Source organism: Rhinopithecus roxellana, chromosome 3, assembly GCF_007565055.1.
Source record: "Rhinopithecus roxellana isolate Shanxi Qingling chromosome 3, ASM756505v1, whole genome shotgun sequence".
Classification (NCBI taxonomy): Eukaryota; Metazoa; Chordata; class Mammalia; order Primates; family Cercopithecidae; genus Rhinopithecus; species Rhinopithecus roxellana.
Window position 1 is genome coordinate 138,518,199 of NC_044551.1, and position 288,358 is coordinate 138,806,556.

The 288,358-nt window shown below is 37.0% G+C and overlaps 2 protein-coding genes and 2 non-coding genes across 6 annotated transcripts; 3 read left to right on the plus strand and 1 right to left on the minus strand.

Annotated features, from left to right (window-relative positions):
- Positions 1-5,151: 5,151 nt before the first annotated feature.
- LOC115896610 lies at positions 5,152-5,258 on the plus strand. The gene has a single exon (XR_004056527.1). It is a non-coding gene; the product is annotated as a U6 spliceosomal RNA (small nuclear RNA).
- A 7,355-nt stretch (positions 5,259-12,613) lies between these two features.
- On the plus strand, positions 12,614-28,981 carry CCNH (cyclin H). 2 transcript variants are annotated; one of them, XM_030928003.1, is made up of 9 exons: positions 12,614-12,957; positions 14,257-14,379; positions 16,225-16,298; positions 17,372-17,582; positions 20,530-20,693; positions 23,761-23,831; positions 26,314-26,425; positions 28,147-28,207; positions 28,764-28,981. In XM_030928003.1, exons 1-9 carry the CDS (start codon positions 12,841-12,843, stop codon positions 28,800-28,802), a joined length of 972 nt encoding a protein of 323 aa, XP_030783863.1. In that variant the 5' UTR covers positions 12,614-12,840; the 3' UTR covers positions 28,803-28,981. The 2 variants fall into 2 exon arrangements, with proteins under 2 accessions (XP_030783863.1, XP_010352983.1); XM_010354681.2 differs by lacking the exon at positions 28,764-28,981 and having other exon boundaries at positions 28,147-28,729.
- RASA1 (RAS p21 protein activator 1) lies at positions 28,861-162,410 on the minus strand. Of its 2 annotated transcripts, XM_010354685.2 has the most exons (26): positions 161,307-161,845; positions 99,244-99,396; positions 98,099-98,234; positions 97,412-97,482; positions 92,588-92,705; positions 89,016-89,047; positions 77,378-77,430; positions 74,144-74,294; positions 70,302-70,380; positions 60,787-60,907; positions 59,971-60,127; positions 53,262-53,349; positions 50,970-51,047; positions 48,836-48,993; positions 48,259-48,335; positions 46,613-46,785; positions 46,136-46,295; positions 44,620-44,762; positions 43,336-43,451; positions 42,593-42,679; positions 39,382-39,449; positions 37,771-37,859; positions 36,271-36,348; positions 33,680-33,814; positions 32,320-32,449; positions 28,861-31,277 (listed from the first exon to the last, which is right to left on the minus strand). In XM_010354685.2, exons 1-25 carry the CDS (start codon positions 161,843-161,845, stop codon positions 32,366-32,368), a joined length of 3,144 nt encoding a protein of 1,047 aa, XP_010352987.1. In that variant the 3' UTR covers positions 28,861-31,277; positions 32,320-32,365. The 2 variants fall into 2 exon arrangements, with proteins under 2 accessions (XP_010352987.1, XP_010352986.1); XM_010354684.2 differs by lacking the exon at positions 28,861-31,277 and having other exon boundaries at positions 31,335-32,449; positions 161,307-162,410.
- LOC115896632 lies at positions 131,903-132,013 on the plus strand. The gene has a single exon (XR_004056546.1). It is a non-coding gene; the product is annotated as a U6 spliceosomal RNA (small nuclear RNA).
- Positions 162,411-288,358: the final 125,948 nt, after the last annotated feature.

Below are 288,358 nucleotides of genomic sequence, written 5' to 3' on the forward strand. Positions count from 1 at the left end.
GAAGCCATTTTACAGTATTCATCTAGTCATTCAATAAATATTAATTAGTGCCTAGTGTATTAGTTGTTAAAGTTATGAGGTAATTCTGGAATTGTGAAAATGCCTGGTAAGTTTAGAAGCCTGCAAGCAATTCTTTAGGCTGGAACTCTGCATGTGCTGTGGGGTGGAAGATGGCGGTGATGCTAGAAAAGCAAACGTCAGATGTTGAACAGAATTGTTTGCCTTGTTAATGAGGTTGATTTTATCCTAGAGTTGATGAGGAGCCAATGAACAATTTTAACTGGAAGAGTGGTGTGATTAGATCTATAATTGAAAAAGGTGTCTACAGTGGTAGTATGCACTGGTTTACAACCTTGCTTTCAGGACCGAATCACACAAGGAGACTTCAAACATGTGCCAATGTCCAGACTCCACTCTACAGATTGCTGGTCAATTAGCTTGAGGTAGGGCCCTTAGCACGAGGGTTTGTAAAAAATTGCCCAGAGTTACCAATGTGCAGCCAAGATTAGCAAATCACTGCTATAAAAGACAGACTGGAATAGATTAAGGCTGCACTCTGCTACAGTGCGAGATAATAAGGAACTAAACTAAGAGAACCAGAGAAAACTGCACACAGGAAAAAGAAATTTGGTTGGTTGGATTTATCATGAGTTATTACAAAACGATGAGGATAATAAAATTGGTGTCTCCAGGATCTAGCCACGTGGCTCCACCATGTGGATAAACTGTGATGTGCCAAGTTGGCTCATTGCTTCTTTTCCCTCTGATCCTGGTTGCTGTTAACATGACAATATTAGTTTAGAAATCAATCTTAAAAAACAAAAGTAATGTGCTGATTAGCAGAAAAATATGTATTCATACCTGAAAATATTTAGAATTCCAATACTTTATTCAAACCTGATATAGTACTTACATGTGAAATTCCTTTATAACGTTTTCTTGGGTACAACATTTATTTTTAGAAAGGTCCTTATTTGCATTTATTAAGTCCAAAATTTATTAAGTAGTGAAATCATTATATTTATTTTGAGGTAAAGTATATAAAGAATATTGCTTTAAGAACTCAAAAGTTGGCCAGGCGCGGTAGACGAAAATTAGCCAGGCTTGGTGGTGGGTGCCTGTAATCCCAGCTACTCAAGAGACTGCGGCAGGAGAACTGCTTGAACCTGGGAGGCAGAGGTTGCAGTGAGCCCAGATTGCGCCACTGCCCTCCAGCCTGGGCAACAGAGTGAGGCTCCATCTCAAAAAAAAAAAAAGGAACTCAAAAGTTCATAAAATGCCAAACATTTATAACTGCTTTTTATATCTATCTATAAGATTCCTTGAAAGCAGCTTCATATTCATACTACTTTTATTCTTGGAATATACTAAAATAGTTCAGGTAGAAATTTTAAATTGATTAGAAGAAGAGCAAAGTAAATTGGCTAATTTTTATGACAGCAGAAGTTTCTCATCTTATTTAATTACTCACATAATTCTCTTCAAAAGCTGGAATGTGTGATTCTTAATGGCAAAATAAAACATTTTCATAGTCTGTAAACTTTCATACATGATTGGCTATTGCAATTTATCAATACCTCTTCAAGCAAATTCTGAAAATGAAATTATTAAACTTGTGAAATTAACATTACATTTCTAATTCTCCAGCCTCCAGGCAATTTGCACAATAAGCAGATTTTCAGTTCGTAATTAAGGTGTACTTTTCATCTCAAGGCTTGAGACAAGTTTAAATTTCAATTCTGTAGCCTGATTTAATGTATTAATCCAAAGACTTGTATTTTACTTCAATACTGTCTTTTGTTCAGGAAGAAGAATAATTCTTATCACTGAAATTTATCAAAATTATTAAAGAGAAAAAATAAATTAATTATAAAACTGTATCAATGACTAAGAATATCACTTCACGTACTGCGATGATGTACTGTTGATTTAACTATATGCTCTCTAGGTGTGGAACAGTAATTAATTTAATAACTATCTTGAGAATACCTTCTACATGTTAGGTACTATGCAAGCATAACAGGTAATAGATGTCTCAAAACAGAATATCTAAACTTTAAATCTTTTGAAGGAGTTAAGATAGTCATACATTAAAAAGTCAGGCCTGGCGTGGTGGCTCGCGCCTGTAATCCCAGCACTGCGGGAGGCCGAGGCAGGTGGATCACCTGAGGTCAGGAGTTCAAGACCAGCCTGGCCAACATGGTGAAACCCTGTCTCTAATAAAAATACAAAAATCAGCCAGTTGTGATAGCAGGAGCCTGCAATCCTAGCTACTTGGGAGACTGAGGCAGGAGAATCGCTCAACCCCGGAGGCGTAGGTTGCAGTGAGCCAAGATTATGCCATCGCACTTCAGCCTGGGGAACAAGAGTAAGATTTGCTCTCAAAAAAAAAGTGCAACAGCTAGGGAACACAGAATACATTCAAAGCCTAAAAATTTCAAACAAAGTAAGTACGATGAGGAAGAAGAGTTCACAATAAGATGAAATAGTTTGGAGAATAAATAGAAGTAGCAGGATTTAAGTTTGATGAACCTAAAGAGAATCTGCATAGGCAGGAGTTTAAGGCATTATAGTTAGGGACTATGAAAAGAGCAAAAACTGAGAAATAGAATATACAGTTTTCAGTCTAGCAGCACTGGCCTCACCCAGAAGCATGATAGTAATGGAGAATTTTGGCTATGACCTACTGAATCTGAACCAAAAATTTAACAAGATCCCCAGTTGATTGCACATATATTAAAATGTTAAAAACACTCTCTTAGAACATTGGTGAGCAAAGTTTTCTACTGTAAAGGGTCAGATAGTAAATATTTTGGGTTTTGCAGGCCAAATGGTCTTTGTTTCAACTCCTCAGCTCTGCTGTTATAGCTTGAAAACAGCCAAAGATTACAATATGGAAATGAACAAGTGTGGCTTTGTTTCAATAAAACTCACTAAAGTGATGGTTAATTTTATATGTTCACTTGACTAGAACACATGGTGCAAGGTATTTGGTTGGAAGTTGTTCTGGGTGTGTCAGTAAGGACATTTATAGGTGAGATTAACATTTGAATCAGTAGACTAAGTGAAGCAGGTTGCCCTCCACAATATGAGTGGGCCTCCATCAATCCATTGGAGGCCTGAATACCACAAAAGGTGAAGTAAGGGAGAATTCACTGTCTGTCAGACTGTTTTCTTCTCCTGCATTTCAGCTGAAACCTCTACCATTGGTTCTCCTGGTCTTTAGCCTCACACTGGAACTATACCACTAACTCTCCTGGGTCTCCACCTTGTAGAATGCAGATCCAAATCATGAGACTTCTCAGCCTTCATAATTATGTGAGCCAATTCCTCATAATAAATATATACATAGGAGCACTGATAGTCCATGGCATGAACTGGTCAGCACAGATACACAAAATACCTGCACGGAACACTCCTAATCAACCACTTCCAAGAAGCAACAAGCTGAGTGGCTGTGTATACAGTACTTCCAAGCTTTTTTGGAAAACTAACCAATACAATAAGATTGACTGATTGTTCCACTGTTGCTGGACAAAGTGGTGAAGGGAAAGAATGAGCTCAGGGATTCAAATTCACAGCTCAAGCACCACATAAATGACCTGAGTTTCTATCTGTGTCCTAAAGGAGACCCTTATCTCCTACAGCCAAAGGGCTAGGTTGAAAATCGAATGCAGAATACCATCCCGAGACTAAATTACAATTTAATTGATTATAAATTCCCAGCCTTGTTGAATGTCTACTGTTAAAGTGTGGGCATTGATTGGGAAAGAATAAGATTTAGGATGAGGATGTGTGGGAAGACCTTGACAAAGCTGAGGATATTGTGTCCCTAAATTCTGATGTCTCTTTACCAGTGGAAGAGGCTTCTCCATCCCCGGAAGGTATGGCCTCCCCATCCCCAGTGGAAACAGCCTCCCCATTCCCCAGTGTCAGTGGCCTCCCTACTACCAGTGGCATCAGCCTTTTTAATCCAGTCTGAGATTAACCGTGCATTGCCTGAGGAAAGTTTAATGGCCTCTCACGAGACAGTTGCCATGCAAGACAATGCTGACTGTCCTAAGACCCACCTCTCTTTGTTTCTAGGCCTATAGATAGACTCAAGTCCCAGCAGGCCCCTAAAGGTGAGGTAAAAAGTGTGATTCATGAGAGGGCTCACTACACTTCAATGGAACCGCTTGAGTTTTCTAATTTGCACAGACAGAAGTCCAGGAAACATGTGTGGGAATGAACGCTAACAGTGTGAAATGAAGGAAGATAAAGTTAGATCAGGCTGAATTTATTGATATGGGCTCACTCAGCATAGCCTGCATTTCGTGTTACAGCTCAGAAATTTGGAAAGGGCACTATGAATTTGTTCAGTTGGTTGGCTGAAACATGTTCTAAAAGGTGGCTCACAGTAAGTGAACTGAAAATGTCAGACTTGCCTTGGTATAACGTAGAGGAAGAAATTTAAACGCTTAGGGAGATTGTCACATAAGACCTATCCACCTACACTGGAAGGATTCATAAAACAAACTTTTACCAGTACTGAGAGAAATAAATGTGTGAGGGAGGCCCTGGCATCCTTGAAGTGCTCTTTGATGCCTCTTCTCTGTAAGCAAGACTATCTTAAGTATGGATTTGCATGCAATGCTTCTGCCAAAACTGTGATCCTGGACTTACAGAATTCCTTTTCCACGGGCACAGGATTCCACAGATTCCACACAGCATTGCTTCTGATTAAGGAACTCACTTCACAGCAAAAGAAGTATGGTAATGGGTCCATGCTCATGGAATGTATAGGCCTTATCATGTTGCCCACCATCCTGAAGCAATTTGTTTGATAGAACAGTGGAATGGCCTTTGGAGAACTTAGTTACAGCACCAGCTAGGTGGTAATATTTTGCAGTGCTCAGGCAAGATTCTCCAGAAGGCTGCACATTCTCTGAATCAACATCTAATATATAGATAGAGCTATTTCTTCCATAGCAAGGACTCATGGGTCCAGGAATAAGGGGCAGAAGCGGGAATGAATTTATTCACTATTACTCCTCGTGACCCACTAATAAAATGTTTTGCTTCCTGTTCCCATGACCTTATGCTCTACTGGCCTAAAAGTCTTAGTTCCTGAGGGAGAAATGCTTCCAGTAGGAGATACAACAATGAACTGTGCTCACTTCAGCAGCACATATACTGAAATTGGGATGATACGGAGAAGATTAGCATGGCCCCTGTGCAAGGATGACATGCAGATTCATGAAGTGTTCCATTGAAAAATAAATTAATTAATAAAAACTGCTGCCCAGCCACTTTGAATTCCTCATGCCTCTGAATCAACAGGCAAAGAAGAGAGTTGCTGTACTGTCTGCGATGACTGATCAGAACTAGCAAGGAGAAATGGAACTGTTATTGCACAATGGAAGTAAGGTTGAGTATGTTTGAAATGCAGTAGAACCTGCAGGATGCCCCTCTGTACTACATGTCCAGTAATTAAAGTCAGTGTAAAATTACAACAACCCAATCCAGGCAAAACTCCTAATGCCCCAGATCCTTTAGGAATGAAAGCTTAGGTCACTTGACCAGGTAAAGAACCAGCTGAGGGGCTTGCTAAAGGCAAACAAACAAACAAAAAACAGGATAGTTAGTGAAAGAAGGTAGTTATAAATATCAACTACAACCATGTAACCAGTTACATAAATGAGGACTGTTAGGAGTATTCCCCCTTACTTTGTTATGAAATGTTCATGTGTGTATAGTAAACATCTTTTTCTCCCTCTCTTATTCCTTTATTATGTAACGTATAATGTATTGATTTATTACCATAACATTTAAGTATTGTTCAATTTACATCATAGTATTTTTTAAGTTACAGGATGTCAAGGAGAAGAGTAAACATCAAGAACTTTATTTCCTTTTCTGGGGAATGAGTAATGAATATTCAGTTGTCTGTGGGATAGTTGCTTTATGTAAGGTGGAGTTATGACCTTGCTATTGTGTTTATTTGGAAATTAAATATGATTTAAGGAGATGTATATGAATGCCAAGCTGAGAAGGGATAGATTTTGTTGACTAGGACAACGGGCTGCCCAGATATTTGGTTGAACATTATTCTGGGTGTGTCTGTGAAGGGTTTATAGATGAAATTAACATTTGAATCAGTAGGGCGAGTGAAGCAGTTTGATCTTCCAATGTTGGTGGGCCTTATCCAATGTATTGGAAGTCTAAATGAAGCAAAAGACAGTATAAGGAAGAATTTTCTCTTGGTACCTGACTTTTTTTGTGATGGTGCATTGATCTTCTCCTGTACTTGGACTGGAACTTACACAATCACCTCTCCTGGGTCTCCAGCTTGCAGTCAGCAGATCATGGAACTTCTCAGCATCCACAATTGTGTGAGCCAATTCCAATATCCAAAATATTATGTATTATATATACATGTGTATATGTACACACACACACACACATACCCCTCCTATTGGCCTATTGGTTCTGTTTCTCTGGATAACTTAATACATTTATAGACATCAAAATTTGAATTTCATACAATTTTCATGAGTCTTGAAATATTACTCTTCTTTTGCTTTTTTTCAACTGCTTAAAAATATAAAGGCCATTCTTGGCTTGTGGACCATACAAAAATAGACATTGATGGAATTTGGTCTGTGAGCCAAATTCACATTTTACTGACCCCTGTCAATAGAAAACCAAAAAAAAAAAAAAGTATCCTTTCAATTATCTTTATCATTTGAATTCTAGATTTTAAAACAACAGAATAATAACTAAAGAGGTTGATAATTTTTATTACTCTACAACAAAAGTATATTTCAATCCAACTGTGAGAGAATACATTTTTTCTTCACCTTTTATTTATCCAGTGAGAATGTTATTAGTCATTTTTTTTTTTCAAATGGATATTAAATTTCACCATGGTCATGTTGTCTGGGTAAGGCCAACAAATGACGAAGCATCTTCCATTTTTCTTCTCTTAGGTAACAAAGAATAAAAATATGGTTTTCTTCAACCTAATAGAAAAGGTGAAGATTCTTAACAATAAGGACACTATCATTCTCCCCATTACCGAGGCTATAAAAATCAACTGGAGCAGTGGTTCTCAAACTGTGGTGGTCCACGTTCCAAGTATTATGTGGAAATTAGTTAGAAATGCAAATGCTTGGGCCTGCCCAGGATTGGCTGAATGAGAAATTCAGCAATCTGTGTTTCAACAAGCTTTCCGTATGAGTACGACAAACACTAAAGCTTAAAAATCACCAAACTCAAGGTAACACTTAAGGATCCAGATTCTTGGGGCTTCATTCCAGACCTACTGAATTGTAGTCACTGGTTTGTGTTTTAACATGATCCAGATGATTGATATGTTGATTCACATTTGAAAGTCATTACTTTTTAGAGTTGCTGCTTCTCTTTCATCCCACCACCGTATCTGTCCTATTTGCCAAGTCCTGTAAATTTTACATTTGCAAAAACTTTCAAACAAGATTTTTATTAACCAAAATTCCTAGGCCCTGCTTCATAATTTCACACAAAAATATATTATATGGATTGGTTACATCTCATAGAGCATATGTTGTATGATATACAGGATATACTACCTATCTCTCTATCTGGAGACATAGTGAGGAATTCCCCTTTATAATTGAGAATCTCATGTAGCTAGTTCAAGAACACAGGCATTTGAGTATCACTTATAAACTTAATCCCCTGTTCTATTTCAAGTTATTTTAATGAGGGTTTATAAAGTCCTCACTATCAAAAGAGTCACAAATAAATTCCAGATTAAAGTAATGCAACTCTGATCTGATCATTTCATTCTCCCATTGAAAATGTTTGACATTCAAAGCCCTCTTATCAATCAATCAAGCTATTCTACTTCCTAGTCCTTAGAGACACCCTGTACTTTGTGGCCCTTTGCCTTTACTCAAGCAAATCCTATCCACCGACAGTGCCCTCTCCCTCAGTATCAATACAAATTCACAAAAATATTATATCTTCCAATTAGCCTATGCCATGTGTCAATGAAGTAATAACTAACAATTTAAAACATTTTATAGAAGCCAACCAGTCTGCTATATCTTCACATATATTAACTAATTTAATCCTCACAACCACCTTATGAGGTAGTTACAACTATTTTCTTCACTACGCAAGAGATGAAACTTAGGGTAAGGTAGGTTGAAGTGACTTTCTCAAGAATGCTTTATTAATGACACTTGTGAAGAATGGTGAGACAGACCTTTTCAAAGTCAGCTATGGAGATAGGTTTCAGGACCACTGCAGTAAGGTATTGTAGTGGGGGAGTGAGATTGGACTCAATTCTAACTCCAATAAGGACAAGTGGGAATTTATAACCAAGAAGCAGGGTGGGGAGCAATGGATGGAAAATTACTAAGAGTAAACACCAAGGATAAAGGATTTCTGGCTAAACTGACCTGATGGGATTATTGCTGAAGGCAGGCCAGGGTGATAAGACATTGAGGGTGGTCTGATACCAAGGGTAGGGAATATTCATTAAAGTGATGTGGCAGGATTCTTGCTCCAATTGGATTCTACAGATGGTCCCCAACTTACAATGATTTGATTTTATGATGGTGCAAAAGCCATACGTATTCAATGGAAACACTTCCAATTTTGAATTTTGATCTTCTCCTGGGCGAGTGATTCACAATACAATACCCGCTCCTGATGCTGGGCAGTGGCCATGAGCCGCAGCTGTCAGTCAACCATGCAATCACAAGGAGCATGTTTAAGGTAGGCTAGGCTTCAGCACGTCTAAGGTAGGCTAAGCCAAGCTATGATGTTCAATAGGTTAGGTATATTAAGTGCACTTTCCACGTGGAATATTTTCAACTTATGATGGGTTTTTTGCATCGTAACTTCATCCTAAGTCGAGGAGAATCTGTACTAGAACAGAAAGGAAAGCCCAAGATCAGGCTTAGTCAAGCAGAGGACTCAGAGAAAAGCCTGATTATAGTTTTGGTCAAAGGAGAGAGTGTGTGTCAGCCCTATCCAAGGTTACCATCATTGAGAGGGGATTGTATTCATACATGCCGTAATTCTACTAGAGTCCAAGAACCCTGGGACAAGAATTGTGAGAGAGTCATTCTTGTGACCCCATCACCATATCACTACCACTTAACAATTGATACTAGGCCTTGTGTATAGTGGTGATTTACTAAGTATTTGCTGAATTGAAGATGGCTTTATAGGATTTTCTCTTTAGTACGTTGTCATGTCTTCTTTATGCCTTAATTTGAAATAGTCTTAAAGCAAAAGAAAAAGCATTTCAATTTTGAGGGGGTCACATATAGATCAATGATATTTTCTAAATGCTATTTGTTCTTTTTATTTGTCTTCCTTTAGTAGTACTCTGTTTTCTAGAAACTAGGTACTTGCTTCAGGCTTCTCCTTTTCTCCTGTTAGTTGTAACTTGAGAACTGAGAATAAAACTAAGAAAGGATTTTGCAGCCAATGCTGCAAATACAAATTTGTTAATTGTATATTAACCAAATATGACTGCAAAGGGTTACTAAATACTCATTGTAAAGCTGTATTTTAAATGTCAGAAATCCATGTCAGTAGCTGAAGGCATACAGTTTTATGCTACATTTTAAAGTAAGAAAGATATCGTGTTTTTTTGTGAGCGTAGATGTGGTTTAGTCTCTTTTATCCCCCTTTTGTGTGTGTGTGTGTGTGTGTGTGTGTGTGTGTGTGTGTCCCTGAAATCAGAAATGGTGTGAACATGAGTATGCTGATGCATTTGGGAAATGAGGACTATAAATTAATCTGGCCACTTTATAAGATGTTTTATATTAGACTGCAAAATTATTTCAGTTGCAAACGTATTTACTGGTAACTCCCATATACTTTTAATTCTCCTTTTTCTTCCTTTTCTCCTAAGATCGGGCAATATGACCTTTTTACTTTTATTTTTCCCTAAACATTAAGATCACTAGGTAGAGCCTGAAGAAGGAAGACTGTCCTGAAGCAAGAGAAAGGAAAATCCTAATACTCTTATGGGAAATTTTGGAATAGCATGTGGATAAGTACAGGGCATTTCTGTGGTGGCCAAACAGATGACACCTGCTCAGCATCACCTAATCTCTGATTGGTAACCCTTAGTTTACAGGCAACGCCTGCAACTCAAAATATTTGGAATTTGTCTACAAGTACATACCATAGCACAATTTACCAACTGCAGCACAATAAAAGAGATTGTATTTACTTTGAAAAGTCATTGAAATATTTCTTAACATTTCACTTCTGAGTAGTGTCTAATGAAATAGTAATATCTTTGTCAACAAGCTGTGAATTTCCCTATCACTCTTCTAGGAAGAATATGTTCTGTCTGGTTAGCTGGTTTGTTCTTGTTTGAAATACCTTCATTTAGTAGCAGGGAAATTGTGATTTAAAACTAATGGAGTTGGGAGGCCCAGGCAGGTGGATCACTTAAGGCCAGGGGTTCTAGACCAGCCTGGCCAACATGGTGAAACCCCATCTCTAATAAAAATACAAAAATTAGCTGGGCATGGTGGCATGAGTCTGTAGTCCCAGCTACTCGGGAGACTGAGGCTGGAGAATGGCTTGAACCCAGGAGGCGGAGATTGCAGTAAGTAGAGATTGTGCCACTGCACTCCAGCCCGGGTGACAGAGCAAGACTTTGTCTCAAAAAAAAAAAAAGAAGAAGAAAAAAACCTAATGGAGGTGTGAGTGGGGGTAGAAGGGAATTGGCCATGTATTGATAATTTTTGAAATATGTTTCTCTGTATTCTTTATATTTGAAATTTTCCATAAATAAAGTAAGTAAAAATAATAGAAGTGAAGAGAAACACTTGCTGCTTTTTAGTTGAAACTAGAAATGGAAATAGATAAAGGCACAAGTTCTACATTCCAGTGTGCCTCCTGTGGTAGCAATAGCAAAGAAACACTGTCGTACATCAGGCTGAGTAGGAGACCGTCACAGCATCCAGTCTGCTTACTTTAATAAAAAAAAAATCATACATGAGCCTTAATGTTAGGGCATCAGCAACAATTGTATTCTGCAGACAGTTAATTTAGACACAGCCCAATTCCTACTACAACTGAAAAATAAGATCGATGTCAATTTTCATGAACTAAAATTTGTTCAAGGTTTAAAAAAAGTTACACCAGCAATGCCAGGTTTTTCACATATTTTTCCTAAGTGACATTCAGAAATTTTACTCATATCCCTGTAGAAATCATAGTCTGCCAACTCTTTTAAATACCTATTGTTATTTTCCTTTACATAAAACTAAGGAGTTGTCAAATATTTTTCAGAAAAACAAAATGAAAAGAATTTATATGATATATATAACTGTCATGAGTCTAATACTTTATATAGACATTTAATTATCTAGATCACTTATTTTCCTATCTTTTGTATCATTAATGTTTTTCTCCGTTAAATTATTCTTTCCCCCATATGCAACATGTTAGGTTGTTCACGATTCATTGTAATCAATTTGCCATGCCCTTCAATCTTCTCTTTCTCTTTTTCTCTCTTAGCCAATTTACGACACCAGATTAGCCACATATGTTGAGTGTGTGGGTCGCCAAAATTATAAACTTCAAATGGCGTAAGTTTGAGGAATTCAAATAACTGTGGCAAACTCTAACCTCAACTGCACCCAACAAAAATGAACAAGAAAAGACTTTCCCTATCTTAAGCCTCTAAAAACATTTTCATAGAAAGCAGAGTTAAAGTCATCCTGCCACTTCTTTTTAGGCTGTTCAAGACCTAAATTATCCAGGTCTCATCATCTTTCTCTTTCTTTTTATTTATTTATTTAATTTTTTAGAAAAGCTATTTGCCATAGGGAAATCCATTTTCCGGATTGGATATATAATAAATACATGAGTGAATAAGGTATGCCTAAATAGGACAAACCAGAATCAATGTAAATTTTGATTCTCACCTGCAATTTTGAAAGTCCTATTAATTTAAAAACTAGTAAATACCTTAGTATTCATGATAGCTTACTGTAAGATTCCCTAGAGGCAATGAAGATGGGAATCTCAAGAAAACTAAAACTACCATACATCCTGTCTTCAGAGGTGAAAACAGGGGGAGACGATTGGCTAGTTATCAACAGAAGGGAAAGGAAAAAAAGCACAGAGAAAGAATAGACAAGGCAACAAAAGTGGCAAACTGTAAGGGCCAATACACATCCACTGCTTCAAGTTTTTCAGTCATGTTCCATTCTCAGAGATTTCTGGTAGTGCTTCAGGAACACCGATCTCCAAACTCTTTCTGAAAAGGGCTAGGAATGCTGCTACCTGAAGATCTTATCTATTCTTTCTGGGCCCCATGATCTCCCTACATGATTGATCAACCTACTATTTCAACTCGAAAAAGCCTTTTCACAAATGTCAACTTCAGTAAGGCCTCCATTTAAAAATGAACACCCTACCAAGTCCTTTCCTAATTTCTGATTACACCCTGTGAATTTACATCAGCCTACCCCACACCCTCAGTTTATGCCTCTTTTGAATACTCCTGCCGGGCTTCTCCTTTAAATCTTGCCTGGAAGGGGCGGAGCTATGTCCCAGGCTCACCAGGAGGAGCGTTCCGTAGGCTCCGCCCATCCTAGTCTCAGAGGGCGCCCCAAGGAACCCAGGATACGGTCTCTTCCTAGTCCGCTCCGGAAATGCGACTGCGTACGCGCTGGACACATAATCGTGACGTCAGCGCGCCCGCGCCGGCTGGCCGGGCGCCCTAGCCTTCCGCGAGATCTTTGGTGGGGTTACGGCTGCTTTACGCCACGGCAGTGCTGCGTTTGGGTTGTCTCCTGCAGGCTGTTTGGACCTGCTCACGATTCCACAATGTACCACAACAGTAGCCAGAAGCGGCACTGGACTTTCTCCAGTGAGGAGCAGCTGGCAAGACTGCGGGCCGACGCCAACCGCAAATTCAGATGCAAAGCGGTGGCCAACGGGAAGGTGAGGTTTTCCCGACGGTTGCCCAGTTGCTTGGTCACTAAATTCTGAGCAGCTGCGGGAGCTCTTCTGGCTCCTAGGACAATCTCACTCCCTCATTTCTCTGCCTCTGCGGCGCGGAGTACGTTTATCTATTAAAATAAGCGAGCACCTTGCGAGGTTCCGTGGGTACAAAGACGAACAACGCCATCCCCGTAGTCGAATGGCAGGCAAGTAACCAGTCTTTGTAACGTGGTGAAGAAGAGAGTAGGTAGTGTGCTAAGGTAGTGCGTGGCAAGAGCCGTTCACTTGTCAAGCGGTAATGTTGGGGAAGGTTTTTCTCAGTAGCCGATGCGGAGAAAATGGGGAAAGGACGTTCCAGGCAGTCAGAACTACCGTGCGGAGGGGGAGGGAGGTCAGAATTTACAGGGCTGATGCGTGGACGTGTTTGTGGTTGTATGTGGCCAAATGTGAGTACCTGTGCAGGAATGGCTGGGGAGGGTAGGAAGGGAACTTGTTTGTAAGTGGAAGTGAGGCGTTTGAAATTTCCATTGAAAGGATGAGGAGCCTTTGAAATATTTAAAATGGGAAGCTAACCTTATCAGATTTCCGTGCTCTAGCAACCTCGTGGTGAAGGGGTTGGATGAGGGCGGGAGACCGGAGACGGAATACAAACCAAGTGATTGAGGATGGTTTGGACTATGGCCCGCTAGCCAAGTCCCTTCTGTTACAGCTCTAGGACTGGTTTAATCTTTCTTACAAGCTCCACTCCAGCAAGTGTTCAGTGCCTCCAAATTACTGATACTGAGTTACTTTACTTTCTACCTTTAATTAACATCACTGATTTTAGCACCTGAATTAGTTTCCTAAGGGCTGCCTTAAAAAAATCACCACAGACTGGGTAGCTTAAAATAACAGAAATTTATTGAAACATTTGCTGTTTTTTTACAACTTGTGTCGTAATGACTGACCGAGAAACGGATGTTGGAAGCTTTCCAATCATATTTGTAAAAAGTCCATCTACTTTTAAATTTGTAAATAATGATATCACAGCTGTGAGCGTATGCACACAGCCTATCGTGATTGTTTATATAATGAAGCAAAGGTCTAGCTGACATTCCGAAAAGTTGTGAAATGATGGTACAGTTTTAGTTTATTATTTTCCTACAGCTATTTTGTGTAATGAGTAGCGAATCTATAAAGAAAACGAGGCTTGATATATTCCCCTTCGTTGGAGATATAAACTAAATTTAATCTGGATAGAGAAGAATGTTTTACAATTGTTTAATTCATTGAACTTGTGTTGTAATTGTTGATCTAAAGGTTCTTCCGAATGATCCAGTCTTTCTTGAGCCTCATGAAGAAATGACACTCTGCAAATACTATGAGAAAAGGTTATTGGAATTCTGTTCGGTGTTTAAGCCAGCAATGCCAAGGTCTGTTGTGGTAAGTTACAGTAGTGATGAAATATAATGTCCTTTAGTTGACTTGTGAAATTTGACCTCTTCTAAATTCCCTGTCCACTCTAGTCTTAAAAATTCACATTAGTTACAATTAATTAGTTTTTGGCACATTATATCTTTTTCAATTCAGGCCTTAACTCATGAATTGCTGTATCATATCTTCAAAAGTATTTCAAGTCTCATTTTGTGGTCAGAAAAAAATTTGAGGTCAGGTAATATTATAAAGAAAGAAACAAAATAAATTACTTTCCTCTAAGTTCTCAACTAGTGAGCCATAGAACTGGGACTAGAACATAGACTACTTGCTTTTTCAACTCTGTGACACCCAATAAATGTTTGAAGTAATGCATTCTTTCATAATTGGTAATCATATGCCCCAGCTGAAACTGATACCATAAGATTTTTTTAAGCCTTGATTAGTAGAAGCTGGAGTTTTATCTTTGGTTAAAAAAGATTGTCTTATTGTTTCAGATGTATGGTTCTGAGGACCTGTTTGTTTTTTTGCTGGGGTGGGCAACTGTGAGGAGAAACAGGTAGCTGAGATTAAAAAGCAGAAAGATAAAAAAGCTAGAGTGGGAGGGTGTTTAAAATGACTTTACATTATTCTCTCACAGGTTTGTTGTAAAGAACAAATACAGAAGTGTATCTTATGTAAAAGTCTGTTAAATTTTAAAGTTATACAGTGTCACTAGCTTACGACCGAGTAGAGAATAGTCTTCTAGGAAATTATCTCCATTTTTATAGTTGAAAAAAATTTGAAGTATGTTGAAAATATTAAGTCCATAGAATTTATAATTTTTTTTTCATCTGAGATATCAAAGATTCAGAGAGAATTTTAGGTATACTTGATTAGTTTATGTCTTCAGATTTGGCTTATTCTTACAAAAGAACTAAAATGAGGCAGTAAATTTAAGTGATCTTATCAAATGAAGAAAAAAATCCTTTAATGAACTTCTTTTGGAATTTATTTTTAAATAACATGTTTATCATTGGTGAATAATTTTTTGTTTTACATAATGACAAAACTAAACTTTTAAAATACTTAAAAGGAAATATTCTTTTTTCTATCATAAAATAGATTAGTGGTTATTTCATTGGTTCCAGCCAAATGATATAATGGTTAAAAATACAGGCAGGTCTTACTTGAATTCATTCCTGTTCCTTATTGGCTGTGTGACCTAGATAAGTCAGTTAACCTCATTGATACTCAGTTTCCTTCTCTGCAGAGATAGTAATATTTCACCAAGCTGTTGTAAGGATTAAAACATGATGATAGTTTTGTGCTTATCACAGAGTCTGGCACTTGGTATGCATTCAGTAAGTGGTAGTGCTGCTTCTGCCATTCAGTTGGCAGCAGTGATCACAGATCATGGGAATGGATACATAGCAATATCACAAATATGTAGTGGCTTTAGAGAGAAGGCTTATTGCCTTGCTCATGTTTTTTTGTCATTATTTTTATAAGATTGGTTAATCTGTGAACATTTGTATTTTTCTTCCTGAATTTATCTAATTCAGGACATTTTTGATACTCTCACTTCTAAAACATACACACTCACGTATTTTTAAATCCAGTGACCACAGGAAGGATTAGCCAGGGTAGGCTGGGGATAGACAAGCAAAGGATGGGAAAGGATCTTTTTGGCTATGGCATTTCTGTAGTAATTCATCACAATTTATTTTGATTAAAGAAGAATTAATGAGTATTAGTATTTTTCTGGGTAATCTCTACAAAGAAACCTTTCCATAAATAAGTTCTGTTTCACACAATTTAACATTTAACATTTGTGAGTAGATCCTGATGATATATTTTTTTTTTAACTCTTAGGGTACAGCTTGTATGTATTTCAAACGTTTTTATCTTAATAACTCAGTAATGGAATATCACCCCAGGATAATAATGTGAGTATGTCTGTCTAATATATTGTTTTCATTTAAGAAGACCTTTATACTCTTTTTGAGTTTTTTTTTTTTGGGAGGAGAGAGTTGTGAGAGAGAGAGGGTAATTTAGACTTGAATTTTTTTTTTTTTTTTTTAATTCAGAACTTAAGATCTCTATTTACCTGTACTTCGGTAATTCTGATGGCATCTGAACTTCATCTTGTCCAGATTCAAATTTTGTTTTTCTCAGATTAGCTACTTCTCTAACATCTCTTTCTATTTGACACCTTTGTTCTTCCAGTTGTTCAGACTGAGAATCATTTGTAGTGGCCCCTCCCACATCCAGTCAGTGTACGGATCCTATAGCTTCATACTCATTTCAGTTGAACAAAGGTCTGTTGTTGCTGCTCTCTGCTGAGCACTGTGTCTATCATTAAAGATGAAATTAGTATGAGGCTCATCAAAGAGCTTGCTCTCAATGACATTGTACCTGTTTTCTCTTTTGATTCCCATTTCCACCAGTCAAGATTAGGCCCTTGATCTCACTGCCAACCTTGATTTTTGCAGTAGCTTTCTTACTGTTTTCTCATACTCATCAGCATGAATTGGCCAGGTAAATTTCACACATTTGTCCCTTAAATAATAGTCTCTTATTCAGATGCCCTTAGAGACTTCCACCGATGGCCTTCCACAATGTTCCTTTAACCTGCTTTTCTTCCCATACTTATATGGTACATATATGCTTTATTTTTAACTATTCCATCTACGTTATACAAAGTGCTCTTATTCCTCAGTTAATTTATTTTTCCAGATATTTAGGTTGTACTACATAACACTGTCATTGAGTCAGTGATGTTTGAATGCCATGGCAATATTGGTTTGACCTAATTTTATAGTTTGTCTTATGTCTCTTAATGAAGTGTGAACAGGAACTATCTTTCAAAAAAATTTTTGCAATGTCTAGCAGTCACTTTTGAATATTAGGCAATTATAGAATATACTTTTAGAAATAAAATATTTAGATACTTCTCAAAGTATATGCGTGTTCTTCTGCCCCACCCCAACCCCGCCCCCTGCCTCCTTTTTTCCTCTAGGCTCACTTGTGCATTTTTGGCCTGCAAAGTAGATGAATTCAATGTATCCAGTCCTCAGTTTGTTGGAAACCTTCGGGAGAGTCCTCTTGGACAGGAGAAGGCCCTTGAACAGATACTGGAATATGAACTACTTCTTATACAGCAACTTAATTTCCACCTTATTGTCCACAATCCTTACAGACCATTTGAGGGCTTCCTCATCGACTTAAAGGTAAACTTGATGTAAAATAAACTAATACTACATTCTCCTTTCCTATTCTTTAACAAAAAGGATCCAAAATTTTAAAACTCATAGTCATCCTCGTTGTTAGAGCATGGATACGACCTGTGGGTCTGGCCTGGTCATCTAGGGCAGTTGTGTTTAAACTTCAGTGGGCATCATCAGTCATCTGGAGAAATTGTTAACTCAGATGTTGGGTGGGACTTACGGAGTTTCTCATTTAAGTGATCTTCATTACGTCCAGGGATGTAATGAAGACCATTGAGAGTTTAGAACAGTGCTTATTATGGAGGCTTAAGATACCTCTTCTAACTTTGAATTATATTGTCATGGATCTGGGCCTGATTTAAACCATAAAAAATTCTTAAACTAGAAGATTGCTAAGTGACTTATATTTTTAGAGGTTTGTAAACTTGAGTCCCTATGTAGGCATCAATAATATAACTAAACAAACATTGACAGAAGCAACTTTTAAGTTGTTTTGTTTGGCTCTAAAAGAGAAGTTGGATAGTCAGAGTCGAATCAAACAGAAATCAGGAACTGGTTCATTCATATTAGATCGGTGGCTCAATTTGGGTATCTTCTGTGTGCCAAACTTTGTGCTTGAGGGTGTAACCAGAAACAGGACAGGAACAGTCTCAACTTTTGTGAACCTTGCAATCGAAAGGTTTTAGACAATCATATATCCATTGTGCTCAGTGATACAGAGGGGAAAATATATTTTAGAGGGAGATAACAGATTAAGAGGTAAGGAAAACATTCTGAGAACGTATCATTTAAAGTACAATTCAGAGTAGGAATAGGAGAGAGAAGAACATTCCAATCAGAGACTTCCCTGGTAAAAAGTTCAAATTCAAGAAACCATTCTGTGCTGAACAACCTGAACAGAGCATAGCAATGCAGGGGGAAGAGATCACAGACAGCTGCTGCCAGAGTGGAAGGCAGAGTCTAGACTGTGGAGACAATGTTACAGATTTTGAATAGAGCAAAGAGAAGCCAGTGAAAGGTTTAAATTTAGAGAGTGGCATGATTAGATTTGCAGTTTTAAAAGATCATGTTGGCAATCTTATGGATCAGGTATTTACTGTGCATCTGTGTATGTCAGGCATAACGTGGAGAATGGATTAGAATAGATTAAGTGAATAATGGGGTACTGTTAAAGGAGTCCAAGCTAAAGATGGTGGTGGTCTTCACTTGTATGAAGGTTGTGGATACAGAAAGAGCTTCCTGGGCTTCAAAGATACAGGATAAGTATCCCTTACCTAAAAAATTTCGAGCCAAAAGTATTTGGGATTTCACTTTTTTTTTTTTTTTTTTTCGATTTTGCAATATTTGCATTGTGCTTACTGGTTGAGCATCCCAAATCCAAAATCTGAAATGCTCCAGTGAGAATTTCCTGAGTGTCAGTCATGTCAGTGTTCAGAAAGTTTCAGATTTTGGAGTATTTCGGATTTTGAATTTTTTGGATTTATGCTCAGCCTGTAGTTAGGTAGAATCAATGGAACATGAGGAATGATTGTATATAGAAATGAGGACAGAGGAAGAACCCCCAAGTTTCTGACTGGGTGATACTTTTTTTTGTTGCTTTTTGTTTAATGGAAGAGACCGATGCACATTTAAATACTGATGTAAAGAGCTAGGAGTGAGAGAAAGATGAAATACAAAATAGTCTGTTTGGAGTAAGGTGGAAGGGGTTGGCATGGACTTTGGAAGCAAGGTAGAAGAACTGGCCTTAGAAGGAATAATAGCTCTTTCTCTTAACAGTGGAAAAGGGGAAATTATGGGCTTAGGATACTGTTATGCCTCAGGATTTGGTGTTGTCAGGAAATAGTGCCTTTCTTTGGTAAGAAATAGTTTTCTGAGAGTGATGGAGTTTCTGAGAATTATCAAAGACGTTAAGACAGATGGAAAATATTTATGCAGTCACTGAAAAATGGGAAAGTAAACTGTCTGGAAATACTGTGGTTGCTTGACAGTGTTTAAGAGCCTTGCTGAGGTCAATGAACATGAGTTTACAGTAACATTTCCAGACTTCTGCTCGTATTGTTTTCTCTGGCAGCACTCAGAAATCTTGGTATAGTTGCAAAGCGAAGTTTGTTGGATTCAACCACTGTTCAACTTCTGGTTTTGCCAGAAATTTGTTGGCAGCGTATCGGGGCAGGGAATTCAGGAGAGAAATGAGGACCAGAGGACACTGGTGAGTGGGAGCAAGTAGAGGGATAAGTGAGCAAAGGTTCAGAGGAGGAAGAACAGCTGTGAAGTAAATGAGTAAATATATTAGAAAGGGAGGCATTGTGGTCAGAGTAGTGGGTCTTAATTTCTCATATCACAGGTGAGACATTTTTGTACAATTGACTCTTAAATATTTCAGAGTGTAGAAAAGCTTTCCTACTGCTTTAGGTGTCGAACATGGATATCTGAGGACTTCAGATTTATGGTTTATTTTATAGGGTATGAAGAATTGTCAGGAAATAGGAGGTCTTCCACATCTCTTGGGCATATTCTAAAACTTTTTCTGTGGGAATTTGAAGTCTAGTGTGTTCTAACCAAATTGAGATTCACTTTTATTTACTTCTTCCTGAAAGTAAATTTTAAGTAGAAGGAATTTCATATAAAAATAAGGTGTATTCCTAAATGTGGCCTTACATTTGAATCACCTGGGTTGCCTGAGCGAAGCATTTACCTGGGAATATGTATTTCTTGGCCCTACTTTAGACTCAGTGGAATCTCTAAGAGCTTCCCTTCCTTCCCCTTCCTACTCAGGTGGAAAAGGACCGAGAAGGGATTAATGTAAATTGAGGACACTGTCAAGTACTGTGCTAGGAACTTTAGATATGTTATAGCACATATTTCTTAATATGAGTTGTGTAATTTTAAACTGTTGTTATACTCCATTTAAACCCTCAAAAATGGTAACATTTGCAAACTTTCTTTCTAGACCCGCTATCCCATATTGGAGAATCCAGAGATTTTGAGGAAAACAGCTGATGACTTTCTTAATAGAATTGCATTGACGGATGCCTACCTTTTATACACACCTTCCCAAATTGCCCTGACTGCCATTTTATCTAGTGCCTCCAGGGCTGGAATTACTATGGAAAGGTATTAATGTTTTAGGTCCAATTCAGTCACTGAGTTTATTTATTCATAGAATCATTTCTGACTATAATCTTTAATATTCCTTGTGGCTGGGATGGTTGGTGAAAAGAAGAAATGAAATTGCCTTTTAAGGAAATCTTTAAACATCATGAAAAATACTGTTGAACTAAGAGGAGGATACATTTAGGATTAAAGTAGGAGTAAACCAGGTGATCCTTGAAAGACTGATATAGCTATCAGTATATGACAAATTTAGAAGGTCCTGTGAACTGGTGAGCAACTTGAGTGCAGCAAATATGTCTGCCTTGTTTTATCTTTATTCCCCTTCTGTAGAGCATGTATGACACGTGGAAGTTAAATATTGTTAACTAACTGAAGCACAAGCTAGCAGCCAATTAGACATTTTTAGTTTCTGTATTAAGTTTCTCAATTTATGATCTTTGAGATTCTGCTTGATTTCATTCTTAGAAATAGCTGAGGAAGAAAGATGATAAAACTTCCTAAAGTTAATTAAAACTATTTTACATGATTATAATCCCTTATCCATAATTTCAGAATCCACTGATAAGGTGGCAGCAGATAGAGCAGATTGTATTTAGTTTTTATTTCACTTAATAGGAATATTTGTGTTCCCTTGCAGGAATCTTAATATTTGTGATTACAGACATCACTTAGGTATTTCACATTTCGTAATATATGCACCAGATAACTTTTCTAAGGCATGAATACTTAAGAATTTCACAACACATCTGCATCTAGGATAAGGGATTGTAGGTTTATATTTTATGATATGCCTTTTCTCTGCAAACACAGCTCACTAACTGTATATAAATGTATATATTTAATCCCAAAGTGATTTAAATCTCCACTTATTTACTAAGCAAACATCTATTAAATACCTTCTGTGTACTACTATGCACTGTACTACACTTTAGGAATATGAAAATGAATAAGATAAATCTCTGCATTAGGAAAAAGTCATGTAAATTATTGATGTACATGGAGTTAAGATGTGGACTTCCATTAATTTGGGGGGGGGGTTGTTTTTTTTTGGGGGGGGATAGCATCTCACTCTCACCCAGGCTGGAATGCAGTGGCACAGTCATAGCTCACTGCAGCCTCAACCTCCCAGCCTCAAGCGATCCTCCTACTTCAGCTCGTTGAGTAGCTGGGACCACAGGCACACACCACCACACCCTGGCTAATCATTTTGTTTTTTTGTAGAGTTGGGGTTTCCCCATATTGCCTAGGCTCATCTCAGTCACTCCTAGACTCAAGTAATCTCCTGCCTAGGCCTCCAAAAGTGCTGGGGTGACAGGTGCACACCACCATACCTGGCCTGCGGACTTCATTCTGTAAGGGAACAAAAGTCCTCTTTTCCACAGTTCAAATAACCAAAAGTCTGATTAATCTTGAAGCATTGTATATAGTGCATATATAAATTCTTCAGTGATGAGATTTTAGTTACATAGAGTGGGATGAAGCATCCTAAGGTCCAGATGAGTTTATTTCATCTTATAAGTTTAGTTCAGTAAAATTCTAGGCAGGCAAAATTGGAATTGTGATACCTTTGGCTCCGTGCAAATTTAATAGGCCTTTGTAACATTCCCAGAGACTAGACATTGGGCCTTCCCCGCCACACCCCCCTTAGGGAAATGCTTTCCAAACATTTTTAACTTACAGCTGATTTACAGGCAAATTTTTGAGATACGTGGAAATGGGGTTTACATTTATTGCTGATTTCAAAAGGGAAAGCCCCTGTGCTGTTGTCAGAGTCTGGATAATGCCTCAGATTATTAATCATAGGATTATTACCATTATTTCTGGGTTTTCTTCTCTTGTAGATTTAGAGATTTCTCATCTGCTACTTTAGGTATTCTTATTTGCCTGTGGATTTTATTAAAACGCCACAATATTAAAATTCAAATTCAAAATTGAGGTTAAGAGTTGCTAACTTCACAGAGCTAATGAGTAGTCAGCCAACTCTTAGCACCAAACCTATGATCCTTATGCTTAAGAAATCAAAAGGAAATGAAGAGTAAAAATAAAGGAAGATGACAAAAATGGGAGTAATTTTAGGTAGGAAAGGGAAAGGAAAAAACTAGTTATTTTGAATTACTAGTAAGTGGAAATGGATTAGTTGTCAGGAGATTTCTTGATTTTCAGATCCAAAATTTATTCCCACAATAGATGATGATGATGTAATGTCAAACAGTTATCAAAACTTTATAATAAAATTTAAATCTGGATAAAGACACAAGAGTTCTTAAAGCATTGCTTTCTATTTTTGTAACTGTTACACCCAAGAGAAAAATAATTTTTTTGCATTTGTGTTTGAAAAACTCTTTAATACTTTGAGAATCTGTTCATTTGAGCTTTTATCAATTATAGGTCAAGTTCAGGTATGTAAAACTTCAGAGTAACTAAAAATTTAAATATAGAAATTATATTTTCATATTGTCAGCTCTGAGAAAAACAGGTAATTTGGATTTTATATCACATTGATAAAGAAGTCTAACACCTTTGATTTGGACTTGATGCAAATAAGATGTAATAGATTTATAAAGCATTACGTGGTTGGTTTGAATGTCTTGTTACTTCCCAAAAGTGCAACTATAGGTAAAATGGCTTTCATATTAAGGGAACAGAGAATCCTTACTAGTGCCAGATTCCAGTTTTGCTGCTTCCTAGCTTTATTGCTTTGGGCAAGTTACAAGATCATGACTTACTCATCCCTGTAACTCAGATTCCTCATCTGTAAAGTAAGGTTAGACTCATTGGGCTTCTATATTAAAAGATATAAATGTTATAAGTACTGACTGTTACTGTTACTTTCATACTCTTTTGTCTCTGAAAGGTTGTACTTGAATGTCACTAAACTTAAACAGTAAACATCTTTTAATGTAAGTGCTAATCCTTAAAACATAAGAGTTATAGATTATACATTCATAAATTTAAAAAATTTTTAAGTGCCTTTGATGAGGATGGAAGAAAATAATTTATGATGTCATGTTTTCTCAATGTGCTGTATGTTTTCAATAGATTACATTTTTTTTCTTTTCTTTACCAGTTATTTATCAGAGAGTCTGATGCTGAGAGAGAACAGAACTTGCCTGTCACAGTTACTAGATATAATGAAAAGTAAGTAAATGAGAACACTACAAAATGTTCTTCCAATACAAAGCTCCTTTCTAAATAAATATCTTGGTGTTTAACTAGAAATATAACATAGATTTTTGTTTAGATTTCTTTTCACTGAATTACTGTATTATGGAAGCATGAAAGACACATTGGTCTAGAACAAATAGAAGGTACATAGAAGGAAGTAGTGTTCATATCTATAGAACTTACGCAAAGAGTGAAAATAGAGTCCGATTTAGAAAGGATTTAGAGATTGACAACAGGATCCTTTTAAAGAATAAAGAAACATACTAGGCACTGAAAAAGATGTAATGGGAAATAAGGATAATGTTTAAATTTGTAACTTCTATTTTGTAGATAAATTATTTTTTTAAGAGAAAGGTAGAAGGAGATTTGACACACTCAGAGAAGGCACGGTTAAGACAGCAGAGAAAGATTTAAATATGCTTGCCTTGAAAATTGGAGTGATGTGGTTGCAGGCCAAAGGAAGCTGGCAGCCACTGGAAGCTGGAACAGGCAAGGAATGGATTTATCCCTGGAGCCTCCAGAGAGAGTGTGGCCCTTCCAGCACCTTAATTTTGGCGCAGTGAAACAGATTTCAGACTTCTGGGCTCCAGAACTATGAGATAATAGATTTCTGTTGTTTTAAGCCATCACGTTTGTGATAATTTTGATAGCAAGGTTGGGAAAATAATACAGCCCTGAATAACCAAGACTTATCCAGCCCAAAACGTTATGAGTGCTGGTGTTGAGAAACGCTGTCCTAAGAGTTGAGTAGAGTCTCTACTTATTGGCTGAATTAACCAGCATTCTCCTTTCCTCATTCTTGCCCATGGCACGCTTGATCATGGCTGCTAAGCTACTCTTTGGGGTTAAAAGTCAATCGTGTCCGGGCGCGGTGGCTCACGCCTGTAATCCCAGCACTTTGGGAGGCCAAGGCGGGCAGATCACGAGGTCAGAAGATCGAGACCATCCTGGTGAACACTGTGAAACCCCATCTCTACTAAAAATACAAAAAAATTAGCCGGGCATGGTAGTGGGCACCTGTAGTCCCAGCTACTCGGGCGGCTGAGGCAGGAGAATGGCATGAACCCAGGGAGCAGAGCTTGCAGTGAGCGGAGATTGCGCCCCTGCACTCCAGCCTGGGTGACAGAGTCAGACTCCGTCTCAAAAAAAAAAAAGTCAATCATGTTTGTTTCCAAACCTTGTGTAAATTGTTCTTGTTAATTAAATTTGTAATGTAATTAAATGTTAAACCAGTAAAATACAAGATTGAAATCTTGATCTTCGATGACAATAAATGGGTATACATTTTACATATTTTGTGTTTGAAAATTTAAGATGCTTCAGGGCATCTCTGTATCATTTCTTGATTCTCTGCTCGAAGTGATCCTGAGGGCTTCCTTCTTGGAGAATGATGGCTGTGATTTATGAATTATAAACTGTAGGTCTTTAGTTATACCACTAGGGGGTTCACTTTAAAAGCTAATTGTGATTTGACTGTAGCTGTTAGGATCGTAGAACTTAGTAGGTAAAGGGGGTCTTATTCCAGTGTACTCATTTCATAGCTTAGTTTTATTACTGATTTCTTCTCAATACCTTTGTTTTGCTCCACTTATTTTAAAATGAAAAACAGCTCTTTATGAAACACTCAGAAGTTTAATGCTACTAAGATATTGGTAATTTTTGGAACACAGATACTGTCCTAAGGGTGTTGAGTTACAAGTATTAATTCAATTAAAAATACTGTTTTGTTTGCATTATGAAATAGGTCAGTAGTGCAGCCATTTGGATCACATGGCTGGCTAATAGTAATAATAAGCTCATTGGATCTCTCATTATTCCCCTAATGTTGAAATTTGTATTCTTTGGTTTATTATACTTGAATAACAAGATCAGCTAGAGGATGCTTTTGCAATTATAAAGTTACTGATATAGTAGTTTACTTTTAACCTTAAGTGGACATTTTTGTATAGGGTCTGCTTTTTGTTAAAGCAAAGGATTATTAAATTTTTACTAAGCATCCTCCCTTTATTGCATGTTGTGTAATAACAGTTTCCTTTGTAAACAGGAAGTATACTGTTGGCCCACTATCTATGGAATAGAATATTACAAAGATGGTTGGTGATAAAGAACAAAACATGTTCACTAAATCATTTAGGGATTTTTTTTTTTTAAGTCTTAAAACTGAACAGGAAGTGACCCCAGTAGGATTTGAAAAAAATACTAGATTTTACAGTGTGCTTTATGTTATATGATATGGGCTAAACAGCAGAGAGCCATAATTACTTCAACTAAACATACAGTGCTTATTGGATTTTAATGTAGAATGAAATGCAGAATGATGCAAATCCTGAGAATAATAACCATGTCATTTGCAGGGTGTTTTGTTGTTTCCTATAACAAAATGGAAAAGTAACCAGCTCCGCTACTATGAGAAGGTTTGCTTATTCAGTTTAAATTCTTTTTCATATCCACATAGGCATGAGAAACTTAGTAAAAAAGTATGAACCACCCAGATCTGAAGAAGTTGCTGTTCTGAAACAGAAGTTGGAGCGATGTCATTCTGCTGAGCTTGCACTTAATGTAATCACGTAAGTTGATGTGACAGTGTTTATCAATAGACGTAATTGTTACCCAGTCCAACTGGTTCGTAAATCATTTTATTGGTGTTTGCTCATTTGAGGAAAGCTGACTGATCCATTAAATCAGATTTTATTTATTGAATGGACATTGCTAATGAGATTAAGTTAACAGTCACTTATATTTCTACTGTGTTGCTTATTTATTCCCCTTGTCCAATTTTCTGGCTTTTTTTTTTTTTTTTTTTGAGATGGAGTCTTGCTGTGTCACCCAGGCCTGAGTGCAGTGGCGTGATCTCACTGCAACCTCTGCCTCCCGGGTTCAAGCAATTCTCCTGCCTCAGCCTTCCAAGTAGCTGGGATGACAGGTGCATGCCACCACGTCCGGCTAGTTTTATTTTTTGTATTAGTAGAGATGGGATTTCACCGTTAACACGGTGAGCCAAGGATGGTCTCAAGCTCCTGACCCCCGCCCACCTCAGCCTCCGGAAGTGCTGGAATTACAGGCGTGAGCCACCGTGCCTGGCCACATTTTTGTGGTTTGTAGTGCTTTATAGATTCTATATACAGTCATCCTTCAGTATCTATGGGGGATTGGTTTCAGGACTTTCTGCTGATAACCAAAATCTAGAGATGCCCTAATACAAAATGTTGTATTTGCATATAACCTGTATACATCCTCCCATATACTTTAAATCATCTCTAGATTACTTATAATACCTAAATACAACGTAAATGCTATGTAGTTATTATACTGTATTCTTGAGGGAATAATGACAAAGTCTGTACATGTTCAGTACAGATAGAATTTTTTTCCTTATTTTCAATCCACAATTGGTTGAGTCCACAGATGTGGAAACCACAGGATACAGAAGGCTGATTGTACTTAATTATATATGATATTATTCTATTGTTTTTCACAACTTTTTTCCAAATACTAATTTTTACCCTAGTTCCCATACCCCCACTTTTTTGAGAAAAAGTCTGTGTCATTCAGGTGGAGTGCAGTGGCTCGATCTTGGCTCACTGCACCCTCTGCTGTGTGGGCTCAAGTGATCTTCCCACCTCAGCCTCTTGAGCAGCTGGGACTACGGGTGCTCAACCACGTTGGTTAATTTTTTTATTTTTTTTTGTAGAGACAAGGTTTTGCCACGTTGCTCAGGCTGGTCTCAAATTCCTGGGCTCAGGCGATCTGCCGCCTCGGCCTCCTAAAGAGCTGGGATTACAATTTGTGAGCCCCTGTGCCTGGCAGGTCCCAGCTCATTTTTTATTTCATGTTTTTCCTAGTTACTTGAAACACTTTTTATCACACATTAAATCTGTACTTCTGCATAGTCATTACTTTGCTTAATCTAGTCTGATCATTGATTTAATATCTCACTTTTAATTACCATAGCTTTTGTAGTGTGCTTTGAAGATAACTGGGACAAGGTCTTCCAACATTGTTCTTTTTTATATTCTCTATTTTTTCACACTTCTTCCTAGGTCAGTGTTAGAGTTGACAAATTCCATGAAAAATTTTATTGGGGTTTTAATTAGAATTGCATTTAATTTAAAGATTGATTTTAAAAGTATCATTTTCCCTACCCATAACTCTTCATCTTTTTCCATTTATCCAGGCCTATGTTTTTCAGTAGATACATGATATTGCATATAGCCTTGCTAGTTTATTTTACATTTTATAGTTTCTGTGGCTGGTATTAGATTGCTTATTGATAGTTGCTTATTTATAGGAAGAAGAGGAAAGGCTATGAAGATGATGATTACGTCTCAAAGAAATCCAAACATGAGGAGGTATGTTTTACTCCAAAGATGAACTCTAAGTCATTTTTGTTACACATTCTGGTGTGATTATACTATTAAGATTTGTTCTCCAAGAGTACAAGCATTATAGAGCTGTGGGTTTTTTCATTTTTTGTATACTTCCTTATATACAGTACTGTTGTCCATTATTAAAGGGATTTTTCTCTCTTCTGTCTTTACTTGATGAAGAATCCTTCTTGTGTTCATAGAAAGCAGAAACAATATGCATACATACTATATTTTTGCTTTATTTGTTATTCTCCGAGGATTTTTCCCTTACCCCCTTTTAAAAACAAATTTTCTGTCAAGTCAGATAAGTGAATAATCAGAGGCAAAAGGTCACAGTTGTAACCTTTATTCCTCATTGGAGGAGTCTGGTGAGACCATGCCAACATTACTAACAGTGAACTATTACAAAATTTCCTGGTTTATCTTTTGTAATCCACATGGGTAAAAGGAGGAGAACATTTTCCTAAAGGGAGGTAAGAGATAAACAATACTGGTTATGCTTCAGTGTTATCCTTACCACACTTTTTTTCCTTCTTAGGAAGAATGGACTGACGACGACCTGGTAGAATCTCTCTAACCATTTGAAGTTGATTTCTCAATGCTAACTAATCAAGAGAAGTAGGAAGCATATCAAGCGTTTAACTTTATTTAAAAGGTGTAATGTGAAAACAAAATATATTAAAACTTTTCTATTACTTTCTTTCCCTTTCACAGTAACTTTATGTAAAATAAACCATCTTCAAAAGAGCTAGAATAGCACCTGTTTTGAATATTCTTATTCCATCATGACTAATATCAAATTAAAGTTGCAACTTACTTGCCTAATTTTTTAAGCAAAATATGATAGGCAAACCTATGCTTTTTTAAGAAAAAGGCACCACAAAAACCAAAACTTAGTAGCCAGCTTTAACGGAATGTGTTTTGCCCTCTAGAAACTTTTATAAATGGCTTTTTGAATGCCATCCTGATACATTTAGCTATTTGTCCATTACTATTAAACTGCAGAAGGTATTTCAACTATTACATGGTACTGAAAGCCAGTTGTCTGGGTAATGAATATTATTGGTTTTCTTTACTTACCCGAAAACATTTCCAAATGAGTTTAAAAAAAAAAAAAACAAATATATGATTTTGAATAGCTGTCTACATCAAACTCGTAGGCTAGTATAGATAAGTAGGCAGAAGCAATTTGTATATTCGGTTATGGTTTTTTAATTTTGTTTTGATGTAGGGTCTTGCTATGTTGCCCAGGCTGTCTCAAACTCCTACGCGCTAGTGTTTCCTGAGTAATTGGGACTGCAGGCACACGTCACCACAGCCTTTAATTAACCTATTAGATCACCTATAAGTGAATCCGTGTAAGTAGATTATAACAGTTACTAGGAATTGTGCAGACTAAATATGTTCGAGAAATGTAATTCAAATTGAAATGAGTCAATTTAAAAATATAAAAGCACAGACTATTACAACAAATTACTCAGATGTGAATCATGGCTGCCTCTATTTCACTATGTGACCTAAGTAAGTTATTAAATCTCTTAAGTGCCAGTTTTCCACACTGAAAATGGGGAAAATAATAATGCCCACTCTTTATAGGATTAATTAGAACAGTACCTGCATACACTAAGTATTCAGTAATTGTTAACTATTATAATTGGAACCGAACTGTGGATGTCTGTATATCAAGCCAGATTTTTTTTCAGGAAAACTGGCTTGAAGGAATTCCGAGTAATTCAAGTGTCCTAAATCTAATTAAATTGCACAGATACACACACCTCCTCAGTCTCAATACATCCCAGGCTGTACTTTCCAGAAAGGTAAGTACCATTATAATTACATCTACTTTAAGGCAATGCTTACTGTGTGCATATTCATCTCTCTAATAACAATTCTTTAAACTGTAGGCTTGAGTTTTGTGGGGTGTTTTTTTGTTTTGTTTTGTTTTTTTGTTTTTTTTTTCCCTCATTCTGGAGTGAAAGGAATAAAATTCATGACGTGCGATTTTACAAAAGCAGAGTGGAAGAAGCCAAAAGTTATAAATCCTCCATCGTGGTCCTAGTTAAGTACATTGCTGCTAGGCTTTAGACAGAATTACAAGATGTTCACAGTTTTTCTCATTTTCCCTTTCAGATCGCCAAACTTTGGCATCAGAGCAAGGTCCACACTTATCACTGAAAATTTTCCCACCCAGCCCCATTAAAAAAGTTAAAGTGTGAGAGGTTTTATTTCAACACTGACAAGCTAGTTACTACAGGGCCTACAAAGGTAAGTAACAAGTTTCCATTTCAACTTGAGAGACAAATGATGTTAAAATATAAGAAGCAGGATGAGTCAGGTTTGTGATTTTAAATAAAAGGGAGAAGGATTTCAGAATGAGGAATGACAGGTTAGTATGGCTAAAGATTGAAGCGTGATTAGTGGGAACCAAAGTGCATAGCAAAATATCTTGACTAGTCCGTATCCTCCCTGTCTTCTATCATGTAACTAAGGAAGGAGACCACCTGGGATACTATGTTGGTCCAAGTCCAGCTATAAAACAGAAGGGATGGAAAGGAGAGTAATTTGATAAAAGAGCCAGGAAAGGAGAGAATGGAATGAATTGAGTTGATTTCAAGGAAAAGGAGCACGGGACATGTTGAGATTTTTGGTATCAGTGTTAAACTGTGATTGAAGCCACAGAAGTTAGCAGCCCCCATAGAAACAATTGCCTTTTGTAGCTTGAAACTATTAAGCAGACATCTTTTAAACCTTTAGCATTTTATTTTTTCCTGTATTTTATACATTAGAGGAATAGCATAAAGTGTTGCTCTTGGAATCTAGGCCTTTCCTTAGTGTAAGAACACCTCCTTGGGTTCCTGTCTCACCCACTTTGATGACCAATGTCATTCTGCCACATATGTTCCATATGTCATACCTGCCCTGCACAATTATGAGACGGAAGGAATTGTTGCATATATAGAATCCTTTTCAAAAGAGGCCATTAGCAAAAATACTGATCTAAAGCTTCAGCTTCTCCCTGGGCCTTGCTCTGGTGCTAAGGTTTAAACTGCCCCTGAAGGAAGAAGAAAATAAACAAATTAAATGCTTAGCTCTATTTAGACAGAAGTAATCAATTATGCAAGATATCCCTTGGTTTTATTTTAACTTAACCTTTGTGAATACTTCACAAAAATACACATACAGAAGTAAATAAAACTATACAGTTGAACTAAATGTCCAGCAGATACAACAAGTAGTCAGAAGTTCAAAGATGGATAAGTTAGGCAGCTGATGAGGTTTGTCTGCATAATCAAAGGGGTAGGGTAGCACAAATAATGAACAAATAACTTTTAACAAAAACATTCTAGTTAAAAGAAACTGGTAGTCTATAAAATGAAGGGGTAACATGCATTGATCAATACAACAACCAATAATATTTACTGAATTCAAACTATTTACTGTTGTAAACATTTAACAAAGCATTATGAGATCTAAATACAGTCTTTGACAATTTCAACAAAATAAGTAGTATGTTTAAAAAATAAAGCTGATGAGCAATAGATCATTCTATATATTTTCTTTCAACAGTTCCAGCAAGAGAAATAGCACAGTATTTTTTAAAAGTATACAGCAAAGATTGTTCCTATTATAATGACAAACTCTGGAAACTGTAAATACAAATAATCATTGAACAGTCAAATGGTCATATTCCTAATCAGGAAGTAGTTACAGTAAGAACAGTCTGCAATCCAGTTATACACAATTGTCAATAAGAGAATGTGTTTGTCAGTTGATTTCATAGTTCTTTCTCTAAGAGACAGCAAGACTTTGGCAACTGGGTGTACTGAAAATATATTTTCAAAGTTCCAAGATACAGTCATAGCATTTTGTTTTGTGAAAGGTGATCTGTACACCAAGGCTCAGAGGTTGTTAAAGATTGATTCCATGTGGAAATAGTGCAAATATCCTGCACAGATAGCTTACAAGGTTGCTGGCATAGTTATGCACCAGCAGAATCTTGGATTTTGTTTGCATAGCTCACACATCATTGGAATGTGGAAAAGTGTGCTATTTTTTGGCAAGAGCAAAGGAGACATTATACTGAAGTGAATTACCACGTTGGGCATGATGAATCCATGCAGAACACTGGGGCGAAGGCTGCTACCTGACATCATTGGTTTTTGTATACTGGTTTTGTTTTTGTTGAAGCAGTTCTGTTATAGCCAGAAGCTTTTTCAATACGTGCTAGACAGAGGAAAAATGGTATGAAAATAAATGAAAGCTCAGTCAGCAATTTCAGGATGGGAACCTGGATTTGAAAAAAGCCGTATCAAAGCAAAGGGATGCATAAAATATTAGCACAGTTCCACTCAAAACATAAGTTTCTATTATTCAGTCATTGGCTGAGTATTTCTGGTCATAACTAAGAGAATTTTTATACCCTAAAGGGAACAGAAATTCGTTTGTGTTTGGCATGCTCCTATTTTTTAGGCCAGAACTATCACTATCACATTTGCCAGAAGAAGTTTACCCCTCTTTAAAGGTCTTTTATTTAATATCTAAGGCAAGTCGTATTATTAGTTTTGAAAGCTGAGGGGTGGGGGGCTGGGAGGAACAGGACTTGAGGATTCTAGAATCTCAGATTGTAGAGAACTCAGTCACCAAATTCAATGCTTTAATCCCTTCTACAAAATCCCTGCCAAATGGTTAGCCAGTGCGGTGACAGCATTCACTATCTCCTGAAACTACATTAGAAACTAGTCAAAACTGTCCCCGTGGTCACTTCTCAGTGGCCCTTATGTCAGCTGAGGACATTGAAAATGTAACTCATTTTGTTCTGTATCTCCAGTATCTTAATTGACCTAGTGTTAAGTCTCTTTGAATACATCCTAATCTGTATCTTTTTGGTGCAGATGGTAGATAGAAGTCTATCAATCAATGTAGTCTACTGTTTCTCAGAAGTGTAGGCCATGGTTCACTTGCATCAGAATCCCTATAAATTCCTGTAAGAGTTTGCTAGATGTGTAGCTTTCAAGGCCACACTTCAGAATCTCTGGATGTGAATTTGACCAACATCCCAAATAATAATCATTTGTTTCACAATTTGAGAATCACTTTGCCCATGCACTGTATCTGTATGTGACAGAAAAAAGACAGAAACTGAAAGAAAAAAAAAAATACTGACTTACTAGCCATTTTCACATATGTCGCCAAAGTATATTAACAGTTACACTGTTTTCCAGTAGAATTAACATGCAGACTCAAGAGCAAAACCTGATGTTTTTCAGTATTAAATGTACATCATTTTAGTCTGGGCCCGTTATTTCTGTCTGCTGAGATCTTTTGTTAATATGATGCAGAGTCTCAAAAATTTAATGTAACAAGAAAAAATGTTAACCAGAATTCAGCTATTTATTACCTCTCAAAGTGTTATCCTTGAAACATCATTGTTAATGAAGGCTGGCAAAAGCCTACCTGCTGTGCACCACGCTCATTACTGAGCGTTCGAAGTTCATCTGAATGAGCCACACAAATCTCATGCAATGCTGCTAAATCACGAGACAGGTCCGTTCTAGAATGCTCTGCAGTGTCCGGAAGTTCAGGTACATTCTTTAAGGGAATTGTAAAATTGCATTTAGAAATACAAATCTTTTTTCTTTTTTTAATTTTTTGAGACAGAGTTTCGCTCTTGTTGCCCAGGCTGGAGTGTGATGCCATGATCTCGGCTCACTGCAACCTCCGCCTCCCGGGTTCAAGTGATTCTCCTGCCTCAGCCTCCCAAGTAGCTAGGATTACAGGCGCCTGCCACCATGCCCGGCTAATTTTTTGTTAGAAATACAAATCTTTATAGTCTCGTGTGAAAATATTCTAATTGGGTATATTAGATAATTTTTTTTAATTCTCAAATTTCTTAATCAAATTTCTTAAAATTCTGAAGATTCTTACTGAAATATAAAATTCAGCATTAATGATGGTAAAATATAGACTCTGTAACCTTTGTATTTACATGAAAGCCAGATTCTCTTTTTTTCCATAGCATGACAGATGTGGTACAATATTATTGCTATTTTAAAAATAGGGTCGGGGGGTGTGGCTTCCTAACAATTAGCTTTATATCTGAAATATAGAACATATGCCAAATAGTGTAGGTTAACTGCTACTCTGGATTAAATGCAGCCTATACTTAAAATTCCTAGATGAAATTTCATTATTAAGCTCCTGTAGTTTGTCTAAGTTAATATGCATATAAGTAGGAACTGCACTATGAAAATGCAATGAGAACATGTCAAGTTAGACATTATCTGTGGACTGTGTTCAGAATACGTGCTAATATGTGGGAATAATCAGTGTTAATTATGGTACTTTCAGATAAGGTTCATAAAGTAACTTAGTCACTATAATTAAAGTTTATAGTATAGGTTGAATATCACCCAAAATGCTTGGGACTAGAAGTGTTTCGGATTTTGGAATATATGCAGTATACTTGCCCGTTGAGCATCCCAAATCCAAAAATCCAGAATTGGAAATTTTCCACATAGCATTTCCTGTTGGTGCCCAACAAGTTTTGGATTTCTTAGCATTTCAGATTTCAGATTAGGGATACTCAACCTGTACTTTATTATCAACACTAAATGGCAGTGTTATTTTAAGCCTTGGAATAACATTTAACAAAGGCTTGGATTACCAGTAAAATGGTGACAGTATTTGCTTTACACTGCTAAAAACTGCAAAACAATGTTTTCTTTGGGATAGAGAAACACAGTTATACAGGATATATTCATTCAGTGATTAAAGGATTATAGCGATGAAAGACACCATATTTGCCTTCAGAGAACTGACTCTAGTAGAAAGGACTTTAGAAAAAGTAATCATAGCAGCACAGAGTTTATATATCACAGATATGCAGGGATGCTTAGGAGGTAAAACAAAAGTTACTTTATTCACGTTTGGGGCTCAGCAAAAGCTTCCTGAAGGAGATAATAATTGAAGTGGGTCTTCAAAAATAAATTTGGCTTATACAGATGGTATACAGATGGTAAAGAAATATAATAGTATTATATTTGGATTCTAAGCAGTATGAAATCCTAGATTGTGTGGCATAATTTCTCACACAGTTCCTTAAACATTAACAGTTCCTTAAACATTATAGTAAAAATGTTTTCCAATGATCAACTGTATCCCAGTTCACATATAGAAGCATGATGGACTTTTAGCTTGTCAATTTCACTATACAGAGCTATGCCATAATTTTTCATACACTAACCTAGTGACTCACAGGCATTCCTGATTTGTTTGCCATAAATTGTGGTGTTCTTTTTAACTGAATCTGAATATATTGAGAACATGGACACCTCAATCTCCAATCCTAGCACTCTCTAATACCATGCCTTATACCTGGCTCTATTCACATATACATGTACCTTGCTGGTTTCCCTATATATGAACTGAATTATTAATAAGTTTAGTTTAAAACTGACTCAGTACCTGAAAAATCTGTACAATCATGAAAATTTAACTCTTAAAGGCAGGGTCCTAGAAATTATAAAATAACCTCATTCATAATTTTGTAATCACATTTTATTAACAAGGCCCAAATGAGGCATAGATATTCACACTGAATGAAGTGTAACACCAAATCCATGTCTTTTATTCCTAGAAAAGAAGACTTTTCAGTCTATTTACTTATTTAACCTGGTGAGAACTGTGTCATCGTCTTGCTTCAAGCCCCACATAGTAGCAGCAAAGTAAAAAAGCTAAGGAGGCAACAGAATGTCATGGCAGTCAGATGTGATAGCTTTAAAAGGATATGAAAAACAAGACGGACCCTAAAAAATGATGGAAGTAGTCTAAAAGCCACAATAATGTATGCTTTGGTTTAAGAATAAATGGTTTTAATTACAAACAAAAATGCCGTTTTTTGTTTAGGAAGGTAGCCAAAAATTTGCAGGCTTTTTCTCTTTTTAGTTTTGGATAGAAAATCTTTCTAAAGATGGCTGCTTAAATGGGTTAACTCAGCTATGCCAACTCTTAAGTCTTTAAAAAGTACCTAAAAACTATATACATACCCCAAGTTCATCTAAAAACATGATCATACGATGTTTGTTGCTTTTGATGAATGGATTGACACCTTCCATGTAGGGCTCCTGAAAAATAAAATGCTTCTATTATATGCACCGGAAACAAACCACTGTTTGACCTATTAGGTTGATGCAAAAGTAATTACAGTTAACAGCAAAAACCACAGTTACTTTCACACCAAATTAATATAGCAAAACCCATACATGTAGCAATAATTCTTATAAATTAGGTGTAGCAGCAGCAACACATTCACAAGAATTAATTAAATCATATAATGACAGTATTTTCCTTCTAGTATATAAGCAAATGTCTATACTGAGGAGTATGGGCATTTTTAATGAAAGAAAATTCTGAACCCAAGCACAAATCATAACACACAGACTGGCAGACACAAATTGCTTATATATAAAATCACTCAAACATGGTCCCAAATCATAGGTTCGAATCCAGCAGAGATTACAGGGAATTAAAATACAATATAATGAAGACTGCAATAGGAAAATATCTTATTTGTAACCTGCCTCAAGATTCAGATGAATTCAAAACCTAGGCCATACATGTTAACTGCTCATCATACTAAAATCCTGACTACTTACAACTATATTATAAATAGGGGAAAGGTTAAGATTAACACACTCTTAAAAATCAGTAAGAAACTCAATGAGACAAGGACCTCAATAGGCAATTCCAAAGATAGAGACAATGAAAGTTTCTCTAACAGTAATAAAACAATGAAATACAAAATATTCTGCCTATCAAATTGGCAGAAAAGAAAAAAGTATAGTACCCACTGAGTTTTGGCAAGGCTGTGAGGAGTGACAAAAGAATCTTAAGTTGCTGACAGGAAATCTTGTAATACATAGCAAAGCGTAAAACATGTATTAGTAATTTTACTCCTAAGTTCAGCTAATAATTGAACAAGTATGAAAGGAAATGTATGTAAGGATATATGTTACAACAATAACAGGGACAAATTGGAAGCCATCTAAATATCCATTATTAAGAATAATGAGTTATCTATTTCCACATATGGCAAGAAGTCTGTCACATATTAGGTGACAAAAGCAGGAGGCATGATATGATCCCAACTGAATATTAGTCATTATCCTTAGATAGTACAGTTACATGTAGGTGTCAAAAAAAAAAAAAAAATCTTGAGTTTTAATATTTACAGTGAAGGTTTACTGTGAAATAAAATTTTTAATGAATTTTTGTATTAAAATGTACTAATTTATTGTTTTTATGTTAAAAGTGGGAGAATTTGAGTACACTGGACCTTGAAAAATTTGTTTTCTATAATGGCTGAAGTGGTGTTTTTTAAAATTCCACTATTAAAATGTAAAATTTAAACAAGATGCTTTAAAAACAAACATAGCAGCAAAAATAATCTTTCATTGCTAAAAATTTCACTTAAGCCAAATTTTATCGTTTTATAATGTCAAACTTGCATTCATAAATTACATTTTAAAGTATCAAAATGTTTTTACCTTAGCTCCAAATTCCACAAGATTTGCTAAGTTCTGCACAGATTTAGCCACTAATATTAGTGTTCTTGCAGCAATAGGAGATGGGGAATCTGGAAGAGAATTGGGCACAGCTAATGACACCAACTCCAACAGCACTTTCAGCTAAACCATTATAAATTTAGCACTTTAACATTTCTTTACTGTTTACTACCCATTCCATTCACAACTCAGAATGTTTTTTGAAAAATGTTTTTTGAAAAATTTATGATCTGTATAATTCAAAAGAACTTGAGTTAAAAGAGGAAAACTGAATATGCTTATCAGTGCTTCTAGGCTTGTGAAAAGGGTACTACAATAACGCAGCAATTTCCAATGGTTGATACTATTTCAGAGGACCTGAAAGCTTTACCTTCATCACTAAAAAAGACTGTCACTCCTCACATGTTTTGTGACAGTTCACAAAGCTAGTTTTGGCCTACTCAGGTTAGCAATCTGAGCAATTCCCTGCTCCCAACATTATCTGCAATCCAAATAATTCACTTAAAGCACAAGAAGCAAGATAAAATCTAGGACCTCTGCTTTATTTTGAGGAGAAAAACATGAAATTTAATAAACTTTTAAAATATTTTAAAGGGAAATCAGGAGGCATTTCCCTGTAGAACACAGATAAGTAGGATGTAAATGACAAGTATTGGTGTCTATTAAATATAAGCTCTGGAACTTAATTATTTAACAGTAAAATCCCATAGATAATCTACCTGACTGCCTAGTTTTAGATAGTGTTGTCTGAGGCAAACATTCAGATAGATCTCTCCAAAAGAATTTCAAACCCTTAATCTTAATGGATTTGTAGATTTAACTACTTTAGTAGCAATAAAAGATAATTACAGAGACGTGATGGCTATATAAAAGTAAAAATTAAGACATTTCCAAAACATTTTTAATACAATTTTGAGCTTCAGATTATTAAGGTAAAAATTCTAGTTCCTACTGTTTATAATGGTTCATTATTACATTCAGAGTCACAAATTTCCCTGTTATCCTTTCTTTGAAAGAAGTGTGTAACACCTGAAAGTCATCTCAAAATGGGTATATGGGTAATAAAACTGGATCAGGTTTACTGAAGTTTAAAATGGCCAATTTACACTATATAACCGGTGACTTTAAAAATCTCGAGGAACCAGGACTGCTTTCTTCATACGTACTCACAGAATACTATTCCAACTGTAGATATCATTTAATTTATCTTGAAGATCCAGCTAGCAGCAGTCTAGCAATGGGCTAAGCAAATCTCTTCCCAACTTGAAAAAGCCAAGTTGCAGACTACAAGAAGTTATTTATTATAAAGGTTTGAGACACAATAGCGTCAGAAAAAAAGGTGGAATATGTGGAATCATGCCATCTCAGATTAGATATGAGATGGAAGAAAAGAAACAAACAAAAAAAAAGCCAAAGAAGCACAAGGAAGGAAGGGTGCTTTGGAGTACTTTATATATGCCAAGACTAGAATTGGATAATCAAAAAAAAAAAACAAAAAAAAAACTAGATTTAATTTAAGAGTATTCTTATCTAACAGTGTGAAACTGTTAATTGTAATTTTTTGAATTTTGAAATTTATCAAAAGCTGATTACCTGAGATGATATTGAACATCCGTGGATTCAGGATGGCAGGACAGATGAGTCGAAGAAAAACAAAACCACTGAATGGGAGGGAAATTTTTTTTTTTTTTTTTTTAGAAAACACATATATAATGTGTTACATTAAAACAATACATATAAAACAGAATTTTTAGTACTCATAGAACCATAAACTTCACTCTAAACCAATAAAAGAAAGCCCAGACACAGAAAGCTTTAAGAAAACAGTAAGCCAAAGCATCATATTTTAAGAATATATATATCTGCTTCCTGAATGTATTACTCACTTTTCCCAATTTAGAATTTGGATTAACTTTGGGAAAATGTTGTTCATCTGTAGTATTTACTGTCTTGCTTACTATTTATTATTCCAGGCCTAGTAGTCATGTGATACTTAAAGTAGTATCCTCGGGAACCCTAAGAATTTCTGAAATACCACAGGAGTATAAATAAACTTTTTATATTATATAAGCATAATTCTGTACAATTTCAGAATTTCACACATCCTCATTTCTTATTCTTAATTTATTTAAACAAAACAGCCTTAAGTTGGCTGCATTGATTTTGTTGATGATTCATATAAAAATAAGAATCCATTGCACTAGAGAAAAAGTGACTTATTGATAAATGAAAATATCTATAATGGAACACTGGAAAGGTTTTTTTTTCTTCTTCTTTCTTTTCTTTGAGATAGGATTTTGTTCTGTCACCGAGGCTTGAGTACAGTGGCCCGCAATCACAGCTCACTGCAACCTTGAACCCCTGGGATCAAACAATTCTCTTGCCTCAGGCTCAGAGTAGTTAAGACTACAGGTGCACATCACCATACCTGGCTAATTTTTTTTTTTTTTTTTTTAATTATTTTTGTAGAGAACAGAGTCTCAATACGGTGCCCAGGACAATTTCAAATTCCCGGCCTCAAGCAATCCTCCTGTCTTGGTCTAAACGTGTTGAGATTACAGGCTTGAGCCACCATGCCCAGCCTGGAAAACTTTTAAGGCAAGACATTAGGGATTCTAAAGTTTTAAAACGTAGTCAAATTACAAAACAATAGCAAAAGCAAAAATTATACTAACAGCTGTCATATATTATTTTATCTGCTAATTTTATTTTGGGACAACTTAAGTGTGAAAATGAAGCTTGCATAGATACTCCTATTCTGCCTCCTTTAGTCACTGGTAGGGAGGATATGTTGTCATGTAGATAATTTCTCTCTAATTTCCTTTTAAGAAGAATCCACACTAATAACCTCTTGTCCCATGTAAAGACAAGCATTATTTCTAAAATAATGAATTATGCAATTCCTTCTACAGATTGATAGACATAATCTATGTAAAGACAAGCATTATTCCCAAAATAATGAGTTACGCAATTCCTTCTAGACATTAATAGGCACAATCTCTGTTCTCTGTTAGAGTGGGTTACCCAATTTCTCAGCATTTACCTTTGAACATGTACCTGTTTGCTAATTTTTGGACTCTCAGAAAGTAGTTACTTCTCAAACAGCATTTATAGGAATTGTAATATATTGGCTGGGCATGGTGGCTCACGCCTGTAATCCAACACTTTGGGAGGCCAAGGTGGGTATATTACCTGAGGCCAGGAGTTCAAGACCAGCCTGGCCAACATGGTCTAACCCCAACTCTACTAAAAATACAAAAATAGCCAGGTGTGGTGCTGCATGCCTGTAATCCCAGCTACTTGGGTGGGTGAAGCACGAAAATCACTTGAACCTGGGAGGCGGGGGTCGCAGTGAGCTGAAATCACACCACTGCACTCCAGCCTGGGCAACAGAGCGATACTCTGTCTCAAAAAAATAACAATTAAGTCTTTAATTTTGGACTTCTCAAATTTAAAGAATCTTGTATAAACTTTACTTGAAAATATTGTCATAATTATACACAGTAGGTCTGTGAGCCTGAAACATAACCTTGGCAAAAATGCCCTAAAACACCCTCTTGCATCAGTTTAAAATTTCCTGCTGTGTTTGCTTAACAATTATACTTGTTTGAACTTACAAATTTATAGAACAGTTTTAATTTACATCTCACACATAACTGTGCTGGAATATAATTCTTTTCTATTCCTCCCAATCACCATTAATGCCAAGAAAAACAGAATCTGTAGTTCTTAAATATTATGTCATATCATAACCAAGAGAAATTTTATCTGCCCCCCAAAAAAAGAAATAGAAGACCCTTGTCAAAATTTAGGTTGGAGGCAGGATTAACACACATTTTCAAAACACTGTAATAATGGTGTTAATGGTTGTCTAATTATTTTCAATATAGCATGGCATGACAGTGTATATTCTAAATAACATATTATTAGAAAACTGCTGTATTCCATGATGCTTTTGCATTAAACTTCCATTTGCCTGGAATTAGTTGGGGTATTGGTTGGAGTATGCTTAACAAAAGCAAAAGCCTACAAGTAAGACTTAAGGATATCAGATTGGGTCTTAGAAAGTTACCTTTAGTTGTGCCTTAGCCACCAGCTTTCTATATAACCTTAGTTCAACAACTTAACCTCTCTAGACAGATCTGCTTCTTCTTTGGAAAGTAAGTTAGAATAATGGTAATTAAGTAACCTTATATAAGCTCCCAAATTCCATGATTTGCCAAAGCAGTTCTTCCTACAGAGTAATGATAATGAAGTCCCTTTATATAAGCTCCCAAATTCCATGGTTTGCCAAAACAGTTCTTCCTAATTATGGTACAATGAGCAGACTGAAACACAGCTTCAGCACTACATGTTCTGGTTACAGATTAGCTCAGAGTCACAGATTGTAATAAAGCAATTAATATCTAAATCAGTCAATTACTGCTCTTCTCTTTTAGTGCCAATCAATGTGTGTGTGTGTGTATGAAGAATATTATATGAAGTTAGCTACAGATTTTAGTTGTATAACTTTTAACCTCATCCTGTAAGGGTTTAAAAATCCCCAATACTTGACTATAAATGAATGTTCATGTTTTTAGAAAATGCAAACGGTAACTAAATCTCATAGTAACTTTAAGTTTAGGAGCCATTTGGACTTAGAAAATATGCAACAGGGCTTTGACATAAAAGCCAAAGAAAAAAAGCATTGAATTGTATATTGTTATTCTTCAGTTTTTCACAATTATCCATCTATCACTCTTCAGTTTTTCACAATTATCCATCTATCAGTTTGTGATTTAACAAATGAATTGATGAGCCTTACCTAACAACTCTTGTTCTCATTGTGGTATTTGTAGGCCACTTATGCTGAACAGATTTCTGTAAACACCCATAAATATATCTCAGTGTCCTGCCAAAATAACACAATCATCTCAACACAGAAAGCAAGTGAAACTACTGATCTCCTAGCAGCCGAAAGCTTAATTTACCCAAATATACCACAGTTTAATAAAACTGGCCTTTTCCCCCAAAAAAGTATTTTGCCACAGGTAATGAGACATTTAGAAGGGGTAAGGAAAACTTCATCGACTAAGTTTATCGTCATCAATTTATTCAGTCAACTTCCTGACATTTACTTTAAGATACAGAGAACTAACCAGCTGCAAACTCTGGGGAGAAAGATTTAGACTTAGGTTAACTTCTACCTGAACAAATGAGTTCACCAATACTGGAGGCCTAAAAGCATATTAACAGAGTGATTAATCTATCAAGTATAGACTAAATGGATAGACAAGATATCTTTTACAATCTCAAATCTGAAACTATAAACCTCTATTCACTCCCCAAGCTACTATACAAACCAGACATATTGGCTTGTACAAAAACAATGGGTGGTTTTATTAAGACAGTTATTTTATTTAAATATAATTCATCTTATAAACATTAACCATGACTTTTCCAGAGTATAGTAATATTAGGACAACAGAAAAGCTTTCACGTGTTTTAGAAATAGAAATTTCCCAAGACATACACAATTTCTTGTCAAATGAAAATTTCACCACTTACGGTGGAAGTATTTCTGAAGCCATGAATATTTTCTCCACAAGCTCTGAAAGTATGTTCAATAGGTGTGCTAAATTAGTGTTCACATCTTCATTTTTTTCTAACTTTGATGGACTTAACTGAAAGAAGGAATAAATCAATAGAAATGCATTGTTGGCAATGACAAATGCAAATGAATTGAGGAAAACAAGTAGTTGTAGTTTTCAAGGTTCTCTATTTTTCAGTATCTGTGTGTACTAATCTTTTTTCTTTGTATAAATGGGAGTTTTTAAGTAGTTTGCTCTATGGAACTCTTTCTGGTAGGTTTGTTACCATTTATTCCCAATTACCCAACTGAAAAGCAACCAGTGGTTAGTCAATTCTATTTATTTGAGGGTAAAAAAAGCTGATTAAAAGCCTTTTCTGAATGAGGCTTATTTAATGACTAATAAAAATATCAAATGTCTTAGGCAGAATCACAAACCTTTCTCAGAACTTTTCCTGTAACCCTTCTGATCTAGTGTCAGCAGAGTACATTTATCTATGGAAGTCCGAATTCCGCAGCCTATCTCTAAAGTCCAGAGACTCAGCCCTACCCACCTGCTGCACTTCTGTGTCATCCTTATGTTAGGCCAACTATGGCATTACTCCAGATTTCCAAAATTAAATCACTAATTTCTTCCCTTCAGGTTATTAGTACAAATTGACACCTTCGTGCAGGATTAACATTTGCTAGGTCCCAGTGTCCACTGTCAAAAACAATTCCTTAAACTGATTTTTGTATCAGATCTAAAATATATATTTCTTTGTAGCTGCTTTCCCATTAAAATGAGAGAATATATGTGTGAGATTCCCACTTACTGTCTTAATAGTTTATTATGAATTTATATTGAAGCTTTAATAATCCTAAAAAGATGTTTTTTGTTTTAGTCAAGGTTATCTCATAATTCTCTCGCAAAAAAACCTTCAAGGACAAAGCTAGATGTAATGAAGTGCTACATAGGTCATATGATAAGTCACTAATAAAACCTTCAATGTATGTTATGCACGCTTTCTGTAAGTAGTATATAGATTACTAGTGCAGTAGAGGAAATGACGAAAGTATTTTCATGAATTTCTGGTGCAACTTGATGGTTTTTAATCCCAAAATAAAGTACATCTTTTTTAAAAAGTCCATTTTGCAGAACATTTTTATAAATGTATTAGAGACAGGTATAACTGCTATGAGGAATAATTTTAGAAATTTAATATTTTCCTTAAAATGTAATTGGCTACAAATCATTACCTACTAAAACATTAAATTCTTACCTCACAAGATTGCTTGCTTTCCATTATCTTTAAAATAGAGTCTTTCAAAGCATGATGAACAAACTGTGTAGCAGTGGCTTTCATATACTGCTCCATCAAGGTGCTTGCAAGTGTTGTGGCTCGAAATAGGGTAGTGGCTTCATCTACACAAATATTTACATTAGATTATTTGTAAAGGACTGACCTAATGTGACCAAATTGGAAATTTAAGTGAATTCATTTTACCTCAAAAGGAATAACCACTTAAACGTACTTTTTGCATGCAGCATTGAAGCACTAATTACAATGACATCCTATATTTCTACAGACTTAACTCTGTAAGACTTTCATATGTATTACCTCATTAGATCATAAACAGAAGGGATTAACACTGCCATGTTCATATGGAAAAATGAAGTCTCAGAATTGTTATATGTCAGATCAGTTAGACAGCTAGTGACAAAATTAGTACCACAAATCAGCTTTCCTGCCCATTGACCCCATGCTTTGAAACTTTGGGGTTTATTTACAATTAAGGATATAACACAAAATCCCAGTTTAGATTAATTTATTAGCTTAAAACGTGTCTACTGAGTTTCAGTAAAATTTTAATGAAATACAAATGCTACAGAAAAGATAAACTCAGTGTAAAATAAGGACCACTATTTTATCTATTCCTTGACAAATCTATATTTTGTGATGACAAGGAAATAGTTCTAAACTTTACTATTTATTTGGGGAACCTAGAAGCAAGAACTATTACTGAATCAAAGTGCTGGGGGGGGGGCAGGGCGGTGGGGGGGCTGGTGGATTATTTTGTAAGCCATTAAAAGCACTGTGAGTCCAGCAGCTTGGGAACTCTACCTATCTATAAAAGTTAGAAATAAAATGCAACTGACACCCAGCTTCTGTGAAATGAATAAGTAAAATTAAACAAGACCTATAATCCCGGCACTTTGGGAGGCCGAGGCAGGCGGATCACCTGAAATCAGGAGTTCAAGACCAGCCTGGCCAACATGGTGAAACCCCGTCTCTACTAAAACATAAAATAAAAAATTAGCCGGGTGTGGTGGCATGTGCCCATAGTCCCAGCTACTCGGAGGCTGAGGCAGGAGAACCGCTTGAACCCGAGAGGTGGAGGTTGCAGTGAGCTGAGATTGCGCCACAGCACTACACCGTGGGCCGACTGAGACTCCATCTCAAAATAAATAAATAAATAAATAAATAAACAAGAGAATACAATTAAATATGCCAGATAATCAAGCACTATGAGCCATTGATGTAGACACAGATACCACTTTCTTATGGCTTCTAGTACTTATCTGCCAAACTCTGCATTAGAAATATCAGCTCCCCATAGTAACCAACATAATCAGAACTGATATCCAACTGCAGTTTTTAATGAGGGAAAACAGAATAACTTATTTTGCAACATAATTTAACAATTTAGTATATTCAGAGATAGAGTCCATATACCCTTGATATAAAATCTAAACCCAGTTTCTTAAAGTATCACACTAACATAGCCATACTATACCTTCCATGCTTATTTCTCTGTCATTTAGTGTGCATAACAACAACGATTCAAGCTTTTCGTGAAGAAAAATCCTCAATAGGATGCTGGCCAGTAGTGTTCGGTCTTGTCCACATACATGTGATAAAGCATAGACTACATGAAGTTCCTTTTGCAGTATAAGCTAAAATGACATTTTAAAAGACTGTTTAAAGTACACAGCATTAAGCATGCTCCATGAGACTAACAAGAAATATGTTCTTTCACAAGTTCTTATATTTAAAATGATGTCCCATTGAATAAATTTATTTAAAATAGAATGAATTCGTAATCTACCTATTTCTACCAAAATCACACTATAAAACAAGGTTTTAAAGCTTCTCTGGTGTCAATGTGCTACTAAGCTATGAATTACTATGTTTAGCTTAATGGATTTTTTTATTAAATGTTAAATGTTTCTGTTAATTCCAACAAAAACAGGACTGATAAATAACTTAATACCTCTTTAAATTCACTGTACTCTTCTTCTGGCATGATTTTTTCCATAGAGTATCGTGCTCGAACACGCAGGGACCCTGGTTCAATACCTTTTAATGGTATATGGGAGCTAAGCAGAAACCATTCATCTGTGGCATGCCCTTTCTGTAATCGGCTCAACTGGCAGCGCATAAATACTTGGGAAGAAAAACAAGCAATTATTGTCTAAAAAGATAACATGATAATTAGTCATGCAAGTAAATTTTTCTGGTGTTCAGTCTTCTCTATGGTGTTAAATGCTTTTCATTAAAGGAGTTTCCAATAACATCACAAATTCAATATTTAATTGCTTCATTCATTTACTGAATGTCTACTGTGCACTAAACTCTGATAGGCAGGGAGTATAGAGATGATTGAGATGTGGTTCTTTGAGTTGCATAGAGGTCAATTTAGTCAAGAAGACAAGAAATCAATTATGTTTCAGCATTAAGTGCTGTTAACAGTGGTGAATGCTATTCGAGTACACATAAATAATACCTAATTCAGCCCGTGGAGGTGAAAACTCCACTTTAAACAGGTAACCCTTGAGCTGACAAGATCTGGAGGTGTAGCTAAGAAGAAAAGTAGTGAAAAAAGAAAAGAGAGCACTTCAGATATAAGGTATGGCCTTCCTTCTGTGTCATTACTGTGGGGTTTGGATTTTATCGTAAAAGTAATGGAAAACTAAAATTACTACAAAAAATTACAGAATAAACATTTTATAGAGGAATATTCAGGCTCTGATCTGTCTGTTAATACATACCACTTCCTTCCCTAAGCCTGAGTATTAAGAAGGTATTAACCTAATTCACCCTGATGTGAATTGGTAAATCCCACTGTCAACTGCTTTAGCAGCAGGATGGAAGGAGTTGTGCTGCTGAGGACAGGAACTGGGAGCCTTTGACTACCAGAAGTGAATAAATGACATATACAAGTTTAAGGAAAATTTTTAAATAGAATACTTTTTTACTAATATGCTAGTGTAATCCCAGCACTTTGGGAGGCTGAGACAGGCAGATCACCTGAGGTCAGGAGTTCGAGACCAGCCTGGCCAACATAGTGAAACCCCGTCTCTACTAAAAAAAAAGTACAAAACTTAGCCATGCATGGTGGTGGGCGCCTGTAGTCCCAGATACTCAGGAGGCTGAGGGAGGAGAATCTCTTGAACCTGCGAGGTGGAAGTTGCAGTGAGCCAAGATCACACCACTGCACTCCAGCCTGAGCAACAAGAGCAAGACTCCATCTCAAAAGAAAAAAATGGAAAAACCTAAAAAGTAGAAAGAAGGGATGAGGGCAAGCCCTACAAAAAGACCACTGTAATCATTTTCTTATTCTTCCTATTCATTAGAGAAAGGAGGGTGGCTAGATACTTTAATCTTAATTGCTTAACAGTATGTACAGTTGAACCGTGTTGGTCTTTTTCATTCTTAGGTATACTCTTTCTTGATAATCAATACTTTAAGATAATCAATACAATAATCAATACAATAATACAGAAAGAAACTATCTCAAATTATACTACGTGCATTTCTGATTTTTTTTAATTTCTATTTTAAGACTATTTCATTGTGAATTTTAAAAGTATATAAAACATGCTTTCTCTATTTTAGAAAGTTTCTGTATCAACTTACAGATATCAGGATCTTTGCTTTTCTTTGTTTTATTACTAAGAGTTATTTCAAATCTATTGATGTCAGGAGGAAGATCACTAAAGGAGCAAGGAGAAAAAGAATTAACAAAATGATTTGGCATCAAACTACCTTATTTCTTTAGTTCTAGTATCAAATAAACCCCCATTTCTGAAAGAAAAAAAAAAAAGTGAGTGTGCTAGACCTAAAACCAGATTCACAACTATTTTATTATTTGGTATACAGAAGACATGCAAATTACACACTTTTCCTACCATCTTTAACTTCCTAAACTAATAATTCATTCAAATAAGTACTGGAAACCTTAGTAAACATTTTGTATGTGTGGGTTAGTAAAGTTTTTTGACTTGCTAATAATTCATGTTAATAACTAAGTGGAAAAACCAAGGGCATAGCACTTCACAAAAAAAGGTAAACAAATACAACAGAAAAAAAAATACATATATAGCTATTAGGACTCCTGGATATGGTACCTTGTTCTGATGGTTTAGAGACCAAAAAAATAGAAACGCAATCTGGTAAAAGAAAATGATTAATGTAATGATAAAATAAGACTTACTCAAAGACAAACTCTTCTGACCACACTGGGTTTTGCCCTTCCCTTGCATGAGTTTTTGCTACTTGGACACTATTCAGGTAGATGTTACAATATGGATTAGCAAAATGTTTTACTGGGAGTTTATGGGCTTCTTCAATATGTAAAACAAGGCTGCTGACCTAAAAAAAAAAAAAAAAAAATTATTACCCCAGGTTTCTAGAATTGCACATTTCAAAAGCAATTACTCTAAGATACAAAGCCAAAAATAATGACTTATTTTCCCCTTTTTTAAGAAAATATGAGCTTTGGTTATATTTTTCCTTTATATATGACATACTTAAAACATTCAAACATTTAAAATAATTCTTCCCACCTAAAAAGATAAAACAATGCAATTTTATTTTACAAGTTATTTCTCCCACTATATATATCTTGGAGAAATAATGAAATACATCTTTTCTACCATAAAACAATGATAAAGAGAAAATGAAGTTAAGAAGAAAATTCTTTACTAATGTAAGTAAACAACTGTCACTACTCAAATCAAAATCCCGTATGTTATATAATATTTATCTGGAAGATTCTATTTCTATAGAAGAGTTCCACAGCTAAACATTTTTAAAACACTGACCTTACCTTCTTATTTTACAGGAAAGGATACAAACCTAAAGAAACTAAGTTATTTGTCAGTTTGGATGCCAAAACTTAGATCATCTACCTTCTAGTATCAGGTCCTCTTTCTCTCTTGCCATATACTACTTGTGTGGCCTTGGACAAATCTGTCCCTCTAAGCCTCATCTTTCTAATATGTAAGTATAAAGTCTACACTACAGGTTGTAATAAGGATTACAAACTAGTTATCCCTCAGTATCTGTGGGGGACTGATTTCAAGACCCTCCACCTCTCTCTCCTGGCAGATAACAAAGCCCAAGATGCTCAAGTTCCATATAGAAAATGATGTAGTATCTGCATAAAATCTATGCATGCCCTCCTGTATGCTGTAAATCATCTCAGATTACTTGTAATACCTAATACAATGTGAATGCTATGTACATAGTTGTTACACTGTATCTTTTTATTGTATTTTTTTCTGAATATTTTTGACCCATGGTTGGTAGATTACAGTGATGCAGAACCCATGAATAGAACGGGCCAACTGTATATGTAAATCAAAATCTCACTGCCCACTGATACATAAAAAGTGTTTGAGATGTTAGCTATGATTATGTTAAACCTGCAAATGTCAGTTTAATGGCTCAGGTTTCATACAAAATACAACTTGCTCTTATTTGCAAAAATCCAATCTGATTTTTGATAGCTTACAAAATGTTACAATGTTATGAAGACATGGCGATTTTGTGTCTACTTAAATTTCCCTGGCGAAGAGCCAGACTTTGTGTTACAGGGACTATTTAGTCACCTAAATGTCAACCATTATCCACTCCCAGTAGAACAGTATGTTAATCACTCAGCTTATCAGATATTCACATGAAGAGAACAGGAGACACTTTGGTCAGTAAATATTGTACTCAACTTTCTTTAAAACCTTGAGAATGTCAAAATTTGCCTAACTTCTTCCAATTATATAGGGATTACTATAAAGAAAAAAGCCAAGAAATGGAGGTTATAAAGTTACCCTTGTAAAGGCAAAAAAGAGAAAGCCTAGCTTAACTCTCCACAAATCAAAGTATACGGCATGTTACAGTTTCAAATAAGATTAAATATTTCCTAAGAGTTAAGCAGTAGGTTTTAAAAGCTGTTCTTCAAAATGAAAATCCCAAAAAAGTTTATTGGGATTTGTGCTATAAATCTGATGATCTTTTCAATGTTCTACTTTTTTGAAAAAGGCCAAAATAATTTTTTAAAGGAAAATTAAGTGCCCAACAGAACAGTTTCTGCTGTGTTGGTTTAGTATTGTTATTTAAAGTGGAAGAATAATCCTTTCTTATGTTTTTAACAGTTGGCATTTTGGACTAAGAAAGAACATTCTCTTTCATAAAGAAGTAACGTTTTCCTGCTACTAAAGCAAGTGGCAGCATGGCTTAACCCCTCCTAAGATATGATGTCCAAAACAGTTCAGATAAAAATAAAATAAAAAGAGCGAAGCGTTAGAGCAAACTGTGACAATTAAAAATCAAAGAAAATTAAGCTTCACCTGACGAAGGCGTTTATTGGATGTGCCTGGACTACTTTTCCGTAAATTGCAAAATGCTTGCAGACCTTTCATCCAATCCTACAAAAAAAAAAAAAAAAGCATTTCAAAGAAATATACACTAGTTTATTTGGTTTCCAAATCATCAGTTAGGTTTTTTTTTTTTTTTTCAAATTCAACAATTCCTTCCTTCTCTAGACTGCCATTTTGATTCTCGGACTATATTGCACTTTGTAACAATAACCAATAATATCAATAAAACAACCAAAACAGTTGTAATTCTGTATAAATCTTTGTTTGAATTTATGTATTAAACACATCGAGTGGCCATTCATTAGCCAAAAAATCAAATTTACATGAAAGAAACTGTTTCTCCCAAACATACTACCTTGGGGAAGTTAACTGTCAAGTATAATTAAGCTGTTACACTTGAGGAAGGCTTAGGTGGAATTTAACTTGATACATTTTTTGAGAAGGGGAGAGGGCTGATTGTAAAACCAACTGATAACGTGATGACTGATCCCATGACAAGCATGCTAATCTATACTTTAGGCCATGATACAGGTAAAAATGTATAAGGGGATTTGAGTTATTTTTAAGCTTTTAAATATAACATTAGATTTTTAAAATCATTTTAGCCTAATATTCAAATCAAATTGCAGCCATATTTTTTAAATGTTTATCTAGTGCTTTGGGGGAAAGGAGAGAACTAAGGTTTATTAAAAATAAATCTAAATATTCACTTTGGTTTTTACATGTTTCTGGAAAGCTGTGTTCTATTGCTTTATTCAATTATGTCTTTAGTTTGTTGGCTATTTCAATGAAGCTGAACTTTATCAATATTTAGAGACAGTCTTTATATTACAGCAAATTAAAACCAAATCAGTTACCATAGCATTTTGAAATAGAAGAGAATAACCAGAGACCCCCACAGCCCAACAAATCGACAAAAACTGGAAATACCATTTATGGAAATATATAAATATTATGTATAAATACATTTAAAACATATTCTAAGTCAGGCTGCAAAACATGCTGAAATGTCACTATGGTATGTGACACATTTTTATTCAGAAAGACGGATGATGGTAAAATAATTAGAAAATAGGATACTGAAGTTTAAATTTCTAACTCAATTTCTAACATTTAAAAAAATCATGTAAGTTACCAAAATGTTTTGAGCCCTACCTTTCTCATCTAAAAATTAGGGATGCATAGCCATAAAATTTAATGTGCATTACATGTGAAATGAGCATTTAAATGAGATATTTTATAAAGATGTGAAATATGACATTCAGTTACGAGCTACAAAACACAGTGGCTCATTCAAGTTTATTCTGTGAGTCTCATGCTAGGACCCAGTTTTAAGGGCATCTTCCTCATATCTAGGGTTGGCAAATTATATTTCCAACAAAGCCACTTTCATTTCTTAACCACGTTTAAGTTCCTTCATTAGAGTATAAGCTGAAATTTAGCCATATTTGTGTAAAATACAACCATATACCCCAGAAGCATTAGGGTTCAAAGAAAGCAAAAAAAATTTTTAAGAGACAGTGTCTCAGTCTGTTGCCTAGGCTAGGGTACACTGTCTCAATCTTACTCACGGTAACTCAAACTCCTGTGCTAATGCAATCTTCCTGCCTCATTCTATCCAGTGGCTGGGCATAAGCCAGAACACCCAGCTAATTTTTTACTTTTGTTATAGAGGTGGTGTCTCCGTTTGCTGCAAAATATTTTTTAAAGAGTTTTTTCTTTACTATTATTTCTTCACAAAATTACTTAATAGAAGCTATAAGAAGCACACTGCACATGGATCAATAGCTAATCTAAAGTAGACATTATATCTAGACTTGGCTTGGAGAATAGATTCCTAAACTCCCTTTCCTCGTGTTGACTGACTTTTATTTTCAGACATGGAGTTCAACCAGTGAAGAAGAATAATTAATGCCTGTTAGCAAAACTAACTGGCTTACCTTTGGATTGTACTGAGATTATCTATAGCCTTTATGCAGAGAGGATTTTAAATGAGCATTCTCAGTTGGACTCAACATCACAGAGTATTTAAAGGTCAATTTAAAATGGAGTTTTCATTCCTAATAACCCTTCACTGTGTTTGTTTCTGCATTTCTTTCAGAAAACTTTTTACATATGAAATCTCTTTCCTTAAAATAAGAGATGATTAGATTTCAGGGCTTCTATCACTTTATCTTGAATGCAATCATTTTCTATTCCAGTTAATAAGAAAACACGGGCTAACATAAAAGTTTACAGTAGTTGAAGAAACAGTACTCTTACCTCTGCTTGTTCTGGAGTTTCTCCCGCAAAGTAAAAGATGTAATGTTCTTCGCTAAAGTGCTGAACTACTATCTGGAAACAGTTTGGCCTTTAAAATAAAAACAAAAATTATTAGGAAGCTTAACAAAAAGCAGCAAAATATTTATACCAGCTTCCAAAACACAATAACATAAAATTATAATTCTTAGAGAAATAATACTCCACTATACTAGATCATTACTAAAAACAAGTCAGCTGTATATATTTTAGAAAACTTTGTCAGCACTATTAAAATTTTATCCGTGTTTCAAAGTGTAAACTAAAGCAATTTCAATTAATTGTAAAAGACATTAGAAATAAAGTTACAAACAAATTGAAGCTGAATTGCTACAACTACACACAGCTAATCTGAAAAGCTTTATATGCACTGGAAAAAGACTAGAAATGTTCTTAGACCAAAAATGTTCTAAGTAATTATCTCTAAGGAGATTGTAGGTGATTCTATATTTTCAAATTTTTCTAAACTGATCATTTTTCTTCACCTGTTGAAACATCATCTCCTCATACATATGCTGTTCTAGAGTTTAAGTGAACAGCTGTGTACAACAATGTTCCTGTCTTCTTTTAGTATTATTACAAATCATTTGATATCACTTTTGAAAATATGCTATCTTTCCAACTAGACTTGAAAATATTGATAAAATTTTTACTAAGGGCCTGCATGTTTTTGGAACTCAATAAATGTTACTTCTATTTCCTGCTTTAAACAAAGATTTTATATCATGCTAATGTTAGGAAGCCATAGCAAAAATACACAGAGGACAGGCTTAACACTTATTAAAGATAAAGACTATCTTTTCATGCTTTGTGAATGTCCTAAAAATAATCATGGAAAATAGAAACTGGAAACTCCCAATTCTAAATATTGCCTGTATCAGACTAACCATCCTAGTTGGATAAAATTTAAAATATTAATACAAAACAAAAAAAACAACTGTTTGAAAGCACTGGAGAACGACCAAAGCAGCTAAGATTTGAGGAGCCAAGATCATACTATAATGAACCCGACATTCTCCACAGCTTTTCCATTCAAGGCAGTTGCCAATTCCTAAGCTGTGTAGCTGAGACGCTAAGCAGAAAATAGTAGCTAAAAGGCTAAAAAACTAACTACAAATCCAGTAGTTTGACAGTGCTGGGAGGGAAAAAAAAATGAATTTCAGGCTTTCCACTGAGACCCCTGAAGATATGCCTTCATGATAAGGGCAAACCAGAAATAGAACAGCCTTTACAAGATGTACTATCCCTACACCATCCGTAAGAACAATTCTTTCTGTACACAGTAACATTATTATCCATAGTTTCCATAGATTTTCATGTACAATGTTTACCATTCAATCAAAGTAAGTAGACACTACAGGCATCAGGATTAAATGGCTAAAAGTTAAGACAAAAAACCAGAAAGACATACATATAATCCAGATACTGAAGACAGACAAGACTTTCAAGTAATTATAATTAAAATGTTTAAGAAAATAGGTAACAAGAATTTTGCCAGAAACTAGATCTTTTAAAAAATGGAAATTCTAAATTGAAAAAAATGTAATAAAATGAAGTCCTGAAAAAGTGGATTTAACTGCAGAATGGAAGATTGAACTGAAAGACCAGAAGAAAACATATAGCTTGGTACAGAGGAAAAAAGGATGAAAAACCTAGAAAACAGCATGGGAAATAGTTCAACTTTTTTTAACAGGACTCCAAGAAGAAAAAAGAGTGTGGCAGAACAACTGTTTAAATTAGACACTAACCATTTAAATAGATACCAACCAAGAGTTTTCTAAAACTGACAAAGAACATCAGGTCTCAGGTTGAAGAAGCGCTACAAACCTGAGGATATTTTTTTTTTTTTTAATTTACAGTAGGTACATTTTGATTTTACTGCTAAAAATTTTTTAAGGAAATATCTCAAAGCATCCAGAGAAAGTTGTGTGAGATACATTACCTCTAAGAGAAAAGACAAAGATATATTACCTCTAAAACAGAAACAATTTGAATGACAACGAAAATGCTGGAAGGCAGAAAACCATCTTTAAAATGTCAAAATAACTGCCAATCTTAAATGTAATATCCAGCAAAACATTTTCATAAATAAATGTAAAGCAATAAATAATACCATAATGAGATCCAGCTATGAAAAGATGGTGTTAAAATTAATTACCACATGGATATTCACTAGAATAACTTTATATCACTAAGACATCTTTCTACTTGTGCTTCGGAAATGGTTAATATTTAAAGTAATGCAGTATTAAAAGTTAGAAGTTTAATACAAGGAAATAGAGTGCTTAGAGATCTCTTAATATTGAAAATAATCTGGAAAAATTGCACAGCTGCGCAACTAAAGCCATGCAAGAAAACAGCATTGCCATCCAACATTCGTTCAGCATCAGGCTGAGCATGCACACGAATCACCTACTGCGGAAGGCAGTAGGTTTTAATGTGAAAATGTTAACTTTCACATTAGTCTTCATCTAAATGCTAAAGGTCAGCGTATCAGGTTCTATGTGTACACAAAGCAGGAAATGTTCAATGTCTGGCATTAATTTGATAATAAAGAAAAAGATGTTAACATTCATCTATAATTTCCCCTTTTGTCCTCTGGTATTTGCATCCTATGGTCATACATAATTTATCAACCTATTTTTCTACTTGTCCTATTATATGGTACAGATGTCTTCTCATTTCCTTGAAATGTACTTTGTTAAAGCGATTTGCCTTGGCATTCAGTCTTTCTCACTAAGTGCTTCTCTATTTCACAGGAAGGCACACATTTAAAAAAAATAATTGATGGTAAACTAGCGTACTTTGAAAAAAAAAAATTTAATGTTTTTGGTTTAGTTTTGAGACAGGGTCTCACTCTGCCGTGGGTGTAGTGGTACAGTCAGCTCACTGCAACATCTACCTCCTGGGCTCAGACAATCCTCATACCTCACTCTCCTGAGTAGCTGGGACCACAGGTGCGCACCACCATACCTGGCTAATTTTTTAATTTTTTAAAGAAATGGGGTTTCGCCTTGTAGGCCCAGGCTGGTCTCCAACCCCTGGGCTCAAGTGATCAGCCCACCTTGGGCTCCCAAAGTGCTGGGATTACAGGCGTGAGCCACTGTGCCCAACCTTAAAAGAAAAATCTGTTTTCTAAATGAGAGACTTGAGTTTAGTTCTCATGAACATAACTTTTTCATACTAGGTTTCAGACTTGGTATCATTAAATATAATTCATGACAAAGACTTTTTTTAATGTCTTCCTATTCTTTTAAGTCATCTTCACCAAGAAACTGCACAAGAAACAAGTTACAACTTCATAGCAAGTGATAAAAGTATATTTATTGCTTTTCCCCATACCAGACAGAAACTCCTTTCTTGTTACTAACCAGAATAGGAATCATTCAGAACCTTCAACTTGTACTTAAAGGATCTGATCCTTCTTTTTACTCTAGCAGTTCTTTCTCTTTTACTGTCAAGTGTAATGTGGACCTTTCTTTTGACTGTGCCAACAGATTTCCAATCTAACTGCATCTGTTCATGTAAACTAATGCTAAAGCTTTTCTTCAGTCTTATAGATATTGCTATATTCCTCTTAATACTTCCTTAAGATTCATATAATTCCAGTTGTAAGTATCACTAGTGAATCATTTTTAACTTCATTTTTCCCAGGTTGAATTTCTGCCTTAAATCCATAAACTGTCAAAACACGTATCTTTTTGTATTGTACATATAATTTGATGAAGTTTACTCATTCTTCAGTAAACCTGCAAAATGAGAATCATTCCCCAAAAGTTTTTCTCCTGTAATCATAAACTTTTATCAAAACTTTTCTTTTGGACAGCTAACATACTTCAGCATCCAACAGTAGGTATTCTGATTCCACTTCTCACATAAAACTGAAAACACATACAACTAAAGCAGCTTAGATTTTATTACAGCCTCCATTTCATTCTATTATTTAATATGGAATTCAGGTCTACAGACAAACATATATAATCTTGACATAAAACCTTTAAATGTTACTATTATGAAGGCTCATCATCAGTCATTAACTAGCATTTCCGTAGGACCTTCGCTGTTTCAAAGTATTAAAGAAATACATTTAACAAATATATTTCTTTCGGGGCCTAGTAAGTGAGTTACATTTTTTTAAATTATTTTTCATCTTATGAGTCTAATGACTTGCCAATGTTAGTCACTAAATTGCCCTTATTGGAGGAAAATTAATATCGATACATTAAGGCTAATTATAAAGTAGTAAAAATGAAAAATATATCAAATTTATTATGTTCTTTTCAAGAACCTCCTTATATATTTTACAACGATAATTACAACAATTTTAACTTTCCTGTTAATTGAAAGAAATGTAAGGAACAAAATGAGACATTTCTGCTTGAACATAAAAAGTAGCTTCATGATGATTAACAAGCTGTGAATAAAGTAATATTCAGAGTACCTGGATGACTGAACAAGAAAGTAGGAAGTACTGAAGTATAGCCACTATAAAAAGTTCTCTGTCTCCAAGTGTTATGCACCAATTCTTTTGCCCCAATAAAATAATGAATTGGGGCCGGGCGCGGTGGCTCAAGCCTGTAATCCCAGCACTTTGGGAGGCCGAGACGGGCGGATCACGAGGTCAGGAGATCGAGACCATCCTGGCTAACACGGTGAAACCCCGTCTCTATTAAAAATACAAAAACTAGCCGGGCGAAGTGGCGGGCGCCTGTAGTCCCAGCTACTCGGGAGGCTGAGGCAGGAGAATGGCGTAAACCCGGGAGGCGGAGCTTGCAGTGAGCTGAGATCCGGCCACTGCACTCCAGCCCCGGCGACAGAGTGAGACTCTGCCTCAAAAAAAAAATAATAATAATAATAATAATGAATTGGAGCAGTTTATACAGGGATCATATGATTTCAAGTGTTATAATTTTTGAAATATAAAACATCTGTTAAATACTTGTACTACAACAGGATTTTACAACCACTAGTATCTCAAGGGACACCTACACTGATTAATGGAACACTGGTTAGGAAGCTGTGCTTAACTATCCAAATAAATTCATACCCATCCTCCAAGAGTCAAGAACCACCTATTTCATATTACTGATCTCAACGAAGTTGTTCCCAAAATATCATCCGACTTTTACTGTTTTAATTGTTTTCACGATAATAAACTACATTTAGTAGTGAATAGTGTCGTCTCTCCAACATCCATTTCACCCACACATATGGTAAGTAGAGCAGCCTCACTATTTGGATGAGATCACTTCTAGCAACAGATCTGGGCACAAAAGGGCCTCCTCATTTTATCAGGATAATCCCATTCCTTTTGCTACCTCAGGTAACCTAGAACTAAAAATTGGTTGAGAGGTGGCTCAACAGAATATTTTCAAGATTTTTAATAATTATGGGAGTGAATGCTTACAGCCCTTTCTCTGGTGCTGTTTGCCACCTTGCTACTATGTAGGGAATTGGTTTGAGGAAGGATTCAACAAACAAGAAGGGTGTAGAGTAGAACTAAAGAGAAAAGCCAGAGACCTGAATCAACCACATTTGAAGGCTAAGATTCTCAGGTTGTGAAAAAGGGGCACAAAAATCTCAAGAAATTCTCTCGCCCAATCTTTGTATTTTTTGGAACAACTCTTTATGAGGTATCAGAGTATTCAAGGAAAAAAAAAAGGGTATCTTTGTAAAATGAATTTATGAAGTAATTCATACTATTTTAGAGATTCACAATATAAACACTAGCTAAGAATACAAAAAGCCTTGCTATATATAAGTAAAACTATTTGTTCAATCAGCATTCCCCAAACCTATCTGATCATTTTAAAAAACTGTCAAAATCACAAATAACACTAATGTGATCTCCTAAACACACTCTGAAAAAAGAAATGACAAGGCTATATATTTTACAGGTATTTCTCTTAAGAGAAACATTTCAACAGGATAAAACGTGGATTTGCCTCACAGAAATGCCATCCTGCAGCAGAAAAACAAGCTGTTGAAACACTTAACTGCCTTTTCTCTAATTGTAACAATAGGTAATAAAAGTGATAAGTACATCTAAAAAGACTGGGATGGATTACTGATAATACTAATGGTGAAAGGTAAAAGGCCATTGTTCTTGAGCAAAACTCCAGATGTAATCAAGAGCTGGATTTGTCCTCTGATGTTTAGGATTCAGCTTATGCATTTATATTCATTTTTTTAAAACCAAGAAATCAATGTAAGAAGAATTTTTTTTTTAATTTCAAATATATTTTTCCTATCAAGACAATTTTAAGATTATTTTTTAACGTTAACTTTTCTCAAGAACTTGCTTACAGAGTTAATAGCAGAATTGAGTGCACCTAGTACTCTTGGGTACACTGAGTTAAAGCATGTGAAAAAAACAGGAAAGATGACAAAGACTCAAAATCAGTCACTCAAAAGATTGCTGGTGGGAGCAGGGAGAAAACATGCCTTATACTACAGGAAATGTCATGCCAAAGATTTCTATGCAATACGATGGAGTAGACTTTATGCATATGTTAGTCTAAAATTAAGCAAGGAAGGCAAAAATTACCTAGAAAGTACATCTACTACTGTTAGAAGATGATTTTAGGGCTCTCAAAATTGGTTTGCTTTGTTTATACCCACTATTTTATTACTAAGACAATCCCGAAAGAAAAATAGGTAACCATTCTCTTACCTGCCGAAGAGACTATCGTGAACGACATAGACAGAACATACACTGAGATCTATTAATCCTTTTGGTTTGGTAGCTCGTTTTTCGCTTTCAAAATAAATAAGCTGGGCATCACTACCCTCTAAGATAAAATATAAATTTTTCCAACGTTTTCCTTTGCCTGTTTAAAAAAAAAAAATTGTTTTCTCTTAGCCAAATAATTGTGAAATCCTACATATTAAAATTAGTGTTTCTAAAAATATGAATCAATTTTTATTCCAAAGCTTATAATATGCCAATTCTTACATAATGAGAAAATGCCTATAACAAATCTATACAAAAATGCCTTTTGTTACATTACTTGTTTTAATCACAGAGTAAATGCTGAGAATACTTTCTATCTTCAGAGATTTCATCATGATGAAATCGTCAAAATTCTTGTTTTGGAGTAATTCTTTAACAATCTTCAGGAAAAAATTCTTCCACTAAAGCACACCCCCCACCCACAATTCCCCAACATGTCTTTATGTCAAATTGAGGTAAATCTGTAAAATATCAATACTATGAATGTGCCATGTGCCATAAGGAGTTCCTCAAAAAAAAAAGAGAGAAAGAAAAAGAAAAAGAAACCATGGGCTGAAGAAACATTCTGGTTGAAAATATAGACTTTTAATATACCTACACTCTAAATTTTGAAGAATGCTTATATATGGGCTCTAAACAAGTGTCAGTTACTAATAACTCATGTCAAAACTTATTAAATATATATCACAATAAGTTCGGAGCTCCATATTTACAACATCTCTATCAAATGGGTTAATGATGAAAGTCTGAACTTACCCTTTTTCAGAAGATAACCTTTCTTAACAATATTTTTATAGAAGGCATCCTTTGTTTTACGACGGATGGTATTATAAATTTCCTTGCCATCCACTGCATCATTGAGTACTTGTTCTTGATCCTGAATTTTAAAAAACATTAAAATTATTTCATACATTCTTGATGGAAATGAAGTAAAAATCTATAAAATTACCAATTAAAAGCCAAAGTGCTTAAAATACCAAAATCTAGATATACATAACACATAAATGATTTTTTGCTTTCCAAAGAAATTCTCAGAAATGTTTCCTTGTAATTTCGAAGAACACAGACAAAGTTCACAGAAAGATTTCCTTGCCAATCCCAACTAATAAGCTGTTTCCATAGATACCTAATAAACTATTTTCAAATATAGTCAGTTATATTTTACAGCAAATAATGTTTTAAAAACATAAACTTGTCACAGCATAACTGGTAAATCAGGCCCCAATATAAGCATAAAGCAAATTCATGTTTGCTTATGCACAGTTGTGTCTGTGAGAAATGCTAGGTGAATACAGACAACAGTACCCAGGTGAACTAAGACATGAGAATGAACAAAACATACACACTTCAAATACCTAACAGTTCCCTCAATCCACTAAGTGTGTCACACGCCACACCCATGCATCTGCAGCTGGTGTTATAACCCTGATTTCAGATAATCCTCCTCTGCCAATCTGCAACATTCCCACACTTCAACCCTACCAATGGCCATTTCCACATGTAAACTTAAGGTCTTTCTTCAAGGTAAAGTGCCATATTTATTGTAGTATGTACATATTTATTAAAAAGAAAACATATAAAATTAAGCAACATATTAGGTTCTTTCTTAATGTATCACTGATGAAATTTCTAAGTGTGACACCTTTAACCTCTCTTTTCCCAAAAGCCCTGTGGTTTTGATTGCCTGATTTTGCATAATGCTATGATTTTTAGGAATGCATATGTTACATTATAGCAGAACTTACATTAATTGCTAAATCTCCTGAGAAAAAGAATTACATCAGGATGCCTTTATCATGATATTTCCAGAATGAATAAATCTTCAATTTCACTATTAAGGTCAGTTGGACTGTTTTAGTTTTTTGGTTTCCTTTTTGAGTAGCTCTTAACTATTTTGCAAGGATTAATATTTTATGACTTTTAGTCCATCTTACAAACTTCATGGGTCCATTCAATCCTCTTATAAATCTAAGTTATGCTGTGGGTTTTTCACAATCCTCTCTCTCTTGTATCTTGAAATATTATGCTGTTTCATCATCCTAGGAACTATTTCATCATTACTCAGAATTATTCCCGTTTATGCTAAAAAATTACTAAAATAATAAGAAAATAGAAGAATGAATTGCCTACAGCAGGGTTGACAAACTATGGCATGCATGCTAAAACCAGTCCACCACCTGTTTTTTATACATAAAGTTTTATTGGAACACAGCCATGCTCATTCCCTAACATGCTGTCTGTGGTTGCTTCCAGATAAAAAGACAGACTTTAGTGGACACACTAAATGAACTGCAAAACCCTTTACAGAAAATTTTTGCCAACCCCTGGCCTAGATAATATAACTGAAATAAATAATCTGTATTGCATCACTCTGGGTGTTTTTGTGTCTCTGTGTGTGTGTGTGTGTGTGTGTGTGTGTGTGTTAACTGTGTTGCAAAGTATTGCAGCATCTTTTGTAAAAATATAAAAGGCCATCTTTGCTGTATTTTTAGCTTTGATTGATCGTACTTAAAATATTCAGAACTCTTTATTTGCTGCTCATAAATGATAAAGAGAAAAAAACTGATCCAGGAAGATGTCTGGCAATTAGAAAAATCAGAAAATGAATGCAAAGAAATAGCACTCTAGACTCTATCATGATGGCAGAATTGATTTTGATAAACAAATCTCAGACTATTTTTCAGATGATGATATATTTGAATTTTCTCAAACTCAAGAATCACTGAGTGAACCATATTACTTCTAAGGGGAAAAAAAGGAAGTATGATGTTCTTATCTCGTTAGTTATTAAATAGGAAGAATGTCATCATGCAATATTTTGTGATAAGAACCTGGATTATCCTGTTTGGCTAAAAAGAAATGAGACTATTTAAATTTTTGTATGCACATCAAAATTTACTTACTATGACTTGTGAATGGGCAAATATTAAATAGGCCCTTTGTATAAAAAATTACTGAAAGTAAACATAGAAATTTTAAAATTCACTGGATTGATCACTCTTATAAACAATGTTAATTGCTGTTTTAAAATCTAAACAAAAATATTTTACAATTATGGAGCAAAGGACACTGTACTCTCCAACAAAATTATGAGCCATCAAAGTTTTCAAAAGTACTGCATTTTGCTTGCGCCTTTAATCCCAGGACTTTGGGAGGCCGAGGCGGGATCATCTGAGGTCAGGAGTTCAGGACCAGCCTGGCCCACATGGTGAAACTCCGTCTCTACTAAAAATACAAAATTAGCTGGGCTTGGTGGCGCGTGCCTATAATTTCAGCTACATGGGAGGCTGAGGCAGGAGAATCGCTTGAACCCAGGAGGCGGAGGTTGCAGTGAGCTGAGATCGCGCCATTGCACTCTAAGCCTGAACAAAAAAGAGCGAAATTACGTCAAAAAAAAAAAAAAAAAAAAAACTACTGCATTTTGATAATAACAAAAACAAGAATCATAAGCTAGACTGCAATAGTGATGTACTTAAAATCTAGAATTGATATGATAGATATAATGCAAGAAGAACCAAAGTAATTACAAGTAGAACTTATTAGACATGTATCTGATTTCAAATCTGGAATCAGAATTTACAAGATGGCTGTGTTCCAGGTCTGTGCACGAAGGGTGAAGAACTGTTAGTTGCATTGAAAAGACTATCCATTTCAGGTACGTAAGCCTTCCTAGACATGAAAACATGGAACAAAAATTTGGGTACGCTACATTTAAATTCTTATTACATTTTCCAATGCAGTTGTTTTTGGATCATACCCTGATTCTTGGTGATGCAAATTATTTGTAAAATGACTTAGGAATATAAAAAAATTAAAAGGGTACACTGGACCATGATGTTACAAATAGTGATGACTTTTTTTTTACTTTCCTGGTAATACCGATTTGTATTTACCAAATCTTTAGTTCAATGGTGATGGCACTTAGTATTAGCTGCAGAATGGAACATTCTTGGAGTCTGTCATTTAAGACATGTAACCACACTAATATTTGGATTTAAATACTTGATTCCAAGATGCTCTATATAGGTCTTTTAAAAATCATATTAAAGTGGGGACTAGTCCACAAATCCTAAAGGATTCCAATGCACTAGAGGATGCTATGGGCAAGAACACAACTTCACTTTTCAAGTCCTAGTAATGACGGGAGAAAGCCTTCTCTGTGTGTTCCTTTTCTCAGCCCGAGAGAAAGTTCTTAGATGTTTTACATTTCTCTCAAGGGAAGTTCAATAATCGGATTGGTGACAGTCTAACAGCCACTGAAGCAAGCATTTCCCTAGAAGTTACATATGTAAGCTCCTGAAGGCAGACTTAACTTGCAGATCCTAGCTTTGTTACTTAATGTAGGAAAACACCATTTAATATATTAATTTAGTAACTGTTTGTTGAGTCCCAGGCATTGTTGTAGTTCTTGAAATACATCAGTGAACAAATCAAAGACCCCTATCCTCATGGAACTTATATTCTAACCAGGGAAAGATTAAAAATAAACATAAATAAATTGTACTGTATGTTAGAAGATAAGCGCTCTGCAGGGTTGAGCAAGTTATAGTGTTAATTAAGGTGTAGGTAAGTGTCATTTTCTAATTTGCTAAGTTTTGAGCAAAAACTTGAAAGATTTAAGAGTTAGGCTAGTGGATATCCAAGGGAAAATAATTTTGGACACAGTGAACAGCTACAGCAAAGATCCTAAGGAAGAAAAGAGTCTGGCTTATTTATGAGTAATAGTACAGAAGCAAGTATGAGTGAAAAAGAGTGGCAGGAGGATAGTAGAAAGAGACGAGTTCAGAAAATTAATGGACTGCCACTGTTGGGTCTTGTATGCTATTCTAAGGACTTTGGCTTTTATTCTGAAAGAAACAGAGAACATTTTCAAGTATTAAAACAGAGGAGTAACATGATCTGATATTTTAAATGGATCCCAGTGATAGCTGCGCAGCATGCAGCATAAGGGGGACAAAACTAGAAGCTAGCAGATTGAGGCAGATTCTGGTGGTGGTCATATTCTAGACATATTTTGAAGGCAGAGTTAGTATGATCTTCCTGACAGGTTAGATATAGAGTACAGGAAGAAAAAAACAGAAGAACTGAGGATGATTTAAGTTACTTACTTAACCTCTCAGCTCTCAGTTGCCTTATCTTTGAAATAGGTGTCGTCATTATAGTGTCACCTTGGTAAAGTTGTTGAGAAAATTAAATGAATGAATATGTATAAAAAACAGTGCTTAAAATATAGTGCTCAAAAATGTAAGGCATTTTTATTATGGGGTGTATTGTCTCAAAAGTCCCCTTTTCTTCTAATGCTTGCCTCAACAAGTGTTAACAGTTCCAGGAAGTAAGCAAACCTAGCTAGGACTCTGCTCTTTCTTAGCCTTTGCCAGCATCTTAGCCTGAGTCTGGGTATACAGGGTCACCTCATTGGAAGATGAGGTGATTTGCTAGCTAATCAATTTGGCAATTAGTAAAAAGACTGTACTTGCCTTTGTACTAATAGTTAAAATCCTGCTTGAAGAATGAGTTTTATTATTCCCCAAACTTCTACTAAAACCTACTTTTCACTCCATGCTCCAAAATAATAGACCACAAATAGCACTTAATAGTTTCTGTGTAGCAATCAAATTGCTTTATAATCAATATTAATTATTTCTGAAGTATTCAAAGCATTATAGGCACTTTTGCAAAACCAACTGGAGGTTTGTTCAGTTATAAAACAGTAACACAAGAGTGAGGCACATTATGTATCTGAAGTAATTCTTAAAGCAGTCTTATAACATACTGCAAGTTTACTAGATGCCACATACTATTTTTTTTTTTTTTTTTGAGACGGAGTCTCGTTCTGTCGCCCGGGCTGGAGTGCAGTGGCCAGATCTCAGCTCACTACAACCTCCACCTCCTGGGTTCAAGCGATTCTCCTGCGTCAGCCTCCAGAGTAGCTGGGACTACAGATGCATGCCACCATACCCGGCTAATTTTTTGTATTTTTAGTAGAGACGGGTTTTTCACCGTGTTAGCGAGGGTGGTCTTGATCAAAACTTAAATTAGAAAATTCTAAGTACAAATTCAGTATGGGGAAATGTATGATTTAATTTGGGGTCAAATAAAATCACTAATTCAAAGAGCCAAGGGGAATTAGAATTGAGGATACAGCAATGGAACTAACTATATGGCAGGATCTGTCATCTGGAGACAAAAACACCTCTGATCCTGAAAAAAGACCCTAGCTGTGGTCTAAAAAGCACTCACCACATGTTATTTAAAAAATAGACATATATAAAACATATATATATTTGTGTGTGTGTGTGTGTCTGTGTGTGTCTGTGTGTAATATGTTCTGGCTACCTTCTCTTCCAATTACTCTGCAGTAATCAAAAAAAATTACTCAGAAAGTGAAACAAGATGGATGTTAAAATAGCAGTATTTAGACAGGCAGAGAGGAAGACTGACATGGTGATAGGAAGGAGCACATTAAGGTGTAAGACATATTAGTAACAATACAAGCAAGAGTAAAGTAGGTACTTCTTGCTGGAAAGCAGAGAATCATTCATTCGATCAATATTTATTAAATATCTAATGTCAGGTACTGTTCTAAGCACTGGGAAAAAACAATGCAAACAAAATCTCTGTTCTCATAGACCTTAAATTCTACTAGGAAAGCATGCGGGAACAAAGGAAAATATAGGCATACCTTGGAGGTATTTCAGATTTAGCTCCAGACCACGACAATAAAGCCAGCCATATGAATTTTTTGCTTTCGCAGTGCATGTAGAAGTTATGTTTACAACTATACTGTAGTCTGTTAACTGTGCAACATGTCTAACAATGTACACGTGTTAAAAATATTTTATTGCTAAAAACTGTTGCAGCAGCCAAGGTGGCTCAAAACTGTAATCCCAGCATTTCCTTGAGGCCAGGAATTCAAGACTAGCCTGGGCAACATAGCAAGACTCTATCTCTACAAAAAATATTAGCTAGGCACGGTGGTGTACACCTATAGTCCTAGCTACTGGGGAGCCTGAGGCAGGAGGATTGCTTGAGCCCAGGAGTTCAAGGTTGCAGTGAGCTACAGTTGAACCACTGTATTCCAGCCTCAGCCACAGGGCAAGACCCTGACTCCGGAAGGGGGAAAAAAAAAAACTAACAATCATCTAGGACTTCAGTGAGTCATAATCTTTATGCTGGTGAAGGGTCTTGCCTTGATACTGATGTCTGCTGAGTGATTAGGGCAGTGGTTGCCAAAGGTTGGGGTGGTTGTGGCAATTTCTTAAAAATGAAGTCTGCTGCATCAATTGATTCTTCTTTCACAAAAGAAATTCCCTAAAATGCTCTTTGATACCATTTTACCCACAGTTGAACTTCTTTCAAAACTGGAGGCATTCTTCTCAAACCCTCTTGCTGCTTTATCAAGTTTATAGAATATTCTAAATCCTTTGTTTTCATTTCAATAGTGATCACAGGATCTTCACAGGAGTAGATTCTATCTCAAGAGACCACTTTCTTTTCTCATTCATAACAAGCAACTCCTCTTTCCCTCCAGTTTCATCACAAAAGTGGAGTAATTCAGTCACATCTTCAAGCTCCACTTCCAAATCTAGTTATCTTGCTATTTCTACCACATCTGCAGCTACCTCCTCCTCAAAGTCATCTTGTAGTCTTGAGCCTCTCAAAGTTATCCATAGGAGTTGGAATCAGCTTCTTCCAAACTTCTGTTAATGTTATTATTTTGGCCTCTGCCCATGAATCACAAATGTTCTTAATGGCATCTAGAATGATGAATCCTTTCCAAAAGGTTTTCAATGTACCTTGCCCAGATCCATAAGAAGAGTCACTATTTTTGGCAACTATAACATTATGAAATTATTTCTTAACTAAGGATTTGAAAGTCAAAATTACTCCTTGATCCATGGGCTGCAAATACAAACTGTGTTAGCTGGCATGAAAACAACAATCTCCTTGTACATCTGTATCTGAGCTCTTGATTGTAGAGTTGCATTGTCAGTGATCAGTACTATTCTGAAAAGAATCGTTTGTTCTGAGCAGTAGGTTTCAAAAATGGCCTTAAAATGTTCAGTAAACCATGCTGTAAACAGATGGGCTATCATGCAGACTTTGTAGTTCCACTGACAGAGCACAGACACAGTAGATTTGGCATAATTCTGATGCTCCTAGGATTTTCTGAATTGTCAATGGTAACTGGTTTCAACCTAAAGTCACCAGCTGCATTAGCTCCTGAAAAGAGTCAGCCTGACCTTTGAAGATTTGAAGCCAAACATTAACTCTTGCCATGAAAGTCCTAGCTAACATTTTCAGATAGAAGGATGTTTTCTTTACACTGGAAATCTGTTGTTTAGCCACCTTCAACAGTTATCTTCTGGATAACTTGCTAGTTATCTTCTGGAAAACTAGCTAGATGTTCTGGGTAACTTGCTACAGTTTCTTTGCTTCACCTTACACTTTTATGTTATGGAGATAGCATCTTTCCTTAAATCGTATAAATCAACCTCTGCTAGCTTTCAACTCTTGTGCAGCTTCCTCACCTCTGTCAGCTTTCACAGAACAGAAAAGAATTAGGACTTTGCTTTGGATAGGGTTTGGCTTAAGGGAATGTTATCCCTGGTTTAATCTTCAATCCGGACCACTCATATTTTCTCTGTATCAGCAATAAGTGTGTTTCATTTTATTATCATTCATGTGTTCAGTGCAGTAGCACTTTTAATTTCCTTCAACAACTCTTCCTTTGCATTCACAACTTGGCTGTTTGGTGCAAGAGACCTAGCTTTCAGCCTATTCTGGCTTTCACCATCCCTCCCTAAGCTTAATCATTTCTAGCTTTTGACTTAATGTGAGAGACATGTGACTTTTCCTTTCACTTGACCATTTAGAGGCCACTGTAGGGTTATTAATTGGTCCAATTTCAATAGTGTTGTTTCCGGAGAAATAGGAAGGCCCAAGGAGAGGAAGAGAAACAGAACCAGCCAGTCAATGAAGCAATCAGAACATACACTACATTTATCGATTAAGCTTGCAGTCTTCTTCAGATGCAGTTCATGGCACCCCAAAACAATTGCAATAGTAACATTAAAGATCACTGATCACAGATCAACCTAACATATAATAGTGGAAAAGTTTGAAACATTATAAGAATTACCAAAATGTGACACTAATACACAAATGAGCACATGCTTTGGAAAAACAGTAGCAACAGACATCCTCGTTGCCACAGACCTTCAATTTGTAGAAAAAAAAAACTATCTTTGAAGCATAATAAGGCAATGCACAATAAAATGAGGTGTGCCTGTATGTTAAAATGTGGCAAGATTATGATTCTTGAATTTATATTTAGCTTCAGATTAATGATTCCTCACCCCCCCCGCCCCCACCCCACAATTAACTGCAATAAGTAGTAGGTATAACCACGTGAAATGAACTTGTTAGGAGGAAACATCAAGAAACTAGGCACACTACAAATCACTGTACAACTGCAGCTGGGTACCCAAAACCCTTAATAATCCTTTATGTCCCTAGAATAACAGTACCTCCATTTTCCACTTAGGAAAATTATTAATCCATCTTTTGAAGCACCTTTTTCTAACTCCTGTTATACCATTTCCCTGTCATACATTTCAGAAAGTGCAATGAGGAAGAAGCAGAAGCTAATCACCCTAAGCATTAAGCAACTAATATTTAACAGGCTCTCTTGCTCAAGGCCATTATTTCCTTTTATGTTCTAGATTCTATTCATTTTTGTCTTCTCTAGGACCTTGTCCGTAAGACACTGCCACCACCCATCTCCCCATACGACATCACTCTCTTTACTACTATATAGTTTTTACTCAGAGTATACAGACATTCTCAAATTCTCACCATAAAACTACAGGCAAATAAAGAAAGTGTAAACCATTTTCTGCCCTAATCCTCTTCTGTCAGTATTTTTTATTTCCTTTTATTATTCCCCAGGCTTTAATAAGCCTGGCTGTGGTTTATCACTGCTGTCTCTACTTTTGCCTCCAAAAAACTCACTCCTGGACCTATTGCAACTTACCTTCCTCCATAACTGCTTCTAATCTCAAAAACCTACTAGGTTGCTGCTGATTACCTAAAATCAACATAGATAAAAACTAAAAGATTCTCTTACAGTTTACTTTCTAAAAAATCTAAATAATCTGTAGTTTTAAGTTGTATCCAATTTTAATTGTACAAATGTGTGCAAAAACATACCACCAAAATGCATTTTAAAATAAAATGCTAATTATTGCAATAAGAAACGCAACACTGACCTGCATTGGTACAGGTTCCTTAAGATAATATCCTTCAACAATCTGTTCTTTTCGATAGTGATCTATGATGTCCCCAATGCTGTTAAAATAAAAATTTCTAATATTAATCCATCTGATAAAAATGCAAAATCTTTAAAAATATGTGTAAACTTTCTTACCAAGGATTATCTTAATTAGCAATTTTTTTTCAAAGCACACAACACAAACACATTAATAGAATAAATGATCATAACATTCATATTGTTTTAGAAAAAACAGAATGTTCTCAATATAGATTTACAGGCCAGAATACATGGCGCAGGTTCTGATTTTCCATACCCATCAAGTGGGCAGCCAGGTCAACAATACCATATTCAAAGTCACCATAAATGAGGAAATGATTAAAAGTCTACCTTTTTTTTCACCCCCAAGAGTACTTCTGAGATACTAAGAATGAAAAATTCACAGAAACATGGCATTTATTTAGGAAGCAGAATTCAGGTAAATTAAGAATTTTTATTATCATATTTACACATTCTGATTTTATATTAGAAACAGGTCATAAAACACATGAAAAGCAGGCAAAAAGAAGAAAAAAACCCAGCTAATCTTACATGTAGGATTATCACTGTACAGGGAGAAAAGCTTATTATTTTAATTAAAGGTGCTACAAACTGGGAAATATTGGGAAAATATTACAAAAAAATAAAATGACGTACTGTGTTTTAATATAAATTTTAGTGAACCACATTTTTTTAAAATATAAAGTTGTTTCTCTATAATCAGTCAGATCATTTTATTGTCCTAAATATATAAATCTTGGAATTTTAAACCTTCCTTTAATATAGTGGACAAATGGGAACTTTTGAGCCACTTAGGAAACACTTCTCCAGACAGATTTTGTTTAACCTACTATATATATATAATTAGAATCTATGTGTGTGTATGTATCTTCAAGTATGTTATCTTCCCTATACTACAAAGTTAATTTAAACCAAATATAAGTAATGTTAAAAAACAAAACAAAAAGACCTGACAAGTTAACTAGTAGTATGAATGAACTTTACAGAAGCAGCATTTAACACAAGCCACAGAAGAGTGTGGTGAAAATGAGATAAATAAAAGCATTATTAAAAGAACAAGCAAAGTTTTATGTTTTTAAGAAAAAATCTAATACCATATAAATCCAAAATTATTAAAAGAAAAATGAAAATCAGGAAATATATTTGAAGATAGCTAGATTCCACTAAGGAGATGACTATGTGTTTTAAAGCAATAAGCATCAAATCTATGAAAATCAGTAAACATCAAAGGTTTTTGGGCTCAGTAACTGTAAAATACAATCAATCCACTGTAGCACCTCAATGTTACAATGTAATTGTTTTCCATAAACTGAGAGAAGAGGAAACCATTGGGAAGTACAGTTTAGATTGTCCACGAGCAAATTTAAAAGTGTGTGGCAACCAATCAGATAGGTTTTTACCAATGAGCTAGACTTAGAGTTTTTTTAAAAATTACTCTTCCATTCATATTCTACCCAGAAACACCAAAATAAACCGTCAGGGGAGATACAACAAACCAGAATATTCTAGACATTCATATAAGTTCCAGCCATGAAATAAGACAGATTTACATCTCAGAAAACTAAAACATATTCAATGTAAACTTACTTTTGAAATAAATGTGAGCTTCTAGAGACACTATGTTCTGTACTTTAATTTTTGTAATGCACTTAGCACATAAAACCATGTGCACTCTTCTTGAAGTCTAGATAGATGTTAATATTGTCTCATCAAGGTCTAGCCAAAATCTATTGTCTTCCTTCTCACCCCCCACTGAACTCTCATCTACTGATGAGAGTTTATATATCCCCTGAATTTATCACAGTCTGCATACCACACTGTCTTTTCTAATAAACCTGAGCACTAATAATGAAGAAACTGTATCTTTTTTTTTAATGTGTTTACACAGGATTTGTACAGTATATTTCACGAAGTAGTTAAGTCAATAAATGGCTGCTGAATTAAATTTGCTATTAAATGCCTCTTCTGCTTTTTTTTTAAAAAACTCTGAATATAGGAACATTAAAGTTATGTCTTAGTTTCTAAATGAAAGACATAACTACTATCCCTCTTTATCAAGGTCTCGTGTATAGTTAACGGGGAGATGGGACAGCAGAGTATGGTTGTGTTAGATTTATTGAAAAATCTTACTTTATATGTTTATATCTAACAATAAACAATAAGCACAAAGATTTATCTTCCTAGGAATTATTTCTGACATTACTAACATTAATGCTGAAATGAAGTATATATTTCCAAAACAATTACAAAATCCTTCATTTTCACACACCTGATTCACATAATTTGGGGCTTTTTAAAAAAGTTTAATATTAAATATAGAAACAATAAGATGAATGTATAAACAAATTCACAGGGAAGTATAAAAAAGTTCTGGGGGAATGGTCAAGGCCACTAAATTAACATACATTTAACTTTTTAAAAAAATCCTTATTTTGAAAACATAATATTGTAATAATTTGGACAGAAATCTACTTAAAATACTTCTTTCTTCATGTTCCATCATGGTTTTTAGCAACAAAAAGCGACCACCTTTACATGTTTTACTGACTGCCTCCAGTATGTACGAAGAATTTCCAGTTTTGTACGATGTATCATAAGGAAGTTTGAGTTAGTAACAAGACGAACTTCAAAAAAAAAATTCATGTAAATTATTTTATCTTTAAAAAGGATCTCAATATGGACATTTATTTAAGAAGACGATATGTTTTCAATGAATTATTTTGTATGTTCTAAATCTCTAGAAAACTGGAATGGGGAAAAATTACATTCTTAAAGAGCTCAAATTGCAGCTAGCTGTATTTTCAGTGAAGACATCTAGAACTCAGATTGTTATGCAGAAAGTACTCAAGCAACCTGTATATGAGGTAGGCAAAGGGGTACAGCTGCCTAGACTCACTCACATCTTACATCTGATGTCTTTTAACAGTCAACTGAGCTTCTAGCAAGCAAGTAGAAGAACTTGTTTTTGTTTTTTTCAGATAAACAAGTTACAGAATCTCTATTCACTCAAGTGTCTAGTTTGATAAATTATAATTTGGATAGAGAACGCTGCTGTGGCAGAGGGGTTAAACCAGGCAAATATAAGCGTTTTAGAACAAGATTATGCTAGCCCCTGAAATAGGAAAACAATGCTACTCTAGAGTTACTAGGTATAGGAAAACCTTTACAATCACAAATTATTATTTTCTATTTGACAGAAAAATTGCTGACATTCTGTCATATGGTTTCTTCTATTAACTTATTTTCCTAATCAAGTAACTATAATTCATTCTGAGTTTTGGGACAAACAATGAGTTTACTTTGAAAGTGAGAAGTAAAAACCAACAATCACAGATAAGAAATGTCAACTTGAGAACAACTCAATTACATAACATCTGTATAATAAGTCTCAGGTACCTTTAGAAACTTTTTTTTTTCCTACTAAAGTATCTCACTGATAAAATAATGTTGATATATTTTATTGTCCTTAGATATTTTGCTCCTCCTACAGATAATACATGGATTTAGTAAATCTGCTGCAAATAGCTTACGTCTAATTTTTAAAATCACAAAAATTATTTTGGAAGGAAAGTATAAGTTACTAATTTGTATTCATATTTGACACTGTCTAAAGAATTCTTCAGCATAACCACTGTGAAATTATATTGAAGGTCTTATAATTTTTAGAAGTTAGAAACTTTTATATAATTTTATATAATTTATATAATACTGAATACTGTATTATCGGGGTTTCAACTATTTTTGCCAAAAGCAAAAGATAACTAAAAAATTATGATTTACCTGTTATAATACCGGCCTCCCATCATAAACTGATTGTTTGGCGTTGGACATATTTTAAATCGCTGAATATTTTCATTGGTCCGGAAATAAAGTGAATAATCACCAGGAGTATTATCTGAGGGTCTCACAAGAAAACTGCAGACTTGACCAACTGTAAAAATTAAGCTGTTAGTTTTTCCCTAATTATCAAATAAAAAAGAAAAGATGTTAAGTAGTATTCTTACAAGTGCATTCAAAGTCATAAACATATGTAAATTTTCACCAGGAACTTGTTTTATTTAAGGACAATTTCTTTCAAATTTTCTGGTTTATGATTCACAACCATCCATGTTGCTTGTCTGCTAGCTCTCTGTTGTATCTTACCAGCTTTATTTCTATTTTATTTTATTTTATTTTGAGACGGAGTCTCGCTCTGTCACCCAGGCTGGAGTGCAGTGGCGCGATCTCGGCTCACTGCAAGCTCCGCCTCCCGGGTTTATGCCATTCTCCTGCCTCAGCCTCCCGAGTAGCTGGGACTACAGGCGCCCGCCATCTCGCCCGGCTAATTTTTTGTATTTTTTAGTAGAGACGGGGTTTCACCGTGTTAGCCAGGATGGTCTCGATCTCCTGACCTCGTGATCCACCCGTCTCGGCCTCCCAAAGTGCTGGGATTACAGGCTTGAGCCACCACGCCCGGCCTTCTTACCAGCTTTAATACATAAAAATAGAAAGCAGAAATTTTGCAGCAGTAACTTCTGATCAGTAATATCTACAACTGTCATAATTTGGAAGGAACCTAAGCACAGTTAGGGAATACTGGCTAAAAATGCTAAATTCTGTTTGTAAATCCTTGTAATAAGAAGATTCTAAAAAGTGAAGACCAGTTTTGCTTAAGAATACTCTGTGCTTTATCAGTGTTTTCAATTAATCATTAAACAGTAATGACTGTGCCAGGCACAGTGATATATGCATATAATCCTAGCTATTCAGGAGGATCACTTGAGCCCAGGAGTTTAATACCAGCCTGGACAACACAGCAAGATCCTGCCTCTTAAAAAAAAATTAAAAAGTAATGACTGTAATAAAATAGAACCAAAAGCTTTTCACAAAGGTAGATTCAAAACAACTGAAACATGTATATACGTTATCAAATTCAATACACATACACTATATTTTATTCAATAGATATGCTCCTGAAAGGAATTATAGAAGCAAATTATCATATGTTAAATATATCATATTAATTTTAGAGAAGTATTTCTGATATCTTTGATTGGCAGTGACTCATACTACTAAGATGCTCTGCCTTTTCTCCATTTAAGTCCAAATGATCCAGTAAAGATCAGGACTTGATTGTGTTTAGGAAAACACAATGAATGCTTAGATTATAAGATATAAAGTTTGGGGGCAAATTACAATAGTTCCAATCATCCAGTCAAGGCACATATTATCAAGTAACTTCGTGTTCAGTAAAAAGAAAAAAATAAATCTCCTTAAAAAACTGAATCTTCAAGGCTTAATATATAAGTAAACATAAAAATTACAGAAATTGTATAACGTGGGCTAAAATGAAAGTGTTTCTAAGTTGATACAACAAATTTTAGTGACAAGAATCCAAGACACTCTCTAAATTTCTTCTAGAATATGATAGGAATTTCATGCAAAATTATGCATGCAAGTCCTTATTTGTACTTCTTAGGAGAGAAAATCCCACCAGATCCTCAAAAGAGGACATGACACAAAGAAAATGCAAACTAATGTAAGGAAATTAAGTTTAGCTCCTTTTCAACCTTGCATGCCTTAAAACAAAAGTACCTCAAGTACTTGATGGTGCAAGTTCCAAAAAAGAAACATATCCAAAATTCAATAAATTCACTAAACTACATATTTTTGGTTCCATACTGAAATAGCTGATAGAATGTCATTTTGGTTTAAAATTTCTTCTCTATTACTATCATATAGCATTATCATGATCTTTTTCATTTTTTGAACCTACTTAACGTACATCTTCACAATAAAATTGAGTACTTCAAAAACTATCTCAAATCTTTCAAAAGAATAAATTATTACTTTAAAATGCAATGCTTTATGGATTAAAACAATTCAGATTACCTCTTTAATAACTAGTGTTATCACAAGAATCTATTTCATTCAATATTTCACAGAAACTATTGAACAGTCAACATTTTTGAAGAACTAAAACTTTTAAATTACATACTAAAGCTCAAACTTGTCTGAAATCTTTATAAGATGTGGTTTGCTGAAGAAATGCTTGGTATTTAAATTAATTCAGCTTTAGATATTTAGTAGGAATAAACAATGACAGGATGGTTAAAACCACATTACAAGTCAATTTTTACTTTGTATTTATAAGCACAAGAGTTTTGGGAAATGTTAAAATGAATACATATTAAATAAAGCTCAATCATATAATTCCACCAAGTATACAAAGATAAATACAAGAATGTCTTTTATAGCTGAACAGCAAAATAATAAAAACAATATAATATCCTTCTTCTGAAGACCAGTTAATTAGCCTGTAATCCCAGCACTTTGGGAGGCCGAGACGGGCGGATCACGAGGTCAGGAGATCGAGACCATCCTGGCTAACACGGTGAAACCCCGTCTCTACTAAAGAAATACAAAAACTTAGCCGGGCGATGTGGCGGGCGCCTGTAGTCCCAGCTACTTGGGAGGCTGAGGCGAGAGAATGGCGTAAACCCGGGAGGAGGAGCTTGCAGTGAGCTGAGATCCGGCCACTGCACTCCAGCCTGGGAGACAGAGCAAGACTCCGTCTCAAAAAAAAAAAAAAAAAAAAAAAAAAATGAAAAGTTTAAATCCATAAAAAGAGTAATGAAAATTTTTATCTGCAGATACAAAATCATCTCCCAATATGTATCTAACATGAAAAAAGTGTGTTGAATGTTCCTGTCTGTGTAGGTGCAGGGGTGAGAAAGAGAGATTCACAGAGACACAGAAAACTTCTAGAAACATATGGAAAAAAAAAACTATCACCTAGTGTTACTTCTGAGGAAGTGGACAGGGGCCTGGGGTAAAAGAAAAACACACTTTACTAAATTTTATAATACATGTATGTTTAAAATAGAAATAAAAACACCAGGTTCTTAGCACTGGACACGAAATTGTAACATGCATAAACACTAACTGAATGCTAAAGGCAAAACACATGATAAATGGTTTGTTCACTTTTTTATTATCTTTAAACAGACATTAGAAAAGCAAGTGAATAAGTACCTGTCATTAGTAAATTATAAGCTTCCTGTTTGGAAATCTTCCCATGGAACCATCTTAAAAAGAGAATAAATTAGATATATAAAGTCCTTTTTGTTATCATCATATGATCAAAATTAAACAACCAATATAGTAAGTTTAATTCAGTGATATAATAAAATAAATGCAATTAATCAGATCATCTCATTATTACATTTTAATACATTTTATATACATAATTATATTTAATTTCAACAAAATGTAGTAAAACTAGGAACTATCAAATATAAACTACAATTTTCATTACCAATACAAAAATGGCAATAATTTTTAATCCTGATAATAACAAACTGTTGTAGGTCTTTTTTTTTTCTTTTTGTGGGGTAAGGGGGAGGAGTAGTTCAGATACAACCTATTCCAGAATTTCCCTGAAAAAATTAATGAATTCATTTCTGAATTTTCCTGTAACATCTGATAAATTCTCTCTTCAAATAAAATCAAGATGTTGACTCTTACGTTGCTGAAAGTCGGAATATAAGATTAGGTGATAAGAATGAGTGGATACTACCATCAAGAACTGAAAGAAGTACTTAGTGTTCCCAACTCTATTTGAGCTAAAAACCTATCAAACTAGGTTGCTATGTATTTTATATTCTGTATTCTTAAATTAAGCCTTTAGAAATTATTATAAATGACATCACAGTCAAGATATAGAGCATATAATAACCTAAGTATTTAAAGGTTACCTACAAATAAAATTATATATCTAATTTAAAAAGTTAATTACTAGTCATCAAAGTACATAAAATCACCTCTTATTTAATTAAAGGCTTATTATCTATCTTGCTGATTAACACATCTTAATGCCAGGCTGACAATTCCCAATCAACTATTTACTACTTTGTTGGATCTTCTTAGGGTCCACAAGTATTTTTAATAATAAAGAGCAAGCTGGAAAGTAAACATAAGACTAAAATATGTAAATGCTCAAAAGTCCAGTGTGACAGGTTTAGAGGTCGTTCACATTGTTTTAAATGATCCATACAATTATTACTGGTGAAGTATGAAAATATAACTGAATTTTTACATTTTCACATGAATGAAAAGGTAAACTTTTCTTTAACACCATTCCAAGCATTAACTCACTAGTTCAGATCTCCTGGTGCTCCCTGTGTAAATTTTGAATAATATAAAGCAAGAATACAACAACTAAAACAGTTCAGACTACAAATAGTGAGGTTCTATATTGCATTCAAGTATAGGCTAAATGACCACTTACTACAATGCTAGAGCAAGATTTTTATATTCTGGAGGAGAGTCAACTAGATGACCTGACCTCCAAGACTAATCCTCTACTTCTACAGTTTGAAAAAAAATTCAAAAAGAAAAGGGTAAAAAAATGACAGGGTTTACAGATGAACAAGATTATTTAGCATAAGCATACAGTCTGAAGCCAAAGTGGCAATATCACTTTCTAGAGAATTTTAGTTTCATTCTTCAGACGTTTATTCCCATATAAAATTTATATATTTCAACCACATGTTTTCCAACAGTGATAAAAAGATGAGTCCCTGCTCTTATGAAGTTCCCACTCTTAGGCCAGGTATGGTGGCTCATAATCCTGTAATCCCAGTACTTTTGGAGGCCAAGGCAGGAGGATCTCTTGATCCCAAGAGTCCAACACCAGCCTGGGCAACATAGACCCTATCTAACTACAGAAACTATAAACTATGTAGAAAATATAATAAGCACAGTGACAGGCACTGCCAAAGGCATTCTGGGAATAACAGAGAAGGGTACCAATTCTGTTGAGTGTGTAGAGAAGAAAATAAAGGAAGATTTTCTAGAGGGAAGTGATAAATGAGCTAAGTATGAATGAAAGAATTCTGGCCTAGGAAGCAGCTTGAGCAAAGGTATAAAGAAAAATACCTAGGAGCAATGGCTCACACCTGTAATCCCAACACTTTGGAAGGCCAAGGTGGGAGGATCACTTGAGGTCAGGAGTTTGAGACCAGTCTGGGCAGCATAGTAAGACCTGATCTCTACAAAAAAAACAAAAAAATTACAACATTTGCCAGGTGTGGTGGTACACACCTGTAGTTTCAGCTAACCAGGAGGCTCAGGCAGGAGGAGCACTTGAGCCCAGGAGTTTGAGGTGAACTATGATAGCACTACTACACTCTGGCTTGGGCAATGGCAAGAACCTATCTCTAAAACAATAAAGAAAAAAGTATTATGCATTTGAAGACCTACATGCTGGAGACTAGGAAACTAGAGATGATAAGTGCTAGGAGTAGTAAAGGACAAAATAACCAGATAACAGATCATTTTTTAGGCTCTGCTAAGGTAAAAAGATGGAGAATCAGTGTAAGATTCAATTTTTTAATTTGTATTTTTTCTGTTTTTATGGGTAATGTATACAACTATTTTGTATATTTTTATGGGGTACCAGTGATGTTTTGATACAAGCATATAATGTTTAATGATCAAGTCAGGATAACTGGGGTATCCATCACCTCAAGTACATATAATCATTTCTTTGTATTAGGCATATTCAAATTCCACTCTTTTAGCTATTTTAAAATATTCAGTAAATTATTTGGTAGCACCCTGTAGTGCTACCAAATACTAGATTTTATTCATTCTATCTAGGTGTATTTTTGTACTCATTAGTCAGCCATATTGTATGCCCCTTCCCTGCTACCCTTCCCACCCTATGGTAACCATCATTCTACTATCTATCTCCCTGAGTTCAATTTTCTAATATTTTGCTCCCACATGAGTAAGAACACATGGTATTTGTCTTTCTGTGCCTGGTTTATTTCCCTTAACATGGTATTTTCCAGTTCCATTCATATTGTGAATGACAGGATTTCATTCTTGTTTATGACTGAATAGTATTCCATTGTATGCATGTACTGTATTTTCTTTATCCATTCATCCACCGTTGAACACTTAGGTTGATTAAACATCTCGGCTATTGTGAATGGTGCTGAAACACAGGAGTGCAGCTGTCTCTTTGATATACTGATTTCCTTTCTTTTGGATATATACCCAGCAGTGGGACTGCTGGATCACATGGTAACTTTATTTTTAATTTTTTGAAGAACTTCTATGCTGTGCTCTATAGTAACTGCACTCATTTACATTCCCACCAACAGGGTACAAGGGTTCCCTTTTGTCCACATCCTCACCAGCATTTATTACAGCCTATCTCTTAGATAAAAGTCATTATAACCGGGGTGAAATGAAATCTCATTGTAGTTTTGATTTGCATTTATCTGATGATTAGTAAAGAATGGTGAGCATTTTTTTCACATACCTGCTGGCAATTAAGGATTTTAAGTGAAAATGTGATACAATCTAGGTAGAGTATTCCAGCTACTGGATAAAAGGATTTGATGAGGCTAAAGAGTCAAGGGAGATCAACTTGGAGGTTACTGCTATATCAAATCCTGGCAGGAGATTTAAAAAGGCCTGAGCTAGAATGTAGTTTTAAGATTTGAGAAGGTGGTAAACATTTAAGAAATACTTTAGGAGATAAAAATCATCAGGACTTGGTGTCTGTATCATGTGAATAGGGAGCTGGAAAGAAACTCAACCAAAGTTATACCATCTATTTAATCTCAAAGGTTACTTGTGGATGTTACTGAGGACACTTTAAAGAATTCGAAGTACTGCCTCACAGCCACAGTCCCTATGTTAGGAAATTAAAGGAAACGAACATACACATAAAATAAACCAACAATGCAAATTTACGTTATGCTAAATACCAAATAAGAAATTACGTAAGTTAAGAAAAATAGAAGAATGACAATGTTATCAGATAAAAAAAGACTTCCAAGTGAAAGTGGGATTTATATTTTATACTATGAGAAAACTGATGTAGCTTTACGTGTTTATTGGCATTTAACCTACATTTTTAAATTTAAAATTCCATTGCTACTATCAAAAAAAAAACCACCTAGATTTATGGTCTTTTTTGAAAATCAGAAGGATTTAACAACCCTAGGCTCACATTCCTACACGTATCAACTAGACAACTAAACAGTGATTACCTTACAATAGGCAAACACTTTCTCGTTTTCTACTTCCCACAGTTTTCCCTAAGAATATCAGTTGCCATTTACTACCAAGCTTACAGTGGGTTTTTTTTGATAGTACGGACATAGTTCCATGTACCTTGATCTCTAGCAAAGAGGGAAAATAAGAAAAGATTATTGTGTCTAAAGAAAACTGGGAATATATATACTTGACCCGCTTCACTTGCTTACACTGTCTGTCTGATTCTTCCAAGCATTAATTAGAATTTGCAACTCCTAGCTGGACATAGTGGCTCATGCCTGTAATTCCAGCACTTTGGGAGGCTGAGGCTGGTAGATTACTTGAGGTCAGGAGTTCAAGACAAGCCTGGCCAACATGGCAAAACCCCATCTCTACTAAAGGTACAATAATCAGCCTACAGTGGTGGTGTGCACCTGTGGTCCTAGCTAACTCATGAGGCTGAGGCAGAGAATCGTTTGAATCCAGGAGGTAGGAGTTGCAGTGAGCAGAGATCATGCCATTGCACTCCAGCCTGGGCGACAGAGCAAGACTCTGTCTCCAAAAAAAAAAGAAAGAAAGAAAAAGTAACAAAAAATAATTTGAAACTCCTGATATAGGTAGAGGAGACTTCAAACTAATACAAACAGCAGGGTATAGTCTCACTAATGGAGTCTATTTTGTAGCTACAAGAAACAATAAAAATGAACTCAGAATATATCTTACATATGCCACTTACAGAAGGGTCAAGCACTAAATAAGGTGACTTCAAATGGAGTAGTCAGTTGAATGTTTTCATATTCTAATGGTTAGAAAACAGAAAAAAAGCAAACACTTGAGGCAAGCCTCAAGTTCCATCCATAAATGCTGAAAGACAAGAAAAAAATGTACTGAAAAGATATTAGAAGATGAATAGTCTATTAAAATGTGAGTAAGAGAGAACTGGGATTAATGGTTCAGATCTTTAAAAGAAAACTTACATATACATAAAATCAGTTTGAAGATTATGAAAAAAAAAGACCTTGCAGAATCTTATTAAAATTGTGAAGAACCATTATTTTGGGGGGATAAAGATGTGGCTATAAAACAAGAAGGACTATGAATAACCAAGAAATACTATGAATAATTTTAAAATGTGCCGAATTGTGACATTCATAATGTTATAAATGTAATGTTTATTGAAAGTCTTTAGTGTGGTGATAAAAAGAGTTGTATTTAGTTATCAGCTACCTTTTATTTTAAAAATAATACTTTATCACTAGATCCTTAAGAAAATATTTAGAAATCAGTTCCCTGAGCCAAATTAAAAAGTTAAGTCAGTCCAAAAACTTTTTTTTTTTTTTTTTTTTTTTTTTTTTTTTTTTTATTATACTTTAAGTTCTAGGGTACATGTGCATAACGTGCAGGTTTGTTACATATGTATACTTATGCCATGTTGGTGTGCTGCACCCATCAACTCGTCAGCACCCATCAATTCATCATTTATATCATGTATAACTCCCCAATGCAATCCCTCCCTCCTCCCCCCTCCCCCCTCCCCATGATAGACCCCAGTGTGTGATGTTCCCCTTCCCGAGTCCAAGTGATCTCATTGTTCAGTTCCCACCTATGAGTGAGAACATGCGGTGTTTGGTTTTCTCTTCTTGTGATAGTTTGCTAAGAATGATGGTTTCCAGCTGCATCCATGTCCCTACAAAGGACGCAAACTCATCCTTTTTTATGGCTGCATAGTATTCCATGGTGTATATGTGCCACATTTTCTTAATCCAGTCTGTCACAGATGGACATTTGGGTTGATTCCAAGTCTTTGCTATTGTGAATAGTGCCGCAATAAACATACGTGTGCATGTGTCTTTGTAGTAGACTAATTTATAATCCTTTGGGTATATACCCAGTAGTGGGATGGCTGGGTCATATGGTACATCTAGTTCTAGATCCTTGAGGAATTGCCATACTGTTTTCCATAATGGTTGAACTAGTTTACAATCCCACCAACAGTGTAAAAGTGTTCCTATTTCTCCACATCCTCTCCAACACCTGTTGTTTCCTGACTTCTTAATGATTGCCATTCTAACTGGTGTGAGATGGTATCTCATTGTGGTTTTGATTTGCATTTCTCTGATGGCCAGTGATGATGAGCATTTTTTCATGTGTCTGTTGGCTGTATGAATATCTTCTTTTGAGAAATGTCTGTTCATCTCCTTTCCCCACTTTTTGATGGGGTTGTTTATTTTTTTCTCGTATATTTGTTTGAGTTCTTTGTAGATTCTGGATATTAGCCCTTTGTCAGATGAGTAGGTTGCAAAAATTTTCTCCCATTCTGTAGGTTGCCTGTTCACTCTGATGGTAGTTTCTTTTGCTGTGCAAAAGCTCTTTAGTTTAATTAGATCCCATTTGTCAATTTTGGCTTTTGCTGCCGTTGCTTTTGGTGTTTTAGACATGAAGTCCTTGCCCATGCCTATGTCCTGAATGGTACTACCTAGATTTTCTTCTAGGGTTTTTATGGTATTAGGTCTAACATTTAAGTCTCTAATCCATCTTGAATTAATCTTCGTATAAGGGGTAAGGAAAGGATCCAGTTTCAGCTTTCTACTTATGGCTAGCCAATTTTCCCAGCACCATTTATTAAATAGGGAATCCTTTCCCCATTTCTTGTTTCTCTCAGGTTTGTCAAAGATCAGATGGCTGTAGATGTGCGGTATTATTTCTGAGGACTCTGTTCTGTTCCATTGGTCTATATCTCTGTTTTGGTACCAGTACCATGCTGTTTTGGTTACTGTAGCCTTGTAGAATAGTTTGAAGTCAGGTAGCGTGACGCCTCCAGCTTTGTCCTTTTGACTTAGGATTGTCTTGGCAATGCGGGCTCTTTTTTGGTTCCATATGAACTTTAAAGCAGTTTTTTCCAATTCTGTGAAGAAACTCATTGGTAGCTTGATGGGGATGGCATTGAATCTATAAATAACCTTGGGGAGTATGGCCATTTTCACGATATTGATTCTTCCTATCCATGAGCATGGTATGTTCTTCCATTTGTTTGTGTCCTCTTTGATTTCACTGAGCAGTGGTTTGTAGTTCTCCTTGAAGAGGTCCTTTACATCCCTTGTAAGCTGGATTCCTAGGTATTTTATTCTCTTTGAAGCAATTGTGAATGGAAGTTCATTCCTGATTTGGCTCTCTGCTTGTCTGTTGCTGGTGTATAAGAATGCTTGTGATTTTTGCACATTAATTTTGTATCCTGAGACTTTGCTGAAGTTGCTTATCAGCTTAAGGTGATTTTGGGCTGAGACGATGGGGTTTTCTAAATATACAATCATGTCATCTGCAAACAGGGACAATTTGACTTCTTCTTTTCCAAACTGGATACCCTTGATTTCTTTCTCTTGCCTGATTGCCCTAGCCAGAACTTCCAACACTATGTTGAATAGGAGTGGTGAGAGAGGGCATCCCTGTCTTGTGCCAGTTTTCAAAGGGAATTTTTCCAGTTTTTGCCCATTCAGTATGATATTAGCTGTGGGTTTGTCATAAATAGCTCTTATTATTTTGAGGTACGTTCCATCAATACCGAATTTATTGAGCGTTTTTAGCATGAAGGGCTGTTGAATTTTGTCAAAAGCCTTTTCTGCATCTATTGAGATGATCATGTGGTTCTTGTCTTTGGTTCTGTTTATATGCTGGATTACGTTTATTGATTTGCGAATGTTGAACCAGCCTTGCATCCCAGGGATGAAGCCCACTTGATCATGGTGGATAAGCTTTTTGATGTGCTGCTGAATCCGGTTTGCCAGTATTTTATTGAGGATTTTTGCATCAATGTTCATCAGGGATATTGGTCTAAAATTCTCTTTTTTTGTTGTGTCTCTGCCAGGCTTTGGTATCAGGATGATGTTGGCCTCATAAAATGAGTTAGGGAGGATTCCCTCTTTTTCTATTGATTGGAATAGTTTCAGAAGGAATGGTACCAGCTCCTCCTTGTACCTCTGGTAGAATTCAGCTGTGAATCCATCTGGTCCTGGACTTTTTTTGGTGGGTAGGCTATTAATTGTTGCCTCAATTTCAGAGCCTGCTATTGGTCTATTCAGGGATTCAACTTCTTCCTGGTTTAGCCTTGGGAGAGTGTAAGTGTCCAGGAAATTATCCATTTCTTCTAGATTTTCTAGTTGATTTGCGTAGAGGCGTTTATAGTATTCTCTGATGGTAGTTTGTATTTCTGTGGGGTCAGTGGTGATATCCCCTTTATCATTTTTTATTGCATCGATTTGATTCCTCTCTCTTTTTTTCTTTATTAGCCTTGCTAGCGGTCTGTCAATTTTGTTGATCTTTTCAAAAAACCAACTCCTGGATTCACTGATTTTTTGGAGGGTTTTTTGTGTCTCTATCTCCTTCAGTTCTGCTCTGATCTTAGTTATTTCTTGCCTTCTGCTAGCTTTTGAATGTGATTGCTCTTGCCTCTCTAGTTCTTTTAATTGTGATGTTAGAGTGTCAATTTTAGATCTTTCCTGTTTTCTCTTGTGGGCATTTAGTGCTATAAATTTCCCTCTACACACTGCTTTAAATGTGTCCCAGAGATTCTGGTATGTTGTATCTTTGTTCTCATTGGTTTCAAAGAACATCTTTATTTCCGCTTTCATTTCGTTATGTACCCAGTAGTCATTCAGGAGCAGGTTGTTCAGTTTCCATGTAGTTGAGCGGTTTTGATTGAGTTTCTTAGTCCTGAGTTCTAGTTTGATTGCACTGTGGTCTGAGAGACAGTTTGTTATAATTTCTGTTCTTTTACATTTGCTGAGGAGTACTTTACTTCCAATTATGTGGTCAATTTTGGAATAAGTGCGATGTGGTGCTGAGAAGAATGTATATTCTGTTGATTTGGGGTGGAGAGTTCTATAGATGTCTATTAGGTCCGCTTGGTGCAGAGATGAGTTCAATTCCTGGATATCCTTGTTAACTTTCTGTCTCGTTGATCTGTCTAATGTTGACAGCGGAGTGTTGAAGTCTCCCATTATTATTGTATGGGAGTCTAAGTCTCTTTGTAAGTCTCTAAGGACTTGCTTTATGAATCTGGGTGCTCCTTTATTGGGTGCATATATATTTAGGAGAGTTAGCTCTTCCTGTTGAATTGATCCCTTTACCATTATGTAATGGCCTTCTTTGTCTCTTTTGATCTTTGATGGTTTAAAGTCTGTTTTATCAGAGACTAGGATTGCAACCCCTGCTTTTTTTTGTTCTCCATTTGCTTGGTAGATCTTCCTCCATCCCTTTATTTTGAGCCTATGTATGTCTCTGCATGTGAGATGGGTCTCCTGAATACAGCAGACTGATGGGTCTTGACTCTTTATCCAGTTTGCCAGTCTGTGTCTTTTAATTGGAGCATTTAGTCCATTAACATTTAAGGTTAATATTGTTATGTGTGAACTTGATCCTGCCATTATGATATTAACTGGTTATTTTGCTCGTTAGTTGATGCAGTTTCTTCCTAGCCTCGATGGTCTTTACATTTTGCCATGTTTTTGCGATGGCTGGTACCGGTTGTTCCTTTCCATGTTTAGGGCTTCCTTCAGGGTCTCTTGTAAGGCAGGCCTGGTGGTGACAAAATCTCTAAGCATTTGCTTATCTGTAAAGGATTTTATTTCTCCTTCACTTATGAAACTTAGTTTGGCTGGATATGAAATTCTGGGTTGAAAATTCTTTTCTTTAAGAACGTTGAATATTGGCCCCCACTCTCTTCTGGCTTGTAGAGTTTCTGCCGAGAGATCTGCTGTTAGTCTGATGGGCTTCCCTTTGTGGGTGACCCGACCTTTCTCTCTGGCTGCCCTTAAGATTTTTTCCTTCATTTCAACTTTGGTGAATCTGGCAATTATGTGTCTTGGAGTTGCTCTTCTGGAGGAGTATCTTTGTGGCGTTCTCTGTATTTCCTGAATTTGAATGTTGGCCTGCCCTACTAGGTTGGGGAAGTTCTCCTGGATGATATCCTGAAGAGTGTTTTCCAACTTGGTTCCATTTTCCCCCTCACTTTCAGGCACCCCAATCAGACGTAGATTTGGTCTTTTTACGTAATCCCATACTTCTTGCAGGCTTTGCTCATTTCTTTTTCTTCTTTTTTCTTTTGGTTTCTCTTCTCGCTTCATTTCATTCATTTGATCTTCAATCGCTGATACTCTTTCTTCCAGTTGATCGAGTCGGTTACTGAAGCTTGTGCATTTGTCACGTATTTCTCGTGTCATGGTTTTCATCTCTGTCATTTCGTTTATGATCTTCTCTGCATTAATGAGTCTAGCTGTCAATTCTTCCACTCTTTTTTCAAGATTTTTAGTTTCTTTGCGCTGGGTACGTAATTCCTCCTTTAGCTCTGATAACTTTGATGGACTGTAGCTTTCTTCTCTCCTCTCGTCCAAGTCATTCTCTGACCAGCTTTGATCCGTTGCTGGTGATGGGCTGCGCTCCTTTGCAGGGGGAGATGCGCTCTTATTTTTTGAATTTCCAGCTTTTCTGCCCTGCTTCTTCCCCATCTTTGTGGTTTTATCTGTCTCTGGTCTTTGATGGTGGTGACGTACTGATGGGGTTTTGGTATAGGTGTCCTTCCTGTTTGATAGTTTTCCTTCTGACAGTCAGAAGGACTGTCTGTTGGTCTGTTGGAGATTGCTTGAGGTCCACTCCAGACCCTGTTTGCCTGGGTATCAGCAGCAGAGGTTGCCGAAGATAGAATATTGCTGAACAGCGAGTGTACCTGTCTGATTCTTCCTTTGGAAGTGTCCACTCAGGGGTGTACTCCACCCTGTGAGGTGTGGGGTGTCAGACTGCCCCTAGTGGGGGATTTCTCCCAGCTAGGCTACTCAGGGGTCAGGGACACACCTGAGCAGGCAGTCTGTCCGTTCTCAGATCTCAACCTCCGCGTTGGGAGATCCGCGGCTCTCCCCAAAGCTGTCAGACAGAGTCGTTCGTGTCTGCACGGGCTCCCGCTACTTCCCCTGTTGGTCTTCAGCTGTGCGCTGTCCCCAGAGGTGGAGACTACAGAGACAGGCAGGCTTCCTTGAGCTGCTGTGAGCTCCACCCAGTTCAAGCTTTCCAGCGGCTTTGTTTACCTACTTAAGCCTCAGCAATGGCGGGCGCCCCTCCCCCAGCCTCGCTGCTGCCTTGCCGATAGATCGCGGCAGACTGCTGTGTTAGCAGTGAGGGAGGCTTCGTGGGCGTGGGACCCTCCCGGCCAGGTGTGGGATATATTCTCCTGGAATGCCTGTATGCTTACAGCGCAGTATTGGGGTGGGAGTTACCCGATTTTCCAGGTGTTGTGTGTCTCAGTTCCCCTGGCTAGGAAAACGGATCCCCTTCCCCCTTGCGCTTCCAGGTGAGGCGATGCCTCGCCCTGCTTCAGCTCTCGCTGGTCAGGCTGCAGCAGCTGACCAGCACCGATTGTCCGGCACTCCCTAGTGAGATGACCCCAGTACCTCAGTTGAAAATGCAGAAATCACCAGTCTTCTGTGTCGCTCGCGCTGGGAGTTGGAGACTGGAGCTGTTCCTATTCAGTCCAAAAACTTTTAAAAGATTTTTTTGGCCAAAGTTTTCCAATTAGTAAATTTAAAATATAGATATATATTTTTTTCATTTTTAATAATTAACACCAACTCACATTTTTCCTTCATGTGGATCTTCTTCCCGGCCCTAAAGGGAAGACATTAAGACAGTATTTTATGTAATTAACTGTTAATCTACTTTTATTAAAATTCACAGAAATCATATCTTCAAACATATCCCCACACTATCCTTATGTGTATACAAAAAAAGATGTTTCTGTTCAATAACTATCTTTCCACACCTCTCTTAATCTTTTCTTGTTGCCACTACCCTAACTCAGGCCCTCTTACCCACTTTTCTTAAACTAAACTAGTACAACAGCCCAACTAATATAATTATGTCCTACTACAACACTCTAATCTGGATACATCAGTTTCAACAGCAGCTTTGCCCTACACTAAGAAAAACCAAACAAAAAACAAACACCTCTCTACTGTCTACAAATTTCTCATTCTGCAACTGAAGTCCTTTACCATAGGACTCAAGTCCACATTTCCTGTCTCATACTACCAATTGATTTCTGGTTCCTATACCATGGTCACACATAATTTCCTATTTGCCAATCTCCCACCACTGTAGCTTGTTCTTTTTGTTCTTAGAATGTACTTTCCACTTTTTGCTTTCTACCTGTTAGATAAATACCTAACCAATCTATGAAGGAACTATCTCAAATGCTACCTCTTCAGTAAAACATTCTGAGCCCATAAAAAGCAACATCAACTTTTACTTTGAATATAAAAGACATCCCCCTTTTATCATGTTTTGAACTTTATTTTATTCTATATTCCTCTGATTTAAGATACAATAGTGTTACTCATTCCACTATTATGGAGAAAAATGGTCTAACTACATGTGGATTTACTTCTCACAATTTGGTCCTCACTCATTAAATACCTAATCAAACTAAAATCAAACACTCACTGAATGCTACTATATCCAAGAGGTAGGCTAAAAAAACAAACAAACAAACAAACAAAAAACTGTAAAAATGAATAGCATTATGTGTGTATCACTGCGCAAAAGGAGTTAATCTCTTGTAGAAGAGGTTTACACTAAATTAATTTTAGACAGTGGAATAGAATGCAAAATTAACAAGGTGCTATGGAAATACAGAAGGAAACAATTTTGCCTAAGAGACTCCAGAAAGGCATAAATCCTCTGTGAAACAACGGGTGACATACAAACTGAGCTGATAAAGATGAATCAAATTTTACAAGGCAATCTATCAGGGCAGGAATGTCAAGGAAGAGGGGAAACTATAAGCACAGAAACATTCATTTACTCAACAAACATTTACCAAATGCCTACTGATGCCAGACACTATTCTAGGCAATGGTAATACATCAGTGAATCAGAGATAAAAAATCCCTCCCCTCAGAGAGCATACATTCTAGAGTTAATACATAAAAGTATAAATGTGTTTGGGGAACAGTAATTAGAATTTTAGAAGGAGAAATTCCTTAAATGTAACCACTAACTGAATGCCTGAAACATCTTCACAAACTAGACAATGTCCAAATGGTTTTTCAATCTACAGGGAATTCACTGCACTCTAATAAAGCCCATCATGAAAGTCATTCTACATATTGGAGTGAAAAGTGTTTATAACTGATGTGGAATTATTCCACTATTAATTTATAATGTTACTTACTATATTCATTTTTAGCAACCACATCACATTATTCACTCATACTGAGTTGCTAACTTTTTCCTTGATCCCTTGTATTGATGTGAGGTCATGTCTCCTTATTCTGGTTTGGGTTGTTATTATTATTTTTCTGTATACATTGAGTAATTTTCACTTTTCTTTAATATTAAAGTTTATCTTGTTAAATTTGATCCAGAATTCCAAGAGCTCAAGAAAAGTTCAACTATAGTGCAATTCCTTTAAGTAATCAGAATTGGGAAGATGGTGGTACAGCAGGGAGAGGGAAACCCAAACTAAGAGTTGTAACAAACACATTTTATAGGAAAACTATCACAGATAGTAAGATGCTTCAGTATGAATACCGTTTGCCTATATGGAATAAATATCTCTTTTACTGTAGAATACAGAATACTAATCTAGGAATTAGGAGTCCTAATCCTAGCTCTTTCACTAAATAACTATATGACTATGAGTATGGAATGTATCACACCATTTCCTCAACTTTTTCCACCTCTACTCAGTATGTTTTACTTCTATGGATCAAGATTCGGTTGCCAGAATAGGCACGTAAGAGAATTAATAGGAAAAAAAAAAATATTCTCCACTGCAGTCTTCCAGGAGCAATAATCTTCAGCATATTATCAGGTCTGTGGTGTAATTTAAAAACAGTAGCTTTGAGGGCTGTAAAAGACAACAGAAAGCCACTCCATCTCACTAGAAAAATCCAAAAGGAAAAGGAGAATTCCAAAGTTATAATGTATATTTGATACTGAGTATTATCTCTGAAATATAAAAGCTGTTCGAATGCTGACCTGTTATTAAAAATGCACCTGGTAATTGATACCATATGATAACGTATTATATGATGGAAACAAAAACAAGGATGAGATTCAAAATGTAGAACCATGTGATAATATATGTATAATATAAATGAAATCTTCCAAGTTTACTGGAAAATTATACATATATTTGAAAGATAAAGAATCTAAAACCAAACATGTGTAACCAGTTGAGATTCCATGATCAGCCTGATATAACTTCACTTATGAGGAAGAAAAAGGGGGCAAAATAAAAAAAGAATAAAAATAAGCACAAATAGGCCGGGCACGGTGGCTCATGCCTGTTATCCCAGCACTTTGAGAGGCTAAGGCGGGTGGAACACTTGAGGTCAGGCATTTGAGATCAGCCTGGCCAACATGGTAAAACCCCGTCTCTATTTAAAAAAAAAAAAAAAAAAAAAAAAAGGCCGGGCGCAGTGGCTCAAGCCTGTAATCCCAGCACTTTGGGAGGCCGAGACGGGCGGATCACGAGGTCAGGAGATCGAGACCATCCTGGCTAACACGGTGAAACCCCGTCTCTACTAAAAATACAAAAAACTAGCCGGGTGAGGTGGCGGGCGCCTGTAGTCCCAGCTAGTCGGGAGGCTGAGGCAGGAGAATGGCGTAAACCCGGGAGGCGGAGCTTGCAGTGAGCTGAGATCTGGCCACTGCACTCCAGCCTGGGCGACAGAGCGAGACTCCGTCTCAACAAAAAAAAAAAAAAAAAAAAAATACAAAAATTAGCTGGGCATGGTGGCACATGTCTGTAATCCCAGCTAGCTGGGTCGCTGAGGCACGAGAAATGCTTGAACCTGGGAGGTGGAGGTTGCAGTGACCCAAGATTGCGCCACTGCACTCTAGCCTGGGCAACAGACCAAGACTCTGTCTCAAAAGAAGGCACAAATGTTAATATATTTTTAAGTCACAGAAACTCATACAAGCTTTCTGAATATTGGCAGTTATGTCTTGTAATATGCTAGCTTGATTATGTTCCATACTAACTGTACTTATAATAGATTTTAATGAAAAATTCCTTGTACTTATCAATTCAGTTATTTTATAAAAGAAATGTATTCATAGCTACTTTCTCTGATTATAGACAAGATCCAAATTTATAAAATATTTAGAATCTAGAATTGAGAAGAAAACAACAAAACTTACCACCTCTTCTACTAGGTCTTCAACAATAAGGCCTTGTTCATCTGTTCTTAAATTTGTAACCCACATCCATCCATCTTCTAATTCATTATGAACAATGAACATATCTCCTTTTAAGAAACTGAAAACAGCAATTTTAAAGTTATTAAAATTAAAAATTTTAAATACAGAAATTAGAATAGTCATACACCACAAAATAGGATAAAGATAGCATTATATTGAAAAATGCAAGGAATTAAGAGTCAAACACTCTAAATTTGTATCCTATTTCTGGCATTATCTACATGTCAATTCCTGAAGATAATAAATAATCTGAATCTTAATTTCCTCATGAGTATAATATGTCTGATAATAGTATCTGCACTATCTGTATCACTGAATTATTGTTAGATTCAAATTACAACTTGTTAACAGAAACTGATTATACATATATTGAAGGTTTTGGGGTGTAACTACAAGAAACTGAATTGAAAAACTTATGTTTCAATGTTATTACTCTTTCAGATGTAGGTTAGATATAAAATCAAAACACAAAACAAATATAATTAACACATTATACATACATAAGATATAGAGTTACTTAGAAAATGTTTATTTTAGATAAGCATGATGTAGATGCTTATGTCAGTTAACATTTTTCTTATTAAAAAACTAGGGCTTATTTAATTCACCCAGATACCCATCATCCAATGGGTACAGCATTCTTTCTCTGAAAGTGGTACCAAGGGATATATTATGAGAAAGGCATGTATGTTTTTTTCTGTTACCAATTTAATAGTACAGAGATACATATACAACTTAGTTTCCTTTTACTGAAACCTACATGTTTTCAACCTCCACACAATTACAGAAACAACAAGTTGCTGATGTATTTCATCAATATAAAACCATCAGTAATCCTTGAATTTGTCCTTTCAGGCTTAAAAGAATGCGTGTGAACACAAAGTTTCCAGATTTGTTGATGGTACCATTAACCCTATATCTATAACTGTATTTGTCTTTTTTTTCAGCAATTTTCCTTTCGATCTTAATATTCACAAACCAAAATCTATTAAGTAAATTTAAGTAAATCTCTTCTCCTATCCTTGAAAGCTTTAACTGCTTTCTCTGTGCTATCTCCAGCTTCATTGTCTCTTGGATAATGTTTCGGACAACAGAACTGATACATAACATTTAACTAAATATTTGAATAATCATAGAATATTGTGTTCTATCTTGATTCTACAATCCTTCTTAATCATGGCCAATATTTCACTAGCTGAATGGCAGCAGACATTACCACTTAACCAATTAAATCATTCCTTTCTAGAACCACCTAAATAAGCACATTGAAGAAAATCATTATGAGTAAAAATAGGGTGCACGTGAAATGGTAAATTTCATTTCTTAGTTAAAAGTAGTCATAAGAGATATTTCTAATTTCAAGTTTACTTGTTGCTGCCATAACAACTTTTCATGGTGCAAAAACCAAAAAAATGTTTTAAATAAGCTTGCTAGTAATAACAAAACCTAATCATAACTCATTCTGTATTATTTTGTATTATTCCCCCCTAAAACAGGCTACAGTGCTTTATTAAATCATTAATTTTTAAGGTATTTTTATTTTAAAACTCACAGGTATGCATAAATTTTTTAAAATACTCATAATTCCAAATTTATATCATCAAAGTATTGTTTAAATTCTCATCTTCCTAGAACAGCTATTTTTTTTTCTTTTTTGGTCTCCCAGGACCTCTTTACACTCTTAAAAACTGACATCCTAAATGGCTTTTATTTATACGGATATCTACTGATATTTACCATACTCAAATTTAAAACAAATGTTTTAAAATATTCACTAATTCCTTTAAAAATAGCTCATTAAAAATATGAGAAATATAACTTTTACAAAGTTAGTGAGAATATCACTGTTTTATAATTTTGCAAATCTCTTAATGCCTGGCCTAACTGAAAACTGCTGGAGTCCCATATCTGTTTCTTTATTAAATTTGCTGCTATATGATTTTTTTGCTTAAAGCATATGAAGAAAATCTGGCTTCACCTAAGAATGTAGTTGTGAAAGGGATAAGTATTTTAATAGCCCTTTCAGATAATTATAGATATTCTATGAAATCACACCAAAAATTCAATGAGCGGTACTTTCTTGAAGGTTAATTGTAATACGGAATCCAAAACTATTTATCAGTGAACTTTCTATATGCATTCCAGTAACATCTATTGGTCTATCTTGCATTTCAAATGAATCTTTTACTCATGCATAATTTTGTAACAACACGCATCGACCTTTTAGAAAATATTAGTTCACCAAGCTATCTATATCTTCTAGTTGTTAACACATTATACACTATCAAAACCTCTCATTCTTGGCCAGCCACGATGGCTCACGCCTGCAATCCCAGCACTTTGGGAGGCCAAGGCAGGCAGATCACCCGAGGTTAGGAATTCAAGACCACCCTGGCCAACATGGTGAAACTCCATCTCTACTAAAAATATCAAAATTAGCCAAGTGTGGTGGCAGGCGCCCATAGGTACTCAGGTACTCAGGTACTCAGAGGCTGAGGCAGCAGAATCGCTTGAACCCAGGTGGCAGAGGTTGCCGTGAGCCAAGATGGCACCACTGCACTCCAGCTGCGTGACAAGAGCGAAACTGTCACAAAAACAAAAAACAAAAAAAAAAAACAACAAAACAAAACAAAAAAAACCTCATTCTTTATTATCAGTGCCTGTCTCATCAGAGAAGTCATTATTTCAGAAGCTGTCAAACTTTTTTTTTTTTTTTTTTTGAGACGGAGTCTCGCTCTGTCGCCCAGGCTAGAAGCTGTCAAACTTTTGATGGCCAACACAGAATGTCTAAAATTCAAATTTTTACTCAAAACTCAAATTTTGTCATTGGCAACAAACACTAACAGTTTTTTTCCTTGAAATAATAGTCTTACTTTGTTCTTCTTCAAAAAATGTCAAACACTCTCTCAAGTGAAAATGGTGAGCACAAAAGTAACAGCTAAGCCATGTACAGTGGCTCACGCCTATAATCCCAGCACTTTGGGAGGCCGAGGCAGGCAGATCACTTGAGGTCAGGAGTTCGAGACTGGCCTAGTCAACATGGCAAAACCCCATCTCTACTAAATAACAAAAATTAGCTGGACTTGGTGACACACGCCTGTAATTCCAGCCGCTCGGAAGACTGAGGCATAGAATCCCTTGAACCCAGGAGTTGGAGACTGCAGTGAGGCCAGATGGTGTCACTGCATTCCAGCCTGGGTAACAGAACAAGACTCTGTCTCTAAAAGAAAAAAAAAAGGAACAAACTAGTTCAGCTCTCAACTCACTGCTTTTCCTCATGACACTGAGACAGAGCAGAAGTGTTTTATACATACTTCCCATTTCATCATACGGATTAAAGTGTGTGGTCACAGGTCGAAATTTAATAAATATTTTTTAGTCCCTCATCAGTAACACTCTTAAATGAAACTGTCTTTGATTAACTCCAAGTAAAATACTGTACACACTTTTGTGCCACAACCTTGATTTCTACTAAGACACCAGCAGTTTTACCATAGATTGCTTTTGTACCATCATTGTAAAACTTACAGTGAAAAAGGCAAATTATGTCTTAGTATGGTTATGAAAATAATCTGATCTCATGGATTGTGATGGCTAATTTTATGTGTCAACTTGGCTAGACCGTAGGGTTCCCAGATTAAACATTATATTTCTGGGTTTCTCTGTGAGGGTGTTTCTGGATGAGATTAGCATTTGAATCAGAGGACAGTATCCTGCCATTCCCAATGTGAGCGGGCATCATCCAATTCACTGAGGGTCTGAACAGAACAAAAACTGGAGGAGGAAGAAATTCATCCCTTTTTTCTGCCTCACTGGTTGAGCTGGGACATCTCATCTTATCTTTTCCTGCCCTCAGACTAGGATTTACACCATAGGTTCCCCTGGTTCTCAGGTCTTCAGATGTAGATTGAATTACACCACTGGCTCTCTTGGGTTTTCAGATTGCAGACAGCCAACTGAGGGTCTTTACTGTCTCCATCTACCATTGTGCAAACCAATTCTCCATAAAAAATCTGGTCTAGAGAACACTGACCAGTGTCATTCTAAATGAGTCTCAAAGATCCCCATAGTTACATGAAACACACTTTGAGAATTGCTGTCCTAAATAATCCCACAAAAAATTTAAAAATTACCTAAATTCATAAATTTGTAATTCATCACTGTTCTTCTTTAATATATGCATTTTCTCCTTTGTCGTTTATAGGCCTTTCCAGTTTAGATTACAAATAAAAATGTGTCAGTAAGAATTAAATGAGAATTAATGGTAAGAAACAAAGTTTCCACCAGAAATTTAAATACCTTATAGAAAGACATAATTTGATTATCAAATTATATAATTATAGAGAAATAAAACTACAAACTAACATGTTGCATAGTTCTATAACATTACTAAGGTTTCAAATTATTCACCCCGTACATAAAGTAGAAGCTTATCCTTTATAGCTGTGGCATAAATGTCACATGGTAACAAAAATTTAAATAGGATATAGATTGAAACAGAACTCTCCTTACTTTGTGAGAGACAATGTAATAAAACCTAATTATTTCTCCTGTCATATTCACTGAGGCCACCCTGATTCAAAACCACAGTCTGAAAAATAAGTCAACCCAGAGGTACAGGACCAACAGACCCAATATCAAAAGCTCTTTCACCTTGCTGTATGCCATTTCTTCAAATTTCAAAAGCTTCCTAGTCCAAGAGTAATAAATCTTCAAAGTCTAGCTCTTTCAAATGCCTATACATGAGAATAGATTATAAAATACCTTATTTCATCAGTGTCTGGTACTTTAGTGTAAGGTAGAATAGCTCGTACACGCCTTCTATCTTCTACTGGCTAGAAACCATAAAAAAAAAGGATTTAAAAAGATAGTCTTTTTATCTTAAAGTCAAAAGAGGTATATCCACATAAAGCCAATAAAAATTCACATTAGAAATTCCATGGAATCATTCAAATAAATTTTTACTTGGACTATAAATACGCAGTGCCTAGAAAGGCTTTTTTTGTTGTTCTTGTTTTTATGAAAATTATATTTTAAATATAAGCAATATGCTTTTATAAGGTAATATGATTTCATTTTAAATATACTACATGAAACATGTAAGTTAACCTTTCATTGATGATACACAAGGCATTTCAGAATCTTGCAGCAAAGTCAGGGTTAGTACTATGAAATCAGTAATTTGTTCTCATACATTCAGAAATATTTGTTAGGCTATCACCAAACAGTACTTTTTTTAAATCTGGTTACTTAAACACAAAATTACTGAAAAATATTTTCTTTTTTTTTCAAAGAAGTTGTCCATTTTGTTCTAACATTATAACCCAAATTAAAATGTAATACAACAAACACTTCTTGAATTATAATAAACATAAGAAATTGAGCAATAGCTAAACCTACTATTGTACTGAAAAATAAAGTTTTGAAAAATATTTTATTCATTCTACTTGCCTCTGGTGGTGCAACTGGGTAAAGTAATTTTTCTCCTTTAAGTAAACAAGAAACATGACTGTAATAACCTATTAGGTCTGACAGTGAAGAAAAACGTCTTCCACCAATGTAGTAATCTCCACACATAGCAATAATCCTATTTGAACAGGAAAAAATACAGTATAAAAAAAATCTTTACAGCCAATTTTAAAGACCAAGTTTCATAAAGAAATTATAAATCAATAATTTCCATACTCTTTTCCTTGTAACTATATCCTTATACTAAAATACTACTTATTAATATCTTCATCACAGCAAATTACTTGGGGCTATTTCTCTTACATATATACATGCATTTGATGTGAAATACGTATCAGGCTTATAAACCTCAATTACAGAATTCCATCAAATATTTGAAAATTCACCCTCAGATACCTCTTCTCACTTTCCATATTTAAGGCTGAATTAACAATGTTAGTAAGTTTTCTCTGGCTTAAAGGACCTCACAGATCTCTTGAAATATTTACACAAAGTACAGGAATAATTTCACATACTACATGTGGTATCATGGTACTACTGAACCTTATTTTAAAATCTAAAAACCAAGGGTACAAAAACATGTTATCATTTAACACTATATGCATTAGATGATTTTTTTCAATTTCTTCCATAAAAATGAAATAGAATACAATATGGGTAAATATGTTTATATATACAGAATATTTGTACTTGAAAATTTATATGCCTGTTTCACTGAAGTGCATGTCTGCAAAGAGTTTTAGAACAGTGAAGCTAAAATAGAGGACACGAAATTTGAGTTTTAAACAGGGTTTCCTATACTTTTTGTTATTCTACAGTCTAAAAGTATACAATTCCTTTATTTTAGACCTGCCGCTCAAAGTTTATTTGTAATTCTTTATACTTTAAAAGCTATAAATATATTTGAGGATCAGCACAGTAATGCCCAAATACACTGTTTTTAAACAAAAAAATGTAAACATTCAAAAGAATCTCTCTAAATCACTGATTAAATCATTTGACTGAAAATAAGCTTCCTTCTCTATTATTTGTTACTGAGTCATTCACCTTTATTATACAGGTATATTTTTGAATATTATATCAAAATAGCTACACCATTTGGCTTCACAATAGGAATAAAGACTTACCTAAAATGGTTGACAACATTCATCTGGCTAAGAAATGAAAGTACAAAGGACCCTGGCCTGCGATCACTCTCTCTTATAAGGTAACTGCCAGATTTCCCTGCCTGCCTGAGGCGTTCTTCTGCTATCGTTCTGTCAAGTTTTCCGTGATACCACCTAGGGGAAAAACAGAGAAGATATTACAATATAATTGGAAGTGTAAAATTTCTAGTGATACTTGAAAAACTTACTACTAGAGGTTTTAAATGCCTACATGTAACTTAAACATTTACATTTTACTCTGAACCAGTTATTCCAATTTTAACTCAATTCAACCTCAGTTTCTCAAAAAATACTCATTTACTTGGTCTTTAATTTGTTCTAAAAGCTCAGTCCTAGTCATCTCATATATAAATCTCTTCCATTTCTACCCATCTCCCTACTTCCAGGATTGCCTGCTATTCAAAATATAAATACTACTGCAACCAAATCCTTACTTAGAAAAATAAGATAAACAAATGGAAATGATTAATTTACTACCTCGATCTTATACTGAGGAACCATGACTTCACAAGGCACATGGAACCTATGAGAATATAAAATGTTTTATTCCATTTTAGTGTTTGTGCCCTGAGACAGGAAAACAGAATTACACTGTCTAAAGGATGCTATTTTAATTTCCTCTTTGAACATGAAGCTGATTAATCCCTTTGGCTCTAAGATAATCTACTCCATGACTATAAATTTTACATTTGCACTCAACTTTCCAAATTTATTTAACAAACATTTGGGGGAATAAATAGTACCTTTGTCCCTTCACCCTTCTTGCTCTCAGTTTAACTGTATTCTACCTACATATTATCAAATGATCTACTTGAGAAACTGGCTATAACTCTAGCATCATCCATGATACCAACCATGCCTATAAAAGCCTCATGGACTGATATAAACAGAAACATGCTTAGAAATATACCAGAAGTATCATACAGGCATGGTAACAAATCTCCAAAGTAACTATTATAAAATATTTTTACATTTTTCATAGTTTAGTCAAACTCATCCTTAGATACTTACAGCCTAATTTGAAACATTCAGAGAAAAACAACAAACATTCATATTACATTGATATATTCAATTATGTAACATATTATAGTACTTCAGCTTTACCACTCAAAGTTTATTTGTAATCTTACATTTGTAATAATGTAGTATGTATTTTATATAATATATAATAAGCCAATGATAAAAACATTATGCTACTATGACTATTTTTGTAAGCTTGTTGTAATAAAAGCTCATTATTTTTGACACCTTAATTTTTAAAAATAAAACAAAAACACAGAAACTTAAAACTTATGAAAAGAATCACTTTTAGTTTTCTTCTAAAATCAACCTATTTTAAATAGAGCCCTATGCATAAGGCTGAAAATAATGAACTTATTTAGAGTTCCATTACAACTTAACAAACAAAATATAATTGTAAACTGTTAGTATTAGAGGAAGAAGGGAAAGAACAATCAATATTGCATTCCTCTAAAATCCTAATCTTAGTTCAGCCATCATCTTTGAGACAAATGACAAGTAATTTTAACTTTCAAGAGCTCAGGGATTTTTTTATTCTAAAATGGAAAGTTTACACCAGAGATCATAAAGGTCCCCTGAGGAACTATAATTTAACAACAGAAAGAGAATAAAATTTTGAAATTTCAGGCTGTAAGTTTAGCTGTGAAAATATAATGGATATCCTTAGGTTATCCTTAGAATATGAAACTAGTGCTTTCCTCATTACTTAAAGCAGTAGAACTATCCCAGAGAGCAGATTTATATACCCAACAAAGATAAAATTAAGGACAATTTTAAGCAAATCTCTATTTTTGTGTACTTGTTATTTGTTAAATTTCTGTTATATCTTAGGCAGTGTCAAGATGAAAAAGGTTTTATTTAATCTCCTTAATCTTTTGAACTTACCATGAAATGATACACAGAGATACAGGAGGCATTACACAATTACTACTTTACAATAAATATCTGACTTGCAATTTTAAGTGATATATACGTTTATTTGTGGTTTTTAGTTGTTTTTGTTTTGTTTTAAGATGGGGGTCTCACTTTGTCACCCAGGCTGGAATGCACTGGTACAATCTCAGCTGACTGCAACCCCCACCTCCCGGGCTCAACCCATCTTCTCACCACAGCCTCCCAAGTAGCTGAGACTGCAGACACATGTTACCGTGCCCAGCATTTTTTTTTTTTTTTTTTTTTTTTTTTTTTTTGGAGAGACAGTGTTTTGCCTGTCACCCAGGTTGGTCTCAAATTCCTGGACTCAAGCAATCTGCTCACCTCAGCCTTCCAAAGTGCTGGGATTACAGGTGTGAGCCACCACACCGAGCTGATTTTTTACATCTATGTACTTTCAGTAAGATCTGAGCATTAAAGTGGATAAGTCAGCTCAGGAGAAAGACATTAATCTAAATAAGTAACTATTTCCTACATGTTAGCAATTTCCTTTCATGTCAAAAGGTCATAAGCTTCCAACACGTAAAGCAAAACATGTCAATTCTTGATTATGACTATAAACTGCAATTAAATTATCCAGCCATCAGCTTGTAAACATTTATGTAGTTGATTTGATACTTAAATGTTTTATAAATAAATCACAATAAATCCAAAGTTATAAGATTTGACTCAGACACCTTACAGATTTATAGAACCTAAGTAAAATACTATATAACCTTTAAACACCAGTCCTTGGGTTTACTCAAAAACAGTATTTCTCAACCTTTTTTTAACCCACAATCTTTTTCATAAATATAAAAATTTTACCCTACTGAGAGATTCAGAGTACCTAAAGTGGCTGCCCTGCACAGAGATTCATATATTCTAATTACCCCCAGTAGCCAAGAAAATGCTATCTACCTTAACTTTCTGAAGTCTGTAATTCTTTTTATTCTAGGTATAAAATATATGGGATATGCCTTTACAAAATATACTCTCAATAACAAAGATATAACTTTTCCCAAGAGTGAACACTTGGGGAGTGGTTGTCTAAAATACTCAATTTTTTAAAATGCTACACTTTCTGCCTCTACAAATAGTCACAGCATAGAATTACAAAGAAATAAAAGAAAACATTTAATCAACCCCACTATTACTCTTAAGTCTTCACAGTCAAAGCCTTATTATATCTCTTTAAGAGCAGATTTGCTGGTGACTGTTTTCAAGTAAATTTAAAAAATAATTCAATTGGAATCTAGAATACCTCAAAGAAACATAAGTATAAAAGTCATACTGGTGGTATGAGAATACTCTAACATGAGATTACCAAATAATAGCTCATCACCTAAGTTAAAATTTACAAATTTGCTCACATTTGTGGCAATTATAGCACAGAGTATACCTGGCACATAGCAATAATAAGTTTTAAAAGTATTTGTCCAAAGAAGGAAGAAGTATTGACTCATAAAACAACGTTGAAAAATACTTTATAAGTCATCTAGTTGAACCACCTTGCCAATGTAAAAAACAAAACAAAACAAAAACCTCTTTTTTAACATCAACATAGGAAGTTCTCCTTTTTTCGTTTTGGAAACAGTGTCTCGCTCTGTTACCCAGGTTGGGGTGCAGTGCCATGCTCTCATGGCTCACTGCAACCTCTGCCTCCTGGGTTCAAGTGATTCTCCTGTCTCTGCCTCCCAAGTAGCTGGGATTACAGATGCGTGCCACCACATCTGGCTAATTTTTGTATTTTTAGTAGAGACTTGTAAATTAGGGAAATTAATTTCTATCTCAACCTCAGAATAAAATTAATGACTTGTCCTAAATTGCTTTAAAGAAAAATACAAAAATGAAAACTACTACGTAGGCTTTATAGTAGAACGGTTAAGACTCTAGAGTCACTGTCTTTGAATCCCAGCTCTGCCACTGAGCTGCACAAATGTAGGCAGATTACTTTATCTCTGAGCCTCCGTTTCCTCATCTATAAAAGGAATAGTGTCTACCTCACAGAACATTAGCTTTTTATTATTAAATGAGCTAACACATATAAAGTTGCTTAGAAGAATACCTAATGGATACCAAGAACCCAGTAAATATTAGCTTAATTATTATCAAACCAATATCACAGGGGAATAGAGGATACTCAAAGGCTATGGGACTGATGAATAAACTTCTTCAAAAAAACTAACACATTTTATGACTGTTGCATAACAGGTGATCAATCTGTGAATCACCTTAGTCTCAATTACCTATTTTCCAGTCTTGTTTACTTTCCATGTAATTTGGGGAAGAGAACAGAAGAAATCAATCTTTTTTTCTACTAAGGCATTAATTTTAGGAGGAAATTTTCTCAAAATTCTTTTTGAACATTATAAAGCATTCAAACTAATTGGGGCTGCAGGTGCCATACTATTAATAAACAAGAAATTCTATTTCACCTGGCAACTCTAGAAGGAAACCCTCAAAGAGCCCCCATTCTTTTCCCAATGTGTGTATATTTTGGGTGTTGGGGGGCAGTATAAAGGATAGTATGTACTTGGGATACTATGACTTAAAACTGCTTAATGCAACACGTTAATAACAACGCATTTATGTCCTCCTATTTTAAAAGTAAATTTCCCTCTCTCATCTTCTTTGCCTAAGGAAGCTGGGGAAAAGGAACAGGAGGAAATTCAAGAAGTACATACATGTCTTCCCAGCTAGCTTTGTAAATTTTTGTTGAGAAATCTTACAGGTAGATATGGAGTTTCTTAAGTTCATTTTTTTAGAAATACAAATCAATTTATATACAATATCATACAGCTAAGATAAAACTGCATGTGAAATAAGTGAACAATTTTAAAAAACGCACAGAAATCACTCTATTTTAAATTTGGAATCACATGAACATTTTTTATAAATGTGTGCTGTGGCCAGGCACAGCGGCTCACGCCTTTATAGACCAGCACTTTGGGAGGCTGAGGAGAGGACTGCTTGAACCCAGGAGTTCATGACCAACCTGGGGAATATGGCAAAACCCCACCTCTACAAAAAATACAAAAATTAGCCAAGCATGGTGGCACATGCCTATGATCCCAGCTACTAGAGAGCCTGAGATGGGAGGACAGCTTAAGCCTGAGAAGTCAAGGCTGCAGTGAGACGAGATCATGCCACTGCACTCCAGACTGGGCGACAGAGAGAGACCCTGACTCGGGGGAAATAAAAATGGGGGTGGGGGCTGCTGCATATTGCTGGAACACATTTGAGGGGCCCTATGGGGCCTTTGTGTTTTATAATCTGTCTCACTTGATCAGAGAAAAATATGTAAATTTGTGCAATGAGAAAATATCCTAGTGTGAATGCAGACAGGCATTTCACTGAAACTATACAATATTTACAACTCACTTGACAATCCCAAATGAAAACTATCTACTACACAACAGAAAACCATTAAACCAGTGCTAACATCAGTAGACTTCCTTTTATAAAAAGAAAACTAAATTGAAGTTACCAGCAGATCGCTTTTACTGTCCACTTGTTTTTCCTTTTGGTTATATTATCTAGAGGCACCAAAGTAGTTACAGAGAAACATACATGCAGAAATCCAATTGCCAAGAAATCTTTTGCATCTGAATCACTTGGGACTCTGTGTGCCTGATCATACTACAAACTTCTGGAGTTATTCTACAAGTCTCAAAATGCTAATCAGACTTTCTTACACATGCTTGTGTCTTCTAAAACTAAATTGGTGATTTCAAGTTGGTATGCATTTGCTAAAACACAAAAATCTTCTAAAGCTCCCATATTTATTTGTAACTAATACATTCTTACAGTCTGTGATATGGTTTGGCTGTGTCTCCACCCAAATCTCATCTCACATGTTGTGGGTGGGACCTGGTGGGAAGTAACTGAATTATGGGGGCAGTTACCCCCATGCTGCTGTTATTGTGATAGTGAGTGAGTCCTCATGAGATCTAATGGTTTTATAAGGGGCTTTTCCCCCTTTTGCTCAGTACTTCTCCTTGATGACACTATGTGAAGAAGGACATGTTTGCTTCCCCTTCCACCGTAATTGTAAGTTTCCTGAGGCCTCCCCAGCCCTGCGGAACTATGAGTCAATTAAGTCTCTTTCCTTTATAAATGACCCCAACTCGGGTTTGTGTTTGTTAGCATCATGAGAATGGACTAATACAGTCCCTGCTAAAGGTTTTTTTTAAAAAAAAAAAAGGCAACTGATTTCTTAAAGTGAAAAGGAAAGTAAAGAAAATTTATCTCATACTAAGTGACTTTACATGGCATTTTTTCAAATCACTATGATAGAGACTAAAATTGGGTCACTGGTAAATTCACTTGAACAACCACTAGGCTAAGCAAAACAGGTGTAGTACCCCTTAGACCAACTATGCATCACTTAAACTTGGGGAAGGGGAGAAGAGAGCATGTTTATCTTAGCTATTCTTGGGTATATTTGTATATATCCAGATAGCTAGAGTGTGATGTATGTGTGTGTGTGTGCACATGCGTGCATGTGTGTATGTATTTATCTCAGATCAAGTTAGTTCAAAGTAAGGGCAGAAATGCTGTTTCCTTTTTCAATAGGTAATGTATTTAGAGAATCCAAGAGATTTTAGTTTTGAGAGAGCATTTCTAAAGAAACAGCACTATCATATACATTGTGTCCACCCAAATTAACTAAAGACTAACATACAAAAGGTGAGAATACAAAAGTTTACACTGAAATGCACTCAACCATGATTGTGAAGTTTTTACTACCTTTAACTCCCATCACCCTAGTAAACAGATAATGAAGAGAAGAAAAAACCACACCTCTCCAAGAAATGTTATGCACTAATCAAATGTTGCGAGGGAGGACGAAAAGGGAGGGAAGGCTAGCACAATACCTACTAGCAGGAGGCTAGTATCAGTTAATACAGCACATTTTCAATCTCTTTTATCTGCGTACTTTAAATTCTCAAAATGGTATCAATTCTTATAGTTGGGATTTTCTTAGAATTTCAATAATTACAATATCATACCATTCAGCACATGAAGACAAGAAATCACTACATCTGGAGGTTAAAAGTAAACTTTAGTCTAACATTGTCTCTTATTTAGTTCATCTCCAACAAACTATCTACCAAGCAGTGTGCTACATGGTAGACGATAACAGTAAATACCACAGAACACCATGACATGAAAGTTTAGGATCCAGTGGAGAAGACATTCAAATTAAGCAACTGTAATCTGGTAAAGTAAGTAAGAGGATACACAGGGATACAAAAAAATACCTGTCTCAGTCTTAGAATTTTAGCATACATTTCCTGAAAGAACTGATGGCTAAATTGAAACCTAAAAGATGAATGGCAACTGATTCGGAAAAAGGGAGGGACTGAGAAGGAAAGTGAGAAAAACGTAACAGGCAATGGGAGAAAGCACAGGCAAAGAAAAAAAAAAATGACTTATCAAAAGATATATAGCCATAACAATATCCTAAACATTCTTCGTAATATACTTTACAAATCTAATTCCCACCAAGTAAAATGGAAATAATATAAGCTTATAAGTAGACATGTTACTTTACTTGCTGAATACAGACATATTACCTTACTTATGGAATTTCTTCCAGTTCCTCAAACTGAAATATGCCTCAAAGAACATTTTAAAAGTTCAAAATATTCTCAGACCTGTCCTTTCATCTGGTATCAGCAATAACCCTATGAGGACAAGGCAGGGGAATGGGTATTATCCACTCTATCCCTCAAAAGTTCTCCACAATATGCCCATTTTTCTCCTCTACATACGCTTATATCCCCAAAATTATTCATTCAACAAAGATTTTTTTAAGCTCCTATTATGTGTTAGGCAATGTTTTAAGGCATTAGTTTTCTTCCTTTGTGCTTTCTCAAGGTGTTTCTCCTATGTAACTTTTTTTAAGAAATAAGAGTGAAATATTACACAATTTACTCAAAGGTCATCCTAAAACTAAGGCATTTTCTACATGCCTTTTCCTCAGAATTTTCCATTTCTGTATTTATTCACAGTCATGGAAATATCAGTTATCAATCAGCTCAAATTATAACCTCTATGAGAGTGATCCCCAAATTTCCCTCTCTAAATCTAACTTCCTTCTTAAACGCCAGGCTTAAATTAACAAAGCCCTCCCAAGAATCTTCACCTTAAGGTGAATATATCAAAATCTTAAAAAATTAGCAAATATCTCTACAAACACACAGAAACACACACACACCCCCCCACTCACACTTCTCTTCCTCCTTATTGTTAATGACACCAGCATCCTTCCTAGTGTCCAGACCTGAAATTTCAAAAGCAACTTTGATTCCTTCTTGTGGTGTTATTTTATTTATGTATGTGGTTGTGTTTATATATCTATATTTTAAAAAATGGATTTTCATCCACAGTTCCTGGTTTATAACTCCCATAGCCCTTTGTGTTAGTCTGTCTTTGCATTGCTATAATCGAATACATGAGACTGGGTAATTTATAAAGAAAAGTGGTTTATTTTGGCTCATGGTTCTGCAGGACTATAGAGGAAGCATAGTGCTGGAATCTGCTTTCAGTGAGGCCTCAGGTAGCTTTTACTCATGGCAGAAGGCAAAGGGAGAGCTAGCACATCACATGACCAGAGAGAGCAAAAGAAGGGGGGAGGAGCCAGGCTCCTTTAAACCAGTAGTCCCCAACCTCTGGCACCAAGCACTGACTGATTTAGTGGAAGACAATTTTTCCACAGACAGGAGCTCAGGGGAGATGATTTCAGGATGAAACTGTTTCAGCTCAGATCATCAACCATCAGATTCTCATAAGGAACGCACAACCTATATCCCTCACATGAGGAATTCACAATAGGGTTTGCACTCCTGTGAAAATCTAATGCTGCTGCTGATCTAACTTCCGCTGGTTAGAAGGTGGAGCTCAGGCAGTAATGCTCGCTTGCCTGTGGTTCACACCTTCTGCTATGTGGCCCAGCTCCTAACAGGTCATAGACAGGTACCAGTCCATGGAGTAGGAGTTGAGGACCCCTGCTTTAAACAACCAGCTCTTGCCTGAACTCATTACCACAGGGGAGGGCAGCAAACTATTCATGGGGATCCACGTCTATGATCCAAACACCCACCAGACCCCACTTCCAACAATGGAGGTCTCATTAAACATGAGATTTGGAGGGGACACACATTCAAACTGTGTCACCCTCCTTATAGTCTTTTATTACAATGTTTGGTGTGTTAGTCCTCAGGAAACAATATCTTTGACCTTCTCCTGCCCACCTTTCACCTGCACCAAGGCAGGACTCTAATTTTCCTCCACTTTTCTGACTGTGGGTCATAATGCCCTCATTTCAGAGAGGGTCTTGTGGGGGGCCTTCCTATTGGGGAAAGTGCTGATGTCATGAAAATTCCATAAAAAAACAAAAGGACTGGCTTCACAGCTGAACATGTGAAGATGGGCAAGAAGGTGAACAAGAACTCATCCATTTGCTGGGAGAGTGGCATACCCTAACTCCATGGAAACAGAGGCTCCTACATTTGGGACCCTTCCAGACCTTGCCCTATGGCATCCAGACCTTGCCATATGGCTGTTTACTTGTATCCTTTAACATACCCTTCATAATAAACCAGTAAATGTGTTTCCCTGAGTTCTGTGAGTAGCTCTAGCAAATTAATCAAACCCAAAGAGAGGGTTGTGGAAACCCCAACTCGAAGCCATCTGGTAGAAGTTCTAGATAATCCAGACTACAACCAGTAGGAAGGAGGGCCCAGTCCCCAAGACTGAGCCCTCAGCCATTGGGATCTGACACTATCTCTGGGTAGTACCAGAAACAAATTGGAGGCCAATCAGCTGGTCTTCACTGAAGAACTGATTGCTTATTTGGCAGGGAGAAATACCGTGCATTTGGACACAGAAGTCTTCTGTGTTGATTGTTGTGGTGTAAGGGCAGAGGAAAAACAATTTGAGAGTTTTTCCTAAACACTTATCATCCTAGTCATAAAACTACTGTCAACTTGTATACTGCACCTCCACTATCACTGAAATTATTCTCCAGTTTTCCATTCCTTCATTCATTACCACCCTCTCCATCTCATACTGCTCCAACCCTTCCTACAAGTAGGGAAAGATTAATCTCCCTAATAGGCTTTTTCTTCCTAAACCACAGGCTTAATCATTTCACTCTAATAGCTCCAAAGTGTACAAATGGCTATTCAATAACAAGTAAAGTACAAACTGTTCACCATAACATTCAAAAGCCACCATGAAAGGCTCCAGCCTCCCTTTTAGCCAAATCAGACTATGTGTAACTCTACAAATACTACCTTGTTTCACCATGTCTTTTCACAATATAGTCATCATTTGATTTTTGCTTGTCAAACCACTATTCTATGTTGAGTTCCAGGGAAAAGTATACTTGCATAAAGCCATTTTTAATCCCCTTTAACTGAATACATTACCTCCCCCTGATATGGTTGCCCTGTATCCCCACAAAAATCTCATGTTGAACTGTTACTCCCAGTGTTGGGGGAGGGACCTGGTGGTAGGTGATTGAATTATGAAGGCAAATTTCCCCTTGCTGTTCTCGTGATAGTAAATTCCCACAAGATCTGATGTTTTAAAAGTGTGTGGCACTTCCCCCCTTCGCTCGCTCTCTCTCCTGTCACCATGTGAAGATGTTGCTTCCCCTTTGCCTTCTGCCATGATTGTAAGTTTTCTGAGGCCTCTCCAGTCATGACTCCTGTACAGCCTACAGAACTGTGAGTCACTTAAACCTTTTCTTCACAAATTACCCAGACTCAGGTAGTTCTTCGTAGCAGTATGAGAAAAGGATTATACAGAAAACTGGTACCAGAAAAGTGTGGCACTGCTATAAAGATACCTCAAAATGTGGAAGCAACTTTGGAACTGGGTAATAGGCATAGGATGGAACAATTTGGAGGGATCAGAAGAAGACAGGAAGATGTGGGAAAGTTTTGAACTTCCTAGAGACTTGCTCAATTGTAACCAAAATGCTGATAGTGATATGGACAGTGAAATCCAGGTTGATGAGGTCTCAGATGGAGACAAGGAACTTACTAAGAACCAGAGTAACGGTCACTCTTGCTATGATTTAGCAGAGACTGGCAGCACTGTGCCCCTGCCCTAAAGATGTGTTGAACTTTGAACTTGACAGAGATGATTTAGGGTATCTGGCAGAAGAAATTTCTAAGCAGCAAAGCATTCAAGATGTGATTTGTTTTTTTTCTAAAAGTATATGCTCATATGTATGAAGAAAGAGATGGTATGAAACTGGAACTTATGTTTAAAAGGGAAGTAGAACATAAAAGTTTGGAAATTTTACAGCCTCACCATGCTACAGAAAAGACAAACCCATTTTCTGGGGAGATATTCAAGCCAGTGGCAGAAATTTACATAAACAACAAGAAGCCAAATGCTAATAGCCAAGATAATGGGGAAAATGTCTCCCAGGGCATGTCAGAGATCTTCATGGCTGCCCCTCCAGTACAGGCCTGGAGTTCTAAGAGGGAAAAATGATTTCATGGGCCAGTCCCAGAGCCCCACTGCTAAGTGCATCCTTGGGACTTGGTGCCCTGCATCCCAGCCACTCCAGCTCCAGCTGTGGCTGTGGCTAAAAGGGGCCAACGTACAACTTGAGGCATGGCTTCAGAGGGTGTAAGCCACAAGCCTTGGTGGATTCCACATGGTGTTGGGTCTGTGGGTGCACAGAAGGCAAGAGCAGAGCCTCCACCTTGATTTTAGAAGATGGATGGAAATGCCTGGATGTCCAGGCAGGACTCCACTGCAGGGGCAGAGCCCTCATGGAGAACCTCCACTAGGGCAGTGCAGAGGGGAAATGTGGGATTGGAACCCTCACAGAGAGTCCTCACTAGAGCACTGCCTAATGGAGCTGTGGGAAAAGGGCCATCATCCTCCAGACCCCACAAGGGTAGATCCACTGACAGCTTGCACTGTGTGTCTGCAAAAGTCGCAGGCACTCAGTGCCAGCCCATAAAAGCAGCTGTAGGGGTTGTATCCTGCAGAGCCATGGGGCAGAGCTGCCAAAGGCCTTAGGAGGCCACCCCTTGCATCAGCGTGCCCTGGATATGAGACGTGGAATCAAGGATTTGGGAGCTTTAAGGTTTCATGACTTCCCTGCTGGGTTTCAGACTTGCATGGGGCCTGTAGCCCACTTGTTTTGGCCATTTCTCCTATTTGCAACAAGAGCATTTACCCAATGCCTGTACTCTCATTGTACCTTGGAAGAAACTAACTTGTTTTTTATTTTACAGGCTCATAGGTGGAAGGGACTTGCCTTGTCTCAGATGAGACTTTGGACTTTTGAGTTAATGCTGGAATAAGTTAAGAGTTTGGGGGACTGTTGGGAAGGCATGATTGTGTCTTGACATATGAGAATAATGAGATTTGGGAGAGGCGGGGGAGAATGATATGGTTTGGCTCTGTGTCCCCCACCTAAATCTCATGTTGAATTGTAATTCCTAATGTTGGGGAGGGGACCTGGTGGTAGGTGATTGGATCATGGGAACAAATTTCCACTAGCTGCTCTCGTGATAGTGAGTTCTCACAAGATCTGATGGTTCAAAAGTGCGTGGCACATTCCCCTTCACATGCTGTCTGTCCTGTCACCATGTGAAGATGTGCTTGCTTCCCCTCTGCCTTCTACCATGACTGTAAGATTCCTGAGGCCTCCCCAGCCATGTGTGAGTCAATTAAACATTGCTTCTTTATAAACTACCCAGTCTCAGGTAGTTATTTATAGCAGTGTGAAGACAAACTAATACACATTCCTTTAAAATCCTCTGCATTTAGACATAATCTTCCTCTATCTCATTGTACTTTTTTACATGTTCCCCTATACTGGCCATAAACTCCTCCTCTAACAGGCCAAATTTTGCTGATTTTTATATCCCCTATAGCATTCTTAGTATAGTGCTTTGCATACAGTAGGGAATCCACAAATGTTTGTGGGGGTTATAATAAAAGCTCAGGTAGAACTGTTCTCTGGATTTCAATATGATACACGAAAGCACCTTTCAAAATGCCAAGAACATACCAGCCCAGCAATGAATCTCAACCTAATGGTAGTACTATTACTCTAAATATCTTCTAGAAAACTGTTTCATTACAACTATCTATTATAAAGGGGGGATATTGTACAAAGCAAACCTCTAAAAGAGATGGGAAAAAATGAGCTTAAGATTATGAGAAAAACGGCCGGGCACGGTGGCTCAAGTCTATAATTATAGAACTTTGGAAGACTAAGGTGGGCGGACTGCTTGAGCTCAGGAGTTCAAGACCAGGCTGGGCAACATGGCAAAACCGTGTCTCTATAAAATGTACAAAAATTAGCTGAGTGTGGTGGTACACGCCTGTAATCACAGCTACTCAGGAGGCTGAGGCATGAGAATTACTTGAACCCAGGTGGCAGAGGTTGCAGTGAGATGAGATCGTGCCACTGCACTCCAGCCTAGGCAACAGAGCAAGATACTGTCTCAAAACAAAAAACACACACACACACACACACACACACACACACACACACACACACACACAAAAAGAGCATGAGAAAAACAGTCTTATTAGGGAAGAAGGTCATCTTTTCCTTAAAAACAGAAGAGACAAAAGATAGGTGGAAACACAGTGTCTACAATCATGGAATGGCAAAAGAACAAATACACAGTTGCCTCACAGTAAAAAGTAGGGAAAATTATTTTAAGATGAAATATCTGGGATGGAAAAAGCTTTCAGATATCTAGTCTAATTCCTTAAGATCACAAATAAGCAAAGTGATAAGTGAACTTGAAAATATGTAATTCTGATTCTCTCAAGTAGTAATCAAGGCCATCTAATGAGGAAGAAGATAAGCCTTAAGCAGTGTGGTAAAATGCCAAAGCAGAAAAGCTAGGGGGAAATATATTAAAAGTCTGGAAGGCATAAACAAAAGGAGTGCAATAAGAGCACCATGTAATAAAAGCACAGGTGAAGTTGGCACAAATTCATGGTATCTGCTAGGCACAGTGGCTCACAACTGTAATCCCAGCACTTTGGGAGGTTAAGGCGAGCAGATCACAAGAGGCCAGGAGTTCAAGAACAGCCTGGCCAACAAGGTGAAACCCCGACTCTACTAAAAATACAAAAATTAGCCAGGTGTAGTGGCACATGCCTGTAATCCCAGCTACTCGGGAGTCTGAGGCATGAGAACTGCTTAAATCCAGGAGATGGAGGTTGCAGTAAGCCGAGATTGTGCCACTGCACTCTGGCCTGGGCCACACAGCGAGACTCTGTCTCAAAAAAAAAAAAAAAAAAAAAAAAAAAAAGTGGTATCCAAGTAGCAATCAGGTGACTTTTCCCATAAACTCAGATTCTTGGCACTTTAGAGCAGTTTTAATTTCCGAAACTCTGTTTCTCACATGGAAGAAGAAATCAGTGAGTCCACAAGTTACCAGAAAACAGCTTTGTATCTATAATTATGAGAGGCTTTGACAGTTTATGTGCAGGAAGTTCTCCAAAACAGGAATGCTGAGGCACAGGGTACTAATAACAGATACAGGAAGGACCATGCAACTTCCTTACTCCCACTCTCCATGTTCTCAATTCTCAAGTCTCTGTGGGACAGGTCTAGAAATTTCAGAGAAGAAAGACAGATAGTGGCAATCCTGACACATGAAATAAAATGCCATGAAATTTGAGGGAAAGAGGTAGAAAATTTAAGGATGAGAAAAATGAAGAAGAACCTTTGGTTTTGAAGTATTTTTGTGATTGCCCATTTAACTGTTTATCCACTGATAACCTGGGAATCTGAATAGGCTATCCATTACTGTCTTTTGAAAGGCTAATTATTTTTTCCACAGCTATTTTTCCCATTTCTTAAAATGCATTCTGAAACCAACTGGCCCTCAATATGATAACTATAGTAACCAGGCAAAGAAGGAATTATCTTCCAGGTACCATAGTCAGAACATCTTAGAGGGCACATCTATTACAGGCAACAAAAGCCAAGGCACAAGCTAATCATTCGTCATGCTTTAAATTTATACTCGTAATTTGTCTTTTCAAATAAACAGATCTGGTCTCAAGAGCATTCTAGCACAAAAAAAGTTAAACATTAATAGTTCTGAAAATTATCCCAATATGTCAGTTTAAAATGTATTACTTGGTGTACAGATTTTAACTTAGTGTCCATAATTTTTTAAATTTTAATGAAATTACTGAAGAAACCACAGAAAAATTTTTATTGCAATTCCAAACGACTTTCAACAATTTTAAAAAATCAGCCTTTAATTTCAATTCTTTGAAATTAAACTTTTAACCTGCACTGTACTTTAAATCAATATTTTTTTGAAGTAAAATAAACATAATTGTTAGGAAGTATTTAATCTGCTTGATTACTAATATAAAAAATAATGGAAGCAGACTATTATTCGCAAGGTGCTACTCGTTTAACAGCACATAAAATAATCTTGACAGCAGCTGTTCAACCCTCTCCCACATTAAACATTCTAATATGAGATTATTAAATAGTATTCTGTATTTACTCTAGGTTGAGAGGTTCTCTGAAAAACTCAAACGATAGCACACTTTTTTTAAAAACACAAGATTTTTTAAAAGGAAGCTGCTATGATTTGAATGTGCCCCCAAATTTCCTGTGTTAGAAACTTAATCCCCAAATTCATACATTGATGGTATTTGGTGGTAGGGCCTTTGTGAAGTAATTAGGATTAGATAAGGTCATCAGGGTGGGGCAGGCTCCCATGATGGGATTGGTGATTTTTATAAGACAAGGAGAAACCTAAGCTGGCATCCTCCCGCCCTCTCACCATATGACTCCCTGAACTATGTTATTATGTAGCTAGAAGGCCCTGGCTGGATGCCAACCCCCCTCCCCAGTCTTGGACTCCCCAGCATCCAAAATTGTAACAAATAGCTTTTTTAAAATAAATTACCAGTTCCAGGTATTCTGCTGCAGTAATAGAAAATGGACTAAGACTGAAGTTTTTGCCTGTTAGCCATTAATAGAAGCTGTGATGTAATTCTGTACTTCTTTATGAACACAGTGAATATGACAATCAGAATAATCTATTTTAATATAAAACTCTTTATACTTTACATAATTTGGAAACCACCTTGTGCCTAGCTCCCAAATATAATGCCCTCAAAAGGTGTAATATTCAAAAATTTTTTATTTAGGATCTCTGAAACAAACTTAAAGATGAGGATGTCACTTGTATAATAATCTAGGTCACATATCTGTCATACTCATCCAGTATCACAATAAAGAGCATTTAACAATGTAAATAATTCCTAACTCTCCCATTAATCTTAAAGACAGAACTGCATTTCCACCAGCGACTGGATCTTTCAATCTAGATATCTCAACAACTAAACCTCAACACTTTTTTTTTTAATGACCATCATCATTCTTCCCACAGCCCTTCTCTTTACCTCTCCTCTCTCTCGTTTCTCATCTTTACCTGCCATTAACATCAATTCAGATACCCAAGCTATGAGCTGAACCATCTATTGTTGGTTTAAGACCAAAAAATTAAATACAATTCAACCTAATGGAAACTTCTCATCAGTATCTCTGACCTATCTCTCTACCCTGTTTCCCTCATATCCAATCAGTCAAAAAGCCTTAACAATTCCACCTTCCTATACTCTCTTATTCCATCCTGTCATTTCCTTTCCAACCCATTATGTTCTCTATTCCTACAACAGATTTTTCAGTTTTACTGGTCTCCCATCTCCTTATACATCTATAATATTATCGCCAGAAACAACTATGCCCAAAACACAAATCAAAACTGAAAAAGTCCCATTGCTTACAGAATTAAATCTAAACAACTGGTACAACATTCAGTAATCTTTATGACTTGGCCAGTCTCCACTGGACTACCTGTCATTTCTTAAACAAACCAAACATGCACTTTATTTCTTGTTTTTGTTTTTTGTTGTTTGTTTTTCGAGACAGAGTTTCACTCTTGTTGGCCAGGCTGGAGTGCAACGGCATGATCTCGACTCACTGTAACTTTCACCTCCCGGGTTCAAGCGATTCTCCTGCCTGCCTCAGCCTCCCGAATAGCTGGGATTACAGGCATGTGCCATCATGCCTCGCTAATTGTTTGTATTTTTAGTAGAGACAGGGTTTCTCCATGTTGGTCAGGGTAGTCTCAGACTCCTGACCTCAGGTGATCCACCCACCTCAGCCTCCCAAAGTGCTGGGATTGCACGCATGAGCCACCACGCCTGGCCCAAACATGCATTTTCAGACCTCTACCCCTTTGATCATACTAATCCTTTCATTTGCAATGTCCTTATTGCCATCCCCTTGTCTATAGAAATCTGTCTCATTCTTCAGTGTCTAGCTTAAGTGTCATCTCCTTGATCCCTTGGTCATAATTAATCTACCATGATGTCAGCTGATTTCTCACTTTTTTTGGCATTTTATCTTGTCTGTAATATAATCAATCATTTTCATATTTGCTTTCTCCATTACAGTAAAAAGTACTTGTGGATACTGGGGACATCTAAGTCATCTTCACAATTCTCTAGTCTAGCACATGGCACAGTGTCTTGAACCCAGTAGGCTCTGGCAGATGGCAGATGAGGAAAACAAATCTGTCAAAAAGTTCCGCCTACGCGGAAATTCAAAAGTCATAATCCCTTACTGAAATCCACATATCTAGCCAAACTGGAGAATGACTTTCACTCTCCCATTCAAGCTATTTCTCACCTCTCCTTCCTCTTTTTCCTGGTAAAGCCCTGACTCCAAACTATTTGCCTTGTCCTCCCACCCTGTGGTAGTTATCTATCACTCTTCCCTTCAAGGAATACCTGAATCTCCAGGGATAATCAAAATTCAACCATCTCAAAGATATCAGCTAAAGACCACCTGTGCCCAAAGTGATATTTTAAACCTAAAATCACCTAGTATAAAATGCCATTTGATCACATCAAAAACTGAGATAGAAATGTGAGTTCCCTCAAACACCCTAACCTCCCCTTGCACTGAACTCCCATAATATCTGCAGTCTATACAACTTGTTGACACTCAAAGATGATTTGTAAGATGCCTGTTCAGCACCCATCCCATTCAGGGAAAACACTCAGTCTCTCTGTGGGAACTCTTTCTCCCTCAATTCCAACAGGGAAAGTATAATTTTCCTTCAATAATCTGGCCTACTCATAGTTGATCATTCCATGATAAGCATCTGAACCAAGTAGTCAAGTATTTTTTCCACACTCATACTGGCAAATCTATTTTTTTCTCTGAAAGCAAAAGATTTAGGATGCAAGATCAAAGAAAGAGTTCTTGCTTATTTGTTTGCTACATTTTCTAATATTCTGAAGAGTCTGTGTATAATAAGAAAGAATGAAGCTGAGGGCCAAAGAGATGAAGAGATGGAAATGAAGATTAATGGTAGCATTCACATCCCTGGTTCCAGATATCCCTGAGATTCCAGTTGCAAACTGTCTTTCCCTTAGTTTAGTTGTTCATCTCATCCTTTGATAACCTCTAGCCCAGAAAGAGAAGACCCAGCAAAAAGGTCTCTAGCTCCCTTCACATGTTTAAAACATTGCTGGCCCCTAAAGAACTTCCGTTTTTGTAGGTTATAACTGTCAATATTTACTATATTAGAAATTAGAACTGAAAAAATTTTTAAAGTTTAAAAATTAATTTACAAATAACACATAATGGAGTAAATGTTAATACAGATAACATATTCTTCACGTAAAATATATTCTCCAAAAAAATTTTATGAGAAGAGCAGCACCAATTTACATTTTTGTACAAATGTTTAGTATTTAACTCAAGAGAAAACAGATTTTCTTATCTGTTTCTGCATTCAATATGTTGCTCTATATTGCTTTGGTTCATAGCATATGAGGACTATTACTTAATAAAGTTACATATAAGTTAGATGAAATGTAGAATCTGACCACATCTAAAACATCTGTATTCTATTTCATTAAAATCCACTGGCCTATCATTTACTGATACATATCATGAGTTGCATCATGCATCTGAAAAATATTGCTTCACTGTGCTATGCAGATCTTCCAGATATTAACACATTTCATTTACATTATCAAAACATTACATTCCTTATATATCACCAGTATGCCAGTATGCAGTAAAGGATTAATAACTCAGTAGGGCTAGGTTGTCCACACCTTGGATATTCCAAAGAAAGGTTTGGTCCTTGCCCACCTAAGGCCCTTGAAATATGCTGCTTAATAAAAGGGCCTTTGTTCACTGAATCCTTGAGCCACACCAACAGATTATGCTAACAATGTAATTTATGGCAGGGCCCTTGGTCCATGCAGTATCAGTCTGACCTCTGGAGTCAAAGAGATGGAGTTACTAAAGTCAGCAACGTGGGCACTTTATGCCTTCACGAAAGATACCCAAAAAATCCCTGGACACCAAGACTCAGGTGAGTTCTCCTGGTCGGCAATACTTGACATGTGTTGTCACATACTGCTGCTGTGAGCAGCAGTTAAGCACTGTCCCTATGACTCCCGTGGGAGAGGGCAACTGGAAGCTTGCATCTAATCTCTGCTGGACTCTGCCCTATGCACCTCTTTCAATAGCTGATTTTAAACTGTAACCTTTTGCTATAATAAACTGTTATTACTGTGAGTATAACAGTTTTGCCGTGTTCTGTTAGTCCTTCTAGCAAATCACTGAACCTGAGGGTGGTCTCAGAGACTTCTGACAACCATCAATCTCATCAGAAAAGTCATTAAGTATTTGAGAAACCTTCAAAGTCACAGTTGTAGATACAAGGCCTCCAAAATTCTAATGTTTGCTTGAAAATTTAAATATCGTCTTAAAGCACCAAATATTGCCAGTTTTTTTCCTCAAAGTGACAGGCTCACTTAGTTCTTTTTCAAGAAAATATCTGCCATGTACTGAAATCTAAATAACCATAGTTTGTCAGTTATTTTTCAAAGTAAAACTAATGTGTCATAAAAGAAGTGGCTTGTTCAGGTACTGACTCAATAATCGCATAACTATTTTTTCTCAAGACATTGCACGTCAGGATATAGTACTATGTGTTCTTTCCATTCCAACCCACAAAATACTAAAAAGACATATACTCAAGGACTGCAATTTAATAAAATTAATAATTTTTACTGTTCTATCAAAGACATTCTTAACTGGAATTGGCTTTATTTTTTTCTGCAGGTATGTGGCAGCAAAGAATACAATAATTACTATTATAGTTTGATGCATAAATTACTTGATAATGAATTATTTGGTACATTAAGGCAATTACTACATGAATTTATACTAAGGCATTAGAAGTTTTCATTTTGTACCAGAGTGCAAACATCAAGAAACTGAAAATGGCAAATAATGCATTAGTATTATGAAAATTATTTGACTTTACAGACTTCCTGAAAGGGCCTCAGGGAATCCCATGGTTTGGAACTCTAGGGAAAGCAGACAGACTATCAATATCAGGAAAGCCATTCCAACCACTTTATACAACAATCTTAACTAAGTCAGTCAGCACTTACATGAAAAACAAGACTATCACCAATATTGTAACCAAAATTTTAATTCCTTCCTACTTCTTTATGCAAAGCCTACTCAGACTCCATTAGCTGTAAATTTTTGGTGGCCATTGTTTTTAAATAAGATCAACTCTATCATAAAAAATAACTCTGGAAATAAGTTATTTCTAAATAATTTATTCAACTCTCATATTCTATTGATGTATTTCAGATTTCACTTAATAGCTTTGCATCTTTCCTTTGATTACAAATATTCGGATGATACATTCCAGTCTCTTTTGATTAATTTTTCTTTAGATGAATCACCCATTTGTGGAATTTTTTAAACTCCTTATTTTCTTCTTGATAGTTTGCTATGATCCTCATCTTCAACACAATTTCAAAAATTATTTAGGAATGTCTTACATATAACTTACAGTTATTTACAAAGAAATCAACTTCAAAGCAGTCAATTGATCTTCAAAAGCAACAAGCTGCTTGACATTACTTGCCCCAACCAACAACAGAAGTCTTTCCTGTAGCCAAACATTACATTACCTCTCTTTCTTCTTTTTCCTGGTAAAGCCCTGCCTCCAAGTCACCCAACAAGCAGAAGAGCTTTCAACTAGCACATACACATAAATCCTAGAAAAAGATCTTATCACATATAAAAATTTAATGTGTAATAGAAGGCATATCACAAAAAATATTGATACAACAGTCAGTTAGATGCTTGGAAAGTTATCAACTGAGAATCCCAAACCATGCCAAATTAAATGTTAAACAAGTTAAAGTATTTTTTTAAATACTATAAAAACTATAGGTTTATATATAAAATACTGATATACGATAATCTTTGCTTAAAAGCCAAAACAAAAACCAAAAATCAAAGAAATATACAAAGACTGAGATTTGACAGTACAAAACATGTGAAAGCAGGTAAAATACAAGATGTGCACGTGCTCACATAACACAAGAAAGGATCATCACTGTGGCTGTTTACAGTGTCATAAAACTAGATAAAACTTAATCACTAGAGATAAAGAGTAAATAAATTATGTACATCCAATAGAAAACTATGTGGTTACTTAAAAGAGTAAGGCAGTTTAAACATTCAGAAGTATACAAACACACTGTATGTATTACCATATACTTATCTTCAAGTCTTTGCACAAAAATGTCACTTAATGAGTCCTATCTTGACTACCTAATTTAAAATGGCAACTTCTCCTCTGGCACTGCCAGTACCCTATTATCCAGTCTGACTGCTTTTTCCTTTTTGCCACAGCACTTACTACCTTCTAGAATTCTATACTATTTAGGTACGTATCATATTTATTGCATGTCTCCTCTCTGCAAAATATAACCTACAGAGCAACGGTTATCTTCATCTGTTTATTCATTTATCCCAACCACCTAAAATAGTGCCTGAATAGGTTCTGAAATTTTCATCCCTTAAATAAATCAATATACACAGAATTGGTATTGACCCTAGAAAGTCTAACTGGGAAACTGAGAGTCAGTGGCAGAAAGGGATCTTTTTAATTAAAGAGTACCTTTTTTTATATGTTGTATTTTCTCCCTCCATGAAAAAATATATTGCCTATTAGAAAACAATCTTATGCATTGTGTAATGACAGGGATACATTCTAAGAAATTTATCTTTAGGCAATTTCGTCATTGTGCAGACATCATAAAGTATACATACACAAATCTGACTGCCATGGCCTACTACACATGGCATAGCATATTGTTTCTAGGCTACCAACCTGCACAGCATATTGCTATACTGAATACTACAGGCAATTGTAACACAGTGGTATTTGTGTATCTAAACATATCTAAATCTAGAAAAGGTACAATAAAAACATGGCATTATAATCCTATAGGACTGACCAAAATGTCATTATACTAACATAACTGTATGTTAAACATAGGTAAGTGTATACTTATGTGTTATACATATGCATGTACATTATACATATACATACACAACAGCAATGGTTACTACCAAGAACGGTGAGATTAGGAAGATATGAGGGAGTAAAGACTTTTTCCTATATTGTTCATTATTTTGTTTTTTAATGCTAGTTATAATACTTGTCACATTACTTGCAGCAGAATAATCTCCAATCAAGAACTGCTAGAAACGACAAATAAAATACCAAAAAATAAAAAATAAAAATAAAAAGAAGGCCGGGCGCGGTGGCTCAAGCCTGTAATCCCAGCACTTTGGGAGGCCGAGACGGGTGGATCACGAGGTCAGGAGATCGAGACCATCCTGGCTAACATGGTGAAACCCCGTCTCTACTAAAAATACAAAAAACTAGCCGGGCGACCTGGCGGGCGCCTGTAGTCCCAGCTACTCGGGAGGCTGAGGCAGGAGAATGGCGTGAACCCGGGAGGCGGAGCTTGCAGTGAGCTGAGATCCGGCCACTGCACTCCAGCCCGGGCGACAGAGCAAGACTCCGTCTCAAAAAAAAAAAAAAAAAAAAAAAAAAAAAAAAAAAAAAACAGTCTGTTTAAATCATCCAAGAGCTAAATATGGAGGCAATCAGAACATAAGGAACCAAAATTTCAAAAAAAGTAGAATCCTAAATAAGGTGCCATTCAGCAACCACTCTGCCACTTTTCCCCTCAAACTATTTATCTGCATATTGTGGTCACAAAGCAAGAGGCTGAGAATTCATGCAAAAGACCTAGGTCTTCGGTCTGGGTCCTAATAGGAGGAAAACAATCCAGCAGAACTTTCAACAGTCTCACAAAGCTGGTGAGACAAATACTAAAAGACTTGAAGGGCGAGGATTCTGGCCATAAAAAAGAAACAGAGAACTGAACCACAGGCTTAACTATTTCCCTCCAGAGACATCTACTGAACTGTGAAGCTACAGAGACAAGAAGTTAAGTAAAGACTGCGTAGCAAGCTGTAGTATTCAAAAGTTTTGTGATTAAAGTGATCTAACTGCATTCTATCTGCCTAACAGAGGAGAGGCTAAGCCATCCATCCTCTATAGCAAATGATCATTCAGATAACCTATAAAATTGTCAAACACAACGTCTGGCATTCAATTAAAATGTAACACATGCCAAGAGAGTATACAAGAAGACAAACAAGTAAATAAATGAAACAAAGATACAATATAAAACTTCCGGAAAAAAACAAAAGTTGGTTCTTGGAGAGTCTATTAAAGTCAACATTTTGTTAAGACTGATCAAAGAAGAAAAAGTCACAAATTATCAATTTCTGACTCAAAGAGGAATAAATTTTAAAATTACAGACAGAAAGCTGTAATAGTTATTCAAGAAAATATAGGAAAAGACAAAATAAAGATGGAATTTAAGGATAAAATTTGAATATTTAAAAAGTAATCAAAGTTGTAAAATTAAGAGCTAAACATAATTGTTAACAGATTAGGCAGTTTTGTTTTGTTTTTTGTTTTGAGATGGAGTCTTGCTCTGTCACCCAGGCTGGAGTGCAGTGGCACGATCTCAGGTCACTGTCAGGTCCGCCTCCCGGGTTCACGCCATTCTCCTGCCTCAGCCTCCCAAGTAGGTGGGACTACAGCCGCCCGCCAACACGCCCGGCTAATTTTTCGTATTTTTAGTAGAGGGGGTTTTCACCGTGTTAGCCAGGATGGTCTCGATCTCCTGACCTTGTGATTCACCCGCCTCAGTGTCCCAAAGTGCTGGGATTACAGACGTGAGCCACTGCGCCCGGCCAAGAAGCTAATAATTTGAAAAGTTCCATAGAAAATACACTTACTAGAGCATAAAAAGAAAACGACGACAGAAAATACAGAAAAGTTACACCTGTCAAACGGTAATGCAGATAAAAAAGAAAATACAGAAAAGAATACAAAAGATGAATGGGACATCGTTTTTTAAAAAGTTGCTAACAGGCTGGGCAAAGTGGCTCACACCTGTTACCCAACACTTCAGGCGGCGGACGAGGGAGGATCTTTGAAGCCAGGAGTTCAAGACCAGCTTGGGCAACAAAGAAAGACCCCCTCCCCCAACTCTACAAAAAAGGTTTTCTAAAACAAATAAGCTGTGCACAGTGGCACACAGTTATAGTCCTCAGCTACTCAGGACGCTGAGGCAAGAGCGCTGCTTGAACCCAGGAGTTCAAGGATGCAGTAAGCTATGATCATACCATTGCACTCCAGCCTGGGTGACAGAGAGACACCGTCTCAAAAAAAAGGGGAGGTGGTGGGGGCGTAGACATACATGTACAGTACCAGAAAGGAGGCAATAGAGAATAGAACAGAAGCAAAATATGAAGAAAAATTAGTCAAGAATTTACCAAACTCAATCAAAAATGTTAAGGCAAAGATTCAAGCATTCTATATACCCCAGCAAGTTTTTTTTTTTTTCCTTAAAAAAAAAAAAGGCCACATCTAGGCAAATCACAGTAAAAATGCTAAAAACCAAAGGCAAGACTAAATATTTTTTTTCAACTTTTATTTTAAGTTCAGGGGTACATGTGCAGAATTGTTACACAGGTAAATGTGTGTCATGGGAGTTTGTTGTACAGATCATTTCATCACCCAGGTTATAAAGCCTAGTACCTATTGGTTATTTTTCCTGAGCCTCTCCCTCCTCCCACCCTCCACTCTCAATGAGGCCCCAGTGTGTGTTACTCCCTTCTACGTATCCATGTGTTCTCATCATTCAGTTCCCATTTATAAGTGAGAGCATGCAGTATTTGATTTTTCTGTTCTTGCATTAGTTTGCTGAGGATAATGGCTTCCAGCTTCATGCATGTCCCTGTAAAGGACATAATCTTGTTTTTTTTTAATGGCTGCATAGTATTCCATGGTATATATGTACCACATTTTCTTGATCCAGTCTATTAATGATGAGCATTGAGGCTGATTCCATGTCTTTGCTACCATGAACAGTGCTGCAATGAACATACATGTGCAAGTGTCTTTATAACAGAGTGATTTATATTCCTTTGGTTATATACCCAGTAATGAGATTCATGGGTTGAATGGTATGTCTATCCTTAGGTCTTTGAGGAATTGCCACACAGTCTTCCACAACAGTTGAACTAATTTACACCCCCACCAACCGTGTATAAGCATTCCTTTTTCTCCAAAACCTCGCTAGCACGTGTGATTTTCTGACTTCTTAATAACACCCATGCTGACTGGTGTCATGGTGGCTTGGATTTATATTTCTCTAATGATCAGTGATGTTGAGCTTTATTTCATCTGATTCTTGCCCGCATGTATGTCTTCTTTTGAAACATGTCTCTTCATGTCTTTTGCCCACATTTTAATGGATTATTTTCCTCGTAAATTTAAGTTCTAGATGCTGAATATTAGACCTCTGTCAGACACATAGTTTGCAAAATTTTTCTCCCATTCTGTGGGTTGTCTGTTTACTCTGTTGATAGTTACTTTTGCTGTGCAGAAGCTCTTTCAGTTAATTGGATCCCATTTGCCAATTTTTGCTTTTGTTGCAATTGCTTTTGGCATCTTCCTCATGAAACTTTGCCCAGGCCTATGTCCTGAATGGTACTGCCTACGTTGTCTTCCAGGGTTTTCATAGTATGGGGTATTACATTTTAGTTTTATTTCATCTTAATTTTTGCATATGGTGTAAGGAAAGGGTCTAGTTTCAATCTTCTGCATATGGCTAGTCAGTTATCCCAGCACCATTTATTGAATGGTCCTTTTCCCATTGCTTGTTTTTGTCAAGTTTGTCAAAAATCAGATAGCTGTGTGAGGTCTTATTTCTAGGATCTCTATTCTGTTCCATTGGTGTTATGTCTCTGTTCTAGTACCAGTACCATGTTATTTTGGTTACAGGAGTTCTGTGGTATAGCTTGAAGTTGGGTAGCATGATGCCTCCAGTTTCGTTCTTTGGCAAGACTAAATCTTCAAAGTAGTCAAAACAGAAAGACATTATATTCAAAGAAACAGATAAAAAAATTTTGCTAACTTTGCAACAAAAATACTGGAAAGCAGAGAGAATGGAGTATCTTCAAATTTCTGAAAGAAAGCAACTGTGAATCTAGAATCTAATGCACAGAGATAATATCCTTCAGAAACAGAAACAAGTACATTTTCAGATAAATAGAAAGCATATTTGACAACTGACGTTTACCAAAAAAAAAAAAAAAAGTATTAAAAGAAGTTCCATAGGCCAAAAGAAAAGTTAAAAAGTTCCTACCCTACAGGAAACAATGGAAATGCAGCATAAAGTGAAGAGCATCATAACAGTAAATATATGTGTAAACAAACACTGTACAAAGCAATAATATCTAATGAATATTAAAACGTGTATAATAGGCCGGCACGATGGTTCATGCCTGTAATCTCAGCACTTTGGGAGGCAGATGCAGGTGGATCACTTGAGGTCAGGAGTTCAAGACCAACCTCCCCAACATGGCGAAACCCCAACTCTCCTAAAAACACAAAAATTACCTGGGTGTGGGGGCACACACCTGTAATCTCAGTCACTTGGGAGGGTAAGGCAGGAGAATTGTATGAACCTAGGAGTCGGAGGTTGCAGTGAGCCAAGATTGTGGCACTGTACTCCAGCCTGGGCAACAGAGTGAGACTCCACGTCAAAAAAAAAAGAAAAAAAAAAGGCATAATAAACATGCAGAGCAATAATGTAAAAAGCAGAAGGAGGCCAGACGCATTAGCTCACGCCTGTAATCCCAGCACTCTGGGAGGCCCAAAGCAGGCGGATCACGAGGTCAGGAGATCGAGACCATCCTGGCTAACACGGTGAAACCCCAACTCTACTAAAAATACAAAAGATTAACCGGGCGTGGTGACGGGCGCCTGTAATCCCAGCTACACGGTGAAACCCCAACTCTACTAAAAATACAAAAGATTAACCGGGCGTGGTGACGGGCGCCTGTAATCCCAGCTACTAGGGAGGCTGAGGGAGGAGAATGGCGTGAACCCGGGAGGCAGCACTTGCAGTGAGCTGAGATCACGCCACTGCACTCCAGCCTGAGTGACAGAGCGAGACAGAGCGAGACTCTGCCTCAAAAAAAAAAAGGCAGGATAGCATTGTTAGGGAAGTGGTAAAAGTAAATATTTTCAGTAGACTGTAATAAGTCAATGATACATGTTGTAATCTTTTTTTTTTTTTTTTTTTTTTTTTTTTTTGAGATGGAGTCTCGCTCTGCCGCCCAGGCTGGAGTGCAGTGGCCGGATCTCAGCTCACTGCAAGCTCCGCCTCCCGGGTTCCCGCCATTCTCCTGCCTCAGCCTCCCGAGTAGCTGGGACTACAGGCGCCCGCCAGGTCGCCCGGCTAGTTTTTTGTATTTTTAGTAGAGACGGGGTTTCACCATGTTAGCCAGGATGGTCTCGATCTCCTGACCTCGTGATCCGCCCGTCTCGGCCTCCCAAAGTGCTGGGATTACAGGCTTGAGCCACCGCGCCCGGCCTATGTTGTAATCTTTAGGACAATCACTGAAAGACTAAAATGTCAGGCTATATAAAACAATAAAACCCACTTTATAAGAGATGTATCTTAAATATAAGAATACAGACATGTTGAAAGTAAAAGAACACAAAAAGCTTTACCATACTAGCACTAATCAAAAGAAAACTGATGTCAGACAAACTAGATTTTAAGACAAGTAGTATCAGCTGGGCATCGTGGCTCACGCCTGTAATTCCAACACTTTGAGAGGCTGAGGCAAGAGGATCACCTGTGGTCAGGAGTTCAACACCAGCTATGGTCAACACGGTGAAACTCTGTCTCTACTAAAAATACCAAAATTAGCCAGGTGTGGTGGTGGGCACCTGTCATCCCAGCTACTCGGGAGGCTGAGGCAGGAGAATCGCTTGAACCCAGAAGGTGGGGTTTGCAGTGAGCCGAGATCACACCTCCAGCTTGGGCAATAAAAGCAAAACTCTGTCTCAAAATAAATAAATAAATAAATAAATAATTTTTTTAAAAAAAAGACAAGAAGTATCAGAAGAAGTATCAAAGATAAGACATTTCATAATACAGTAATGAATTCATTAGGAACTGGTGTATGCATATTTAGAATTCATTATTCTAAATATGCATACACCAAAATATAAAGCTAAAATAAAACTATATGTAGTTCTATATAGATAAAACCCCTAAAATAGATAAATCTACAATAGTAGGATGGGAAACTACACATTTCTCTCAAGAGTTTATTTAAAAAGCACACGAAAGAAAAAAATCAGTGAACATATAAAAAACCAAGATTCATAAATATAATTGACTCATGAAGAAAGCTGCATCCAATAAAAGTTTGTGTGTATATATTTGTGTGTGTGTGTGTGTGTATATATATATATAGACACACCTTTCAAGTGAACATAGAACCTTCATCCAAAACCATATGCTGAATCAAAATGCAAGCCTCATTTCAAAGGACTAAATTCATTCAGAGTATGTTCTCTCAAGGGAACTAATCGAAAAATTACTAACCCCTAAAAAAACTATAAAAGTTGCCATCTATTTGGAAATATGTCTTCACAATACGCTAGTGAAGAAACCAAATGCAGATAGGTCAGATAACAATTTGTGACATGTAGCTGAAGTTATGCTTGGAGGGAAATCTGTAACCTTAAATGATTATATTAAAAAGGAAGACAGAGAGGAATTATTTAAATATCTACCTCAAGAAATTAGAAAAGACAAAAAGTTAAACCTGAAAAGACAGAAAATAAATAGGACACAATTAACGAAATCAAAAGCAAAGGTACAACACAAGACTTCAGGGGAAAAAAAATGAAAAATTGGTTCTTGGAAAGATTAACAAAATTGGTAGACTGGAGAAGACTGAACAAATGAAAAAGGTCACAAAGTATCAATTTCACTAGTGAAAAAGAGACAGGTCCTACTGAAGAACAATTAGTCATGCTATTATACATTAAGAATTAATGCAAAGATAGACAAGTAGACTAATGGGACAGAAGTGAGATATAACAAACTCACACATCTATTGCCATTGATTCATGACAATGATGAGTCTGAAAAATATGAGCTTTTTACTTGATGGAAATGGGTCAACTAGATATCCACATTGTTTTTAAATGAATCTTGACCTCTTCCTTGCTCCATTCACAAAAATCAATTCCATATGTACATTATATCTAAAAGAAAAAGATAATAAAGTGTCTAGGAAAAAACACAGGCAAATATGTTCGTCTCCTTAGAGCACGCAAAGATTTCTTAAACATGACTCAAAAAACCTCAACCTGTTTATGATTCAATTTTATTATATAAAGCTGAAAAAGTCAGAAATAATCTGGGATGTAAGAAGTTAGAATTCTGTTTATTTGGGAAGAGGTAGCGTGCGTATTAGGCAGAAAGCAGCCCCAAAACGATATCTAGGATGCTGACAATATTCTGAGGTTCTTTAAGTATGGATTACATAGGCACATCCACTTTTTAAAATTCATTGTGTATAGTGTAGAATACTATGCTTTATGTGTGCTACACTTCAACCACAAAGAGAAAAAGAAAACTGATAAAATTAACTTCTGTTAAAAAAAAAACAACAGTTCAAAAGCACATATACTCATCAAAAGACTCATAGCCAAGACAGAGAATAACCAGAAATAAATACAAAAAAAGACAAACCAATAGAAAACTGGAAATCAAAAGACTTCTTCATGGAAGAGTTACAGAAATGACCAATAAACATATGAAAAGATACACACTTCCATTAATCATCACATCAAGAAAATAAAAATTTAAAACCACAAGAGCTATTACACCACTAACCCAACTAAATCACTACAATGATTTTATTTTGATACTAAATGTTCACAAGAATGTAGAGCAACGAAAATTCTCACACGTTGCTACTCAGAATTTAAATGGGTACAAACAGCTTGCAAAACTAGTCAGCAATTCCTACCAAGCTTATTATATGAACATCCTATGATCCAGCAATTCTAATCCTAGGTGTATAACATAAATGTCTATACACGTTCATCAAAAGTCATTATCAGAAAATTCATAGTAATGCTATCTGTAATAGTCAAACTACACACACCCTAAAGGTCATGTCCATCACTAGTAGAAAAAGATAATATACTATTGGTATAGTCACAATGTAACACAAGCAATGGAGATAAGGGAAATAGTGCTACATGCAACAACATGAATAAATCTTATCAACATAACAAAGTAACACACAAAAGAATGGATATTAAAGGTTAAGTATCCCTAATCTGAAAACTGAAATCCAAAATGCTCCAAAATCTGAAACTTTGAGGACCACCATGACACAAAAACAAAATGCTCATTGGAGCATTTGGATTTCAGATTAGAGATGCTCAACTGGTATAATGCAAATAAAGCCCCCCAAAAATACGAAATCTGAAACACTTCTGGTCCTAAGCATTAAGGGAAACTCAACCTGTATATGATTCAATTTTATAATATAAAACTCAAAAAGTCAGAAATAATCTAGGATACAAGAAGTTAGAATTTTGTTTTTCAGGAGGAGGTGGTGTGCATATTAGGCAGAAAGCAGGCACAAAAAGACATCTAAGATGTTGATAATATTCTGGGGTTCTTTAAGTATGGATTATACAGGTACATCCACTTGTTAAAATTCCTTGTGCTGAACACTTAAGATACTATGCTTTGTGTTATACTTCAAGAAAAAGTATAACCAAGGAAAAAAAATTAATTCCAAACACAGAAAAACTCTATACTAAAACTTTCATTTCAACACTAAAGGGAGCATGCTTTAAAATTAGTATGTGCATATATATTATATGTAATTGTGCATATACATAAAACATTAGACAGTCAAAATTATATCTACACTAAACACCTCATAACAATGTGTTGTCCAGCTGTTACCCTCTCCCTCATCTGTTTTATTATTTTGGACTTAATCTCCCTTAACCCCCAATACTGCCAAATGTTTGCAGAGGCCACAACAGTGGTAACTTGAAAATTCACATATGTACTATTCAGCGGCCTAAGACTAAGTGGTTGGTACTAACAGCTGAGTCAATGGGTGACTCAGAGCCAGGACCTAGCCCTGCCTCATCTTTTCTGCCTTTCCGTGACTAACGTCTCATGCCCACGAAGGTCAGAGACAGGAGAGAAATTCATGCATCTGCCTCTTTGGCATATATAATTTTATACCTCTCAGGATTGTGTCACCATTTTTCATTTTCTCTGTTCATTAACTATGTAAGTTTTAATCATATAATCATCTTTTAAACTTTTTCAACACACAAAAAAATCTGAATATTTTATTTCCATATAAAAAGCTCTTCTATCCCCAACTATTATATGCATTATTCTAAAACTCATTTTAACATCCTTACAACAAAATAATTAGAACTGTAGACACTACCTTATAAATAATTGCATAAGATTTCATCCAAAACCTTATTCTATCATGTTTCAACTATATTTCTGTCATTAGTAAGTAGGATACACTTACCAGCTAAGGAAGTTTTCTTGTAATCCATCTAACTCTTTTTATTTTAATATTTTTTTGAGACAGGGTCTTGCTAGGTTGTTAAGGGTGGTCTCAAACTCCTGGCCTCAAGAGTCCTCCCACCTCAGCCTCCCAAGTAGGTGGGATTACAGGCAGAGGCCACCCTGCCCAGTTTATGAGACCGATCTTGCTTTGTCACCCAGGTAAGAATGCAGTGGCAAGATCAGAACTCACTGCAACCTCAACCGTTTGGGTTCAAGTGAGCCTCCTACCCCAGCCTCCCGAGTAGCTGGGACCACAGGTGTGCCACCACCATGCCCTGCCAAACTTTTTATTTTTATTTTTTGTAGAGCCAGGGTCTCCCTATGTTGCTTGGTCTGGTCTCTAACTCCTGGGCTCATGCAATCCTCTCTCCTTTGGCCCCTCAAAGTGCTGGGATTACAGGCATGAGCCAACTGCACCCATCCCCCAGCTTAACTCTTAATAAGCAACACTAAATATCTATTATTCTTGTTTTATTGGTCATCTCTTCACAACATATTAAAGTGTCCAAAAGAAAAAAAATTACAAGAAAACAGTATAACTCCTTAGCACTGTTGCCTGTATAAAATGTTAACACACCATTCCCTTGCATAGTGATTTATTCTTTCAACATCGATATAGGTTTCTGACTCCTGGAACAATTCACATCAATATCACACCTACCACCAGAAAGCAGGTGTCAAATGTTCCCCTTCTTTGTAAGAACCATATACAGTACTTACTTCTGCAGCACATATACTAAAAATTGGAATGATGACAGAGAAAAGATCAACATGACCCCTGCTTAAGGATGACATGCAAATTTGTGAAGCATTCCATGTATTTTTTGGCACTCTTACCACATACACACACACACACACACACAGAAACGGTTAACTGTGGGAGATGAGGGATATATTAACTTACTTGACTGTAGTAATTACTTCACTAAATATATGCATATCAAAACATTATGTTGTGTACCTTACATATAGACAATAAAAAAGAAAAAAGAACCATATACAAACCTTATATGTAAGTACTTTATTATAGCCTTTTTGGTAACTATAAAACATCAGCATCACTGTGAATTAGAAATGGAGAAATGTTACTATATTTTACAAAAGGAAACACTCATGAGGAGCTTAAATTAACTTTTCCAATATAGTGATTCACTAAAAGCATTAAAAACCACAAACTCAGGTTTTTCCAAAGGCTAAACTTGGGTTCTTCCTCTATACTACTCCCATTGTAAGCACCAGGTAGGGAGAAACCTAACGACTTGCTATTACTATGTTTCTCAAAATATGCCCTGCGGAAAATAATCACTAAGCACGTAAGTTTAGAAAAAGCAGAATTAAACAAGAAAGTTTGTTTAGTATATTAATGACTCATAGGGCTCCTGTATTTATGTCTAAGGTTGCAACTTTTTGAGTGTGAAAAATTGGACCTTGGCGATGGCCTTGAGCAGTAGGATATAAAGAACTCCCAGATGCTTAGCGCTCCATTAATGGAACACTAGGCATAAACAGGCTAATGTACATTCCGGATTTCCAAGAGCAAAGACCCAAAATGCAGAAGTTCTCAAATTACTTAACTGTCAAAAAGTCACAGAACACCAATTTCTTTAACTGAACAATGCAGTGCACAATTTAGGAAATGTTATGTGATGCTTATGAAACAGTTGATTACTTGTTAACTGACTAGTAATACGCTGTCTTTGTTCAAAACTGCTTTCTTCTGATACAATGTCTACCTTAATTCTCTAGGTTTTGATTAAATACATCAGCAAATATTAAAATAAAGCATCATTTACTTTCAAATACACTAGGGTAAAAACAAAAAATCCAACCTCAATGATTGATTTATAAAATAACTAAATATTTACTATTAAGAATAAAAAAAATTATCAAGTATTATCTTTTGCTATTCTGAAAAATCTACTCCCCTTAATTTGCTATCCCCTCTAACTACTTATTCTCTGAAAGGATGTAGCCTCCAAATTCCCACAAACCAATCTCTTTCTAACACCTTTAAAACTTGTAACCTTTAAGCGGCCTTTAAGCCTCTGTCAGTTTCCTGTTCCTTCTTCTTTTTTTCTGAGACAGAGTCTTGCTCTGTCGCCCAGGCTGGAGTGCAGTGGCACAATCTCCGCTCACTGCAAGCTCCGCCTCCCAGGCTCACACCATTCTCCTGCCTCAGACTCCCAAGTAGCTGGGACTACAGGCGCCTGCCACCACACCCGGCTAATTTTTTGTATTTTTAGTAGTGACGGGGTTTCACTGTGTTAGCCAGAATGGTCTCGATCTCCTGACCTCGTGATCCGCCCACCTCAGTCTCCCAAAGTTCTGGGATTACAGGCGTGAGTCACTGTGCCTGGCATCCTGTTCCTTCTTTACATATAAGAAGATTAAAAGTCACTACTCCATCCTAACAAGTAAAAAGCTGAACAAACTGAAAAATTAATAGCTCTAGTGAGATCCTTCAGAGAAGTGAGGTCACAGGGCAAACCACTGTCCCCCAAAATTCAGAGACAGGCAGGCAGATAGAGAAAAATCCCAAGTCATCAGAACAGAAACCCCCAAGCAGAAACTTCCTTGGGAACCAGCGCCAGGGTAAGAAAGTTTCAACTATAACGACAAATTGTTGGAGACTAGGTGCAAACAAATGACAATTTAAAACTCCAGGAGGACCCAGTCATGTAAGGCCGTGACACTCTTGTGAATTTTACCTCCAGGAGCTCTGCTAGGCCCTTACAGTAAATATCAGAGAAAAATCTCTTTGTGCTTCTGGTAGGGGAAAGGAAAAAGGAACAATTTTGAAATAACAAGGCCTGCCTTGAACAGAAACTAATTTACCAGAGCCTAACCTACCTGTGGATAAAGAAGTATGGTGAACAACTCCAGTTCACTTTAGCCTTTCACAAGAGGAAAGGGAAATACCAAATTCCAGTCCCTTCTAGCCATTCTATCCCACCTAAAAGTGACAGGGATAAGGCTGGGGGACTGAGAAACAATGGTTACGTACACAGTCCAGGAGCACAGTTTCACCAAAAAACTGGGACCTAATACTAGGACTACACAATGCCTCCCTTGTACTACATCACTAAAGGCCTATTTGCAGCAGTTCCTTTTACCTACTACATCATGTATACCTTTCAATAAAAAATTACAAGACATAATAAAAGGCAAAAAACAGTTTGAAGAGACAGAGCAAGCATCAAAAACAGACATGACAGGAATTCTGGAGTTACCAGACTGGGAATTTTTTTAAACTATGATTAATATGCTAGGTGCTTTATGAAAAGGGTAGACAATATGCAAATACATAGACAACGTAAGCAGAGAAATGGAAATTCTAAGAAAGGATAAAGAGAAATGTTAGAAATCAAAAGCAATGTAATAGAAACGAAGAATGCCTTTAATGGCTTCATTAAGAGACTGAACGTAGCTAAGGAAAGCATCCCTGAGCTTAAGGGTCTAACAACAGAAACTACTTCCAAAATTGAAAAGCAAAGAAAAAACAGAGAGGAAAAAGAAAGAGTGGAACATTCAACAACTGTAGGACAACTAAAAAAGGTGTAACTTACATACACTGATAACACAAGGAAACAAAAATGACTAAATTTCCAAGTTCATATCAGACACCAAACCACAGATCCATAAAACTCGGATAATATTAAGACTGAGGCTCCTAAAAACCTAAAAATAATTTGTAAAAATCTAAGCATATCATATTCAAGCTTCAGAAAATCAAAAACAAAGAAAAAAATCTTGAAAGAAACCAGAGGCAAAAAACACCTTGCCTACGGAAGACCAGCTTCCCCTCAGAAACAATGAGAACAGGAGAGTAGAATGAAACACTAAAGTGTTGAGAGAAAAAAAAACATGAATCTAAAAATTTATACCATGTGACACTATCCTTCTAGAGTGAAAGAAACATAAAGACATTCTCAAACAAAAATCGAAGAGATGTGTTGCCAGTAGACCTGCCTTGCAAGACATATTAAAATAATTTCATGAAAGAGAAGGATAAAGATATAGGTCAGAAACTCAGGAAGAATATGAGAGAACAAGTGAAGGTAAAATAAAAACTTTTATTTTTCTTATTTTTAATTCAGCTAAAAGGTAACAGTTCAAAATAATAGCAATGATGTATTTGCTTGCGTATGCCTATGTATAAGTGAAATGAATGACAAGATAGAAAAGGACAGAAGCAAGGAAACAGGAATATTTTGTTATTATAAAGTACTACACAACCCATGAAGCAACATGGTATTATTTGACAATGCATTTGGAAAAACTATAAATATATATTGCAAGCTCCAGGGCAAACACTTAAGTTAGAAAAAAAATAATAATAATAAAAGGCCAGGCGCAGCGGCTCACACCTGTAATCCCAACACTTTCGGAGGCCAAGGCAGGCAGATCACTTGAAGTCAGGAGTTCAAGACCAGCCTGGTCAACATGGCAAAATCCCATCTCTACTAAAAACACAAAAATTAGCCAGGCGTGGTGGCGCACGCCTGTAATCCCAGCTACCCAGGAGGCTGAGGCAGGAGAATTGCTTGAATATGGAAGGCGGAGGTTGCTGTGAGCCGAGATGGTAACACTGCATTCCAGCCTCGATGACAGAGCAAGACTCCATCTCAAAAAAAAAAAGAAGAAAAAAAAAAGTGGAGGACAGGCGTGGTGGCTCATCCCCATAATCCCAGCACTTTGGGAGGCCAAGGTGAGAGGATTGCTTTAGCCCAGGAGTCTGAGACCAGCCTGGGCAACATGGCAAAACCTTATCTCTATAAAAAAAACACAAACAGTAACTAGCCAGGCATGGTGGTATGCATCTGTGGTCCCAGCTACTCAAGAGGCTGAGGTGGGAGGATCACTTGAGCCTGGGAGGTGGAGCAGTGAGACAACATTACGCCACTGTACTCCAGTCTGGGTGATACAGTGTCTCAAAAATAAATAAATAAATAAAATATATATAACTGATGTGCTCAAAAATGAGAGAAAAATGAAATCATATAAAATACTCAAATCACAAACGGCAGAAAAAGTGCATAACAAAAAGTTACAAAGAAACAGGGCAACAAATAGAAAATCGTTAAGAAATATGGTGAATATTAATTTAACTATATCAATAACCACTTTAAACATCAAGTCTAATATACCAATTAAAAGACATTGTCAGAGCAGACCAAAAAACAAGATCCTACTATATGAACAAGAAACCCATTTGAAATATAAAAACACATATAGATTAAAAGCAAAGGGATGGAGAAAGATACACCACGCTAACACTAATCAAAAGAAAGTGGGAGCAGCTATATTAATTTCAGACAGAGCCAACGTCAGAGCACAGAAAGTTACCAGGGACAAAGAGAGGCATTAAGTAATGATAAACGGATCAGTATCTCAAGAAGACTCAATGATCTTTAATATATATGTGCCTAACAATGGAAAGTAAAAATAAATGGAAAAAAAAAAAAAAAACCTGAACTTCAAGAGAAAATACATAAATGCACTATTAGAGTTGAGATTTCAACATGCCTCTATCAGGAATGGGCAGATCCAGCCAGCAACAAATCAGTAAAGATACAGTTTAACTCAGCAGCACTTTCAATCAACTGGATATAACTGACATCTATAGACCACTTCATCCAACAATAGCAGACTGAACATTCTTTCCAGGCTTGAATGAAATATTTACCAACATAGACCACATTCCGAGTAATAACACGCCTTAACAAATTTATAAGTATAGAAATCATATAATGTCTATTCTCAGACCACAGAATTAAACTAGAAATAAATAACAAAAAAATGGCAGGAAAATTCCAAAGTACTTCTAAATAAACATATTAATCAAAGAAGAAATGTGAAGAGCAATTTTAAAATACTTTAAATTAAAATGAAAATACAATTTAACACTTGTGGGATGCAACAGAAGCAGTGCTTGGAGGAAAACTTATAGTTTGAATGCACATGTAAGATAAAAAATCAGTAATCAGAGCTTCAGCTGGGAGCACTGGCACACACTTGTAGTCCCAGTTACCTGGGTGGTGAAGACAGAAAAATGGACAGAATTCAGAAGTTCTGGACTGTAGTACACTACGCCCAATGAACCTCCATTATTATCTTGGCATCAACACCCCTGGGAGCAGGATACCACCAGGTCGCCTAAGGAGGGGTGAACCAGCCCAGGTTAAAAACAGAGCAGGTCAAAACACAGATCAGTAGTAGGGGTGCACCTGGAAACAGTCACTGCACTCCAGCTTGAGCCATGTAGCGAGACCCTGTCTCTTAAATAAAATTTGTAAATAATAATAATACTCTAAACTTCATCATAGAAAGCAAGAAAGAAAAGCAAATTAACTCCAAAGTAAGCAGATAAAGAGAAATATAAATATTACAGCAAAAATCAATGAAATTGAAAACAGGAAATCAATAGAGTAAATTAACAAACCCAAAAGTGTCTTTTCTGAAAAGATCAATAAAACTGATAAGCCTCTAGCCAGACTCAGAAAAAAAGAAGACAAATTAGTAATATCATAAATGAAAGAAAAGATCTTTACTAATTGCTACTACCCCAAAGCCATTAAAAAGATAATAAACTAATATCGTAAATAAATCTATGTCCACAAATTTGCAAAGCTAAATGAAATGGAGCAAGTCCTTAAAAAACATAATCTGCCAAAATTCACACAAGAAGAAAAAAAAATCTTGCATAGACCTATATCTACCAAAGAAATTGAATCAATAACTAACTTTCAAAAATAGAGGGAACCAAATCCAGATGGGTTCACTGGTGAATTCTAATCAACATATAAAGAAGAAATAATACCAATTCTCTACAATGTCTTTCAGAGATACAGCAGTTACTTCCTAAGTCATTCTGTGAGGACAATACTAACCTAATATCAAAACCAGACAAAGACATTACAAGAAAAGAAAACTACAGACCAATCTCTTATGAACAGAGATGCAAACATCCTCAACAAAATATTAGCAAATTAAATCCAACAATGTACAAAAAGAATTACATACCATGATCAAGAAGTATTTATCAAGACTGGTTCAACATTTTAAAAAATCAATGTAATTAATCACATCAGGCTGAAGAAGAAAAATCACACGATCATATTAATAGATGCAAAAAATCCATTTGACGGTATCCAATACCCAATCATGATTAAAATGCTGAGCAAATGAGGAATAGAAGGGAACTTCCTCAACTTGATGAAAAAACAAAAATCTACCAAGTAAATCAACAGTTAACACCATACTTAATGGTGAGAATGTCAAAGCTTTCTCACCAAGATGGGGAAAAATTCAAGGATGCCTCCTCTTACCACTGCTTTTTGAAATCATACTCAAAGTCCTAGCTAATGCAGTAAAACAGGAAAGGGAAAAAGGTATACTGATTGGAAAAGAAGAAATAATACTGTCTTTGTTCTCAGACGACAGGATTGTCTAGGTAGAAAATTCAAAAGAACTGACGAAAAAAAACCTCATGGAACTAACAAGCAAGGTTGCAAAATACAAGGAAAGCCAGTGGCTTTCCTGTATGTACAAAAGAAATTTAAAACACATTACCATTTACATTAGCAACCAAAACATGAAATACTTAGGTATAATTCTAACAAAATATGTACAGGATCTATATGAGAAAAACTACAAAACTATGATAGAACATAACAAAGAACTAAATAAATGGAGAGATACTCCAAGTTCATGAATAAGACTCAATATCACGTGTCTGTTCTTCCCAACTTGATGTACAGATTTGGCACAATTCCAATCAAAATCCCAGCAATTATTTTGTGGATATCAACAAATTGATTCTAAAGTTTTTATGGAGAGGTAAAAGACCTAGAATAGCCAACATAACATTGAAAGAAAAACAAAGTCGCAGGGATTGACACTACTAGACTTATTATAATGCTTCAGTAACCAAGATAGTGTGGTATTTTGGAAAAGGACAAATAAATCAATGGAACAGAACAGGAAACCCAGAAACAGACCCAAATAAATACAACAAATCATCTTTGAAAAAAAGAGCAAAGGTAAGATAATGGAGCAAAGACAGACTTTTTAACAAACAGTGCTGGCACAACTGGACATCCACATGTCAAAAAAAAAAAGAAAAAAAAAAGAATGTAAACACTCACCTTACACTCTTCACAAAATTTAACTCAAAATGGATCACAGACCTAAATTAAAATGCAAAAGTGTAAAACTCCTAGACAGTAACAATAAAGAAAATCTAGTGACCTTGGCTATGGCGATGACTTCTCAGACACAAAAGTCACAATCCATGAAAGAAAAAACGAATAAGCTGGATTTCATTAAATTAAAAACTTCTGCTCTGCAAAAAGCAACTGTCAAGAAAATGAAAAGACAAACCACAGACTGGGAGAAAAATATTTTCAAAAGACACATCTGGTAAAGGACTGTTATCCAAAAATACACAAAGAACTCTTCACAACAATAAGAAAACAAACCTGGCTTTAAAATGGGCAAAAGACCTGAACAGACACCTCACCAAAGAAGATATAAAGATGGCAAATAAACACATGAAAAGATGTTCAGTATCACATATATTAGACCATTCTTGCATGGCTATAAAGAAATACCTAAGCCTGGGTAATTTATAAGTGGTTTAACTAGCTCATAGTTCTGAAGGCTGTATAGGAAGCATCGTGTCAGCATCTGCTCAGCTTCTGGGTAGGCTCAGGAAGCTTTTACTCATGGTGAAAGGCAAAGCGGGAGCAAACATATTACATGATGTTTCATGAAAGTAGGAGCAAGAGAGAGTAGCAGGCAAGGTGCCACAATTTACAACAACCAGACCTCGTGAAAACAAACTCACTATCAGGAGAATGGCAGCAAGTCATGAGGGATCCTCCCCCACAACCCAAATCTTGGAGACAGGGTCTCACCCTGTTGCCCAGGTTGCAGTGCCATGGCACAATCATAGCTCACTGCAGCCTTGACCTCTCAGGCTTAAGTGATCCGCCCCACTCAGCCTCCTAAGTAGCTGGGACCACAAGTGTGCTGACCACCACCTGGCTAATTTTTTTCTTTTTCGTAGAGACAGAGTCTCAGTCTCATTATGTTGGCCAAGCTGGTCTCAAACTCCTGGCCTCAAGCAATCCTCCCAACTCAGCCTCCCAAAGTGCTGGGATTATAGGTATAAGTCACCACCCTGGCCATAACAAGAGATCTAGAGGAGTCACATATCCAAACCATTATATATCATACGTGATTAGAAAATGGCATATTCAAACATGATATCACTATACACCTTTTACAATGACCAAAATCCAAAAATCTGGCAATATCGACTGCTGACTAGAATGTAGAGCAACAAGAACTGTTATTCACTACAGGTGGGAATGCAAAATGGTGCAGCCACTATGGAAGACAGTTTGGCAGTTTCTTCCAAAACATACTTTTACTCTGCTATCCAGTAAGCAGGCTTCTTGTTATTTATCCCAATAAACTGAAAACTTATGGCCACAGAAAAACCTGCAAGCAAATGTTTATAAGCACCTTTATTCATAATTGCCAAAATTCATAAACAACCACTAGCTGACTGGATAAATTATGGTACATTCAGACAAAAAAAGAAATTATTTATTGAACCATGGAAAGAAAGAAAGAATCCTAAATGCATGTTATTAAGTGAAAGAAGTCAATCTGAAAAGGCTACATACTGTACAATTCCATCTATACAACATCCTGGAAAAAGTAAAACTATGGAGACAATAAAAAGATTAGTGACTGACAGGGGCTAAGGGGGAAGGAAGAATGAACAGACAAAATATACAGAATTTTCAGGCAATGAAACTATTTTGTATGACACTACAATGTGGCATACATGTCATTAAACATTTGTCAAAACCCACAGAATGTACAACGTCAAGAATAAACCCTAACATAAACTATGAACACTGGGTGACAATAATATGCTAATGTAAGTTCATCACTGGAAACAAATGTGCCAGTGTGCTGGATGTCAATAGTGGGAAAAAGAGGGGGTGGAATATGGGAACTCTACTTTCCCCTCAATTTTGCTATTAAGCTAAAACTGTTCTAAAAAATAGTTTATTAATTTTTAAAAAGTGAGCTAGGGGAAACAAAATTTTTGTGCCTATCTAGAAGTATTCACCATTTTATTCAAATTGCATTCCTGTCCCTTATACTGAGTAACTTTATATTTTGTCACATTTAGTTTGTCTCCTTCTCTTTATACACACATGTATATATTATTTTCGCTGAACTGTTTAAAAGTTAGTTGCAGAGATCCTTTAACCATTAAATCCAATGCCTTTTTTGATTTTGTATCCTCCTTGTCCTCACTGCCTTGAAATAAGTCACTGTAAAAATGCAATACAAACGGGTAAGATGCAAGGCAGAGGGTTTCCCCCAGAACAAGCCATATAACTTGCTAACTGTCAAGAAACATTATTAAATACCAAAAGTCAAGATGACTTCTCCAGGATATACAACTTAAACTCAAGTGAGTCAAGTATTAAGAGTTGATGGGATATAAGGTTGTTGATCCATTCTAATAAAGCTCCAAAGTGACTAATACAGAAACCACAAGGACAATTTATCTATTAACAACAACAACAAAATTAAGCCAAGCACAGTGGCTCATGCCTTTGGGAGGCCAAGGAGGAAGGATCACTCAAGTCCAAGAGTTCAAGATGAGCCTGGGAAACAGGTGAGACCCTGTCTATACAAAAAATAAGGCATTAGCTGGGCATGGTGGCATGCACCTATAGCCCTAGTAACTTTAACAGGAAGGCTGAGGTGGGAAGACCGCTTGAACCTGAGAGGTTGAGGCTGCAGTGAACAGTTACACCACTGCACTCCAACCCGAGCAACAAAGCAAGACCTTGTTTCAAAAAATAGTAATAATAAAATAAAATACATGCATGCCTGCATGTATCTCTGCCCAGCCTAATCTCCCCTACAAGCCTACTAAGCGGGAAGCCAATCTGTAATCCTAAGACTCTCTAATGAAGGTTGCCAACTAATAAATTTCAAAGAAATTACAAATGGGGAGAAAAAAATCACCATTTTTACAATATCATTACAAGAAAATAAATGATTCAGGTAAAAATAATCAATGGATACTAAAACTAATGGGTACTTATTATTTATTAATTATAAAGGGAAAGGTATCTTTTATAATAGCAAAATCTGGTGGAACCCATCTTAACCAAGTTCAAACTTAGGTACATCATCAACAGGATAATTGACATCATGTGCCCCTAGGTACTGAGGACTCATGACCTATGGCATATCTCTGCCAGTAACGGTTAATCTAAATCTAATTATGAGAAAACAATCAAATACAAATTGACACACATTCTGCAGAACTATCCTAAACTCTTCAAAAATGTTAATGTTACAAAAGAAATGAAAAGCAAAAAGGACTGTTCTAGATTAAAGGAAACAAAAAAGACATAACAATTAAATGCAATTCATTAAAACAGACAGATATAAACGACACTATAGGAACAACTGATAATATATTATATGAATAATATATTAATGTTAAATTTATTGTATTTGCCTTTGTGGGCTATTGTCCTTATTCTTGGGAAATACATGATAAAGTATTTCAGAGGAAAAGAACAAGATCTCTGCAACTAACTTTTAAACAGTTCAGCGAAAATAATATATACATGTGTATAAAGAGAAAGAGACAAACTAAATGTGACAAAATATAAAGTTACTCAGTATTCTTCCAACTTTTCTGCAAATTTAAAATTTTCCAACATAAATACTTGGGGTAAAGTTTGCTTACTGAGCATGCAATCTGGACAAAAAAAAATGATATATCTAATAAAAACATTTACATATTACCAAGAATAACTCCACCAGAAACAGGTTCCATCCTTGGGCTAAATAAAAGCCCACCCACTTGAACTTAGATGATACCTGACAAGCTAACCCTTAATAAGGCTCCATTTTACATGAGTCCATTATGACCACATCGTTTGCTACAATCCCAATTATTTAAATAAGTCAGTATCACCAAGTAGGTTACTGTCAGGTCTTCCTAACCAAAAAACTTGTGTAATTCATGCATGTTGATTTAATTGAGATCATGTGGTTTAATTCTCTGAGAAAACAATTCTTTCCAAGTTGGTTTGATGACATCGTTGTTGTCACTGAGAAGAAATCTTTATTTTTTGTCATATTACGTCAACTTCAAGAATGTCCTAACTGTATTCAGAAGAACACATGAAAATTTGTCATGTAATCAAGGTAGGGAGAAAGGTGTCCCAACAGAAGAAATAGAAAATGGAGAGACATAAAATTGCTTCTGGAGTGTGGGTGGGTCGGTGGGTGGGTGTGTGTGTGTGTATACGTTTCTGCATAAGTGTATGCTGGGTCACAGGTGTAAAATCTATTTCTTTTAGTGAGTCATGGTCAAAACTATATCTGAAGGCCACTACTCTGTAAACAATAGACTCACAACAAGATTTTAAGAAAGTATAAAATGTGTCTTGGCCGGGCGTGGTGGATCAAGCCTGTAATCCCAGCACTTTGGGAGGCCGAGACGGGCGGATCACGAGGTCAGGAGATCGAGACCATCCTGGCTAACCCAGTGAAACCCCGTCTGTACTAAAAAAAAAATGCAAAAAACTAGCCGGGCGAGGTGGCAGGCGCCTGTAGTCCCAGCTAGTCGGGAGGCTGAGGCAGGAGAATGGCGTAAACCCGGGAGGCGGAGCTTGCAGTGAACTGAGATCCCGCCACTGCACTCCAGCCTGGGCGACAGAGCGAGACTCCGTCTCAAAAAAAAAAAAAAAAAAAAATGTGTCTTTACAAGATTACACTGAAAGTAAAGCAATTTTTCAAACTGCTGGGAGTTTCAAATTCAATTTAGTTGCTTTCTACCAGTAATTTCTAAGTAGAGTATAACAGAATTAAAATGAAAACAGAATTGTATCAAGTAGTAATTTAAAACAGTATTTTTCATTAAACCTTTGAGGTTTTTTTTTTAATTTAAATATACACATAAACTCTGCATCATAATGTACCAGGAATTTCTTAATTTTTACTTGCGTTGAAGTTAAACATTTTGAAAGCCAATAATAAAGAGTTATTAATTGGCTGAGGAAGAGGTCAGTAAAAGGGAAAAAAGTAACAGACCACTCTAATAGGAGAAGAAAAGAAAATGAGGGTGTGAATCAAATAAAGGAGATAAAAAAGAAAAGTTAGATCCTTTTGGGAGGCCAAATGCGAGTGGATCACTTGACATCAGGCATTCGAGACCAGCCTTGCCAACATGGTAAAACCCTGACTCTACTAAAAAAAGTACAAAAATTAGCCAGGGGTGGTGGCACGTGCCTATAATCCCAGCTACTCGGGAGGCTGAGGCATGAGAATTGCTTGAACCAGGAGGCGGAGGTTTCAGTGAGTCAATATCGTGCCACTGTATTCCAGCCTTGGCTACAGAGTGAAACTCCATTGTAAAAATAATAATAATAACATAATAAGAAGAAGAATAAAAGAAAGAAATGTTAGATCTATTTCGGAGGTAGAATAGAACAATCTAGATAACTGGTTAGAGTGGAAAAGGAGAAAAAGAGACCGACTGGCCGGGCATGGTGGCTCAGACCCGTAATCCCAGCACTCTGGAAGGCTGAGGCAGGTGGATTACCTAGGGTCAGGAGTTCGAGACCAGCTTGGTCAACCTCGTGAAATCCCATCTCTACTAAAAATACAAAAATTAGCTGGGCGTGGTGGTGTGCGCCTGTGATCCCAGCTACTCAGGAGGCTAAGACAGAAGAATTGCTTGAACCTGGGAGGTGGAGGTTGCAGTGAGCTGAGATCGCACCACTGCACGCCAGCCTAGGCAACAGAGTGAGACTTTATCTCAAAAAAAAAAAAGAGACTGACTGAAATCTTAAAAAAATTGTTTTTAAAAGTTGAGAAGAGAATTGCATTACAATTCCACATATCTACACTACAATGCTATGCACAAGTCACTACACCATAGCATTCAAAGCATAACAAAATTTGTCTCCTATTATATTTAAACTTTTATTCCACTGTACTCTCTCAAGGGCCCTGTGCACTAAGAAGATAATACCATTTCCACAAAAATTAAAACTAATTTATTAAAAGGTACCATTGCCAGGAGCGGAGGCTCACGCCTATAATCTCAGCACTTTGGGAGGCCAAGGCGGGTGGACCACGAGGTCAAGAAATCAAGACCATCCTGGCCAACATGGTGAAACCCCGTCTCTCCTAAAAAATACAAAAATTAGCTGGGCGTGGTGGCACCTGTCTGTAGTCCCAGCTACTCGCGAAGCTGAGGCAGAAGAATCGCTTGAACCCAGGAAGCAGACGTTGCAGTGAGCCGAGATCACACCACTGCACTCCAGCCTGGCGACAGAACGAGGCTCCATCTCAAAATAAATGAATGAATGAATGAATGAATGAATGAATGGTACCATTATTTCCACAGACCTTTAAAACATTATATGATTTCTGACACTAACTTTAATGCTAAACGTTATTTTATCACATAGATAAGGTTCTTAAAAAACAATGTCAAAACAAAAATATTAGGTTATTTCCTATTCACTTGCTATAATTTCAGAAACAGCTTCATGATAAAAAGATTTTGATCCCAATGTTCAGGCAAAAGGAAGTTATTCAGGAATCCTAATATTAACTAGAGGATATGATCTCCTGTTAGTCTGAGGTTTGTGTTCTTTTTTTCCAAATTCCATGAGAAATTAATCAGATTTATGTGCTAACAAAACACAAACAATAGTTACATTCTTTTTAATTACCAACAATGAGAAATGTGGAGAATTACTACATGATTCCAAAGAACTACTAAAATCTAACTGAAATTTTATTTCTTCTACCACCAGCAATAAAGCATTGCAGTGTCCCCTAAGTACTAAGTAGAGAACAACTCCACTCCAGATACCTGGATTAGCTTTCTTCATCAAGGAGGAACTAAAAGACAGTAAAATATTCCTAAGCTGTCATATGGTCACTACTGAATGCAGTGATTGATAATTTCCTCTAAATTCATGCTTTGGCAGCCACCCTAAAACCCAACTGATGTGAGTGAACAACTAAGCTTACCATCTACCTACCTACCTGTCTGTCTATATATGGAGAGAAAGCAACCTACAGTCACTTAAGTGGCATAATGTATGAAAGAATTCCTATACGGTGGCTGTTCAAAAAATAAGAAAGCTAACAATGGTTTAATTAAAATACTACAGTTACATCCTCACTTCATCACTGATAGGTTCTTAGAAACTGCAACCTTAAGAAAACAACATGCAGTAGGTCCTCAAATAACATCATTTCATTGTAACACTGATAAGAAAAAAATTGGGTTTCATTGTATGTTGTTTCATATTTCTGCATTTGTCTTGAAAGGAGATTTAAAAATCTGTCAAAAAAAAAAAAGGCCTTCAACCTTAAGGAGGTATTTGTTGATACAAGTATCCCTAAATAAATGCATATACAGAAGTATCAAAGCTCATTTCTCTGTTGCCTGAGATAACCTCTAGAATGCATGCAAGTACATGAATATCCATAAATACTGAACTACCCAAAATAAACACTGTATTAAGTCCGTTAAGATGGCTATAACACCCTAATTTCTCCTCAAAGAACTTCATTCTTCTACTGAAACCATTTTTTTGAAGCATTAAGGAAGAAAAACAGAAGTGGGAATGTGGCATACAGGCTAAATAGATTTAGGGGTCAAAAGCTTGGGTTTGTATCACTTGGCAGCTCTGTGAATTGGGAAAGTTACCTAAAACCCTCCACATCTCAATGTCCTCATATGTGAAAATGTTAGCTATATTTAGGGGGATAGGGATATATACAGATGTATTTTAGATATATATAATATACAAAAACTTAACAGTGGTTATGACCTTTGGTAGTAAAAGTAAGGATGATTGGTTTTTCTTCGTATTTTCTAATAGTCTCCAAATTTTCTATAGTAAACATGTATTAATCATATTTAGGGGAAAAGTGATTATTTAAAAATTATCTAGAAGCCAAAATGTCCAACATACAATCAAAACTCACCCATCATACCAAGAACCAAGAAAATCACAACTTGGATGAGAAAAAGAAAATAAACATGTTAATGTTCACGTGGATTAGATGTTGGAAAGGTTTTTTTTTTTTTTTTTTTTTTTTTAATTTTCAATCAGCTATCATTAAAAACACTTCAACGATCAATTACAAATTTTAAAACAGATTTTAAAAATAGAATATTTCAGCAAAGAAAAAAGTTGTAAAACCAACCAAATGATGATAAAACAAGCTACAACACCAACCAAAAAAAAAAAATCACAAAAAACAGAACTTCTTGGATAGGTGAGGAAATGTTGATCAAAGGAGATAAATTTCAGTTAAGAGGAACAAGTTCAAGAGATGTATGGCACAAACATGGTGTCCATAGTTTATAATAATAGTTTACTGCATATTTTAAATTGCTACAATTGTGTTTTCAGCACAAAAAAAATGCTCAGTACGTGATGTAACGCAGGTTAATTAGCTCAGTTTAGCCATTCCACAACGTATACATCTATCAAAATATCTGTTGTACACAATACATATACACAATTTTTGTCAAAAAAATTATTTTTTTCAACCTAATGGGCTCAATAGCAGATGACAGAAGACAGAATTTGTGAACTTGAGAACCAACAGATCAATAGAATTTACCCAATCTGGACAACAGGAAGAAAAATGACTAAAAAGAAGTTAAAAGTCTTGAGGACCTGTAAGACAGTAACGTTAAGATCTAACTCTGTATCACTGGAGTCCCATAAAGAAAAGAGGATGGAATTAAAAGGGTATTCAAAAATAATGGCTGAAAAATCCATATTTGGAGAAAAACATAAACCTACAGATGCAGGAAGTAATCAAATCTCAAATAGGTAAACCCACAGAAACCCTGACATATCACTAGACTTCTGAAAACAAAGATAAAGATTTTGAAAGCAATCACAGAGAAAAGACACATTACCTTATAGGGCAACACCAATTCAAGTGGCAAGAGATTTATCATCTGAAACTATAAAGGATAGAAGAAAAGTGGCACAAAATTTTTCAACTTCTGAAAGAAAAGAATTGTCAACCATAAATTTTATTCGTGGTGAAATTATCTTTCAGGAATAATGATGAAATCATGACATTCACAGGCAAAAGGAAAATGAATAAACTGTTACCAGCAGACACACCTTTAAAGAATAAGGAAATTCTTCAAGTAATAAAAGAAGGAATCTTGAAACACCAAGAAAGAAGAAAAAACAATGAGAAAAGCAGAAATGTAGATAAAAACAACAGACTATCCTACTGCAGACGTTTTCAAATCGTAATTGATGACTGAAACGAAAATTATATAGGCAACAAAAGAAAAAAACACGTAAGCTGGAATTCATCAAAATTAAATGCATGAAAGGACACTATCAACAAAAGTAAAAAGTAGCCTGTGGAACGGGCGAAAATATTTGCTAATTACATATCTGATAGGGGATCAATATCAAGAACATATAAAGAACTATGAAAATAAAAAAATCAAACTCAACTCAAAAATAGGAAATAGGTTGGGGCGGTGGCTTACGCCTGTAATCCCAGCACTTTGGGAGGCTGAAACTGGTGGATCACTTGAGGTCAGGAGTTCGAGACCATCCTGACCAACAATGGTGAAACCCCATCTCTACCAAAAACACAAAAATTAGCCGGGTGGGGTGGCATGCGTCCATAATCCCAGCTAGTTGGGAGGCTGAAACAGGAGAATCGCTTAAACCAAGGAGGAGGAGGTTGCAGTGAGCTGGAACTGCACTCCAGCCTGGGCAACAGAGCTAGACTCCGTCTCAAAAAAACAAAAACAAAAATGGGCAATAGACATTTCTCCAAAAAAAAATGTATATACAAATGGCCAATAAGCACATGAAAAGATGCTCAACAGCACTAATCTTAGGAAAATGCAAATCAAAACCAGTTACTACTTCACACCCACTAGGATAGCTATTATTAAGAAAACAGAAAATAAAAAGTGTTGGCACTCGGTAGGCTGAGGCAGGAGAATCGCTTGAACTCAGGAGGCGGAGGCTGCCAGCCTGGGCAACAAGAGTGAAACTCCATCTCAAAAACAAACAAACAAAAAAAAACGTGTTGGCAAGGATGCAGAGAAATTCTAACCCTTGCGCATTGCTTCTGGGACTATAAAATGGTGTGGTCACTGTGGAAAACAGTATGATGAATCCTTAAAAAATTAAAAACAGAATTACCATATGATTCAGCAATTCCAAGTCTGGGTATATCCCAAAATGAAAGCAGGTACTGGAACACATGTTTATATACCATGTGCACACTGGGAACCATAGCCAAAAGGTGCAAGCAACCCAAATGTTCAATGGATAACTGGGTAAACAAAAGGTGATATATACATGAAATGGAATATTATTTAGCCTTAAAGAAAAAAAAAAGAAATTAGCCGGGCGTGGTGGCGGTGCCTGTAGTACCAGCTATTGGGGAGGCTGAGGCAGGAGAATGGCGTGAACCCGGGAGGCGGAGCTTGCAGTGAGCCGAGATCACACCACTGTACTCCAGCCTGGGCGACAGAGCAAGACTCCATCTCACAAAAGAAAAAAAAAAAAAAAAGAAAATTTTGACATGTTACAATATGGTTCGTTGAACCTCTTGAAACTCAACAATTTTTAAAAATCCAATTTGAAAATGGGGCAAAGACACAGACATTTCACCAAAGAAGGTATACAGATGAAAAAAGCACATGAAAAGATTTTTCAAGCTGGGTGAGGTGGCTCACGCTTGTAATCCCAGCATTTTGGGAGGCTGAGGCAGGTGGAGCACTTGAGGTCAGGAGTTCAGGACCAGCCCAGCCAATATGGTGAAACCCTATCTCTACTAAAAACCCAAGAATTAGCCAGACGTGGTGACAGGTGCCTGTAATTCTAGCTACTCGGGAGGCTAAGGCAGGAAAATCGCTTGAACCTGGAAGGTGGAAGTTGTAATGAGCCAATATCATGTCACTGCATTCCAGCCTGGGAAACAGAGCAAGACAGGGGAGGGGAGGGGAGGGGAGAGGAGAGGAGAAGAGAAGAGAGAAGAGAGAAGAGAGAAGAGAGAAGAGAAGGGAAGAGAAGAGAATTTTCCAACATCATTAGTGTGATGGTTAATAATAGGTGTCAACTTGACTGGACTGAGGGATGCCTTGATGGCTGGTGAAGCATTGTTCCTGCATGTGTCTGTGAGGGTGTTTACAGAAGAGACTGGCATGTGAGTCAGTGAATGAGGAGAGTAAGACCCACTCTGGGTGGGCACCATCTAATCCAATCGGCTGCCAGAACCAAGTAGGCAGAAAGAGAAACAGAGCCAGTTTGCTGAGTTCCCCACCCCCTTCTAGTGAAGGATAGTTTGCTTTTGCCCTTAGGCATCAAACTCCAGGTTCTTTGGTCTCTGGACTCCAGGACTCATGCTGGCAGCCTCCCTGGGGTCTCAGGCCTTTGGCCTCAGACTGTCAGCTTTCCTGGTTTTGAGGTTTTCCAACTGGGACGTGGTACCAGCTTTTCTCATTCGCTAGCTTGCAGGTGGCGAATTGCGGGATTTTGACTTTGTAATGGCATGAGCCAATTCTCTCTAATAAACTCCCTTTTATATATGCATATATCTTGATTCTCTCTGGAGAACCTTGACTAATATAATTAGACATTAGAAAAATGTAAATCAAAACCACAATGAGATATCAGTAAAAACAGAAAGGCTAAAATAAAAAATGGTGGTACCATCAAATGCTGGTTAAGACACAGAGAAACTGGATCTCTCATACATTGCTGGTGAGAATATAAAAAGGTATAGCCATTACAGAAAATACTGGCAATTGCTTATAAAAGTGAACATGCAACTATCATACAATCCAGTAACTATACTCTCGGGAACTTCCCTGACAGAAATGAAAACTTACGTTCACACAAAAACATATATACAAATGTTTATAGCAGTTTTTTTTTATAATACTCAAAACTGGAAATGACCCAAATGTTTCCAAATGGCTGAATGGTTAAACAAACTGTAGCACATCTATACCATGGACTACTACTCAGCAATGAAAAAAAAGCAAAATATTGATACTTCAACTTACATGAACTTGACAAATTATGCTGAGTGACAAATGCCAATCCCAAAAGGTTAAATACTATTTGATTCCATTTTGAGGCAGGGTCTCATTCTGTCACTCAGGCTGGAGTGCAGTGGCACAATCATAATTCACTGTAGCCTCAATCTCATAGGCTCAGGTGATCCTCCCACCTCAGCCTCCTGAGAAGCTGGGACTACAGGTGTGGAATACCACGAACAGCTAATTTTTGTTTTCCTGTAGAGACAAGGTTTCGCCATGTTGCCCAGGCTGGTCTTGAACACCTGGGTTCAAAGCGATCCAACCACCTCAGCCTCACAAAGTGTTGAGATTACAGGAGTGAGCCATTGCACCCAGCCTGCATAATCTTCTTTAAATGACGGAAAAAAAAAAAAAAAAAAGAAAAAAAGAAAAAATTAGCAGTTACCAGGGGATAAGGAAAGAGGAAGGAGACTCTGGTTATAAAAACACAGCACAAGAGATCCCAGTGGTGAAGAAACTGTTCTGTATCTCTAGTATGGTAATTATTATACAAATTTACATGTTATAATACTGCATAGAACTAAATACTAAATATATCACACACCCATGCATGCACACACACAAATGAGTGTATGTAAAACTGCCAAAATGTGGATAAAATAGTTGGATTACAGCAATGTCGATTTCCTGGTTGTGATACTGCACTATAGTTATGCAAGATGTTACCACTGAGGTAAAATGGATGAAGGGGTACATCTCTGTCTTATTTCTTTTTTTTTTTTTTTTTTGTTGAGACGGAGTCTGCTCTGTCGCCCAGGCTGGAATGCAGTGGCACGATCTGGGCTCACTGCAAGCTCCGCCTCCCAGGTTCACATCATTCTCCCACCTCAGCCTCCTCAGTTTCAGGGTAGCTGGGACTACAGGGGCCCACCACCACGCCTGGCTAATTTTTTTTTTTTCTTTTGCATTTTTAGTAGAGACGGGGTTTCACCGTGTTAGCCAGGATGGTCTCCATCTCCTGACTTTGTGATCCACCTGCCTCGGCCTCCCAAAGTGCTGGGATTACAGGCATGAACCACGGCAGCCGGCCCATCTGTCTTATTTCTTAAAACTGCATATGAATCTACAATTATCTCAAAAAGATTTAAAAATTAGAGAAATGAATCAATATTTAGATAGAAAAGAATATAGGTGAGATATGGTTCTATCATTACACAAGTGTCTAATATGAACCCAGTTTAGTGAGTTATCCCTACAAAAAACACTTAAAAGAGGTGAGTGAGATCTCTAAGTCTTTCCCTCAGCTTGAGACAGATATATGAGAGAAAGGAAATTTTTAAAGTAAAATGCTACAACAATGAACACACAATGAATATAGAAAATTTGCTGGAGTAACAGCTTATCCATAGGATATTCCATGGCTACCATGGTCATGTGTAGGATCTTTCCACACTATAATAATCAGACGTGCATTTAAATATGCTTTCCGTCTTTCAACAGAGGTACAGCCAAAAAAGATAAAGGTCACTGACTAACAAAGAGGTAAAGTAAGGCAAGATTTTCTCTCCCACAGTGGAAGAAATTAAAAGAATGAGGACCTTATTTCTCAAGTAGCAGATATGCATTTAATCTGCTCCAAAATAATCCAAATCCATTTTTAAAGATGTAGAGTTACCCATGCATTAGTCAGTTTGGGCTGCCATAATGAAATACCACAGTCTGCGTGGCTTAAACAACAGAAATTATTTTTTCACAGTTCTGCATGCTGGAAATTGAACTATCAAAGTGCTGGCAAGCTTGGTTTCTGGTCAGGCCTCTCTCCTTAGCTGACAAATGAAAGCCTCCTCACCATGTCTTCATATGACCTTTTCTCTATGCACTCATACTCCTGGTACCTCTTCTTATAAAGGTACCCGTCCTATAGGATTCACCAGCCACCCTTATGACCTCATTTAACCTTAATTACCTCTTTTAAAGGCTGTATCTCCAAATACAGTTACATTAGTGGTTAAGGCTTCAACCTATGACTCTGGGGGACAAGGGGGAACTATTAAGTCCAAAACGTCAGTTACTGCCAGCCCTGAAGTACGTTGTTTTATGTGGGTGCATATATGTGTGTACATTCTATGTAATGGAAGGGGGCAAAAGAAAAAGCATAGTATTTACATTAAAATTCCAGCTCTATCACTCAGTTTTCTCAACAATGAGGATGATGCCCATTCTCACTATATCATTGTAAGAATTAAATAAGATAATCTATGTAAAGTACCTGACATATAGCAAATGATTAGTAAACACTGAGCCTTTGCTTCTAGTCCCCCCTAAAATTAAAAACAAAATGAATTATAAATATTATCCTTATCTAAATATATGTGAAAAATTAGGAGAATTGGATTCTGTCCCAGTTCTACCACTACCTAGTTATATGAACTTAGCTAGGGTGTAGGGTAGAGTGAGGCAAGTCACTCTACCTAAGGCTACTTCTGTATCTAAGCAGAGAAGCTTCCCTCTATAACTAAAACTCTGTGTTACACATAACAATTTGACTATAATTTGAAACACAAATACTACAAAAGTTAATCACACTTTCTCTCTGTAATAATCCTAAAAGAAAGAATGATACTGAAATTGCCTCCAAGAGAATTATGGTATGAAATTTCAGTATCAATCTTTCATTTACTTTGATTCTTTCACTCTCTGGTAACTATCCTCTGAATTTGAAAAATTTACCTGTACAACATATCTGTAGACTACTTATTTCCCTATCAGTAATGCCTCATCTTCCAACTAGACTGTAGAACTATATATTTTTTGTCCCCCATACTGTTCATTATTTTACTTACTAAATCAAATAACCACTAAAACACCTAAAATCATCATACCCTAAATCCTGTAGAGATGTAACAAGACATATATAGTTATCAATAAGTTGTATCTAATAACAATTTTTAACATAGCACAAAACCGAAATTTACTGCCAGTGATTTCAAGGTAACACAGTTATCAAATACCTGCATATTCAAACAATAACATCTATATTCAGTATTTTTGGTTTAAAATTAAGATAATGGTAGCCAAAAAGCAACATCTATTGTGGAGAAATCTGACTCAATTAATGAAAGACAACTTAGCTTGCCGGGCCTGAAGGAAGAACTCGTAAGTATTTACCCTATCTCCCACCCTGTCCCTCACCAGTAGTATTCTATTATCTGGTATTACATGTAAATAAGTAATACACATGATATACCATTATTTTAGTGCCCTAAGGAAAGCTCAGCTTGCTGTATCCATGCCCTTTTATAGTCCCCCTCCCATACTTAATGCACACTGGGTTATGTGACCAGCACTCGCCATTGGAATATCAGCAAGCATGAGGAGCACAGAGGCTTGATAAATACCGGCACACTAGGGCTTGGAAAGGTCTTTCATGGAACTGCCATAGCTGCCATGTTATGAAGAAGGCCAAGCTGGCCGGGCGCAGTGGTTCATGCCTGTAATCGCAGCACTTTGGGAGGCTGAGGTGGCGAATCACGAGGTCAGGAGTTCGAGACCAGTCTGGCCAACATGGTGAAACCCCATCTCTATGAAAACTACAAAAACTAGCTGGGCGTGGTGACACACACCTGTAATGCCAGCTACTCGGGAGGCTGACACAGGAGAAACGCTTGAACCCGGAAGGCAGAGGTTGCAGTGAGCTGAGATCGTACCACTGCACTCCAGCCTGAGTGACAGGGCAAGACTCCATCTCGGGGAAAAAAAAAAAAAAAAAGAAGAAGAAGGCCAATCGTCTTCAAGTGCAGAGGCAACACGGGGAGGAAGCGAGAGGGAAATGCCCAGCTATCTACCAGCTGCTCCAGCCATCCCAGCTAAGGCATTAGATTTATGAGTTAAGAAGCCACCGTGGACGTTATAGCCAACAGATCACATGTGGAGAAGTCTCCACAAAGCCACACACAAATTTTAGAATCAAGAGCAGATACACAATTGTTTTAGCCACTATGTTTTGGAGCGCTTTATTATGCAGCAACAGATAACCAAAACGATACAAATAAACCAATTAGAACTGTTCCTGTTTGGTAGTAAGCAACAACAAAAACAAAAAATGCCAGTGGTAACCATTGTCACAGTTAATAATCACTATAAAAAACTCTTCCCCAAAAAGGTACTTTTTTGGATACTTAAGTGTTCTTAAAGGGACTCTGTTCATTTCACCAATGGCCAGTAAAGAGAGAGAAGTAAAGCAACCAGAAAGTCTACTCTTCATTTTTCCTTTTCCCTTCCTAATTTATGGTTGTCCTTTTCAGCTTTGCCAATAATGTTTGCCTGTTTTCCCCAGAGTGGCTAATCAATGATCCATACCGATTCTAGCATTCAACTGTGCTCTGTATTTCAGTAACTAGAGACATCACTGTCAAGTTCCGTCCAGACCACAGGTAACTAAGAATTCTGTTAACCAGATTCTTCACTAATTTAGGGGTGAAAAGTTTAAACTCATCCAATTCATAATTGTGTCTTTTGATAGAATCATTAAGCAAAGAGCTTCAGAACCAATAACCTCTTGCTCAGAAAATAAATTAAGTAGCAGGAAAAACATACCTGCTATTTTTCCTCAAAGAATTTACTGATCTTAGTAACATAAATTTCTTTTTCTTTTAACCCTCATGATCTTTGCCCATACTTCACTCATGATATTTATCTTAACCTAGCCTGAATCACAGTAATTGGTTTACTTAATTTCCTACCAGATCTAATACTCCCTTTTCTCCCATTGAGAAAAGGGGCATTTTACTCTTGTAACACTTGAAGCACCTACTATATTTCTCTACTACTTATACAAATACAGTAAAAAATGAGTTCTAGTCATCAATCACTGTCCATAACTAATCTTAGCAAGTCTCACCCCCATTTTTATTAAGAAACAATGGCTCATCCATATGTATAATGCAATCAGTGACAAAGTTAATGAATGCTACATGTTCTAACATTAACCTTCACCAATTATTTGACTTAATAAAAATGATTTTATTTTTGTAGAGACAGTAAAATGATTTTCTAAAAAAAGAAAGGTACTATTTACATTCTTTATTTTCTTTTCCTTGAAGTTTCAGGCTTGAGAAGTTTGAATATTAGGTTCAGGGTAAGATCCAGGCCAGATGCCAGGCAAATACTGCAATAGCAAAGGCAAAGCAGACCTGGTGGAAACTGCAAATGGAGACCTCAGTACCCACCTAAAAGGGTCAACTGTTACTCAGCTCTGGCAATCTAGTCTCAAGCAGGGATGGCCACCAGGTACAGCCAAGTCCTGTGGGTTTTCTAGAGATCCTAGAAGTTGAGACTTCTTAAATATGAAATCTTCCTATTGGCCACGAGGTGACTCATGCCTGTAATTCCAGCACTTTGGGAGGCCACATGCAGGCGGATCACCTGAGGTTAGGAGTTCGAGACCAGCCTGGCCAAAAGAGTGAAACCCCGTCTCTACTAAAAATACAAAAATTAGCTGGGCATGGTGGTGTGTACCTGTAACCCCAGCTACTTGGGAGGCTGAGGCAGGAGAATCCCCTGAATCCGGGAGGCGGAGGTTGCAGTGAGCCAAGATCATGCCACCGCACACCAGCCTGGGCAACAGAGCAAGACCCCATCTCAAAAACAAAACAAAACAAAAAAACTCTATCCTTAAATGGTGACAATTATCAAATATTCCAAATACCCTAAGAGCAAGCAGTATACATCTGTGGGTTGGATTCTCACCAATGGCCACTTGCTACCGCAGACTCACAGTTAAAAATCTCTACATATAATTGATGGTGCAGTACACAATCTTCCTTTACCGCCACCGCCCTTCACCCCACAGAAGCAAAAAATGAGAACCATGAAAAGAAACTCCAAAAAATTATGAAGTACTAGTGAAAAACTGCTTTAATTTAACCTTTTCTCTCTCTTGAAAAAGAAATTTATTAACAGTTTTAGATATAGAAACTTCTATAGTAGAAAAATAGTAAGAATTTTTTTAAAATTTCTCAAAACTTTCAAAAGAGAAAATATTCAAATAATACAAATTACATAAACATTTCCAGCCTCAACCAAACTAATGAAAATGCTCAGTAATAAAAATGAGACTAATAATTCGCCATGTACACAGACAAACAAGGTACAAAATACTAATTAATAGTGTTAAGTTATTTGCACTGTTCTATCTACACATTGTCATTTGACTCTTTTGTGATCAACAGCACAAAACTAACTGGGAACAAAGTTGAACTAACACCCTGACCATGGAACACTCGAGTAACAAACCACTCGTGGACTCAATCCTGTGACCTAAACCTCCTTAATATAATGCTATCCATAACTAAGGTGACCAGTTACTCACAGTCAGTATTTGGTCCAACATTTCTTCAATACTTTTACAAAAAATAAATATTACTTCAAAATGTCTTTAAGGCTTTTCCTTCCACTTAAAAATATGAATGTCTACATTCAGGAATAGGAATTTATAGAGAACACTTGAATTTCACCTCTAAAATTGCTTAACCTACTGCTAGAAGCCCTTATAAAGTTAAAATAAAATTCTTAACATAATTAATCATGGTAGGCTTGATTTGGAGTTCACAACATTCTCTAAAATAATCATGTAATAAGGGAGACCCTCTAATCAAAAGAATCCGTAGACAATTTAGTGACAGTAAAATATTATGGTTATGGGCACAAAGGACTATGTATTCACCTTAGTTACCTATGTCCAAGTACTGTGCTGAATACATCAAGGTATTCATTAAATCTTAAAAAAAAAAAAAAATCCTATGAGGAAGGTACCATTCCTATCTCCATTTTACGGATGGGGAAACTGACCTTTCCAAGAATACCCAGCTAGTAAGTGGCAGAGTCAGGATTCCAACCCAAATCTTGTCTAACTTCAGAATCTGCACGCTTAACCACTACACTGTATTGCCTCCAGTGACTCTGGGTTGATATCTAAGATGAAATAAGAAGGAAATTTGTACTTCTCAGTGGCAAATTTTAAAAACATACTAGAAATGAATGGTATTTTTTAGAACATGAACAAGTTTCACATACACGGTCATACAATTTTTATTTCCAAATACATGTAATAATGATGAAAATCTCACACAATGAATTTCTCACAATTTTTCATAACTACTCAATCATCGTGTTTTTTTTTTTTTTTTTTTAGACAGAGTTTCACTCTTGTTGCCCAGGCTAGAATGCAATGGTGGATCCCGGCTCACTGCAACCGCCACCTCCCTGGTTCAAGCAATTCTGCCTCAGCCTCCCGAGTAGCTGGGATTACAGGCGCCCACCACCATGCCCAGCTAATTTTTGTATTTTTAGCAGAGATGGGGTTTCACCATGTTGGCCAGGCTGGTCTTGAACTCTGACCTCAGGTGATCCACTCGCCTTGGCCTCCCAAATTGCTGGGATTACAGGCGTGAGTCACCACCCCCAGCCCAATCGTGTTTATTATTAAAAATTTAATGGGAATACCCTGTATTTTCCCCTCAATTTTGCTGTGAACCTAAAACTACTCTAAAAAACAGTCTATTGGGCCAGGCACGGTGGCTCACACCTGTAATCCCAGCACTTTGGAAGGCAGGTGGATCACCTGAGGTCAGAGTTCGACACCAGCATGGCCAACATGGCAAAACCCCATCTCCACCAAAAATATAAAACTCAGCCAGGTCTGGTGGCGGGCACCTGTAATCCTAGGTACTCAGGAGGCAGAGGCTGGAGAATCGCCTGAACCTGAAGGCGGGGAGGGGTGGGGCGGAGGCTGCAGTGAGCCGAGATCAGGCCACTTCACTCCAGCCTGGGCGAAAGAGCGAAACTCCATCTCAAAAAAAAAAAAAGAAGTCTATTAAAAAAAGTTTTCAACTACAATATCCTAAATATACCTAATTTAGTTATAAACTTGCATAAGACTAGATTCTTTCAGTATGAAAAGTTGCATTCTGTTTTTCATAACCACTGTACCAAGCATGCTGTTAGCATTTAATAAAAATTGAACTTTTTCTTTCAAAAGCAGTGGTGTAATACTGTGTGTGGGTGTTTTGTTTGTTTGAGATGGAGTTACGCTCTTATTGCCCAGGCTGGAGTGCAATGGCATGGTCTCGGCTCACTGCAACCTCCGCCTCCCGGGTTCAAGCAATTCTCCTGTCTCAGTCTCCTGAGAAGCTGGGATTACAGGCGCCTGCCATCACGCCAGACTAATTTTGTATTTTTAGTAGAGAGGAGGTTTCTCCATCTTGGTCAGGCTGGTCTCAAACTCCCAACTTCGGGTGATCCACCCGCCTAGGCCTCCCGAAGTGCTGGGATTACAGGCGTGAGCCACCGCGCCTGGCAAAATTGAAATTTTTAACACTCCCTGAACACTCCCAGGGAGTCTGCATTACAATGACATGAAATAAGTTGGCATATAAAATTTGAACAAAACTCTGACGCAAGACTTGAACCCTTTATTGAGGAATATAAAAGGTGGAATACTATATCCCTATAACACGGCTGGCATAAATATGACTAACTTTACTTTTCCACTTTAAGTATCAAAAGATATAGCCTTAAGTCAAAAATGGATTAGGGTAACAGAATCTTTTCCTAGTTTCAGTCCTTTCTAAATGCTCCAAAGAAGCTTATCCAAAAAAAAAAAAGGCCGGGCACGGTGGCTCACACCTGTAATCCCAGCACTTCAGGAGGCTGAGGACGGCTGACCACCTGAGGTGAGGAGTTAGACACCAGTTTGGCCATATGGCAAAACTTCGTCTCTATTAAAAATACAAAAATTAGCCAGGCATGGTGGCATGCACCTGTAATCCCAGCTACTAGGGAGGCTGAGGCAGCAGAATCTCTTGAACCCGGGAGGCAGAAGTTGCAGTGAGCCGAGACCATGCCACTACACTCCAGCCTGGGCAACAGAGCAAGACTCCATCTCTTGGGGGCAATGGGGAGAGAAAAAAAAACCTCTGACTTGTCCAGAATGACTGTCAACATATGAACCAAATCTTTCTTTCCTGATACTCACCAAGGATGTTAAAATTCTAAGGGTCAATTAAGAGTTATATGAGAAATCTATAACAAGTTTTGCCTAATACCACTTCCCATCGCAACATTTTCATCAAGGTCCACCTTTATTATAAACACCTAAGTTCAATTAAGACAAGTGAGAAGGTATTAACTTACATTAAAAAAAAAAGTCATTGTCCTGTATATTCTACTTAATTTTCAAATAGAATACTATACTGGCCACCAACAAAAAATGTTTAAGGGAAGCTCTGTTAATTTTGTTTTGCCTCACTGTTGTACTTCCAATGTCTCGACCATAAAAGCTAAGTGGGAAGCCTAAGGAAGAAGATATATTGTTGGAATACAGGCTCTTAATCACATCTATAATTCACAGTATTCCTTTCCTTTCTCTCTGACCCAAGTTCTTATTAAGTGACCCACAGACTCTTCTAAACATCACTATGCTTTCTCTAAACAGAAGCTGGGATGTGCACTGAAATAAAAACATTCTAACCAATATATTTTTCAAATCATTAATACAATACTCGTTTAAATACTTGTATTCAAAGTTTCTCACTCATCACCTAGCTTTATCAAGTAACACACACAGGTTAATATACACTATGACTGCCTTGGTAGCCGCAGTTTGACTAAATCCTGGGACACCACCTCAACTTGGAAGGGACAGAACCATATCCGGTTCTCATTAGATACACATTTTCTCATGCTTTCCATCTTAAAGACTTTACACCTTCCCAGAAGAGCAATAAATGTAGGAAGACGCCAGGTAGTATGTCTGTAAGGAAGATAAGTGATCAAATTAAATTCCTACGCAAGAAACCTGAAACTTCAAAAACTTTTCCTAAACAAATCACAGATGAAAAAGACAAAGTATGGTTTACCCCATTTCCACTTCTTTTCTGGAGCCAGCTGCCCAAATTCCTGAACAGCAGTCTTAACTTACTGGTTAGTTGGAGGAGCGGTCAATGGTATGGCCACCTCTTCCTCCTCGTATTCTGGTCCATCCAGAGAGTCACCTTCGTCCACTGTCCCCAGGCCCGCCCCCAAAGGGGGCAGGTAAGGGGGAGGGGGCAGAGGGGGAAAACCGCCGCCTGGCCCGAGAGTCTCAGCAGGCAACGAAGTGGGCAGCTTGGTGAGAGCCATGTCTCCACTAGGTCCAGCGACAGCAGCACCGGCCACGCCAGCAGCAGCACCAGCCACGCCAGCAGCAGTACCTCCCCCTGTCAGTCCGGCTCCCCCCAATTCCCCTGTCACAGACCCGGCTCCTAGGAACCCTGACCCCAAAGTGGCTCCGCCACCCAGAGTTCCAGCCACTCCGGTCTCCACCAGCCCAGGATAGGGGGCAGCTGCCACAGGCAGGCCCGCGGGTATCTTCACCCGACACACTGCGGGATAGGCACTGGAGCCCGCTGCCGCGCCGCCTCCTCCAGCTCCGGCTGTTACCGGGCCGCCCTCCTCACTGCCGGCCTCGGCCGCCATCATGTTGAAGCCCGCTCTACTCTGCCCTACCCTGCCCGCCCGGGAGCCCCGGGGGCCACCAGGCCCGGGCTCCGAGCCGCCCCACCCAGACGCGTCTCCCCTTCAGCTCCCCAGGCGGAGGAAACAACAACAAAAGGAGAGAGCCCGCCGCCGCGCCCCCTCCTAGGGCCACAGCCCAGGCTCAGGAGCTGCCTGGGTTACGGGAAGCGAAGTGGGCAAAAAACCCAAGGCCTGCACAAACGCCACCCAAACCTCACGGCACACACCCACACTCACGCACACAAACACATGTACAGAAGCGAAAACTTCCTGGCTGCACTAAAGAGGAAAGGAAGCACAGGGAAAGAGGCTGAGGTGGCTATCGCTCCTTCAGCAGCCACCACCGCTTCTTCACCACCCCAGTTCCGGCCACCCACACCGCAGCCACCGCCGGTGCCGCTGCTGAGGCTGGGGGCACTGCAGCCGCTTCATCCTCCAACAGGCAGATGAGAGGGGTGGGGACAAGAGAAAGGGGGGCGGGGTAACAAGGAAATCGACTGAACTGCTCACTACCTGGAGCTCTCAGTGACTGAAACCGTAGAGAGAGAAAGGAAGGCGGGGCAGGGGAGGAGGGACGGAGGGAAGGAAGGGCGGAGGAGAGAGAGGGCAGCTTGTGCGCAGGCGCGTTCCCGGAGCGGGGGGCGGGGGGCCGAGCCTGGAGGAAAAGGAAGAGTCCAGAGGGAAGGAAGCGGCGGGGACGCGCGGTGCGTGGTCGCGCTTGCTGTCCTCCTCTGGTTCCCAGCGTGCGGCGGCGCGGCCGCATCGCCTGTTCGCTTGGCCGGCGGCGCGCGCCTGTCTCCCGGGGCTTTGTTTGATGGGCGGAAGAAGAGGGAAGGGTACCTGAGCACGCGGGTGCTCGGCGCTGTGAAAGCCGGAGAGACGAGAGGGGGACCGGGAGGCGGTGGAGAGGAAGAAGGGGGAAAGGGAAAGGAAAATGCCTAGAAACTAGTTCCGTACTTCCTGACCGGTGGAAGAAACAGCCTTAGCCAGCAGCGCAGAAACCAGGCAGGAGTCAGGTAGCTTTGAAGATCGGGGCAGTACTGAATGTTTTCTTTTTCGTTGCATGCTGTAAATCACCATGACTATCTCACACACACACAGATAAAATAGATTCTGAAACTCCAAAACGAAATAAAGGGCACCATATGAGAAGGGTGGGGAATTTTGGTAGAAATAGTGGTTATGAAGTAAGATTTCTACCAGTATTTGCATACGTTTTTCTTTATCAACTGTCTCATAAACTTACCTATGCTATTGGATACTGTTGGATGCTGATGAAGAGGAGGGGGTGCCACAGAAAACACTAATCAATGCACTTTTGTCCTCGTTTGTGTGCAAAAGACTGCAGGGTGTGATCCACAATGCAAGCACCTTCAACAAGTCAAATGTCAAGAATGTCCCAGAATGCCAGTTACAATTTTATATCGTTTCTAGAGTAGCAATAAACTGAAAACTCATACAATTAAGGAGAAGGGTGTTATTTTGTCTTCTACACTAAAATGTATACAAACTATTACATGCATTCATATAGAGGGAGCTTCCCATGGTTTGAAATTAACGGTATTGTTATTTTAAGTTCTCCCAGTAGTAATCCCACGTTGAATACCATTGGATATTGATCTTTGAGATCAATATTTTCTCTGCTAAGGATGATCAAGCCAACACTCCGGATGGCAAGTGGTTGTGATAGAAACCCAGGAACAAGAGAAAAGACCATTAAAAGAGGTGGCAAGATACAGGCAATGCATTTTCTTTGTAAGTTTGCATAGGCCTATTTACCTAGTCGATGACAACGATCCAACTTGATTAGGAGTAGTCCTGGGGCCTCCATTATGCTTATGTCTTAGGCAGTGTGCTACTTGGGAGAAGGAAGATGAACCAGTCACAGGAGCTAGAGTTCTCGAGTGAATTAAGGCCAGCAACATCCTAGGAATTCAGAAATGCCACCTCAGACCTTCTGAATCAGAAACTGTGCAGCAATCCATTTTAACAAGCCATCCAAGTGATTGTTTGCCCACTTAAGTTTGAGAACCACTATATTAATGTATAGTATACTAATCAAGAAGGAAGTATGCAATACCTAAAAAAGGTTCTGAAAGAAATAATAGATGTCATTCATTAGGTGGGTAGGTAAAATAGGTGAGTTTTGAGTTGCTAAGCTCTGTGCTGTTCTAGAAATGAGAATGAAGTAGATCCGTAATACTTAATAATGAAGTACTACTAATAGTGGCCTCCCTGAGAAGTTTTCTTTTAAACTTAGACCCTCAGTTAGACAAGACTTTCAAAATACCTACTCTACCTACTGTCTGGTGTATGAACACCAAGTGCAACGTTCCCAACAAATCTTAATACAGCTGGTGCTTGAAAACCTCCAGTGTGTTAGCATCCCAATCCTCCATCCCAATACCTGTCCCAGTCACCACTGTCAGCCCTTGAATGCAGGACATTGGATGGGCAGGTTATCACTAGCCCTTGGTTTTCACTGATCTCTAAATGTTCACATACCCTCTGTATGTTGCCTGGGAGTCCAGATGAGGCTCACTACTCTTACTGCAGAATTACCTCCTCCTTTTTTGACAATTCTTTAGCACTTTTAAAGGTCAAAATTTAATGCAGTGTAACACCTATCAAATGCTCAATTAAATGTTTTCTAGACTTTTAGATGTATGTACCTACAAAACTGGACTGCAAATACAACCTGTGGTCTATTCTACTGCCTAGCCCAGTCCTAGGCAACCTCAGTATGCTACTTTGAACAGATCTTCATCCTTTTAACAAACACCAAATTTGATCAGCTCCCATCTTTGGAAATCAATTTCTTAACCAGTAGGAAATAAGTACTATGTCTATTTGTAAATCAGCCTTATATCCACATCTTAACCTAGTTTATGTTTAGCCTTAGAGCTAGCCCTGTTCTTTCCATCCAAAGAAATTGCCACATATTTTATGAGGTATTTTCAAATATTTAATATATTCCTACTATTGACTAGATATAGGCTGTAATCTTTACTATCGCTTGTGTACTTTCTGAATCTCAAATAAGTTGCCTATCTTTAATTTCTTTTCATTTTTTCCAAAAGGATTTGATGTTTCTACTTCCTTTATTTTTGTCTGTTGCCTTTCTTTTCCACCCACCTTAACTTTCTGCCCAGTTAACAAAGGGAAGTAAACAATCTTAATTAAATTCACAGATAATATTAAACAGGCAGGAGATATTGAAAAACAGAATAGTACACAAAAGAAAGAAAATTCAAAATACATTTTACCTTTAGTAAAATAAGCTATTATATCTGTGATTTTAGAAAAGTTACTCTAGATTTTGAAACATAGTATTTAATGAAGACTAAATAAAAAGTGCTGGACAAAAACTTGTGTATGAAAAAAACTGAAAATTTAAGAAATGAAGTTGGCTCATTCTGGTTTCATTGGCAACTGAAATATGAATGTACTACATTCCAAAATATTTTATAGTTTTGATATCTTGAGTACATGGAAAGGTAATTCTAACTCAGTAACATAACTGTAATTTTAGAGGACCTTAGAGCCTCTATATGAAAGTTTCTGATGAGAGGACTAACCAAAAGTAACAAAGAGCTTACTGCTGTGTTTGAAGAATGCCAAACTGTGTTCCATGCCCTAGTACATATTCAACTACACGAATAGCCTTCCAAATTTACCTAAATAGTATCAAAAGATTTCATTGACCCAACAATTTTGAAAGAAAGCCTTTACTTCTAACCCTAATGTCCCCACTGCATTTATTGACTTTATCTTAAAATCCTCCATAGCATAAATTTTTTTATTAGAAAGATCTTTTGAGAAAATAACATTGAGAAGATACAGGTTAAAGGAAATATTTTGATGAAAAGGTAAATAACTCTACAAATACTACAGTATGTGGTATAATAACTAAATAAGATTTATGAAAATTATAAATACCATAGAGAAATTGAATAACTCTGTGATGATCTCTGAGGCTGTAAAATAAATTCCAAGGTAAATTATCCACAGCTCTCTCAAAACATTCAAACCAATATATGGATAAAGAAGATTAGAACAGTTAGATCTAAATCTCTCTTCTCTTGAAATATAAAATAATAGAAAAATATATTTATTTTTTGTTATTTAATTTATTCCTATTTTGTCTTTATATTGCAGATCCTTCATTATTTTTTGCCAGAATCTTTCCTCCTTCATGATTTCTAGTCTCTTTTTCTTTACCTATTATTTTACTCTGACTAGGTACATTTATGTATTTTCCTTTCTTTGCCTGACTCCTATACATGATAGTATCCCATGGTAGAAGTAAAGGAGAAAAGCAAATGGAAAGGTTTCAAGGCAAAGAATGTGGGAGAGTCAGGTGGGTAGGACTCTGCCATATTTCCTTCATTATTACACTCCCATTTTTCACAGATAATATTTTTTGAATATGCCAGCAACAATTTAAATAGCACCTGAAGCACAGTCATGAAATCCAACTAAGCTTTACTCTTTTCACCTCAAGAATCCTGCAAAGTCTCTAATTCAAGTTACATTCTTTGGTCTACCTGAGAGTCTTCAGGAACCCTTTCACTTCCAAATTCAGTTAGTATGACAATACACACTGCTCTTTAAAGTAACTATACAATGAAAGGGCTAAGTGGAGCCTTAAGTCAGATAATTATCATAAATAAGGTGAGAGCTTTAACTACTGCAAATGCATTGTAAGTAGTATAACTTTACTCAACTAAAAACAGCTTTCTATTTCTAACTATAATTATTTCTGAATCCACGTGCTCTTTTGAAGACTTTTCAACTTCACTTGTTATCTTAATAGAACTCTTATTTTTCAACTTCCTATTCATTGTTTATCTAATTGTTTTTAAAAAGCAATGAAATATGACATATAAATACAATGGTATGTATCAGTGATTTTCAGACATCTGAGTTTTGTGGACTACTAAAAGTTCCACAAAAATTGAGAGACTACCAAATTGCCAATTATGAGTTTACCAATTTTGTGAAGAGAGAAGTATTTTGTTGTTACAACAAAACTGCCATTTCCTGCTGCTTTATTTCATAAAAGGAAAGGACATTTCAAGGTAGGGAGAAAGAGGGAAAGAGAAAAGAGAAAGGATGGAAATAATTTTAGAAAAAAAAGGAAAAGTCCTTAGAATTACATAAATTTAGCTTCATGAAATATTCATCATATATCATGTTCTCATTTTATCTTTTTCCATGGACGCATTAAAAATTGGCATTGAAGGCCAGGCATGGTGGCTCAAGACTATAATCCCAGTACTTTGGGAGGCCAAGGCAGGAGGATCACTTGAGCCCAAGAGTTCCAGACCAGCCTGGGCAACATAGTGAGATCCTGTCTCTATGAGAAATAGAAAAAAATTAGCCAGGTGTGGTGGTACATGCCTGTAGTCCCAGCTAATTGGGAGGCTTAGGTGGGCAGATAGCTTGAGTTCCAGAGGTTGAGGCTGCAGCGAGCTGTGATTGTGCCACTGCACACCAGCCTGGGTGACAGCAAGACCCTGTCTCAAAAAAAAAAAAAAAAAAAGAAAAGAAAAAAAAGAAAATAACTTTAGTTTGACAAAGTATGTTAGTTTGTATTTCCCCAGAAGCAGACTTTGAGACTAGTACTTGAGTGTTAAATTTTTTATTTAGGAATTGATTCCAGAATACTTCAGTTCAAGAGCAAGAAAGGGGAGGGGACAATATAGGGAATGCTGAAATGAACAGGTTGCTGCCATGGATAAGTAGGGCACTCCATTGATGTGAAACTCTGGGACACAGCACAGAATCCACCTGAGAGCTGTTACACCTAAGGGACAAAGAAACTGTGTTTTATCCATCGGTTCTCATTTGGCATTGGTTGAGGGCTGCTCCTGGAAAAATCTCCTCTGCAATGCCTCCAGACTGCCTTGTGTGCAATTGGAACATCTTCATGACTAGAGAAAGCCCTCAGGTAGAGAGCCACTAGTGCATGCAGTAAGAGACCATTGGCATGCATAGAACAGGTGACTCCAAGGGGATGTGGACTTGACACTGACATTAGCTACTGTACCAGGATTTCAGAACCCCTGGATTGAATAACTTATTTCTGTTAAGTACAGATGCTCCTTGACTTAGATGGAGTTACATCCTGACAAAACCCCATTGTAAATCAAGGAGCGTACTGAATGCCCATCACTTTCATACCATCATAGTGTACAAAAATCATTAAGTGGAACCATTGTAAGTTGGAAACCATTTTATATTTATCTTACTCTATAAAGCCTTAGTGTGCTAAGGCTATTTAGCACACATGGTTAAGAAGCTTATTCAGCTTGGGTGTGGTGGCTCATGCCTATAATCTCAGCACTTTGGGAGACTGAGGCAGGAGAATCCCTTGAGCCCAGGAGTTTGAGACAAACCTAGGCAACATAGGGAGACCCCCGTCTCTACAAATATTGTTTTTTTTGTTTTTGAGACAGAGTCGTGCTCTGTTGCCCAGGCTGGAGTGTAGTGGCATAATCACGGCTGACTGCAGCCTTTGCCTCCTGGGTTCAAGCAATTCTCCTACCTCAGCCTCCCAAGTAGCTGGGATTACAGGCACCCTCCATTATGCCCGGCTAATTTTTGTATTTTTTTTAGAGATGGGTTTTCACCATGTTGGCCAGGCTGGTCTTGAACTCCTCACCTCAGGTGATCCGCCTGCCTCAGCCTCCCAAAGTGCTGGGATTACAGGTGTGAGCCACCACACCCAACTTACAAATATACTTTTAAATTAGCCAGGTTACAGTGACTTCTGCCTGTAGTCCCAGCTACTCAGGAGACTGAGGTGAGAGAATAGCTTGAGGCCAGGAAGGTCAAGGTTGCAGTGAGCCATGAAACTCTAGCCTAGGTGACAGAGCAAGACCATATCTTTAAGGAAAAAAAAAAAATCAGTGTTAATGATGTGACTGAGGCAGGAGCTCCTAATTTCTCAGTGATGCATTTTGTCTCTAGATCAGGGCCTGCCAGAAGTGGTTTTCTAAGACTATCTAATTATTGCTTGCTCCCAAACATAATCCATGTCTCTTCTTTTTATCTGACACTTTTTGTTTTTTGAGCTAGAAAATAGAAGCATAGTCCAAAGATCATGACTTAGTAGAAAATTTTAAAGTTTTTAAAGTGCTTCTTTGTACATTGTCTCTCTCACAACTCCAGAAAGTGTGACAGTATTATTATCTTCAACTGACAGATCTGAAAGGCTTTTAAGTTCCAAAGGTGTGGTCAGTTCACCTTAAGTGACAAAGGTTTATTATAAGGATTCCCGGGGGAGTAAGGCAGGACAAGAAAACTGTTCCACAACAAAATGTCTAGTGTCATGGGGAACAATAATAGTATTTATTGTTCAGGATTCAGAAGCTGCTGCAGAGAATGAACAGGCAGACCTGTGTCATGTCTGAAAAATAAGGACCATGCTATTATCTCCTTTGGGTGCTGCACCATTCCCATGACTCAGGTGCTCTGACACTGCCTCACTCACTGCTCCCCCAACACATTCACTGCTTCTACTGATTCTGAGTCTGTCCCCAATACCAGCCATCCCTCTCTCCACTCCTCTCTAGCTCATGATTTTTGCTCACTCGTGGCTCCCACTACTTCTTTGCTTCCACTTACAAATATTTTTGAAGTGCCAGGGAAACAATGGTATGCCAAAATAGGTACGGTCTTTGCTCTCATGGTGCATACAGTTTAGAGAGAAGAGAGGCAGACATTTAATCAAGTAACCACATAAATAAATGCAGCATTTAACACTAAGATAGATTATGTTAGGGAAAGAAAAACTAAACTAACTTGAAATCTTTATGGATTTTGTAGTCACTTGACAGTCTTTGTTGGGTGTTCACAGAGTGTTACAATGTAATAATATAGACACAGTAAGTTAGCCCCAACCCTAGAATCCTGCCACACATAGACTATGTTTGATTCGCACCTCTGCCACTACTAGCTCCATAACTTAGCCAAGTTAATTAACCTCTCTGAGTCTCAGTTTTCACATTTGTTATATGCATGGAAAGCAACACCTATTGGCTTCGGTTGGGTTCCCCCAGAAGGAACTTGAGACTAGAATTGGGCTGTAAATTATTTATTTGAGAGGTGATTCTAAGAACTCCATTGCAGAGAAGGAAAGTGAGATAGGAAAGTGAAGGAAGCCAATAAAGGGTGTGTCATCAAACAACCACTTGGGGCAATAAGTTAGGGGAACAGGGGGTCAGTTCCATGGGGGAATTATGGCAGACCATGAAAACATGTCTCAGAGTGAGGAGTGAGGTAGCTGGAGGTATTTAACCTCCAACACCCTTCCATCTTTGGTGAAGGCTGCTTTGTGATTCATTAACTCCCTGTACTCCCAAGATGTCTCATGCTCACAGTGGAGAGAAAGATGGATAGTCACTAGATAGACAGATTCCATAGCCATGCACTAGAATAGTGAGTGACAAGGGAATATGAGTGGGGCACTGACAGTTGCTACAACTACTGTATTATGGTTCTCTTAGAGGGACAGAACATATATATATACACATACACACACACACGTATACATGAAGGGCAGTTTATTAAGTATTAACTTACATGATCACAAGGTCCCACAATAGGTTGGTTGTCTGCAAGTTGAGGAGCAAGGAGAGTCAGTCTGAGTCCCAAAACTGAAGAACCTGGAGTCTGATGTTTGAGGGCAGGAAGCATCCAGCACAAAACAAAGATGTAGTCTGGGAGGCTAGACCTGTCTTGCCTTTTCACGTTTTTCTGCCTGCTTTATATTTGCTGGCAGCTGATTAGATTGTGGCCACCAGATTAAGGGTGGGCCTGCTTTCCCCGGCCCAGTGATTCAAATGTTAATCCCTTTTGGCAACACCTTCACATACATACGCAGGATCAATACTTTGAATCCTTCAATCCAATGAAGTTGACACTTAGTATTAACTATCATACCTACCTTTAGGAGATTTTTATGAGAATTTGAAATTAGGAAATAGTGGAACAAAGTAAGAGCTAAATGAATTGTATCTATTATTATATCTATCTATATAATCAATATTACCATTGATAAGTCTTATTGAAATGAACTATGCACTCATGAAATAGTAACATCATATACTATAATGTAAACTTCAATATATAATTGTTAACATGAGCAGTATAGATTACTGCAAGTGGCAGTTTAGAAAGTCAGATAATTTGTGTCCTGGAGTAAAAGGGCAAACATTTTCCTCTGGCTTCTATTAACTTTCACTATTAACTCCTTCAGTAGTGAAAGAAGGACTGATCTCCCAGGCAAAGATGTAAAGAAAGGTGAGGAGACAAGACGAACATTCTTTTTGTGTTAGAGAGTGAAGAAGGCAGCCTTACTAGAACAGAGAACTTTAATCAGAAAAAAAATACAGAAGTGTAAGTTAGGACAAGGTTATGGAAGTTTATTAAAGCTAGTCAGAGGCATTAGGATTTTATCTTGAGGCAAATATGCAGCAGCTGAAGATTGTTGAATAAGGAAGACTGTCATGAAAATGAAAATCTAAAGATCAACATCAAGTCTTAGATCTTGAAAAGGACACCTAGCATAAGTCCTACCCATACAAAATAGTCTTTTAGAAAGTCTGTAACTTGGTGACAATTTGAACATTTTCAGTGATTCAGTGTTCATAAGAAATGTCAGAATGTTAGAAAGTGGTTTCCTTTATTGATTAGAAGTGTGGTTTTGGTGACTTCCTCACATTGGTCCCAGTGCATATTTCTAAATCTATAGTAAATATAGAGTCCCTAAAATACTCGAAGCTAACTAGTAAGTCCTCCAAAAAATTCCTCACCTGAAAAATTCTGGTTCCTTTTCTCATATTTCAAGTGACCAGCTATAGACCCCTCACCATCTTGCTCCTGATTCTCTTGACATGCTCCTATTGCCACTGTCATTTGGTCATGATACCCTACACAACAGTAAAGATACATTTTGACCATCCTAGTATGGAATATAAATTATGTCCCTCATCATAAACTTTCACTAATAAAGCCTAAGATTGCATATATCCTCATCATACCCTATGGCAGCATCTAAAATTTGGTCCCTTCTCCCTTCTAAATAGAAACTTTTTTAACTTGGCTTCCAAAAATATCACATTCTCTTAAGTGTTTGGCCTCAGATTCCTGTGCCAGATGCTTTCCTTCTTCTAAATGTTGAAAATTCTAATGTTGAGAGTATCCTGGACTTTCTTTGCTATTAACTGTTCTTCCTAAATGATTTAACTTAGGTCCATGAATTTAAGTATCATATATATGCAGATGACTCACAAACTAATATCTCCAACCCCAGTCATTTCTCTTAGCTCAAACTGTTCCTTGTAATCTCCACTCGAATATTTCCACCTAAGCCTTTTAAGTCTTCACATTGTGTAAGGGATGAGCTCTCTCTCTGGGCCCTCTTTTTTAAGGACTCTAATCCCATTAGGTCTTCACTCTCATGATCTAATCAACTGTCATTGGCCGTACCTCCTAATACCATCACTTTGGGGGTTAGAATTTCAACATATGAATCTGGGAATTTGAGGACAAACATTCAAACCATAGCACTGTATTTGATCACATTTCAATCTTGATTGCTACGACTTCCGTCTAAGCCACCATCCTCTCTTACCTGAACTTCTACAATAAAATCTTCTAACAGTCTTCCTGCTCCCACTTTTACTCCCACTGTCTATTCCACACACATTAGCCAGAGTGATCTTTTAAAAATGTAAATCAAATCACCTCCCATCCCTTTTAAGAATTCTCCCATGACACATAATAAAATGCAAATTTCTTCCTATGGTCTAGAAGGCCCTCCATGACATGGCTACTGTCTTTCTCTTAAACCTCAGCTTCTACCTCGCATCTCCACTTTTCAGTTGCCTTTGATACCTTCTGAGTGTGACACCTCCTGTCACACTGAATATCTACTTATTGAATATTCCAAGAATCCTACTAACTCATAGCCTTTAGACTTGCTATACCCTCTAAGCAACATAATCTTCAACAGAGCTTTGCCTGGCTAACTTCTTCTCAAATGTTATATTCAATATTATATTCTCATTAAGTTCTTCACTGACCACTCAAACGATGAAAAGACCTCCATCTACAGTGTTTGGTTTTTCTTCTTAGTGCTTTTCAGTGCCTGAAGTTATGCCATGTATTTGTTTACATATTTATTTCTGTCTTAATTTGGTTAGAGTGCTGTAACAAAAATACAATAGACAGGGTGGCTTTTAACAACAAACACTTATTTCTCACAGTTAGGGAGGCTGCAAAGAATAAGATCAAGACACTGGCAGATTTGGTGTCTAGTGAAACTCGATTCTGGTTTATAGATGATTGTCTTCTGTATCCTCACATGGTGGAAGGGGTGAAGGCACTAATCCCATTCATGAGAGCTCCATCCTTATAACCTAATCACCTCCCAAAGGCCTTACTTCCAAATATCATCACATTGGGGATTAGGTTTCAATATATAAATTTGGGGGGAACATACACTTTCAGCCTACAGCAGTCATCTACCTCGACAAATAGTGTGAAAGATTCATGAGTGCAGGGATTTATACCTTTGTTATTAACTACTATATTCCTCTTGCCTAGGGCAATGCCCACCACAGAGTAAGTGCCCTATAAATCTCTATGGAAGGAAGGAAGATGGAAGAGGAAATGAGGAAAAGAAGGAAGAAAGGAAGGAATTGGAATTCTTGGCAATTCATATCCCACTGTTGAAAAACATTGAGTTTACAGCAATTACTATTGAAACATTTTTCCTGTGAATGTGCATCAAGTCACATTTTTCCGGTGTTGTATTTGTGTAATGTGTAATATTTAATTTGGTGCTTTCTTTTGGTTTGTATTTAACATTTCAAGCTTCTAAGATTTAAATACTGTCTAGGTGTTTCTGTGAAAATATTTTGACGATACAGTTAATATCTATAATCAATCAACTTTAAGTAAAGATTACCCTTGATAAAGTGGGTGGGCCTCATCCAATAGGTTTGCCTTAAGAACAAAAACTGAGGATCCCTGGAGAAAGAAATTGTGCCTCATGACAGCAGTGTCAACTCCTGCCTGTTTAAGCCTGCCATTCTGCCTTGCATATTTTGAATTTGCCAGCCACGCAAATGTGTAAGTGAATTCCTAAAAATAAAAAACTCTTATAATATATATATCCAAATATATTTACTTAAATATATTTATATATACTTATTTATAATATAAATATATAAGTATATATTTATATACTATTTATATATAATTATTTATATTTACTTATATATCCAAATAAGCATATATTTGGATATATACTTATATATGGATTTATGATATATATTATATATGGATATATTATATATTTATGTATATATATTTACTTATACATTATATATCTAAATATATATCTTATATATATCCAAATATATTGTTTTGGTGCATTCTTTTGGTTTGTATTTAACATTTCAAGTTTGTAAAATTTAAATACTATATGTGATATATAGTATATATATAATCATAAAGTGATCATCACATCTGTAAGTTCAGTAGCCTAAGGTGTCATTTTTATGAATCAGATTATTGGAGCTTATACTACACATCTTGCTTGAGATGCATATATATGTGTGTGTGTGTGTGTGTGTGTATGTGTGTGTAATCTCCTGTTGGTTCTGTTTCCTCTGGAGATTTCTGACTGATACGGTGTTCAATTATGTGAAAAGCAAATCATCAATATTATCACTTAAATCCAAGACTTCAGGCTGAGCACAGTGACTCACTCCTATAATTCAAGCACTTTGTGAGGCAAGGCAGGAGGATTGCTTGAGCCCAAGAGTTGGAGACCAACCTGGGTAACATAAAGAGACCCCGTCTCTACAAAAAAATTAAAAAGTTAGGTAGGAGTGGTGGCACATGACTGTAATCCCAGCTACTCAGGAGGTTGAGGTGGGAGGCTCACTTGAGCTCAAGAGGTCAAGCCTGCAGGGATCCATGATTGTGTAGCCATGATTGTGAAGTACAGGAGCCGCTGTACTTCAGTCTGGGCGACAGAGTGAAACTCTGTCTTAAAAAAAAAAATCCAAGTCTTTAGGAGTAAACAGAATAAATACAAAGTTAGCAACCTATCCATGTGGATGTATATCTATTATCCATTATCCAATATTACTTAGGTATATTTGATCAATAAGCAATAATTCTCTTAACCTACCTTTATTTTATTCCCATGTATAAGAGATTTTGAAAAGCACCTTGCTAATTCCAAAAATAATGTTTACAGCATTTTTATCAATTTATTATCCTTGTCAAAAAAAAAAACAAAAAACAAAATTAAGCAGTGCTTGGTATGTCTTGTATCAATTTCTAACTAATCATTTTTTTCTATTCTATCCTCAAAATAAATTGGCTAATAATCTTTTCTAAAGTTTTGTTAGACATTGGCATATGTTATGCATTTTGGGAAATATTTTTGACAGAGGAAAGAAATAATATTTTAAAATTCTACTCTTGTTATATGTCATCTCATCTCATTTAATCCCATCAATGACCTTAAGGAATAGATAATGATGTTCTCATTCACTAAATGGGAAAACATGCTCCCAGTTTAAACTACCTATTTGTCGAAGTCATATTATACCACAGTATTCTTCTAGTCAGAACATGTGTCCAATATCTGTCTTTTGATTTCTCATGTGATCATTACCACTCATAAAATTTACCAGCAAATCCATTGTCACATCTGTAAATCTTTCAGTTTCAATTAAACCTAAGATATAATTTTTATGAATCTAGTTTTTGTAGCCCACTCAACACAGCCATCTTCTGTCTTAGGATTCTCTTGCCTACTTTGGGTCACAGATCTTTTTTAGGTTGATCTCCAAACAAGCAATACTCAGAGTAGATTAGAAGAAAAAATGAAGGAAATTGTGACTGACTAGATGTAAGAAGCAAAGAAAGTTGTTTTTTGTTTGTTTGTTTTGAGATGGAGTCTTGCTCTGTCACCCAGGCTGGAATGCAATGGTGCGATCTCAGCTCACCGCAACCTCTGCCTCCCCGGTTTCAATGATTCTCCTGCCTCAGCCTCCTGAGTAGCTGGGATTACAGGCACCCGCCACCATGCCTGGCTAATTTTTGTATTTCTTTTTTAGTAGAGACAGGGTTTCACCATGTTGGTCAGGTTGGTCTCGAACTCCTGACCTTGTGATCCGCCCACCTTTTTTCTTTTTTTAAACGACTCCAATATACTAAGCCTATGAGGATACAACCAACAGGTCCTGTATTCACAATCAGCTTGTTCCATGTTGATTTGTAACAGTATTATATATCCCCACCCACTGCCATGTAACTTGCAGTACCACCCCATCAGTGGAATATGCTTTTCTACCACATTGTTGAATGATATGTATACAGAAAGTAACATGTCATCACATCTTTCTTTTTTTAAGGGGGGGTGAATTATTATTATTTTAAAATTTGATTACAATGAATTTTGTTGGCATTAAAATTAGAGGCATTAAGCTAGAATGTATATATATCAAAAACTAGAAATTGAGTTTGGCAAAAATGGGAATAGGAGTTTTCCAGTAATTTCAGATTAGAAATCAACTTAGAGAAACAAACCACATGTTTCTTTCTTTCTGTCTTTCCTTCTTTTTCCTTCTTTTCTTCTCTACTCTGCCCGTCTGTCTCTCTCTCTCTCCCTCCTCTCCCTCTCTCCTCTCTCTTCTCTCTCTCTTTCTCCTTCTCTGTTTGCCCACGCTGGAGTACCGTGGCAGGATCATAGTTCACTGCAACCTCAAACTTCTGGGCTCAAACAGTCCTCCCATCTCAACCTCCTGAGTAGCTGAGATTACAGGCACATGCCACCACACCTGGCTCCTGTGGATATTTCTGCCAACAATCTTGCTCTTATCCATTGCCATAAGAGCATGTTCCAAACAAAGACTATTCCTTTAGTTAGGGTCCCATAATTAGAAGATACATGGAGCAAGCTACAGGCAAATTTGGCAGCCAACATGTAACATGAGAAAGGAATAAGCTGTTGCTATTTTAGGTACCAGAATTCCAGGATCATTTGTTACTGAAGCAGAGTTGACTAATAAAGGCAATGGATCTATAACAAATAGAAACAAATATACTGAAAAATAATGGTAATTTAGGATTATGCTAATGGATTGGATAATATAGACTAAAATCTGAATTATCAAAAAGCTTTTGCTAGCATTTGGAAAGAAACAAAATGTCTTCCATAAGATATGAAGAATTATTGAAGAAAGAAAAGGCTTTTGTTATGGTCATGTGTCCCTCCAAAATTCCTATGTTGAAACATTACCCCACAATGTGATGGTACCAGGAGGTAGCATCTTTGGGAGGTAATTGGGATTAGATGAGCTCAGGAGATGGATGCCTCATGGATGTGCTTAGTAGCCTTATAAGAGCTTACTTCCCTTCTTTGCTGTCCACTATGTGAGGATATGATAAGAAGTAGGTAGCCTGCTACCTGGAAAAAGGCCCTCACCAGAACTTAGCCATGCTGGCACCTTGATGGATATCCAACCGCCAGAAAAGTGAGAAATACATTTTTGTTGCTTGTAAGCCACCCAATCTGTTGTAATTTGTTACAGCAGCCTGAACTAAGACAGTTTCAGAATCTGCATTATTTAAATAACTGTTTACATAGCCACAGTTAAGTAAAAAAATCTTTGATTTATCTACAGATTTTGAGCTATAGTGATAGCATAGATAATGAGGTTTTTGTTTGAGGGTGAGGATTCTTTATTCTTTTGGACCGAGATATTAGAATTGATTTTATATTTTCATTTTTGCCATTTCTCCATTTGCTTTGTTTATTGATAAACCCTAACGATGATGAGAGTTTCTGAATTTGTACTTTATTTGGTATAAATATTTTTATATCTTAGTTAATAAAAAGGATATCCATTAAGTTTCTATGCTTTTTTGAGATGCTTGAATCAACTAGAAAAGCATGTTAAGAATTTTTGGTTTGAAAATAAAAACAAATAGGTTAAAAAAATGCAGTGACATATTATTTTTCTAGTCACCTAAAAATGTATGACTTATGCACATAGCCTAACTGGTTTAAAATTGTACTTTCCTCAAGTAAAATAATCAGTCTTTTAAGACTTGGCATTAATCAAAGCATGAGATGATTTTCGCCTGAAGTTTCTTAAATGAATTATGTATTGATGCTCTTATTTCCTGAGCCTTCCAAGGGAGGTCATGTATGATATGCTGCTTATATAATCTCGATTCTTAGACAATGTAAGCCTGTTTAGCTCTTTTGTTCCACAAAACCAATCACCATAGCATCACAGGAATAAATTCATCTAATTAAATAATTATTGAAAGATTAAGTGGTTATACTTATTTTTTTTTTCTTTTGAGACAGAGTTTCACTCCCATTTCCCAGACTGGAGTGCAATGGCACAATCTCGGCTTACCGCAACGTCTGCCTCCTGGGTTCAAATGATTCTCCTGACTCAGCCTCCTGAGTAGCTGGGATTGATTACAGGCATGCACCACCACGACCGGCTAATTTTGTATTTTTAGTAGAGACGGGGTTTCTCCATGTTGGTCAGGCTGGTCTTGAACTGACCTCAGGTGATCCGCCCGCCTCGCCCTCCCAAAGTGCTGGGATTACAGGCGTGAGCCACCACGCCCAACCTGTACTTACTATTTCTTTATATTTTGCAGCTATAAAGTCTTTATATTATATCATTGATTCACTTGATATAAATAAAGATATAAGTAAAAGTTTTATTAAAGGAATAAAACTCTGTGATTCATTTTCATCTGAAACAATTTTCTATCCCTTATGGCAAATATTTTTATTTTTAAATTGACTTTTTCTTCTTTAATAAGTTAATAAACATTTTCTTTCATTTTATGTAGACTACACAAACATGTTTTCTATAACTGTTTAATATGAATTCATTGTTCCATAACAACAGTACATATAATTTTTATATGTCATATTCTATAGTAGCAAATATTTTGTATCTTATATTTTCTGATTGTTTTGATATGTTAGCATTCATTTTTACTGAAGTAATTAAAACATTGAAAGATAAAATCAGGCAAGGCTCATATAAGAGTAGTCCCAGCTACTCAGGAGGTTGAGGCAGGAGAATGACTTGAACCCAGGATGCAGAGGTTGCAGTGAGCCAAAATCTTGCCACTGCACTCCAGTCTGGCAACAGAGTGAGACTTTGCCTCAAAAAAAAAAAAAAAAAAAAAAAAAAAAAAGAATTCTGCAGGGAAAGAACACAGTTATTATAGAAGATTCTGTTAGTTGCTTATCCAGAATCTTCTTCCTATCTCCTTTCTTGCTAACTGAACTTTTCCCAGCTACCCTTGCAACTAAACATGGCCATGTGATCCGGTTGGGTTCCTTCATGGCTTCTAGACTTGTGTCATAGTTAAAAACACCTCCATTAGAAACTCTCTCAAGTTATTTTCTGGTGCTTTTTTAGTTTCAATTTTTATGTTGCTTAAATATTTGATTCACTTGGAATTTATTTTGGTGTATAGCTTTCTATCTTTTTCCCCCTTTATATAACTTTCTCCTTTCATGCACTTATTGTCTTTGCTTTTTCTCCCATTACCCAGTTATTCAACTTTAAATAATTTTTTTCACTCTCAGCAGTGAGATATTATTAAAGGGAGGAAATAACATTAGGACTTTTATATTTTAATTATCTCTAGCATTCAGGAAAAGCTTTTGTTATCTTTAAAAGTTTGGGGAATGAGAGATCAAGAACAACCTGCTTAAAATTACTCTCTCTTTCTCCACGCCATACAGACATCCACTTTGGAGTGAAAATACCAAGGTGGAAAAGAGAAAACTCCACAAATATATGAGAAATATAATTATCTATCCAAAAGTTGTTTAAAATCTTTTTTCTCATCAAACAAATTTCTAGCTCCACAACTTTGAAAAGTTAAACGTAGGCCTTCTGTAGTTAAACTTTATATAATATATATATATAAATATATAAGTATATATTCATATATAAACTTTATATATTCATATATAAACTTTATATATTATATATGTGTGTATATATATGTATTTTTCTTTTTGAGACAGAGTCTTGCTTTGTTGCCTAGACTGGAGTGCAGTGGTGCAATCTCAGCTCACTGCAACCTCCACCTCCAGGGTTCAAGCGATCCTCCTGCCTTAGCCTCCCAAGTAGCTGGTATTATGGGTGCTCACCACCATGCCTGGCTAATTTTTGTATTTTTAGTAGAGACGAGTTTCGTCACATTGGCCAGGCTGGTCTCAAACTCCTGACCTCAGGTACCACCTGCCTCGGCCCCCCAAGGTGCTGGGATTACAGGCGTGAGCCACCATGTCCAGCCTAAACATTATATTTTTTAAAGAAGGAAGGAATCACTTCTCTGGATGAGATATACTTCATGTATCTCCTTTTCCTTTGAATAGATGACGATTCTCTTTATCCGCAGACATAGAACACAACTACTTAAAGGTATGATCCAACTTAGGAACATGGGGTTACAGGAAGATCTGCCTAAAATAATATGTATCCTTATCAAATACATTTGAGAAGAGATAATTTATTATAAAACTGACAAAATATTGATGCTTGTTAAAGGTGGGTGATGGTATACAAGGTATTCATTCTACCTTTTTTGTATGTTTGAAAAACTTCCATAATAAAAAGAGAAAAGCTTTAAAATTTTCTTGGTCATTTATACCTGACTTTGTGTAAAGATCCTTAGACAAATTGAAGAAAAGTTTCCAGCAGGAGGTGAGGAGGGCTCACTTCAGAGAGATTTATTCAAATCAACCAACAACCGGTAATAAAAAGTTACCAATTCTCAAGTATTTGCAAATAACTCATGTCCAGCCGAAAAGAAGGAAAAGCATGGATGATAGTACAAAATGGATCTGAAGACATTTACAAAATATTCCAGAAAACACAATGCCTTTCCGTTAGAAGTCAAATCACAACACTCTATTAGTGTGGATGACTAGTTGTTGAGTCAATATTACCACCCAAATTTTGGGACACTACGTCATAGTTTGATAGCTATTTATTATTTCTTTTATTAACAAAGAGTCTTTCTCTGCACTATACTTTTGAGCTGTTAAAGCAAATTTAGATTTTAAAAACAGTATGGCATTTAGATTAGTAGGGACCAAAATAAATAAACAAACCTGACTTCCATTTCAATTCTAAGATTCAAATATTCTTTATTGAAGTGAGCTAAGACTGAAAAAGCCTGATGTTCATTAAAGTCGCATTTGTATTCAATTCTCAAATTTTTCCAATCATATAGCTTTATTTTCATCAGGATTCACTTCAACAAAAATATAATTAAATGAACAAGAGGAAAGGTTTCAGAGAATGTGATGTGCTTTGTTCCCAACCAGATCCTTCTTGTTGGTAATTCAAGCCAAAGTTAAATTACGTTTATTCTTATCCCATTCTTCTACAAAAAAAAAAAAAAAAAAAAAAAAAAAAATCAAAAATTGTTTTCAAGCACTTTGCAAAGATGTAAATGAAAGAAACTGAATAAGACTGACTGGCTTTATATGATAAAGAGAGGGCAATGAAGGAAGAAATAGAAGAAAAAACAGACTGAAGGTGGAGAGCCAGGTTGTGTCTTTTTATTGTTGTTTTATTTTGGTAGGCAGAGAGAGAAAAGAAACTCTGGTAAAAAGAAGATTATAAAGATGATTTTTACAAAGTTCTGAAGGGTAATTAGAATATATATGATTAGGTTTTACAGTCATATTTGTATTTATTTGGGATGTGTTTCTAAATTGACAGTGATCTGAGGTTGAAATAAACTAAGCCCGATTTTATTCAAGTTTTAGTTCTATAAAATAAGCTTTACCTAAAGTATGTGTATTAATGCTGTTCCTTAAGGTCACCATTATAAAGATGTTATTTTATTAATGACTCAAATATTAAGGTTGAATTGAATGATTGGCAGGAGACATATATTAAATTCCCTCATTGCTCATTATTTTTTTCACTAAATTCAAGACAAAGTATAATAAAAAGATCATAGGTATTGTTTTTACCTAGAACAGCTTGTGTTTCAGATCTAGCATGCACAGTGGGGTGATTTTAGGCAAATAAAACTTAATGAATTTTTATTTCTACCTATGTAATTTTAATGACTTTTTTTTTTAGTTCTAGAAATTCTATTTGGTATTTTTTCAATATTCCCTGGTATCATTTGAAAATATAATGCTCTTTTTTCCGTTTTTTATTTCATATCTTGAATCATTTGAAACATACTCACTTTGTAGTTAATATTTAATAATTCTATTTTCTAAAGCTTTTTGGGGGGGGTCTAAAGAAGTTGTTTGTTGTATTTATTGACTTTACCTCACAACGAACTATTTCACATGTTTTGTAATTTTAGATTGTGAATACATTTTAACCACAGTGTTATCTGTTTGAATCTTGCATGCTGTGTCCTTCTAGAACAGTTTATACTTCCACATCTAAGCAAGATGAAATAAGACAGATTGGATTTACCCTTCTGCCTGAAACAACAAAAAGTCTGGACAGAATATATGAAACAACTGTTTTTAAAGACAGCCAACATTGAGCAAAAAAGACAATGATTCCTGAGAGACAGGAATGAAGAGAGCTCCAAGGAGAGATAGGAAACAAATGAGAATTTCCAAGAAAAGTGTGCACAGAAAGAGACTGCCAGGTTTTCTGAGGTGAGGTGATGGAACTGGAAATACAGAAAGGCCAAAGAGACCAGAGTTTATAGATCAGAGTATTAAGAAGAAGAAAGCTATGTAAAAAGAGAATTCAAGAGATCTGTAGAAGGTGCCCCGAAGTCAACACCCTAATGACAAGGCACACATGAACAGATTGGACAAAAAAGCAAAATGCAACTATATTCCATCTACAAAAAAACCTACTTTAAATAAGGCATAGTTAAAAAAGAAAAGGATAGGAAAAGATATACCCTGCCAATACTAATCAAAATAAAGATGAAAAATGAATTTCAAAGCAAAAATATGACTAGGGCAAAAGAGGGTCACTTCTTAGAATGATTTGGTATTTGCTTCTACAAGGCTGCCTGTGAGTATTATTAGCTTTCATATTCATGAACACAAAGAGAGGAGACTAAGCCTAAGAATAAGAGGTAGAGACTTAGCACTGAGACTGGAATTTCTTGGCTTAAAGGTCTTCGGGCCCTATAGAGAGTAAATTCTAATCTCAAATGTGAATGCTGCTCTGAGGTAAACTCTAAGAGGAGACTGTTTTTGGACCCAGAATGTAGTAAGATGACAAACTTTCCTGTCCCCTGGTGTCATTTTTTTTTCTTACTTCACACTTTCACTGGATTCCAGTAAGTCCATCTTTTTGTAGAGGGCCTCAGTTCTAAGGCTCTACCTTGCCTCATCCGAGCCTCACCTGTATATCTATGCCTACAGTGAATGAAAACACCTCCTTTGCCCTACCCTAAGACAAGTCCAGCACCAATTCACATTTTGAGATCTAGTTTTTAGTTTTGTCTTCATGTTTGACTTCCGGGGATTTCCTTACTCTCTTGCAAGCTCAGTTATGCATTTAAAAGTGGGTTTGTTATATTTTATCCAGCAATTTTTTGTTGTTTCATTGGAAGTTTTTCAGATATAGATTACACTTTGCTGATAATGGAAGTCTGTGTTTCTCTAAGTGAAGTAGTAGTTAAAGTGGCTACAGTAACATGAGGGTAAAGTTTGGAGATAATATTCACAAAATACTGAGCACACTGCCTGGGCCAAAGTTAGTGCTCAGTACTGATAGTTACCATGGGGTGACTACAGTGTCTAAGGCATAGTGCTTTGGAGGTACAAAACAAGAGAGAATGCACTTTGGAGAAAACAAAAATACACCGGATGGAGGTCTTGTTATTTTTGTAGACTTTCTGTAGAACTTTCATCAAGACATTTTTTTTTTTTTTTAAGAACTTGCTATTTTGGGTTTTAAGTAATAGCAAATGTAAATTTTTTTACGAGTTACTTTTCACTTTTCAAAATAAAATTTGTATAGAAAATGGTTTAACTATATAATAATGACTTGTCTACAGGGATTAGTTATTAGATAGGAAATTGATTGTGAAAGAAGGAAAAATCATTCATGTATGTTAAAGTCAGGGTTGTGGACACTGAGACACAAAAGAAACAGTTTTTCCTCCTAAAAGAGCTGGGGATCTGGTCAAGATATTATTTGACACATACGTACTTACAAAAATCAGCTTCCTATACTATCAGAAAATATGTGCTTAAAAAAAAAAAAGGTTACAAATAACAAGTACTGTGAAAGGTCAGAAGTGGGAAAGCATCTTGGGTTGAAATAGGAAAGACTTCATAACCGATGTGAGATGATACTGATCCTCCATAGCTGAGCAGTAATTAGGTAGTGGGGGAGAAAGGTAGCCAGAAGAAGAGACGTAAAAAAGATAGGCACGGGGCGGGGCACGGTAGCTCACGGCTGTAATCCTAGCACTTTGGGAGGCCGAGGTGGGCAGATCATGAGGTCAGGAGTTCCAGATCAGCGCGGCCAACATGGTGAAACCCCGTCTCTACTAAAAATACGAAAAAATTATCCGGGCGTGGTGGTGCGTGCCTGTGATCCCAGCTACTGAAGAGGCTGAGGCAGGAGAATTGCTTGAACCCTTGAGGCGGAGGTTGCAGTGAACCAAGATCGCTCCACTGCACTCCAGCCTGGGCGGAAGACTCCATCTAAAAAAAAAAAAAAAAGAGGCCGGGTGGGTGGCTCACACCCGTAATCCCAGCACTTTGGAAGGCTGAGGCAGGTGGATCACAAGGTCAGGAAATCGAGACCATCCTGGCTAACACGGTGAAACCCCGTCTCTACTAAAAATAGAAAAAATTAGCTAGCTGAGGTGGCACGCGCCTGTAGTCCCAGCTACTCGGGAAGCTGAGACAGGAGAATCGCTTGAACCTGGGAGGCGGAGGATGCAGTGAGCCAAGGTTGCGCCACTTCACTACAGCATGAACAACAGAGCGAGACTCCGTCTTAAAAAACAAAAACAAAACAAACAAAAGGCACCGGCATGGAAGTGATGGCAGCCGCTGGCCGTCTGATGTGGCTGCTGCCATCACGCCGGGCACGGCAAGGGGAGGAGGTGGACAGCCCACCTTCCACCCTCCCTACTCCCTGCAGCCCGCCACCTTGGGAGCAGCCGTGATTAAGGCCAGGCCTGGTTGCGCTGAGCTGAGCCTCAGCTCTCACGGGCGGCGCTCCAGCCGGTCCCTGAGCGCTGGAACACAGTGGGGGCTTACAGCAACCTCGCTCCTATACCACATGCGGGCGCAGGTCAAGGAATGACCTGGAGCCCCCGCCCTTGGCTGTCAGGAGGTGCGGCTGGGTGCCCACTGCGCCAGTGGGAGCTGGGAACAACGGGGAGCCCTGCTCTTTCCAAGTTGGTCGGGCGGGAGCTCCCCAGGTACAACTGCAGCCACCCAAGCAAGCCGCATCCTGGCCCGGGTGCTCTTGGGAGCCAAGAGTGGGCGGGAGCCCCGCCCTCTTAGGCGGGGTTGCAGATCAAGGCATCCCTGAATTCTTAGACGGTCTGGGAAGGCCCCCCTTGCCCTTCCAGGTTCAGAGGCAGACCTCTCCCCACTCCCAGCGCAGATCAGATCTCTGACCGGGGTTGGGGCTGAGCTAGGGTGCTGTCACAGCCCCTCCTGGTGTGTGCACAGGTCAGCGGTGACACATCAGCTCCCTGTTGCCTCAGCCTGCTCCAGACTTTGGGTGTGGAGAAGCAGGAGGGGAAAGCTGAGGGGGAGCTGAGGGTACCTAGGCACTGCAGGTGCCATGGATGCCAGGGAAGCAGACATGCACCTGGGCGGAAGTGGGTGGGTGACCCGTGAAGCCCCACCTTCAGGCCGGTCAGGCCTCAAGCCTGGGGGCGGGTCGGCCAGTCCTGCTGATGGGAGGGGAATTCATGGTGCTTTTCCCGGTGCCCGCCCATGGCTGCCCATGGACCAATCAGCATGCACTTCCCCCCTCTGAGGCCTATAAAAGCCCTGGGCTCAGTCAGGGCAGGGCAGAGGATCGGATGACTAGCGGCGGAGAGTGGCTGCCATTGTTGGGAGTTCGAGACCAGCCTGGCCAATATGGTGAAACCCTGCCTCTACTGAAAATACAAAAATTAGCTGGGCGTGATGGCAGGGGCCTGTAATCCCAGCTACTTGGGAGGCTGAGGCGTGAGAATTGAGAATAGCTTGAACCTGGGAGGTGGAGGTTGCAGGGAGCCGAGATTGGGCCACTGCACTCCAGCCTGAGTGATAGAACGAGACTCAGTCTCCGGGAAAAAAAAAAAAAAAAAAAAAGAGAGAGAGGACTTACCCTCTCTGCTGTTAGAGAGGACAAGACAACCAGCTGCAGGGGAACTACCTTCTCCAGGGCCTCCTCTGAGCTGTTTTAACATTCAGTAAAGCTCCTCTTGGTCTTGTTCACCCCACACTGTCGGCAAACCTCATTCTTCCTGGATGCAGGAAAAGAACTCAGGTAAAGGTGCCACCAACCACAGAGGTCTCTGGCAAGAAAAGTGACACTGCAAAGCTCCTGTAACAGAAGTAGTAAAAGTAAGTATTGAAAAGGGGAAGAACACACACTGGGGCCTGCGTGGGGGGACGGCGGGTGGCGTAGGGGGGCAGGAGACCATTAGGATAAATAACTAATGCATATGGGGCTTAGTACCTAAGTGATGGGTTGATAGGTGCAGGCAACCGCCATGGCACACATTTACCTATGTAACAAACCTGCATGTCCTGCACATATATCCCGGAAGCTAAAATTAAATTAAATTAAAAAATATATAATCTAACGATAATAATAAAAGAAAGGCTGAACTAAAGGGGATAATTTGTAAAAAGAAGTAATGGATAGGAGGGAAAAGCAAACTGAGGAAGGCCCCCAGTTTGTTAAATTTGGGACAATTTGTTATGCAGCAAAAGAAAATTAGCACAGCACCTACAACTTTATTATAATCTGCAATCTTTATCTTATATATTAAATGTTTGTATCATATCCTACTTTTGAATTTTTAGACACTGATATCCTCAATTGGTATATTTTTTGGCCTTAATTATCTAAGTCTTAGGTTTAATGGCCTCTGGTATGGATTCGTTGATAAGTTGCATTTGGGTTATCGTTTTAATTTTTTAGAAGACCTTATTAGAAGATTAATTATCACTGACAGACCATAACCTTTTCCTCAATCTTTGTTAATCATACAATTTAGTTGAGAATGCTTTTGGTTACATGTTGAAAATGCAAATTGATGTTCAGATATTAATTATGAATAATCATCTTTGGTACTACACATAAAGGTATGAAACCATGGGTGTGTGTGGGCATGTGTGTGTGTATGTGTGAGAGAGATCTATAGGTTATAATTTGCATTCTTTTTAATTTCAAATGGGTATTTAATACTCTTATTTTTTTCCTGAAGTTTTAGCAATAGGTTTAGCAACCTTTTAAACGTTAATTTTTAGTTAATCAACATTTTAGGTAATGACAAATTAGTTAAGTGGTTTTTTTTTGGTGGTGGGATGGATGGTGCTTTAGTTCTACTTTTGAATACAATTTTGTTGATATATGCACAGAAGTATACAAATCATAATGTACTGCTCAATTGATTTTCATAAAAGAAGTGCTCCTAAGAAACCAGTACCAGGTCAATAAATAAAACACCAACAGAATTTCAGAAACTTCTTTCCAGTTCCTACTTTGCTTACCCTGATGGTAATCGCTAACCTGACTTCCAACACCAGAGATTAGCTTTGCTTATTTCTGAACTTCATATAAATGGACTCATACTAAATATTCTCTTTTGTGTCTGTATTCTTTATCTCAGTATTATGTTTGTGAAATTGATTTCTGTTGTAGCTCATTCATTTTATTGCTATATTGTAGTTTATTGTGTAAATAAACAATAGTCTCTTCTGCTGTAGATAGATGTTTGGCTTGTTTCCAGTTTCTGGCTATTACAAATACTGCTGCTATAAACATTCTTACCCATGTCCTTTATGGAACATATACATATACATTTTTGTTGGGTATTTATTTAGGGTTAACATTTCTTGGTGTGGGTATGGTGGCTTACACTTGTAATGCGAACACTTTGGGAAGCCAAGGCAGGAGGATTGCTTGAGCCCAAGAGTTTGAGATTAGCCTGGGCAACATGGCAATACCCCATCTCTTAAAAAAAAAAAGAAAAAAAAAATTTAGCCAGGTGTGGTGGCATGCACGTGTGATCATAGCTACTCAGGAGACTGAGGTGGGAGAATTGCCTGAGCCCAGCAGATGAAGGCTGCAGTGAGCCATGTTTGTGTACTGCACTCCAAACAGGGTGACAGAGTGAGACCCTGTCTCAAAATTTTTTTTTAATTAAGAAATTGCTTGAATTTATGATATACATATTCAGCTTTACTAGATATTGCCAAATAATTTTCCAAAATGTTGTTTCAACTTACACGCTCAGCAACAAACATGAGTTCCAGTTTCTCCACATCTTCTCCAGCACTTGACATTATCTCTTATATTTATTTTGTTAAAAATTTTTTTAGAGTTGGAGTTTTGCTATGTTGCCCAGGGCTGCTCTCAAACTCCTGGGCTCAAGCAATTCTTTTTTTTTTTTTTGAAAATACAAGAGGTCATGAGAGTTACCAGATCAAAGGAAACTTGTAAGACCACTGATAATTTTTGTTTAATATTCTTTTTTTTTTTTTTTTTTTTTTTTTTTTTTTTTTTTTTTTTTTTTTTTGAGGCGGAGTCTCGCTCTGTCGCCCAGGCTGGAGTGCAGTGGCCGGATCTCAGCTCACTGCAAGCTCCGCCTCCCGGGTTCACGCCATTCTCCTGCCTCAGCCTCCCAAGTAGCTGGGACTACAGGCGCCCGCCACCTTGCCCGGCTAGTTTTTGTATTTTTAGTAGAGACGGGGTTTCACCGTGTTAGCCAGGATGGTCTCGATCTCCTGACCTCGTGATCCGCCCGTCTCGGCCTCCCAAAGTGCTGGGATTACAGGCTTGAGCCACCGCGCCCGGCCAATATTCTTTAAATAGTAATCTTCTTACTGACAGCATATGTAGCCCAAGCCCAATTTAATGCTCAATTAAATAACAAATATTTTAGACATTAAAATTAACATTTTGACTTCTTCTTTTTACCATTTTTTATTTTTTGTTTGTGTTTATTCAACTTTCTGAATGATGTATGTTAAGTCACTTCAAATCCTTTTTGAAAAGCAATGATGTATAAATAAATACTGTTAAGACCATCAAGCATCTTCTATACACTACAGAAGCCAAAGTATTTAAAAAGCATGACACATTTTTTTTTTTTTTTTTACTGTTCCTTCTGGATCCTATAACCTTACTTTCTATATAACATCATGACATCCACGCTGATTTTTCTTCCTAACCATTTAGTCAGACTTTAATTGGTGAATTTCTGAAACCTTGTGTACTGATTTCTGAGAACATTGATTGTATATTTATTTGAATCTTTTCCAATTTTATACACCATATTTAAAAGGAAGATAGGGTAAAGTTCCAAAGTATTAATTGCAAGTCCAACCATAAATTTAATAGTCTAGCTATTCTAAGTGAAGTAAATTATGTTTCACGAACTAAAAATGTAAGTATAAATGATATTCTTCCTACATTCAAAATAAATTTGAGGTGGGTTTGTAGACTAATATATTGTAAGTTTCTTTCATTTAAATGTAAAATATTAATGCAAATATATATAATATACATTATGCATGCCTTTTTCATGTATTTTTTTTAGTATTTTTTATTTAAAGATGACATATTAATGTCACATGGATGTATATAAATAATATACATTATTATGTGGTTATGAAAACTATCCAGAACTTAGTTCTAAAATCACAAGTATACTTTCATATTTTGCCTTTCTTATAATTATCTTACTTTTACCATGTAACACATCCAAGTTTCATTCATTCATTCATTCATTCCACATATATTTATTAAATGCCTACTAGAGGACAGAATATCAGTTTTTTTTTTCTTTTCTTTTTTTTTTTTTTTTGAGATGGAGTCTCACTCTGTCACCCAGGATGGAGTATGGTGGCGCAATCTCAGCTCACTACAACCTTCGCCTCCTGGGTTCAATTGATTCTCCTGCCTTAGCCTCCCGAGTAGTTGGGATTACAGGTACGTGCCACCATGCTTGGCTAATTTTTGTATTTTTAGTAGAGACAGGGTTTCGCCATGTTGACCAGGCTGGTCTTGAACGTCTGACCTTGTGATCTGCCCGCCTCAGCCCCACAAAGGGCTGGGATTACAGGCATGACCCATCGTGCCCAGCCCAGGATATCAGTTTTCTATTGCTGCATCACATATTATCACAAACTTAGCAACTTAAAACAACACAAATTTACAAACTCACAGTTCTCCAGGTCAGAATTCCAGATGCAACATGACTGGATTCTCTCCTCAGGGTCTCATCAGGCTGAAATCCAGGTGTGGGTTGGGGCTGCTTTTCTCACTCTGGGCTCAGGTTTCTGTCCAGGCTCGTCCAGGTTGTTGGTAGAATTCAGTTTCTGGGATAGTGGGACTGAGGTCTCTGATGTCTTGCTGGCTGTCAGCTGGGGGCTGCTGTTAACTTTCAGAGGCTGCCTACCCTTCCCTGCCATGTGACCTTGTCCACAATATGGCAGTTCCTTTCTTCTGAACAAGTCATATGCATCTCTCTGACTTCTCTCTGAAATCAGCAGAGAAAAACTGAGTTTTTAAAGACTCATGGGATTAGGTCAGGCCCTCCAGGATGATCTCCCTATCTTAAGGTCAATGATTTGGAACATTAATTGCATCTGTAAAATCTCTTCACAGCAATTCTTAGATTAGTGTTTGAATAAGTGGGAGAATACATAAGAGGCTGGGAATCTTGGAGGGCCATCTTAGAATTCTGCCTAAAACAGTCAGATATTTAACTATATGTCCTGTTACTTAGGACCTATTAGTGAAAAAGCAGATAAAAATTCTAGTCCACCTGGAGCATACATTCTAAGAGAGTTTAAGGGGAAAAGTGTTTATACTGTTTATTTGTATTGTCTTACCCCTTCAGGAGTTTTAGGAGATAGCCAGATATAAACAGTCAACAGAATAAGCGAATATACCTGTTTTACATTTTTTATCCTTAGCTAGTATTCAGTTAACTATTTTTAACAGATGGCATTTTTTCTCTGTATGTGCTTATAAATGTGTATATAATGAAAATTTCTGAGTTGTGTTGAGCACTTCTTTTTTTTTATTTTTTATTTTTTTTTTATTTTAGGCTTGTGGAATTTCCAAATGGGGGAAGGGATCTTAAAGATCATGCTATGTTTTGTTAGCATTTAAGAATAAGGCAGTCAAAGAGACTTTTTCTGTTTATATTTAATAAAATACCAAGGTGCTATTAGATATTTTTTGAATGTGTATACTTCTTTTCAGATGATCACAGATGTGACCATCCCTAATAAGTGCATTTCTTGAAATAGAGCACAAACTCAAATAACAAGAATGGGCAGGATACCAAGGAAACAGACTAATCAGGCAGATGGTGACTATTTCATAGGGAAAGTCTGAGTAAACCAATAGCTCTACAACAGGGATCTGAAAATAAAGGAACATTAGTGAGCATGAAAAAAATATTTTTTTCATATTTTTTCATTACCTTATAAAAATCATTAGATTTACATACACACTTTTACCTATTACCACAGATTATATGATAAACTTAGTTTTTCTTTCATTATAATGTTTTCTCTTCATATTAGCAAAATTTTGTCAAAAAACAACTTTTTCATAATTAAGATGCAGTAATGGATTTCCTTTTTTTGCTATACCGTCTGAGTACTTGCATGATTTTTTGAAACCTATTGGTCTTTTAAAATTTCTTAATCATTTTGAAATAAATTGATTTTTACATTTAATAAAATAGATTTATATTTTGTGTAAATATAAACATCACAATAAACTGAAATACATTTGCCAAAGAATAAATTTTTTTGTAAAAAACAGAAGTAAAAAAAATCCTAGCAGGAAACCAGGAACGGAATCAAAACACAAAAAGGTATCTCGGGCACAATGCCCTGAAGGTCAACAACCATGGCCAAGTGCATGAGGTAATATCAGGAATAAGAAAACACCCTGGGTTGGATCCTTGACATTCTGATCCTAAGATCATTAGCGATTGTGCAAAAATGTAATGTGTAAAGTGACTTATTAAGTTGTCAGGTGAATGTTGCTTCTCATTTCTACTTCACAAAACCCTGGTGAGGCAAAGCAGTTCTTATTCCCATTTTACAGATGAAGAAATACATACAGAAAAATTAGTTTGCCAATATTCATAGTTGCCAGAGTGGCAGAGCAAGAACTAAAACTGAGTCTTCTAATTCTGAATTCAGTGCACCTTGGGACTGAAGAATGGAATGATCAGGAGACAGAGAGACTATCAGTTGAAGAAATGAACTTTTTTCCACTTAGCATCTTAATATATACATAGCCTGTATTTGACTGTATTCTTACTATAGCATACTGCATTTAGTGTATAAAGATAATGCTTTGGGGTTAGCATTATTTAAAAAAATAGTTTCTTTCTAAAATTTGTGAATGGACATTTCATTGCACAATTTTTTTTCTCTTCATACGAACTATAAGAAATTAAAAAGAGTGGCTGGATGCAGTGGCCCAAGCCTGTAATCCTAGCACTTTGGGAGGCCAAGATGAGTGTATCACTTGAGGTCAGAATTTCGAGACCAGCCTGGCCAACGTGGCGAAACCCCATCTCTACTAAAAAATACAAAAAAATTAGCTGTGTATGGTGTCATTTGCCTGTAATTCCAGCTACTCGGGAGGCCAAGGTGAGAGGATCACTTAAACCTTTGAGGCAGAGGTTGCAGTGCAGAGATTGCAACACTGCACTCCAGCCTGGGTGACAGAACGAGATTGTCTCAAAAAAAAGAGAAGAAAAAAGAAAAAGAAAAATCAAAAAGAGCAACCACACACACACACAGACAAACACACACAGAGGAAAATCTAATGGCCCAGACAGGGGTGAATCCCTCACCATGATTTCATGATGCTAAAGATACTTTCTACAAACATCCAAGTTCATTGCAGTAGGGTAGGAAAGGTGAATTTAAAAACGGCAGTGAAGAGGAACCAGGTTTTTAGGGGCCTGCAATCTGATGAAAGCACAAACACCCTGTGGTGATTTGCTCTTCTCTTAGAAGAGAACCACTCTCTTAAGAGGCACAGTTGTTCCATATGAATCTGCTCTCCTCCCCTATGTATCACAAAGTAAGAATAATACTTTAAGAAGAGTAGGAGTAAATAGACTACTTCCATCTCCCAACATGTATAATCCACAGTAACCTGTAGCCTTCTAGAGAGCAAAGACTGATATATACACTCTTAAATTTTTCCTCGAGTATAAGCGGAAACACTAAAAATATTATTGTTTACAAGCATGTATATATGAAGTTTTTGGCACAGGCTAACCACTGTTTACTAGACCCTTTTCCTTTTATTCTTGGATGAACCACTAAACATTACCTTGCAGTTAGGTATGAATTATTTGCAGTTAGGTATACCCATAAGATGAAATCCAGCCAATGGAATATTGGAGAAAGCACTGTGTGTCATTTTTAGACCAGGTCCATCGCATCCTACATGCTCCTTCCTTTTTTCACTTGTTGGATGTTGATGCCCAGTGTGTTCTTGGAAGATGTGTATGCAAGTCAGCAATCTCCTTTAGTCCTGGTCCTTGGATGACTGTGGTGGAGCAACAAACAAACAAACAAACAATGCTATATGAAAACCTTCAGCTGCCTTGGTCTGCTTATGTATAAAAGAAATAAATTTTCATTATATTTGAATCATTATTTTGGGTCAACTTCTTATAGCTGTTAGGCAGTTAGCTTACCTTAACTAATTTGTTAAGTGCCCTAGATAAAGTGCCCCATGAGAGAATACACTTGTGATTTCCTTCTTTCTTTGTGACTGAGAACAGTTGCCAACTTCCTCCCTGTGGCCTAGTGTTTCTGCCTGAGAGTCTTCACTATTGCCTAACCTCTGAGCTTGTTGTATCATTTCTGGAGAAAACAATGTGTTGCCATATCATTTTGTGTTCAAAAGTGCTATCCACTCTCGCCCTAATCTCAACTGTTTCATGTCTGTTAAGTTGAAGTACCCTAGCCAGTTCAGTTGAAATTTCCATTTACTGAATATAATCCTGGATGAGAATTGGTCAAGATTTGATAATTCTTAAGTGGCACAGTCGGTCGGTCCACCTTTGAACCTGAGGCACTAGAGAGGCCAGGGTATCATCCAACTTCCATGCTTTGCTATGACTCACCAGCACTGTGAATGTTACTCTGCTATAGTCAAAGCAAAGCTGAACTGAAATTCTCTGTCTTTCCTGACACTAATGGATCTAAGGGGAATATTAGAAGCATAACTGGAATTGTTATGAAAGAATTTAGATTTGTAATCTGGATACCTGATATAGCAGAAGGTGGGTTAAACATTTATACTCTGAAGTGTATTAGTTACACTCCAAAAAGGGTAGGGGCCATCCTAGCTACAAATAAATTCATTCAGATGTGGCTAATATGATACTTTAGGTACAGAATGAAGAACAGGAAGGATAGTTGCACCTATTAAGTGGACTTCACAATTTTTTATTTCTGGTAACAGCTTTTCATATACTTGGGAACATGATGGGACTTTATTTACTTATTCGTTTCTTTAAAAAACTTTTCATTTTGAAAAAAGTTCAAGATTAGAAAAAAGTTACTAAGTATGACACAGAATTGCTATATTTACTTCATCAAACTAGTGTTAGCATCTTACCGCACAGCAAGTATCAAGCAGGAAATATTGAGAAAATATTAACTAATTTATAGATCTTATTCAAATTTCATTAGTTATTTCTCTAATGTTTTTATCTGATTCACACATTGCCTTTAGGTGTCATGTCTCCTTGGTCTCTTCCAATCTATGAGAGTTCCTCAGTCTTTCTTTGTCTTTCAGTTCCCTGTCTTTCATAACTTTGATACTTTTAAAGATGGTCAGGTTTGTTTTGTTTTTCCCTCCACTCGCTGACGGCAGATGGTCAGGTATTTTGAAGAATGTTTCTCAATATGTGTTTGACGTTTTCTCATAATCACATTTAGGTTAGGCATGTTTTGCAAGACTAGGACAGCAGTCTATGTCTTTCTCAGTGTGTCACAGTAGAAGACACATGACTGATACATCTCAATACTGATTATGTTACCCTTGAGACACATTGATATCATGTGCCCCTTGATATTATTCACGAGAAAGGCACATGTTCAGACATGCTGTTCTCCTTTTTACTGGCTGAATGTTTTTGTTTAGAGTGACCCTGTAAGTTATTTGTGGTAGATGAGAAAACCTCCTTCAGATTGGGGTCCCTGAATGATTGTGTGGAGTAGAATCATCTCCAGCTCCACCCACTGACTTATAGTTGTGTTGGTCTGTTTATGTGTAAGAAAAACTTCTATTGTGTTTGAGACATTGTACATTTTGGTTCTTTTCACCTGCTTCAGCCTCCCAAAGTGCTGGGATTACAGGCAAGAGCCTGTAGAAGAGTCATTGGCCTACTTCATTACATTACCTAGGATTAGATTCAGTTCCCTGTTGGGGAAAGCACTTCATCCAAAAACATTTCTGTGATTTTTCTTCTCCTTTATTGATAGTTTCTAACTCTGTTTCTGTAGCACGCATCTCCCATCAATATTTCTATCCAGTTCATTTCAAACTCAAGTACTCTGAAATATTTTAACATCCCACTCCTATCTGTAATCCTACCATATTTCAAGTTGCCGTTTTTAAGAACCCCCAAATTCATCTTTTGTTTTACAGTATTTAATGAGATTTATCAACATGTTCACCAAGTATTATTTTTTACAGACATTGATTTTTGCATCCTACATACTTCAGCAGTTATTTTAAAGAGGGTCTGCAATTGGTACATTCTGACTATTCTGATAAATGTTTATTTCACGATACATCTTGAATGATAGTTTTGCTCTTTGAAAGTATCTGTTTTCTAGTATCAAATTTGTAAAACTGAAAATGGATTAAATTCACCTGAAAAATACAGAGATTCTCAGATTGGATTAAAAAAACCTAAGTTTAGGCTATATGCTTTTTTTAAGAATCACACCCAAAATATAATAATCTCAAGAGGCCGGGCACAGTGGCTCTTGCCTGTAATCCCAGCACTTTGGGAGGCTGAACTGGGTGAATAGCTTGAGCTCAACAGTTCAAGACCAGCCTGGCTAACATGGTGAAACCTCGTCTCTACTAAAAATACAAAAATTAGCTGGTCATGGTGGCACTCACCTGTAATCTCAGCTAGTCTGGAGGCTGAGACATGAGAATCACTGGAACCCAGAGGTGAAATTTGCCATGAGCCGAGATTGCGCCACTGCACGCTACCCAGGGCTACAGAGTGAGATTCTGTCTCATAGTAATAATAACAATAATGATCTCAAAAGACTGAAATTATATCAGGTGCTCAGATAATGTTACTTTATTATAATGTTGATGGGAAAAAAATTAATTCGTGGCTGAGGCTAATATCTCTGTGAAATTTGCACCTTTTCCCCATGTCTGTGTGGATTTTCTCCAGGTACTCCAGTTTCTTGCCACATCCCGAAGATGTGCATTTTGGGTGAGTGGGCATGTGTCAGCGATCTCAGTCAGAGTGAGTGTGGGTATATGTATGAGTGTGCACTGTAATGGGATGGTGTCATGGCCAGGGTTGCTTCCCATCTTGTATCCTGAGCTGCTGAATGGACTTTGGCCACCTGTAACCTGAACTGGAGTAAGTGGGTTGGAAAATGAATGAATAAATGAATACAAATTATTATAAGATAAAATATAAAGTATTTGATGATCATACAAATGCAAAACAATAAACAATGTTGTATGAAAGTGCTTACAGAAACTGCCTTATTGATTACTGTTTTTTAACTGTGTATTGGTAGGAAGTACTCCTGACAATTTTCACTTTGCAAACATTTATTTCTTGATTTAACCTACCACGAGGTTGACTGCTATCACTCACTGATTCACCAACAATTGGGCAAATAGCTTACTTATTTTTGTTGATTTTTCTTAAATGTATGTATAGCTTACATTTATATCAATATTTAACATTAGAAGTGTTTCAAGTCTTCACTTAGAAATTTGGTGACGTTTTTGTGATACAAATATGCCATAGGAAATAATTCTTGTTTATATTAATTAACCTATGATAAAACTGGTTTTGTTACATGGCATCTCACTTGAAGTTGAAGTTTCCAAGACCCTATCGACAACGTTGAGAATTTACTGTCATAGGTTGAAAAAATGTACACCAGGAATCTGACCAAAATAAATCTGACAGTAATATTGATATTAGAAAACAACTTTAAGTCTAATAATGATTTTTCTCTAAAGAGGTTGATTACTTCATGATAGAAGGATCACATCACCATGATGACACAGACTGTTAGTACACATCAATATCCATTTTGTCTTCTTTTTTGGCACACAACCAAAACTGACATAGCCTTTTTATAATTCTATTGGGCCTATATAACTGAGTTTTAGCCAGTGGAATATGTCCAAGTGACATTTGCCACTTCTAGGTCTGGCACATTAACGCTTGATGTATTACATTTCAGACCCTCTTATCATTCTGCAGTGTGTTTGACAATCTGTTGTTTAAGATCTATATGCACTGGGTACTGTTGCTTGCCTTCCATTCCTACTCTTACTAATCAGATTCCTATTATAGCTATTTCTGTCCTTGATTCATTTTTTATATTAGATGTGTGTGTGTTCATGTGCATGCATGCACCCACGCCTGTAGGTGTATACGGGAGTGGTGGTAAAGACAGATAGGATGTTTCTTCAGTTCATGGGATTTTATTTCAGGATAATTCAAACATTCACATATTGGAGAAGATGCCACATTTCTTGAATGTCTTTGGCTTTGAGCTGAATGCACTAACTAGAAGGGACTTCGGATTGTCCTTCTGAGAGGAAGATAAGTATACTCTTCATACACAGGTAAGAGTGAAATGATAAAAGAATGTTCCTTCCTCCTTTTCTTCCTGGACAACAGATCAAATATTTCTCAGATCTTTTACAGTTGAATTGGAGTCACATGGACAGGTATGATCTTAAAATATAAAAAAATTATTTCAAAATTACATGCTAAAATTTTATAAAAATAAATTCTAAAACTAACTCAAATGGAAGCATTTGATTTAAAATTTATCCAAAAAAGTTTGAATTTTATATGAAACAGGATAGAAGATGAAAAAGCTAAAGAAATAAAATATAAAGAAATTATGGCTGGGGACAGTGGCTCACACCTGTAATCCCAGCACTTTGGGAGGTTGAGGTGGGAGGATTGATTGAGGCTAGGGTTTGAGACCTGTTATTTGAGGCACATGGGAAGGAAAGTTTTCTTTGAGATGTTCCACATTTTATAATATTCTTCAAGAGATTTACAGAGTTCTTTGAGTGAATTGTTGGTTTATTCTTAATACTGAATTTCCTATTCAAATTTATATAGAAGTTCATTTCTTACAGTGATCTCATCTCCTATTAAGATATTCTTCAAGGCAGGTTCTTGGACAGTTTCTCAATGACAGATTTTTAAAAATATTGTTAATCTTTTTATTAACATGAGAGCATAATTATTCCAGACCTGGAGGCCATCCTTTAAGCTTCTTGCAAGAGTCTGGGAGCACAAAGAGTCTACTCACCACTGGGTAGTGGGCCATGGACACCCCAGTCCCCACCAGAAGTCTGGGATTGCAAAATGGGACTCTGGCAGCAAATTTCAAACTGTATGCCAGACCTGGCCCTTTGCAGGTGAGCATCAATAAAAATTTAAATTACCAAAATTGACTCAAGGGTAAACCTATGTCTGAGGAGAAAGCCTTCAGAAAAATTGACTTAGTGAGCAAAAACTTACCCAAAATAAATACAGCAAGTTCTAGAAAATTTTACACAGGCATTACCAACAAATGCTTCAAAGCACAGAAAAGTCTCCTTTGCACAAAATACTACAAAATATAGAAAAAGAGGAAAATTCTGTAGCTTCTCTCATGAAGTTAATGTATTCTAGTTACCTGAACTAGAAAAATAAGAGAAAGAAAAATTGTAGGTTAATCTTCATTATGAGTACATGCAAGTATCATAAGATATTGACAAATTGAATCAAGCATTTTAAAAAATGCATTATGATCAAATATGATTTATCCTAGAAATAATGTATGAGAGTTATAAAATTCCCATTAATATTAGGAACAAGCATTAATACTTAATATCTCCACCAATAATCATCATTGCTCTGGAGTTCCTAACCAATGAAATAAGAAAGAAATAACCAGTTATATGGATTAGGAAAGATCGAATATTGATTATTTGAATATTCTTTTTTATAGAAAATCCAATAATTGTACAGCTGAAGAACTAGAATAGGAGAGTTAAGCAAAGTTTCTACATACAAGAGGAAAGTGCTCAAATCAATAGGTTATCTGTAGGCCAGTGCTAATTACGTTGACATGGTGGCCTTAAAATTTTTACATGCAATTCATAAATCAGTTTCACTGATATTACTCTACCAGATATTGATACTCTAAAATTATCATTATACAACTGTATTATTGTGTCAGAAATAAAATTAATAGATCAACAAAACAAAACTCAGAACACATTCACATATTTGATAACTTGGTGTATGACAAGTGTGACATTAAAATTCAGGAGTAAAATAAGAAATTTACTCAACAAATAGTCACATGGGAAAAAGTCAGAAAGATCTCTGCCTCACTCTATTTACAGGAATATACTTCAGATGAAAGAAACTTAAGCCGGGCGCGGTGGCTCAAGCCTGTAATCCCAGCACTTTGGGAGGCCAAGACGGGCGGATCACGAGGTCAGGAGATCGAGACCATCCTGGCTAACACGGTGAAACCCCGTCTCTACTAAAAACTACAAAAAATTAGCCGGGCGACGTGGCGGTGCCTGTAGTCCCAGCTACTCGGGAGGCTGAGACAGGAGAATGGCGTGAACCCGGGAGGCGGAGCTTGCAGTGAGCTGAGATCTGGCCACAGCACTCCAGCCTGGGTGACAGAGCGAGACTCCATCTCAAAAAAAAAAAAAAAAAAAAAAAAAAAAAAAAAAAAAGAAACTTAAATATAAAGAGCAAAATGTTAAGACTTTTAGAAAAAGGTAGGAGAATTTATGACTTCTACTAAGGAAACCTTTCTTAAACTAGATGCAATGGTATAAACTATAAAATACATTGATCTTTTTTTATAACATTAAACGTGTTCCGTAAGAGACACCAAAATACAATTAAAAGATAAGTTACAGTGTCTTAGTCCATTCTGGCTGTATAAAAAATTACCATAGACTGAGTGGCTTAAACAACATTTATTTCTCGTAGTTTCTGGAGGCTGAGCAGTCCAAGTCAAAGTGAGCCCACTTTCTAGTTTATAGACCACCATCTTCTCAGCTGTGTCCTCACATGGAAGAAAAACAAGATGGCTCTCTGGAGTACTTTTTACAAGAGTACTAATCCTATTTATGAGGGATTCACCCTCATGATATAATCACTTTCCAATGACCTCATATCCAAATACTATCACATTGGAAGGCAGGATGGGAGTGGGAGGGTTGGATTTCAATATAGGAATTTTTGGGGGACACAAATATTCAGTCCATAACACACAGACTGGGAGAAAATATCTATGATGCATACATCTTACAAAATAATTCATATGTAAACTATAAAGAGCTCCTCAAACAGATAATATCGAAAGAGAACAAAAACATAAACATAGTTCACAGAAGAAGAGACTCAGATGGCCATAAATGTATGGAAAAAATGTTTAACCATTTATCATGAAAATGTGAATGTGAACAACTGAGTTTACCTATAACATACAACAAACTTCCAAAATGACTGCAAAAAACTTGTATTAGCAAGTAAAGCACACACACACACACACACACAAACACACACACTTCTATAGGAGCAGGAATTTATACAACCACTGTGGCAGTCACTATTTGTTGCCCATAACATATCTATCCACCTTTCTTCCTAAAGAGCAGAAGCACAATTTTATAAGTATGTGATTTCTGTGTTCTCTATGTCTATGCATCTATTTTTATGCAATAACATGCCATATAGTTAATAGTAACTTTGTTGTATATTTTGAAGTCAGGTAGTCTGCTGCTGCCAGCTTTGTTTTTGTTTTTTTGTTGTTGTTTTTGTTTTGTTTTTTGTTTTTGCTTAGGGTTGCTTTGGCTGTTTGGATTTTAGGGTTGTTTTTTCTGTTTTTGTGAAGAATGTCATTGGTATTTTGATAGGGGTTAGATTGAATATGTAGATTACTTTGGATGGCATGGTCATTTTAAAAATATTAATTCTTGCAATCCATAAATATAGGATGACTTTTCATTTTTTTATGTCCTCTTAATTTTTTTCATCAGTGTTTTGTAGTTTTCATTTTAGAGATATATCACCCCCTTTGTTAAATTTATTCCTAGACTTTTTTGGGTAGGTATTATTATAAATGGAAATGCTACTGATTTTTGTATGCTGATTTTGTATCTTGCAGCTTTACTGAATTTGTTTATCAGCTCTAAGAGGTTTTGGTAATCTTCAGCATTATCTATATGTAAGATCATGTCATCTGCAAACAGAGACAGTTTGACTTCTTCCTTTCCGATCTGAATGGCTTTTATTTCTTTCTCTTGCCTGACTGATCTAATAGGACTTCCAATACTATGTTGAATAGGAGTAGTGAAAGTGGGCATCCTTGTCTTATTCCAGTTTTTAGAGGAAAAGCTGCCAACTTTTTCCCATTCAATATGTTAGCTATGGGTTTGTCATATATGGCTTTTATTGTGTTGAGGTGCTTTCCTTCTATGCCTAATTTGTTGGAAGTTTTTATCATTAAGTGATACTGAATATTATGAACGGCTTTTCTGCATCTATTGAAATGATCATGGTTTTTTATTCTTCATTCTGTTGATGTGATGTATCACGATTATTGACTTGCATGTTTTGAACCATCCTTGCGTCCTTGGGACAAATCCCACTGAACTTGAAGCCAGGCTCAGTGGCACATGCCTGTAGATGCAGTATGTGTAGTTGCAACAAACGCCCAGTCCTGAGGTGGGAGGATTGCTTGAGCCCAGGAGTTTGAGACCAACTTAGGGAACATAGTAAGAGACCAACTTGGGGAACATAGTAAGACCCCATCTCAAGAAAAAATGACAATAAAAATCCAGTTTGATCGTGTATAATCTTTTTGATATGTTGGTAGATTCAGTTTTCTAATATATTGTTGAGATTTTTTGCATCTATGTTCGTCAGGGATATTAGCCTGTAGTTTTCTTTTTTTGTTGTATTTTTGTGTAGAATTAAAAAAAGATCTACATACCATATCTTCTAATTGGAGATTGTGGTTGAAATGTGATCCTTTTATATACAATTATTTCAAACTAGACATTGAAGTTTTTAATACACTTGGTTATAACTGGCATTTAAATTATAACCTCAAACAACAGTATTTCTTAAACTGTGATTTTTGACTATTAGCCAATACGTAGCCATTAGAATTTTGGCTGTTTCCTGAAATAAACTTCCCCAAATATCTGTGAAATTATGAATTAAAGATATATTAATTCTACTGTTTTAAAAATATATTTTATACATAAAGAAATTAAAATTTGTGCAATAACGGTCCTACTTTTTGTAAAATAGAAAACTTCAGTTTAAATGTTAAAATGGAAATGATTTAGGCTGGAGATAACTCATATCTGTTGCAGGAAGTATAATTTTTAAATTTTATCTCAATGGGTTTTGGGGAAACAGGTGGTGTTTGGTTACATGAACGAGTTCTGTAGTGGTGATTTCTGAGATTTTGGAGCACCCATCACCTGAGCAGTGTACACTGTACCCAATGTGTAGTCTCCTCATTCCCCTCCCACCCTTTCCCCTGAGTCCCCAAGTCCCATTGTATCATTCTTATGCCTTTGCATAGAGGAAGTATAATTTAAATAGATCTCTGATAAAAACATGTATATTGCTAAATATTTTGAGTTAAAGTTTATGATTAATAGCTATACTTAAAAGATAAAATTAGTAGTAGATGATACCCAGGTCATTTGATAGAACAATTTATTTCAAAATGAACAATTTATACCTAAATGCTGAATAAGAAGTTAACACATGCTGTGAGAGGAGGGGTCTTTGCTTCATAAAGCTTTGCACTATATCTTCCTAAGAGGTGATTAAAATTAGTTCTCTAAATTTATAAATATTATTTTCTTTATCTATTGGGCTATAACTATCTCCTTCATGTAGGACACTGATGTCTCATGACTTCACCACTACCACGGAGGGAATTGTTGCCATATAGGCATTGAGTGTGAAGCTTCTAGAACACTTGTCTCCAAAATGGGGTTGTATGCTCCCAAGAAGGCATGCAAGTCAATTCTAAATATAGCTAGGTAGAGGGACAGAGATATTAAGCTTTGCTTGTGTTTAATATATTAATTGATACTGACAAAATCAGGCTTATTTGTCTGATGGTGCCATTTTATATACAATATGTAAGGTATGACTAAGAAATGAATCCCACACAGGATTTACGCTGGAAGATTTTACATTGGCACATTTAGGTAAAATTATCTTACCACATATTGCAATTAAATGTGCTTGGTTAAATGGATCAGATGATTATAGTATGTCCTCACTAACGTCATCAGTAGGTTCTTAGAAACTGACTTGAACCAAAACAGTGTACAACAAAACCAATTTTACCATAGGATAATTAATATAAACCAAAATTAAGTTTCTACAGCATATTTCTGGTCACAAAACCCACCAAACTTCTAAATAAAGACCCAAACACTTCTAATAATAAACATTGAAATAAATGTGAGCTACACATATATCTGAAGATTAATAAAAACAAGTAAGATAATTATTTACCTGCTTATTCCAATTCAGGGTTCCCGGTAGCTGGAGCCTTTCCTGGCAGCTCAGGGCTCAAGGCAGGAACCAGCCCTGGAGAGGACACCATCCCATCGCAGAGTACATTCACATCCACCCTCACTCAGACCAGAACAATTTAGATGTGCCTGTTAACCTAATGTGCACATCACTGGGATGTGGGAAGAAACCAGAGTACCCAGAGAAAACCCACACAGGCATGAGGAGAACATGCAGGCAGACTCTACACAGATAGTGACCCCAGCCAAGAATACATTTTTTTTTTTCTCATCAACATTGTGACAAAATGACATTGAATCATATACCAGGAGGACCTGCTGTATATCTCCTATGTTACCTGAAATACTTTGTAATTTGAGGAGGTGTTACCATGAGCATATTTTATACAATAAAGGGTTCATTCTTTACCTCAGGAAAAAGTATTTCTATTATTTTGGGTTTAGAGACTGAGGGGAAGAATTATATGTTACATCCTCATCTAGTAATGCAATTCTTAGGCCCAGGATGAAGCAAAACAAAAATGTGGCAAGAAATGAGAGAGCCAACACAAAGCTGCCTTAACTAGAATGCCACTACTAGCGTCAAATGTCCTGGCTCAGTCTCATGGGGCCATCTTCTTAGAGGCTTTATCAATGATTTCATCTTCCCAGGAGAGTCCCTTGGGAGGAGAAATGGGTAAGTAATAATCTTCTGGCCTTCTCTTGGCCAAAGCTTGTAATGATTAATTTTATATGTCAACTTAACGGGGACACTGGATGTCCAGATATCCGGTAAAACATTAGTGGTGTCTGTGAAGTTATTTCTAGAAGACATTAGCATTTAAATCAGTAGATCAAGTAAAGTAGATTGTTCTCCCCAATGTGGATGGGCATCATACATTCTGTTCAGGGTCTGAATAGAACAAAAAGGTAGAGGAAGGTTGAATTTGCTCTCTGTGTGACTGCTTGAGCTGAGGCATCAAGCTTCTCCCTGAGTGCTCCTGGTTCTCAGGTCTTCAGACCTACACTGAAATTGGCACCATCAGCTTTCCAGCTCTCAGGACTTAGAACTATATTTCTGGCTATAATACATGGGAAAAACAAACCCAAATGTTTTTCCTACTCTCTACTCACACACTCAATACAACACTTCAGATGCCAGATGTGTGAGGTTATCTCTCCACACACCAAGCAAGCACTCCTCCAGCAGACACAAGCTGGGTGTCCTTCAGCAGATACAAGCTGGATGTCCTGTAGTTCAATTCAATCCTAACACTGTCAACCTGGAGATAACATCAGATCCCACAGGTTGAGTGCTCAGTTCGCCAAGAGTATCCTCCACATCAGATGCCAACTGTAGGTTATGGCCAGGTTGTGGCCTGTGGCCTGTGCTTCTGACAGACCAGCCATAAATCGGGGTTCCCATGACCCCCCTTCTCAGTTCTATTAATTTACTAGAGGTTCTCACATAACTCAGGGAGACACTTACATTTACCCACTTATTATGAAGGACATTATAAAAAATACAGATGAACAGCCAGATGGAAAAGTGCATAGGTTAAGGTATGGAAGAAGGGACATGGAGCTTTCATGCTCTCACTGGCACATTACTTTCCAAAAACTTTCACATGTTCAGCTATCCAGAAGGTGTCCCAAACCCTGTCTTTTTTGAGTTTTTATGGTAGTTTCATTGCATAGGCATGACTGATTATATCCCTGGCCATTGTTGATGCCCAGCTCAATCTTCAGCCCCTCTCCCTTCTCCTATGGACTTTAAGCCCATAGGTTAGGGCTGAAAGTCTCAACCCTAGCAGCTCCCATCCTGAAGATATCTAGGGGTCCACACCTACTAGTTATCTCATTAACACACAAAAGATAATCCATCATTTCTGAAATTCTAAGGGTTTTAGTATCCAGGAAACAGGGAAGAAGACCAGATATATATTTCACAATACCACAATGGCTTTCCTGGGTCTCCAGGTAAATGGCAGAACATAAGACATCTTAACATAATCTCATGAGCTAATTTCTTACTAATTTCTTATAATACATCTCTCTTTATGTGTACACACACACACACACACCCCTATTATAGGTTGGTGCAAAAGTAATTGTGGTTTTGCCAGTAAAATGGCAAAACCCGCAATTACTTTTGCACCAACCTAATAGTCCTGTTTCTCTGGAAAATCCTAACTAATACAAAGTTTCACCCCATGCAACTTTGATTCTCCCACATTTTGGACTTGTAAATATGTGACTGCCAAAGACTTGTACCTATGTGGCATCTTATGCCTTAGCATCAAAAGAAAATCCCAGGGTGGGAGGACGGGTGCTGGTAGTTTGTACCTTGTGAAGTCACACAGGTCACACATACCTGTATGTTGCTGCAATGGCTGCTGGAATAAGTACACAGAGTTCCCAAAGACTAGTGAGGCCAGGATGTGTGAGTCATTTTCCATCACACACAAAAAACCCAATTGTTCTAAGTATGTATTTTACCAAGCAGCTTTATAGAAAGAAAAACAAACAAACAAACAAACAACAACAAAACACAAAAACCTTGGCCAGGCACGGTGACTTACAATTGTAATCCCAGCATTTTGGGAGATTCAGGCAGGTGGATCCTTTGAGCTTGGGAGTTTGAGACCAGCCTGGGCAATGTGGCAAAACTCCATCTCTACCAAAAATATAAAAACTAGCCGCGTGTGGTAGTGCATGCCTGTAGTCCCAGCTACTTAGGAAACTGAGGTGGGAGGATTGCCTGAGCCCAAGAGGTAGAGGTTGCAATGAGCCGAGATTGTATCACTGCACTCCAGCCTGGGCAACAGAGCCAGATCCTGTCTCAAACAACAAAAACACTCCTTATATTTAATCTCTTACAGATGAAAAAAAAAAAGTATTTTAGCAATTATTAAAAAGTATCTTGGTTTTGAAAGTAATTTGTGTTATGAAAAGGGCATTTTGAATATAAACTGAAACATTTTCAATTTTTAAGTGATATAGCTAAAATTATTACAGCTCTTATAAAATTCCCTTATCTGCATGCCTAAAAAGTTTTTCTAATTTATTCTAAATCTTTCATATAAAGAATTCAGTGAGTTTTAAATTCATTTATTACATAAGTATTATAACTTTTTATTAGTTTATAGAAAAGTTTAGTGACATCAGGATAAATTGATATTTATTATATAAAAGTCATAAAATCTTTTGTATAGTTGGTAAATAGGATTGAAAAATGAGTGTCAGAATTTGGTAAACATAGCCAGTGATATATTTCATTTGGACACAAATGTTTTTGTGAGGTTTCTTTTTCAGTTAGGAAAATCATTAAAATCATATACTGATATAAACTAAACATAGTACCAGACTTTCAAATCACTTGATTCCAAAGTTTAAATCAATATTTTAAAAAATAATTTTCAATTATAAAATGATTAATAATTTTCTAGTGAGAGTAAAGATGTTCATATTATTAATAAATAAAATGAAATATGAGGCTTAGTTTATTTGACATATTTAATCCTATAAAATTTATTTTGTAATAACTGTATCTCCAGAGTAGCATATTTGTGATTTATAAATATTATATGTTCAGAATCCTTGATAAATAAGAGCATGTGATTAAAAAATGAAAACACTTACTGTAGAGTTAGTTAGTTACATATATATGTAACTATGAATATATATATGTAATATAAATAAATGTATAATGTATAAATATGTATTTTACACACACACACATATATATATGTTAGAACTATGCTACATTGTCTTTAGGACAATATCCTTCCAATGTCAGCTGATCAAGTACTCTGTGTTTTCCTATCCAGTTTTACTACCTATGACTTCTCCTTGGCGGTAATTCCTATCTACTTTCCTAATCATTTCTCTTCATTCACTTAATACTTCAACTACTGTCTCACTGCCTTCCTGTATATCTTCATTCCTGTCATTGTTCTTAGTGATTCCAAGAACCATGTAGATGAAACACTCTGAGCTTTAGCTTCTCTATGTTTTTTTTTTTTTTTTTTTTTTTTTTTTTTTTTTTGAGACGGAGTCTCACTCTGTCACCCAGGCTGGAGTGCAGTGGCGCTATCTTGGCTCAGTGCAACCTCTGCCTCCCAGGTTCATGCCATTCTCCTGCCTCCACCTCCCGAGTAGCTAGGACTACAGGCGCCCGCCACCACGCTCGGCATTTTTTTTGCTTTTTTTTGTCTTGTAGTAGAGACGGGGTTTCACTGTGTTAGACAGGATGTTCTCGATCTCCTGACCTCATGATCCACCCTACTCGGCCTCCCAAAGTGCTGGGATTACAGGCATGAGCCACCGCGCCTGGCCAACCTCTCCTCTTTCACTGTTTTCCTCTACCCCACCTTTGCCACTTATGACAAAACCACTGGAACTTATCACCACTAATGAAACCACCTCCTAATTCTCTATTTGAAGCATCCTACTTTGTGACCATCATCTCCTGTTCTTCTAATTCACTTACCTGAGTCTTCCATTGCTGCATTTCTTTAGCCCTATTGTAATCTCCAAACTACTGTTTTCCTTGTTTGAACTTCAGTAGCTGAACATTGGTGGAAAATACTAGGGTGACTGATAACACTTGAAATTCATCACAAAAACTTCAACTAGCCATTCAATACTGCCTACCATTCTTGTATGTTTTTCTAGCAAATTTGCTTTGACTTTCTCAGATGACGGTTGAAAACCTGCACTTCACCCTTCACACACCTTCCCTGCTTAACTGAGAAAATAGAAGGTATCTGCTGGGCACAGTGGCTAAAGCCTCTGATCCTAGCACTTTGGGAGGCTAAGGTGGGAAGATCGCTTGAGCCTAGGAGTTCCAGACCTGCCTAGTCAGCATAGCATCATCCTGTCTCTATTACAAAAATAAAATTAGCCAGGCATGGTGAAGCATGCCTGTAGTCCCAGCTACACTGGAGGCTGAGGAGGATTCCCTGAACCCAGGAGTTCAAATGACTAGGTTTGTGAAGGCTGCAGTGAGGCAGTGAGCCATGACTATACCACTGCACTTCAGCCTGTGCAACAAAGTGATACCTTGTCTCAAAAAAAAAAAAAGAAAGAAAAGAAAATAGAAAGCATCGAAGGTAAATTCCTTCATCTTCCCACACGAAATCTAACCAAACAGAGACTTTGCCCTCTTGTTACAGTGAAGGAAATATCCCTGCCATTATCAAATGCAAATCTTCCTACTCTTCTCTGGATTTAATCCCCTCTTGCTTTCTCATGGACTAGGAGTATTTGCTCCTCTGCTCCTCTATCTAGCAGCATCACTCTCACCCTTTCTGGTAGATCATACCTATTAACATATCTGACATGCCCTATGTTAAAAAAAAAAAAAAGTAAACACACTTCTGCTGATTACATCTTATTTTCTGGATACTGCCCTATTACTTTTAATTCTTCTATGTAACATCGTAAGCATGTTATCAATGCTCATTATCATCTCTTTCTTTCTTCCAATTAATTATTCACCCCATTCTAATCTAGCTTCTGTTTCCACCTCTGCAGTGAAACTGCCTTTGCCAAGGTCTCCCACAGTATCTGCATTGCCAAACCCAACTCCTCTCTTCTTACCTCATTTGATGCCTTGGTAGCATTAGACTCAGCAAAACACTTTCCTTAAAGCCTTTCTTTCCTTGGCTCTGTGACATCATCCTCCTGGTTTTCCTCTTACCTCACTGTTACTTCTTCTCTCTTTGCCAAGGCTCAGAGCTAGTCTCTTTTCAGTTCTATCGGAGCTTTCTCCCTAAGTGATCTTATTTAGTCTCATAGATTTAAGTAACTTGTACTGTATATACTACTCATGTTTTTCAAAATTAATTTCTAGCCCAATGGCCCAAACTGAGCTTTTGATTTTCTTCACAAACCTAGTCATTTGCAACTCTCTCTCATCTCAGTATTTGGCACCATTATTCATCCATTTTTGAAATAACACTCAGGTTATCAACTTTAATTTTTCTCTTTCTGCAATTCCCTACATCCAATCCATCATCTAGTTCATTTGTTTCTACCACCGAAAAATATCTCAGGTTTTGCCTCTATCTACATACCACCATTCGAAATTAAGTCACCACAATCTCTTTCTCTACTATGTGAAAGAGATTTCTTTGCTTCTTCTCTTGCCCTTCTCCAAAAAAAAAAAAAAAATTTGTCTTCACATAGCAATCAGTAATCACTTAGAAACATGAATCAGACATCATTTTTTTCTTAGATTAATTCAGTGGTTTCTCATTGTCCTTAGAGTATGTCCATTCTTCTTACAATGGCCTGTCTGGATGATGTGGCTCCTGTGTACCTACACAATGTTACCTTCTCCCTTTTATATTCTCCCTTAATTATTTTATGGCAATCCAACTGGCCTCTCTTCTGTTTTTCAAATTCCCAAGGTGCTTTCTGATGCCAAGGCATTTGCACTTCCTGTTCTCTTTGCCTACAAAGCTCTTACCTCAGCATTTTTGCATAGCTAGCTCATTTTCATCCTTCAGGTCTCAGCCTAAATGCTGTCTCCTCAGAGTTCTTAATTGACTGCTCAAGACACACCTGCACTGAATATAATTATTCTTTATTTCATCTTCCTTCTTTCATCTTCCTTCATACCACTTCTCATGATCTATATTTGCCTTTTCTATTATTTGTCTGTGACATGCCAAAAATGTAAGTTCTGTGCAGGCAGAGATTGTATCATGTTCATTATCCTCACCTTGGGATCTAGTACAATGTCTGGCACAAAATAAATTTTCAATAATATTTATGAACAAACAAAAGAAGGCTTCTTTTTCCTTGTCTTACTTCATGCTCTCACTATTCACATTTTTTTCAGTTTACCCTCTGGTAACCATCTGTATTAGGCAGTCAGGATGCAAAAACAAAATACTGCAGGCTGGGTGGCTTAAACAACATAAATTAATTTTCTCCCAGTCTGGAGGCTGGAAAGTCCAAGATCAAGTTTCTGGCCAGTTTGGTGTCTGGTGAGGTCTCCCTTCCTAGCTACAGTCTCCATATACCCTCACGGCCTTTTTTCTTGGTGTGTGCACCTTGCAGTGAGGGAAGGGGGGGGTGGTTCTGGTATCTCTTCTTATGAAGACACTAATCTTAGAAGATTATGACTCCATACTCCTGACCTCATCTAACTTGAATTACTTCCTTAGAGGCCCCATCTCCAGATATAGCCATACTGGGAATGAAGACCTCAGCATATGAATTTTTGGGGAACACATCATCTTTTCATTCCTGATTTCACTCACACTGAGAAAGTGTGTATCGGGGGGCCTCTGTCTACTGAACTCTTAGCTAGTTCTTATTTAAGCCCATTCACGGTTTTTTGTTATTTTATATAGATATATGCCTTGGTTTGCATTTTAGTACACATTTCCTTTCCCTACTCCACACAGAGCTCTTTAAGTAGTGGTTCCATACATATTTACTGATTGACTAAATCTACAACCACATTTCCATTTACAAACGTTCACCCAACATCCAGTTCTTTATCACTGACTGCTGATTATGTTTATACTTGGATTATCCACTTTTGTCTCAAATGTGTTGTGTCCCAAACTTATTTGCTCAGCCACCAGCAAGCTTTCTCTTTGTCACTGCATTACATTCTCCTGACAATAGGGGCCTAAAACTTTGGCATAATATATGACTCATTCGTTAGTTTTCATCTACTTTATCTAATTAATTGCTAACCCAGTTGTTATTTCCTTTAAAATCTTGCATAAAATGTTTCTTCCTCTAGAATCTCTCTGTCATTTTAAAAATAAACGTTTTTATTTAAGAGATTTACATTTATAGAAAATTGCAAAGAGAATAGAGAATTCTTTTATCCTTCATGCAGTTTATCCTATTATTAGCATCTTAACATTAGTATGGTATATCTGGCAGTACTAATCAAACAACACTGATGCATTATTATCAACTAAAGTTCATACTTCATTCATTCCTCCTTTGTTTTTACCTAATGTCTTTTCTATTTCATAATCTTACCCAGGATATTACATTGCATTTAGTTGTAATGTCTTCTTAAGCTTCTTTTGGCTATGATAGTTTCCCAGATTTTCTTTCTTATATATGACCTTTAGAGTTTTAAGGAGTACTATTTAGGTATTTTTTAGAATGTCTCTCAGTGGGTTTGTTTGTAGTTTTTCTTATGACTATATTGGGATTATAAGTTTTGGGGAGAAAGACTACAGAGGTAAAGTGCCATTCTCATCACATCATATCAGGAGTGCATGCTGTCAACATGATTATTGTTGCTAATGTTAGCCTTGATCACCTGGCTGAGGTGGTGTTTGTTAGCTTTTCCATTGTAAAGTTATTTTCTTTCTTCCTTTCTGTACTGTATTCTTTGGAAGGAAGCTATTATATGCAGCCCACACTTAAGAAGTGGGTAGTTATGCTCCCCTCTGAGAAGAGAGTTTCTTCAGGAATTACTTGAATTTCTACATAGAAATTGGTCTATTCTTGCCTATTTATTCAATTATTTATTTATATCAGTGTGAACTCAGGGACATTTATATTATACTTTGGGTTATAATACAATGCTGTTATTTACATTATTCCTCAAATTGTTCCAGCTTTAGCCATTGGAAGCTCTTTCACTCAGCTCCTATGTCCCTTTGACGTACCCCATTGATATGTTTTTTTTTTTTCTTTTAAACATTTCCTTACATTCTGGTACTATAAGATCCTCTAGGGTCATCTTGTATATTTCCTGCCTGTATTGGTTTCCCATTGTTATTGTAACAAGTTACCATAAACTTAGTAGCTTGAAACAACACAAATTCATTATCTTGTAATTCTGATGGTAAGAATTCCAAAATGCGTCTCATCAGGCTAAAATTGAGGTGTATGAAGAGCTGCATTCTTTCTGGAGGCTCAAAGGGAAATTTTGTTTTTTACTTTTTCCATCTTCTGGAGCCTTCTAACATCCTTGGATCATGGTCCCAATCCTCCATTCCCCCTTTTTTTTTTTTTCCCCCAAAGTCTTGCTCTGTCACCCAGGCTGGAGTGCAGTGGTGGAACCTTGGCTCACTGCAGCCTTGACTTCTGGGCTCAGACTATCCTCCCACCTCAGCCTCTCAGCCTCCCGAGTAGCTGGGACTACAGGCGCATGCCACCATGCCTGGCTAGTTTTTTTTTTTTTTTGTCTCACTATGTTGTCCAGATTGATCTTGAACTCCTGGGCTCAAGCAATCCTCCCACCTTGGCTTCCCAAAGTGCTGGGATTACAGGTGTGAACCACCTCACATGGCCTCCATTCTTCCATTTTCAAAGCCAGCAATATCAAGTTGATTCCTTCTCATGCTGTCAGCTCTCTGGTTCCCCTCTTCTGCCTCCCTCTTCCATACTTAAGGACTCTTGTGATTACACTGGCCCACCTAACAAAATCCACAATAATTTCCCTATATTCGAGTCAGCTAATTATCAAGTTAAAATCCATCTGCTAGAGCTGGGTGTGTTGACTCACACCTGTAATCCCAACACTTTGGGAGGCCAAGGCAGGAGGATTACATGAAGCCAGGAATTTGAGACAAGCCTGAGGATGAAAGTGAGACCCTTTCTCTAAAGAAAGAAATAATAATAATCCATCTGCTATCTTAATTCCTCTTAACCATTTAATGTGACATATACAGAGTTTCTGGGAATTAGAATATGGACCTCTTGATGGGGAAGGACATTTTTCTACTATATTGCCACAGTTTTGACTCAATTATTTCTCCAAGGATTTCTGTTTCCTTTTACTGGAGAATTTTATCAGCAATCAAGATTTGAGCACTGGGTGTGCCCACTGCTGTTGGGGTATAGTTTCTTTTAGGCCCTCTCAACTGAAAAAGCAAGGAAATACATGTATGTATACTAAACCAAGGATACATATAGAAATCCCTATTTCTACATGTATCCATTTGTATTTATATTAAGCTACATATGAGTTCATATTGATATATTCACCTCTAATATAGTGTCTGTCATTTAAAAAAAAATGTAGGCTGGGTGCAGTGGCTCATGCCTGTAATCCCAGGACCTTGGGAGCCTGAGGAAGGCAGATCACCTGAGCTCAGGAGTTCGACACCAGCCTGGCCAACATGGTGAAACCCTGTCTCTACTAAAAATACAAAAAATTAACCAAGCGTGGTGGTGTGCGCCTATAATCCCAGCTACTTGGGAGGCTGAGGCAGGAGAATCATGTGAACCTGTGAGGTGGAGGTTGCAGTGAGCTGAGATCGTGCTGCTACACTCCAGCCTAGGTGACAAAGTGAGACTCTGTCTCAAAAAAAAAAAAAAAAAAAAAAAAAAAAGCCCTAGGCACTGTGAGCATAAGTTACCCCAAAGCATTCTAAGTAGTCACATTAGTTCATTCCTTTATTTGTTGTACATGGCACCACAAGATCAATTTTTCTTAAAGACTGCTTTTTTTTTTTTTTTTTTAATCAGGTAACCATGTTTAAAAACACTCAACAGTATTCTATTCAATAACTATTTGTCCATAGTTTAGGCAAAAATCTTTGCCTTATAAAGCTTTCTATAATCAGTGTCCACACTAACCGTCCACCTTTACTTCCTAGAATTTCCTAGGCTAGCCACTGACTTCTCATAGCTCCTCATGGCTTCTCATGTTAATTAAGTTAGCTTTATGGTCCTTCAAAAATGCACTATTTTAGGTTTTACATGGTATCTTTGCTTTTGTAAATATTTTCTTCACTAATACTTCATTTGTGTTCAATTCCACTTACCATTGAAAATCCACTTATTCCAACTATCATTAATGTATTCCAGCCAACATTTTCTCTCTTTTAGAAACTATAGTACTCGAATAAAGAATAAAGAATCTATATCTTATACTTAAAAATTTAATAATCATTGTAAGGAGTGTTCAGTGTTCAGTATATATCGTTGAACAAGTTAACTTATTTATTTCTTAACTTTCCCAACTTCGTAGGTCTTCCAAACAGAAGCCTAACTATTCTTGTCTCTCTCTCTCTTTTTTTTTTTTTTTTTGCCTACATTATAAAGGTAAGAAATTTATCTTTCCTTTACAATATCTTCAATTTGTTTTTTAAACCCCTCAAGACCAGTTGTTTTCCAATGTTAGAGTACAAAAGATTCACCTGGGAAATTGATAAGAAAGCACATTCCTTGATCTTATATTCAGAGACTTTGATTTAGTGCATATTTTTAGTTTCTTATTGCTGTTTTCATGAATTACCACAAACTTAGTGGCTTAAATAACACAAATTTATTACCTCACATTTCTGTAGTTAGAAGTTTGAACGGGTCTCATTGGGTTAAAATCACAGTGTCAGGAGGGCTGTGTTCCTTTCTGGAGGCTCTAGAGGAGAATCACTTTTCTTGCTTCCAGAGGGCACCCACATTCTTCAGCTTGTGGGTCTCACTCTCCTTGAAAGCCATCACATGGCAGCTCTGTGCCTTTCTTCTGCAGCCGCATTTTTCTCTGACTGGTTCTCGTCTTCTGCCTCCTATTCCACTTTAAGGACGCTTCTGATTACATTAGATCCATCTGGATAACCTAGGTGAATCTCCTTAATTTATTTAGTTATTTTTTGTAGAGGGATCTCACAATGTTGCCCAGGCTGGTCTCTAACTCCTAGGCTCCAGCAATCGTCCCGTCTCGGCCTCCCAAAGTGTTGGGATTACAGGTGTGAGCCACTGTGCCCAGCTTTAATCTCCCTATTTTAAGGCCAGCTGATTAGCAACCTTTAGTCCATCTGCAACTTTAATTCTCCTTTGCCAGGTAACACAACATAGGCTGTGGTTTTGGGGATTAGGATATGGACATATTGGAGGGCCATTATTCTATTACAGTAGGACTGGGGTGGTGGAGCCCAGGAAACTACCGTTTAACAGTCATTCCAGCTGATTCTAATGAAAACAATCAGGACAACACATTTTGAGAAACACTCCTTTGGTTATTTATGCATAAAAGCTATAGTTATTCAACTTTGGAATTCAAACAAACACAGAGGTGGTTTAAGACTTGATTTAAACAGAAGATTTAGTATAAACAGAAAAGTAAAATCAGACTCTGATTAACACGGTTATCTAGAAAGAGCTGTTTACACAGGAAGAAGAGGCACGGGCAGATTGATCTTTCGGTGTTTTATTCTGAGATGTTGCAGAGAGGTAACATAGTTTTACAATGTAAAGAAACATTTTACAGCCTGAATATCAAATATTAGGAAAGACAACTATAACTGAAGTTATGAAATTAAATTTTACTTGGTTTTAAGAGTATACTTGGCTGAAGGTTCTTTATTGCTTGGTCCATTTTACACACACACTATATATATAGTGTGTGTGTATATATGTGTATATATATGTGTGTATATAACATTCAAACAACATCCTCATCCTAAAGCACTTTTTTTTTTTTTTGAGTCTCGCCCTGTCCTAGGCTGTAGTGCAGTGGCGTGATCTTGGCTCACTGCAACCTCTGCCCCCCGGGTTCAAGCTATTCTCCTGCCTCAGCCTCCTGAGTGGCTGGGATTACAGGTGCCTGCTCTCACACCCGGCTAATTTTTGTATTTTTAGTAGAGACGGGGTTTCACCATGTTGGCCAGACTGGTCTCAAACTCTTGACCTCGTGATCCACCTGCCTCAGCCTCCCAAAGTTCTGGGATTACAGGCTTGAGCCACCGTGCCTGGCCTAAAGCACTCTTTTCTATCTCTCCAAACCAGCAACTAAGCTGAACTATGCTAGGAATAGTCTATAGTCCCTTTATATCTTACTGAAAAGATTCAGTTTGCTGAGATTTATATTCTATATAAGAGTAAATTCAGCTATTTTATTAAGTACTTTAGTCTAGCTTAATAGTATTTTGAAACATCATCTACTTTTGCATAGTCTTTTTATTGGTTTATTGCTCATAAATCATATTTTCTCAAAGCTCAAGAAAAATTACTTTAAAAAATCTGGATGCTGGGCGCTGTGGTTCACCCCTGTAATACCAGCACTTTTGGGAGGCTGAGGCGGGTGGAGGTAAGGAGTTTGAGACCATCCTGGCCAACATGGTGAAACCCCGTCTCTACTAAAAATACAAAAACTAGTTGGGCGTGATGGCGGACACCTGTAATCCCAGCTACAGGGAGACTGAGGCAGGAGAATCGCTTGAACCCGGGAGGTAGAGGTTTCAGTGAGTGCAGAGATCACACCACTGCACTCTGGCCTGGGCGATAGAGCAATACTCTGTCTCAGAAAAACAAAAACAAAAAACATAAATTAGCTGGGCATTGTCATGGGCACCTGTAATCCCAGGTACTCGGGAGGCTGAGGCAGGAGAATCGCTTGAACCCGGGAGGTGGAGGTTGCAGTGAGCCGAGATTGCGCCACTGCACTCCAACCTGGGTGAAAGGGCAAGACTCTGTCTCAAAAAAAAAAAAAAAAAAAAAATTAAAAAATAGGTTTCATCAGTTTAGTTCCCCCTGTTCTTTAAATCGTAAACTATTTAAACCTAATTATATACTTTATTTTTTTTAAAGTACTTTCTAGAGCTCAAGTTTAGCAGAGCTATTTACAGTATTATTGTGGGAAAATAGAGAAGAAAGAACTTTAGAGAATGATTAAAATTTTAATGAATGAACACACGAATTAAACCAATATTTAGTCAAATCCAACTAACCTGAAATGTTAACTCAGTTGAACTCTCATAACAATTTATGAGTAAAGTATAATTATACCTCGTTTCTTAGAGAGGAAACATGTTATATTGAGTGATTTCACCCAGCCTTCGTAGTTGTTAAGCAGTGAAGTTAAGTAACTATTCAAACTTGAGTCTCTGACTCCAAAGTAAATGCTCTTCATACTACAATCAGGCTTCCATATGCTTAACTCACTAGGCTTATTATTATTATTATTATCATTATTATTATTATTATTGATAGGGAGACACTCACTAACCCACAAGGGTAGAAAGAAGGCATGAGGTGGGGAAAGTTTGGTCAGTGTTGGCCCTGGAAGTAGAAGGCCATGTCTTCTGGGGTTGGCTTGATTACATGTTGAACCAAAGAGCTGATTTCTGGAATTTAGTAATCAGTCAAGAGTTAGTATTACAGTGTGTCTTTGTTTTGTGTTACTATAACATAATACTGGAAATGATAATTTACAAAGAATAGGGATTTATTTCTCGCTGTTCTGGAGGCTAGGAAGTTCCTGATTAGGGCACTGGTATCTTTCTGTATCTTAACATGGTAGAAGGCTTAAGGGCATAAGAAGGATGAATTTCCTCCCTCAAACCCCTTTATAATGGCATTCAACCATTAATAACGGTGAAGCCTTTATGACATAAATACTTCCCCTAAATCCCCACCTCCTAATACTGCTAGATTGGGGATTAAGTTTCCAACATGACTTTAGGGGAACATATTCAGACCATAGCAGGATATCTAGTCCATAATTTCAAATAATTCAGTATCCGTCAAGTCACTGGAATAAAATGTCCTCTATATATAGTAATTATTTTTCCATATGAAATCATTTTGGGTAATCAGATATTTCAGTTGTTGAGATATATTTTTATTCTATCTCATCATTGGACAGCTTGCACTACTCTCAGCTGTACAACATGGAGCCAAGCAGAGGCCAGACCCTAAGAGCATAGAGTGTGAATATTTGTCTATACCAGATCATAGCCTGGTCAGTAATCATCACCCCCACCACAATGAGACCCCTGGACAAGGGCCACCAATGCTAGATGCTTTGAAAGACAAAAATCAATTAATATAAGATCAAACTCCTAACAGATAGAGATAATCACAAGTCAGATGGCTTTGATTCCTAAATTCTTCTCGGGTTGTAATTAAAAGACTTTTAAATTAGCACTAAATCATTCAAATCAAGTAATTAATTTTTTTAGACTTGAAATTCAGTGTTTCCTATGAAATTTAAAATTAAAAACATTTTTTAATAGAAATGTAAATATAACAGTAAAATGTTGTATGACTCAGTTTACTACCACATGTTATACCACTGAGCAGTGTTTCCAGAAATGTATCACCACTGGTAATACCTGAGATAACATTAGGAAGCATGAGACATGATTTCATGTCCATGGATATGGCATTAATTAGCATTGAATCACATAATGACAAAGTTATTTCCTCCTAAGCAACATTTAATCTTTGTGATTATCTCAAGGAGGACGTCTCAGTTTGGTGTTGTCTCTAAATTTCTCTAATTTTTCATTTTGCCAAGGTAGAGCAGACCCCTGTAAAAAGTTTTCATCAGGTAATATACTAGCTAGAATATACTACCATGTTTTATTATTTTTACTCTGTCGTGTTTATATTTACTGTTACTTTCTATTCACGCCAAATAATTTGGGTTTTCTATTTGTGGTAGTGATATAAAATTTTTCTTGAGGTGTCTGGAAAGATGGCTGAATAGGACTAGCTCCGCTCTGCAGCTCCCAGTGAGATCAACACAGAAGGCAGGTGATTTCTGCATTTCCAACTGAGGTACCCGGCTCATTTCACTGGGACTGGTTAGACAGTGGGTGCGGCCCATTGAGGGTGAGCAGAAGAAGGGCAGGGCGTTGCCTCACCCAGGAAGTGCAAGGGGTCAGGGAACTCCCTCCCCTAGCCAAGAGAAGCTGTGAGGGACTGTCGTATGAGGAACAGGGCATTCCGGCACAGATAATACGCTTTTCCCATGGTCTTTGCAATCCACAGACCAGGAGATTCCCTTGGGTGCCTACACCACCAGGGTCCTGGGTTTCAAGCACAAAACTGGGCAGCCATTTGGGCAGACACTGAGCTAGCTGCAGGAGTTTTTTTCATACCCTAGTGGCCCCTGGAATCCAGCGAGACATAACTGTTCACTCCCGTGGAAAGGGGCAGTGAAGCCAGGGAGCCAAGTGGTCTAGCTCAGGAGATCCTACCCCCACGGAGCCCAGCAAGCTAAGATCCACTGGCTTGAAATTCTCGCTGCCAGCACAACAGTCTGAAGTCCATCTGGGATGCTTGAGCTTGGTTCAGGGAGGGGCATCCGCCATTACTAAGGCTTGAGTAGATGGTTTACCCCTCACAGTGTATACAAAGCTTCTGGGAAATTTGAACAGGGTGGAGCCCACTGCAGCTCAGCAAAGCCGCTGTAGCCAGAGTGTCTCTCTAGATTCCTCCTCTCTAGGCAGGACATCTCTGAAAGAAAGGCAGCAGCCCCAGACAGGGGCTTATAGATAAAACTCCCATCTCCCTGGGACACAGCACCTGGGGGAACGGGCAGCTGTGGGCACAGCTTCAGGACACTTAAACATTCCTGCCTGCTGGCTCTGAAGAGAGCAGCAGATCTTCCAGCACAGTGCCTGAGCTCTGCTAAGGGACAGACTGCCTCCTCAAGTGGGTCCCTGACCCCTGTGCCTCCAGAGTGGGAGACGCCTCCCAGCAGGGTCGACAGACACCTCATACAGGAGAGCTCTGGTTGGCATCTCGTGGGTGCCCCTCTGAGACAAAGCTTCCAGAGAAAGGAACAGGCAGCAATCTGTGCTGTTCTGCAGCCTGTGCTGCTGATACCCAGGCACACAGGGTCTGGAGTGTATCTCCAGCAAACTCCAGCAGACCTGCAGCAGAGGGGCCTGATTGTTAGAAGGAAAACTAACAAACAGAAAGGAATAGCATAAACATCAACAAAAAGGACATCCACACAAAAACCCCATCCAAAGGTCACTAGCACCAAAGACCAAAGGTAGATGAGGAAAAATTCAACAATGCAATCTTTGCTCAGGTTTTATGATCACACAATCATCTATAAGACAGCCCAATATTTAATGCTGTTATCTTTTTGTTGTTGTTGTTGAGACTGAGTCTCACTCTATCAGTAGACGGGAGTGCAGTGGCACGATCTCAGTTAACTGCAACCTCTGCCTCCTGGTTCAAGCGATTTTTCTGCCTCAGCCTCCCAAGTAGCTGGGACTACAGGCGTGCACCACCATGCCCAGCTAATTTTTGTATTTTTAGTAGAGACAGGGTTTCACCATGTTGGCCAGGATGGTCTTGATCTCTTGACCTTGTGATCCGTCCACCTCGGCTTCCCTAAGTGCTGGGATTACAGGCATGAGCCACCACACCTGGCCTAATGCTGTTATCTTAAGTGCTTAAGCTATCTGTCCCTAAAGATCTCCACTTTCATACCACTTCTATTATCAGTCTTCATATTAGAAAACTTGTCTCTCTGAGAAAAATGTTTGTTCTGTGTTCAGATAGCAAACTCACGCATACATTTTTGAACTGTAACCTGTGATTAAATTGTGAACTCATCATATTAATTTCTGCCAAACAGATTTTTTTCACTCAGGATAACGATAGACTATCAGGTGACATCAGTTTAAAAAACTGACTTCCTATCCTGAAGCAGTTGACTACTATAGACTACCAAGAAATCCAGATTCCAAGATGGTGCTGCGTAGATTAGAACAGTCCCACCATTTTCTAATGTAAACCCTGAGATATATTGTCAGTGCCCATGGGTTTTGGGTGGTATGGAGAAACATAACCCCCAACTTCTTATATGTGTGCATACATGATACACAGAAGACACACACACACCTTGGCCAAATTTGAAAAAAATAGATTTTTTTTTTTCCTCCAGAGTAGTAGCTAACTTGTTTTTTCTAGATGGAGTCTCACTCTGTTGCCCAGACAGGAGTGCAGTGGTACAATCTTGGCTCACTGCAAACTCCACCTCCTGGGTTCAGGTGATTCTCCTCCGTCAGCCTCCCAAGTAGCTGGGATTATAGGCGCCTGCTATTGCTCCTGGCTAATTTTTGTATTTTAGTAGAGATAGGTTTTCGTCATGTTGGTCAGGCTGGTTTCGAACCCTGGGCTCACCGCCCCCCGCCTCAGCCTCCCAAAGTCCTGGGGTTACAGGTGTGAGCCACACACCTGGCTTTTTTTTTTTTTTTTTTTTAATACTATGAAAGGGAGAGAGAGCAAGGTAAAGAGAACTGATTATAATATAAACTTCCTCTGTTTTCCATAATTTTTTACTCTTACTGTAGGTTTAAGAATACTATGCAATTCTGTCGCTTCAGCAGCTGACAATCTGAGCAATGCTACATTTAGAGAACAATTTCCTTAATCTAGAGTTACCAAGAACATCAAAAGCATAGTTTTATTTAGATCTAAAATGTATAACATTTAGAGTTGCAGAGCCTCACCCCCCAAAAGGAAAGATAATAATTAATTCTGTCATTTGCTTTAATCCAACTAGACACACTAAAAACAGCTTGAATGTCTTTACTTGCTCTACCTAAGCTTTCAAGGACTCTAGAATGCTATGGCTATAACAAAATATTCAGATAAAAAGAATCTAAATTTGTTCCCCAATGTTGGAATAAAATAATTGGAATATTTTCACTCATAAGGGAGTGAAAATAAAAATAAATAATAAAACAATAAAATAAATAATAAAACTAAAAATGTATGAGCAATTAAATTTTTCTCTTAAGTTATATTCAGTGTGGTCTAGAATGAAGAGATTCTTGCCGGCTTTTAAAAATTAACACAGTAAAGATGTTAATTTTATTATTTATACATTTTATCCTTAAAAATAAACTTATGAATTCACACTCTAGGTCCTAGAGGCTAAAAAATCTAGTGATTTAAATAATTTGGTTAATATAATGTGTCCTGTGTTTCAGAGTGTTCAGTTTTACTTGTAAAATTATTTGATTTACTCTGTATTCCAAATACACTAGAAAATTTATATGTATTATAAATAGATGTATTAAGAACAGAATGCATACACACATATAGGAGAACATTTTATTAAGTCAGATACATTTAGTCAATAAATATTCATTGAGCACCTACCACATACCAGGCACAATGATAAATTGCTTCAAATAAATGCATATTTAGAAAGCATCTTCACACCATCAAGTAGCTGGCTAATATGCATAGGTATTTAATATGCATGTGTATATAACAACAGACATACATACATATACATATCTATATGTAGATACATATCATATATTGTATATTCTCCATACACACATTACACAAATACATACTAAATATACAAGTATGTTATATATATATAGAGAGAGAGAGCATATGCCAACATAAATTTAAATTGAATACTTTAAAATTACTTATATTTTATTATTTCTCTGGAGAAAGTCTGTGCTGCTATAATTTATTTCAGGTAGATAAAGTCATGCTTTTAAAAAATGCTTTTGTATCACAAAGGTGCATTTTTTTTTTTACTTTTTATTTTCATTTCAACAGTTTTTGGGGTACAGGTGGTTTTTAGTTAGATGGATAAATTCTACACTTGATCTCAGCTAAAAGACTGTGAAGTGATGGATGGATAAGCTCTTTAGTAGTGATTTCTGAGATTTTAGGGCACCTGTCACCTGAGCAGTGTACACTGTACCCAATAGGTAGTCTTTTATCCCTCACCTGCCTCCCAAGATCCACCCCCTCCAAATCCCTAAAGCCTATTGTATCATTCCTATGCCTTTGCATCCTCATTGCTTAGCTCCCACTTATAAGTGAGAACATACGATATTTGGGTTTCCATTCCTGAATTACTTCACTTAGAATAATGGCATCCAGCTTTGCTGCAAAAGACATTATTTTATTCTTTTATATGGCTGAGCAGTATTCCATGGTGTATATACACCACATTTTCTTTAACCACTCATTGGTTGTTGGACACTTATATTGGTTTCACATCTTTGCAATTGCCAATTGTGCTGCCAAAAATATGTGTGTGCATCTGTCTTTTGCATATAATGACTTATTTTCCTTAGGTAGATACCCAGTAATGGTATTGCTAGATCCAATGGTAGTTCTACATTTAATTCTTTAAGGAATCTCCATATTATTTTCCATAGTGGTTGTACTAATTTACATTCCCACCAGCAATGTAAAACTGTTCCCTTTTCACCACATCCATGCCAACATCTATTGTCTTTTGATTTTTAAATTATGACCATTCTTGCAGGAGTAAGGTGGTATCCCATTGTGGTTTTAAGTTGCATTTCCCTGGTGTTGGGCATTTTTCCATATGCATTTCCCTGGTGTTGGGCATTTTTCCATATGTTTGTTGGCTGTTTGTATATCTTCTTTTGAGAATTATTTATTCATGTCCTTTGCCCACTTTTTGGTGGGACTATTTATTTATTTTTTTCTTGCTGATTTGAGTTCCTTGTAGATTCTGGATGTTAGTCCTTTGTCAGTTGCATAGCTTGTGAATATATTCTCCCATTTTGTGGGTTGTCTTTTTACTCTGCTGATTATTTCTTTTGCTGTGCAGAAGCTTTTTAGTTTAATTAGGTTCCATTTATTTATTTTTGTTTTTGTTGCATTTGCTTTTGGGGTCTTAGTCATGAATTCTTTTCCTAAGCCAATGTCCAGAAGATTTTTTTTGATGTTATCCTCTAGAATTTTTATGGTTTCAGGACTTAGATTTTAGTCTTTGATCCATCTTGAGTTGATTTTTGTATAAGGTGAGAGATGAGATTCCAGTTTCATTCTTCCACATGTGGCTTGCCAGTTTTTTCAGCACCATTTATTGAATAGGATGTCCTTGCCCCAATTTATGTTTTTTAAGCTTTGTTGAAAATCAGTTGGCTGTACATATATGGCTTTATTTCTGGGTTTGCTATTTTGTTCCATTGGTCTACATGCCTATTTGCATGCCAGTACCAGGCTGTTTTGGTAACTTGTAGCATAATTTGAAGTTGGGTAATGTGATGCCTCCAGATTTGTTCTTTTTGCTTAGTATTGCTTTGGTTATGCGGGTTGTTTTTGGGTTCCATATAAATTTTAGAATTGTTTTTCTAGTTCTATGAAAAATGATGATGGTATTTTGATGGGAATTGCACTGAATATATAGATTGCTTTGGGGCAGCATGGTCATTTTCACAGTATTGATTCTTCCCTTTCATGAGCATGAGATGTGTTTCCATTTGTTTGGGTCATCTGTGATTTCTTTCAGCAGTGTTTTGCAGTTTTCCTTGTAGAGAGATCTTTCACCTCCTTAGTTAAGTATATTCATTCCTAGGTATTTCATTTTATGTTTTTGCAGCTGTTGTAAAAAGGACTGAGTTTTTTATTTGAATCTCAGCTTGGTCATTGTTGGTGTAAGGCAGTGCTACTGATTTGTGCACATTAATTTTCTATCCTGAGACTTTACCGAATTCATTCATCAGATCTAGGAGTTTTTTGAATTAGTCACAAAGGTGCATTTTTATTCAATGATTATTTAAGTTATAATATCAAATTTATGTATTATCTGGTGTGGCTTTCAGACACAAAACTTAAACATAAAACATTTATTTAAAAAACCCTGCTTCTTGATATCATAATAAGTCTAGCTCAGTTATTCAACAAATATTTATTCAATGCTTATTCCATGCCAGTAATTGCTTTAAGCCCTGGGAGTACAGAAGTTAACAAAATAGAGATCCCTACCTTTGTGGAGCTTTCATGGTATCTTTATGCAATATGGTGGAATCAGTCTTGCAGTTTCCTTTATTATCTTTATCATAAGATCTTAGGACTGTGATTATGACATCTTGCAATTAAACTATATATTGTACTTTATAGACTGTTAATAATTATGAATCAAGGAGACTAATAAGTCCTAGGAAGAGAAAGCTTTCTGTTCTATTTATTAACTATCCATGGTAATGCAAATGAACAACTGTGAATCAAATGCATTATTAGAAGTTGTTAGTTGGTTTTCATAGAACTGAAATTATATTAGGAGCCTTAAAAATAATTAGGTCCCAGTGTAAGAGAATGGATAATGAAGGTATTCCTATGTGGTTGATTTATTTTATAAGTAGATTTGTAATCTTTATAAAGCCATTACTAATTATTCCACTTGCATAATATATAATTAAAAGGAAGGTTTATGGTTCCGACACTATTACAGTAGCAGAGAAAAATGTCCTACCATAAGGCTAAGAACTAGCAATTGGCTTTGATTTGAACAATGATCATTATTACAGCTAACATCTACAAATAATACAGGCTAAACTTATAGCTTACTCTTACTTAATATGAATTATTACAATGAACATTTTTTAAACATTGACATTGCCAAGTATCATGCATTTCATATACATTAACTTTAATCTTTATGCTAAGCACCCCCTACACGGGAGTATTATTTTCCTATTTTACTAATGAGAAAATTGAGACTAAGGGAGGTGAAGTGACCTGACCAAGACAATATTTAGGATGTGCATTTTGAATCACTGTATCATTTGTCCCCGAAAATGCCAAACTTACTAATCTCTATCAGCCTCCCAGGCCCACAGAATCAAGCCTAGAAGTCAGAGTATAAGGTCTGTAGCACAGTATATAATTCACCTAACTGCAGCAAATAAATGATTATTTTCTTGGCTTTTTTTTTTTTTTTTTTTTTTTTTTTTGAGACGGAGTCTCGCTCTGTCACCCAGGCTGGAGTGCAGTGGCCGGACCTCAGCTCACTGCAAGCTCCGCCTCCCGGGTTCACGCCATTCTCCTGCCTCAGCCTCCCGAGTAGCTGGGACTACAGGCGCCCGCCACCTCGCCCGGCTAATTTTTTTTTATTTTTTTATTTTTTAGTAGAGACGGGGGTTTCACCGGGTTAGCCAGGATGGTCTCGATCTCCTGACCTCGTGATCCGCCCGTCTCGGCCTCCCAAAGTGCTGGGATTACAGGCTTGAGCCACCGCGCCCGGCCTTTTCTTGGCTTTCTACTTTAACTTTGCTTCACATTCATCCAAAAAAGGAATGAGACTGAAAGCACAGATAATCATAACTAAGCCGTTAGTCATTGTTATTTTATTATTAATGTACTTGGAGAAAAATAACCTTCCTAATGTTCTCTTTAATTCTCTGAGTTCGCCAAACAGTCCCAGATAATCCTTTTCTATGACCAATGGGCTAAAATTTTAAAAAAAGAAAATAATTATAATAACAACTAAACCAGATTTGTAGTATCTTAAACCCATTGTAACTGAGTATAACAACAGTCTCCCAAATTCCACTTTTCCTAACACCTACCTTAGTACACTTTCTCTGCTAGTCCAGCTACAATTGAAGAACAATTAACGTTAGCATCACATAATATATAAAAGGGAAAGAGACTACTTTTTCCACAGCCAGTGTCTTTTGGAGGTGATCCTCATACAAATTGTGTATTTTGGGTGATTGATACTTAATATTTTTCTTAAATATAAATAAAATCACATGTATAGACAAATAAAGTAAGCAGAAATAGTTCTCACTGAATTTTCATATTCTAGTACTTTTTTATTAAATGGCGATGAAAAGGCTGGCATTTACATTTGGCAAACAGACACTTAAAGTAAATTTTAAAATTTGGCAGCAGACTTCCATGGTATGCATTTATGATAGTAATTTTGAAATTGACAAGCCTTATTCTGTAAGCAGCCTTTGACTGAGCTGTTTGAAAATGAGTGAGATTTATTTAAATCATTTCCTCCACCTAAAGAACTTGAGCTTGACAGACATGGACTAAACTAATCTAACCTGTTTTTCAGTATCTGGATCTACTGGGAAGCCAGCCAACCAAGAAGAAATAATAACTCTCTAATGTGGTAGAAACAAAATCACATATAGCATAGCTAGATGAAAAACAATGTAGTTGTGGAAACCCACATTGATCTCAGTCGAAAGTGGAGTGAATTTGTATGAATACCCAGTACCAAAAATCAATCTTTGACTAAAAATGTGGAAAAGTACAGTTAAATATGTGAATGGAAAATTGGCTTACTTTACATTATACAATGAGTCTTTCAGAGGTACAGTCTGAGTGAATGCCAAAAGCATCAGGGGGGAATTTCTGGCAAATATTTTGCCATTCCATACCTGGAGGCTGTGATGAAACTGCATCAGGATTCGCCCTGGAACATAGAGGATTCCTTTAACTAAACTAAACAAAAAAACATGGAGGTATGGGGGCAGACATAGGCCCAGTAGTGCCAGTTCACCAATATGGGTGCACTCTGATTAGAAAGAACAGTAAGAAAGACAGAAGTTAGACCCACCCTAGAAACCTCAGATTGGGCTGGCTGTCTGGGTAGACTGGAGAATCAAGAAGAAATTGGCAACTTGAAAGAGAAGAGACCAAGGAGAAGAAAAAGTCATAAAAAGAGAGAGGGAATACACAAATAATACATGTAACTGACTTGATCACTGTGCCTCTGGAGAGACTCACCCAAAAATCAAAGGCACAAAATCTAATTGGCCTGAAGACATATTTCCAGCCAATAAAATTTATCTTAATCTTACCCTCACCTTCATCTTTACTAACATTATAATTATATTCTGGAGTTTATTCCTAAAAAATATCTTAGAGATTATTTAGCTCAAGCTGTTCAATTAGAGGATATGAAAACTGAAACCAGAATCATTTAGTGATGGGCCCAAGGTTAGCTAATAAGTTAGTTGCCGAGACGGGCAGATCACGAGGTCAGGAGATCGAGACCATCCTGGCTAACACTGTGAAACCCCGTCTCTACTAAAAAATACAAAAAACTAGCCAGGCGAGGTGACGGGCGCCGGTAGTCCCAGCTACTTGGGAGGCTGAGGCAGGAGAATGGCCTAAACCCGGGAGGCGGAGCTTGCAGTGAGCTGAGATGCGGCCACTGCACTCCAGCCCGGGTGACAGAGCGAGACTCCGTCTCAAAAAAAAAAAAAAAAAAAAAAAAAAAAAAAAAGTTAGTTGCCAGAATCTCCTTTAGACAACTTGGTCAAGTTTCTTATTATTCTATGCCAATGTTTGCCAATCCTTAGTCATTTCTGTTTCCTCTTCACTTTTTGCCTCATCTTAGTATTACCAATACTATCACTTTTTTCTGAAATTGTTCAGTTTTTACTTAATACATTTACATAAAGAAAACCAATTTTTTATGATACTTTAAGTTCTGGGATATGTGCAGAACATGCAGGTTTGCGACATAGTTATACATATGCAGTGGTGGTTTGCTGCACCCATCAACCAATCATCTATATTAGACATTTCTCTGAGTGCTATCCCTCCCTTTGCCCTGAGCCAGAGACAGGGCCTGGTGTGTGATGTTCCCCTCCCTGTGTTCATGTGTTCTCGTTGTTCAATTCCCACTTATGACTGAGAACATGCAGTGTGTGGTTTTCTGTTCCTGTGTTAGTTTGCTGAGAATGATGGTTTCCAGCTTCATCCATGTCCCTGCAAAGGACATGAACTTATCTTTTTTTATGGCTGCATAGTATTCCATGGTGTATATGTGTCACATTTTTTTATCCAGTCTATTATTCATTGGCACTTGGATTGGTTCCAAGTCTTTGCTATTGCAAATAGTGCTGCAATAAACATATGTGTGCATGTGTCTTTATAGTAGAATGATTTATAATCCTTTGGATATATACCCAGTAATGGGATTGCTGGGTCAAATGGTATTTCTGGTTCTAGATCCTTGAGGAATCGCCACACTGTCTTCCACAATGGTTGAACTAATTTACACTCCCACCAACAGTGTAAAAGTGTTCTATTTCTCCACATCCTCTCCAGCATCTGTTGTTTCCTGACTTTTTAATGATTGCTGTCTAAGTGGTGTGAGATGGTATCTCATTGTTGTTTTTGATTTGCATTTCTCTAATAACCAGTGATGATGAGGTTTTTTTTCATATATTTTTTGCCCACATAAATGTCTTCTTTTGAGAAGTGTCTGTTCATATCCTTCATTCACGTTTTGATTTTTTTTTCTTGTAAATGTGTTTAAGTTCCTTATAGATTCTGGATATTAGCCCTTTGCCAGCTGGATAGAAAACTTTCTTCCATTCTGTAGGTTGCCTCTTCACTCTGATGATAGTATCTTTTGCTGTGCAGAAGCTCTTTAGTTTAATTAGATCCTATTTGTCAATTTTGGCTTTTGTTGCCATTGCTTTTGGCATTTTAGTCATGAAGTCTTTGCCCATGCCTATTTCCTGGATGGCTTTGCCAAGGTTTTCTTCTAGAGTTTTTATAGTTTTAGGTCTTACATTTAAGTCTTGAATCCATCTTGAGTTAATTTTTGTATAAGTTTCAAGGAAGGGGTCCAGTTTCAGTTTTCTGCATATGGCTAGCAAGTTTTCCCAACACCATTTATTAAATAGTGAATCCTTTCCCCACTGCTTGTTTTTGTCAGATTTGTCAAAGATCAGGTGGCTGTAGATGTGCAGTGTTATTTCTGAGGTGTCTGTTCTGTTCCATTAGTCTATATATCTGTTTTGATTGCTATAGCTTAGTAATATTGTTTGAAGTCAGGTACTATGATGCCTCTAGCTTTGTTCTTTTTGCATAGGATTGTCTTGGCTATGTGGACCCTTTTTTGGTTCCATATGAAATTTAAAGTAGTTTTTTTCTAATTCTGTGAAGAAAGTCAATTGTGCTTTGATGGGGATAGCATTGAATCTGTAAATAACTTTGGGCAGTATGGCCATTTTCATGATATTGATTTTTCTTATCCATGAGCATGGAATGTTTTTCCATTTGTTTGTGTCCTCTCTTATTTCCTTGAGCAGTTATTTGTAGTTCTCCTTCACATCCCTTGTGAGTTGTATTCCTAGGTATTTTACTCTCTTTGTAGCAATTGTGAATGGGAGTTCACTTATGATTTGACTCTCTGTTTGTCTATTCGTGGTGTATAGGAATGCTTGTGATTTTTGCACTGATTTTGTATTCTGAGACAAAATGCTGAAGTTGCTTATCAGCTTAAGGAGATTTGGGGCTGAGACAATGGGGTTTTCTAAATATACAATCATGTCACCTGCAAAGAGAGACAATTTGACTTCTTCTCTTCCTGTTTGAATATTCTTTATTTCTTTCTCTTGCTTGATTGCCCTGGCCAGAACGTCCAGTACTATGTTGAATGGGAGTGGTGAGAGACGGCATCCTTGTCTTGTGCCGGTTTCCACAGGGAATGCTTCCAGTTTTTCCCCATTCAGTATGATATTGGCTGTGGGTTTGTTATAAATAGCTCTTACTATTTTGAGATACATTCCATCAATACCTAGTTTATTGAGAGGTTTTAGCATGAAGGGGTGTTGAATTTATTGAAGGCCTTTTCTGCATCTATTGAGATAATCAATCATGTGGTTTTTGTCATTGATTCTGTTTATGTGATGGATTACGTTTATTAATTTGCATAAGCTGAACCAGCCTTGCATCCCAGGGATGAAGCCGACTTGATCATGTTGGATAAGCTTTTTGATGTGCTGCTGGATTCAGTTTGCCAGTATTTTAATGAGGATTTTTGCATTGATGTTCATCAGGGATATTGGCCTGAAATTTTATTTTCTTGTGTCTCTGCTAGGTTTTGGTATCAGGACGATGCAGGTCTCATAAAATGAGTTAGGGAGGAGTCCCTCTTTTTCTATGGTTTGCAAGAGTTTCAGAAGTAATGGTACCAGCTCCTCGTTGTACCTCTGGTAGAATTCGGCTATGAATCCATCTGGTCCTGTTTTTTTTTTTTTTGGTTGGCAGGCTATTAATTATTGCCTCAATTTCAGAACTTGTTATTGGTCTATTCAGGGATTCAACTTCCTCCTGGTTTAGCCTTGGAAGGGTGTATGTGTCCAGGAATTTATCCATTTCTTCTAGATTTTCTAGTTTATTTGTGTAGAGGTGTTTATAGTATTCTCTGATAGTAGTTTGTTTTTCTGTGGGATCAATCATGATATCCTCATTATCATTTTTTATTGTGTGTATTTGCTTCTTCTCTCTTTTTTTATTATTCTGGCTAGTGATCTATTTTGTTAATCTCTTCAAAAAACCAGGTCCTAGATTCATTGATTTTTTGAAGGGTTTTTCGTGTCTCTATCTCCTTCAGTTCTGCTCTGATCTTAGTTATTTCTTGTCTTTTGCTAGCTTTTGAATTTGTTTTCTCTTCCTTCTCTAGTTCTTTTAATTGTGATGTTAGGGTGTTGACTTTAGATCTTTCCCACTTTCTCCTGTGGGCATTTAGTGCTATAAATTTCTCTCTAAACATTGCTTTAGCTGTGTCCCAGAGATTCTGGTACATTGTGTCTTTGTTCTCATTGGTTTCAAATAACTTATTTATTTTTGCCTTAATTTTGTTATTTACCTAGTAGTCATTCAGGAGCAGGTTGTTCAGTTTCCACGTAGTTGTGCAGTTTTGAGTAAGTTTCTTAATCCTGAGTTCTAATTTGATTGCACCATGGTCTGAGGGACTGTTGTGATTTCCACTCTTTTTCATTTGATAAGGAGTGTTTTACTTCCAATTATGTGGTCAATTTTAGAATAAGTGTGATGTGGTACTGCTAAGAATGTATATTCTGTTGATTTGTGGTGGAGAGTTCTGTAGATGTCTGCTTCTTCCAGAGTTGAGTTCAAGTTTTGAGTTCTGTAGGTCTGCTTGGTCCAGAGCTGAGTTTAAGTCCTGAATATACTTGTGAATTTTCTGTCTCACTGTTCTGTCTAATATTGACAATGGGGTGTCAAAGTCTCCCATTATTATTGTGTGGGAGTCTAAGTCTCTTTGTAGGTCTCTAAGAACTTGCTTTATGAATCTGGGTGCTCCTGTATTGGGTGCATATATATGTAGAATAGTGAGTTCTTCTTGTTGCATTGATCCCTTTACCATTATGTAATGCCCTTCTTTGTCTTTTTTTAAATCTTTGTTGGTTTAAAGTCTGTTTTATAAGAGACTAAGATTACAACTCCTGCTTTTTTTTTTCTTTCCATTTGCTTGGTAAATATTCCTCCATCCCTTTATTTTGAGTCTATGTGTGTCTTTGCACATGAGATGAGTCTCCTGAATACAGCACAATGATGGGTTTTGACTCTTTATCCAATTTGCCAGTCTGTGTCTTTTAATTGTGGCATTTAGCCTGTTTACATTTAAGGTTAATATTGTTATGTGTGAATTTGATCCTGTCATTTTGATGCTAATTGGTAATTTTGCCTGTTAGTTGATGTAGTTTCTTCATAATGTCGATGGTCTTTACAATTTGGTATGTTTTTGCAGTGGCTGGTACTGGTTTACTGCTTCCTTCTGGAGCTCTTGTAAGGCAGACCTGATGGTGACAAAATCTCTCAGCATTTGCTTGTCAAGGATTTTATTTCTCCTTCGCTTATGAAGATTAGTTTGGCTGGATATGAAATTCTGGGCTGAAAATTCTTTTCTTTAAGAATGTTGAATATTGGCCCCCACTCTCTTCTGGCTTGTCGGGTTTTGGCAGAGAAATCTGCTATTAGTCTTATGGGCTTCCCTTTGTGAGTAACGTGACCTTTCTATCTGGCTGCCCTTAACATTTTTTTCTTCATTTCAACCTTGGTGAATCTGATGATTAAGTGTCTTGGGGTTGCTCTTCTCAAGGAGTATCTTTGTGGTGTTCTTTGTATTGCCTGAATTTGAATGTTGGCCTGTCTTGCTAGGTTGGGGAAGTTCTCCTGGGTAATATCCTAAGAGTGTTTTCCAACTTGGTTCCATTCTCCCCATCACTTTCAGGTATAACAATTAAACATAGGTTTGTTTTATTCACATAGTCCCATATTTCTTGGAGGCTTTGTTTGTTCCTTTTCATTCTTTTTTTCTCTAATCTTGTCTTCACAGTTTATGTCATTAAGTTGATCTTCAATCTCTGATATCCTTTCTTCTGCTTGATTGATTTAGCTATTGATACTTGTGTATGCTTCACAAAGTTATGTGCTGTGTTTTTCAGCTCCATCAGATCATTTATGTTCTTCTCTAAAGTGGTTATTCTAGTTAGCAATTCCTCCAGCCTTTTTTCAAGGTTCTCATCTTCCTTGCATTGGGTTAGAACATGCTCCTTTAGCTCAGAGGAGTTTGTTATTACCCACCTTCTGAAGCCTACTTCTGTCAATTCGTCAAACTCATTCTCCATCCAGTTTTGTTCCCTTGCTGGCAAGGAGTTGTGATCCTTTGCAGAAGAAAAGACATTCTGGTTTTTGGAATTTTCAGCCTTTTTGTGCTGGTTTTTCCTTTTCTCTTTAACAAACCTGAGAAAAACAAGCAATGGGGAAAGGATTCCCTATTTAATGAATGGTGTTGGGAAAACTTGCTAGCCATATGCAGAAAACTGACACTGGACCCCTTCCTTACAACTTACACTAAAATTAACTCAAGATGGATTAAAGACTTAAACATAAGACCTAAAACCATAAAATTCCTAGAAGAAAACCTAGGCAATGCCATTCAGGAAATAGGCATGGGCAAAGACTTCATGACTAAAATGCCAAAAGCAATGGCAACAAAAGCCAAAATTGACAAATGAGATCTAATTAAACTAAAGAGCTTCTGCACAGCAGAAGAAACTATCATCAAAGTGAACAGGTAAACTACAGAATGGGAGAAAATTTTTGCAATCTATCCATCTGACAAAGGGCTAATATCCAGAATCTACAAGGAACTTAAACAAATTTACAAGAAGAAACAAACAAACACATCAAAAAGTGGGCGAAGGATATGAACAGACACTTCTCAAAAGAAGACATTTATGTAGCCAGCAAACGTATGAAAAAAAGCTCATCATCACTGGTCATTAGAGAAATGCAAATCAAAAACCACAGTGAGATACCATCTCACACCAGTTTGAGTCACGATCATTAAAAGTGAGGAAACAATAGATGCTGGAGAGTATGTGGAGAAGTAGTAATGTTTTTACCCTGTTGGTGGGAGTGTAAATTAGTTCAACCATTGGGAAAACAGTGTGGTGATTCCTCAAGGATCTAGAACCAGAAATACCATTTGACCCAGCAATCCCATGACTGGGTATATACCCAAAGATTATAAATCAATCTCCTATAAAGACATATTCACATGTATGTTTATTGCAGCACTATTCACAATAGCAAAGACTTGGAACCAACCCAAATGCCCATCAATGATGGACTGGATAAAGAAAATGTGGTACATATACACCATAGAATATTATGCAGCCATAAAAAAGGATGAGTTCATATCCTTTGCAGGGACATGGATGAAGCTGGAAACTTTCATTCTCAGCAAAACTAATACAAGAACAGAAAACCAATGTTCTCAGTCATAAGTGCGAGTTGAACAATGAGAACACATGGACACAGGGACGGGACCATCACACACCATGGCCTGTCATGTGGTGGGGGGCTAGTGGTGGGATAGCATTAGAAGAAATACCTAATGTAGATGACAGGTTGATGGGTGCAGCAAACCACCATGGTATGTGTATACCTATGTAACAAACTGCACATTCTGCACATGTACGCCAGAACGTAAAGTATAATAAAAACAAAAAGAATCTTGTTCATAATCCATGTATGGTCTCTACATTTTACCTTACTATTTAGCTCTACTTTTAGTAGTATCACAAAAGATGTTTTTTACTAGGATATGAGTTTGTTTCCTTTAACTATTCTTCTTAATTTTTTTCATATAGTAATAGGAATATTTCTGGATTTGTAAGCTTTCTGTTCCTCAGAGGATGTATTGAAAAATCTATTGGAAGGTCAGGCGTGGTGGCTATGCCTGTAATCACAGCACTTTGGGAGGCCAAGATGGAAGGTTGGCTTGAGGCCAGGAGTTCAAGGAAAATATATTGAAAACTACTAAAATTGCAACCTTTTAACAGTTTGCATGCTTTGGTTCCAGATTATTTTCCAAATAGTTTTTGTATCATCCCCTTTTGATGATCACTAGAAGATGCTAGAACTAAATGTCTTCATTTACATTCATGACTTTATTTATTTATTTATTTATTTATTTATTTATTTATTGAGACAAAGTCTTGATCTGTCGTGCCCAGGCTGGAGTGCAGTGGCGCGATGTCAGTTCACTGCATCCTCCACCTCCCGGGTTCAAGCAGTTCTCCTGCCTCAGTCTCCCAAGTAGCTGGGATTACAGGTGCACACCACCATGCCCAGCTAATGTTTCGTAGTTTTAGTAGAGATGGGGTTTTACCATATTGGCCAGGCTGGTCTTAATCTCCCAACCTCAGGTGATCCACCCACCTCGGCCTCCCCAAAGTGCTGGGATTACAGGCGTGAGCCACCATGCCTGGCCACAACTTTATTTATTAAGACTATGTTCACTATAAACTTTAAGGGAGCTTGAAGACTTTAGGAAAAATACACTTGGTCTTATGAGAAATGCTGAGGAATGCATTGTGAATTTGTGGTTCTATTTTGAGCAGTATGTTTTCTCAGAGGGATCCTTCCAACAGAGCATGTACTCCATGTTCTCCATATGGTGCACTGAAATTGTAGGGAATGTATATCTATCTATATATTCTGGATGTACATTTCCTTTATTCTTCAGTCCTTCTGGCAAAATCTTTGTCTCAACATGCTTTGGATGACATTTAGGGAAGTTTATACTTTCAAGTTTGTAATGAGTAGAAGAGAAGATTCTAAGTATCATTTTTCTCAGGGCATGATAATTGACCAAACTAGCAAAGTTATAAAACATCACTGCAATATTTCATTAATAAATTTATATGCAAGGTGATAGTGTGATATGTCACTTAGAATTCAAGATTTCAGTGTGAAGAAAGTAGCACATATTCCTCAAAAAGCTGAGACAACAAAACTGTTTTTGAGAATCTATGTAATATTCACAAAAATTATCATATACCAGGCCAGGGATGAAGCCTCCAAATGTTCTAAATATTAATATAAGACAGACTATGCTCTGTTGCCATAATACAGGGTAATTAGAAACCAATAACAAATGAATATTTTTTAAAAACTGTACATAGCGTCACTATAAGCAATATTGTCTCTAGGCTACAAATTCTGCTTAAGAAATTTAAGTCTGTAAAAAAAGAAAAGGTTGAAACTGCATATATTATGAAAACCAAAACCAAAACCAAATGATACTTAATAAGCATATCCTTTAATAACACAGCAAGTTTATCAATAATCTAGCAGTTGAGATAATAGGTAGCAGTCTTTTTTTTTTTTTTTTTTGTCTCACTCTATCGCCTACACTGGAGTACAGTGGCACAGTCATGGCTCATTGTAGCCTTGAACTCCTGGGCTCAGGTGATCCTCCAACCTTAGCCAACTTAGTAACTGGGACCACAAGTGTGTGCCACCATGCCTACCTGATTTTTTTATGGAGACTAGGGTCTTGCCATGTTGCCCAGTCTGGTTTTGAACTCCTGGGCTCAAGCAATCCTCCCACCTTGACCTCCTAAAGTGCTGGTTTGCAGGTATGAGCCACCTTACCCAGCCTAGATAATCTTATTAAGACAAATGCTTAGGACTACAAACAGGATTGTTCCATGTTATATTTCTGTGTCAGTATTTGGTGGGACCAATGAATTAGCTGATTTTTCATTTTTTCTTGTGTATTTTAGAATGTTTTAATAATTGGCAGGTATTACTCTTAAGTGCAAAAGATAGAATCTCAAGAAAAGGCTGGGCGTGGTGACTCACGTCCATAATCCCGGCACTTTGGGAGGCCAAGGAGGGTATCACAGGAGCCTGGCCAACATGGTTAAACTCCGTCTCCACTAAAAATACAAAAATTAGCTGGGCATGGTGGCACACACCTATAATCCCAGCTACTCGAGAGGCTGAGGCAGGAAAATCACTTGTACCCAGGAGAGGGAGGTTGCAGTGAGCCAGGATAGCACCACAGCACTCCAGCCTGGGAGGCAGAGTAAGACTCTGTTGTGACACCACCACCAACAAAAAAATTCCCAAAAAACCTCAAGGAAAATAAAGAGTACACTCCTGGCAAGTAGCATTTTCTAAAGCTACTCTGAAAGAGTGGTCTATATTAGGAAAATTTAATTTCCTCAAGAAAGCAAAATCTTTTGTAACTCAGTATTTCATAGAAAACAAAATCCTATATATGTGTGTGTGTATGTGTATATTGTGTGTGTGTGTGTATATATATATATATATAGTTTAGTAAGGAAAACATACTAAAAAAATTTCATAAATTCCTTAGAAAAGAATAAATTCAGTACTTTCTCAGAATTTACATTTTGTTAAGAGTAACATCAGTCAGGGTGTAAGGCCTTGTAGCCAGCGTCCTTACTGCTCTGCCTATAGCCTCCTGGCCCACCCTGAAGGTCAGCTGTGGCTAGGGTGGGCAGTTGCAGTACCCGCCAACAGCTTTCTGCCTCCTGCCTCAAACACCTGCATGTTTGCCTCAGGGTTTTCTCCGGATACTTGGAGAAATGCTTGGCCTGACTATAGGACAGGCCAGAAGTGATTTGTATTAATCCTCTCAGGAGGAACCTTTGAACAAGGAGGGCAGAATTGAGGGATTTATGGCCCAGCTTCCTCATCTCAGAAGGATAATCTAAGGCATGTCCGCCATGGTTTCTCAGTGGGTCCTCAGCAGAACTGGGCCCAGTTGCCCATAGCGGAAGCCTGCTTCTGATTAATGTATCCTTTTCAACTTTCCTTCCTTTACTATGTCACTTCCTCACTCCTCACTTCCAAAACACTTAAATCCAAATCCTGTGTCACCGTCTGCTTTCTGACAGGGGAATACAATCTAAGGCTGCATGCTAGATGTGAGACAGCTTCTTGAAACAAAGTCTTTTTCGTGTTTACTCTGGAATTCCTGATACTTAACATGCTTCCAGCACATATAAAAATCAGATATTTTCCTAGACCTCAATTAGATCTGAATACAGCAGAGAAGACAGTCAAGGATTCTACAGAATGAGGTATACTGGATTAATTTCTGTAAGAGACACAACAGAAGTGCTATAGCATGTAGTCACTAATTATAAATTAGGAGATCAGCAAAGGCTTTAAGGAGGAGGTGGTAGTAAACCAGGCATTTGAAGGATGCACAAGATTTTGTCAAGTGGAGAAGGATTAAAGTGACATTCCAGGCAAATGAAAGAGCAACATCAAAGTCTCAGAAGTATTAGGGTACATGGACTACTGAGAGAAAATAATAGTGCTTTTGGAATGAACCTCAGAGTACATGAAGTAAGTGGGCAGAAAGCAAAAAGAAGCTAAGTTAGTCCATGGCAGCCTGCACATTCGAGGAAGCTCTGAATAGACGGGGAGAGAATGTTTCAGAACTACACATATAGAGCTATTTTTTTGGTGTGACTTCTAAAAAAAAGCCTCACCCACGCATTGACGGTCACTTCCTTTGCTAACATTATTTTGAAAGTCTGACTCACTAATAGAGCATTTTTCCTGAAACTCAAGGCATTTAGAATTTGGATATATTTTCTTTTGTTTCTTAAAGAGGACAAGAAAAAGAGAAAAGAGCTTCTCTTCTTGCCTGGGATTCCAACAAGTGTTTGTATCTTACATTGTCTAATTTATTAGAATTCATTTCTTTAAGCTTTCCATTTTGAAGCTATCACTTTTTCTGAAGGGGACCATGATGTGCTCATTCCCCTTATATGAATTAGTTTGTGAAGAGAAAGATTTGGGAGACAAATGCAATGATCATCTAGTATGACAGGTGGGATAAGCACTGGTCTGGAAACAAGGAAACCTGGGCTCTAACTCTGGATCTTCCTCATCCTGGCTTTTTGGCCTTGGGGAAATCATTAAAACTTTCACTCTCTGTTCAGTGAGGTGTTGGACTAGACGATCTCTAAGATTTCTTCTAGCCCCAACCTCTTGTCCACTTGACAAAATTTTGTGCAACCATGGAGGACATGCCTCAGATTGTCCTGACATGATTAAATAAAGGTCAGAGGAGGAAACTGAGTCTCTTATGAATGTCACTAAAAAAAGGTTATTTGAAAATTGATGACATTATCATTTTTTGAAAAAATATAATGCAAACATCATTTTCACTAGCTCCTTTAAAATATCTTTTTTTCTGATGATTTAATGTAAGCTCCATCAATTAAAATAGGCATAATCGTGCTCATATAAAACAGTAATTTTCTAAAATGTATCTGATGGCACCAGGCCTTGGGGTATATTTCATTAGTTGTTGGAAAGATGATAGCATTTAATTAAGAAATGAATCACAATGAACAAACTAGATTCTGAATGTATTTCCCACTGAAATATAGACATCATTGATAGATGATAGATGATAGTCTGTTTTTAGGGCTAGCATTCTTTAAGATATTGTTGTAGTACAAAACTTATACTCTGAATAAAGTAGTAGCCAGAGAAGCAGTCTTCATAATTTACTTCTACTTTATCATGCACCTTCTAAATCGAGTTGTTTTTTTTCATATTGGAAAACACTTCAGCTTATTCTGTCAGTGATTTTTTTCCCTACGTGGTAATGATGGAAAGGTCTTAACTTACAGAGAAATAAATATGGGAACAGTACCTGTTTAAACAGCAAGCACAGGGGCAGGTGAGAGAGTCTGGGAGGAGGTTCTTTTGCCTGAGGGTCACTGTCATGCAACAGTGCTGAACACAGCAGCATCCTCTACTAACTTCACAATTTAGAAATCTCAAGTAATGTTCCAGTATTATCCAGGGAATCTGAAAAGAAAAACTGCCGTACTCAATAAGTATATTTTTTAAAGTCATATTGGGGCTGGTCGTGGTGGCTCATGCCTGTAATCCCAGCACTTTGGGAGGCCGAGGCAGGTGGATCACGAGGTTAGGAGTTCAAGACCAGCCTAGCAACATGGTGAAATCTCGTCTCTACTGAAAATACAAAAATTAGCTGGGCATGGTGGTATGTGCCTGGAATCCTAGCTACTCGGGAGGCTGAGGCAGGATAATTGCTTGAACCAGGACCCAGGAGGCAGAGGTAGCAGTGAGCAAGATCATGCCACTGCACTCCAGCCTGGGCTACAGAGTGAGACTCTATCTCAAAAAAAAAAAAAAAAAAAAAGTCATATTGGACTTGAGAACTCTCTAGCCTAATTATTTACTTTTTAGACCTCAAACAGTTCAAGAGAATACAAAACAAACTATACTTTGAACCTAATAGTACAATGACAAAATAATTATTTTCTTTCCAAAACATTTGAAAATATGTCCAGTGCACTTGTTAAGACAAAATTCTAGATCCACAAATATTAAAATCACAAAAATGGTTTTGGTGAGAAGTGGCGAGCAGACCAGACAGGAAAGGTGAAGAAAGAGAATTAGCATTCACAGCATACTTTCCTGCCAGCTAGCCTGATATACACTAACTTTATGCTAATTTATATAATCTTCACAAACAACTCTATAAGGTAGGTGTTATCTTTATTTTACAGTGGATAGAACTGAAGTTCATTAAAGTTAATTAACTTGCTCATCATGGTGTGGTTGTTAATGTCAGAGACCTCATTTGCTTTCAAGAGCTGTGATTTTTAACACCATGCTATGTTCTGCTTCAGATGATGCATCTCTACAGGAATTAAAAGCATATACTGTACATTTATTTTCCAAGAGTCAAATCACTATCATTTGATTTTAACATAAGCAAAGCAAAAGTCCCAGAGCATAAGCTTATCATTGTGAAACTACTGCAGATTTGGGTATCACAGGGTACAGGTGGCAGGCTGGTGGGACCTCAGTTTAGTCTGACTGAGAGCTTGATGCACTTGATGGGCGCAATGAGGATTGAACCATCAGAGGCTGGTGACTGGCCGCCAGGAATCACCTGCAGCCAATTACTTATTGGCAAAGTCAGAATAGGGTGAAGTGAGTAAGGCCTTTGCTCCAAGTGTAAAATTTAAGGGGGTACCCAAAACTCAGTAATTGAAATAAAAAATATTCTAATGCAATTTCTTAAAAAAAATCCAAATCAGCAAATTACCTGTTTTTGTAAATAACACCAGGGCTCTGAGTTCTAAGCCACGTCAAATAGTGAATTTCTTTATCTCTCAGAGGTCTAAGGAAGAAGAAAGATCTCACTGGGTAAAATCAGAATGATTTTTACTGGATTCAGACACTGTTTTGGGGGGCATAGGAGTGGTATATTCTCTGGTCCTGTGCTAGTAGGAATCTCCTACTTTCTTAGAGTAGGAGCTAGACTGGGCGTGACTAAGTGTCTTAATTTTCCCAGACTATGCAGGTTTTAGCACTGAAAGGACTGCTCCCCCCAAAACCCTCAGTCTTCAAAAAACTGCAATGATTGGTCATCCTAGCAGAGGGGATGTACTTAAGAGTCATACTACTAAAAAAAAAAAAAAAGAAAAAAAGAAAGAAAAGAAAAGAGAGAATATGTGGATATTCTGTTTGGGGCCAGCTCTTAGCGTTTAACATAGGTAGAAGAAGAATATTTGAGTATATATTTGACTATTAAAATTAGAGTCATGCCAACTAGGGTGAAGTTACAGGTGATGTAATTTATGTGTTCCCAGGCTACACCAGCCTGGGAAAGGGGTATGGAGAATCATAGTCTTGGTGATTTCTCTGGAAGATATCACCACCTGCTTTCTTGGGCTTTCCAACTCCTTTAAATCCTGTTCTACTTATTCCTTGAGTCCCTGGGAGGTCTTGCACCTGCCATATTGAGCAAGTCCTCTTATCTTCTAGTGTTTGACATAGACATTGATGACCATCACTGTGACTGTGATTGAGAGTTTGGGGTTTCCAAAGCCGCCAGAGCAGTCAATTGGCACCACTTCCTGCAGGGATGCATTCTGCTGTATTCAGTCAAATTCACTGAAATCAGATTTACTTCCAGAATCTTTTTTTTTTCTCAATGAGTTCCCTACACCTTCACTCCACGCTGAACCAATTTAGATCTGAACAAAAGTCGAATGAACTGCTCCCTCCAAACAAAGGCAAAATTACTGTAATGATGGAGAAATAGAAGTTATAGGGGCCCGTGAGTGAATTTGAACTAATCTTGTATTCTTTTCTTTTAAAGAAGACCCCTGGATCCATGTTGTGGACTGAATTGCATCCCCCCTCCAATTCATATATCGAAGCTCTAACCCCTAATGTGTTTGGAGATAGAGCTTTTAGGCTATAATTAAGGTTAAGTGAGGTCATAGGATGAGGTCCTAATTTGATAGGACTGATGATCTTACAAGAAGAGTAAGGAGATACCCCTGTCCTTCTTCCCTGCTTTTCCTCTCTCTTTCCCCTCCCCCTACTTCTTCCTCTCTTTCTATCTCCATGTGATTACATAGTCAGAAGGCAGCCTTCTGCAAGCTAGGAAGAGAGTCCTCTCTAGAGACCAATCACGGTGGCATCCTGCTCTCAGGTGTATAGCCTCTGGGGCTGTTAAGAAAAATAAATGTGTGTGGTTTAAACCACTCAGTCTATGATATTTTATTATGGCAGTCTTAGCAGACTAAGACAATTCATTTTGTCCATGAACCTGTATTTGACCAATAGGAATGCAAATTGAAATCCTTATCTCTGCCTTTATTAACTTTGTGTTACAGTGATAATTTATGGCCCAGAGAAGGAAAATCAGCACAGAGACAGGAATATTTTTTGGCCTGGAGCATTGACAGCAATTTAGCTACTGGGAAGCTATTGTTGTGAACATCAGAGGTGATTAGAAGAGTGAAAGCCAGAAAGAGAAAGTTCCTTTTGTTTGAGCAACTCAAGTGAAACAGATTTGGTGGCATGACAGTAGAGGCCATTTCTGAGTGGGAGACAGCATAGCACAGTGGCTAAAAGCATGGCCTCTCGACTCAATACCTGCATCCACTATATATAATCTGTGTAAAAGTGGACATGTTGCTTTATCTTTCTTTGTATCAGTTCCTTATCTATAAGATAGTACCTATATCACAGAGTTTCTATAAAGAACAAACTTTATAAAATGTGTGGAGCTTTTAGAACAGTGCTTATTGCATAGAAAATCTTCAGAATATATTACCTATTTCATTTATAAGAAAACATCTTTAGTGTTTCCTAAACAAAGCATTCTCATTTGTCCAGCTCTACAAACTCTTGACTACCCTTTGCCTGCTATTCATATCCAGTCTATTCCTATGTCCTATCAATGTTATCTTCCAAATATTCAATTAATCCACATCCCTTCATCTCCACTACAGAGGACAAGTTTCTCTGGGAAAGAAAGTATTTTTCCTGGCTTCCAGAGAGGGAAGGGGTGCTAAAAGTCTTTACAATGTACTTAGATTTTAGCTATTTACTGCAATAGTCTAATTCATCTAGCTTTGCTTCCTGCATCCCCACTACTTGTTCTCCACACCTTGAGAAGAGTCCTTAAGGCACTTCCTGAGCCTTCCCTACTATTACTTGGTTAACAGTCGACTCATCATAAGTCAGCTCAAGTGTCCTTTCATGGGGACACTTGTCTTGCCTGCAATTCTCCCTCTTTCTCAAATCTAGGTAGGTTTTCTTTGTTATTTGTCAGATTTCTCTCCTTCATAAAAGATTTAGTCTACTCTTGCTCACCATCATACCTGTAGTGCCTGGGAGAGTGCTTGGCTCATACGTGATAATCAGTATTTGTTGAATGAATGAACTAATAAAGAAATGACCTGTCGGCTGGGGTTTCATCTCTTTTACTGTTGAATGTTGTCTATACTATTACTTGACGAATTGTTTTAATTGGTCCCTCAGGCCAATATGGCCTAAGCTATGTGGGTTATGAGTGCTATCATTTTAAAAAATCATATTAAATTATTCACTTGCATTGAAATATTCAAACCTACATTACCTAACAAACTTTATCTGAATGCCAGAATACAAAGAAATATTTCCAAACAGCCTTCTTATGGCATAAAACTTAGTTGCACTCTTTCTACAGTGAGTCTTACATTCATTAGAGGTCTTAATTAAGACTTAATTTTACTTACAGGATTCCTAGAACTACAAATATCTGATGCATATAAAAATCACTGACAACAATATTTGAAGAGTTCAGAAAATAAAGTTTGCAACTGGAGGTAGTTTTTGCTTCATATGTACCATTTTTTTCTGCGGCTCTGAGAAAAAGGAAAGGGGTAATTTATTGAGCAGCACTTAGAAAAACATTTATTTTAGGTCCGCCTGGCACAAGACAGGGATGCCCTCTCTCACCACTCCTATTCAACATAGTGTTGGAAGTTCTGGCTAGGGCAATCAGGCAAGAGAAAGAAATAAAGGGTATTCAGTTAGGAAAAGAAGAAGTCAAATTGTCCCTGTTTGCAGATGACATGATTGTATATTTAGAAAACCCCATTGTCTCAGCCCAAAATCTCCTTAAGCTGATAAGCAACTTCAGCAAAGTCTCAGGATACAAAATTAATGTGCTAAAATCACAAGCATTCTTATACACCAGTAACAGATAAACAGAGAGCCAAATCAGGAATGAACTTCCATTCACAATTGCTTCAAAGAGAATAAAATACCTAGGAATCCAACTTACAAGAGATGTAAAGGACCTCTTCAAGGAGAACTACAAACCACTGCTCAGTGAAATCAAAGAGGACACAAACAAATGGAAGAACATACCATGCTCATGGATAGGAAGAATCAATATCGTGAAAATGGCCATACTCCCCAAGGTTATTTATAGATTCAATGCCATCCCCATCAAGCTACCAATGAGTTTCTTCACAGAATTGGAAAAAAACTGCTTTAAAGTTCATATGGAACCAAAAAAGAGCCCGCATTGCCAAGACAATCCTAAGTCAAAAGGCCAAAGCTGGAGGCGTCACACTACCTGACTTCAAACTATACTACAAGGCTACAGTAACCAAAACAGCATGGTACTGGTACCAAAAGAGAGATATAGACCAACAGAACAGAGTCCTCAGAAATAATACCACACATCTACAGCCATCTGATCTTTGACAAACCTGAGAGAAACAAGAAATGGGGAAAGGATTCCCTATTTAATAAATGGTGCTGGGAAAATTGGCTAGCCATAAGTAGAAAGCTGAAACTGGATCCTTTCCTTACCCCTTATACGAAGATTAATTCAAGATGGATTAGAGGCTTAAATGTTAGACCTAATACCATAAAAACCCTAGAAGAAAACCTAGGTAATACCATTCAGGACATGGGCATGGGCAAGGACTTCATGTCTAAAACACCAAAAGCAATGGCAACAAAAGCCAAAATTGACAAATGGGATCTAATTAAACTAAAGAGCTTCTGCACAGCAAAAGAAACTACCATCAGAGTGAACAGGCAACCTACAGAATGGGAGAAAATTTTTGCAATCTACTCATCTGACAAAGGGCTAATATCCAGAATCTACAAAGAACTCAAACAAATATACAAGAAAAAAACAAACAACCCCATCAAAAAGTGGGCAAAGGATATGAACAGACATTTCTCAAAAGAAGACATTCATACAGCCAACAGACACATGAAAAAATGCTCATCATCACTCGCCATCAGAGAAATGCAAATCAAAACCACAATGAGATACCATCTCACACCAGTTAGAATGGCAATCATTAAAAAGTCAGGAGACAACAGGTGTTGGAGAGGATGTGGAGAAATAGGAACACTTTTACACTGTTGGTGGGATTGTAAACTAGTTCAACCATTATGGAAAACAGTATGGCAATTCCTCAAGGATCTAGAACTAGATGTACCATATGACCCAGCCATCCCACTACTGGGTATATACCCAAAGGATTATAAATTATTCTACTACAAAGACACATGCACACGTATGTTTATTGTGGCACTATTCACAATAGCAAAGACTTGGAATCAACCCAAATGTCCATCTGTGACAGACTGGATTAAGAAAATGTGGCACATATACACCATGGAATACTATGCAGCCATAAAAAAGGATGAGTTTGCGTCCTTTGTAGGGACATGGATGCAGCTGGAAACCATCATTCTTAGCAAACTATCAGAAGAACAGAAAACCAAACACCGCATGTTCTCACTCATAGGTGGGAACTGAACAATGAGATCACTTGGACTCAGGACGGGGAACATCACACACTGGGGCCTATCATGGGGAGGGGGGAGGGGGGAGGGATTGCATTGGGGAGTTATACATGATATAAATGATGAATTGATGGGTGCTGACGAGTTGATGGGTGCAGCACACCAACATGACACAAGTATACATATGTAACAAACCTGCACGTTATGCACATGTACCCTAGAACTTAAAGTATAATAATAAAAAAATTAAAAAAAGAAAATCATTTATTGAACAGAAAATATATTATTTTACCCTGCAAGGCATTATCATATTTCAAAGCTAATTTTCACACATAGAAATGGAGACTGAAAAGATTATTTTGATCAGATTGCCTCAGCTGGTAATAATAAATGTGAATTTCAAAATTCCAGAACTTTTGACTTCCAAATGTATCCTCCTGGTGAGCCATGCTGCCTCTGCCTTTAGGGTTGGCAAGAGCTTGTCTGCTGCCAACACCCTGTAAGTGGGTTGCATAGGGTATTATACAAGCTCTGGATTCCTTCCTTCTTTCTGTCTTTTTTCTTTCCTAGAGGAAGTGCTTGAGTTGTTTAAGGTGAATTTTCTCTGTCTTGTCTATCATTTAGCTGTTTCTCTTTCCTGTATGTTTTTTGGTATGTTATCCAGAGTTATATGACATTAATAAATACTCAGGAATTAAGTGATTTTCATTCTTCATGCTTAAAGAAAAAACTCCACTAGTATTCAAATTCTTTAATATTGAAATCATTTTCTGCATCATTCTACCACAAACGCTAAATAAAAGTTGCATGTGCAGGCACTTCAATCCTTCACACATGAACCCTTCCATTTAGTTATTTATTTAATTCCACTCTTGGAATAAGATAGGTATGCATTACAGTTTGGGTAAATAATGATTGCATTGTTCTCTTCTCATGTAATTTACTGGGGATTGGCACATCCTAGAGTAAATTGCAAAGACCGGAATTGTATTGAAGTGGAGTGCAGCTGTTGTATGCCTGTGTACAAACAGCTTCCAAATAACAGTCTAAAATAGTCTTCCAACAGTGTCTGGTGATTTGCCAGCAATTTTTCTCATTGCCCTCGGATGTAAATCAGCTGAGCTAGGATGCATAAACTTAACAGATTGTCTTTTTAAAACAGCTTGGTCAAAATTATTTTTAAAATACAGAAATGGCCTGAAGCTTGGTGTATGTGTGTGTATATGCATGCATACATGCACGCACACATACACACATGCATATTGCTGACAATGATTTTGTAAACTCTGTAATTTTTATTGCACATTGTGTGAGACCCACACTTCTCCTGGGATCCATCTGATATAGAATCTGTTGGTTTTCCACCAGTGATAATTTGATGTAAAATCTTAAATCTGACCTGAAATGTTTTTTTGTCTTACTATCTTTACATCAGTATTAATCATTGTGATATACCAAGATATAATTCAGTTGGTTCATAACTGTGCCAATAGCTCTATCTTTATGTACAAATAGACATACCTAAATCCAGTTCATTTTAAAAAATTTACACTACAAAAGAAGTTGAATTATTCTCATTTTGTTTATGGATATGTTGGATGAGGGAAGTAGAGAGTAACAACTATGATATTATTGATCATTATGGATTGCATGACTGATACAGATAAGTTTTCATTAATTTAATAAATGTTAACTGAGAGCTAGTGGGCCCCCGTGATTATATTAGGCTCTAGGCTTACTGAGATGAAGATTCTATGTCCCATTGTCAAAGCAGGGAGTTTCTTAAGGAGATAACCATGCAAACAGAGAGAATACAGTATGATAGTCTTTTAGTATAAACAGCACCATTGACTTCCAATCAATTAGTTTTGATAATATCTGAAAGAGATATCTCTATAGATGCTATAATAAATGTATGTACAAAAAATAGAGAAATAGGAAAAGGAGTATCTAACCCTACTTGCAAGAGCGAGAAAAGGTTTTACGAAGAAGATAATGACTGAGATGGCAATGAAAGATGTTTGAGGTATTTTGACAAAGGGGACAGAGTCAGAGGAGAACATTCCCATAGAGGTAGTAGTGTATAATAAAGGTGCAAACATATAGAATTTGAATCATTCATGATGCTGCAAATGGTTCAGTATTTCAGGGGAGTAAAGTCTGAGCAAGGAAGTGGCAAGAGATAACCCTGAATAAATAGGCCAAAATCAGAGTGAGAAGAACTTTTCATGCCATGCAAATGGGATTAGATTTTTATGCCCTAAAGTAGTTGAAAACTCTTGAGAGTCTTAAACTTGAGAGTGTCATAGTCATCTTTTTGCATTAAAAATATCATTCTGATAGTACTATGGAGAATGGACTGAATGAGGACAATACCAAGGCTTGGGAAATCTGTAAGGAGGCTTTTGCAGTAATCTCAGTGACAAATGATAAATACCTGAACCAGGGCAGACACAAGGAAATGGAAGGGAGAGTTATGAGAAGTCTTGAAATGTAGAATTGCCCATCTTGGTAACTGATTTGATGTGGGATGTTGGGGCTAGATAGGAGAGAAAGAAACGCAAGATATCTTTGAGATTTATCTTATGCAACTACATGGATGATGGTATATTTTCCTGAGATAATCAATTTAGAAGGTAGAGTAGGTGTGGGGGTGTTGAGTTCAATTTTAGTAAGTGATAACTGCAAGATGCATGAGTGACTTTTCAGCTGCTATGGAGAGTGTGCTATTGGGCATAAGGCCCTGGAGCTTAGCAGGGATGTGGGTATGTGTTTATAGGTGAGTTTATAGATGGTAGTTACATATTTGCTGATGAAACTGCCTAGGCAGTGTGGACAAGAAGAAAAGGCAAAGGATAGAGCCTTGAGGTACACCAACATTCATGGAGGGCACACTAGAGAATCCTACAAATAGTATTGAATAGAGGTCCAGTAGAGAACTAAGAGGGGGGCCAAGGAAGCCTGGTGCCACTGAAACCAAGACACTCCTCTTTGTATTGCAGCTGCCCTAAAGGGAAGAGCATATCACATTTTGAAAAGTTTCAGGTATTGCTCAGACATTCCCTGTGATTTCTTCTTCTTTTTTTTTTTTTTTCTAGAATGCTTCCCTAATCTCTACATAAACTACCACTCTCCTGTGAAGCCCTCCTGGTTACTGTATCTGTAAGGTACAATGAAGAATTATGACCAAATCACTGGTGGCATTAATCAGAAATTAACTTTGTAATTATATATGCCCATTTTGTTTAGCCAAACAAGAGACAAGGTATTTATCATGCCTTGCCTGTGGTAGATGTCTCAGGCCAGTCCACTAGAAGCAGAGCCTGAGAGAGGGACCCAGGTGCACATGATTCATTGAGGGAGTGCTTGTCACAAAAAACCTGCAAGTGAGTGGAGGAAGAAGGATGTGATCTTGGATTGCTTAGTCCTGGCCTGGTCCATAGCAGCCAGGGAGAATAATTGCATCTTAAAGTTATCCTTGCTTGAGGCAAGGGTGTTTGATTTTGTACTCCTGAGTCAGCCAAGAGCAATCACTGGAGAAGGTCATAGGTGTCAGTCACTAGTCTTGCCCTGGCAGCAGATAGGGGAGGGATTTAATGACCTATACAAAGGTATCAACAGTGTCCACTGCAACAGGCAGGCATTTGAGGATTTAGTGATTGCTTTGTATTTCCCAGATGTTGGCTCTTTTGGTATTTGGCTTGGGAGCTATGGTGAAGAAAAATAGTTTCTCTCTTCATCTCTCTCTCTCCCCGCTTCACCTCCAATCCTTTTTGTTTAAAATGGAACTTTATTTTTTGTATGTCTTCTATTGAGGAAAATAAGAAGTTTAAAAAAGAAAATAAGTATTGCACCAAATTCTAGCACCTTAAGATAATTACCATTAACATTTCAGCATATTTTCTTCAAATTTTTATAAAAGCATTTTAGTCAAGATCATTCTTTAAACAAAAATAGTCATTTTACTTCATGTGTATAACCTTGTTAAATCTACAACTAGGTACAATTTTATTATGTGATTGAACTATACTTTATTATGACCATTCCCTTAATTTGGGGCTTTTACGTTTTCCCATATTTTCACTTTTATAAAAAATACTTTCAGCAATGTATTTTGCCATAAGAACTATTCTTCACATTTTAGATTATTTCTTAAGATTAAATTCCAAAAATGGAATTACTGAGATCAAAGTCATGAAAATTATAAAGTTCTTGGTAGATATTGCAAATTGCTTTTTTTTTTTACAGGCCGTCCAATTTAGACTTTCAGCAGCAATTGATGAGACTGCCTTTTGCTATACCATGTCAGGGTAGTAGGCTGCTCCCTTTAGAATGAATCCCTCAGTTCTCTTCAGTGGAAACAACCGCTGAAATACAGTTCCTGTATTCTCTTCAGAGATACGCTATATATGTTTATGATATTTTTTGATGTATGAAAATTTTGTAGTTTTACAAAGACAAACTCATTACATAGTCAAATTTGCTAATATTTCTCATGATTGTGGTCCACTTTTGATTTTCCTCTATCCTTTGTCATTGACTGGTTGATATAATTATTTTGGTCAAAGAAGAGTCATATTGATCTTGAAAACTGGGACAAGAAAACTTTGTAAGAGGTGTTTGCTCAATCCATTTCACTCTTCTCAGGAGAGCCCGTGGGATGACCCACACCAGTGTAAGCCTTGGGTTTTCTAAGCAAGGTGGAAAAAATCAGCTTCATCTTGTCTGAGGGAAGGGCTCAGAAACAATGTCTGTCTACTGCTCAGAGATTTGTAAAGTGATGACGATTCTGCCCATTGTTGTTAGAGAATACAGCATTTGCTCTAAAGGAAGGTTGTGTGTTTAGGTTCAGAGTGGAGGTGAGGCATAAATCAGAGAGAAGCAAACTGGTGGTAGAGACTAGGTAAGAATAGACAACAACACGTTTTCAGAATTTATTGGGGAAGTATGCAAGCTCTCTCAAATGCCCTCCTTTTGCTAAATTCCACAGCAACATTTTTTTTATTATATACAAGATCGCATACAGAGGAACCTGCCATACTGGACGGATGTTGTTTTCTCTATGTTCATTCTTCTTAAAACATTTTAAAATTATTTTGACATTTAGCTACTTATAAGTAGAAGCCTGAACAAGATAATTTAATTCTTGATCTGTATGATGTTAGGATTTGGATAAAGTAAACGAAAAAGTTATTACTCAAATGTGCCCAAAATAGTAAAATAATATATTCCAGAAGGTGTTAAAAACAATTATAACTGTTCAAAAATCTTGTCCTAAAGATCAGGTATTCTGAATTTTTATTTTTTAAAATCTTGACACAAACAGTTTCTATTTTATTAAATTTCTTCACAAAGATCCGAACTCTTTCTAGTATATACCTGGCAACATACCAAATAGCACTGTCTGATAAATATAAATTTAAATCACTGAAGCAGAGTCTGAACTGAGGAAGAAAATTTGACGTAGGAGAGCACAATTCCTTCTTCTGTGTTAGAGAGTAGTGCTGTAAGATTTCCTTTCTTATTGGGATAAGAGAAGGGAGTAGGAATGAGTGGAAATTGGAGTTACAATACATCATGATTTCTTGTGATGAAAGAAAAGCAGTGAACACCTTTGGGTCTCCATTTCTTTAACTTTAACATGGGGAGATGGGCTCGATTTGTAAATTATGTGATCTGTAACTTGGGTTCATCATGTTCTCCCCTGTAGTGAAATAGGAACAAGGACCCACTGAATTTTCTCTTTTGCTAATGGTTGTTTTCTTTGGGGCAGCTTGATGAAAGGCATAAAGAGAAAGAGAAGATTTTCTTGTGGAATAGCAATTTAGAGAGACTTTGGTGGAGAGCAAGGATAAAACCCAGCTTTTAGCACAAATTTGTGGCTAAGAGGTGCTTCTGCTTTTTAAAGCCGATTATAATGACAAAAGAGGGAAAGGGATGAAGGTGAATAGTGAAAGGGCAGGATACCAAGTGTGTTATTCTGCCAATGAGGTGTGACACCTGAGAAATGGTCAAGTATTCATTGAAAAAATTCTAGGCAATGGAACAAAAATGGAAGGCCTCTTGCTTTTCAAATATACAGAACAAAGAGGTTTACCCTTGAAATTTTTGGTAAGAGTCATAGATTTTAGGTAGGAGGTTATTTTCTGACCTCCTCTCCTGATAATCTCTGACTTACTCATCTCAGTACAAGCACCCTTTTGTTATTCTCAAACATGCCAGGAAAGCTTCACCTTGGGGCTTTGGGCCTGGTTTTTTCCTTTCATGGACTGCTCTTCCCCAGATTTTCTTGTGATCAGTTCCCTCACCCTTCAAGTCTTTGCTCAAAAGTCACTCTCCCATTGAGACTTTCCCATTAGATGATGCAGCCAGCCTCCTCCTTCCACCCCAGCTGATGATCCCTTCCCCCAAACCCACCTCATTCCCTTTACTCTGATGTACTCCTTTTTTTCCATAGCACTTATGATCTTCTAATACATGGCAAATTTCAGTTATTTTCATTATTTATTATTTATGATCTCTTGCTTCCTTCCCCCACCCTCCTTCTATTCTCAGATGGAATGCTAAGCTTCAAAAGGGCAATGATTTTTATTTTTTCCATATGAATGTGCTCAAAATAACTAGTACAGTGTCTGACATGTGAAAGGTACAAAGGGTACTCATTTAGCATTTGTTAAATGAATAAATGAAGGCTTATGCAATCCACATGTATGAGAAGTACACATCAGCTAAGGAATGCAATAGAGAGATTTTATATATGTCTGCTTTTCCTATAGCTAGTAGGTACAGATACAGGAAACTATATTGACTAAAGGTTTGTTTTGTTTCCTGGGAGAAAAACTGCAAGTTCACCATGTTTTCTTAGATTCATAATATTTTGGTTTTGGGTAATGCTTCAAAGGTTTTTTCAGAGTCTTGTGTTATATGTTAGCTCATTTTAATCTCTATTTTACAATAAGAAAACCAAAATGCAGAGAGGCAAAAACTCCCTTGCAACAAATGTGACCTCACAGAAGGGTACTCAGGTTTTCTGATTCCACAGCTTTCCCATAACACAGAGAAGATATAAAGACTACGTCATTTGAAGGACAAAAGACAAAAAGATGGGGTGTGTGTGTGTGTCTGTGTGTGTCTGTGTGTCTGTGTGTGTAAAAGGGATGCAGAGTGTAATGTCTGTTCATAGACCAAGAGCAGAGCACAAGAACAGAGACAAATTGTTAGAGACAAAGGAGAACACTGCCATTTACAGTGACCTACATTTATTGTTCAACATTCAAAACATGTTTTAAAAGCTTAAAATATCTAAAATATTTTCATACTGCTCATTTATGCCACAAAATTTATACTCTGTAAGGGGGTTTATTATTATTACCTCTGTTTCTTGTAACTGTAACCCATTTGAAATATTATCAAAACTGAAATCTTGTCATTATTTTCCAATAGTTTTCAGCTCTGTAGCCATAAATTTTCAATATTAGACAGCAGTTTTTGATCTTTGTTAACATGTATTTATCACATATTTTATTTCTGGGATACACAGCTGTTCACTGTAAAACCATTCTTTTAAGTGTCAGCCTTCAATCATTTGGCCATTTCATTTCTATTTTTTCCCCTAGCAGCTGTTCTATTGATTGTCTAGAAATTGTTCGTTCTATGTTTAAAATTATAACAGGAAGTGCAAAATTAAAAGGTTACATGTAAAAAAAGGATGCTGGAGTCTAGAACACAAGTGCAGCTGTGCGCTTCCAAGAAACTGATATATATATTATATATATATATCAGAATATATATATGTATTCCTCACACACACACCCCATACACACATACACACACATTGGAAATGCATATGTAGAGACATTAATATTGACTTTATTGAAATAGTTTAGGAAAAATATCAAGTATATTAAGTGAATACCACATGCTAGTTACTTTGCTGAATGCTGAGACACTGTTTCAGGAAGTTGGTATAATACTATTATCCTTATTTTGGCTGGGCACTGTGGTTCACACCTGTAATCCCAGCACTTTGGGAGGCCGAGGCGAGTGGATCACCTGAGGTCAGGAGTTTGAGACGAGCCTGGCCAACATGGTGAAACCCCGTCTCTACTAAAAATACAAAAATAAGTTGGGCGTAGTGGCGGACGCCTGTAATCCCCAGTACCCGGGAGGCTGAGGCATGACAATCGCTTAAACCCAGGAGGTGGAGGTTGCAGTGAGTTGAGATCTTGCCACTGCACTCCAGCCTGGGTGACAGAGTGAGACTCCATCTCAGAAAAAAAAAAAAAAAAAAAAAAAAAAAAAAAAACTTATTTTACGGATGAGGAAACTGAAGTTCAGGGAAGCTAAGTAACCTATTCAAAGTTTCCACAGCAACTATGTTGCAGAGATAAAGTGGGAATGAAGTTTTGTCCTGATTTCAAAAGGTTCGTTTCTCCTCCTAATCTCTTTTTTCCTGAACTATTTCACATATATAAGAACTATACAGAGAAAATGAAAATGTATGTATTTAACATTTAGCTTAAGAAGCAGAACATGGTAAACAAAATTGGACCCCTAATTATATCTCCTAATCCCATTTCCTTGCTTTTCCTTCTGAATCCTGAATTTGTGTTTATCATTCCCATTTACATTTTTATATGTTTACTACATATATATGTGTCTCAAAGCAATATTTAGTGTTGCCATGTTTTGAAATTTTATATATTGTTGTGAAAATTTACATTTTCAGTCAACATTATTTTCATTGCTTTTTAAATTTTTGATCTATCTTGTGTTTATAGATGCTTAGGTTGTCTCTATTTTTTTTTTTTTTTTTTTTTTTTGAGACGGAGTCTCACCCTATCACCCAGGTTGGAGTGCAGTGACGCAATCATGGCTCACTGCAACCTCCACCTCCCAGGTTCAAGTTATTCTTCGGCTTCAGCCTCCCGAGTAGCTGGGGTTACAGGTGCGTGCCACCATACCTGCCTAGTTTTTGTAGTTTTTAGTAGAGAAGGGATTTCACCATTTTGGCCAGGCTGATCTTGAACTCCTGACCTCGTGATCCACCTGCCTTGGCCTCCCAAAGTGCTGGGATTACAGGCGTGAGCCACTGCACCTGGCCAGTTGTCTCTAACTTTTAGCAATGACTTTACATTTTTGACAAGTTGATGGGTACAAAACAGTGTATTTTTGTTTTTTAACTGGCACTTTCCTGATTGGTATTGAAATGGAATTCTTTTCATATATTTATTGGCAATTAATATTGCCAGTTCAAGTATTTTGCCCCTTTCTTCTAGTGAGTTGTTCATCCTTTTCTTATTAATTTTAGGGTGACTGCAGATGATGATCTCTGTAGATGTCTTCCTGAATTTATTTTTCTATATATCATGTCTTTTGATGTACAGGAATTTTTCATATGTTTAAAGGTTTATGAGTCCTTTTTCACACTACTATAAAGAAACTACTGGAGACTGGGTAATTTATAAAGAAAAAGTTTTTCTTTTATCTATTTTTATTTATTTATTTTAGAGACAGGGTCTCACTATGTTGGCCAGGCTGGTCTTGAACTTTTGGGCGCCAGCAGCCCTTCTGCTTCGGCCTCCCGAAGTGCTGGGATTACAGGCATGAGCCACCATGCTCAGCCAAGAAAAAAGTTTGAATTGACTCACAGTTCCACATGGTTGGGGAGGACTCAGGAAACTTACAATCATGGCTGAAGGTGAAAGAGAAGCAAGGCATGACTTACATGGCAGCAGCAGAGAGAGAAAGTAATACGGGGGGTAAGTATCAAACATTTTTAAACCACCAGATCTCCTGAGAACTCACTCACTATCATAAGAACAGCATGGGGGAAACTGCCCCATGATCCAATCACCTACCACCAGATCCCTCTCTCAACACATAGGAATTACAATTCAAGATGAGATTTGGGTGGGGACACAGAGCCAAACCATATCAAAAGGAAATTTTTATTTCTTTTTCTGTGAATTGTCTATTGATATCCTTTGCCTATTTGCAAAGGATATCTGTTCTTCTATTGAAGCTTTTTGTCTCTTCCTCAACTATTTTCTTTTAAATTGTAAGAGCTATTAACTATTTTTATTTTTTCTTTTCTTTTCTTCCTTTCCTTTCTTTTCTTTCTTCCTTCCTCTCTCTCTCTCTCTGCTCTCTCGCTCTCTCTCCCTCCCTCTCTCGGTTTCACTCTGTTGCCCATGCTGGAGTGCAGTGGTGTGATAATAGCTCACTGTAGCCTTGAACTCTTGAGCTCAAGCAATCCTCGTCTCAGCCTCCCGGGTAACTAGGACTGCAGACATCATGCCCAGCTCATTATTTTTTCTTTGGCGGAGGTGGGGGTCTCACTATGTTGCTTAGATTAGTTTCAAACTCCTGGGTTCAAGTGATGCTCCCACCTTGGCCTCCCAAAGTGCTGTGATTACAGGCTAGAGCCACCACACTTGACCTCTTCTTGTATTTTTGTAATCTTACTTTTTACATTTAAATCTTACATCCTTTGAGAATTTATCTTAGTGTGATCCATCCTTATCTGGGCTATTCAGTTTTTCCAACAGCATTTATTTAAAAGTCCATCTTTATCTCACTGATTTCAGATGTCACTGAATTCTTGCGTGCATTTCAGTCTATTTCTGGACTTTCCATTTTGCTCCATTGGTTTATCTATTTATGTAGCATTACTACACTATTTTAATGATCAGGTCTTTATAATATAATTTAATATGTGATAAGGTTAGTTGATCCTTCTTGCCCTTCTTTTTAAAAGTTTTCCTAGCCACTCCTTATTTATGACTTTTCTATATGAACTTGATATCAGTTTGGCTACTTCTTTTACAAAATTCTTTTGGAATTTTATTGAGATTTTGTTGAATTTATAAATTAAGATAGATAGAATTAAGATCTTAATTATGTGTTTTCCCATCTAAAAACATGGAAGGACATTTCATTTATTCAAATCTACTTTTAGGTCCTTTAAAAGTGCTTATGTTTTTGTAAAAATAAATTATGGATTTTTAAAAAGTTATGTTTCAAGTTATTTTAGGAATAACTGTTTATTCCTAATTGTTTTTATCTTTTTTTGTTGCTGTTTTGCATTAGGTCTTTTCTTCTATTTTATGCTCTATCAGGTTATTGTTTGTAAAAATGGACTATTGATACATATATATTAATTTGATACCCTACTACTTCACTGAATTTCCTAATTGTTTTTAGTTTATGGGAAATTCTGAGTTTTCAGTTATACAATATACCGTCTACAAATAGTGATAGTTTTACTTTCTCCATTAATATATTTCTGCATATAGATGCTTCTTTGCTTGGGAAAGCAACAAAATAAAAAATACTTCTATGTGTAATTTCTTTTTCATTTTTGTCACATTGGCTAATATTTCAAGTATAATATTAAATAGCAGTGATGACAAAACACATCCTTACCTTTTTCCTGAGTTTAGTGAAAATAATGCCAATGTTTTGCCTTTCACTATGATGCTGATTTTTTGTAATATATATAGACACATACAAATACATACATACATATGTTTACATATGTATATGTACATACAAGTTTATAAATATAAATACCTATATGTATGTATATGTATACATATGGATATATGTGTATACATATATATATCTGTGCATATATATGCTGAGATGTTTGTATATGTATGTATTTTATTGATATATAATGCAAAAATTCAGCTGAGTGATCTTAATAAGAATTGGTGTTGAATTTTTTGACATCAGTGAAGATACTGATATGACATTTCTCCTGAAATCTTTTAATATAATTCATTATATTAATCAGTTTTCCAATATTCAGTCATCTTTGAATTTTTAGAATCTCTTTCTCAGTGCAGTTGTTTTTTTAATGGTGTTTTTGGATGGTAATTGTTAAACCTTAAGATTTGGCCAGCCACAGTGACTCATGCCTGTAATCCCAGCACTTTGGGAGGACAAGGCAGGTGGATCACGAGGTCAGGAGTTCAAGACCAGCCTAACCAACATAGTGAAACCCCATATCTACTAAAAATACAAAAATTAGCTATGCGTGGTAGCAGGCACCCCTAGTCCTAGCTACTTGGGAAGCTGAGACAGGAGAATTGCTTGAACCCAGGAGGCTGAGGATGCAGTGAGCCAAGATTGCAGTGCTGCACTCCAGCCTGGGTGACACAGCGAGTCTCTGTCTGGAAAACAAAACAAAACAAAACCCTTAAGATTTATGCGTTGACATTTATAAGTGATATTGGTCAGAACCAATAATCTAGGATGTTATTTACTTATTTACCTTTTCCTTAGATTTTCCAGGATTCTGTGGCTAATTTGGATTTAAACTCCAAGCCAGGATATGGGCACATTTGGTGAACAAATGTTATGAGTCCCTTCTCTCATAAGCACCTTTGAGTGTGAGCTTTACATACAGGTATGCAAGCCAACACTTTGTTTCCTATCTCACATATTTTTTAAGACTGAAGGCTTCTAGTTACTGAGCTCAATTCAGTGTGAAAGAATGTTTGCTATAAACAACATGGTAACCAGGCCAAATGATCTGAAGGAGAGAGACAGCATTGGAGTTGGAAGTTGCAGTGTCTTTGACAACCTAATCTCAGAGATGATTATTTCTATCATATTGTATTGGCCACACAGATTAACTATGGTGTAATATGGGAGAGGATTACATGAAGTTTCTAACACCAGGAAGAGGTGATCATTGGAAGCCGTTTTACATGCTGGTTGCCAGAATATATTCCCATTTTTAAATTATTTTAATTCTAGTACATACTGACAGTTCATGACTGCAAAGACACAATGAAATGATATGATAGAACAGATATCTGAAGGTGTCAAGGGATAGTAAAGTGGAAAATAATTTAAATAGAAAGTTTTTACAGACAAACTTAGCTAGCCAATCGTGGATTTGTTTCACAATAATTTCATACTGGTGAGTTTGTTTTCTTATAATACAACTGACGTAGAATTTTTCTTCTCGGTCATTTTGCAAGCCAGGTACCCCTGGCTGGCAATGCCCCACCCAGGCCTCAGCTCCACCACACTTGAGTGCCCCAGCTTGCCTGTGTTACAGCGTATACCCACATTCGGCAGTTCCTGAGCTCTTTATGCTGTGCCCAAGAAGAATGAGGATACACTGGACATTGAAAGGTAAGGAGGGAGGAGAAGAATTTAATTGAGCAATGAAAACAGCTCTCAGAAGAGAGGGGAGCTGGAGAGGGAATGAGAAGGGCAGGTTGTCTTGCCCAAAGTCAAGTTGTCTCTACCCTGTAGTCAGGTTATTTCCCCCTTTACTGACTGAGTCTGGGGTCTTTAAAGGCACATGATGGGGATTGCATGCTGATTGGTTTGTGAGTATGCAAAAAAGGTTAAAGCGAAGACACCAGTCAAAAGTGGGCATGACAGTGTAGAAAACCAATTAGGAAATGGTAGGTATATGTAAAACAGGTGAACAGTGGGGTCCAATCAGAGGAAAGCACACTGAACAGGAAGACAAGTTCTCAATCTGGTCTGAGGATTTAACTTGTAGCTTGACTTTCAGGCTTTAAACTGTCTTTGGCTTTGAGGTTGGTTTTCACTGGGAACCTGCCCCTATCTGCCTAGGCATTTGGCTGCTTCCTGTCACTATCACAACTACCAGTATATCAATATAAAAGACATTGTGTAATTGCTGAATAAGTGGAGAGTTTGAAAATATATTAATCTAAATAGTTCTGACAAATGATTGTTCTATTTTCAAAAAATGAGACATTTCATCTAAACTTAGGGTTAATCAATCTCAGGATTATATTAGAGAAATAGATAAATTTTATTCTCTTTTTAGAACACCATTAGAATTTAAACATATTATCCTATGTCAAGTACATTGTCAATAGAATAAGTACTGATTATCTATTGAAAGACAGTGTTAGTGATAGGTTGACTAATCTTATTAATGATGGTTACGTATTCTAGATGGAGTATTTTCTTTATATTCTGCCTCATTTCCACTTCATTTTGGAGCATATAGCAGCTGCTATTTGCATCCTGAAAAACTGAGAAGTAAATTTCCCAGATGACCCTTTAATAATGCAAGAAAATCAGCTAAGGCCTTTCAAATAAATGATATTCATATCATCAGTATTAACTCTATTAATCCTAGGTAGGGTGTCTCTCAGAAGCCTATCACATTTAGAAAACTTTAGAGATTTCATCTACAAAGAAAATTGGAATACAACTTTACATGCCCATTCTCTGGAACCTCCCTCTTTGAATAATATTAATTTTTGAAATACTGCCTAAGATTCACATATATATAGTAGTTAGGTGCTTTCGATGTCTGTTTACCAAGTTATGGTAGCCAAAATATCGTTCTTCTGTGAGTCCTCCTTAGAAAAACCTGAAAGCTACTCATCTACACTATATTTGTGAGAACATAAAATGAATCAATTATTTAACATTATTGAGACAGTCTTCTAGATTCTGGAAAAGAAAATCTGTGCCTTATATTTAGAAAATTTACATATGTGTTTACCCTGGTAATCTCATCTCTGGGAATCCTAAAGATGTACTGAAAAAAATACAAAATGCCATACACAGAAATACATATGAATATTATAGTATTTGTAATAATGAAAGGACCAACCCGAATGCCCATCAATAAGGCAAGGGTTGAATAAAATATGACACATTCACCCAGTGGATTACTTTGTAGATATAAAAAGGAATGAGGAGGATTTCCATATAATTTCATTTGTAGTACCTTTTTTTTCTTTTTGAGATGGAGTCTTGCTCTGTCACCAGGCTGGAGTGCAGCAGCGCGATCTCGGCTCACTGCAACCTCAGTCTCCTGGGTTCAAGCGATTCCCCTGCCTCAGCCTCCTGAGTAGCTGGGACTACAGGCATGTGCCACCACACCCAGATTTTAAATATATATATATACATACACACACACACACACACACACACACACGTATTTTGTATTTTAGTAGAGATGGGTTTCACCATGTTAGCCAGGATGGTCTCGATCTCCTGACCTTGTGACCCACGCACCTTGGCCTCCCAAAGTGCTGGGATTACAGGTGTGAGCCACAGCACTGGCCCATTTGCAATATCTTAATATGTATTGCTATGTTGAAAAAAGCAAGGTCAGTTTATAGTATTTGAAATATGCTATGTTTAGTGTAAGTATAGAAGCAGATATGAAAATCCAAATTATATCTTTGCTTGTAGGTCCGGGAATAAACAATGGAAAGATAATTCAGAAACTAATAAAAATTCTTACCTATGGGGAGAAAGAGGAGAAACATTGTGGCACAGTCAGACATGGAGGTGGGACTTTAGAGAATGTACTTTGGTATAAAGGTTTGACTGTTTTACATAATTAAAAACCACATTAAATAAAAACGGGAAAAAATTCGTAGAGAATTAAAATAATAAATAATGAAACAAATGAACTTAGTGGCATTAAAAAGTTGGTTACATAACCGTGTTGACAAACTAATTATATCAAGTGATTTAAAAAATGGTATTTTATCTATCTCTAATGCGATGACAAAAAAAGAATTGCAAAATAACCTGTAAACTGCAAAGAGGAGTCTTACTATTATATGTACTGTCATTTTGAAACTAAAGTATATTTTAAGATAAAGTATTCAGTAATTATGTTAATGTTTTAGGAACCAAGGGTTTCCATACAAGAAGGAAACAAGTATAAAATAGTAAAATACCTTGTGATTTTATATTTGAATTTGAAATATCAGTTAGCATTCATGATTCTACCCTTTACCCACCCAAATAAAATATTTTACTAATTTCCCAGCTAGGTCTCTGAAAAGGCTTAGAAACAATGAAAATTTAGCAACATTCTAAAATACCATTTTCCACTAAAAGAAATCAAGTCTCCTTAGAGAATGGCGATTCTAGATCTATAACAGAAAATGTTTAAGATTCGCCTGGGATATCTTGTGCGAAAAAGCATGAAAGCTATCCAATACTAATATGGTCACATTAAATGTATACATCATCAACTTGAAGTTGGTCCTAGAAGTCTACCTGAGACAATTCGAGCATCCAAAAAGATAAATGACCAGGCCAGGCACGGTGGCTCACGCCTGTAATCCCAGCATTTTGGGAGGCCAAGACAAGCGGATCACTTGAGGTCAGGAGTTAGAGACCAGCCTGGCCAACATGGTAAAACCTTGTCTCTACTAGAAATATTTAAAAAATTAGCCAGGCATGGTGGTGCATGCCTGTAAGCCCAGCTATTCAGGAGGCTGAGGCAGGATACTCATTTGAACCTGTGAGACTGAAGTTGCAGTGAGCTGAGATGGCGCCACTGCACTCCAGACTAGGTGACAGAGTGAGACTCCATCTCAAACAAAACAAAACAACCCTCTCCAAAACCAAACCAAAACAAAAAGATCAATGGCTATACTAGATCAAAACACAAATATGTAAGAATGTCTGAGTCCATTATGAGACAAAAAAAAAAAAAAAACACCAAAAAATAACAATACCAAACAAAACAAACTAACCCCAAGGTATTAAATAACTTGAAATTTGCTGGGGCACCAAGTCATTATGCTGCCAGCTAACAAAAGATCAGACATTTATTCTACTTGAACAACAGTTGATATGAAAAAGCTCTCTTCTTATTAATGAATTTAGATAATAAATGCAAAAGGAGTGATAAAATTATTAATGAAGGCAATAATCATTAATGGATACTAAACCATCAGCTAAACTGTTGGTGGGAACTTCACAATGGAGAAATCAGGCTGATATCACCCTAACCTTCTGATTTATCTTAGCATCACAAAAGGGGTGCCAACCCCTCATTTTGTGCCCCATCATGAGACACAACAGGAAGTAAAACAGAATTCTTGCCTATACAAATGAACCTGAATCTAATTAGACTTCTGTATATAACAACAACCAGATTATAGAAAATATTAAGTGGTAAGCAATCTGTCAAATTTAGAATATGAGACATGCTAGAGGACAAATGTACTGGGTTTCCAACAAATCAATAGCATGGGAGGAATACAGAAGTAGAGGGAAGAGATTTAAGACATAAAAAGCCAAATGAAGCATGTGGATCTTGTTAGGATCCCAATTCAAATGAATTAAATGTAAAGAGACATTGTTGAGATAATCAGGCAATTTGAATTCAAAATAAGAATAAATGACCCAAAGGGTTATTGTTAATTTAATTTGATGTGATAATGGTATGATGATTTCAAATATTACAAAACAATGCTTTATTAGGAAGAGATATATACTGAAGATTTTATAGGTGAAATAACATGAAATCTTATGTCTAAGATTTGCTTGAAAATACCTCAAGGAAAAACTATTGTAGAGAGATAGAGGAGATGTGATTGGTAAAAATATTAAAATTTTTTGAACCTGAGTGATGATGGTGGTCCACTATAGTATTATTCCTATGGAGGTTCACTATAATATTCTTCCTATTTTCATAGGTCTTTGTATAATAAATTTTTAAAACTCTGCTCTCATGTAGATTACATTTTCATAGAAGATACAGATAACAAACATGTCATAATAAAATATATAGTCCTTTAAACATAAATAAGGAAACATAAATCAAACATGAAGGGGGTAGGAAATATAGGATAGTGATGTGCAATTTTGATAGGGTGGTCAGGAAAATTCTCATTGAGAAAATCACATTGAGTAAAGGCTTGAAGTGAGGTAGCAAGCCATGCAAATATCTCTAAGAAGAGCATTTCAAACAGAATGAACAGTAAATGCAAAGTCCCTGAGGCAGGAGCATGAGTTGTTTAAGGAACAATGAGGAGGCCAATATGATGGGAACATCTTGAGTGAGGGGTTGAATAGTAGAAGTTGAGATCAGAGAAGAAAAAGTGGAGAGGAGATACAAATCACATAGTACTTTCTAGGTCATAGTGGGGTAGATTTGCAAATTCCTCTCCATCAAGTGAAATTGTAGATTTTACTGGTAGATGTGATATATTTCTTCTGTGGTTTTAAGTACCCACTACATTACTACATAAACCATGGGTATATGTGCTTTGACTGAAGAAGCACAAATGTAGCCTATTCCTTTAATGTTAGCAAATAATGGCATAAGAAATTACCTTGACAAGATATATTAGAGAGGAATGCATAGAGAGTTCTCTTAAAGATGTATATAATGTGATTAGAACAAAATGAACCCTAAACCCAGTAGAGAAGAAAATCTAGCAGAAAGGGAATTAAATAGCTTCTCACTACTCCAGATGGGGTACTAGGTAGACTGATAGTGTAGAAGGAGGAGGATCCCTGTGCAGGAAGCCTGGAGGCCCCCAGAGGAAATGATTCTGCCCTATCCTGTCAGGGGAAGAAGAGCAATTCTGCCCAAGGGTCTCAGGTCTCAGGTTTCATCAGGAGTGGCCCCAGTGCATGTCTTGTCAATTGCTTTGAAGAGAGAGTCACAGGCTCTTTTTATATAGGGTTGCTTGGGTCACTCGGGGCTCTTTTGGCAAATGGATAGGTATTGAGAAACTGGGCTGCCATGTACAAAGAACTCACTATTCCACTTAAGTTATGTTGCTGGATGTCATCATCCTCTTACATTTCACGTATAACATTTACAACTAATTCTAAGTGTTGTATTTTTGAGCCATGTAACTCTGTTTAAAAGTTTTTGTTTATTACTCACAGGGCTTAACTAATTTAGAGGATGGTCTGATGATTAAAAAAAATCCTATTACAAAGTGTCCAGGTAGGGTTCCCCCCACCGAAAAAAAAACTTTCAGGGGAATACTAACAATACAGGACACTACAAAATATTTTCTTAGCATTTGAATTTTTCCTGGTTTTGCCAATGTAATAGAAATATCTCTGAGATTATAAATTTAGTTTTAAAAAAATTATTGTTATTTTTTACTTATTTACCACAGAAATATGAAATGATTTTGGCTATATGGTGATGTAATGAACTATTCCATGATTTCCTGAACTGCTCTCTGGAGTGAGAAGGGATCTTGATCATCCGGCTTGGGCTGGAATTCTAGGATTAAGATCAGATACGAGAATGAAGGCTCACAAGGTGTGTTATAAAGAAGAACCAGAAAAAAGTTTTAGGAACTAAAACTCAAACCCAAAGTAGGAACTTAAGGAGAATAAAACTTAATAAAATATAGGAGGTTTGGCCAGGCACGATGGCTCACACCTATAATCTCAGCACTTTGCAGACAGATCACCTGAGGTCAAGAATTCGAGACCAGCCTGGCAAATACGGTGAAACCCCATCTCTACTAAAAATACAAAAATATTGCCAGGAGTGGTAGTACATTCCTGTAATCGCAGCTACTTGCGAGACTGAGGCAGGAGAATTGCTTGAACCCAGGAGATGGAGGTTGCGGCGGGCTAAGATCGGGTCATTGCACTCCAGCCTAGGCTGCAGAGCGAGACTCCATCTCAAAACAAAACAAAAAAAAGTAAGAGGTTTGTGATTGGGGTCAAATATAAAGTATGTTAGGAAGAATAAAAATGAAATGGCACCTGGAGATACTGTCTGAGTCATCATTACACAAAAGGAAGTTAACTTAGTGCTCCTGGCTTCTTGGCCATGAGCTAGTCAGAAACTCTGATGAGGCCTGTATTTTTAACTACAGTATAGACTTCTGGTCATCAACAGGCTAACTATAGTGCCCTTGGAATGATCTGAAAGAGCCCAAAGTACCACATTGGTGATACTGCAGTATCTTTGTTTTTCCTCCAGTTTATTTGATCCAGACTCAAGATAGATTATCTGGCTGATTTGATTTACATGTTTGTCTTCCCCGTGAAATTGTTAAGTATTCAGTGTCAGGTATCATGTCTTTTTCACACTTATTAATGACTATTTATTGATGGGAAAAGAGAATTATTCTGGCCAAAGACAAAAGAATTTACTTGAACTCACATGCCACAAACTTAAATAAGCCAGATTACCCACCTATTTATACAGCGTCAGGTAACACTCAACTGCACAAGTTTACAGATATGAAGTTGGCCGCAAAGTCTCAATGTATAGCCTTTGAAATTTTGCAGAGACAAGAAAATCAATTTTGTTATGCATTCTCTCAGCAATAGCAATGGTAGCCCTATTCTCTTCCTGATTCCTCATCTGGATGTGTTGTGACAGTGTAGAAGTGGAAGGCTAGAAGCAGCTGTTCACATGGTGTAATAAGATAAATTCCTAAAGACTGTCTGTCCAAAATTATTTTCACTCTTTTCCATGGATTTATGCTTGCAAATTTTATATTTTTAATACTAAAAGTGGTGCTAATTGAATAAAGAATAAAAATATAAAGTGATTTAGCTACAAACTGATAATTAACTTGGCTACTACCCTTCCTACCTTACTACTTCCTATGGTTTGCTTTCTAAGCTACACACCCAAACAGGAAAGACAAGCTTCCTAGATCAAAGAAGTTTCCCTAGAAATGGGGGGATCTGGGTTTCCTTACTAAAAACCGCAAACAAACTCTTCTTAAGATCCATTTCAGGGTATAACATAATTAAATTCCTAAAGGTGAAGAATTGATCAATAGGGCAGATCTGGACTTAGTGACGTCTCTAGGGAGTAGTGGGCTAACATAAAAATGCTGAATGCCTTTAGAGTGAAGAGAAAACAGGCAGGTATGTTTTCTTCCAATTCTCTATTTTGGAAATTTGCAGGTTCTATTTTCTTCTATTAGATAATGAATTCTGGGTTTTGGAGGCAAATGATCTTATCTAAATTTCAATCCATAAAATTTACCATATAATCAAGTATTTTCTGCATTTGACTAAAAGGTACAAGCCATATATATATAATTATTTATTATTATTTTTTGAGACAGTCTTGCTCTGTCACCCAGGCTGCAGTGCAGTGGCATGATCTCGGCTCACCGCAACTTCTGTCTCCTGAGTTCAAGTGATTCTCCTGTCTCAGCCTCCCTTGTAGCTGGGATTACAGGCACGTGCCACCACTCCTGGCTAATATTTGTATTTTTAGCAGAGACCAGGTTTCACCATGGTGGCCAGGCAGGTCTTGAACTCCTGACCTCAAGTGATCTGCCTGCCTCAGCCTTCCAAAATGCTGGGATTACAAGCATGAGCCACTGTGCCCGACCAAAAGAATATATATTTTTAAATCTCAGCAACATACAAAAATCTCAGCAGAGATGCTGTTATATATGTTTTGGTAAGCAACAAAATTCAAAGCTTTTGTATTTCATTCATCCAAGACATTAACAAGAAATGATCTAAACAGCCTAGTGACATAAATGGAAATTCTAGGAGAAAAGAGAAGATGTATCTTCAAATTTTCAATTTTAGAGTGAACATCTATGTAAACTCCAACCATGAAAGAATACAAACAAAGCCTTGGCAATTAAATTGCTATGACTTACATCTCAAAAGGGATAAGAACTACATGTTTCTCTTTTCTACTAATTGCTTTTCAATTACTAGAAAAACAGTATTCCATTGAACATCTCTCAGTATTATTCTGAGTAGTTCTCTAGAATATTTTTATGTTTAATTAAGGGTTTGTTTTCATATTACCCTGAACACTATTCATTGGTCTAAAGACACACAGAATGAGGACTAGAACATATTAATCCATATGCAGGAAAATAGAACATGTTAGTTGAGCCTACTTGTGGGATAAGTTAATTTAAAAACTAAGTAGCTTTGGAACATACTACAAATAAAACAAATGAAAAATATAGTATTTCAGCAAAGACCTAGATGTACCATACTCAGAAAATGCAGTAAATGAGCACTAGATATGTATTTAAAAAATATAATCTAGGAGTTAATTACTTTTCAAAGTGAGTATTTAATAAAATATTTTTAATGAATATATTTCACTCATATATTCATTTATATATATTTACAATATTATTTATTTTACAAATAGTTTACTTACTACTATCTTTAAAGGATGTTAACAGTTCCTCAATGTAAGATATTCTTGTGTTGAGCCAGGGAATAGACTTGTGAAAAGTTTTTGAATGACTGTGGAAACAGTTTAATCCTGCATGGGTCTATTTTTTTAAACTTTGAATGGGGGTGATAATGCCAAATTTTTTTTAAAGCTTTAAAGCCTGTCAGAAGTCCATTTTTCTAAATATGTCATATGCAATAATTATGAGCTTCTTTTATGATAAAAAACTGCAGATCAATTTTAAGAATAAATAATAAGTCACACTATTAAGTAGTGACAATGGACATTATATTTCTCACTACCATTCTGTGTCTTATTTTAAATTTCTTTTTGGTACTGTTTGCCACCCTTACACCTGCTTTTTTGGTCTCTACTATACCTTTATCTTTGCCCTCTGTTTTTTATTTCCTTCTCTTCTTTTATTTCTGGCTTCTACACCTTATGTCTATACCCAGTGACATTTCCAACATTGCCTGGTTTGCTGTTAGTATATATTATTGTATTCAGGTTTTAGTAAATTAATATATATGTATATATTAGAGTATAGCAATATGGCCAGTGGAACTGCCAGGCTATCCAATTCAGTAGGTACATCAAAAGGCTTTGTGGGAGGACTTTATCTATGAAACATGCAGCCACATTCATATTTCAACTTGCTTATATTTATTTGCCCTAAGAGAAATTTCTCAGAGCTTGACTTTATTTCCAGAGATTCAATCTAAACACCAATTTCAAATTCTGAAAATTAAGCCCTTCCAATATTTCTTGGCAAGAGGGATGAATAATTACCAATAAATCTGATAAGGTGCATAAAGTAGCTCATGTGACTTCTAGTTACCGTTAACATGCTTGAAAGTACAGCACACATACACACACTAGCAAACAAAAAGACTGTGAAAAAGTACTTAAACATGAACAGAATTTCCAAATAATGGGAAGATACAGTGCCCTAGAGTAAATGGGTCCTAAAATAACCCTAGTTTTTTCCCCCTCAAAATAAGCTATATCACTACTCAGCAGACAAAGCCATTGTTCATTTTTTTCTGTCAGCTGTGTTATTATCTATGTCATTTGAGTCAAAGAATGAAGCATATGTAAATGAAAAACTATAAGGAATATCACCAAATTAGTGAGTGGGAGTAGTAAAAAAAAGAAAAAAATATATATATATGACTATCATAGATTTGCAGATTCGGTTTCCAGATTCCAGCAGTGTCTGCCACTTGTGATATTACTATAGAAATAACATCATATTTTTATATTGAGGCCATTTTTTAAAAGACTGAACATGTATAGGCCAGGCGCAGTGGCTCACGCCTGTAATCTCAGCACTTTGGGAGGCCAAGGCGGGTGGATCATGAGGTCAGGAGTTCAAGACCAGCCCAGCCAAGATGGTGAAACCCCATCTCAAATAAAAATAGAAAAATTAGCTGGACATGGTGGCAGGTGCCTGTAACCCCAGCTGCTCGGGAGGCTGAGGCGGAGAACTGCTTGAACCCGGGAGGTGAAGCTTGCAGTGAACTCAGATCATGCCACTGCACTCCAGCCTGGGCGCCAGAGTGACACTCCATCTCAAGTAGCTAATGCCATCATCCCACAGGTACTACATGAGTCAAGTCCTTTAGTAGCTATTTACTAAACCACTTTCAGATTTATCTGAATTACATAAAAAGTAGATGCCATATATTAATAAGTTATATCACTAATTTATAAATCAATAGAACCAAATATGGCAGTAAAACAATAAATTTAGTTTAGTGTTTTTGTTTGTTTGTTTTTTGAGATGGAGTCTTGCTCTGTCACCAGCCTGGAGTGCAGTGGCATGATCTCGGCTCACTGCAACCTCCGCCTCCTGGGTTCAAACAATTCTCCTGCCTCAGCCTCCCAAGTAGCTGGTATTACAGGTGCCCGCTACCACGCCCAGCTAATTCTTTTTAAAAAAAATTTTATTTTTAGTAGAGACAGGGTTTCACCATGTTGGCCAGGATGGTCTCGATCTCTTGACTTTGTGATCCACCTGCCTCGGCCTCCCAAAGTGCTGGGATTACAGGCATGAGCCACTGCGCCCGGCCAAATTTAGTTTTTAAAAACCTAATTGAGAACATAGGGCAAATATTGTGTAGCTATACTTTCTTTTACTTAAAGAAATCAATGTTTCTAATTCTTCTGTGGCTGTCTTAATTGTCAATTACCTAAGATACCAGAGCATCAGTTCCCTCTCACTCTGATTTCTTTTCTACTCGGTTAAGGTTACACTATCTTAACTGGGGTGCAAATGTTTAAAAAGACTGTGGATAACCTCACATTGTTCACACTATGCCTGGAATTGCTGTTTTCTATTCATTATCTAAACCAGAACATTGGGGAGATATAGTATATACCTGTGGATTTACTTTCAGTTTGGGAAAGTAACAAACACTCTTGTCAGCAAAGGAGCTGCATCCTCAATATGAGAACTTGAAAATTATTCCCCTTTGGAAAGCTCAAAAGAAAGGAACTTAGTCCAATTGCTTCTATTTACTCACAAGACAGCTGAAGTAATCGAAGTCACAAAACTAGTTAGAAACCTGAGTAAAACCAAAGCCCTATGCTCCTAGTTCCAGCTCAGTGTCTTGCCCCTTCTTCCACTGTAACCCATTTACTTGAATATATGAGATATTTACTATACTTGGTGTATAGATATGTATGCCATTTTAGGGGTTTTCAGACAAAATTAAATTCACACTCAATTGTTTTTTGCTATCATAAATGCAATAGCAGTTGAACTTACAGCTGAAGGAACACTTGACAATCTTCTCTTATTCCTGTTTTTTTATGTGTAAAGAGAAGGAAAAGATTCCATTAGATGATCTCTATTGTTTCTTCTAGTTTTAATATCCTCTGAATCCATGAATCATCCTAGTACACATTGGTATGCAGCAAATGGCAAAAGGGATGTCTTTGTAAATTTAAGATGTTGATATAAATTCCTGTAGTGCACGTTTACTGCTGAAAGCATAGAATAAGAATAACCACCACAGCTTAAATGAGTATTTATTCTCCCTTTACTGTTGCCACATTGCATACACTCCTGCCCCCACCATTTCTCCCCTCCATTCCCTGTCAATCTGTGTAACGTGCTCAGTCTGTAAATGCAAGGTAGTAGAATCAAAAGAGCATAGGCTTTGGCATAAGACAGACATGGGATTTGAATCTAGGCTGTGCAACTTTGAACCACATACTTAATCTTCCTGAGTCTCAGTTTCTTCCACTGTAATAGGGGTATACTAATATAAACCTGAGAAGATGGTTAGTAGGATCAGTGACCACATAGGATGCCCAAACAATGTTGTGATGATAATAACAAATGATCACATTATTATTATTATTATTACAAAACAAGTGTTCTTCAAAATTTGCAGTGGGTAGAGGTTAACAGGTTATGTATTCCTCAAAATTAACTGGAGGAGGTCCCACTTCACTGTCCCCCGGCCTCTGCAACACTCCATTTGTAAAATTGTCATTTTCTTTTTGTTTTTATAATACTCTGATCTGCCTAACTGCAGGGGACAAATTTAGTCCACTGTTATTAAAAAAAAAAAAAAATTCATTTAGAATGCAGTTCTACTTTGGTGGACTTTAACATTACTGCCAGCAAGTCCCATTACAATGGTGTCTGCTTGAATATCTGAAACATCTCAAGATTTAAAAATTATTGTTCTGTGTTACAAATATAATAGCTTACATTGTAAATGAGTTCTCACCAGTTTTAGATGAAAGTATGATGGGACAAAATGTTGGATTTAGTTAATAATCTGTAATTGTGGTTTAAAATGAAGGCCTAATATTGAGATGTACCAAGTAGGAAGAAGAAAAGGGATTGAATAGAAAATAAATTATGAAAGAAAAGTAAATCTCAATGACCAGTATGCATGGTAATCCTAAGTTAAAAGTAGGTAGAGTGAAGGGAAGTAATATAAAAATGGTGAACTATCTGGGAGTAAAAATGTCTTCTAGAAAAATGTATATTAATTCATTTTTCATGGCTCCTGTTTTGTAAGATTAAGGTGACTGCATGAATATAATCTTTAAAAAATTATTTTACTAGCTATGGAAAGTAACTTATGGGCCGGGCACGGTAGCTCACGCCTGTAATCCCAGCACTTTGGGAGGCTGAGGCGGGCAGATCACGAGGTCAGGAGATCGAGACCATCCTGGTTAACACGGTGAAACTTCGTCTCTACTAAAAATACAAAAAATTAGTCGGGCATGGTGGCGGGCGCCTGTAGTCCCAGCTACTCGGGAGACTGAGGCAGGAGAATGGTGTGAACCCGGGAGGCGGAGCTTGGCAGTGAGTCGAGATGACACCACTGCACTCCAGCCTGGGTGACAGAGCGAGACTCCGTCTCAGAAAAAAAAAAAAAAAAAAAAAAAAGAAAGTAACTTATGTTCATAGTAAAAATTTCAGAACATATGAGAACTAAAGAGAAAAATAAAGATTGGTCTCAAGATAACTTTTTGTATCTTTCATCAGTTCTTTTTTCATGCATCATGCATATATGATATCATTTGTTTTATAAAATATGGACATTAGTATATAAACAGTTTAAAAACTTACTATGGAAAATATTTTTCAACTTACAAAAAAGTAGAAAAACTGTATAATGAAATCCCCATATGCCTAGCAACAATTATTAGTCTTTGGCCATCTTGTTTTATCTACACCTTCTTCTAATCCTCCAACCCTGAATTATTTTAAACAAATCTATATGATCTATTATTTTCATCCATAAATGTTTTAATATGTGACTCTAAAAGATAAGAACTCCTTTACAAAACAAACAAAAATATGAATATCAAACATTAACAAATTAACCATGATTCCTTCATATTATTGAATAGCCACACTATGTTTTATTTTTAAAAATCTGGCTTCTGTTTGACAATATCATGACCATCTTTCATTTGCAGTGTAAAAGTCTATTGACCACAACACTGAAGTAATTTGCATCGCCAAAAAAGTGAGTGCTAACTTTCCTACATTTTTTCTCAGGCTGGATTTTAATCATTCTTTTAATCATTGTCAATTTGATAGGTTAAAAATAAAAACCTCTTTTCATGTTTGTTGTCTAGTTATATTTTTTTGTTGATTGCTTTTTTATGCCTTTTACTTCTATTGAAGTGTTTTTTTTTTTCTTACTGATTTGTAATGGTTCTTTACAGACCTGTGTATTTCCTCAAATTGTTCACACTCTGGCTAGTCTTGGTATAATTTTACATTATGTCTTCTATTCATTTACTAAGCCAGAACACTGGAAAGAAACAGTTTATATTTGTGGATTTATTTGTATTTTGGGGAAACATTATTTTCCCAATTTTCTTCCAAGCCTAGTCACAATACCCTCTCCTCTGTTACGAAGTGGAGATTAAGTTAAACCTTTGTCATATATGTTTCAAATATTTTTCTCGTCCTTTATTTTTCACCTTTGTTCACAACAGTTATTTCTCTCTATACCCAAATTTTCCTATCTTAAGCATAGTTTACAAATTTTCTTCTTATACGTTTATCATTTTATTTTTCATTTTAGAAACTTAATTCAATCTGAAATTATTGTAATACAAGGCATAGATTAGATTTTAATTTTACCTTCATCCCCAAATTGCTAGCTAAGTGTTCCACAGCATTTGAGTAGACCATCCTTTTCCCAATGATTCAATGTATCTTCCTTATCATCTAATATTTTATATACTGAATAATTTCAAAACACACATGTGTGTTTAAAAGTATATATGTGTGTGTACATATGTGTATATATAGCACAAGTAGGAACCTAAGTACATGGGATAAGTCTTAAGTGGCAGTGGAAAGAGGGCAGTCCATATAAGGTTGATGGAGTACTTCACTGAGCATGTAGGAAATAAAAGGGAACCCTAAATATTTTTAGAGAATAAGCAATGAAAAATATTTTAAACAGAGGTGTAAAAAGATACCTGTGAGCTGCAAATTTTGCCCATTTCACAAATAAGCTGAAGGCTTATTCATCAGAGAGCAGACCTAGCTCTTCCAAGCTTACCTACGTGAACAATCCCTATACCTCTCATTTATTTAACATTTATTTGATCCTTACTATGTGGTAGGCATTTTGCTATGTTCTGGTGATACCAAAAAGCATATGATTCAGTCCATGCCCTTAAGGAGTTCATATTTTCATTGAAGGGACTTTTTATATTGTGTTGTAATTGCTGTTTATGGGCCTGATTCTCTTCCTAGGCTATGACCTTCCTCAGGACAGTGTCCATTCACTTTCAAATCCCTAGTGTTTGGAATAGTTATTGACACATAGTAGCTGCTGATCAATGAGTATTTGTTGAGTTCCCTGGGAGCATAATCCCATTATTTCCAGGGTCTTTCACACTCAAAGCCTTCTGCCACGGGGAGGTAAGAGCCATCTATGAAGCATTCATTGTTGCAAATCAGTGACTTTTTCTGCTCTGCTCAGGCTCCTTCCAATGTTGCCATGTCAGATAACTTTTCTTTTCTTCTACAAATCCTCTTGCTATCCTTCTCTATCCTGTCTTTTTCCTCCTGGGGTTGACTTGTTTCCATTATATCAATAGTCTCTAGCCCCCCAGCCTTCTGGTTGGGTTTTGCCCCTGGAAAGACCTACTAGGAGATGGGAAGGAATAGAGAGAAGACATGATATTGACTTCCCTGTGAGGTTTTCTCAAGCTGGCTATGTTCACTCCACAGAAAGTCTTTAGTCCTTCCTCTTAAAGTAGCTTGCTGTGATACACTCTTCTATCAACTTCCAAATCTTCCCAAGCCCATGGTGGTAGTGGTAGAAGGCTAGCAGCTAATAGATCTGGGTTCTTTTTAATTTCATTTTATTTTTCATAAGGGCATTAATCTCAATAGCTCTGGATTCTTAATGATGTTTCATGGCTCCAATATATGCTCCATGAATTTCTTTTTGCATGATTTCTTTGCAAATAAAGCCTCTTCAAATATTTTGTGTGCCATTTATTCACTTGCTATCAATATTTTATTATTATTATTACTACTGGTTTTTTTCCCCCTGAAGAGTATGTGTTTTGGGTTGGGGGTTAGACGGTGGAGATAGGGGTGCAAGTGTGGTTGTACATCTGCAAGAAACCAGTTTTATGTTTGTAGGTATCTAATAGCTTGAAAAGTAGTTTCAAGCCAGGCGCGGTGGCTCACATCTGTAATCTCAGCATTTTGGGAGGCCAAGGCAGGTGGATCGCTTGAGTCCAGAAGTTTGAGACCAGCCTGCGCAAGGGGGCCAAGTTTTATCCCTACAAAAAATACAAAAATTAGCTGGTTGTGGTGGCACGTTCCTGTAGTCCCTGGTACTTGGGAGGCTGAGGTAGAATGATCACCTGAGCTCAGGGAAGTGGAGGCAGCAGTGAGCTGTCATTGTGCCACTGCGCTCCAGCCTGGGTGACAAAGCAGGACCCTGTCTCAAAAAATAAAAAATAAAACGGAGTTCCAAAGACTGAAATGGTAATTTGGCAGAAGGATCAGTGAAAATGAGAGAGATCAAACTTGGATACCATTACGGGTGCTCAAAAGGTACACTGATTAGTTGGTAATTCACAGTGAAACAGTATTTTTTAAAAATTATTTTATCCCAACATTAACTATGCCTGTCCTACAGTTTTTGTTTCTTGATAATTTGCCTAGAAAAACTTTGCCAATATTATCTGAAAGTGATCATTTCCACACCAAGTAAAGAATTCTAGCTATGCATATTAGCTGAGCTACAAAAATCCTTCATAGACTCCAAGGGAATAAAACAAATCACACCTTGTTGCTTTTGGTTATTTGACTCATTATTCTGGTGGATCATTCACTAAGTGTTTGGTACTGTGTTTAGCTTTACATTATATCTCTATATATAGATACAGTATAGATATTCTATAATTGTACTTCATTTATTTTTCTATTCCATAAGCTTTTATGAGAACCAATTCAGTAATGGACTTAATGCTAGTTAGGTGCTGAAGAATCAGAAATAAATGATACATGTGTTTTACTAGAAGTACTTAAATGAAGATTAATGGGCCCTGCAAATGAACTTTCTTTTCAAAATTTCCTTTTCCTTTTTGTTATAGAGACACAAGAAGAACTGCTTTACCTTAATTGGGAGTTTTTCAAAGGGGCTATTACAGGAGTACCAAGGGCATCACAGAGATGGATCCAAAGCTGTACACAGTTATCGCAGTTTTGGGTGATGATGAATTAGCCTTCTCTATATTCTGAAACTTCTATTTTAGTATGAATATTTTTATAATGTTATCACATTGCAAAGTTCAACTCTAGTTAGCAAGTTCAGACATGATAAACTTCAAACTTCATGATAAACTTAAATTTTTGTTTTGATGAAAGGAAAATATACATTATATAAAGGTTCATAAAAGACTGTGTGTGTGTGGAGCCAAGAAAGGCATGAGTCTTTTTTGGTGCATAAGCTATTAAAAGAACTAGAGTCGATGCTTGATGTCACTTACCCTAATATCCCTGATATTAAAATAGTTTTTCTATAAGTTGAATGATTTTATTCCTTTGAAGCAGTAGTACTGTTTCATTATATCCCACTGAATAAACTTTAGTAGGTAGATGTCATGTGCTGGGGAACTAAGGAACTCTTGCTTTTAAGTCACTATTTAATTCATGACTTTGCTATTACTCTTGTCTCCTTGCATTTCCTCATGGTGCTCCATTTCATTAATAATAGAAAAGTCTCTAGTCTGAACACACTTCATTTTTATGCATTGAAGTTATTTTGGCTGGCATCCACTGATACTCCTCCCAAGTTGTTTCTATTTACGAGGATACTATTGTGAAGATAAACATTTGGCCGGGCATAGTGACTCACGCCTGTAATCCCACACTTTGTGAGGCTGAGGCGGGCAGATCATGAGGTTAGGAGTTTGAGACCAGCCTAACCAACATGGTGAAACCCCATCCCTACTAAAAATACAAAACTTAGCCGGGCGTGGTGGTGCGCACCTGTAATCCCAGCTACTCAGGAGGCTGAGGCAGGAGAATCACTTGAAACCTGGAGGCAGAGGTTGCAGTGAGCTGAGATTGCCACTGAACTCCAGCCTGGGCGACAGAGTGAGACTCTCTCTCAAAAAAAAAAAAAAAAAAAAAAGAAAAGAAAAGATACACATTTAAGAAGCACTAAAGAAACATTTTAATACATCCTATATTAGGAGAAATATTTAATTTTTTGTGCCATTTTTGTAGATCAAATAATAGGTTTTAAATAAAATTAATTTATTTTTAGTAGAGCACACAGGTTGCTTATTTTTCCCTCTAGATATAAGGGTGTTGGCATTGGTGAGGAGTTAGGTCCCCCACATCCTGTTGTTTACTTTTCTGACCAGGCCCTGCAAGTGCCCAGGACTAATCAGGCATGGCTTCATATGTTCTATAAATATATATACGTTAACAAGAAGAAGCCCTGGACTATGCTTGTGAATGAAAGCAAGAAAGTAATACTGATTCTAAAGAGAAAATGTATTAAGAACTTAGGAACTTAAAATTCCAAATTAACAGTTGTTACTTCAAATTCTGAGAATGAAAAATGTCTCCATTTGCCCTTCCACATTCGATAGTCCTGTTTGTGACATGTTGAGAGCTAGGATCACTTAAGAATGATTTAAAAGCACATTTAAAAGATTCAGTGCCTTTTTGGCCGGGCGCGGTGGCTCACGTCTGTAATCCCAGCACTTTGGGAGGCCGAGGAGGGCGGATCACGAGGTCAGGAGATCGAGACCATCCTGGCTAACACGGTGAAACCCCATATCTACTAAAAAAAGACAAAAAATTAGCGGGGCGTGGTGGCGGGCGCCTGTAGTCCCAGCTACTCCGCGGGTTGAGGCAGGAGAATGGCGTGAACCCTGGAGGCGGAGCTTGCCGTGAGCCCAGATCGCGCCACTGCACTCCGGTCTGGTGACAGAGCGAGACTCCATCTCAAAAAATAAAATAAAATAAAATAAAATAAAATAAAATAAATAAAATAAAATAAAATAAGGTTTGTGTTATCTTTTCTTATCTTTTCTATGAAAAACAAGGATGTGTATCTTAGAAAACTAATTAGTGTAATTGTTTTATTATTGTATATATCACCAAATTGCTCTTTTATATAAGATACCAAAGATGGCTTTTAACATAAAATGTGCATATCAGGGTACTACAAAAGAGTGCAATGTACTGAGTGTCCAATGAATGCCTTTATTCTGAAAGATTTCATAGAAATGGATATTCTTTTCTTGTCATACATTATACTGAAACTAATCCTTACTCTCATTTAAGAACTCTTAGCAAAGCAAAAGGACCATACACATAGAAAAATCTGTCAAGTCTTCTATTTTATAAATGTTAGAAATGAATAAATAAAACGTTAGGAGTTTTGTTTAAAAAAAAGCTTTAAACATTTTTTTTAGAGTCTTGCTCTGTTACCCAAGTGGGATTGGGTAACCCAACCTCCACCTCCTGAGTTCAAGAGATTCTCCTGCCTCACCCGCTGGAATAGTTGGGATTAGAGGGGTACTACCACACCTAATTTTTTTTTCCTATTTTGTATTTTTAGTGGAGACAGGGTTTCACTATGTTGGCCAGGCTGATCTTCAACTCCTGACCTCAACGGATCCACCCACAATGGCCTCACAAAGTGCTGGGATTACAAGTGTGAGTTATTGCACCTGGCCATATTTTCAAGTTAAAATATTTTAAATGATATTAAAGAATATCATTTAAATCCTAACTTCATTCAAAGGCAACAAGACATACGTTCTTTTTTTGAACAGGGAGACAAAGCTTTTGTTTTTCTTTTTTCTGCTCTATCTAGTTCTTCAATTTACTTGGCTAGGGAAGTGACTTTAAGCTACTATGAATAATTAGCCAAAAAACAATGCTCTGCATTTTTTGAAAGGATACATTTCCCCCCAAATTTAATGCTTTAATTTTAGGAGAGTACTCTTTAAGAGAGCAGCCAAATGCATCTTTAAAAAGCCAAAAATATAATTTCCTCTGTCTCATTAATATGTTCTTGCCATTAAAAAAAACCCATATTTTAAAGGTAACTTCTTACTAATGGTCCCCACAAAACCTCCTGTCATCTACGTCCCTTCCATGTGTCCAAGTGAGTGGTAATTTGCCATACAAGTTAGTTATTGTTTACAAAGATATATTTTTTAAGTGAAAAACGTATTTATCTGTGAGAATCATATTTTGGATTGTGATTTTAAAGTTTTCTTGTGAGGTTTCTTTCATTTTACATCTTAAAGAAAAAGTATTTTATAAATCTGAAAAATATTTTGCAATAATTTCTGTAATCTAAGTGTTCCAGATTTTACCAGCTAGTAACTATAAATTAAGATCATGTTTTCTTTTAATTCCAAAATTATCATAGCTTGAGCCCCTACCAGTCTAATCACTGGAAATTAGACTTCTTTACTTTTGAGGGTTTTCCCGGGTACTGCTTCCCATATGCTCAGGAGCAGGTGGTCTCCTCATCACACTGCTGTCTGCGCCATTGGCCAGCCTCCTGAGACCACTGAACATATGGACTCAACTCCCTTTTCCTCCAAGAATGACTACCACCACTACTGCCTTTCTGATCTCAAGCAAGACTGACACTTGCTCTTCTCCACCTGAAAAAAGTAGACCTCCTCCCTTACTCCCCATAGCACAATTGAGACCAGGATAAAATGTTAACTAGACTATTAAAGGTTCAGGCATCATGAAGGAAAGTGCAACAAAGACACTAACTTAAACAATTGCTATAAAATGGCTACTGTTAAAATACACAGAACCTCAGATTTCTTATTGGTCCAGCTTGAGGCTGGCTGACATTTCTTTGCCAGGAAAGTCCCAGCATGTGCCTGACTCAGAGTCCAATAGAAAACCCTAGTCCAAAGTGAAGATTCCCATTCACCCCAACCTAAGGCCTGGGTCCTCTTTTTCTGCCTCAGTATTGGAGCTCATCCAGAATGATTGACCATGAAAAGTTACACTCTCTTCGGGGAAAACTTTCCACCTAGCTAAGTTGTGCTATCTTTAGGAGCCATGGAAAAACACCACAACACCATAGCCCAACAGGGTTTTTCTGCCTTAAGCAATGCTTTACTGGAATACAGGATTTTTCTGCTTTGAGCAATGCTTCACTGGAATGCAGCTGACCAGGTGATTGTGTACTGCTTAGCCAGTCCAGCTTCTTGGTAGTAGCATCATGCGATGGCCTGATTGGGCCTGTAAGACATTTGTACCATTCTTTCCATCTTTGCTTTACATCTCAAGAATTCATAGAGTTAGACAACAACTCTGCAAGTATTCAGTAATTGATGTTTACAGTATGACCGAAACCCATTTTGTACCATTCTTTCCATCTTTGCTTTACAGCTCAAGAAGTCATAGAGTTAGACAACAATTCTGCAAATATTCAGTAATTGATGTTTACAGTATGACCGAAACCCATTTTGTGAAAAGAAACATTTTCTAAATACAATCTGTGGAAACTCTTCTGATAAATTTCCTAATTTATATTACAAAACCTTACCTTTTCATTTTGTAAGCATTTGCATAGCAGTTATTTCATTGAGTTCAGGTTTTTCTTTCAAACAATTGGTTGGTATTATTCTATTTTTTTCTAGGAACAAAGTAATAGGTTTCCTCAAGGATTCAACCCAACAAAGTAGAACTTTCTCAAAACTCTGAATGGTCTTGTAAGCACTGTCAATGGCAGAGACAGCAGTGTGAGGAGAGAGGTACTGAGTTTTAAAGATCTCAAGTTTTGGAATCTAGAGTACACTATAGGAAACTAAAATTCAGTGGCTACCTTAGAACAACATCTTTTCATTCTCATGAGTCTCTGTTGGGTGAGACTTGAATCTAGAGTAAAGTTCCTGAGCTTCAGGCTGCATTTTGAATTCAGGCCTGCAGCATTTGTCTCCTTCTGGGGACTAGGCTGGAGGGCAGTGGCTTACTGGGGTATGTTCTCCCCAAGGTAGATCCCCAGAGCTCAAAGTGCTACCCCAACGGCACAAGCACATTTCAAGCTTATGCCTGAGTCATGTCCATTAGCATCCGTGGTCAGAGGAAGACATGGCAGAGCCCAATGCCAAGGGGTGGGGAAGTTCACTTAGCCCTCTTCTCTGCAAGGCTGTGGCAAGAGTGTGAATATATAATTCTATTACAGAGGAGCAGGTGATTATGTACAATAATTCAATCTTCTTTTCTGGACCACTGCAGAACTTGCTAGTTCTCTCTTGCGTCTAGTCTTGTACCACAATCCCCATTTTTTATAACTGATATTGTTACTCCCTTGCTTAAAACTATACTTCTGTTATAGAAAAAATGTAAGCATTTTAGGGAGACCAGTGAGTTCACACTGGTTAGTTTTAAAGCATTTAAAAACTTCTAGGCTGGGTGCAGTAGCTCACACTTGTAATTTAGCACTTTAGGAGGCCATGATAGGCAGATGACTTGAGGTTAGGAGTTTGAGATCAGCCTGGCCAAAATGGTGAAATCCTATCTCTATGAAAAATACAAAAATTAGTTGGGTATGGGGGTGTGAGCCTGTACTCCCAGCTACTTGGGAGGCTGAGGCAGGAGAATCTCTTGAACCTGGGAAGCAAAGGTTGCAGTGAGCGAAGATGGCACTACTGCACTCCAGCCTGGGCAACCGAGTGAGACCCTGTCTCAAAAAAAAAATTCTATTATTTTGGCATGCGTTCTTTCTCTCCCCTCATTCTCGAAAACTGTGCTTCCATCTATTTGTTACTTCTCTGAACACTTAAATATTTTTAAGACTCATAATTTTGTCCATGCTATTTCTTCTTACAGGAATTTATTTCATTTATCCAATAAAAATGTATTATATGCCTACAATGTACCAGGCTCTCAGCAAGATTACAGATACATTGGAGAACAAATGAATTTTTCTTTTCCTTCAGAGAGCTTTCTTTCCTCTTTCCCCAGAGGGAGTTAATTTTTTCCTTTTTAATGTCTCTTACCACTTTGCATCAGTGTGGCTAAATAACATTTTGAAATACAAAAGTGTTTTTTCCTTTCTGTATTTTCCCTTTTTTCTTCTTCCCCCAAAACAAACAAGGGGAGGGCCCTGGGCCATTGTTTTTGTAGAAGAAGCTCCTCCACCAAACACAAAGACATCACAACTAAACCTAAAGCTATTGAGGACATTTTCATATGTGACCCTAGAAAAAATATCAAGATAAAATGATACACAAGTGGAGGTGGAGAATCTAGAAGAAAGTGGTAAACAACATAGGGCCTTTGTCCTAGATTACAAAGATTTCCCTGGCTGGAGAGGAGGAGGAGAAAGAACTCTGGATGTCCCAAGATCAAAGGGGACCTGTTTACTCTTTCTGGTAGTGCCTTGAGCATGATGATATCAGTTTCCAGTAACAACAACAACAGCAAGATAATGATAGCAGCTAACTCTCCCTGAGTACTGCTATGTGCCAAATATTGTGTTATGCAATTTTTATTAAATTTTATTAAATAAGCTCATTTTGTCCTCACCACAACTTTGTGAGGTAGGTAATATACATATCTCCATTTTGCAGATGAAAACCTGAAGCTTAGGCAATTTTTAAAAATTTGCTCAAGACCACACACAGATATGGTGTGCCTAGGATGTGAGTCCAAGCAATGCCAAAGTCATCTTACCAGGGCTGCATACATTTGACGTCTCTGCCTCTCTATGGCCAGGCGCCCTCTACCCACCGAGTTCACAGGGCTGAGAAAACCATCTGCAGCCACTTACAAGCTTCTTGTTTCTCCTGCAGGACACAGATCTTGATCTTGTGGAGTCCTGCAAACAGGCAAACAATGAACAATAACACTCTTCTTTCTCTCCCATTCCAATCACCCAGGTAAGGGGATGGGAGAGAAAGACCAAATAATTACCAGGATCAATTTTCTAATGATCTGGAAGATGGGGGATTGGTACGAAAAAATAATTAAGCATAAATATAGAAAATAATAAATATATATTATACATGTAAGTTTATAAGGTGAGATTCACACCTATTACATAGATTATAATGCTTCCTCTTATCAGTTTGCATTATAATTATAGTATTTCCTATAGATTATGAAGAAGTAGAAGTTAGGAAATTTTTGTTATTTGACTTTGTTTCTTGCACATAGGGGTGTACCAGGAATACGCTGGTTAAAAGATTTATTGAATCATACTTAATAAGATTTTTCTATTACTCTATTTTTCCCTCAGTAAATTTTGTTCACTAAAAATGTTGAAATCGTTATGTAAATATAAAGTCTATTAACATTAATAACTTGCACTTCAAATGTCCTTGCTCTTAGAAATGTATTTTCTACTCTTTATTCTTATTTCTTATTCTTAAGATGATTTTTAAGAATAAATCAGAAAATGTAACACAAAAACATTTCAATCAAAATGTTCATTAACCATACCATGTAATTTCCAAGGGCAAAGGGTACTTACAACTGTAATGACAATAGCTGCAGAATTTATCAAGAAAACAATGTTAATGAATAGGAAGGGGAAATACATAATCCATAGAGAAACGATGCCAGAGAGAACTGCAATAAATGACTCAGCAGGAGAAGGTCTTACTAATGTCAAGGGCCAGAAAGCCAAGCACTGTCATCTAAGAAGAAAATCTGCCAAGGAATCAAGACTACTCCTAGGGTTGAAGCAACTTAATGTAAATCAGAACTATTGTTGGTTTCTGTGATGATAACAGTTAACTAGTTAGTATGCTGCCCTTCTTAGTCACTTCCTTCCCGTTCCTCTACTTCTTTGTGGTTCCCGACCTTCAGTCCTAGGAACTCAACAATTCTACAGTCCCAGTAACCCCAAGTAGATTTTTTCCCGTTAGATACATATTAAGATTTTCAGCTTTATTTGACTTCATGAAGAACAGTTATGTCAGTTACACCAAAGTACATGAATAAACTCACAAGTCTGAACTAAAACTGTAAAACATTTGAGGAAAAGCATAGGTTCTTATGCTAATTCCTTCATTCACTCACAGACTATCCAGTCAACATCTGTTGTTTACTGAAAGTTGGGTATTGCTCTAGGTGCTAGAATTCACAGACTAGCTGGACAGACAGACATATAAATAAATTCTATGTGTAGTATGATAGGTGTCCGAGGCATGGCTAAAGTTTCAGAGAGCACAGACAGGAGAATGCAATAGAGAAAATAAAGGAGAATTTCTAGAGATGGAGATTTTATTTTTATTTATTTATTTATTTATTTATTTATTTATTTGTTTGTTTGTTTGTTTGTTACCTAGAGACAGGGTCTTGTTTGGTTGCCCAGGCTGGAGTGCAGTGGTCATGGCTCACTGCAGTCTCAACCCCCTGAACTCACAGGATCCTCCCACCTTAGCCTCCTGAGTAGTTGAGACTACAGGCAAGTGCCACCATGCCTAGCTAATTTTTATGCTTTTACAGACAGGGTCTCATTATGTTCCCTAGGTTAGTCTTGAACTCCTGGGTGCAAGTGATCCTTTCACCTTGACCTCCAAAGTGCTGAAATTACAGGTTTGAGTTACTGTTAAAAGGGACTTTGAAACTGGATCTTGACGAATGTTAGGAAGTTTGCCAACTGATTCAGAAAGGAAAAGGCAGCTAGGGAAAAAAGAGTAATATTGATATTTTGGGGGGAGGAGCCAAGATGGACAATTAGAAGCAGCTGTGTTCCACAGTTCTCACAGAGAAGAATGAAAACAGCAAGTAAATCTGGCATCTTCAACTGAAATATCCAGGTTCTTGCACTGGCACTGTCTAGGCAATCAACTGGACCCACAGAGAATGAAGAAAAGCAGGATGGGGTGACGGTCCATGTGGGAGTGGTAGGGAGCCAAATAAACCCTCACCCCAAGCCAAGGGTAGCAGTGAGTGATTGTGTGACTCCACCTGGGAAACCATGTTTCTCCTACAGATCTTTACAAACCCTGGATCAGGAGATCCCCTCATGAGCCCACGCCACCAGAACCTTGGGTTTGATACACAGAGCTGTGTGGAGTCTCATCAGAGCTGTCATTCAGGCTCACAGAGATCCAGGTTTTTTTTTTTTTTTTTTCTTTAGATGGAGTCTTGCTCTATCACCAGGCTAGAATGCGGTAGCGCGGTCTCGGCTCACTGCAACCTCCACTCCCTGGGTTCAAGCGAATTCCCCTGCCTCAGCCTCCTGAGTAGCTGGGACTACAGGCGCCTGCCACCACACCTGGCTAGTTTTTTTTTTTTTTTTTTTTTTTTTTTGAATTTTAGTAGAAATGGGGTTTCACCATGTTGGCCAAGATGGTCTCGATCTCCTGACCTCGTGATCCGCCAACCTCAGCTTCCCAAAGTGCTGGGATTACAGGAGTGAGCAACCATGGCCAGCCAAGACACAGGAGTTTTACAGTCTCTAGCCCTGGGATTTCTGGCAAGGTGGGAGTTCCATCCATACATTCCTCTAGGAAGGAAGCTTAATCCAGGGAGCCAATCAGCATCCTTCTGTGGGCCCCACTTCCATGACACCTAACAAGTTAAGACCCATTGGCTTGGAATTCCAGTTCGACAATGCAGCGGGCTGGAGACTGCCTGAGATGGACGACTTTCCAGGGGGAGGGGCGGCCACCATTTCTGCAGTTAGGTCAATTCAGCTGTTCTAGCCTGCTGGCTCCAGGGAGTCCAGATGGTCAGACAAGGAGGAGTCCTCCACAAAATAGCACAGCTGCTGTGCCAGTTTGTGGCCAGATTTCTTTTTTAAGTGGGACCTGGATCCATCCCTCCTCACTGGGGGGGGGGGGGGGGGGGGGGGGGCCTCCCTGTGGGAATTTCAGCAACTCCAGCCACGGTTATACAAACAGAACTCTAATCTGTCCCTAGGATGGAACCCCCAGGAGGAGGGGGGCAGCTTAAGTCTCTGCAGTACAGTCACCTCAGACTTTCCAGCCTGCTGACTCTGAAGAGTCCAGGCGATTTGGTCCAGGAAGAGGTCACCCTGATGCAGCACACCTGCTCTACCAAAGAGCAGCCAGACTGCTTCTTTAAGAAGGCTCCTGATCCTGTTTCTCCTGACTGGGTGAGACTCCCAACAGGGGTCTCTGGAAACCTCCTATAGGAGCATCCAGGCTGGGTCAGTATGCCTCTGGGATGAGAGCTCCCAGAGGAAGGAGCAGGCTGCCATCTTTGCTGTTTAGCAGCCTTCACTGGTGATACCTCCAGGTAAGGGAAAAACTGAGGCAACTAGGGTCTGGAGCAATCACCCAGCAAACCACAGCAGCCTTACAGAAGAGTGGCCTATTAAAAGAAAAACAAACAAACAGAAAACAACAACAACATCAATAAAAAAGACCCCACAAAAACCTATTCAAAGGTCAGCAACCTCAAATATCAAAGGCAAATAAGTCCACAAAAAAGAGAATCAAGGCAAAAACACTGAAAACTCAAAAAGCCAGAGTACCTTTTCTCCTCCAAATGACTGTAACACCTCTCCATCAAGGGCATAGAGCTGGGCTGAGGCTGAGATGGCTGACTTGACAAAAGTAAACTTCAGAAGGTAGGTAATAACAAACTTCACTGAGCTAAAGGAACATGTTGTAACTCAATGCAAAGAAACTAAGAATCATGATAAAACAATATAGGAGCTGAGAGACAGAACAGTCAGTTTAGAGAGAAGCATAACTGACCTGTTGAAGCTGAAAAACACAACATGAGAAATTCACAATGCAATCACAAGTATCAATAGCAGAATATACCAGGCAGAGGAAACAATCTCACAACTTGAAGACTATCTTTTTGAAATAAGACAGACAAGAATAGAGAAAAAAGAATGAAAAAGAACGAACTCTGAGAAATATGGGACTATGTAAAAAGACCAAACCTATGACTGATCAGGGAAACTTAAAGAGATGGAGAGAATGGAACCAAGTTGGAAAACATACTTCAGGATATCATTCCAGGAGAGCTGAGCACAGTGGCTCATGCCTGTAATTCCAACACTATGGGAGGCTGAGGCAGGTGGATTGCCTGAGCTCAGGAGTCCAAGACCAGCCTGGAAAACATGGTGAAACCCCATCTCTACTAAAATACAAACAATTAGCTGGGTGTGGTGGTGTGTGCCTATAGTCGCAGGTACTCAGGAGGCTGAGGCACTAGAATTGCTTGAACCTGGGAGGCTGCAGTGAGCTGAGATCACAGCACTGCACTCCAGCCTAGGTGACAGAGTGAGACTCTGTCTCAAACACACAAACAAAAAGGATATCATTCCTAGAGAACTCCACCAACCTAGCAAGACAGGCCAACATTCAAATTCAGGAAATCCAGAGAACCCCAGTAAGACACTTCATGAAAAGATCAACCGCAAGACATATAATCATCAGATTCTCCAAGGTGGAAGTGAAAGAAAAAAATGTTAAGGGTAGCCAGAGAGGAAGGCCAGGTCACCTACAAATGGAAGCCCCTCAGAGTAACAGCAGACTTCTCAACTGAAACCCTACAAGCCAGAAGAGATTGGGGCCAATATTCTACACTCTTAAAGAAAAGATTTTCCAACCCAGAATTTCATATCTGGCCAAACTAAGCTTCACAAGTGAAGAAGAAATAAAATCCTTTTCAGACAAGTGAATGCTTAGGGAATTTGTCACCACCAGGCCTGCCTTGCAAGAGCTCCTGAAGGAAGCACTAAATATGGAAAGGAAAAACTGTTACCATTGTTATGGGTCTCA

Excerpts from the sequence above, each read along its gene's own strand:
- RASA1 (XM_010354685.2), bottom strand. The coding sequence starts at position 161,845 with ATGATGGCGGCCGAGGCCGGCAGTGAGGAGGGCGGCCCGGTAACAGCC. Across the intron at positions 46,786-48,258 it reads AAGCAAAGATCCTGATATCT|TATTTATGCGCTGCCAGTTG; the intron begins GTAAGTTGATAC and ends TTTCTTCCCAAG. Across the intron at positions 43,452-44,619 it reads AAAGCAAGCAATCTTGTGAG|TTAAGTCCATCAAAGTTAGA; the intron begins GTAAGAATTTAA and ends TCCTTCTTTCAG.
- CCNH (XM_010354681.2), top strand. The coding sequence starts at position 12,841 with ATGTACCACAACAGTAGCCAGAAGCGGCACTGGACTTTCTCCAGTGAG. Across the intron at positions 17,583-20,529 it reads GCTTCCTCATCGACTTAAAG|ACCCGCTATCCCATATTGGA; the intron begins GTAAACTTGATG and ends CTTTCTTTCTAG. Across the intron at positions 26,426-28,146 it reads CTTGCACTTAATGTAATCAC|GAAGAAGAGGAAAGGCTATG; the intron begins GTAAGTTGATGT and ends GCTTATTTATAG.